Here is a 288,358-nt window from a genome sequence, read left to right as displayed (position 1 = left end):
GAAATATATATTGGAGGAAATGAAGGTCAGATGTGGATGTTCAAACCGGATAAGGGGGGGGATATATGTATAAGGTGCGCAACAAGATGTTATATCAATCCCATTTGTGAAATTTCTACATTCTACCGCCAATCGTTTTTGAGTCATGTGAGACAAACATCACGAAAAAATCCATTTTTTATTCTATTTTGAAGCAAAGAGTCTTTTATTCTGTCCGTACGTACAGACCCCCATGCAAAAAATAGTCAAAATGCATTCAGTAGCGGTCATAATGGATTATTTTCGATGAAATCTGAAACCCGATTTTTTTGCGATTACAATACTTGCTTTACTTCGTACAAAGAAATAAAAATAATGATAATACAATAAAGAAAAAAAATCTAATAAACCACGTGTAGTGTAGTGCTATTATTAGTCCAAAGGAGCTTTGTCCCAGAGGGACTAATGTTTTCGTTTTGCGATTTTGCAGCGAATCACGTACGTTTCACTTTCCCAACTGTTGCCACCAAATATTATCGCCCTGTATTATATTTGAAGAAATTAAATAATGAAAAATCTGCACAAATGTATGTATGTTTCTCGTATTGTGATAAAACAACGGTACCTAGAGCCATCCAAATTTGAATGACGTAATCCTACTGCAAATATGGGCATATGGAAACCCAAATTTGAAATTTGGAATTTGTTTTATTATCATATTTTGTAAATTCATATTTTGTAAAGCTTTAACGAATTTTTGATTAACAAACTCAAGGATTTCAAAGAGAGCAATGGCAACGTTATACAGAAAAAATATTTTTATCTCCAGCGCGTCGAACTGTGTATCGGAAATTCTAAAGATATGCTCATTAAAATTATTTTGCGATATTGCTGTTGAATTGAATTTTATGGTTTAAGTGCGAAGAACATTTTATTTAATAAATAAAGGTAACACACGAAAAAACGCCCCTTTGGACGTAATTTAAAATCTGATTTTTTTTTTTTTTTTTTTTTTTTTTTTTTTTCCCCTTCTGTTTTGTTTTTGTATGTTAAACACCATTTACAGGGGTCATTCAAGTGGATCGTCGAGGCAAATGAAGAATACTCAGAGTGTAAATTACCATGCGGAATTAAAATCCTGCGTGGGGAGGGAACTTTAGAGAGAGTAGTTAAAGGAATCACTACGTGATATTTTGTATATCTGATACTTCTTTAAGGATAAAATCGTGACACAAGAGGGTTTTAATTTTAGTCAACCATTTAATTAATTTTAAAAAGTTTAAAATTAATTAGTTATAAATAAAAAGAGAGAGAGAGAGAAAATCTGAAAGGTTTCAGATTTTAAATTACGTCCAAAGGGAGTTTTTTTAACATTTTGTTTGGTACTTATTAAATATCATGTTTTTCGCACTTAAAATTCAATTCAAGAGCAATATCGCAAAATAATTTTAAATTGAGCATATCTTTAGAATTTCCGATACACAGCCTCGCGCGCTGGAAATAAAAGTGTTTTTTCTGTACAACGTTGCCATTGCTCGCTTTTTTGAGTTTGTTAATCGAAAATTCGTTAAAGTTTTACCAAATATGAAATCGATAATAAAACAAATTCTAAATTTCAAATTTGGGCTTCCAGATGCCCATATTCGCAGTAGGATTACGTTATTCAAAATTGGATGGCTCTAGGTGCCATTGTTTTATCACAATGTGAGAAACATAGATACATTCATACAGATTCTTCATTATTTAATTTCTTCAAATCAGTGCGATAATATTTGGTGGAAACATTCAGAGTAATTCGACGCAACGCAATTCAGAATATTTCAACGTAAGCCGACATTCAGAGTAATTCGACGCAACGCAATTCAGAATAATTCGACGTAAGCCGACATTCAGAGTAATTCGTCGCAAAACGAAAACAATAGTCCCTCAGGGACAAAGCCGCTTTGGACTAAAAAAAAAAAAAAGGAAAGAAAGAAAAGCCTAAGTTTGAAATGAAGAAGAATTTCATTGAGTATATCGATTCTTAGCGGATCAGAGGCTGGTCTCTTTTTCAGAATCAAAAAATTAATCCCTTAAAACGCCAAACTAAGCTTGCTTTTTTTGTCCAGGTTTAAATTTAACATTGGCAAGTTCTATTTCAATGAGGGAAACCAACGTCCGAGAATTAAGATTAAGCATACAGCATTGTCAAATAATTTCCAGAAAACGCTAGGAACAGTTCATAAACTTTTGAATTTTCCTAGTTAACATGCTGTGAAAGTAATTATTTATACGTTTCTAGTTGTATTTATATTAAATTAGTTAATGTTGATTTTTATTTTGAAAGAAGTTTTTTCTCATCGTTTAATGTTATGAAAATAGCCGTGGACAAGCGTGATGAAATAACGTAATCATATTAAGCAGCTGTGTTCTATCTAATGTTATACAAATCTGCCTATGCATATGGAAGCTGAAGCCATATTTTAAGAGGCTTTAGTAATATTAATTATATAATATTTTCCTTCTCAAATTCCCATTCTTGAAATATCTGCAAAAATATAATCTAATCACCTTAAGGATTTCACACTTTTCAGAAATGTGTTAAACAGAGCATTCGAAAATTGTTGCAATAAAAATCACACGCTTGACCTACCTAATAACGGAAAAATTTCCTTATATTCCTCTACTCAAAGTGTTTGTAATTTTCCTAGCAGAGTCTATTTCTCACTTCTGCAGAGTACTCTAAAATCAATCAAACAGCCTACTTTTTACACGATTTGCTTGCCTAATGGTCATTTTCTACAGTTTTGCATCTAATGGGCCGCATTTCCTAGATTTTGCAGACATCAAAATTTTCTGTTTAAGGAAGAATTTTTTTACAGACAAGTTTGAAAATGATCAATGACCGTTTTACAGGCTCTTTTTTTTTTTTTTCCTTTAAATTTTCTTTATGATAGTAGTAATAACATTAGCTATAGACTCTTATTGAAAAGAAGAAAATGTGATGTTAGGTTATTTTTTCATAAGAAAAGCTAACTGGTAAATGATGATATAAATCTCTTTTTCCAATTTCTTATCTACAAAAAAGCACCAAATAATCAAATTTCATAGTCTCCATCACTGTCTCGTCGTATCACGATTTATATTGTTGCGTGCGTACGGGTTCGTAATAGATTGAATGCATAAGTCCGATAAAAAGTTAATAAAATTTATTTTTATCACAACAAACATAACAAAGCTGGAATTTTCCTCGGAGATATTCTTACAATATCCCATTATCACGCAATATAACCAGTAACTATATTTAAACTACTAAAACATTAAATACAACGCAATCCAAAGCGTAGAGGAAGCTAATCCGATCAACAAAAAAAAAAAAAAAAAAAAAAAAAAAAAAAAAATTACAGCAGCTAAGTAAACAACTGAGCTAAGAGGATCTCTCTCTGGCTTTTTATAGCTTTTTAAATCGGCCCCGCGAGAGAGTTCCAGCAGTTTTTGGAAAGCAAAAAGAGTAGAACTACGGTTGCAACTAACATAGTAGACAATTACAGTTATTCAAATTAAATATAAATTACAGAGATAAACTTTTATTCAATGTTAAATGCACGTGCTCTTGTATTTTTACTTTTCCGGAGTAGCTTTCTCTTAAAATTCGTCAGGCGCTGTAATGCAAGGGGTAATAAAATAATTTTAATTATAATTCTACTAAAAATAGCTAACTAAATACAAAATACGTAACACTACTCCCTTCCCAAGGACTGCACGTCCCGGCAGTTACAACTCCTGGACAGGAAGCCAAATTTACAACTAAAGCATCAGTGCAATAATACACATCATAATGCAATAACAAACAAAAAACGTAAACAACAATTAATTAAGTAACTTAAAACAAATCAAATACTACTAAATACAAATCAAATCAAATACAAATTTTAGAACAAAAAGGATCATGGTCTTACACTATTTACATTATATACACTACGTACGATGGCCATAGTAAGGAGCTAATCTTATAAGGTATTTCTCCCACCTTCCTAGTGTGCCTTCGAGGTGTAGTGGTTCTGCACGTTGGGCCGGTATCCAGAGGTCCGTGGTTCGATATCCGGCGAAAGCAAGTGCTCATTTTTCATGTTTCCTGCTTCCAAAAAATACCTAATGTTTCCACAACCTGTCGTAGTGAACGCCTTAAGGCTTAGATTTCGATGACTTAGGGATTCGAACCACGACGGCCTTCAGCATGTTTAAGAGTGTGTAAGGACCATCCCAAAGGGACTGTAGTTTAGGACAGACACACCGGACGACATAGATCTCCGCCCAGGTCCGACTTGCAGACCCATACAGAGTTTAGATATCTATGGTCTAAGGGACCTCATCCTCGCAAGCGCAACCCCCGCAGCCCCGCCCGGCTTTATACAAAGCATAGGGAAAAACGAATTGTTGATATTTAAAAGAACTTTGTCATCTTGCCTCCGGGCACCATTCCATTGGCAATAGGTACGTTGTTGTGAGTGCTCTGTCCACTCTGTCAGTCTCCGCCAAGAGAACTGAATGGGGTCAAACCCCCGGGGATTCGGTCGAGGATCTCCGATCTAACCCCACCGCAGCCGAAGGAACAGACACGACAGTACCAGTACGGTCCCTGCCAAACCTGAACCTACCTGAATACAATACTCGGGTTCTAGTCCTGTGAAGCCAAATTATATACCCCCGTGGTTGAGACTGCCTAGGTACAGATCCTAACCAGTACTTCCCAACCCCGGAGGGATGTAGTTTAGGACAAAGTCCTTTCCGTGGAGCCAGGTTCTACAACCACACTTTGTCTCCTTCGTCAAATGTATGTCCGGTAGCGGTAGCTCTCGTGTCGTATCGGGTCTTCATCTTCTCCGTCGCGAAGTTGACTTGCTCTCGAGCAAAATTTTGCATCACTTCAAACCGGGCCTGGAAATCTTGGATGTATTCCTCAGGCGATGAAGGCGCATCCGGAGACCAAACAAGAGGTCACAAGGCAGACGAAGGTCACGACCGAAAAGCATCTGAGATAGAGAATAGCTGGTAGTCTCGTGGACAGCATTGCGGTAAGCCAGTAAAAACAGTGGTAACTTCATGCCTCAGTCCTGTTGGTTTCTGTAAACCACCAGTGAGAGGTCTCAATTAAACCTCCTTACCATGCCGTCCGACAAGGGATGTAAAGGCATCGTTTGGGTTTTGACAACACCGAGTAGCTTTCCAGAGCTGTTGGATTACAGCGGAGGTAAAATTCCTTCCCTGATCGGAATGTATACTCTGAACCTGGAAATCGAGTGCTGTGTCATTACCTCTGTTACTGTGACAGCCTCTTGATCAGGAATAGGATATGCTTCAGGCCACTCAGTGAAGTAATCAATGACAACGCGGATGTCTTTGTTGCCATCAGCAGTGCACGGCACAAGTCCCAAGATGTCAAAGGTGATACGTTCAAAAGGCGCACCTACGTTGTAACGTTGCAACTTCATCGGTTGCGTTCCTTAAGTTCTTTTTACGGCACCACTTTTAAACGTCATCCTTTGCATTACTCCAGTAGAAGCGCTCACGAACTCTTTGCAAGGTCTTCATTATTCGGAAGTGGCCTCCTGTAGGGTTGCTATGTAGTTCTTTAAGGTATCTTGGAAGTATCAGTTGCCATTGGAAAGTCTTCCCATCATCCGATTTAAATTTCCGGTACAAGACGCCGTTTCGAATGTGGAGTGACTCCCAGAGAGCTTAGTATTGTTTTGTAGTAGAACTGTATATTGGAATACCAAGCCAGGTAGGTTTTCTGTTTGAAGACTCCATTAATTCAATTATGGGTTTAATGTCGCCGTCTTTCAGCTGGTCTTCCCTGACTTCTTTGTCACTCCATCGGTCTCGATCAGTCGATGTTGATGTGGTAATTTGTCGTGCGACCGGTTTAAGCAGTTTATATTTCGCTTCGGCCCTGGAACAACATTGGCAGCTTTCTGAGCAAGGTCTTCTAGACAGGGCGTTTCCGTGTGATAATCCCTTCCGATGACGGATAGTAATGTCATATTCCTGGAGTCTCTGTATCCACCTGGCAATTCGACCTTCAGGATTCTTGAAATTTAAAAGCCAGGTCAACGAAGCACGATCCGTACGAAGTACGGCAGAACGTATAGATAAGGATGGAATTGTTCTACGGTTTTGACTATGGCGAGCATTTCTTTGCTGGTGACATAGTAATTTCTTTCCGGTTTAGATAGACACTTGCTCCAGTAAGCCACGACAAGTTCTTGCCCGTTTACTTCTTGGGACAAAACAGCACCGACACTTTCATTGCTCGTATCCGTGTCGAGAATAAATGTTCTGTCAAACTGAGGATGCGTCAGGATTGGAGCAGATGTTAAAGCTTCCTTCAGGTTCTTAAATGCATCCTCACATTCTTTTGTCCACAAGAACTTTTGCTTTTTGAACTGAAGCTTGGGAAGTTGTCTTGCGATGAAAGAGAAGTCATTCACGAATCTCCTATAGTAGGTGCAAAGCTCTAGGAAGCTTCTCGTTGCTAATTTTTCAATCTCTCTTGCTTCAAAAAAAATCCTAATGTCTCTACAGTGGTGCCCTAACTAAAAGGGTGTTGGATGGTGATTCTCCACACCCGGGATTTGGCGATTGCGTCCCCTAAAAACCCCAGTCGCCCTTTAAAAGGGGGAGTATATAAGGTATTTCTCCCGCCTTCTTGGTGTGGTGCTCTCCACGCTGGACGCGTATTCCAGAGGTCCGCAGTTCGATTCCTGGCGAAGGTGTTGCTAATTTTTCATCCTGCCTGCTTCAAAAAGAATCCTAATGTCGCTACAGGCTTCTTTCAGTTTCTGAATCACTTTTCTAAGATTTTTCTAGATGTTCTTAAAAACTCTTCCTAATGATAATGATTTCATCCAAGTATATCTGACAGGCTTCGTAGGAAAGACCTTTCAAAACAGTCTCCATGAAGGCGTTCGAATGTTGTCGACGGTATCACTTTGAACTGCCAAAGTCCTTTTCATGTAGTAAATATCGTCTTTTCTTGGTCATCAGGGTGTATCTCTACTTGCCAATATCCACTCTTTAAATCTAGCGTCGAAAACCACTTGCTTTCAGAAAGAGTGTCTAAAATGTCGTCAATTCTTGGAAGATGGTAGCTGTCTTTCTTCGTAACCTCATTCAACCGGCAATAATCAAAGCAAAATTTTGTTCTTGTCTTTCTTTCTGACGAGGACGATGGGAGTCACCCATGGACTTACTGAAGGCTCGATGAAATCGCCTTCTTCTATATTCTTTAGAAGTTTTCTTACCTCTTCCTGTTTAGCAATCGGCAGACGTCTTGGCTGTTGCTTAATTGATAATAAATCAATTCTATGCTGTGTCAAACTGGTTCGACCAACGTCAGATGATGAGAGGGAGAAAGCATCTTGAAGATCTTGAATGATATGTTCAGCAGCACTTCTCTCTTCATCGTTTAAACTCTGATGTAATGCTGATGCAATAACTCTGATGTAATGCTTTCTGAAGGCAAGGATTCTGGTGTGTCACTATTTAGTTTAATACTAGTCACTGGAGTAGATGCTACAACCACTTCACCTTTCTTAATAACTCTCGCCTTGTCAGTTACATTGGCAACTCTCATCGGGATAACAATCTTCGATAGGTCGATGAGTGCTGAGGCTACTAGTACTCCTTCCGGGTTGTTACACTTCTCGGAATGTTCTATGATTCCGTAGCAAAAATTTATATTTTCGGCTATGAATCCAGGAAGTAGGAATTCTGTTCATGCTGGTACTATGATATCGCCTTAAGCTATGATTTGATGGACAGATTTAACTTCTTCACCATTAATTGCGAATAGGGTTATGTCTTCAGAAGCAGAATGCAGTTCGTCATTTTTAAAGTTCAAGGAAAAATTGCATTTCCTTAGAAAGTCCAGTCCGAATATGCAAAGACCTGTAATCTCTGCCTGCCACATATGCCGTGCGATGTTAGGCGGCAATTCCAAATGTGACTTGACGTTTAATTTTCCATCAGTGTTCGATGTTATCACAGGACGCAGTACAGTCTGGATGGTAATGCAGGGCGGCGTCCACATGAGATTACCTTTCAAATGTTGAGCCACATCTTTTCGAATGATAGTAGCATTGGCTCCTGTGTCGATGGTCATATTGCAAGGAATTCCATTGATATGTCTCATTATGAAAAGTCCATTACTGAAGCCACTCACTGCAGAAATCTGAAGTGCTTTAAACTGGGACTTTTTCATTATCTGGCATGGCCACTAACTAGTTCCCTCCCTGCTTGCTAGGAGCGGTCTTAAGATTCGTGCCCTGAGGTGTTCTGCAGTTTCTTCGTATGTGCCCTTCAGCACTGCAGTTTCAATACTTTAGGGTCGGTTTTCTTGTCACTAATATTCTGTCTCAGGGCATTGAGTTGTCTAGACACAGAGGGATCAGTTATAGTTATTCAGTTATAGTATCAATTACAGTTGTACAGAGACCGCCCCAAAATATCGCCAAGTTTAGCAATATTCGGCGATTTTGTTTTTGGCGACACGTTTGGCGACTTTTGGTTATCTTGGGCCAATTTTGACAATAAAAATTAATCGCAAAGACCATCGCCAGCTTGGCGATATCTCGCCAATTTAGCAAGATAACCATTTTACCAATTTTATATAGACTTGCCCCTATAAGCTTATTTTTTCGGCACAGTGTCACTCTCTTCAGATTTTTCATATCATATTATACAATTGATTTTACGATTTCACATAACATTTCACTAGAGTTGTGTATACAAAATTCGTAACAATAGAATATGAATATGTTATAATTAAATGTATGAATAATACTGGAACAAGAGCTGATATACTAGAAATATTCATTTTCGTAGTATTTTTAATCGCGCTGAGCTTTGTTTTAAAAACTGATTCATCACATTTAGATTTTCATTGGTGCTTTATTCATTTCAGCATAGCACCTTCGATTTATCAATTAAGGACCGCCTGTTTCTTTTCTCATGTGCCTGTGTTTGGAAGGCAACATAAGGGTCCATAATTATTATTCTTTAATTCAAAATAAAAAAAAAGAATTCCTTAAATTAATAAACAGAAAGTATTAAAAGCCTTAGAAATCTTCTTCCAGAATATGACTTCGATGATAAACTTCCCCTTTTCCGAGCAGCAGAATCAAATCTAAATTTTTTAACATTTCTTCTATCATTTTTAGCACAATTGCTATCGTTCTCTTCTGGAGACCACCAGCGGCCGAGCGATAAAATCACTTCGATCAATTGATAGTTCAATTTGGGTTGCTGGAGAATGGGCTGACTGCGTTTTTATGGTTTTCCGCATGTGTAACATAGATCCGAGCCGGTTCTCCTTAGTAAAAGTCCTCCATAAAGACATCACTTCTCTTAGGCAGCTAGCCTTTGCCTGCTATGTCATAATCAAATAAACCAAACAAACGTTACGTTCTTTTCTGATTAATGTTAGCTTATCTTATTGCTTCAGAATATCCCTTTCAGTTAGTAAGATAGTGACGCAACATCAGGTTAATTTTAGCCTTCTTTTGTTTATTTTAATTTCGCTTAGCTTATAGGGTATTTCTCCCGCCTTCCTAGCATGCCTTCGTGGTGCCGTGGTCTGCAAGCTGGGCGCGTATTCCAGAGGTCCGCGTTTCGATTCCCGGCTAAGATGTTGCTCATTTTTCATCTTTCCCGCTTAAAAAAAAAAGGTAACTTATGTCTCTAAAAGCTTCCTACGCCAATGACAGAGCAAAGGCCGCTGAACAAAGTTCATTCGACCCAACTAGCTGCATGAGCGTTTGCGAGGCTCATTTACTTTTGTTAGTGATGTCAGAGCCGGGACAAGGGTCAGGCAAATAAGGCACTTGCCTCAGGTGAACAACTGGAGGGATGCCAAATGAGCTATAGAATTTTAGGAATACAATTTTAAAAAGGAACTATGATAAGTATCTTTAGACTTCAAAACCGACCAAGAAATATAGTTTCAAAATAGCATATACGATGTAAAAAAACTCTGTTAAATCTACTTGAGATAATTTAATTTAAAAGTATTGAATCTTGATATTGTTTTATTATGGTGCTAGTTGGCACACTGTCTGGTTTCCATAAAACATATTTGAGCCATCTTCTTGGTCAGGATAACGCCTGTCAATTTACTTTGATCAAGCATGCTGTCAGTACAAAAAGTTTAAAAAAAAATGATTATGTATACATCGATTTACTTTATTACATTCCAGCAGCCAGCTTTCTTTAATTAACATTTTTATTACATGGTTTCCATTTGTTTTAAGATTGCGGGTAAGAAAAAATTTTTATTATAACCAGTCTATCTGAATTTAGAGAATAATTAATTACATTAATTTATTCTAACTAATAGTGCTGTTTCGTAGCACTCTTTTCTAACATTAAACTTTGCAGCTGGAATTAAAAAGTATTTCATAGCTGCCAGTTCTCCCGGTATGTAATTCCATGTTTCGTTTTCAATTTCTAGCCTTTATTTAGAAAAATATTTCTCAATAATAAATTAAATTTACTGAATTAATGAAACTTAAATTGTGCTTCTTTCATTTCCCCACTTGCACTGATGTTCAACGTATTTTGTTTTATTCACTTTATTCGATATGAAGTGTCTTAATTTACTGTAAATATTTGTAGAACTTCATTCAAGCAATGTTCAATCAATTAATATTTGCATTTGTTAACATCACGTACGGTAAAATTACTAAGTTTATCCGCACAGTTGTGTGTACATTAATCATTAATTTTCTTTCCATTGTATTTAAAAGTAATTAAAGTAAAATAACTAAATATTTTTCTTCCGTACCAAGAACTGTTCACGGTATAAATGAAAAAAAAAAAAAATAAATAAAAATAAAAATAAAAATAAAAAGTAAAAATAAATAAATAAATAAAATACAAATAAAAAATAACAATATTTAATTAGCCAAAAAACATAAAATTTAGAATTTCAATTGAAGTTCTGAATATATTTTACATTAAAATCAAGCTAGATATTTCAGTAACCTGAACCGTGAACCATAAAGAGAATTTAAGTTAATTTGGAGTTCTTTTGAAATGATTCCGTCATGCAGAGCGAAAAAAACTTCCGGAGACTCCCGGTTTAGGCACGAGAATGTCCCAGTTTTTTATATTTCAAAACTGGCAGCTGTGGTATTGACGTGGAGTAATGTTTATGGTAATGAATAATAGGTATAAAAAATACCTAATGTCTCTAATTATATTTACCTACTTATATTTAACTTAAATTACTACTTATATTTAACTTATATTTAACTTACCTACTTATATTTAACTTAAATGATTTATCGCATTTTCTCGTCCGTATTGTCATGGTGTAAGTGTTAACATGTCCTGCTAGATTTGTGGTTTTAAAGCCGTCGAAGGCACAGTAGATTTTTCCGTTTGTCACTCCGAAAGAAACCTGATGTCCCTATAAACTTATCCAAAAACCACCTTACCGCTGGCATCACTGATTCTGTATTGTTTCTGATTAGCCTTTAGCTCTTACTGCAATTTCAACCGCAAAAAAATTTAGTTGAGACTGGTTCAATAATATTCCCAAAGACCTTGAATTGGACTCTCAAGGTTATGTGGTTATTAGGAATTTTTAAGGCAGTCCTTACACACGAAGTCTATTAAAATACATCAAGACATAAAAAAAAAAAGCTGAACATTAAATATACAGTATTATTAGTTAGTTACTCCATTTTCATGCAAATTTTGCATTCTTGCAATTTTCGTTATAAAGCGTGCTGTTGAACGAGACGCATAGCTCGAGATTTTGTTCTCTTAAATCCATATTCTATTTCCTTCAAAACAACAGAATTGATCTTCTTTACGATTATTTATAAAATAGCTAGAATAATTCTTAGACGGGCTAAGAGAACTGGCAACTTAGTTCAATTTTCTATCAAGAATGGAACGTAAAGCGATAAGTTAAGACGTTAACTTCTGAGATGCTCTTGAATTTAACTTTTCCTGAGTTATTCTTGAATTGCTTTGTGTTAAAAATAAAAAGGCAGTTCTAAAACTTTAATTTTGTTGTAGGAGAACGAAGATGAACTACTCCAATTACTAATTAGAAGACCATGATTACGATATTATAAATAGCAAAAATGCTGACATTTGCCAATATCTGTAATTTAAATCACAACCTCCGTACCGGTAAATGCTGGTAGTAAATAAATAAATATTCATTCGAAAAGTAACTATAGTAAAAATGAAAAAAAAAAATTTCGATATTAATATATTTATTAAATTTCAAAAAAAAAGGTCGGTTATACTTTATAATAACAAAATGTCTTCAGACATAAATCTAATCAAAGAACTTATTTTCCCAGAAGTAGGTGAGTGAATATAATCGATAGATAGGAGCAGTTCAAACCCAATTCAAATCCCAGTCAATGGGCATTTCACGAGTTTCCTCATGTAACGTAAAAGTTTCTGTTAGAAAATTCTCCACGAAGATCCCTTCCCTGAAATTAAGTATGTTTTTGACGAAGAAGGAAACAGTGTTTGGATCATGTGTACAGTGATTCGCCTCCTTTCTTTTTTACACTGAAAAGTATGTGTGAAACGATTTCGTAATGACTAAAAATTCGTAAAAGACGATTTTCCTTAAATGACGATTTCCTGAAGGAAAATCGCGATTTAAGGCACTGACATCGAAAAACATTGTGCCAGTCTAAAATGAAGAGTATTAAGTGATAAGAGATAAAAAATGAAGAAGACAGCAGCAAGATTGTATTTGTCTGAAACAACTGTTTTGCGCATTCTACATGAACACTTTGCATGAACAAAGTCTCTGCTAATTGAACATCTTTCAGTAATTCAAAACTAGCAACGTATCAATGCAATAAAGCTAACAGGCTGGGTTTAATTAGATTGAACAGCTCAGCTTTAACTTCAAGTGATTATTATCTAAATATATTATTTGTCTGAAAATGTAAAATTTGATTAAAAATATTATAAAAGCTGTTGTATTTTAAGAAGGTCAAAAAAATAAGTAGCAAACTTCGTACGCTAACCTAGCTTTTTTCCCAGCTTCTTTATAGAGTTCATAATTTAATTCCTTTTAATACTCGTATCCATAGCAAAATATCTTCTATTGCTGTTGTTGCAATAGAAATAATTTTCAGCAGTGTGCAGTATACCATAGTGCAGTAGTTTCAAACTCAAATTGCATGCAATTCGAAATGATTATTCCTAATGCGAAAATCTGTAACACAGAGTACTTACATTTGACAAATACAAATAAAATAAAATCTGTATCTTCAAATCTTTGAATAAGATTTATATCACACTAAATAAATTAATTCCATTTATAGGTTTTCTAATGTGTTATACATGTTCATCTTAGTGTTAATGAGAATAATGTAAATTTGGGTTTCAAAAACCTAAAAATCAAAATATTTGCAACAAATACATAACTGAGATGCGTTCGTGGGACGCATGAGGACGGCCATTTTGAGATCACTCTCACAGTGGACTTTATCTTATCTAATATAGTTTTCTATTTTTTTTATTTTTAGTCCAAAGCAGAGTCGTAGCTAGGGTTTTCAGCGCCCAGGGACAACTGAAGATTTCTCGCCCCCAACTGCTTGCCAAGGATGGAAAACATTTAATTCTAAAATGTCATAACATCAGTATGGCGCCCCTTCGATTCTGCGCCCGGGGACAGATGCCCCCCTTGCCCCCCCTCTAGCTCATGGAGGTAGGAAGTCCTTTCCTACCTCCATGCTCTAGCTACTCCCCTGGTCTAAACATGAAGGTAGGAAAGGGAGGAGGGGCCATTCCGCGCTAGAAGTGAAGCACTGCTTTGAAGCTTGGGTCACCAGACGGGGTGTTCTTTGTTTACATTCAGAAGCTCGCTTGACAAAATTCTGATAGTATTCCGACACACGACAGTTCCATAGAAATCGAAAAAGGGACACTCTCGCATGAAAGAAACATTCATAGTGTGATGGATAATAGCAATTTGTATAGTTTACTGACATTTACGCAAAAATCACATCTTGGTTATTTTTCGATAACTAACAACAGCGATTTTGATTATGAATTTGTTTTATAAAATTCTAAGCTGTTGCACTACAAAAATATAGATTTTAAGAAAATTGCTAAAAGAGATCTGCCAAAATTTATTTTCTAGAAGATTTGAAAAGTTTGAAACTTGATGGCTAAATGTAAATATAAAATTATGTATGTTAAAATATTTGTAATTAGGCACATAGGTCAGATTAAGTTTTTATTAAATAGAGTAACGCATGCAAGGGCTATCAGCCTAAAGAGAGAGATGCCATCGTGGAGGAATTTTGAAGAAAAACTGACCTTTGAGTGGGTATTAAAAATAATACTTATAATTTTCATTCAAATTATATTCATATATATTTTTTATGTAAAACTTTCGGGTGTATGCTAAATTAGTGTAAATTACTTTACACGAAAAATATAGTGAATGCACAGAAATTAAAGATTTGCACATGCCGGAAATGAAAAATAGGAAATATGTATGGCTATTTATGCATGTGCTTTCAAAAAGCATGTATCTGCCTTTGATAAAATACTTAAGTATTCATTAAATTATTTATAAATGTATTTGAAATGAAAAATTTATTCACTTATAAACAACTGTGAAAGTACTGTGAAGAAATCTAATTATTAAATGTATTTAATTTATAATGATTATAAATGTTATCTAAATATATAATAACCTTAATATTGAATTGTAAACATAAATTGAAATCCTGTTGACAAATACGTTATAAAACTATTTAAGCAAGAATTGTTCGTATTGGAAAGCAATCTGTTAAAAGGTATTGGAAAGCAAATGCTATGAGATGCGCACTTAAGAACGTAATAAAGAGTTTTGGAATATGTATTGTTGAAATGAAGGGTAAAAAAAAAATCTGATAAGTATAATTAAAAGAATTATTCCCCTTACATTTTATAATAACTCAGTTACAAGTTTTTAATAATACTTAAAAAAAAAAAAAAAAACTTATTTTATTCCCTTTCAGAAATGTTCAGAGAAAGTCAAATACTATTTTCCTAATAATTCTCTAATTTAAAATGAACCAAATAGAGCATTAATTATAAATTGACTTACATTTTTCGATTTAAAAGAAGCCAAAAAATCATGTCATATTTAAGAAAGTATTTTAGGAAGAAGCTCTATAAATAGAAAAGAAATAATGCATAATTTTAATATTAATAATACAATAAACTTTGATCTTAATTTTTATACCTTAACCGAATAAAATCGAATTACCTTAATTTTTTTTCTAATGTAATTAACGAAAACTTGTGAAAATATTTCATTCAAATTAAACCATTCTGAGAAAACTGTCCTGTGAAAAGTATAGCATTTAATTCCGTTCAGAATAAAATGTTGTTTAAAAATATGTTGTTTTCACATACTTAGGACTCTGAAGTGTTGTAGAAAAAGAAAATATATACATTTATATGTATATTTGCGACGTAATTACAAAATATTTACACCCGAACGCGTCAAATCCCATAGAACTCAATGGTAAATGACCCAATGTTTTGGTCACCACGTAGGGATCGCCGGTGCTTCAGAGCAGGGTATGGAGAAACTTATTTAGGGCGACTCCTTCTTACTTCCTACCTCCATGGGTCTAAAGGGGCAATTTGCCCAGACGGACTAGTAATTTCGTTTGGTATTTTGCGTTGATTCTATTCAAGCGTTGTTTCATTTTTTAAACTGTTGCTACCGAATATTATCGCCCTGTATTATATTTAAAGAAATTAAATAATGAAAAACTGCATAAATGTATGTATGTTTCTCGCAATGTGATAAAACAACGGTACATTTAGAGCCCCCAATTTTAAATAACGTATGTTTCCTCCCGAATATTGGCATCTGGAAGCCCAAATTTGAAATTTAGAATTTGTTTTATTACCGACTTCATATTTTGTAAAACTTTAATGAATTTTTGATTAACAAACTCAAGGACTTCAAAGCGAGCAATGGCAACGTTATACAGAAAAAACATTTTTATTTCCAACGCACGAGACTGTGTATCGGAAATTCTAAAGATATGCTCAATTCAAGATTATTTTGCGATATTGCTGTTGCACAGAATTTTATGGTTCAAGTGCGAAGAATATGATATTTAATAAAGGAAATACACAAAATATTAAAAAAACTACCCTTTGGATGTAATTTAAAATCTGAAACCTTTCAGATTTTCTTTCTTTCTCCCCCCCCCCTTTTTTATTGCTCCGCTAAGACTAGTGATTAGGGTAGCCGACTACGATACCAAGGGACCTGGGTTCGAATCCCGAAGAAGGGCATGGATGTAAATTATCTGTTCCCTCACAGGAGGTGGCAGTGACCGCCCATTAGGTACCTTCATAATAAAATAATCACCACTTCTGGCCGCAATAGTGGCGAAAGTTTAAACATGGCTAGTGTCCGCCATAATAAAAAAGAAAGAAAAAAGTTTTTCTATTGCAGGCATAAAGAGATCAAATGGGTACTGATTTCAATACGCCCTAATATCTGTCATGTAATTTGCCAAGTTTATAATAAAATGCTGATTTTTATTCAACGAGTTTCATCTACTTTTTGTATTGTCTAACGTTCCCATTATCCGACCGCTGTTCAGTCCCGTTAATATCGGATAATCCGGACTCCATTGCATTAGATTTCAGTAACATTACTGCTCATATTGTGTACATGTTTACTCTTGCATGACATTTTAGCTTATGCATAAGTTTTTAAATCACAATATGCTTATATCTAACTACGGCACTAGAAAACAGAGAGAAGCCTTTTAAGGTATTCACCTGCAGATCCGGATGTGGTACCAAAATGGGCTTCCTTCGGGCCAAACGCTCACAGTGCGGAAAATGAGAATCAAAGACAAAACATTATTTGCACACATTGGCTAAAATAGAAGTGCTCTAGGCATCGTAGGAAGAATTGTTTTGTCTGATAAATCCTCTGATGCTGCGCCGTTTTCGAAACTGCGGTTTGAGAGATAACTAAAGTTGTATTTCGTGCGAAAACTTTATGATTCTAAAATAGTGGTGGGAGAATGGATAAACCCTGGTGAATTTTATTCTAGTTTCCCAGCAAATAACTGCGAACTGGTAAAGTCAAATCAGCATGGAGCATTACCTCGCTATTTCAAAGAGAAAGAGTAGTTTGTAATTAATCAGTTATTTTAAAAAAAAATTAACTTTAAAGTATTTATCTTAAATTTTTCGATACGCAATATTTTAAAATAATAAATACAATGGAATTTAAATTAATGTAAAATTAGCTTTTTTACCTTACCCTGCACTACCCATTTAGTTTCAGAATACCTTATCGTGTCTCAAAAAGAATGCATAAAGGCCTATAATATACTTTTATGTAAGTAAAGTTCTTTAAGATATTTTAGTGTCTTAAGATACTACTTGTAACATTCATGCATTTTGTAGTGAAATATAAAAATCAATATTTCAAATAAATCCCCGTTAGGACCTCCTCTGCAACCACCATATCTAAAAGAGAACATTGCTTTTAGGAATATAAATAAACAGTACAGAGTGAGCGATTGCAGCGCTGTGATGGCCAAACGGAATTGTGTACCATCTCATCCGTGAAATGTATTATAGAAACGGGGACAAAATAATAATAATAAAAAATTTAGAATAAATACTAAAAAAAAAAAAATCTGAAAGCTTTCACATTTTATATTACGCCCCAAAGTTTTTTAACGTTTTGTGTGTTACCTGCATTTATTAAATATCCTGTTCTTCGCACATAAACCAGAAAATTGAATTCAACAGCTATGTCAAGAAATATTTAAAAGAGCATATCTTTAGAATTTCCGATACACAGTCCCGCGCCCTGAAGATTTATTTATTTTCCGTACCGTGTTGCCATTGCTCGCTTTGAAGCAATTGCTTGCTCTTGAGTTTCTTAACCAAAAACTCATAAATGCATTACAAAATAAGAAATAGATGATAAATCAAATTCTAAATTCCAAATTTGGGCTTCCAGATGCCCATATTCGAGTGGAGACGTACGTTATTCAAAATTCGATGGCTCTAGATACCGCTGTTTTATCATAATGTGAGAAACATACATATATTAATGCAGATTCTTCATTAATTAATTTCTTTAAATATAATACAGGGCGATAATATTTGGTGGCAACAATTTGAAAAGTGAAATAACGCTTGTAATAAATCAACCCAAAGTGCCAAAACGAAAACTACAAACGGCTGTATCACTTCTCAAACTGCTGCCACCAAATATTGTCACCCTGCACTATTTTTAAAGAAATTAAATAATGAAGAATTTGCATGTATATATATGTAGGTTCTTCCTAGGTACCTAGAGCCAACTTTGAATAGAGTTGTCTTCTACCGAACATCTGCACCTTTGAAACCCAAATTTTGAATTTCGAATGTTATATTTTATATTTTGTAACATTTTGATGACTTTTTGATTAATAAACGTAACGATTTAAAAGCAAGCAGCGGCAGCATTGTGCGTAATAAAGCATTTTTATATCCAGCGCGCGAGACTGCTTATCGAAAAATCTTCAGATATGCTGGTTTTAAATATTTTATGATTTCGTTTCTGAATTGAATTGTATGCCGCGTAAGTGCGAAGGAAGAGATATTTAATGAATATTAACGCACAAAACGTTAATAATAATAAAAAAATTTGAAAACCATCATACTAAGAAAACTGATATGATAAACTAAGAAAAGAATTTAAAAAAATATCTGAAAGGTTTCAGATTCTATAGTACGGCCAAAGGGGTGTTTTTTTAACGTTTTGTGTGTTACCTTTATTTGTTAAATATCATATTCTTTGCACTTAAACCACATAAAACTCAATTCAACAGCCATACCACAAAATATTTAAAAATAACATATCTTTAAAATTTCCGACAGACAGTCTCGCGCCATGGAGATAAAAAAGTTTTTTTTTTTTTTTTTTTTTTTTCTGTAAAATGTTGCCATTGCTCGCTTTGAAATTTTTGAGTTTGTTAATCAGAAAGTTATTAAAGTTTTACAAAATTTGAAATAAATTACAAGAAAAAAATTCAAATTCAAAATTCGGACGTCCAGGCATGTCGGTTCAGGTGCACATGTTTGCGTGAAGGATTACGTTATTCAAAATTTGATGACTCTAGGTACTGTTTTTTTTTCACAATGCAAGAAACATACGTGAATTCATACAGATTCTTCATTATTGAATTACTTTAAATATAATACAGAGCTCTAATATTTGGTGGCAACAGTTTGAAAAGTGAACCGACATTTAAAGTTTTCAACGCAAAATGCCAAAACGTAATAAATAGTCATGCAGGGCGAAAGCCCTTTGGGCTAAAAAAAAGAAATAGAAAAAAGTAAGACAATTCTTTAACACAGCATCGGAACTCTAAACATAATGCTGCTGTTTAAATTTTTGTAATTTTGCTGCTGAATTGTATATGGCGTAAGTGCGAAGAAAACGGTGCTTAATAATAAAGCTAAAAAGACAAAAAGAAATAGATTAGCAGGAGTGAAGGCAACAGCAGACTAGTACATTGCTAGCTCAGCGAGAGCGTAAAAAAACCTTAACAAAGACTTTTGGGTGATTGTTAAAATCTGAACCCTATTAGATTTTTTAATGTTATTTTTATTTTTTTATTTTTATTTATTTATGTGTAAGGCCGTCGACGAGATTCAAACCCCGGACCTCCTCAGAGCGAGTCATATGTGCTATCCAATTACACCACAAATAGGCACGCGGAAAGGAGAGAAAAAATACCTTTAATCTAATTTATTTTCTTTCTGAGGGTGTTATCATTCGCTAAAACGTAAGATCTTTAATTTATTTCTCAAATTCAATAATTTTTCGAAATTAATAATTAAATTCGATTTATTATTTTAAGAAACTGAGTGATTTTAAAGAAGAAAAACGTACCTTCAACAATTTAAATATTTTTAACGCTTTTAACCAGATTATACAATTGATATAAATTGAAATTTATTTAATTTATAATACATATTTAACTAATATTTTATGAGCATTTTCAGCTTTGCTACTTTTAATGAAAGATGTGTGTACATTATGTAACTGGTACGTACGTATTATATTTTAATTGTTGTGATATTTTACATACTTTTCCTGTTTATTTCTAAGTATTTTTTAACTTTTAACGTAAACTCTTATTCAAAGTATTAGACTGTTATCTAAAAATGATTCAGGTTGCAAATCCCTTCCAGACCTTGCAACAATTTTCTCATAGCTAACGTTATGGCAATTTACATGTGTGTTTGCTTACCTTAAGTAGAACATCTTTCAAGAAAGACTTCCTTGAAAAAAAAAAAAAAAAAAAAAAGGTATCTGAAACAAATGCAACTTTATTAGGAAAAATCACACAAAAGTTCACGTAGTTCTCCATACGTTAGAAATCAAACGTGAAAGGAAGCTACTTAGGAATATTTACGGTATCCCTTTGTAATCTCCAATATCTATTCCTTCTCTTCTTAATTTATTATTAGTTCGAACTAATGACGACTTGCAAATGGCCTGTAAGAAAAGGCCATTTGACATGCCAGACGTTTCGGTCAAACCGAAATAGTCGGTCCATTCGTATTAGTAATGATAGTTTACTTAAGCTTCTGTAAACTACATCATTAGCTAACAGCGAAACTACATAGGATGCAGATGAACATATTCATGCCTGAATAAATTATTTCAATGATCTCTTACAGGTGTACTTCTATCAAAAAGAAAATTTAGAATCATTAACTCCTTGGAAAAAAAAGGAAGAGAGCAAAAATATTCCACTTCGCCTTTAGTTAGGAAATATAAATAGTAAATTCTGATAAGTTGTCTGAATTCTATTCTTAATGCAATGTCCACAGAGTTGAGATCATTATTTTTTCACTTTTGTTGATATATTGGAACAGTGATCTCAAACACAAATAGCATGCGGGCCGAATTCACGATCTGAAAGAATTCAAATGTTTTGATGAATTTTATATTCTTTATTCAACATGAAAGTTTTTTTTTTTTTTTTTTTTTTTTTTTTTTTTTTTTTTTTTTTAGTCCAAAGGGGCTTTGCCTCTGAAGGACTATTGTTTTCGTTTTGCGATTTTGCATTGGTTAACTATAAATGTCCGTTTCACTTTTCAAACTGTTGCCACCAAATTTTAGAGTCCTGCATTATATTTGAAGAAATTGAATAATGAAAAATGAAGCCCAAATTTGAAATTTGGAATTTGTATTCTTATAGATTTCATATTTTGTAAAATGTTAACGAATTTTTTATTAACAAACTCAAGGATTTCAAAGCGAGCCATGGCAACGAAGTATAGAAAAAAAATTTTTATCTCCAACGCGCGAGACTCTATATCGGAAATTCTAAAGACTTACTCAATTTAAAACTATTTTGCGCTACTGCTCTTGAACTGAATTTTATGGTTTAAGTGCGAAGAACGTGATATTTAATAAATAAATGTAATACACAAAATGTTAAAAAAAACTCCCCTTTGGACGTAATTTAAAACGACTACATTCTAACTTTTTAGTTCATTCTGATATTTCATATTTCAAAGTCAAATACAGAAATAGCAATCAGCATTAATGAGTAGTTAAATCTTTAAAAGATATTTTAAAAATTTAATATATAATTTTAAAATAAGACTTCTCAAAGTGAACGATAAGATGTTAGATAATTTAGAAGATTGATCCGAACTCATTTTGCAAGGGGAAAAGAGAGAATATGTAAAATGTTAATGGGGGGGGGGAGAGTTTAATTATTTATGCAAAGCATTTCAATAGAATGTGAAAGCCACTTACAAAGACTGAGTAGTTAATAAAAATATGTTTCGAAGGCATAAGATTGACTTATCTTTCCACGCATTGTGATTTGCCAAGAGCAATGAATCTTTCCGACATTGCATTTCGGTCTGTTAAAATTTTTATCTTTCAGAAAATGTTAGGCTCCCGAATTAGCTGGCGAATTGTCTATCGGAAATTTTAAAGCTATGTAGTTTTTAAATATTTTTAGCTCAAAGAGACATTAGTTGAAATGCTCTCGGAACATGTATGTGTGAGTCAATGAACAAAGTGCCCCTTTGGACGTAATATAAAATCTAAAAACTTTCGGATTATTTGTTGTTTTTATTGTTGTTGTTGTTTTCTTTATTTACATTTAATATCGTTTAATCTTATCGCCAAGTCTCAAAATGTTTTTACAACTTTAAAAGTTGGATTCATTTTTACTTTTTAATTCTCCCATCCTCCATCCCATGGAATTCACAACATAGCGAGCTTCAAGTGTTCCCTTATTCGTTTCTTTAGAGAATTGAGGGATTGCCATTTTAAAATAATTATCTTTGATGAATATGAAAGTGCACAAATAATGTTAATTTGACTGTACATAGGGACGCGTATTTACCCATTTGCCTCAAGTGAAAAAATATCTAAGCACCATTCTGCCTATGCATATTTATAAATGTACAGTCTTAAGAATTATATAATTCGTTTTTTCACGAAAAACTGGATTAATTTTAGATAGAACGTAGAAGATTAAAGAAGTTTTTATTTACAGCAACAAAGCAGAGTTTAAATTGCGTTTTTAGGATAAATTATAATTCTAGTCGGAGCGCACCGGAGCCCTAACTAAGAAGGCTCCGGTACTTATTTTATGGAATTGAACAACAATTTCAATAGAAATTTGATCTCGAAAATTTTATTTTAGCAATAAAATTATATTAAAAATTGCTCATTTATTAAAAACAGAGATAAATTTTAAAAAAGACAAAAAAGAAAATTTGAAAGATTTCAGATTTTAAATTACGTCTAAAAGGGCGTTTTTTTTTAACATTTTGTATGTTACCTTTACTTATTTAATATCCTCTTCTTTGCACTTAAACCATAAAATTCAGTTCAAGATCAATATCGCAAAATAATTTTAAACTGAACATATCTTTAGTATTTCGATACAGTCTCGGGCGCTGGAGATAAATTTTTTTTTTCTGTACAACGTTGCCATGGCTCGCTTTGAAATCGGAGAATTTGTTAATGAAAAATTCATTAAAAGTTTTACAAAATATAAAATCGATAATGAAACAAAATTCAAATTTGGGCTTTCAGATGCCCATATTCGCAGTAGGATTACGTCATTCAAAATTGGATGGCTCTAAGTACCGTTGTTTTATCACAATGCGAAAAACATACATACATTTATGCAGATTCTTCATTATTTAATTTCTTCAAATATAATACAGGGCGATAATATTTGGTGGATACAGTTTGAAAAGTGAAACGGACAGAGTGATTCGACGCAAAATCGTAAAACGAAATCGTAACAAATTTTAATATATTTCTTTAATTATTAATCACTTTATTTTATCATTAAATTATTAATTATTTCAATAATTAATAATTTTATTAATTATTTTATTTATTTATTTCTTCTTGTTCCTCTTTCCTGAGGGTCTACGCTAGGGCTCCGGCTCTTCTAATTTTAGAAATTAAGCCCTGCAACAAAGTAAACGATTTTTTAAACTATAGGATGACCTCTACAACTATTTTAAAAGCACATATTACTAGGATATCCAATACAGAAAGGAAGTCAGTCAAACGCAAGAAGTCCACATAGATAGGTTTACATCGTACAGCATCATTGTTTGATGAAATCTAACCTTTCAACTTCTCACATTCTGTCTGTAAAAAAAGCCAACGCCCATTTGTAGCGCAGATAGCATAAAAGAATGATTGCAAAGCCATATGGTTTCTGCTGCTCCTCTTTCATCTCTTTCTTTTTAAATTTGCCCTCATTTTGCAAAAGGATTGATAAGCGTATCTGATGATGCCTTGCCTTTGATAGTTTATTACTAAACTAAGTAGTGCTAATGACGAGTTGATAACAGCGTTGTCATCTTTTCAAAATTGCTGCTGACAAGGACATAATGAAATTAAGATGTTTAGGAAAACAAAATTCTACATCGCTTATTTATTTATTTATTTATCTACGGTGAAAAAATAAATATTTTTATTACAGCATTTATCCCTTATTATTATATATTACTTATTTTAGTTATTAAAAATGTAGAGTCATTGGGATTTTTCGATGTCAGAAAAGTGACAAATGTGCAATGCCCTCGCCGGGACTCGAACCTGGACCTCTCAAATACGCGCCGAGTGTGCTACCGTTACACCACGGAAGCACGTAGAAAGGAGGGAGAAAATATCTTATAAAAATTTATAATTAATTAATTTTAAAATTAGTAACTGCTTTATTTCCTTTCGCTTTATAAATAAATCTCATGTGGATAACACATGACTTTCTTTATATGGCTTATTAACAATATTTCATTTAAACTTATTTCCTCGAATTATTCTAACTTATCCTTAAAGGCAAGTCGAAAATAACAGTCGAAAAAAACAGCAACTTTTGAAATTAAGTATTTCGATCAATTTTGCCGTACGGGAATTAAACTTCTTATAGTTTTATTTTTTCATAACCAATACCACTTTTCCAAATATAAGCATAAGAAATAGGAGACCGCATCAAAAGTTAGATTTCGCTACCAATTTTTTTTTAAATTTGAAATTGTCAAAACATGAATATTCCGTCATTTAAATTTCAACGTCCTATGGCTAATCATATTTGAATTAATGCGAGATACATATATACGTACAGATATCACGAAAAAAATCCCTTTTGAATCTTTGAATCTATTTTAAATCAATTTTACAGTCCGTTTTCGATAAAAGAGTCCTTTATTCTGTCCGTACGTACAGACGTCACGGGGGAAAAAAATCTTTCAAACGGATTCGGGAACGATCAAAACGAATATTTTCATTGAAATAAGATACCGAAAATTGGGGGGGAAAGAAGTATTTCGTACGAGGAAGTAAAAAAAATCAATAATAAAAACCATAATTGCCGTAGTTAAACAAAAGGTTTACACAGCAAGACATAAATTATGAATTTTACCTTTTTAATACTTGTTTTCTTTAATTTATGCCTTTCATACAAAAGTAAATGTTTGTTTGCTTGTCTTTTATAGAAATCTACAGTTTGATTACGATCTTTATGAAACTTGCCACACTCGACCTTTAAAACAAGAGGAAGGTCGCTGTCTAAAAAGATTCCTCAAAAACCAGGCCATGGGGTCCGCAGTCTTTACATGCATATATTTTACGCGAATTTAATGAACTTTTGATTAAAAATTGAACGATTTAGAAGAAACTCAGCGATTAGATTTACCACTCTTCAAAGCGTAAAACATCAGAAAACTTGGCCATATAAGAAAATTATGTTGGCATTCGGGAAAACGCAGTTAAATTAATTTCTCTCGAATTTAATAAACGACTCGGTTATTTAAGAGAAATGTTTTGCTACTGCCCAAATTAAAATATTTTAAAGTGTGTTATCGTTCAGCAAAGCGTAAAATGTTTAATTTTTCACGTATTAACAAGCACACATTTACATGCATGTTATTGCATCACACGCATTGTTTGTGCTTTCTGAAAGTGAATTTGTAATAGTCGTCACAGAGCATTACTTCGCTGTGAAATCAATTATGCCACCAGAATGAAAATCGATTGTTCGATCTACACCTCAGGCACGAAAGAAAAAAGCATCACGAGCTTCAGAAATAAACGAGAACGGGTAAGACTGGAAAGGTTCGATTACGATCTGCTCAAGCCCGTTCGTACGAAACAGACGAGCAACGAGAAGCAAGACTGTAAAACGCTCGAGTACGCTCTGCTCGATTCAGACGAATACTGAACGCTGATTTAAATATTGGTACATTCCATTACGTTGCTAATTACAATCTTCATCCAAGGTGGTCGTTGGAAGATGATGAATAAATAATACATGTCAATATGTCGAGATGAATAAATTATACATGTATTACAGGGTCCTCAAATTTAAGAATAAACATCAAGAATCTGCTGTGCGGGTGGAAAAGTGAAACTGCCAGACTTAAATTCATCATCTGAACCATTATCAACCTCGGTACCAGGGGATACTGTAGAGACATTAGGATATTTTTGAAGCAGGAAAGATGAAAAATTAGCAACCACCTTCGCCGGGAATCGAACCACGGACCTCTGGAATACCGGCCCAGCGGGCAGAACCACTACACCACGGAGGCACGCTAAGAAGGTGGGAGAAATACCTTATAACACGAGCAAATCCGAAAATGCAAAATACGCATAAAGAAAAAAAAATTCTTAACAGAATTGAAACACAAACACTTTCCTTCCTTTAAGTACATATTCAGAACGCATTTGCAACGCATGCCGGGTGACAGCTAGTTGTACATAAAATAATATACACTTAAGTGACAAAAATCATGGGATACCTCCTAATATTTTGTCGGTCCTCCTTTTGCCCGGCGAAGTGCAGCAACTCGACGTGGCATGGACTCAACAAGTCGTTGGAAGTCCCCTGCAGGAATATTGAGCCATGCTGCCTCTATAGACGTTCATAATTGTGAAAGTGTTGACGGTGCAGGGTTTTGGGCACGAACTGGCCTCTCGATGATGTCCCATAAATGTTCGATGGAATTCATGTCGGGCGATCTAGGTGGCCATATCATTCGCTGGAATTGTCCAGAATGTTCTTCTAACCAATCGCGAACAACTGTGGCCCGGTGACATGGCGCATTGTCATCCATAAAAATCCCATCGTTGTTTGAGTACGTGAAATCCATGAATGGCTGTAAGTGATCTCCAAGTAGCTGAAGGTATCCATTTCCAGTCAATGATCGGTTCAGTTGCACCAGAGGACCGAGTCCATGCCATGTGAAAACAGCCCAGACCATTATGGAACCACCACCAGCTTGAACAGTGCCTTGTTGACAACTTGGGTCCATGGCTTCGTGGGGTCAACTGAAATCGTGACTCATCTGACCAAGCCACGGTTTTCCATTCGTTTAGGGACCAACCGATATGCTCACGAGCCCACGAGAGTCGCTGCAGGCGATGTCGTGCTGTCAGTAAAGGCACTCGAGTCGGTCTTCTGCTGGCATAACCCAATGAAGACAAATTTCGCCGCACTGTCCTATCGGACACGTCCCTCCTACGTCATACATTGATTTCTACGGTTATTTGACGCAGTGTTGCTTGTCTGTGAACATTGACAACTCTACGCAGACGTCGCTGGTCTCGGTCGTTAAGTGCAGGTGGTCGGCCACTACGCTGTCCATGGTGGGATGTTATGCCTGAAATTAGATACTCTCGACACACTCTTGACGCTGTGGATATCGAAATGTTGAATTCCCTAACGATATCCGAAATGGAATGACCCATGCGTCTAGCTCCAACTACCATTCCGCGTTCAAAGTCTGTTAATTCTCGTCGTGCGGCCATAATCACGTCAAAGCCTCTTCACATGAATAACTTGAACACAAATGAAAGCCCTGCAAAAACACTTCGCATTTATACATTTTCTACGCAATACTACTGCCATCTGTATATTTGCATATTGCTATCCCATGACTTTTGTCTCTTCAGTGTAAATACATATTCATAACTTGCTGACCTACCGTGAATAATTAAACAGAAATTAAAAACGTATAAACTGAAATTGCCACATTCCCTTTATAATATTTGAGGTTTAGAAATTCAAAATTACATTTTCTATCACTCCTGGCCTTGGAATAAGTTTGGATAGAGATGAAGTTAAATTCGTTTGTAAGTTTTGTATACATAAGTTTCCTTTAAAATAAAAGCTAACAAATATTTTTGCAGCTTTATTTATTTTACTGTAATTTCACAATTTCGAAGAAAACCGGATAAATTAACAGTTAATCCGGCCATGAATCTAAAAACCGGCTTGTGCGGATAAGAACCGCTTGGTGGCAACAATAGTTCACAGTGACGAAGTATATTATTTTGGAATTCCCCTTAAAGTGCAACACAATAAATTTTAATTTATAAACAGTGTTTATTATGCCAACCGGACACATACAATCTAAAGTAGGTTTTGTAGTTTTAAAGTAAGCTTTGTGAGTTTTTTGAGTAAACATTTGAGAGAAATTAACGTTTCTATTAACATGATATCCACATAAAAGTAAAATACATTCTAAAAGTTTGCTACAATATAAAAAGCAGTTTTGTGTTTTTTAAAAACTAAGTCTCCGAAAATTTCTGTCTGATTCCCAGATATCTAACAAAACATTACATTGCAAAACGGCGTTAAATACCAAGGTGCCTGGCTACGCTGTCCTCCCCAAATCGAGTAAATTAAAAAGTTCCTAAATTATTTTAGACGTAACGTAAGGAAAATCTAAATGAATAAAAAAGTAGCAATAATATATATGTAAATATAAATTATTATCAAAATTAATCATTAAGGGGATATTGCTGATCTAAATTATAATTTATATTTATATATTTTTTACTAATAAAATTATTAAACCTAATTAGAACCAACTGGCAGTACGTCTTTAAATTCATAAATTTTAGTTAAATACATTGTGAAAAGGGCGCATAGATGTTCTTTGTCTGATTTAGAGCAGGAGGACCGAATTCCGAATGTAATGGTACTCTTTCACATCGGATAAGAAATCCTGTTATAACGAGATCCCTTTGTTAATTAGTCTGGTTTCACCCTCGACGGTCACCCCAACGGCTCCAGTGATAAAGAAGTCTTTCACGGAGGTCGCAATGTGGACATCTTTGCTATGTACCAGTATAGAATTCCACAGGGTTCAGCAGAAGGAACGACACCGTGAGTTAGAAAAGTTTTTGGCAGCGAGAAAGGATGGTGGTTTCTGGAGAGCTGCTAGGACTTTCCTGCTGGGGCTATGGGCATTTATGCTCACTAAAACTATGACTCCTCGTGTGTGCTGTTGATCGGGTACATTCCTGTTTAACAGATTTCTGAAATTACGGGACTGTGTCCAAGTCCCGCACATCATCGTGAACCGCACCTGTTTTTTTTTTATTACAATTCATGTTATTGTTAGAACTTGAGGCAGAAGTTCATTTCAACCCTGTATTACAACCGGAATTTTGTGTGGTGTTTTCGGCCATTACACCACAACATCAAGGATACGCTTTGCATCATTATTCGAACGCTTTTCTGTTCAAGGATACACACTACACCATTTTGCGTCACTCCGCAGAATGCTACGTCACTTTTCCCCCTGCAATTGCTTAACACTGCGAAATCATTTGCCCAATCGCTGCTCAAGATTAAAACAGACTTTCCAAGCTTATAAATATGACTGCAGTTAGTGCGCATCGCTTTTATAAACCCACTCAAGATGAAATGCTATATTGCTTAGACCTGCTATATATAGCTCCTCTTCTGCACCTTCATTTCCTCTCTCCTTGGAGAACTACGACCCAGAACTTTCAGCATGCTGAGCCCAAGGGGCACCGTCTCACCTAAGCCGGAACAAGTTGCACCACCTGTGTGGCATTCTCGGCTTGCAGTGGAACCTGGAATCACTTTTGTCTCCTTCTTGCTATGCTTAGGAAAGTCACGTTTCTTCGCTAAGCTTCTGTTCCTGTTATCTAAAATGTAAACTGCGTAAATAGAAATTGTGGTAATGTTTAACATCTCTATTGTTGTACCCATTTAAGTAAAAATGTATTTTTGAATAATTGGTCCTGTTCAAAATAAAAGTTTTTCAATAAAGCAGCAGTTTTTCTCAGCCATGTCTAAAAAATGATTGGTGTCATCTTCCCCAGTCAATTCTCTGCAAAATTCTATCAACGAACCACAACTGCGAACCTCTAAAATATCACTCACATATACACACATATATTTTAAACATGTAAATTAAATAAGAATTGTCGTCACAGAAAAAAAGGAATGCGAAAGCTGTTGAGCTGGTGCCTAACACGTAACAAGCAAATACTAATTACCCGTGAGCCAGAGTGGATAAATGCATACAGAAGCCACCTAAAGTAAATATAATAATTGAATGAATGAATTTATGTAATACAAAATATAAATACATGACTACATTAATTTCCTGTAACCGCAGTGAGATTGAAAATGGCCATGGGGCACTTTTTTTTTTTTTTTTTTTTTTTTTTTTTTTGTATTCTATGTTGGTGTAATCATAATTATAAATTCTGATTTCTGTATTTAATGTTTCTTATCTTTAGATGAAAGCTCTTCACCAAGCGGTAATAAAAGGTTCTGAGTTTAGCAATTTTTTATTCTTCGCGAATGATGTTATTTCTAACATGCCAGAACTTTAACAGAACAATTCGTTAACTATTTCCAGTTTTTTCCTAAAACAACAGAATGCTCTTCTGCACCATTTGCAGTTGCTTTCTGTTAGTTTTACATAAGCACACCAAAACAACAGACATAACAAAACTTTTGTTAGCCATCAAGATAGAACATGAAGCCTTCAAGTCGGGGATGAAAGCCCCATGTTATAACCACTCGGTTGCGGCATTGTCAACATTTTTGCACGGTTGAGGCTCGAACGCAGTTCCTTCTGACAGCACACTGTTCTAAGCCACTAAGCTATTATTGCCTGTTTCAATGCAAATCACAGGTTCAAACTACCAAGTTGCTGGTCCACTCAAAATTTAGCATTTCGGTAATTTGGCCAAGTGATCCAGCTAGATAGACTTATAGAGACATTAGTTATTTTGGAGCAGGAAATTTCAAAAATGAGCAACGCCCTAGCCGGGACTCGAACCATGGACCTCTCGAATGCGCGTCGAGCGTGCCGATCACTATACCATGAAGGCATGCTAAGAAGGCGGGAGAAATACCTTAGAGACTTATCAAAAATTATCACAGAAAATTTGGAGAATTCCAGTACTTTTTCTCATACCTGTTCTTGTCCAAGATCTACGTTACACATGTATTGAATTATGCAAATACAGAGAAACATTACCACGGCTATCTATCGCCATCAAATTCAGTTTGCTTTTTAAAATTATCTTCTGTTTCAAACATATTTTCAAAATTAAATTCTATCCAAATGTCACCGGATCTTTCAATTATTTTTCATATGTAATATTTATAATGGTATATTAAATACATTTATGATAAAGTTGATGTTTATAATGATATATTAAATAAGTTTATGATAAAGTTGATATTTATTAATGATACATTAAATAAACTTATGATAAAGATGTTTTAAATTATGCGCATGCATGATAAAGTTGCCCAGAATTTGCTGCAGCGATACAAGGAGTAATGAAGCATAGTTATCATATTGGTCATACTATTAGTAATGCAAACAAACAACTCAATCGACCTTACCTATAGTTAAATAGTCAATACTAGAATACCAAGAAGATTAGTATTTATTTACATTTTTTTTTAAGTTACATTGCTGTTCTTTAAAGCTTTCAGCTGAAGTCACACCGTAAGTTATAAATATTTAATCTTCAAATAAAACTATTAAGATTTTGAAGGAATTTTTTTAAAATTATTAAGTGTGTATAAAAGTATGTATCTCTTATTGTACATAAAATATATAATGCTTTGAATCCTCAGTGATGTGGAAACCTCTGTCTCAGCTATAAGTACTGAGGCATCTGTAAGAAAATATTTGAAACTATGTAACAATTTCGAAAAGAATATTTGAATAGTTCAGATACAGTTATGATTTCGACAAGACCTTCTTTAAATTAAAAAATAATAAAGGAGTAATTATCCTTTTAATAATAAATTAATTAATTGATTAAAGCAAAGCACATAGGTCTAATAGGAGGAATGCCTTCAGGAAGAACATTGTAAAGTGTTTTATATTAATTAACCAGTAATTATGATTTTGATCTTTACTTTAACTTCTTCCTTCCGTAATCCTCATCAGAATGCAAATTAGCTTTGAGAGTATTTAAGCCAAGGGTTCTCAACCAGGGAAGTATTCCTCCCTAAGAGGAATTTTGCAGTTCCGGGAAGGAGGATGTCAGCCATAAAAAACTTCTTTTGGTCAAGTTTTGGTTTTTATCAATATTTTCTGCACTTTTTCTTGTTTAATTTATAAAACATATAAAAAAAATCGAAATTTGAATAATTGTATATGCATTTGGTATGTTGTATATGATTGTATTTCGTATGTTGAATAATTGTATATGCATTTGGTATGTATATGTATATGCATTTGTATATGCATAGCTTTGGAATGATGGTGTTGCAAATGGTGGAAAGGGTGCATGGGACAAAAAAAAAAAAAAAAAAAAAGGTTGAGGACCAATTTAAGCCTGCATCCATTGTATTAATAGTTACTAATATGCCTGAAAACAAATATGCAATAACCTTTGTCGTTCATCATTAGTTTTCATTTTCAATTTATCATCATCATCAATTTCTGATAATTTTTCTTTTTCTTTTCTTTTTTTTTTTTTTTTCTGAGAATTTTACTATGGTATCTAACAATATACCATAGTAAAATTCTATAATTAATTAGATAGCTTGATTTTTACTCTGATCACAAACAATGTCTAATCAAAACCATGCTTGAATGAAATATTCACTCACATTTTATTTCTTAGAATTTACACTAAAATATAGAGGAATCTCAGTTTTGAGTAAATGCGATATTTATTGTTGAATTTGTCTTACAAATAATTGTCCAAGGATAAAGATAATAAGCTCAAAATTTTAATCTTTACTCCATTGGTTACAACGAGAAACTGCCGTCCAAATGAATAATTTTGGGAACTAACTATTGTTTTAATTCATTTTCTACATGTTTGAGTCAAATCTTTAAATGAATATTTAACCTTTGTCTGTCTACCCGATTTTCATAAAATTTTATTCACACTGGTATTTGCGATGGCAATATAATATTCCACAAGAAGTTTTCTTTAAAATTCGATATCGATTTTTAGGAATAATCATATGTAAGAACATTATTTCGCTGACATTTTTCTTTGAGAATTTTAATTCAAAATCATCCATTGTTTTCAGCCCTACTATTCTATTTAAGTTGTATAGGAGCAGGGATATTATTATAATTTTAAAAAAATTATTTTTTAATTTAGTGCAGTTATAGCATATAATTAAAAAAGGGTATTTTATATATTTTAATTCATACTTAATTCGAACTAAAAAAGGGGGCTTGTACAGTTAAAGCTTTCTTCAGCTTTGTACTATTTAGTATATATGCATTTTTAATAAGAATCAAAGACAGATAAAATAGCGCTTTTTCAGTACTAATTAACAAAAAATAAAAAATAAAAAGGAAATGAAATAAGATATTAAAAACCGGGCATTTCTTCATGTATTACTTACGAGTAAGAATTCTTTTGTTTTTCTTTGTTAAAATTAAATTCCAGTTTATTTATTATCGTTTGTTGGTTGTGGTTCTCTTGGCATCAACAAGTTTAGATATTTAACTCTTCTTTCAAAGAACTTTCCCATTTCTAATACACATATATGAGCATTCCTCCAGATAAAAAATAAAAACATGTTTAATAATTAATAAAAATACTCATAAAAAATTGAGCGAATATAGCGAATTATTTTACAAATGAAATTATTTCACGCTCAGAACGTTCTTTAATAATGAAAGCGACAAATAATATTATTACCGCTGAGAATAGGTTATGACCTCGGAAATAATCAGTGACTAATTTGTTTTTCTTTTTGAAATATCTACGAAACTTATGTTCAAACCTTCCATGACCTTTCAAGTTAAAGAGTCCACATTCCCGTTTCTAAAAGCAGTAGTCCGAATTCTATGGCTCTCATTTCGTGGAAATGGTCAAATAACAAATCAAAACCAGATAAACTAAATTCAGTCTAAATTCCATTCCTCGGAGTTGATTCACAGACCATGTGGTTTGTTTGTTGTTTTTAGATATTACAGTTTAAACAAGCGGAATTCAGTATGTGGGAATCCAAGTTAATTCGAGACTGTTTTGAAACTTCTCTCTGCGTTGCACACATTTTTCATTTCGCTACCTATTGAGTCACGAAGCCGAGATTGCGACTGGCATTTTTCTCACGAGTTTAATTTTGAATATACAATCTACTTTAAGCTTTATGAATGGATCTGACATTAAAATTTGGAAAAGACAGTAATGAAGAAACAGAAAACATTTTACAGGAAATAGGAAGACTGTTTTCAGAAAATGAATTAATTTTTTTTTAAATTGTGATTCGCAATGTAATTTTAATTTATTTTCATTTGATAGCATAAATGTATATAATTACTGTATTAATTAATTAGCGAATAATTAACTAATTTAATAGTAAGTTACGTTAATAATATTTAGTTAATTAATTAAAATAATAAAACGAAACGTGTTCTAAAATTTCTTGTAATCATACAAAGTTTAAAAATCTGTTGAATTTATTTTCTAACCTGCTGTGTGTTACAATACTACATAGCAGTACAGTGGTATCTGAGTATACACCGCTTTGAAATACGTCCCAACTTGGTATACATCCTTGATAATCGAGAAAATGTTTGTTTGATGTACGACACGTGTTTAAAATACGACTCCAGTTACATGAGTCATCACTATACGCACTACACGTTTTTACTTCTCCCGAGAAAATGCTATGACTATCCATGAACTTCGATATGCCTATTTAGTAAACAATCACCAAACGTTGAATTTTCAAATGACTTCTGTGTTTTTAAGAGAATTTCTTATAGATTCATTAACACTGAATTTTAGAAACGTTAGTGAGAAGAGCCGAGCAGCGAAGAAAATTGTTAGGATCACCATGGAAGTGAAAAAAGAGATTGTTGAAGAGTATGAAGATTGCATATAAAGGACTTAGCTACTGCATACCGTATGCAGACTATGGTGGTATCTAAGACTGTGAAAAACAAAGACGCTATTAAATAGGCTAACATTGAGAAGGGAATAAAATTGATTACCGAATAAAGCAAACAACATTTATGTACAGTATTATATACAGTGCTTTATTTCTGTACAGCATATATTTCACCCATTCATTTACATTTTAGTACAGTTCAAACATTTATGTACAGTAATATTTATATACAATAAAAAACATTTATGTACAATACATAAATGTTTATGCACAGTATTATGTACAGTGCTTTATTTCTGTACAGTACATATTTCACTCATTCATTTACATTTTAGTATCACATAGTGTTATAATAGTAGCAATCTGTTGTTTTTTACAGTAAAGGAATAATTATTTTCCCTTTAATTCCTGTCAGAAAATTTCCTTTAGTATATGTCCGAGGATCTGGAACGGATTAATGACAGATACTGAGGTATCATGTTATCTGCATTTTTATAGGTGTTCTACAAGGATAAAAGAAAGATAGCATACAAGGACTTTACATATACTATAATCTTAAAGTGCTGAATGTACTAGCTAAATGATCTACAACATCTTGATTTAAATATATTTTCTTTCAGCGTAAATGATAAGTTATCTTAATATGCTTTTTAAATGTTACACGTTGTTCGTGTAAAATAGGTATAATTTTCAGAAAAGTGTTATAAAAAAAGGAAACCTGTTCCTTCCATTTTATTTTCCATAATGCAAATACTAAAAATGGCACTTTCGAATCCTGTAATTCTCAAATTAAGGGAATCTTAATAAGGAATATTTTCGTCATTCGGAATCTTTCCAGTCTTAACTTGAAAAAAAAAAAAAAAAAAAAAAAAAAAAAAAACTGTCAAATATTTTTAACCCAAGACTTTCGAGAAATGATTTTTATTGAAATGCAGTTCAAGTTTACAGCTTTCTGTAATGTCTAATCACCAATATAAACGTCATGGCAGGCGTAAGCATGTTTAAAATTTTAACTTTCTTAATTTTCTGGAAAGAGTTTAGAGTTCCATAGTTAGTGTTTATCTTTGTTAACTTTTGAATTAATTGCCTTCCTTTAGTGTTTCACCCATTAGCAGCGATGCGGTAACACTGCAGGACACTAGTACTTCGACATGGGTTCGATTCTAGGGGAATGTCTGGCGTTTTCGGGTATGTAAACCAAGTGTGACGTAAATACTTGCCAGTTTTACTTAGAAAGTCCTATACGTAAGCATCTCTCCTCTTAGGCAAGTAGCCCTAGAGTGCTTTCTCATAATCAAGTAAGACAAATATTTTGCATTTGCAAAACGCAAACAAAATACGGATGATAGAAGACAAAGCTAAAACCACGTGCCTTGTTCACTCGCAAATTTTACACAAAAAATTATAAAAAAGACTAATAATAACGTACATTTCATTTTCAAATCCCCAGTTTCTCAATGCTAGTCGAATGAGCCTTTGCATATTTTGTTGCAAGAAATTATCGGCATTTGCGTCGCTGTGTATTCTAAATGGACTTCGGAAAGTTTGTTATGGCGCAGTAAGGGCACTGCAAACTAATGGGAGACAGACGAATATCAAAGTACATTATTTTTATGCAAATTTAGTCTATGCAGCTCGTCGCATCAAGCTCACATTAGGTTCAATATGCCAGTTCCAATAATAAATTTCAGTGTTAGACGATAATACATGCACTACTCTAGAGGTTTAATCAAACCCCAGGGTTTGACGAATCAAAATAAAAATTCGAAAATAAAATTATAAAGCACTCATACTAGTTGATTAGCGTTTATTATATTATTTATTATATTATTCATTAAAAATCTGAAAACGTGTTTAATTATAGGTAGTTTAAACTTAAAACGTGGTCATCATATGTCAAAGAATGAAATGCTTTGAAAAATTAATCAATTTTCTAATGGAAAATGAACTGAATTTAGACGACAGTATTAAAAAATATACAGTGCAGTAACATTTTCAATTGAAGAAAACTATGAAAAAAAATCTGATGTGAACACCACATGACTTCCTTGTACGGAATAATACAATTTTTTGCTGCATTCCATTTAAACTTATTTCTTCGAATTTCAATGAGATATATATTTCTTTTTCAATTAATTCAGTTCTCACTTCGCGGCAAGGGAAAAATACGTAAAAACTCAAAACATCTTCGCTAAAAATTGTAAATCACAGAAAAACCTAAAACATCAAATACAATTAAAGCAGTTTAAAAAAAATTACAATTAAAATTAGAGTTTTTACGCAAAAACACGCAATTCGGCCAACAGACAAGAAGACCGATTTTTAGGTGCACAAAATTAAAGGTTTACTTTGGTCTCACTCGGCAAAAAGACACTGAAGTTGGTGCTCCAACTGATTTCACTCACTACTCTACTAAGTTTCAAATGTAAACAAATGGCGGCTTCGTCAGGCTTAGCACCGACACTTAAACTTTTAAATTGTTAATAATTCTAAAACTATTGCATGCAGATTAATTAAGGGCATAAAAATGTTAACCATAACATAAGAACAACGTAATTCAATTACTTTTAAAGCAAAAATGCAAGCTTTACCAACACATAAGAATTAAAAAACTGAGCTCACCGAGCCGAGTAACAGGGTGGGTACACATACATAAATTCTTCAAGCTATATATTGCATAACTAAAATTCATTGAAATCGAAAACAAGTTTTTCTAATACTTGTGCAATAGCTGCAAAGTAATATAATAATAATTTATTTACTAAAGAAATATTGATTATATTATTTCCTAATATAAATTTAGTAGAATGTATCAAAATGAGGGAACCCAGAAGTAGGAAGTTTAATTCCGAAAATTGTTTTTTAAAAGGAACTTGAATGTAAATCATGAAAAAAAGCTTTTTAAGGGGACTTGAATTTAAATCACGAAAAAGATTTTGAAAGGTATTTCAATTTAAATCGTGAATAACAAAAATTCAAACTTTGAAAAAGAAAATAAACCATGTAATTGTCGTCATTGATCGGAAATTAGTTGACTTTTCAATGGGAACAAACCAACTCCCGTGCAATGAACAATAATTAATAAATGCGAAGGTGCTTCGTCTTTTCTTCAAGTAAGAATGAATATGCAAAACTGGCAAATTAAATTACGCCAAAATTGTAATTCCGTAAAGTGATTGGATTTTTTGAAACCTTGAGACACTAAAGCCAAATGAGGGTACCAAAGAACTCATTCTGAATGTAGCATTTTCGCTAAGACAATAGATTCTTTAGAAATTTTGAGTGAATAGCCAAATTATGTATTAATTTACAAGATACTTGAGTAAAGTGTCCCCCGACACCCTCGCTTTTATGCATGTTAATTCAAGACTATTTTTATAAAAAATATAAACAGTAGTAATCTTAACTGGAATTATGAAAAGAACTGAAATAAACATGAGAAAATAATTGAAATAAACATGAGAAACGCAAGAAGCATAATAAACTATGCTATCTTTGCAAAAACAAATTAAATAAAAGTTGAAAAATTGAAATATAACGTTCGTCTTTTTATTCAGCTGGATTGTTAATATTACAAAACTCTTTCATTTTCAATGCTTTATCCCAAATTTGGTAGTAAAAATTCTTTTTAAAATTAATTAAAACATTTTTGTAGCTAATTCGGCGTCGCTTCTATTTGTTCACCTGAGTCTCCGGCAGTGATTGCTATTATCAATCTTAATTAGAAATATCCGATACCTTTTTCAGAATTCACAGAAATTTAAGATATTACCCAGTTCTAATAAATACGATGCCCTTAGGAGACGGTGGCAGAACTATGTGCACTTAGGCAAATCTGCTCTTGACGCGAAATAATAAATAAAATAGCAATTAATAAATAAGAACATGATTTTGCAATTTTAGTGATGCCCAGATCTGTAGTGCAAGTTTCATGAAACAGGCCTCTTATTTATTATTGTTATTTTTCTTAATTTTCTGAAGCTGGTTTAGTATTTCATGTTTAGTGTTTACCTACGCTAACTCTTGCAGTTTTAAACGCAACTAAAGTAAAACCTTTATTTATAAGAATAGAAATGACTTCAGTTTTACAGTCTTAAAAGAAAACTAAATACCAGGGTTTGGTTCATGTGACTACGGCAAAGCTTCGAGGCTTCCTAAAAGGAGGAATGACTTCGTGGAGGACTTTCTAAGGAAAACTGGTTCGTAGACATGTTACACATAGAGAAAACCACAAAAACGCTCATGCACCCAGCCCGTTCACGGGTTTCGAACCACGGACCGAACTACTAGAATTCAGCTACGGCTGCTGGTGGGCCTAAAAACTAGGGAAAAGAAAATCATTCCTACACCATTTTCCACCCTAAGGGGGATAATGATGATCATAAGAGGGGGGGAAAGTCCGAAAGCGCTACTTATTTTATGGAAATCTAATATTTTCTCATTTGATTTTGATTCTGCTGTTTCTATTTTCCTTTGTTTTCCTGTTTTTTAATTTTTTAAAATTTAATTTATCCATAATTTCTTAACCTAGTAAATTATCTCTGTTTATATTGTGTCAATTTTCAGCGACTGAAAGCAAAATAAGTGAGAGGTAACTAGTATTATTAAATAATAGAATTATTTAATAATAATGTAGTTAAATACTCATTTCAGCAGACTAGCGGCAATTTATGTGCGTCTCACGTTTATGGAAGTCTCATCTTCGCACATCATTAGCAGAGTTTAAGGTCCCGTAAGTAAATTATCTAAAAGAAGAACACTAGTTAACACTATGCTGATATTTTTTTAACAGCCGTTTATGAATCAACATTCTCGGGTATTGTTTAAAATAAATAAAGTAGATCATTATTTACACAGACGCTATTCGTTCTGTACAATAAGAGCGATGGAACTCCACCTGTAAAATCTTTGATGAGTTTTTGATGTCCGGCGCATTCTTTCTGTCCTATTCTGTGAAGACAGTAAGCCGTTCTGATTAGTATGGCGATTAGCAATGCTAATTATAATGGCATCTCATTCGGAATTTGAGCTCTGACAAAGGCTTGGATGTTTGTATTGCGTCGCATGGAGGCACTTAAAATACTGACAAACTAAAAGTCTTGTGGAGAGGTGTAGTGGGAGAACAAGAGGGGTGGAAGCCGCTCAGAACCGTCTCTCGGGATGTTCTCCATCAAAATTGAGGAGGAGATGTACAGTAAATGCGTGACATTAGTTCTGGCCTCTTGCTCATTTTTTTTTTTTTTTTTTTTTTTTTTTTTTTTGTTGTTGTTGTTTTGTTTCGCGTGAAGACAGTAACAACAGCTACTATTATGAAACAAGTATTTTAAGAATTTGACTACCGCCTAAATGCTGCTCAAATTGCTAAAAGGAGTTGCACAGAACATTCGAACTTAAAGAACTCTTTAAAATATTCCTGTTAACACTTATTAATCGCACAGAAACTTAAAGAACTGGCCTTTTATTTCCATAAATAAAAGTGACATAAATAGATAAATAACAATGCCATTTAAATAAAAACAATGACTGACCTATTTTTTTATTTGTCATATATATAATTGATCAGAATCTGTATGTTTGCATGTGCATACATACATTTATCTAAATTTATATGTATGCATACAGTTCAAATTTATATGTATGCATACTTCAAAGTTATTTTCCTGTTCAAAATTTTCCATTTTGGAATCCAATAATTACAAACTTGTATTATTTAAATCGTATTTTATCTTTCAAATAATCATAAATGTATCATTTGGAGTTGAGTTTACAAGAATTTATGCTTTTTTTCCCCCCAACCTTTGAAATATATGCTAATTGTGCATTAAAATGCATGAAAAATGCATTTTAATACACTTTAGTAAACTGTGATTAGTGAATTAAAAGTGAATTTTATTGCATACCAACAACAATGCGCAAGAACCTGTCTAAAACAACACGTGTAATTTAAAGCTTTAATCTGTTAAGATTTCCTTCTAAAGAGTTCTATCTTTCGTGACATCTAAATCTAATGAGTTTGTATTCCCACAGGTGCAGTCAGGACGCGCGTTCGGAATCCCGACATCCAAGTATTCGGCATTCGAAGTTGATCGACCGATAATTTGTCCAATATCAAAATTCTCCCCTTGTGCCTGTTTGTGCGTGCAGCAATCGCAAGTCCCAGTAATCAGAGCATCAAAAAGAGCGGATACGAGCTTCAAATGGCCGTATCCTGAAAATCTGGCGTGACGGCTTGCTGCCATTCGACAATTTATAAATTTGTAACATTTCCCATCGTCGCGCGCATGTGAACTATTTTTCTGCATCTACTGAATCATCTTTTTTAATAAAATGGCACTCTGTGAAATTTGAGTTGGCACGCGAATTCCTATCCTGCTAGTTCATAATAATGTCAATACGCGTCTATTTTCCCTTTAATATGCATGTTGTTACAGCTGTACGTATGTTTATGAAATGTTAAGCATATGCTAAACGCAAGTTTATTTAAAGGAGTGAGAAAATAAACATATCACTGAAATACACGAACCCAAATAAAACGCATTTAATAAAAATTACTGAGAAAATCCGTTATTTGTAGCGGATACAAAAAGATCGTTTTATCGTGTACATTTTTGTTCTATAATACCCTAGAATAACACTAATAACATCTCATAAATCCTCATAATACCCAGTATAAACATCTGTTAATTTCAGTTCGATTTTTAATTGAAATTAATATAGACATTTTAATTACGATTAGAGAAGAAATATCCATTTCTGCAAATTAAAATAAATTTACCACTTTAAATAAAAGGTTTAGCACAAGAGATGCTGTTTGTCTCAAAACTAATTTTTAGTATGTGTTACTTTTGTGGCCGAATCACTTTTCAAATTGTTGCCACAAAATGTTATCGCAATATTTTATTTATAAATTAAATAATGAAGAATCTTTATGTATGTTTCACGCATTGTGGAGTAAATGACGACACCTAGGGCCAATGAATTTTCAATAGTGGTAGTGCTTCACTTGAGCACGAAACCTAGAAGTCTTTTGAATTTCGAATTTTGTTTAACTGAAAGGGTCGTTAGCCCAGAAGAGCTGTTAGTCTCGAAACAGGATTTTGCGTCGAACCACAAAAAACGGCTATATCACTTTTCAAAATGTTGTCACCCAATATTATCTACCTACAATATATTTAAAGAAATTAAATAATGAGAAATCTTCAAAATTGTATGTATGTTTCTCGCACTTTGAGGTGTTAATTATGAAGCATTTAATTATGTAAGCTAACATGAGCACAACACCGATTAGAATGTTAGCAAAACCAACCAGAAGCTCGCCTACGACAGCGACCATGATAACACAGCCAACTCTATAATGGCCTTGAAGCGCAAAAGTCACGTGATCAAGATGGTCGATGTATTTTTGTGGTAGTGTGTGGTTGTGAACCCGTGGTCGTAGATTTTTTTGGATGTATATTTTGCTATTAAGTGATTTTAAATCACTTATGCTAAGGTAAATAATATTTTTATCTATACTTTGTTTTATACTTTTTTAATTTTTAGATTTATTTGGGAAAATTTGTAGCTATTCTCAATCCTATTCAAGTATTTCGTTGTAACATAACATCGAATACATTAGTTTGGACGTTTCGCGTAGTGTTGTTTTGAATATTTGTTTGGAATAGTACATTAGGAATTCCTTGTTTTGATTATTTCTTTCTAATAGCATATTTGACATTCTGTCCCAATAAAAGAAACTTTATCACCACAAACATTTCAGGCATTAATAACAACTACAGATGCATTCAATTGATTCCATGTTTGTTTCAAAAGTATGAAGCTGAATACATATTGTTAGGAAAATTTCAATGCTCCTGAATCACGTTTTGAAATGTATCGGCAAATGTCAGGTTCAGATTATCAAATAAATGACCTACAATTATTAGAAAATGAGAAGAAGCTTCGTTTTAAAAACAATATTATAATTTCATCATCAAACATGAATATCCCTTTTACCAGATTATGATAAGGATTCTATCTTTACTTTTGCGAATATTAATTGATTATTCAAATATACCAATTAATGATTTTTTTATAGAAAATGTTTCTTCTGATATTTTAGCAGTGCTAGTTTATGTTTCAGGTTATGATGCTATGAAAAAATTAAGGGTGATAAAATGCAATATTTGACAGGACTGGTTGCAAAGTATTCCTTCAGTAGATACAGCAGATGATATTCTTGGTTTTCTTAAAGAATTAGATAAGGGGGAAATTAAAATTTTTCCATCTGAAGTTACTCTATTAAAATCTTCAATTGTATATTTCTTGTTTGGTGAAATTCTTAAAAGCATGAAAAATACATTTCTTATGCCAGGAAAGCAAATGGATATTTTATATAAGTTATCTTGCATACAGTTAGTACACCATACAGTTACTTTAACAGATTCTTGCACTTGTGGGATGACTTTACAAACTCGGTTAGAAAATATGTTTGATAACTTGTAAAATAATGTTAAATAATTATGCAAAATATAAAAATGACAAAAATCAATATAAAATGTTCATATAAAAATGTTAAAATATTTAATTAATTTCAGTTAATGACTGAAATTGTTTATTTTGATTTATGCTTTGTTTTGCATAGATTATGTATAATATGTAGCATGTATGTATATGGTACAGCTTCAAGTTTCATGAATTTATTTTTAATAGCGGAATAGACCTGTAATTTGGAGAAATCACTTTAAAAAAACCAAGCCTAATCACTTACCTCTTGGATGGTTTGGAAAAAGTAATTTTAATTGGAATTTGATTTAAATTGGAACTAGTACAAATAGATGGCTGTCCTTTTTTATGAATGCAATTAGCATTTAGTTCTTTGATATTATCTTGAAAGATTTATTTATAGTACAGCATGCATGTAAGTTCATCTTTATATTCAAATTTTCTAGCATTTAAGGAATTTTAATTTATTTGCCTGTTTTGATAAAATTGAGATATGCAGATTTTATTAGTGAATGGAAAGAAGAGAGATGACTATGGGTATTTGTCTTTTAAAAATTTATATAGCTGATGTGATGGTAGCGGCATGGAGTTTTACAAAATAATTCTTCCCTTAATATTTATTTTACTAGTATGAGAAATCTAAAATTTACATTCATAAATCTATTGAATTCCCCCTTATGTGGATTTTATATTATTTTGACAATAAATTTGATTCAGATTACATAAATGGATTTCATTTTTATCAAAATTACATAAATAAAGTTCGCATGTGGTGATTCTCAATGATATTTTTAGTTACGTAAGCGAAGTACAAATTGTTTTAAAAATTATTGAAGATATACATTTTTACCGCCTTTAAAAATATTGCAGTATGAAAAATTAAATGTAAATCATACGACCTACTCACGTTTATTAATTTATATTTATTTTAAGACAAACTATTATTTTCGGTAAACTCTAACTCCGGGATTATGGTAAAGAGAAAGAGATCGACTATTTCGATCACGTGACCTTTCGAAACTGATTTCGCTTCAAGGCCATGATACAGTCGGCTGTGCCATGATAAGTCATGACGTCATACTGTGACGTTTCATGGCTTCATTTACATCAAAGAATCTCTAAGATTAGATATTCTCCTTAGATCCTTAGATATTCTTTAGATATTCTCCTTAGATATTCTTTGATTTACATTGCACAAAACATACGGAGGAGGCTTACTCCATTTATTTTAGCCTCCTTGGCTGCACAAGACAGTTACCATACAATTTGAAAGCAATGTGTTGCCGCTGTCTCGAATAGAATACTTATTATCTTCATGTACAGCATGCTGGCATGCAATAAAGTGTAAGATATTTAACTCTCAAGTTTAATCTTTCGTTTACTGAGTAGCAAACTAAGTGATAGGAAACAAACAAAGGAATAAATGCAGTTTGTAAAAAATACTTTTTCTACATTTTAATCTGATTAATTTTAATGAGAATTTTTTGAATCACAAGATGTCTAATTAGTAATATTAACTATTTTTATTAAATGACATTAACTGGACTCTTTAAAATCATTGTATACTTTTTTCTTTTTTACAATAACTTTTTTGGATGGCTGACCACTCAAGCAGCTAATTTTCAAAGAAATAATGCAAATAATGCGAAAAAAAATTATGGCAACCCCTAACACTCTGTTGGATATTCTACATATAAGGTTTTAATATTTTGTAACTTTGCTCTGGAGCAGTGGCGTAGCGAGGGGGGGGGCAAGGGGGAACATAATATTTAATAAATAAAGGTAACATGCAAAACGTTAAAAAAACTCCCCTTTGGACGTAATTTAAAATCTGAAACCTTTCAGATTTTAATTTTTAAAATTAATTTATATTGTTTGTTACTATTAATTAATTAATATTATTTGTTAAGTCAGAGCTTAAATTGCTCAGGAGCCCACCGGAGCCCTAAATAAGAAAGCTCCGGTGCTTCTTTCATATAACTGAACAACAATTTTAGTAGAAACTTGATCTCGAAAATTTTATTTTTTGCAAAAATTTTTTTATTACAAATCGCTTATTAAATTTTAATTTGTCTCTTTACTTTTTATTTAATTTTAATTATTTAATTACCTTAATCTTTAATAATTTAATTAAATAATAACTGACAGATTATTTAATTAAATTTGATTTTAATTCAACAATAATTAATTAATTTGGTAATAATTAACTACTTATTTTTTTAAATTACTAATGATTTTAATAGTAATTTTATTTATCTATTTACTTATGTTCCTCTTTGGGCTTCGGCACTTCTAATTTTAGAAATTAATTTCTATATTAAGTCTTAAAGTATCAAAATGGTAGCTGAATTTAGTTTGCTAGTGATATATCGGTAACCTTCAATATTTCTGGCGTGCCATTCTCTTGAGTTACTTACAGCAGTTATTTTTGTACGTACAGTTGTAGAGACATTAGGATTTTTTTGGAAGCCAGATAGATGAAAAATTTGGAACCGCCTTCGCCGGGAATCGAACCACGGACCTCTGGAATACCGGCCCAGCGTGCAGAACCACTACACCACGAAAGACGCTAGGAAAGTGGGAGATATACAGTTTATTATTATAATTGCAATAAATTTTCAAATGTTTCTTTTTTTTATCTGAAGTAATTATTTAAAGATTACCTTAGATCTTCACGAACTCGCAGCTTGCTACAATGTCTAAATGAATATTGCGTCTTGGACATTTTACGTGTGATGCATGTAGGCTTTACGAAATGAATTTTTGAAAAAATATTTTTAATATTTCAGCTGACTTATGTAATTTTCCGTAAATTTAAGCTGTGATGTTGAATGAGTTGCAATGATGCTTCACTGAGTCCAAATTCTCCTCCCTCCTTTTTTACAAAAAGTGTTTAAGCACTTTCTTGAGAGAAGTATCCATCCTCATTTCAAATGTATTTTTGGAAGCTAATACAGTCCAGCAAAGGCCGAGGTAAAATTTTTGGAAGCTGGCAAGAAGCTGACCTTTTTTCTCCATGCTCCTTCTTGCAAGCTTTATGGAAGTATTATCAGATATTTTCCAGGAAGCAAATCGAATTTCATATTACGGATCTATATAGCCTTCATTTGACTGAAATTTAATTTATGAATCAGTGGAGCTTTTTCATTTGTTAAAACCTGATCTTTTCTACCGTAGCTCTGAGCATTTGTTCATTTGCAAACGAAGCACCCTCTAAATAGAATTCTTATGACTGTTTTCAGCCATGACTTGAATCTAAGATGCGAAAATATATACGGCATTATTCAAACTCCGATATTATTTCAAAAGTATGTACCATCTTGATCATCTTGCTCGACTTTCTAAGCCTGATGACAGGACCGTTCCTGGAGGTCTTGCACTCCTTTATAATTTAAATGCATAATTTAATTATCTATTTTGGCCTTTGGACAAACAAGGCTATTCTTACGCCTTTTGGACAAAAAAATCATTGGTTAATGTACTTGTTCTTGCACAGGTAACTTCTATATTACAGGATACCGACTGAATTCGCTGCTTCTAAATTTTACCGCCTGCGTGCGAGGCTTTCGCTGCATACCCGCTAAGAACGCCCCCCCCCCTTGATGATCTTTTGTACCAGCATGACCTTTTCCCTCCGGCTTACTTGTCAGATCGCTGATGGAATAATAGGACCTGAGCTACTGGAAATTATTCGCTGGTGAAAAGCATTTATTGAACTTCTGAAAATCTCATTGCTTTGAGAGAAAGGTGTTTGGTGAAAGGGGTCACTAGCTGCAGGCTCCTAGGTTGCTTCCTTATCCTGTATGGAATAAAATAATTAATACACTTAGCTTTTGCGGCGAGAATGAAGCCTATCCGGGTAATTTTCTTCTGGGAGTTTAAAGTAACTGTTGTCAAGTTCAAGGGTAAGCAGTTTTGAAGAACAATATCATACAGCGTGAGAGTAATTACAATCCATTGACCAGGGATAAATTGATCTCTGCTTCCAGGGAAAAAAAAAAAAAAAAAAAAATCTTGTCAGAGTCTTACAGTTAGGTGACAAAACAGATTTTGGCTGGTATAACGAAATTAGTGTAAATTAATTTATTACAAACCAATTCAAATAGGTTGTATACCACAATAATTTTTTAGAAGTTATTAATTGGTATTCTTAATTTGAACTGATATTTCGGTAATTAACTTTAAGAATTTAATAACGTTTACGTCCACAAAAGTTTCTTGGAATAGTTTAATTATAGGGAATAAATCAGAAATGATATTCAGGTCTCTGGAGGTATGTTTTCTAGTCAACATAAAATTTTAGATAGTTTCCTTAACTGCTAGGTTCATTTAGGGTGAAATCCATATACTGTTTTCCCGTTTATTTTCGCGCAGGATGGTTTTTAACCATAGCATAACTTTTGTTAAGCCTGTCAGAGGAACTTCTTGTAGTTTTCGTGTATTTTTTTAAAGCAAGGTTGGAGAAATGTACTACCATTGATGTCACGTTTAAGCAGCTTTTTTATTACTAACGAAATCCTAGGATCACGGTGGAACAGCTTTTTTGATTCTTTGAATGCTCGGTGTTGCGCCATGCTTACTTGTAGGATGTCTACTAAAGATATTCCACCGCAGCGTACTTTATTTTTTACTTATAGCGAAGTAATATAAGAGAAAATTCACATTTTTTAAAACCGAGTATTCTAAAATTAACAGCATATTTTGAAAGTACTTCTTTGTTGACTTCCTTTAGACCAGCGGCTACAAAGTACTACTACCACCACCACCAATCTTGAACAAAGCTCAGATCGCACAAATTTTACGAGTGTTAGAAAAAAAGAAAAAAAAAAAAAAAAAAAAAAAAAAAAACTGAATCAGAATATTGGGGTTTTCATTTTTGAATTTAATAGTTAAAAATACTTTGCTTCTTTTGCGTACCACCGGTTGAGAACCCCTGCTTTAGACCTTAACTATTTTGTTTATTTAACGAAGCATTTTTATTGACAGCTACTCTACGTTATTTGCAAAAAGGAAGCTAATCTAGAAATTTTTTAGTAACTCAGCCGTGTCCTTGGAGGTTCAAGATAGCGAACGAGTAGCTTAAATGGAATTCTTTTAAACTGCCAATCTTAAAACCCTTCCTCTAGGCACATCATGTTGCCCCAACTAAAAAGGGTAAACTACTATGAAGTGTTAATGCTATTAAGGAGTCTGAGGAAGCGGAAAGATTCCTCCTAAGACTTGTCGACTTTTTGTTCATTGTGCAGTCACCTTATTCTGGTGGCTTACAAAAGATACTGGACAGCAGTGCAGTGCAAGTAAATACCTCATGATAATGCCGAAAACTTTCCCTTTCAAACACATATGCCAATCACGGTTGCTTTTATTTGTCAGTCACAAGAGAAGAAAAGAAGATAGGAGACTTCAAAGGAAGAACACTAATGCTTTCTGGGATTTCAATTTGCTCGCGAACAAAGAAGTATTTTGTTGAAATTTCCAAATAGATTATGAAATTTTGAAAGTCGTGATTGAAATCATGTGATTGCTTTCATGGTCACACCTTATATTCAATTCAATCTTTCAATCACTAATAGAATTTTCTTTTAGTATATTTTTATAATGCAATAAAGTGGATATTGAAAATTTCTTATATGATGGATCCTCACGATTTTCCTACTTTTGAGCAGCTAAAAAAAAGTTCAATTTATCTATATTTATGAATTATATCTGCCTTTCAATGTGTTCTATTTTAACTGGAGACTGAAAATTCAAAGCAATTTTTTATTAAAAAAGACGTTTTTAATCAAATTTTCACATCTAATTTCAAGATTGTGTTTTAAAAGCATTTTTATGACAAGTTGAATTCTTAGGGAGATATGATAAATATATGTGATTTTTTTCACAACATATGTAAACATGTAATACATAAAAATCTGGCAAAAAATAGTATATAAGAATAATTATTAAATGCGAATAATAGATAATTGTCGATAATTTTATTGAAGAGTAAATTACGAATTTTTAGAAAGCAAATTGTAATTTAAGCTATTATCTAATAATTAGAGCATAATAAACACGTGCAGCTTGATCTTCACAATTTCACTTCCCCCCTGTCTGTAAAATAAACTTTTTCATATTTTATTAAACTTTAATTAATTAATTAAAAGTTCCTTAATATTCCGAGGAAAATTCTTATTTCCCTTAGTAGGATATAGTACTGAGTTAAAACATATTTTATTCTCAAGAACGATCTGTGTTTAGAATTCCTTGGTTTTAGACATTTCTTGACGTTTTCAACAACTGATGGTTTAAAGTAAAAAAAGCACGTATGAAATCAGCTGTATTTCAAGATGGAAATAACTAAACTTGAAGCTTGATAATTATAATTCCGTTTTAAAAATTGAAAATTTTTCCTCTTTTCATAATGGATTCTTCACCAGATGGAGTATTACTTCTATAGAGTATATTCTATAGAGTATATTTCTATTCTATTCTACTCATTTAAATCTTAACAGCTTCCAATAATTGCTTCAGCGTTCAGACTTCCGGTATGCGGTATTTATGATAGTCAAAATTTTTAATTAAATTTTTCACTGCATGGTAAAAGCAGGTTCTTGCGTTTTTTATTTATTTAATGCAAAAAAGATTTTTTTGATCAACAGCCATATGCAAAGCTTTTAGCTATGTGGAATGAAGAATACATTTCATCTTGTAATGCTGAAGTCACAAAAAAATTCCTTCCTTCTATTTACCATAGACTGAATTCCGAGTCTTTTCTCTCGTTAAAATTTTAAAGTGTCTCAGTTTTTATCTGGTCACGGTAAATTGGCAAGTTATCTGTTTCGTTTTAATCTACGATCAAACAATTTATGTGAATGTTCAAAAAGAGTTCCTCAGGATGTGGAACATTTGATTTTCTCGTGCCCTACATTTGATGGCCCTAGATTATGCTTACAGAACAATTTGAAAATGTTCGGAGTGACTTGGCCAGTGAACTTATCTGTTTTCGTGAAGTCCAGACTGCTGTTCTATGCTTTTGTTCGCTTTATTTATGAATGTAATTTTTAATGCTTATTTATACATGTAACCTTTAATATTCTAGTTAACTTACTTCTGTAAGCCCCGTGTTGTACATATGTGGTGCACGGGGAGTCTGTATGTTCTCAAAGGAAAAAAAAAAAAAAAAAAAAAAAACAGCCATATGCAGGCCGGTAGACGCGAGGTTGACTTGCCTGTAGCAAAGAATATGTATTGTCGTTCTTTGCCTGTAGTGCACATTAGTCTGAATTAATTCAGAAGCTTTTTTAAAAATATACACTATATTATTATCCTTACTAGGCGCTTATGTGTCTAGCCAATAAAAGTAATTATCATAAAAATGAAAAAATATATAATGATTTTAATGAGTCCAGCTAGTGTTATTTCATAAAAATATTTAATATTTCTAATTAAACGCATCGTGATTTAAATAGAGTTTTATTTAAATCAATCAAATTGATAAGAAGAAATGTATTTTTATTGCTTTTAAATCCCTTTACTTTAGCAAACAGATTAAATTTGAAAGTTTGAAATTTCTTTTGCTTTAGTGAATGGTAATACGCTGGTGAGTGGAAGATAAAAGTATTTTATTTCAGGCTGTGGCAACATATTGCTATTAAATAGTGGAGTTTGTTAATTAAGATTCAAAAGCTAGTACCTTACATTTTGCCGAATTGCAGAACACTAGAGGTAAAAATGTTTTATTTCGAAAAGTGTTGCCACTTCTGGCTTTCAAATAGCTGAGTTTATTAATAAAAAATTCGGTAAGTTCGTACAAAATATGAAATAAATCAATAACAAAAGTGGAATTCAAAATTCTAACTTCGAGGTTCCCGCGTTCGGATGGTGGACGACGTGTGTTCAAATTTTACTAGCTCTGGACGGCGCTGTTTTTCCGCAGTGCGAGAACAAATATACATACAAACAAGTTCTTCATTATTTAAGTATAGATTATTATTATTTTATTACTGAATAAACATATAAAAATTAAAAAGCACAAATATATTAGCAAACAAGTTGAATTTTACATAGCCTGGAAAGAAGATGGCAAGATCATAGAACTTAGGTGAAATCCCAGTAAATGAAATTCTCATTCATTTGTACTGGTAATAAAAACAAACGCAGTGAATTTCAATCAGAACTTTTTCGATCCTGCCTGCCCACCGCGGAAGAATACACGCATCCGAAGTTGATGGCTTTGCTTGAAGAGGGTTACCACTATTGGCGAGTTATCTGTCGCATTCAGGGGAGAGCCACGACAACCTGTTTCGTTTAATGATAAGCTGGTGGAAACTGGTTCATAATTACTAGTTCTCATTTAAGAATTTGCATGATAAATATGATGTAGGAAGACGTAGAATTAAACTAGTTTAAATAAAAGCATAAGCATACTACTATATTTTTATTAAAGAGGAGAGTAAAATTAAACAACCCTCAAAGTAGATGCTTATAGTTTACTTGTTCTTTTTAAATATATGTAAAAAATAATTCCACGGAAAACAGATTAAAGTAATAATTAATAGTAATTAATATTTTATTTTAGAGATTTATAAAGGAAATTATGTGCGCAGCTAGAAGAAAAATGTCTGCGTATTTCATTAATGAGAGGATTTAGAAAATTATATGGAATTTCATATCTTTTAAAACTCCACTAAATAATTTTAAAAAATCTGAAGGCTTTCAAATTTTAAGTTACGCCCAAAGGGGCGTTTTTTTAACGTTTTGTGTGTTACCTTTATTTATTAAATATCATGTTCTCCGCACTTAAACAATAAAATTCAATTCGACAGCAAAATAAGGTTAATAGGAGCATATGTTTAGAATTTCTGATACGCACTGAATTTTTTTTTTTTTTTTTTTTCTGTAGAGTGTTGCCATAGCTCGCTTTGAAATCGTTGAGTTTGTTAATCATAAACTCATAAATGCTTTACAAAATATGAAATAGATAATAAAACAAATTCCAAATTAGGGCCTTTGGGCTAAAAAGAAACTTATCGAAAACATACTTTTTAAATTAAGCTAATTAATTTATAATACATCAATGTGATTCATACTAGAGGTAATCAATATACTTAATTAAATGTAAATAATGTAATTATTAAATCTAGGAATGGAAGAATTCCTGACAAGTAGGAATAAATTCATATACTCAGTTTATTTAAATCTAAGACTATGAACAATTCATGTTTCATATAAGATTTAAACAAAAATCTTATTAACTTAAAGTACTTGAGCAAGAAAATTTCTAAGAATAATTGACATAACAAAATTCTTAGAAATACATTAGGGAACCTAAAAAAAATCTATTAATTAAAAAAAGTAGGGTCAAAAGGAATAAAAAAGGAGCTAACATACTGTAAATACAGTTACAAATTGATTAAATTTAAATTAATCAATTTGTAACTGTATTAAATCAATTTGTAACTTTAAAGATTTTATGTTTCGCAACTCTCTGAGGACTGCCTATTTGCAAGGGCACGCGGAAAAAGAACTAAATATCTACGTATATTGCAGATAACGGCAACAATAAACCTGAAATAGAAACCTGAAATATAAAAACCTGAAAGGGATCTTAACGTCGCACCAGAGGATTTGTTAAGGTTTTTTTTATGCTGTGGCTGAGCATGGCAGGTTACCGATCCACTCTTGACATCGTTGCTGTTAACACAATTTTATTGCTGTTAACACAATGTCACATGAGTGATAAATGCTTGGTAAGCCTGTTAGAAAAAACATTAGAAATTGGCCTCAATTGAGAGCCTATATGTTTATATTGAAAGAATAATTTATCTATATTATTAAAAGGCGTTAATTACTTAAAATTCTGAATTAAGTGCCTTTTTTTGTCTTTGGAAAAATTAAATTAAGTTTTCTTGATAAAGATAAATCTGTTGGAAGATTTGTGAGAACCTTTTTCCCCCTAGTTTGGTCATTAATAATTATATTGCATAGCCCATACGCACATAAACACTTTTAGTCTAATTCTACTCGAAGTGCGTGACACGACAGATTCTTTCATGATTAGAAAGCGTGTAAGATTTACAGGATGTTATACTATTTATGTGAAAAGACAACATTTTTGAACTAGCTTCTTTGGGGTTGCAGCAAGCCATGTGTGAATATTTTGCGCTCGTGACCGTGACGTCTTTACGTAGCTGAACTTTTTCCAACGGAAGGCTGTGGGAAAAATCGTGTAAATTTTGCTTTCAATAGAGAAATCTTCTTGTTAGTGTTTCCACAGAAAACATTTGAGTGTTTTAGACAACTTACTATCACCGTGAGTCATTATAAGGTATCTGAAACTTTATAAAGGTACTAATCTACTATGATAGGTATCGTATTGTTACTGAAGATAAAGCATTTGGATATCATGTGGCCCCGTACAGCGCGGCTGTGACTAACCTTCTGCCAAACATATGCGTTTTCAACTGGGAAAACTTTCACTACTGTTACTCAAACTTTAGATATGTCCTCTCCTCTAAATGATGACCAAACTCTTCTTGCCTTCGTTTAGGTTAGAAGGGCTTTTTCACGGAAATTGCAAATATTATTGCAAATAGTATCCTAATTTCGCAAATGCGGTGTACTTTCGATTATCTGAGCTGATATCGGGAGAACAGATCACAAATAACTGAAAAACACGAATAATCCAAACTATTAATTTTTATACGTGTATTCAAATTATCAGTTTTTGCATATTGTATGTCTTTATTTCTTAAAATATCAGCAATTTTACTTTGCTTTTGAGAACATATATAAATTTGTCAATTTTATTGCATATTTTTCGAAGTGCTATTTTATTACTATATTGTCATTGAAGGTTCCGTGACGTCATTCTCTGTTCACTTTGGTTACCCTTTGTCACAATTTTGGTCGACGAAGTCCAAAAGAGTTTCAACACAAGTCGTTGCTGTCTCAGGACTAATGTAACTGCTAGTATCTTCTTCGCTTGTATATTTTCAATATCACCAAAGAATTTGTAAGGGTTCCCTCCTTACAAATTCTTTGGTATCACTCTCTGACTCTTCTGTTCTTGTGACACTGGAAACAATATCCGCATCACTCAAGCATTGAAAGCCAGACTCAGTCATGGAACCATTCCTCAATTTTTCTCGATCGACATTTTGTAACAAATTTACATTTTCAATTTTTTGGCATACAGCTTCAGTTATTGTCTCGATTTCTTCAAAGTCAGATAAATCACCGATTTTTATTTATTGATTTTTAGTCCAAACTGGCAATTTGCCCAGAAGGACTATCAATTTGATTTTGGCATTTTGCGTTGGTCCACGATAAATGTCGGTTCACTTTTCAAATTGTTGCCACTAGGTATTATCGCCCTGTATTATACTTAAAGAAATTAAATAATAAAGAATCTGCATAAATGTGTGCATGTTTCTCGCATTGTGATAAAACAACGGTACCTACAGCCATCAAATTTTGAATAACGTACGTTTCCACCCGAATATGGGCATCTGGAAATCCAAATTTGGGATCTGTTTTATTATCTATTTCAAATTTTGTAAAACTTTATCGAATTTTTGATTAACAAACTCGACGATTTCAAAGCGAGTAATGGCAAAACTGTACAAAAAAAAAAAAAAAAAAAAAAAAGATTATCTTTAGGGCGCGCGAGACTGTGCATCGGAAATTCTAAGGATAACCTCATTTTAAAATTATTTTGAGATATTGCTGTTGAACTGAATTTTATGTTTCATGTGCGGAGAACATGATATATAATAAATAAAATTAACACGCAAAACGTTTAAAAAAAAAAGGGCCTTTTGAGTGTAAAATAAAAACCCGAAAGCTTTCAGATTTTTAGTTCAAAGGGACAATTTGCCCTGAAGGACTATTAATTTCGTTTTGGCATTTTGCGTCGAAAACTTTAAAAGGCTGTATCACTTTTCAAATCGTCGCCACAATATATATTCGCCCTGTCCTATATTTAAAGAAATTAAATAATGAAGAATCTGCATAAATGTGTGTATGTTTCTCGCATTGTGATAAAACAACGGTACCTAGCGCCATCTTAATTTGAATAACGTAATTTTCGATAGAATATGGGCATGTGAAAGCCCTAACTTGAATTTGAAATTTCTTTTATTATCGATTTCAGATTTTGTAACACTTCAACGAATTTTTGACTAAAAATCTAAACGATTTCAAAGCGAGCAATGGCAACACTGTGAGGGGGAAAAAAAAAAACATTTTTATCTCCAGTGCGCTAGACTCTGTATTCGAAATTCTAAGGATATGCTCATTTTAAAATTAATTTGCGACATTGCTCTTGAACTGAATTTTATGGTTTGAGTACATTGAACATGTTATTTAATAAATAAAGGCAACACACAAAAAGTTAAAAAAACGCCCCTTAGGACGTAATTTAAAGTCTGAAACCTTTCAGATTTTTTAGTCAATTTATTTATTTATTTTTCTTTTTTTTTAATTAGTTCTAAAATTTTAAATCAATTTTTAAAAGGATAAGATGATATACAGGAAAATATATACGAAATAACAAAAACCGCAGGTATCAACCAAAATCATGTCTTTGACTACGCACTTGCAGAACGAATTGTACAAAGTAATCGTTAAAACTAAACTTAAAAACTAAATTCTGCAGTTTTTAGAACATGCTCAGACTTGCATGTCTTTGTTTTTGTACACATTCACTCGCATAGCGATGAGTGCTTGGGCGTGTAAAATTTCCAAGCGGTCAGTCAACTGATGCTCATGCACCAAAATAAGTTGGAAAAAAAAAAAATTTAATGTGGACACCACATGATTTCTTTGTACAGCCTATTAAATTATACATATTTTTTGCTGCAATCAGCTGAATTTAAATTTTGTTATATTTTACAACAATAAACTGATATTAAACATTGTTAGACCAACTGTTATTATGTAATGTAATTATATTTCGTTATTTATGAAACTCGTTATTTATTTCGTTATTTATTTTTTATTTTTTAAAATTTCATCTTAACATAACATAAAAAATTTCAACGTTCTACGGCTAATCGTTTTTGAGTTATGCGAGATACGTATATGCATATGTAAGTACCTACAGATGTCTCGAAAAAATCCCTTTTGAATCCATTTTAAAATCCGTTTTGGAAAAAAAAAAAAAAAAAAAAAAAGTCCTTTATTTTGTTCAGACATTATGAAAAATAACAGTCAAAAATGGATATTTCTGTTAAAATATGATACCCGAAATTTTTCGCAATTACTGTACTTCCGTCACTTCGCACAAGGAAGTAAAAAGAATAGAAAACCTGAAAGGGATCTTAACGTCGCACCAGAGGATTTGTTAAGGTTTTTTTTATGCTGTGGCTGAGCATGGCAGGTTACCGATCCACTCTTGACATCGTTGCTGTTAACACAATTTTTTTGTCTTTTTAGCTTTATTAATAAACATCGATTTCTTTGCGCTTACCCCACATAAAATTCAAAAACAACTCACAAAATATTTAAAAGCAGCATGTCTTTAAAATTCCCGATAGATTGTTAAAGGTTGCCATACATATTGTTACGAAATGTACAGGCGGGGTAAGATGGCTTCCCCGCAAAGCAGTTTTAGAAATGCCATAAAATGACAAGAGAAAGCACTATCGCCACATTTGGCGATAAATCGCCTATTTGGCGACACAATTGGCGATATACCATAGACGGATGGAGAACCTTCTGGAACGAATTCTTACCGGTTTAGCCCAGAATGTTCTCGAACACAAGCTGAAAGCTATATAAACCCTGCTGGTCCGCAGTAAGTTAGTGTGTGTGCCTCGTCTAGCGAGCTGACAATCAGTCATTGAGCGAGTGTCTCGAAGTCTAGCGACGAGTTGGTCGTCGAGTGCATCGAGAGACTCTTAGTGTATCGTGTTTAGTGCACCGTCGAGAGAGTGTGTTGAGTTCCGGGAACGACTGAACCGAAGAGTCCGGAGTCGTGCTCTGTGTGTCGTCGAGTGTATCGCGAGTTGTAGCGTGGAGAGAGCGTTGAGAGTGCGTGGAGTTCCGAGAACGACCAAGCAGAGTCGGGAGTTGTACTCTGGTGCTGTGCGGTGAAGCTGTCTCCACCGTTATCGCCTGACAGTGTGAAGGCTGTGTCGCTGAACGTGTCAGCTTGTTTATAACAGTTCGACGACTGTAAAAGTGATTTTGGAGCTATCTGATTGATATTGGATAAGTAAAGTGTGTTTCGATACTTCATCAAGAGTCGTCGTTATTCACTCAGAAGCCATTCAGCAAACAGTAATATATCTACAAACTCCGTACGAACGTGAAGGAAGAAAATAACGTAACAACTGGTGCCAGAAAAGAAAAACGTAACAATATTTTTATTTTTATATTCCCTATATTATTTTTTAACTAGCCTGAGTGGCCAGCCGCCTAAAAAAGTTGTCATTAAAAAGAAAAAAAGTGTATATAATGATTTTAATGAGCCCAGCTAATGCCATTTCATAAAAATACTTAATACTTCTAATTAAACATATCATGATTTAAATGCATTTTTATTTATATCTATCAGATTAAAGTAGAAAAAATATCTTTACGAAATGCGTTTACTAATTTTCAATCACTTGATTTACTACTCGGTAACAAAAAGTTAAGTTTGAAAATTAAATATATTTCTGTTTACTGAATGGCTTCTGAGTAGAAATAATAAGTATTATATCTGAGGCAGTGGCAACACAGTGCTTTCAAATGACTGGATTTGTCGATTAAAATTGAAAGATAAATGCCTTAAATTTTGCAGAATGGAAACAGCTTGGCGCTCTGAAACTAAAAATATTTTACCTCGAACAGTGTCGCCACTTCTCGCTTTCAAATCGCTGAATTTATTTTAACAAAAATTTGTTAAAATTTGTACATAATATGAAATAAATGAAAAACAAATTCAAAATTTGTGTGAATTGCCAATGTTCGGGTGGAGGACTACGTTATTAAAAATTCGATGGCTGTAGATACCGTCGTCTTTCTACGATGCGAGGAACATTACATACATACCTACAGTTTCTTCTTTATTTAATTTTTTTAAATAATATATCGCTATAATAATTGGTAGCAATAATTGAAAAGATTCGGACACAAAAATTATACGGTCAAAAAGTGCATTTCCAGACTCTCTGGTGTTCAAAAGAACAAGAGGAAGGTTTGGGTGTTAAACTATCTTCAAGAGCGCAAGTGTAGTGACCTTTTAGAATGAGGTCAGTACTCTAGAAAACAGCATCCCAAAATAAGAAATTATATCACAGTATGTCCTTTCGTCACTTAAATTCAGTAACCAAAATTTAAGAATCTTACTAAATTTATCGTAGTTAATTTAAATTACAATTTACTAAGGCCTAAATAGCCGTTTAGAAATAACATTATTAAATACACAATAGCGTAGCATACAATGTCTGAGAAGGAAGTAGGAAGCACATTTAATGAAAATGACCCGCAACTGGCTAGAAACGAAGCTATCTAAGTATAATATGAGCACAAAAAGTAGATGGGATGAAAAAGGACGAAATGAAGAATAATTACTTAACCAAAATATATTTGCCTTTTTTTGTAGTGAAGAGTATAGAATAAGGGTTTTCTATTAGATAAAAGAAAACAAGGGGAAAAATAGGCAAGAATCGTAAAAAATAAAACTAGATAAAAATTACAACGGCAAGAAATACTAAATCAGATAAATTTAAGTTATAATCAAATTAAGCATAACTGCAAAGATAGAAGATGTTCACATAGCAGCAAACAAAAAAATATAAATTCATTTTTTGAGATATTTTGATACTTTTTTAAATTCCTACTATTAGCCTACTAGTACTAATATTTTTTAAATTCCTGCTAACACTCTCCTTATATCATGTTCAAATTTTCAATCGTTAATTTAATATGTTTTTTTCATCCACTCAAGTTCAAATATCTTTTTTTTTTAAAGTCAATTTACTTAGTCAATTAAAGACTTAACACTAATAATGACACTTACAAATTAGTCAGTTAAAGACTTACAAATAATGACCGTTTATTAGGAATTCTCATGCACTGTAAAAACTAATTTTATAACAACTTATAAATACTAATACATTACTGTGATCAATGGGATTGTAATAGTTAACAAAAATTGGTGGCAATAGTAAGGCCCACCAGCGGCCGAGCGGTAAAGTCACTGAACACTGGTAGTTCGGTCCCAGGTTCGAATCTCGGGAACGGGCTGGCTGCATGGGCGTTTTCGTGGTTTTCCCCATGTGTATTCGAGCCAGTTTCCCTTATAAAGTCCTCCACGATGACATCCCTCCCTTTAGGCAGCTCTCGAGGCTTTGCCATAATCACATACACACACAGATAACATTTGGTGGCAACAGTTTGAAAAGTGAAACGGACATTTATAGTGAACCAACGCAAAATCGTAAAACGAAAACAATAGTCCTTCAGAGACAAAGCCCCTTAGGGCTAAAAATACTTCATTAAACATACTGCGCAAGTGACTGCTTACTTAAAAGACAAGTTGATATGCATGGTGAATCTCAGCAGATAACCATTGTATGCCATATAATGTTACTATAAAAGCTTATGTCTAATGTTCTATCGGTAATAACTTTAAAAGTCCTCTCTCCAAAGCAGATAGATAGCTTTCATATGCTTTGCTATAACCATTTATGTTAATATCCTATTAAGGTAAGTTGCTATTTCTCTCAGCAGTGTTCCGAATTGATATTTTTTATTACTTGAGAATAACTGTACTACATAGGATCTCACTTTTGTTTCTTTGTAACCACTCTTTTACAACTCGAGATTGAAAACAATAGAAGATAAAATCAATAGTAGATACAAAAAATACTCTGTGATGACTTTGTGATAAACTCACTTCATTTTCTTTATACAACCGAACCTATATAAATTGCTTCTTACTTCTTAATGGATTAAATTTATTGGGAATATGAAAGAAGCAACGAGCAAAAATGTTAAAAATAAAAGATTTGAACAGATGAGAGAATTTCATATCGTATTTTATAGCTTTTTTAAACTTAGATACTTAGTAGATTGCATCGATGCAGCAGAAAAATAATCTTTCATGATCTTTTTATTGTATTCCAAGCGCTTTCCCCATAAAGCTGTATAATATAACGGAATTCTGTCACAAATCCTCAAATGTAATTTGGATATCGAAACCGCTTTTGTGTGAAAGTTACCTGAGCAATCATCCATCAGACCTGTCACTTTATTTCCAGGTCGATGGACGACTAGACTCCCACGAGACCTGCTTTCTTTCCCCCACCTCCTCAAATGTAAACTTACGAGGTCAGCGAGAGGGACCTGCAAGAAAATATTTTTAGGCAGAGTGCGATAAGTGCATTTACATGCTTTTTGCTAAAGATGTACGATGAATAAAGATACTGTATTTTTTCCTAATCTGTCTTCTTGGTTGCACTTCTGGCCAGGGCGAAAAATTCTTTAAATATTAAATAAAAAAAAATTTAATTAAATTTTGAAAAAAAATTTCTTTATCATATTGCATTGTCATCGACAAAATGCGTGTGTGTACTAAATTTGAGCACCATAGCTTATCAGGAAGTACGCTGAAAATCGATGACAAAATTTCACTTACAATAAAACGTCATGAGTAATTAAATAAAAGCTTACAAAAAACAATTTTAAAGCTGTTAATGCATTCACTGGTTGTTAGCAATAATATAAAATAAATTCCAGCTTCGTCACCTCACCAATTTTTATTTCTTAAGGTTAGAAAAGTTCATATTCTCCATTTTTTGTTCCACGTTATTTAACGCACATTATGTCTTAATGACGGCATGGATGATCGCTTTCGATCAAGCATACGACGTTGTGCTACGTTGCCGTAACATATTAATCATCCATGTGGCTTGATGAGTTCTCGATTTTGAGAGCTACTTCATCCTTACATCCTTGTTTTATGGTTTAAGATAAGTAATATATTTTATAAATTATAACAATATTATGCTCTCGAATGTTAGAAACTTTGCTCTAGGAATGAAACGTAAATTCGTAAGGGTATTTATTTAAATTTTATTTCTTTTATCTTTCCAATAGTATTAAGTCGCTCATCGGTGCAAAAAGGTGAGATTTCAAAAACAGCACGCTTTTGGGTAATATATATGAACATCAAAAACAAAATATACGGAAATATTACTTACAGTATATGAAACGTGTAAATGAAATTTGTATAAGCAGTTGCAAATTTGTATAAGCAGTTAATGTAATAAATAAAAGACGTTTTCAACGCCATACTTTATATATAACAGAAGGTGAAAGGTATCGTTTACGTCTGCTTAGCAACGAATTTGCTAAATTTTTGTTTACTTTTATAGAAGAGGTCAAGAATAGAAGAAAATTATTACTCATTTTATCAGTCTGTATAAATTTTGTATTTTTTAGCCAATAGTTGATATAAACAATTTTGAAAGAGAAATTTCGCTATTCGCAAATACAAATACAAAACAGAACCTACGATTCACTGTCGCTGAACCAACGATTTTAATCCAAACAATCATTTCCTCCATTTCAGCAAAATAAACATGAAACAAGATTCTGTAAAATCAATAGTCACGTTGTATCAAAGTTTCATTTCTAGTGAAGAATTATTTTATGCAAATTATTCAGCCCAGTCTGTTTAATTTTATTAACGAAATTAAAATTTATGAATTCAGCTAGAATTTTTGAATGAAACCCTGAAAATCCAATTAAAATAACCTAAAAACTAACGTTTTAGTCTCGAAACTCACTTTTTGGCTGTATCACTTTTCAAACTATTGCCACCAAATGTTATCGTGATGTATTACTTTAAAAAAAAAATTAAAATAATGATTCTATATGTATGTATGTTTATATTCCTCGTGTTGTCGAAAAACGACGGCACCTACAACCACCGAATTTTTAATACATGTAGTCTTCCACCCGAACACTGGCACATCCAAGCCCGAATTTTGAATTTCCAATTTGTTTTTGATTTATTTCATATTTTGTACAAATTAAACAAATTTTTGCTTAACAAACTCCGCGGTTTGAAACTGAGAATGTGAACACTGTTGAAAACAAAAATATTTTTATCTAAGACTTTTACTATTCAGCAAAATCTCAGTGTTAATACATAAATTCGGCTATTTGAAAGCAACTTGTTGACACTGCCTCAAATAGAATACTTATTATGTCCACGTACCAGCGTGTTGCCATTCAGTAAAGCAGAAGATATTAAACTTTCAGATTTAATCTTTTTGTTACTGAGTAAGCAAACCAAGTGATGGAAAAGCAATAAACGCAGTTCTTAAAAATATTTTTTCTACTTTTTAATCTAACTGATTTAAATAAAAATGCTTTTAAATCATGAGATGTGAAATTAAAAATATTAAATATTTTTATGAAACGACACTAGCTGGACTCATTAAAATTATTATGTACTTCTTTCTTTTTTATGATGACTCTTTTTAGGTGGCTGGCTTTTCTAGTGGCTAATTTTCAGCGAAATAATACTACGAATATAAAAAAAAAATGTACGACAGCCTTGAATACTCGGGAATTCTAAAGATATGTTTTTTAATATTACCTGATTTTCTGTCAAATTTTATGCGGAGTAATTGCGAAAATAGTCATGCTTAGTAATAAAACTAAAGCGATAAAAAAAATTGTATCAGCAGGAGTAAGTCCAAGAGCATATTGGTAACCTGCAATGCTTAGCAAGAGCATTTAAAAAAAAAAAAAAAAAAAAAAAAAAAAAAAAACTTTAGCAAATCGTCTGGTTCTATGTTAAAATCTGAATATCGCCTGATTTTCTTTTTTACCCATTACATGATAATTTATGCATCATAATAGATTTCGACACGATAATAAACTAAGCTTGATAGGAAATAGAATTTTTTAAATGATCAAAGTTTTCCCATGTGAAATCAGAATTATTGAGCATTCCACGGTTATTTTCAAAGCATATTTATATGATTTCTAAAACTGTTATCCATTATAAGAGGATTATTCCTTCTTTCGATTACACTTGAATAGCGTTGATGTTTTAAAAGATACTAATGTATTATCTGCTTAATCCACCAGTCTCTGCAGTGGGTGGAGGGGGGAAATGAATCATTATTTCTGAAATATTTTGCAATAATCGCAGGTAGGTAACTTTCACTCATTAATGTAATATCAGTACTAGATACTATTGGATTTACTGCTGTCATATGTGCGTATGTTATTGAAAAATAGATTCGTATTTAGAGGCAGTGAGTATTGGAGGCAGTGTACGAGGAGTACACGTTCCCGTATGACTTAGTACAGTGATTCGTTTCAGCCCTTTTTTGTCATTCATAATTGCTAAAAGATCCCCCCCCGTTTCTTTCCCAAACTCGAAAATTTCATGTATAAGATTATTTAGATTTTTGAAACATATTTTATAAATTAAGCAATGAAAATTATAGAAAAATGTTGATAAATACCTAAACTTGAATAAAAGTTTAGTTTAGTTAAGTTTTTATACTCATAATCTGTTACATATACTGCTACTATTTGTATTAAAAAACTACGGAAAACTAAACACTTAACAGACAAGTAAAAGGCTGACCACCTTGCCCCCCTGACATTATGGAATTTGGTTCTGAAACCCTGTCTGAGTAGCATAAAGTTCTGAAGTTCCCGAAGTCACGTTCTGGAATGAAAGTTAAGGAGTTGATGTATACGACTGAAGAAGTGCCAATAGTATTTTAGCACGCATATTATACCTTTTCATAAAATTAAGCGAGTCTAAAAAAATATTAAAGTTTAATAAGCCAACAAAATATGAACTCTTTTATGTTGTAGAGTATACATTAACTTCATTAACCAGTTATTTTATGCTAATTAGCTTTTATCTCTTTCTCGCCTCCCATTTCCCTGCCAGAATGCTGATTTCTAATTCGCGCGTATTCAAATATGATAGAAAAGAGATAGTATTTAAAGGAAGGTTTAATCAGAGCGTGTTCTGCCTGCTGAAAGCAACGTTTGTTACTTGATTTTCTCCAGAGCAGGTAACCTACGCTGTTGCTTTATTCTCGCCATTGGCCTTGTCACGCCGACATTAGGTTTTTGAGCCAACTTGCTGTGTTTTTGTCTGTGTAGCCTTTGGGCTAACTTACAATTAACTTAGTTTAGATTTAGGTTTCTAACATTTTGATTTACGTCATAAATGCTAGCTGGTTCTATAAGCACAAACTGAGCCTTTTATTAACTTTATCTGAGTTAAATAAAAAGGTTCCTGAACATCCTTCACAGTCTTTGTGGTAATTCCCAAGATATAGCGATAAGTCGCTTAAGTCTTAGGTAGAGTTCTCGCAAGTTATAGTAACAAAAAAAAAAAAAAAAAAAAAAAGAGAGAGAGAGAGAGACTTAAATGTTCAGGAATTAACAATGACCTTAATATTGAATTAACTATGAGGTAATTCAAGAACAACTTCTGTAATCTCGAGACCGTTAAGTTACACTGTGACAAACACAATGAATTTAAAATCATCTTAAATCTTTGACACTTACACAGTTATGACGATCAAATGCTATCATATGTGTATAAATTCATAAAATGATAATAATTTTTAAAAATCTGAAAGCTTTCAAAATTTATATTACTCTCAAAGGAGAATTTAGTTAATGTTTTGCATGTTACCTTTATTTATTAAATATGTTCTTCGCATTTAAACAAAAAAATTCAATTTAACAGCAATATCACAAAATATTGAAAAAGAGCATATCTTTAGAGCAGCGGTTGTCAACCTTTAAACTAAAGCGTACCATCTAAACAAAAATTGAAAAACTTTAGTACCACCACTACAAAGTACTACTACCATCGCCACTGAGCAAAGCTCAGATCGCATAAATTTACGAGTGTTAGAGAAAAAATTCAATCAAGATGTTGGGGTTTTAATTTTTTAATTTAATGGTTAAAAATACTCTCCTTCTTTGCTTACTACCTATTTTTCTCTTGCGTACCACCTACGTACTTGCGTTGAGAAGCCCTGCTTTAGAGTTTTGCGATACACAGTCTCATGCACTGAAGATTTTTTAAGCCGTACAGTGTTCGTTTTGAAATCGTTGAGTTTTCTAATCAAAAATTCCTTTAAGTTGTACAAATATGAAATCGATAATAAAATAAATTCCAAATTTGGGCTTTCAGCTGCCCATATTGAAGTGGAGGACTACGTTATTTAAAATTGGATGCCTTTAAATACCGCTGTTACTCACAGTGTGAGAAACGTACATACGTTCATGAAAATTCTTTATTATTTAATTTCTTTACATAGAATGCAAAGCTCTAATATTTAGTGGTAACAATTTGAAAAGTAAAACGCCGTTCAATAGTGGACTGCGAAAAATGCTAAAATGAAATAATAGCCCTTCTGGGAAAATTACCCGTTTGGGTTAATAAATATTTTTACAAACTTTGAGGTTTCATGTAACATTTCTTCAAACTGGCTTACAAATTATCTGAGAAATGTATATGAAATACAAAAATTTGAGCTTAAATTATTTAACATCGAAATCGTTCAGTTTTCTTTAAATAACGTTTTAAATAATTTTACAGTTACACAGTAAAAAAAAATTCTCTCCATGAAATTTATAAGATATGAGCTTCTGTTGAAAATTCCTTTTAACTAAAATATTAGAGAAGAATGGCAGAGAGAAATTCCAGATTCCAAATCTAGGGGTTAAGAAAAAGAACTGTGAGGGGTGTACAAATCTCAGAATGAAGCTTCGTAAGATAAAAAAGAATGAAAACCTCAGAGGTTTAGTTTTAGAAGAATTTTGAAAACAAAGGTTTTGCTCATTATCATGGCTGGTTATCTTGAACGTGCTTAGTGCGGAGGCCTGATCGACTTAGGGAGATATTGAGGACAGAACTCCCAACCTCATGCCGTCCAGCAGCCCAGACCTCCAAAGCAGCTGGATTATCTTTTTGGATAGTCACCGGCGTATTTACAAATTGAATGGTCATCGCTATATATGCAGGGTGGTTAAAAAAGCAAGTGTGAATCATGGCCAAGGTTTAGAATAAGAGAAAAAGCTATTTGATTAGTCAGGTAAATAAACTGAATTCCAGTCTAATAGCGTCACAGTTTGAGACAACATTTATTTAATTACTAAACGAATATCAACAGGGGTTTTCAAAGAAAGACAGAAAATTTCATCCCTCTTCAAAAACTAAACTAAAAAAATGAATAAATAAATAAAATAAAAAAAATAATAACTATTATTATTTTATTTAAACCCTGTTTTAAACTGTATCCTATTAAATTTCGCCCTAGTCACTAGGTGACTGTATTGGTTACGTAATGACACTGCTAGTCGAACACATAATTCAAACATTGAACAGAAGGTGTCCCTGAAAGTAAAATAATTTATTTAAATAAATTTATTTATTTAAATTAATTACTTTTTGATTCATTTATGTCCCGGTGAGTGGTCGCACATATAGCTATCCTTAAAGTGTGTACGATGTTCTGCGGCTTACTTTTATACAACGTATAAACCCAGTAGCGTAGCTATACTTTCTGCCGCCTGAGGCCGTCGGTTAGCCTAGGCACACCACAAAATTAAATCTATAATATGTTAAAATAACATACAAGGAAATAAATAATAATCTGCATTCATTTTTTAAAGGAAGTTCCAGCGCTTTAAATTGCTATTTTGATTGTTTTTCTGTTAGCACAATTGACGATGACATTCTAGGAATTTGCTTCATTAGTCCAGTTGCTCAGCATCGTCCATGTAATTCTTATTACCCCTTTAAAACTATGAAATTAATTACATATTAGTACTCTATCAATATATATAATTAAATTAATTTAAGCATAATAAGACTAGTGTAGACAAAAACTATACGCTTGATTATCCGGGTACGGTTTGCAGATTACCAGCTCCACGCTAAAAAAAAAAAAAAAAAAAAAAAAAATAGAGCTATGGGTCGAAAGTAAAACCAGTAACACTGTTTGATCAGAGGGAAAGATTTTTCCTAACATAGAAATCATAGATTTATCTTATAAGGAATAAGTCAAAGCAATAACTGAAGTTATATGTCAAAAAACTGAAAATGCAAAATTCTTCTAAAATGTCAATCAGAAAAATATCGAGGAACGGTTCGATGGCAATGCGAATGAGCTGAGCATTTAGTTTTTGACTGGTTTGGTTTGGTGTATTTAATTACGGCAAAGTACTCAAGAGCTATCTGCCTAAAGGGAGGGATGCTTTCGTGGAGAACATTGTAAAGGAAACTGGCTCGTATACACGTTGCATACAGGGTAAACCATGAAAACACCCATGCAGCCGGCCCATTCGCCGGAATTCGGACCCCGGACCAAACTACCAGTGTTCGAGAACTTTACCGATCGGCCACTGATGGGCTCAGTGTTTGAGTGATGCGGATATCGTTTCAACCATCACTAGAACAGAAGAGGCAGAAAGTGATACTGAAAATACAAGGAAAAACGGTATTGGCAAACAACACCAGTCCCGAGTCAGCAATGCCATCTGTTGAAACTATTGGCCTTCGTTTGGACTCTTTCGGACCAAATGGATTACAAATACAATGATGAACTCTTTAAACGTTGAAATAGAAGAAAATTTTTGATTGTTTAAGAAATAAACACAATATGCTTGAAAACTGATAATTTGGATTAACCGTGTTTTTCAATTATCCGTAACCTGCTTCTCCGGCACTAGGCCGGATAATTGACAGTACACTGTACAGTAAATGAACGAACATCCTTTATTGTCAAATTGAAAAGCAGCAACATCCTTTCAAATAATCATCCAGTTCCGGGAGAAACACGCGGGCGCTCGGAGTTTGGCGACCGATTCGTTCCCAGAAAAGAATTTGGCACACTTTTTTTTTTACTGCCACTCTGTCGCCAAGAAGATCAGACTCAAGCGATCACGGCAAACCTGCTGTTCCCTGATCGAGCAGTGTGGTTCTCGCTGAGCCGACTGTATAACAAGTGAAACAACAGGTCGAATGGGCCGTGGTGCATTCCTTCCATGGACATCTAGCCACAAGATTCCTTTTAACTGGATTTGTGTGTGATCAGAACTGTTTCAAAAGTGTGGATAAATACACTGGATACCTTAGGATAACTCGCGACAGCATCATCCATGTGATCGAAGGCAGAGTTTAGGATTTTTTTGCTTTTTCGAGGAGAATGCCGCCGCGGTGTCATCATCTGGGCTGGTTGTTAGGCTTGACCGTCTTGGCGGCTACGGTCTTAAAGCCTGCCTCTCCTCAAGGTAAGGAAGTCCTTTTTACGGGCGGGTTTTTAAACATGTAGGAGCAGGGCAGCCAAAATAAACTGAAATATTTTAGTTTACAATCGAGGTATTAGATTAAGTAGAACAGTTGTTTAATAGCATTTCTACTCTAATAGCAGTACCATACAGTGAAAAATATGTTTTAAAATAAAATTGACAGTTCATTTATCGAAGCTATTCTGTGATTTAATATTAAATCAATAATATTACGCCTGATGCGTTGCCTGTTTTGTCTGTAATAATATTGAGCTACGTATTTTTAACATGATTAATTGTGAAAGTAATGCATGCTTGTTACTATAAATTAAATTTAGGAAGTATTTTAAAATGAGTTTAGTATAAGTAGTACAATTCTTACCTCTTTCCCCTAAAAAAAAGGGCCTTAAAACTAATATACTTGTACACAATAAATAGTTCTAAAATTGGTTTCCAGAATGGAATGTTGATTATTGTGCACAATTTTAAAACTTTTTCTTTATTGACTACAGTTTATTTAAGGGATTATTAATACCGTCCAATTCCTGCGATAATTGTTATTTACAGCTAAATATGAGAATTCGCATTAGAAGTAATTCTATATAATGATTGTTAACTGTCTAGTCGTAGCCTACCAGTAAATAAGTGATGCCATTTAATTAGGCTGTATTTGTGTTTTTCTTTTTTTTATAGCTAATGTGTAACGTAAACATTGATTGTTTTCCCTCAGAAACCCTCCACGAAGGTATCTACTCTTTGGCAGATAATCATCATCAATTAGGCCATGTTTACATGTTAAAAAAAAAAAAAAAAAAAAACACCTCCATTTAATCTTAAATCGTACAGGGTATCATTTGTCATAGTTTAGTTTCACAAAGTTTGTAATAGTGTGTGCATTTTCGAAGGATATAGTTGAATTAATAAAGTTACTTAAGTGTGAGAGGTGTTGCTTAATAAGGCATCGACAATACCACATGCACACGAGAAAATATACAAAAAATATTTATTTTTTAATACTTCGTTTTTTGAAGTTATTAGGAATAGTTATGCATGAAGATGACATCCAAACAGTAGTCTTAAAAATTACCTTTGTATTAAAAAGTTACTAATTATTCAGGTTTCAGATTTGTGACTAGAAAAAGGACACAATGTCTGTAATATAAATGAAAATAATATAGGCTTAGAGAATAAATGCTGTTTGCATACGGAGTTTATAAATTCATAGAAACAGTACGTGGAAACATTTTATTCTGTTTGCGGGATACTTTTGATTGAATCATATCTTTTTCTTCATTCTTTCAAGGCTCTGAAGATAACATGCGATCAAAGTACTTTATTTTTTTTTTTAATAAAATTACTCTGCAACGTAAGGAGTTTTTCGAAGATATTTTAAATACAAATGTCTAGTCAGTGGATTAATTCTTGTGCTTTCTTTTGCGGAAACTAAGGAACACATGAATATGTTTATAAAATGAAAAAATTCGGGATCGAAATTTTGGATATTAATCTAATACAGCTCTTTTCAAAAAAGTTACAAAACATAACATTTATATAATTATTACTTTGAAAGACATCATAAATTTCATTCTACTAATAATGCTTTTATAAATCAAAAGAACGTTAGTCTCAAAACGAGATTTTGCTCACTATAAACGGCTGTATCACTTTTCAGATAGTTGCCCGCAAATATTGTCGCCCTGTCTTATATTTAAAGAAATTAAATATTAGAGAATTTGCATGAATGTGTGCATGTTTTTCGCACTGTGGAAAAAAAAAAAAAAAAAAAAAAAAAAAAAGGAAAGATACCTAGTGCCATCAAATTTTGTATAATGCAGTCTTTCACCCGAATATCACAACTGGACGGCCGAATTTTGAATTTCGAAATTGTGTTTTTCATATTTTGTAAACTCTTTACGAATTTTGGATTAACAAACTCAATGGTTTCAAAGCGAGCAATGCCAACACTGTATAGGGAAAAGAAAAATTATCTCCAGCGCGCGAGACTGTCTATCGGAAATTCTAAAGATAGGCTGTTACTGCATGGTTGGTTTTCATATTTTCGTAACGTGAATACAAACCAGCTTCTCTTAGAAAGATCTTCAGAAGGCACCTCTGCTCTTAAAAAACTGTTCCCAACTTTCTCATGTCCCAAATCCTTACAAAATTTTTAATATGTTCTCGCAGCTTTTGAAGCAATATCTAAAGGATTGGAAGTTGTATAATCAAATTGTGTAACAAAATTGCTATTATATAACAACTGTATATTGTTTTATAACAAAAATGAAGCATGGGAATAAGAAAATATTACAAAAATTAGCATTTGCACAAATCTTTCAAAAAAATTAAAGAGTTTTCCAAATCCCGGCGTTTAGTTGCTGATAGTAATTGACATTTCTGCTTGTGCAACCAAGCGATTTCTGAATTTTGTTAGACAAAAAGGCAGTAAACCCAGACTCGCATGTCATCGCAAATGGGATGAGCACAAAGTGTTGCTTTCAGACTGCATTTTAAGAACACGATTTATGCGCAACTCCAAAAAGGTTCTCCATCAGTTCTTCGTCATCCAAGATACTATCCAAATTGAAAGCGTATGGTTTTATAATCCGGGCTTCCGAATTTTCCGTAAATGGCCGAAAATATTTCCGAATGATTCACAGTTTCTTCACATACTTCGTATACACGTCTCATTCTGCCGGTAACAATTTGGGAACCCTGTTATAAGCAAATAGTCCGTGTGTGCTTTACCATATTCTAGTAATCTTAAATTTTAATTGACGAGAACCAAACTAGTGATGAATTATTATTATTGCGTTATCTGTTAGACTCAGTCTGATTTAGAAACTGCTGCTCCGGTGAATGAATCATCAGTGATTCTAAATTAAATTATGATTTACCACTTGTTTAGTTATTATGAGCTTAATCACTGTTAACAGCAAAGGGTGAAAAATTAATGATACAGTCATAATTAATAATACTGCGTATTTTTTATTTTAAATAAAGTGAAAATATTTTATATGTGGTTAAAACGCTCGTATGCACTAATTTAATGATTTATATCTTTGGTATAGTGGAAATTCATTCTGATACTCTAGAACATCGCTTCTTAAACCTTTTTCATTCTGACCCGTTTTCATCATCGAAATTTTTTTTTGTGACCTTAAATATAGAATAAAGATATAAAAATAAATATTTTCCGATAAATAATTTATTTCTTTGGTAAACATGCGAAAAGTAAGAGTCATAGGATATGTTTCAGGTATACAAAAATTAACTAAAGAAAATCATGTTTTAATTATACGTACGTTTGTTGTTTTTTGTTGCATAACAATTTAAATCTTGGTGCAGTATTTAACACTGCTGGACGTAAAAAGCCTTCAATTCTTTTCAGCTTTGAACGACATTTGGATTTAATCAACATTAACCCTATGCGGTCTGAACACAGTGTGTCCGGTCTGAACACTTAAAATTTCCTTCTGTACGCACAGAAAAATTGAATGGAAAAGGTTTTTTAGGTTATTATAGGTTACTCTGAACCTTCTTTATTTATAGTAGATGGCAGCTCAACACAAACAGTCCATATATTTTAGTCATGTTTAGTTTCTTAAGACCCTCATTTTTCAAAGAAATCTTCCAGATTTTTTTACGGTATAAAAGGAATTGTTTGAAAAGAAATTTCTAGGTAATTTTTTTGGCTGTATGCTAGTCTCCTTATTCTATATTAGTTTTAAATTTTTACCTTGAAATCTTGCCTAAAATGAAACGGCGAACCCTAGGTGTGCCCAGACAGGGCTCACCGATAATCTAGGACAACTGAGAGTCTGTATTCTTTCATTCTCCGCATCTCATCGGTCAGTTCATTGACAACAATGCTCGTTTCAGCACTCTTTTCGAAGCTCTGTTCAATCAGTGTGCCCACTTTGGGCATACCCACAGAATTAAAACGATCGATAAACGAACGATTAAACTTCACAAAATTTTACTTGTGTACTCCTCTAAGCCTAATTAAACTGCCTACCTTTTTTTTTAATCAAAACTCCGACTTTAAAAGGTAGCATGCCGGAAAGGGTTAAAGCTGAAAAAGTCGTTACACGAGAATGTGGTGCTGAATGGTAGACAGCGAATGTCAAAAATTGTGGGAATTCCAGTTCTAGCTTCAATCTAGAATTCCGTCAAGGATTTTTGCTGAAACTCAGTTTTGAGCCACTCGATAGTTTGATAAATTCCATTTGGACTTCATATGACAGATGATAAATCACATTAATGTCAGCTAATGTAATTTCATTAAATGTCTCCTTAATGTAATTTCTTTAAATTCAGGTATGTATCTAAAGGAAATTTTCGCGACCCCGACATTTCATTCTGCAACCCACAGATGAACCCTTGACAAGTTTCTCATAGTCACAATTTTCGAAATTTCTCTTTGGACAATGTATATAATTTTTAAATAACAGACAAAATACCTATTCCCTTGTTCAGAGTTTCACGACAAAGTATTCATTCCCAACCATAGGCACTTGGAATTTTTTCTTGGGAATAAAAGTTACTGTTTTTCATTGAGGCTGCTATAAGCAAGCAAAAATGCGTGACCTGCATAGTTTGTTTTTGTTTTACACATCTGGTTGATTATGAACGGAAAAAGCGCACGTGCATTGTCACCTGATCGCTTTTTCGGGGAGGGAGGGACGAAAAGAAACGGGGGCTGACAAGGTCGGTTCCTAGCACGTGCAGTAAGGACGTTTTACATCCTGCGGATATCAACAGGTTCTTTTTTCTGTTCAGCTGTCATGGATGTGCTTTAACAGTGTGCTCCTGAATTTCTTTTCAAACTTAGAAAAGGAAATAAATCGGGGGTGGAAGGAAATTGAAAAAAAATAATAATAAAAAACAAGCCTTTTTTTTTTTATTTTTAGACATTTAACCTAAAATTAGAAAAATTATTTCAGTGAGTATGGTTTTTCTTTTGTAGGCAAACAATGTCTTCTTGGCTTAAACTTCTAAGACATTCTTGTATTAGGCAAATGTTCCTCGTGAGTTTTTCAGTAGTTTAGTAAACAAATGAAAATAAATTCTTCCTAAATTTATTTGGTATGCAATTTTAAATAAAAAATTCTACATGTACTGCAATTAAGCGGTTTATTTTATATAACTATAGTTGGATCCGGTATGCATTTCTTTATATAGTGATTGATCTCAAATTGGCGGCCCTCGGAAGTAAGTTTATGCTGCCTACAAATACGTTTCAGTTATGTATTTATACCAAATATTTCAAGATTTTAATTATTTGAAGTCCGAGTTAGCATTATTTTCATTGCCATTAACAGCGAACGTGAATAATGCATCAGAAAATTTATAAGTCGAGCTAATTAATTTACATTATGATACAAATCGTATTCAAAGATTTGAAGATGCAGATTTTATTAACTTTTATTCGTGCTTTTCGAAAAATAAATAAGCACAGTTATGCCATTTTGCACTAAGAATGATAACTTTGTTTAGGAAAACATTTATATGTGACCAGCTTTTTTCCGAAGTCGAGAATTAATAAGAAAAAAACTTGATTGATCAGTCAGCATCCACAATCCGCGACGAAGATAATTTCTAGAATTTTTCTCTCGTGCTCGGCCATAAAACAAACAAATTTTGTGTTTACATACACAAATTATAATTACTTACGTACAAACGTGTCTTTTAATTTACGTGGCGAAGAAAAATTTCAATAAATAAGAGATAACGACTAGTTTGCCATTTTTTATTCCCTAATTTTGCTCCACTTGAAAATGTTCATAATTTGTTAACTTTTAGTTTAAATTAAAATAAGCTATTAGAATTAAGCATATTAGAAATTATTAGGAATATTGGAATAATTAAAAATAAATGTCAGTCTGAAATATTAGCATATGCAGCTGTCAGTGTGTTTCAATTACTAAGTGTGTAGGTTTTCTCACTTTTATCTTGTTAAATGTAATGTAAACTACTAAGCGAATAATCACTTAAGTCCGAGAACAATATAAGCTCAAGAAGGGTTAATTACCTTTTATTTGCTGAAAATAAAGATTTCACAGTTGCTCCTTTCTCAGGGCGTAGAGAAAGAGTTTAAGCATCCACTAGGCTTAAATGTAAGAAATAAGAACTAACTAATGACTAACTAAAGAGATTTAGCCGAAGGTAACACAATTCTAAACTAGTGGGCCCGTAATATTAACTGAGCCATCGATGCTATCAAAAGGCACGTAATACGGCCGAGCGTGGTAACAGAGAGAGTAGCCAAAAGGCAAACGAGCGCTATTCAGGAATCCTAACTCTCTGTCGAAGTCAGTGGAACTTTTGACATAAATATTACTCTACTTCTCATTTGCATTTAATGCGATTCTAAAAACTCATTCGGGTAAGGAATTGTGAGTTGAAGGTAGAAGAGATAGGAACATGACATTAAACTTAACTGTTATAAAATTAAAATATACAAGTACAACCAACAAAAATGTCTCAGTTTGAGACCACTGTGCTAAATCAGATGCATTTTCAATGACAAGGTGATGTCGCACGTTTAGAAATATTTTTAAACGTAGACAACAATGCAAGGCACAAGTTTTGAACTTAACGGGAGCCCAATAAATCTCAGACACAATCGAATGAGGCTAAAGAAAAGATGGAAGAAGCTGCCCAAGAAGATAGTTACCGGATATTTTCATGGAAAAGGAACGTAGCAAATCACTGCCCGGTTCCTGAAATATTTGATAGTATGATGCTAAAAAAAGAATTAAGCATTAAAATGGCATTAAAGCTGTAAGAGTAAGAAATATTTAATATATATATATATATTCATATTATATATAGCAGTGGTCTCAAACTCAAATTGCATGCGGGCTTGAATGCATGATCTGAAATTGTTGACTAGTCAGTCTTTTTTATAACAAAATGAGAATATTTATTGCTAAATATATATATTTTAAATACATTTTACATTTTGCTTGCTAAATTTTTATCAAAACATACATAAACAACAATGATAGTATCGCAAAAGAAAAAAAAAAAAAAAAACTTTAGTATAATTGAAAATTAAAATAATACAAGTTTTCCAGAGAAAATTTTCCAAATGCGACAAAACATGAGACTAAATAATACCAGTTTAGTTTCTTTAAAATTTATTTTATCTTCGACGAATAAATAAATATATATATATATAATAAATATATGTATAACTTCTTTATTGCTTTCGTAACTTGACTTTTGACGCGTTTCAATTCCGATAAAGTTTGTAGCCTTCCAGAGACATTACTAGAAGTTATCTTCTGCACGGTTTGTAGATGTTGAGATCAGTTGAGGTTTTTCTTACTAATTTTGAGTTGCGAAAAGATAACTGTTGACATATGCGGTTATCTTCTTAAGTGATTCAATCGAAGATTTTTCGCAGGCTTTCGTGCAATGGTATACTGAATTACAAATGACGGGAACGGTATGTATGTGGGGAAAGTGATTGAGGGAGTAAATCTGCAAAATGGTTTGGTTGTATTCTACGTAGCTGTGCACAAGAATGTTATTCTAAGGCTTTAAGAAAAGGGAAACATAATTTTGGTTACGAATGTACATTCGACCCGACTAAATTCACAGAATAAGGAGTCAGTAGTTTTCTTTTTCTGTAGTCATTTGAAGCCTTGATTTTGAAGTGACCATCGAAGGCTTTTGTAAATCGCATTTGCTTTAGCTGAAATGCAGTTGATCTAGTATTCCTTTGATCTAGTAAATATGGCTCCTGCCAAACGAAACAAACATTGTGCTGGTTTCAAATCCTAATTCATTCAGTTTGAGAAAGAAAATGGAAATCGTGCGTCAGCAAGGATGTTTGATATTGGTAAAAGCTCCTTACGTAAGTGGAAGAAAAATGGTATCACAATAATTAATATGTCAAAGAATGAATATGATTTTCGGAAAGGAGTCATGAAATGGCCTATCCTAAAAGAAAGTCTTGCCAACTGGATCTTAGAAAATCACCAAAATTATTAGTAACAGCATTTAGGTACACGTAGAAATCAATTTTTTTTATGCTCATCTTTTCCTTATTAGTAAACCTATTATTTTTATATAGCGGATAACTCGGATACGTAAATTTAGATCTCATATTTTTTGTATTAAAAATGCGCGTTATACGCCGTAATATACAGTAATATAATGTCGGACTTTAAATAACTATACCTTGCATCACCATAAGTCCATAATAAGTCCTTGCGTCACCATATTTGCAGCAAATATATAGCTGAAATATTTTAGCCAGTTTGAACCTACTGATATATAATTATACTTTATTGATTTATAAAATGTTAATCGTATTAGGTATCTTTGCGTTTACACAATAGGTCTGCTTAAACATTGGATAGGGAATATATTATAAAAAATACAGATAAAATATTTTTAGTTTATAAAGTGAAATTTTTTTTTTACAGTTTTAATATAACCTCAGTAAAGTCCACATGTTGTGAAGAACGAAGCTGAAAGGGATTATAAATTTGATGTATCGTACACGCGTATTGTATTTTTATTTTAAGGGCTTGATGGACCGAAGCTTCGCACATCAATACGTATTGCAATAAACTGCACGTAAAGTCAGTTTTTATTTTATATCAAAACAGTGCATACGCTTTGCAGATTCCTAAAAGATTCTCATCGCTAAGAAAAACATTTTCTATTTACGTACCATTGTTTTGCATCCCACTGAAGTTATATATTATGTTTATTATTCTGTTCTTAATGAGGCTTTAAATTAAAACAAACTGAACTGAACACATTCTCGTAGGAAGAAAAAAGTATTTCTCAAAAAACGTTCTTCCAAATAATCTATTCCGCAATGACTCGGAAAATAACTGCCGAATATTTTTTAAGGCAGCCCTCCAAACATTTTCTTCATTTTTTTTATGATGTTCTTTCCCGCTGGGCTCAGTCTACAGGTGCTTTCCCCCCGACGCAGCCGCTCAGCCTGTTTGACAAGCGACCGAGCACATAAAGCGTAAAATTATATCTTGCAGAGTCGAAATTGCAGGGCCACCTTCTCTCCTACCCCTTTTAGCAAAGTTAACTGTACCGGCGCGCTATATCCCGCGCTTGCCCAAGCGTGATACCAAGCTATGAGCGCATACATCAAAAGTTTCCATGGTCTCTCCTCTATCGTATACGTAGTTACAACTTTTCGTAACAATTGATCGGACTCTCAGACTGGAAGTTTAAAATAATTTTTTTAAGGCTTTCAAGCAGCCATTGACATGTATTTTTACAGAACTTGATACAAGGTTTTGCTAAGTAGACCTTTCAGACTGTAAGAGTATAGCACTCGCCAATTTATTTATTTATTTATTTTTTTTAGCATTCATTCTAGTTAAAAGAAAATATAAGCGTCTTTGATCCATCACTTGTTGAAGAAAGCCTAGTTGATTTTAAGAGAACCATGTTTATTCCATGGCCAAACGATATCAGTTGAAAGAAAGAATGATTTTGTAGTAGACAGTTATGCTGCGGATAATAACCCAAAACATGTATTCATATTCTACAGCATTGCTTTAAATTATAGAAATATACTAGATCAGGCCTCGACAACTATCATCCGTTGACCCATTCCGAGTGGCCCATATCATAATTTCAAGTGACTCACTTGATTTTATATTACGCGAAAAGGGGCGTTTTCTTTTTCATTTACACATACGTACACGTTTCGAGAGCATTTGGGCTCATGTCCCTTTGGACTAAAGTATTTAAAAACAGCATATCTTTAGAATTTCCGACAGACAGTCTCACGCGTTTGGAGATAAAAATGTTCCCCTCCCCGTAGTTCCCCCCCTTTTTATCCATCCCTCGCTTTGAAATCTTTGAGTTTGTTAATCAAAAATTCATTAAAGTTTTAGAAAATACGAAATAGACAATAAATTAAATGTTATGGTTATATAACATTATAACAGAAAGGTTATGGTTTTTATTTATTTTCTTTTTTTTTTTTTTTTTATGCATTCAAGTGCTCGTGTTTCTGTGCTTATGTTTTATAATTTATTTTTAGCCGAAAGGGGTGTTAGCCCAGAAGAGCTACTAGTCTCGAAACGGCATTTTGCATCGAATCACTAAAAGCGTTATATCACTTTTCAAACTGCTACCATCAAATATTATCGCCCTGTATTAAAGATATTAAATAATGAAGATGTATGTTTCTAATTCCAAATTCGTGTTTTCGGGTTCTCGTAGTCGGGTGGAGACTACATTATCCAAAATTTGATGGCTCTAGGTACCGTTGTTTTTTCACAATGCGAGAAACATACATCTTCATTATTTAATATCTTTAATACAGGGCGATAATATTTGATGGTAGCAGTTTGAAAAGTGATATAACGCTTTTAGTGATTCCATGCAAAATGCCGTTTCGAGACTAGTAGCTCTTCTGGGCTAACACCCCTTTCGGCTAAAAATAAATTATAAAACATAAGCACAGAAACAAGCACTTAAATGCATTAAAAAAAAAAAAATTAAAAAAAAAAAATAAAAACCATAACATTTCTGTCTGATTACAATGTTTTAGTAAGGAACATGCATTTTTATTTAAAAAAATAAATAAAAAATGTAACATAATTTCAAGAATAAATTGGCAAATTTGGCAAAGCCTCTCCGTAATCCATAATTCCAAAAAACTGGCTTTGCCCTTTTGTCCACATTTGGTTCAGGTTACAGTGAGCATATATTTTCACACATGACATTTATTTTGTGTAAAAATAGGAGCAGTTTAACTACCGTAAATTCAGATGCGTGTATTCGTCTTATGACGACTAACTATAAGCCAGATTTAATTAAATTGAAATCACAAGTTCAGCATGAGGGGAATCGTTGATATTGAAGACAAAAATGAAGTTCATTTAGCTATAGTTAATTCTTATGAAAATAATAATATAATTTGAATTTGAATTTTTATGTTTAAAGCGTGTTGTAATTATTTTCTCAATAAAATTTATCTATTCATCAAGAAAGACTGTTCTAAAATGAAAATACCGCTTAACTGAAACACATTTTTTTTGCATTCACACATATTGTTTGATTTTGGCCCGCAGCCAAAAAGGTTGTCGTCGACTATACTAGATTGTGAATTTTAAAGGTAGGTAATAAATATTGAGGATATCGTGGATGTAATTTGCTAGGCATAAAGTCCTTGTTTTCTGAACCATCCTCAGCTTTTTCATCAAAGAAGTAAACATTAATGTATGAGCAGATCAGAAACGGCATTTTATCAAACTGTGTTTGCATTTCTTGTAAAAAGCATTGTATTCTTGTAAAAGCATTGCATTGTATTGTTACTGTTTCATTGATTTTTTTCCCCCTAAGTCATAAGTATAAATTAGTAAGTAAGCTTATAGTAAAGCAGCATTTTAGATTGCTCAGATTTTCTATTAAAAAAAATGAATTGCATAGCAAATTTAACTCATAAAGGAAAACTTTTCATGGTTGCCCACATTATTGTATTGACAATTTTGTTGCTGCTTTCTGCTGAAGTGTGTTCATTCAGGTTTGGCATCAGACAGAGAAGGCACCACTGAATGCTGTTAGGACGCGTCAGAAAATGTGCTTCGTATCGAGAAATACAAATGAGCGTATGAGCGTGAACTTCTTTATTTGTAGTCAATATAGGGATATACATTCTGCATACTTCAGTCTTTTAAAATTTTCGGATAATGAGAGTTTGGAGTCAATAGAAACCATTGTGACGCAGAAGTGTCCGGAATGTGCTCCCGATCCTTCAGTCTTAATTCATCCACCCTTTTTGATAAGCATTTATCTCTTGAATCCCTTGTAATCGGCTAAAATGCTAACAAAATGAACGAAGATAAAAGGAAAAAAAAAAAAGACCTGAATAATCATTCATAACTCTTTTGTTGCCGGTGCAGCTAACCACCCATTGGTTGGTCCGTGTCTCTTGGATTTACGCCAATCTCCGCTGTTGACAGCTGGGGAATTTGATTAGGTTCTTTTCGTTGCTGTGATAGCTGAACCTCTCATTGTTATAAGAGAAGCGTTCGCCTAAGACAATGAGGTGCTTTGAACCTATGCACAAATAAGTCTTACATTTATTGAAGTAGAGCAGAAATGCTATTATTATAAGCTAGGGTTGCTAGAAATATAGGTGTTTGGCATTTAATAACGCAGTAAGCCCTTGTGTACGCGGGAGGGGGGGATTGCGTCATTAACACATCGTGAGTACGGCAAAAGAGCGTTCCGCAGAATTAACTTTTAAGGAAAAAATGTGTTAGATGTAATTCATATTAAGAAATGTATAATTTAAACAAACCTAAATATTGTTATTTTTAAAAGGAAGGGCAAAGCAAATGTTAATTGAAAGCAATTTTATGACTGCTTAGTACGTACGTGACGCAACGTTTTTTTTACTGATAAAATGTGCTTGGGACAATGACTGAGTCAACTGTTTTAAGAAGTTTTGCTGTAAAGAGTGCAGTTTTTCAATGCCTATCATGAAGTGTCCTCTTCCTTTTTCATTTGGATCAATCTTCATTGCAAAAATCAGACAATCGTCTACTGTAATGAAGTGATGTCTTTAGGGAAGGACTGTCTAAGGGAAATTCTCGCATGTATTCATGTTAACACATTAAAAGAAAAAAAAAAAAGAAAAAAAAAAAAGAAAAAAAAAAGAAAAAAAAAAAATGAAACCGCTTATGCAACCAGTCCGTTTGTGGGATTTGAAATTGGATCGAATCAAAAAAGCGCTCAACGATATTATTTGCATGGGCACTGGTAGGATTGTTTTCTTTTTAATTATTCTGCCTGATAAGGGATAATTAATTATTATTTTAATGTATAAATTCGAAGAAAGTAGTAAGCACAAATTAGTTTCATAATTTCTTTTATGCAACATTATCAAGGATTTAATAAAAAGTACACATACATTTGCAGGAATTCACTATGCACAAATAAGGGGTATCATCATTCAATAAAGACTTTAAATGCGTTATATTTGATGAAAATGTACGTACGCCATAAAGTACTTAATCGTATCAACACAGCTCTTTGTTATAATGCTGAGAAAATTGACAGAAAAGGGGGGAGGAGAGAGGCTTCAGTGTGTCTTCCCTTCATCACGAGCAAATTATTTTTTAAAATATTTTTTTCCTTTTGAAAGGGAAACCATGATTTGTCTTTTATTATGGTAAGAATAAACAAATTCCCATTAGAATTTCTAAAATTTCTATTTATATTTCTTGTAAATATGATTTTCTCCTAAAAATTATCATATTTCGCAGTTGCGAGGAGATGAAGTAGAATCTGAACTACAAAGTCTAATGTATACTAGAAAATAGCGGAACAGTGGCCAAATGTATACAAAGGTTGAATACTGGAGGTTTGACCTTAGTCCCGAGTAAAAAGGCTGCACTGACGTTTTTGTTTTTTCGCATGTGTAACGGAAATATGAGACAATTTCATCGGAAAAAAACCCCATGATGGCACTGTTTCTGAATTACAAAGGTTCTAAATGTCATTGAGGATTTCAATGTTATCCCTTTCTACAGCGGCAAAGCTATAATACAGATAACAAGCACTGTACTTATAATTTAAATATCCATCCTCACTTTACAGCCAGATTTTATATGGATATTAATGCCTTATTCATTAAGTGCAATGTTAAAGTTTGTATCAATACTTTACGAATAGTAATGTAAAAAATTAAAAAATATATCCAGGTGTTCGATATGGAAAGCTAATTTAATTCGCCATCTTTCGCTTATTCACGAAAGATAATATTTGAGAAGAGTTAAGTAAATAAAAGTATTACTTCAAAGAAAAAGCAAAGTATACTTATATTTTTGCTTTATTTTCCTCTAATATTGAATACGTAGCTGCATTCTTTCTGGAATACTTTTAGTTCCTCTTGTTTGTATTCTTAAATTCGTTTCCCGCGGTTTCCTCCTAATTAATTCTCTCAACCGAAGAATTTAACTGAGAAGTATTAAATGGCCTTAAGGTGTCAGAAATATGAATTGTCCTTGACATACCCGAACGCTTAGTGTAGAATTATGCATGTTTTCAACCTTGGTTTTGCTTTCGTCTGCTAATCAATTATCATTCTCCCCCCGTCCTTTTTAACGATGTTCTGTAATGAGGGCTAGACTTTCATGCAGGGATCATACGCTTTACGATATGGCTACCACATCTACGCGTCAAATGAAACGGAATGAATGCACTTGAATTCTGCATGGTTGTCAATGTGTTATTGTTTTATAAGGTTTGTTAGCTGTTTTCAATTTAGCTTATTAGAGCATAGAAGAATAGTTTTGTCATTCGACATCTGAATGGACGAAAACTGGGTAGCAGTATATACCTTAAAAGTATACCCATTTAGGAAAGCAGAGAGAGCACAGGCTAAGAATTTATATTGTTATCCCTTTCTCTTTGCCAAGATTAACTAATTAGAGTAGACCACAAATTGATCTTGAAGTGATCTACTCTGTTTAGTTAATCTTGGCAAAGAGAAAGAGAACGCCTGTCGTTAGCCAAGGCTCTAGGCCGTTTACAGATGAAAGTTCCGACTTTCAACTTTACCTGTATCAAATCTATCGACTTTCAACTGCCTAACTCTATCCCTTTTAGATCAAGACACCGTGTGAGAAGGAATCTAAAGATCTAGTACCATTCTTTCCCTAAAACCAGCCTGTCATCTGGCTTTTCGTTCAGTCTCTTGGGTGAACGGTATTTTCAATATTTCCATGCCGCAAAGGGCATTTACGAATACCTTTGTCTACTACCAGGGACACAAATCATGTCACAAATTAAGTGATTAAATAAACCAAGTAATGATTGAAAATGTTATTTTTGATATGAATAGCTATTTTTGTTATCATTTTGAAATTCCAGGCATGCCTTTTTGGGATTTAAATTCCTAATTCTATCATATAAACTTTGTAATTTTTTTCTTTTCTGTTGTCTTTGCTGCCTTGGCGTATACTGATAAATAACCAAGTCAGGTATATTAACAGTTGGAATACCAGTTGACTTCAGTACGCTTTTTGTCGGTAATCCTAGCAACCTATTTTTCGTATCATCCTCATAATCAGATTCATTGAAGTGATTGCTGCATATTCGAGCATTCTTTGTGTTGACAGTATCTGCTCTTCGACACCTATGCAGCCATTCTTTTATTAATTGAACGTTTCTGTACGGAAATCGATGAATTATCACGTTCTTTTCTTTCGTTATACGTATTAATGCAGGTACCAACGGCATACGATACCATTTTTTCAATCGTTTCTCATTACGAGCACTTTCTAAGTACAAAATCCATTTAAAAGTATCCTCAATTAGAATTTTCAATTAAAAAAAAAATCGGATGTGTACACCACATGACTTCCTTGTACAAAATATTAAATTATACGCATTTTTTTCTTGCATTTCATTTAAACTTATTGCATTGAATTAAATCTACTTCGTCGATAGCACATAAACCACAATAGAATAAATGCACTCTTTAAAATTCACTATATTTGTTTACCATAGCGACACTTTGGCGCTAGGTTCACTTAACAGCATTATATTTCGCTCATATTATAATTCAGAATGCACAAAATTTATATCATTTGAAGTGACGAGGAGAATCGTTGCCACATGTTCTATTCAAATACTGTAATAAATTTAGAACGATGTATAAAAGAAATTAAGCAAACAAAACAAAAAAGAAACAGTTTTTCACAGACGATTGAGTATTTCTCATCCAATTAATTCAGGTCTCACTTCCCGACAAGGCAAAAATACATAAAAACTCAAAATATCTATATTAAAAATTACAAAGTAAATCTTAAACACTTATTTCCTCGAAAAAATTCCAGAAAGGATTAAGCATGATTTAATTCGCAATAATAAATGAAGGCGTTAGCTTTGTTGTTGAGAAGCTTACTCTCTCTAAATTGGCTATCTTTGTTGTTGCGAAGCTTACTATCTCTGAGATTGGCTACAAATCTACTATTCTGCTGTTTCAGATGTAAACAAAAATGTCCGCCATGTTATTTAAAAAATAGGCTTAGCCGCGCTTGAACAGCTTTTAAATTGTTGATAATTCTACAAATATTGCTTGCAGATTTCTTAAAGGCATAAAAACCTTAACCGGAAGATAAGAACAATATAATTCAATCATTTTTAAAGCAAAAAAATGCACCGGCCGATTGCAACCAAAATACGAGATGCACATCTACATGTTATAGCAGTCCTATATACAAAATTTCAACGTTCTGATGCTACTCGTTTTTGAGTTATGCGAGATACATACACACGTACGTACAGACACCACGAAAAATTCTCATCAGAATTCATTTTAAAACAGTTTTATAATTTTTTTGGAAGAAAAGAGTCTTTTATTCTGTCCTTACGTACAGATGTCACGCAAAAGCATCGTTAAATTGCATTCGATAGCTGTCAAAATGGATATTTTCGTTGAAATATGCTGCCTGAAGGTTTTCGCGATTACAATATTCCCTTTTGACTTCGTACAAGGTAGTAAAAAGTTAACGTTTGTTTAAAAGATAAGTTTAAATTGTAATTCAAATACAGCCCATTTTTTATAAGACGTTGCGAAGGAGAACTTAACATGTTTAATGGGACATGCAAGTGCATTTTTAACTTCTGTGAATATACATACATGTAGATTATCTTCCAAATAAGGATACTTATTTGTCTCTTTTTTAAACCGATTCTTTGAATAGGGGTTATAAAGAAAGATATATTCGAAACGGAAACTGCTTTACGAGTGGCTTGCCTGTTTTCTGCCAAATTTGACGCTATCAGTGCCGAGAGCTTGATAAAGTCTGGCTTTTAATCCCTCTCTGCGTAAACTATAGATAAAGTAAGGTTCAAAGTCCCAAGTGTACAATTTACTGTATCGTTGTCATTATTATTACGTATCTTGAGGAAATGAGTAACATTTTTCAAACGATATTCATTCTGGCTCAAGTTTCTGGTGATTTAAGACAGACGAGACTTATTTACTGAAAAAATATTTAATTCAACAGTAATTATATAAAACGACATCAATTAGAAATTTCCGTATGGTATCGCCGTGCTTCTAGACTGGTAGAAAGAGGAGAATTTTGTTCAAAACCAGAAAGCAATTCCTAACAAAATGGTGAAAAAACAGAAAATATGGTACCATTTTTTTGTAATTTCAACCTTAACTATAACTTCGCCTTTTCGGATATAAAGCTTTTGACCAGCAGTGCCTGCATTTTTATTTTCTGCCGTCGAATCTGCCAGTTAATATACTAGCATTAGCAATTTGCTAGCCGAGGTCAAATCGCGCCATCAAAGTTTCGAGCCAATTTAATTAGGCCAAATTTATGTAGTCTCTGGCAGCGACACTCTTAATTGTAAACTCGAATTTATGTTATTTTTAAATACTCTTAAGTCGCGGCCTTGGAGCATACGCACAAATTGTGCTTTCTGTTGAGTTCACGCCTAAATAAAAAGGTTACTTTATAGTCTGTTGTACTATTTCGTATGGAGCGATAATTCGCTTGTGAGTCTAAGGTCAATATCTAAGGACAAAGTTGGTGTCAGTCTAAGTTACTATTACAAAAACAGAATCCTTTAAATGCAGAGTTTGTGTGTATAGTTTTTTTCTTCTGTATACCGTTAACAATTTTGTTTTAAAAAGCTATCTTTATCACCTTAAGTCACCTTAAATAAGTCACCTTTTAGTTTAAATAAGTCACCTTTTTAAGGATATCTTTACTAAGTATACTAGTATATCTTTACTAGGTAAGGATGTAAAACTCTACTAGTATATCTCTTACTCTTTACTAGTATATCTTTACTAGGTAAGGATGTAAATGATATAAAGTAATTGTGGCGAATTTGGTTTTTCTTTTTGTATGGCTGAACTAAAAAAAAAAAAAAAAATACCTGAAAGATAATTTCTAATTTAGTAAATTTTAATTATTTTATTCCTTATATTCATTTTATAAGAATGTTTTCCTTATTTATTATACGATACAGCTGTGTATCAATAAACAGTTAATTATTAGTTTTGTTAGTAAATTTTCTTTCTTGTAATGAATAAAGTCTTAATTATGCTGGTATATGTTTGGCTATCGACCCCTTTCAAATTACATCGACCCCCTGTGTGTTTGTATAAGCCGCGTTTGGAATCCCTGCTCTGAAAGTAACATTTTACATTCAATACCTATTAAAATATTTGTGTGAAAAAATATCTTCGTCTTTAATACCCGGATATCCTAAAATAAAATATTGGATACTCTTCTTGCCAGGATCTAAGCCCATGCATTTGTAAATAAGAATATATATATATATATATATATATATATATATATATATAATATATCAAGCAAAGTCGTAATTATAATTTTTAAAAAACCAATTTTGGTCTAGAAAACATTTTGCGCAATATGCTGCAAAATAAGTAAAATATAAAAATTGTAGTAAGCTCGCCTAAAAGTTACCAAGAGCTGCTGCTTCAAAAGGTTCAACACGTTTTTAAAAAAATTAATACATATGAAAATCAAACCATTAGACATGTAAAACATTAAAAAAACAGAAACAGATAAAAAGTAAGCGGAAAATGGTAAATTAGCCCAATTCGACTTCCAAACTGGCTTTTCAAGGGAAATTTCATTTATTTGAACGTATGAAGCAAAGAGTATGAGAGTTCATAGATGTATCAATAAAAATGTTAATGTCGAAAAATAATTGTGGTTTTCCCTTATGTATAACACTGAATACGAGCAAGATTTCTTTAGAAAGTCCTCCTCGAAGACATCCTTCCTTTCAGTCTCTCGCTCTTTGTCAGAATTGATTAATCAAACAGTTCTTTTGAAAGTTATTTCATTACAAAAAGTGCATTGAATATTTCGTAGATTAACGTTTAGTGAATAAACCATTTCGCGACTTGTATGAAACAATCCTTACAATTTTCAGTTTATGTAAAATCACTGAGAGACGTATTTCGTGAAGAGTCGCGCTGACTGTTGTTATTGACAGTCAACAGTAACGACTGCTGTTTAATTTAGAGTTATTATAACTGTATTATTAAGACAGACTAACTAGATCGTAAAACAAAACGTATTATGTACTGCGGCAGTTAGTGTTTTTATAACTCAATTGGTGCAGTTAATCAATCTCCTTCCCTACATCCTTCCCCCCAAAAAATAATATGCCAACGGTCGATTTAAAATTTCCAAGAATGAATTAAGAACCTTACCATGTTTTTTTGCCCAAGTTACCGATCTTGATGGCAAATTTACTGTGGTGGTTTTTACCCAAGTTCATATATTTTTACATTAATAGTGTACATTATGAACGTTTAAATATAAATATGTTGCCTTTGTATTATGAATTTGAAACCACGGTAGAAAGTAGGCATTGATTTTGTGAATCAACTTTATTATTTAATCATTTTTATTTGATGATCGCATCTTCTTTAAAATTTTTGTTTAGTTAATGATATGCTAATGATATTCTTTTAATATGTGTTCTAGGACTGCTATCATGTTCGCAGAATCCTTGCAAAAATGGTGCCTCATGTGTATCCAATCCGAGAGGCGAGTCCTATTGCAAGTAAGTACCTCGAAATTTCCATTTTTATAATTATTCCTCGTATACTGCCTGAACGCACATTATCCAGTCAGAAGAAATTTCATGGAAGGAAAATTTATATTGTAAGCTGTAACTTTTACTCACCTGCTGGTATTGTGCTTCACGTGTAGTTAAATTTACAAAGAACAGAGACAGCTTACAGAGAACTCGGTATCAAATGAATAAGCGCTTTTGATAGTGAATATTTGATGTCCTTTTCTCACAAAAATACTTCCCCTATGAGTGGCGCCTCTGGGCATATGCAGATAATGAGTGAAGGACTGCATGCTAATTGGTTACTTATCATTAGCATACAAAGCTCTCACTATTCGGTCTTTAATGCTGGGAAAACTATTTCTTAGTCGAATTTAATCACTGGGTCTACAGCAAACCTTTTAACCTTTTCTCACGCTAATGACAAAAAAATAACCTTTGTCACGTTTAATCAAAGAATACGTCTTCTGGCTTATTCTACTTATATGTAATAGATATCATGACTATACTAAATTTAATGAACAAATTCTGAGCGGTGCAATTTTGAACATAGCATTTTTTTTTTAAAGAGTCTTTATCGAGACATTTCAGCTTATTTGAGTAGCTAGTTCACTTCTATAAGGTTCCTGCGTTGGCATATAGTGTTCTAGCGTTAAATGACATGAATATCAGGATCGTTTCGTAGATTTTCGGTGGTGCCGAGCTTAAATTCAGATTCATGCTTAATTGTCTCTGCTGTAGCAGTCACTTTCTCCTTCTAGATCTAGACAGTCTAATCAATTCATGTTAGGTGCATCTTATTGGCCAAATGAGTTTTATTTGTATCGCATGAGTGAATTTAATTGCTTGTTGTGATTTAATTTCTATACATGATAATATAATTTAATTGAAGTCAATTGTTTCCACTTATTGAAGTTGCTTAACTTAAATTATGTAAAAATATAATAGATTGCTCTCTCACGTTTATCCTAACAATTTGCACCTGAGTGTGAAAATTGTCAACGGAAATCGGGTAGTTCCGACCTCGAATGTTGGTGAACATGCTGGCTTCGTGTTCATTTTAGTGGTGTTCTTCGCGTGTAACATGAGTACAAGTCAGTTTTCCTTGCTAAATTCTTCACGAATACACCCCTTCCTTAACTCATGGCCTTCACAGGTTTTGCTTTATTTAGAATCAGCTAGTCAGTTTTTGTGTGCACAGATTTATTTTTCTTGCCTTCTGCATATATTTCCTTTTAAATATTCACAATTTTTTCTTTCTTTCTTTCTTTTTTGAAATTTTTCGTGCATTTTATTCTTTTTGCAAGAAATGATAGGAATGTGAATAAACTATAGATGTGGTAACAGTACATCGACAACAGTTAATCTCGATGCGAATACGGAAAATATTTTTATCTATTCCGTTAGAAATACGTACATTTCAGGTATTTCTCAGTTGATTGAATCGAAGCAAAATCACTGATGCAAATCAGCAAAGTTAAAAAAAAAACAATACATATTTGTTAGTTTTTCTTTGCCTTCTGTGGGATGCAGCCATCCAAAGCTGTTAGAATATTTTTCATACCTTTTTAAAAACACATCTTAGAGTTCATTCACTTTAAAATATGAACATGAAAAAACTGATGCAATCTTAAATCGTTTTTCAGAAAATTTATCCAGTAAGCTCATTTTTTCCTTTAAAAAAAAAAAAAAAAAAAAAAAAAAAAAAAAAAAAAATGAAAGCAATAAGTAAAGTTATGTAACTCTTAAAAACACATTTTTAGTTTTTGGTTTTATTATAAAACTTAAATTTTCTTTTACTGAAATTTATGTGTTTTAACCAAGGAACAAAAAATTTTTAAACCATAGGCACTCCGTGATTTGAAATCATTGGCATTGGCAGGAATAAAAATGACCAGCCGTTCTGCTTAATCCTTCAGCTTCAAAAACACGTAAAACTTTTGTTTTATGCAATATTAACTTTATTGAAATTGAGCAGGTGTTTGAACTAATGTTCCATTACTAGTAGAAAACTAGGCCATTTTCCCTTTGCGTAACGGAAAATGTCAGGAATTTAGATTAAACGAATAAAATCCTCTCTTAGAAGAAACAGAATAATGTTTTAATGCGCGTTCTTTTAAAGCATTATATAATCCCACTTTTGCAGATTGAAATACAGTTCCAAAGTAAATAGCACACAAACAAATACTGCAAAGTAAAATTGAGTCTTCATTTGGTTTAATTCAGTTAGCGGAACATCTTTTGATGCAACATTTTCACTCCCTCTTATTTCAACACCAACAGCTGTTGATGTGCGAAATTCAGTAAATCTTCGCCTTGACAGCTGTTGTCAAGAAGTGAAAACATTATATTCACAGACCATGAATAAATGCATTTAGTTATTCACATAATTGCATCCACAAGAATGTGAATGTTTTTATATTTTCCCAAAGGCATAGTACCGGGTCAGGGTGCAAGGTTTTTAAAATGCGTAAAAAAATGTTCGTGGAAATACATTTTTTCTTTTCATTTGGCAGAAGTTAAATCTGTTTATCTCTTCTTGAGAGGCATAATCTGGGAAGTCAGAGGAAAATGTGTTTTAGATGAAATGAATGGCCTTCTTAAAACTGTCGCGGTTAATTTATTTCCATATTTATCAATATTGCACCTTTTATGGCACAGATTTTTGCTGATTATTTTGAAAATTTGGAATTTCATCAACATGCATACAGGGCTGGTTTTTTTTTTTTTTTTTTTTTTTTTTGTAAACCAACATTGCATATAAAGAAGACGTACACGTGTGACAAATGTTTTTAAAAGAAAGCATAGCAGCTAATGTTCATCTTTATTGTTCGTTTTGATTTCCACAAAAATATGGTGCATTAGCTAACTATTACATTTTATGTAATTATACAGCAAACAGTATGCCTTGCCGAACGCGGAGGTTATATCTATTAACACATTGGGCATACGGCAAAATTATGTATAATTTAAGCAAACCTGTAGTGTGTTTTAATTAAAAGGGGTAAAAAAAAATCAAATATTAATTGAAAAGAGTTTTTATTACTGTTTAAAAGTAAATGATGCAGTCATTTTAAAAAAGAGCTGGGGATTTTTGCTTGAAACAACTATAGAGACATTAGGTTTTTTTCGAAGGAGAGATGAAAAATGAGCATTGCCTTCCCCGGGACTCGAACCACGGACCTCTCGAATACGCGCCGAGCGTGCTGACCACTACATAACGAAGGCATGCTAAGAAGGCGGAAGACGTACCTTATATACTCCCCTTCTAAAGGGCGACTAGGGATTAGGGGACCCAATTTTCAAATCCTGGTGGTGGAGAATCTTCATCCACCATCTTTTTTAGTTCGGCCGCTACTGTTGAGACATTAAGTTATTTCGGAAGCAGAAGAGATGAAACATGAGCAATGTCCTCGCCGGGACTCGAACCACGGACTTTTCGAAAACGCGCCGAGCGTGCTGACCACTACACCACGAAAGCATGCTAAGAAGGCGGGGGGGGATACTTTATATAACGACTGATGCAACTTTTTGAAAGCTTCGCAGTAAGGTATGTACAGTTTTTCAATGTTTCTCATGAGGTGTCCTTTACTTTCTTCATGGGGGTTAATATCCATTGCAAATTGAGACAGTTCTTATGCCTTTTTGACCAATTCGCTTATACATTAAAGGTGCTGTATCTTCTTCATTACTGCTATTTCCACTGTCGGCTGGTGTCATGAAGTAATCCAGTTCTTTCATTTCTCAATTATTATTTTATTTTTTTCATTTATGAAAATTCTTCTCCGCCAGTTGTTTTTGCAGTTGGCACAATTTCTTTGGCTTCATTATCAATCAATGGAAATCCTTTAAAAGTGTTGATGGCTTATGGCCAGAGCTGATGGCAGCAAGTATTTATTCAGTATTGATGAATAAACACTGGACCGCGTATGAATGAAATTCTAGCACTGAAGAAATTAAATGACAAAAAAAAAAAAAAAAAAAAAAAGAGAGAGAGAGATAACGCGCATATGCAAAGTGCATTTCGCAAATCCGGTTTTGCTGTAAACCAGAGTTTCTTAAACTGTGGGTCGCGACCCCCATGGGAGTCGCGAGACCTGCAGCAGGGGGTCGCTAAAATTTTAGCGGTTTTGATATTTCTTTAACTTATAATAAATGTTAAAATTACCAAATATTCACAGTGTATCTGAAAATAGATAAAGATCAACACAGACAAAGGAAAAAACGAAAACTCCTATTATAATACGATAAGTAAATATAATTATATTTATAAACGACGCACTCTTTTTATAATATAGACGTTCACTTTACTTGCTTTTGCACGTGACGCTGTCATTTCGTCTGATACTTATTTAAAATTTTCACATTTTTCTGTGTCTTGAAATTAGAAATTAAAGTTAATGACCTAAAACTGCAATAGTATATTACATTAACAGGTGGAAAAATTGACAGTTTCACTTACGCGTGTGTTGGATTTGCCCAATGCTTCTAGAAGGGGGGTCCCACAAAATTTTCTTTCTTAAATATTCTGGGGTTCTGGGGTCGCGAAATAAACTCAGTGGTAAAAAGGGGACGCGACTTTAAGAAGCCCTGCTGTAAGCTATGAAGCTTTTAATGATTTTACAGTATATAGAAAGAAAGCATAGAAACTCTTACTAAAATACTTATGTTAGTTAATTAATGTTAATGTCATTTTCTGTAATTAATTTCATAGAGTCAAAGAACGCAAGAAAAAGTTTTCGTAAGTTAATGGTCGAGTTGATAGCAGAAGTTAAGTACTTTCCGAGACGCCGAGACTGTATATTTTCGTGAACTTCTTTCTTTAGTAATCTGCGTGTATTATATAATAAAGACGGCTATGAAAAAGCTTTGATAACTGAGCCAAGGAAAACACATAATGTTTAAAAGAAAACTTAAAAAATGAAAAGATTGGAATGTTTTCCCGTGACAGCTAAACGACATTACAGCGTGGTTGATAATGAACAGCTCTTAATTTGCATACACATAACCCTTTGTTGTTTTTCAAATAACTAATACTGTGAAGTAATTTCTGTTTCCCTCACTTACAGTGCCATTAAAATTTTTTTCTTTCCATGATTAACTCATTTTTCCAAATTTCATTCTCTTCTAAGAAAGTATAGAGCTTCTAAGAAGGCCGAAATATTCAATCAGGAGGAAAAAAAAATCTGTTTCCTGAGTCATATGGAAAATTAAAAATGAAAAACAAAGTTAGACTCTATTGTAGATTGTATGTACGCTAAGAATAATTGCTTCAAACTGTTAAATTACTTCTAAGGATTTTTTTTAAGGGGGCGGTTAATTTCATCAAAATTGCGACGGGATAATTAAGTAGTTCATGGTACAAAGATGATAACAATTGTCGTTATGTGTGTATGCCTTTTTGAAATGCTTTTCATTTGTACCTAATTGTGCAATAAATGGCTGCGGTCTTTTTTTTTTTCCGAGCATTTCATCACCCCCAGTTTGGTAAAATAAAAATTACAAATGAAGCCCTTTCTTTTCGTCAATCTACTACATTTTTTCGTATTACTGATTTGTCTCATTTTAGCTCTTGGTTTCCACCCCCCCTTTTGCAGCTCTTTGGCGTTTTACTGAGTAGTATTGTCATAATCTTGTTTTTCCACTCTTAAGCAATTTTGCTGATGCTAATATAATTTTATCATTATTGCTAGAGTAAAAAAATAAAACGCACTTTTTTCCCGCAATTGTATTCTATTATGTAATTAACTAGCCTATTTCCCCTCTAGACTTATATAATTATCTCAAGTTTTTTAATTGAGAGATCTTTTTTTGACCTTTCCATCTTGTTGTGAACTTTTACGACTCTGCCGGCAGAGTTCTTTTGCTGTATTTATTACGCTTGTCTTTTCTGATAAGCAATTTAATTCTAATGAGTTTTCTGATTAGTATTTCTTAATTGTTAGTTTAAAAGGTTTGTTTTTTAGGTTATTAATTTGTTTATTTTTAGCCCAGAAGGGCAATTAGCCTCGAAATGGCATTTTGCGTCGAATCACTAAAAGCGTTGAATCATTTTTCAGATTGTTGCCACCAAATATTATTGCCCTGTATTATATTTAAAGAAATTATATAATGAAGAATCTGCATGAATGTATGTATGTTTCTCGCTCTGTGAAAAAACAACAGTACCTAGAGACATCAAAGTTTGACTAAAGTAGTCCTCCAGCCGAATATGAGCACCTGGAAGCCCGAATTTGGAATTTGTTTTATTATCTGTTTCATATTTTGTAAACCTTTAACGAGTTTTTGATTAAAAACTCAACAATTTCAAAGCGAGAAGTGGTAACACTGTAGGGAATAAATATTTTTATCACCAGCACGCAAGGCTGTATATTGGAAATTCTAAAATATGCTGCTTTTAAATATTTTTAGCCCAAAAAGCTGTCGAAACGGCTCTCGAAACATGTATGTGTGTGTAAATGGAAAAAAAAAAAAGTATTCTCTAGTTTGATCTTTCATCGCAATGAAATAATGTTGAAACTGCTCCCATTGAAATGAATGCCCGTCATACTATAAAATGGCGAATATCTCTAAATTGGAAGCAATTTATCTGTCTGTCTTTGGAGTTTTATTAATTTGATGTGTGCCTGTATGAATTGCACGCGATGCCACTCAGTGTTCAAAGATTTAAAACTTGCAGGAGATATTTAACTTGAAAAAAACGTGAACTTTTGCCGAAATCATGATCGACGGGATGGGAAAAGAGAATGCGTTAAGCTGAATAATTTTCCATACCTGTCGGCGTATGAGTATGGATGCTGAATGTTTGAAAGCAAAGATAATTGAAGATAATGTGTATAACTTTGACAGTTTTTGCGTGTCTGACCCTTTACGTACCATCACTTACTCAGTCACGTGATCAAAACTGCGTGTCACGATCGAGCCTTTGACACTCGCAAGCCTTTTCAAATTATACTAGTGGGAGATACGTAAGCAGTAGTCACTTCAAGAGTAACTGTTAACTCATAATATTTAAAATGCTTCAAAATGTTTTTATTACCCCTTCTCATTGAAGAAGGTGTTTTCTTTTAACCTGTACTGCCATGTATGACGGAGATGTAAATGTAAGAAATGATATTTGCGAAGTCGTGAATGCTACTAAAAAAAATGGATGTACTTGCACTATATTTTCAGTAGATAGTTAATGGTGTTTTCTGCTTTTATTTGATTTTCGGTGGGTTGGTCTGTAATGAGGAAAAAACTATTATAGCGATCTATGCTTATCACATGTAGAGACATTTACATATTTGCACGTACATTTTTATGAAAAAATTTGCTCCAAAATCCTCTTTTTTTTTTTTTTTTTTTTTCTTTTTTCACGAAATATAAATCTTGATACAAACAAATATGAAATTCTACATATGCATCATGTATGCAGCTCATTAAAGTACTGTTTGAAAAATCTTTCGAGTGTACTCAGTATTTAAAGCATCGTCACATGAACTTCCCCTTTCCCCATTTTTAACCTAAGCTACGAATATTTTGTACTCATAATTTTAATTTAAAACACAGTAAGAGAGGCTTGGTAATACAAAACGGATTATAATTTGTTTACGCTTTTTATTGAATATATTACATGCAGTTATATTACACAATTCTATTGGACAACTGAAGGTTGCCTGTTAAATTTCAGGAATTTTGATGCATAAAAATGTAAACTCTTTGAAAAAAGTAAACTCAAACTGATGGTGGCCCTGACCATCAGTAGAATTCCCCCCCCCCAAAGTAAGTAAATTATCCCCAAAATATATATAATAATTTTCGAAATTGTTAATTTAATTTTTCTTAATTGTTAATTTAATAAACCAATTTTTGTCATAAAAGATTAATAATTAAAATTACAGTCTTTGCTTCAAACTTCATCTTGACACAGTTACATTCAGATTAGATAATTTTTTCACTTATATTCACTTAAAAGATTGGTTAACTATAGGTACTAAGATTTTATCTTCTGTTCAGTAGCGTCCGTTGTATTATTAACTTTCGTATGGAGCTTAAATTTCAATGTAAATTGTTATTTTAAATCTTAGGGATATATATAAAATATAACATCACCAAATTCGGATTAACGTCCTAAGCGTGTAAGAGATTTTGGTGGCCCCACATACATTTACGCCTATTTTTTATCCATTTCGTTTCTGTTGATCTTCGTGTTTATACGAGCCAGTTTCTTAGAAAGTCCTCCACGAAATCATCCCTCCCTTCAGACAGATAGCCCTCGTGGGCTTTGTCGTAATTTTTTTTAAATAAACCAAACCTGTTGGTCATCGTTTAGCTGCGCCTTGTATTTCATTGTAAAACCGGCAATGGGAAATGTTTGTGGTTCCCATTTTCTTGAGTCTTAAGCGCCTTTTTGTGGTGCCCCTTCTCCTTGATGCTGCTTCCTGCAGAATACGTAGATGAAGAGGTATCAGTCCCGCCATGACATTTAATGCACTGGATGAGGTAGTACGAAACGCCCTAGTTATCTGTAAGGCAAATTGACGCTGGAGACTTTGCAAGTGGCGCACTTTGCGACCCTGCATGGGTTCAGCCCATATAGCAGCCGCATAGGTGACCATTCTCTCGATAACGGTGAGATAAAGAACCTTTTGTATATAGGGACTAATTCCCCATCCACGACCCTGCATTTGACGCAATTTACATGCAATTATAACAGTTCGTCTCTTTAGTTCCAAAACATGCGGCATCCAGTTCAGTTTCTCGTCAAAGATAACGCCGAGAAATTTGAGCTGCGGTTTGATAGGTATACGTGTACCATGAATGGTGATTCGAGGCCGTCGAACCAAAGATCCTCCTTTTTTAGGGATTAATAAAATTTGCGATTTTGGTTCGGAAATTGTTAATTTAATTCTAGAACATAAGTTATAAAAGAGATCACAGGTTTCAATAGCATTTCTTTGCAACTCTTCTCGAGTTCGTCCTTGAATGATAAAAACTGTATCATCTGCATACGCATATGCCCGGGTATGTGCTGGCCAGTTTGCGGCAATAACAGAATTAAATGTTATATTCCATAAATCAGGGCCAGCACAAGAACCCTGCGGACAGCCTCTGTTTTGTTGTCTTGTAATAATGCCATGATTAGTGGAGTAGATAATTTTTCTTTCGGACAAGTAACTTTGAAATGCAAGAAATAAATTCTGAGGACAATCAGCTTGTCGAAGTGCCTCCAGTATTGCAGGCCACCACAGTGAGTCAAAAGCATTCTTAAGATCTATACTGATGAAAGCACTGTGGTGACCATTGTTGCGATTACGATGTATATCTTCTGTAATTTTTGATAATACTTGTAGGGTAGACCTACCTGGTCTAAAGCCATATTGGTGATCACTTAAAAAGTGAATTTTGTGAAGATAATGTTTTAAACGGTAGACAATTATTCTTTCATAAACTTTCCCCAGAGCAGATAATAGACATATAGGTCGATAAGATGTGGATAATTGCGGATCTTTGCCTTTTTTGAACCCTCACAACATTTGGATGTGCATCCAGTCCTTCAAGGAACAGGACTTCGGATTTTCATTAAGGACGTAACACTGCCACCTATCCCAAGCATTCAATATTACACTGATGGATCTAAAATAGATCAACAGACAGGCTGTGCCCTTGTAGCCTTTCATAATGGTCAGTCAATTTATCAGTGGCTGGGTCATCTCCATGGAAATAATAGTGTATTTCAAGCGGAGGCCCTAGCCATCCTCAAAGCAGTTCAACACTGTAAAACAAGTGGTGCTATGGAGGCAATAATTATCACTGATAGTCTTTCGTCGCTTCAAGCGATTCAAAACCCCAGACATTCTTCTTCGCTTATCTCGGACATCCAATGTGAACTTCGTAATCAAGTGGGAAATAACATCACGCTAGCTTGGACTAAGGGCCATGCTGGGGATCACGGTAATACTTTGGCAGATAAGTTAGCCAAATCAGCTGCCGAAAATACCGATGCCGAGGCTGAAGAAGTGATTCTTAAGTGGCCAACATCTCACTTAAAACGAGCTCTTCTTTTAAAAGTTATATCCCAATGGCAACTAGAATGGGATACTGATGAAACTGGTCGACGAACGTACAATCATATTACGTATGTGGATCAATGTCGTCAGATAACAAATCATCAACTAGTAAGATATATCTCGGGGCATGGTCCATTTCCAAGCTACTTTTACAAGCATGGAATTGCAAATAGTGAATATTGTGTCTGCGGAACTCTAGGCATACCTGAACATTATATTACTACATGCCCGTTAACGGAGGAATTTCACATTCCTTTCCCTGTGGATAATCAACTAGCATTTAGTAAATTTTTAATTAAGCAGAAGTACCTTATCAGAAAACTCTCAAAAATTATGGACATTCTCCACGGTTATGGATCTGATCTATGTCAGGTTGTCTAATGTTAATGGTTTTTTCCTGTTTTCATAATACAACTGTATTCTTGTACACTCCAGTTGCATTCTTGTCTGTTTACATAGTGTTTTCATAATACAATTGTATTTTTGTACACTCCAGTTGCATTCTTGTCTATTTACATATTATAACTATATTCTTTCTTTTTAATAGTCCCAGTATTGTTACAAATATTATTAAAAATTGTATTGTATTTTAAATGCACTATAAGATATTGCACAATAAGTATTATACTCGCAACCTCAAACTATACATATGGTATTACTATCTTACTGAATTACAAGCTACATATTAAGTATTCTAATCTGGTTATATATCAAAAATATTGTATCGGGCATTGTAATAACTATTGTATCAAACTATTAGCATTGTATCATATTTCATTATAATTACAACATACAATATTTGCACTCTAAGTACTGCATTATATTCTAACTAGTCTATTAACTTAATTTACTTATTATTTTAATTCTTGCATTAATTATTGTATTAAGTTGGTAGTTATGTAATATTATGTTGAGTTACAAGCTCTACCCTAAGAATATGTGATGCAACATATTGAAATTATGAACATCGTATCGCTATGTATGCTTTAGTATGGAACTGTAAATTAAATTCTTTGCAATACAGAAACTGGATTATTAGCATAACGTTATAAGTAGTCTTGATTCAACTTGGCGTTAACTATTTTATTGAATTACATGCAGAATTTTAGACTTTAGATTTCAGATTTAGTTTATTGATTATATTGAATTATATGTCGTGTTTTGCATATTGCACAGAATTATTAATATTGAATTGATCATAAGTATTTTTTATACATTATATTGGTATAACTATATTGTTGCATTGTATCGCATATTGCACAGAATTAATAATATTGAATTGATCATAGGTATTTTTATACATTGCATTTGTATATATATACTGTTGCAAAATATGTCTTTTTATCCTCAGTATTGTACTGAAGTGTTGCTTTTGTGTATTGTATACAAAGTATTGCATTTAATTCGCTTTAGTTATTAAGAACATTGTCTTATAGGCATCATACTATTAAGAATATATATATTGTACTTCTTTTTATACCCTGAGATACGTATTGAATTAAATATTGTATTAATTATTTTACTGAACTAGCAATTGTGTTAAAATACTGTATGAAAGTTAAAGTAGTATTTTGGTCTCTTTTTGCTTTAAATATTCCATTAAATTATAAATAGTATCATAGACGTAGCTTATCGATTTTATACTGTATCATATGTCTTGTATTGCATATTCCATAGAATTATTACCAATTACTTGACAATATGTATTTTTCTACATTGCATTTGTCTATATACTGTCACATACTCTATTTATTTACTCTTAGTATTGTATTGTACCTATTGTTGTGTCTTGTATGCTAACCCTGTAAGCATGTTAATTTACCTATTGTATCACATATCTTACGTATTTGCAGTACATTATATTATATCGTATAACCGTATTTTATAATATATATATTAAATTGTGAGCTATGTATGGATGTGTATCATCTTATATGAAATTGCAATGTTGTGAGCATCGTATACATAATAAAATTGCACTATAAGTCCCCTGCAATACAGGAAATGTGTAGTTGGTATCGTAATATAAATAATTTTGCATTAACTTTTGTAATTGAATGATATAGCATCCATTATCTTACGTATTAGTTGTAAATCATATTGTACTGTATAATGTATTATATAATATATACATTAAATTGTGAGCATAGTATAGATATGTATCATCTTGTATAAAATTGAATTATAAGTTCCCTGAAATACAGTACTGTGTAATATATATTAAATTGTGAGCATTGTATAGATATGTGTCGTATAAAATTGCACTAATATAGGAAATATACAGTTGGTATAGTAATATAAATAGTGTTTTATTAACTTTGCATTAACTATTGTATTGAACAATATGGCTTATTGAATTATCTATCTTGTCTTGCATCTCGTACAGAATCATTAGTATCGTTTTACCTTGTATTAGTATATATCTGTATATGTGTATGTATGTATATATGTGTGTATGCGTGTATATATAGTTGTATAATGTATCCTCTTTACCTTGCATTGGTATTTATATAGTTGCATAATGTATTTATGTATTGTATCCTTGCTTTGTACACTAACTATTGTATTGAACTTACCATCGGTATTAAGATCATTACATCATCGATATCATGCTATCAGCATTATTATCAGCCTAGTATGTAGCAGCAGTAGCAGTTTTGTAATATTTAGCATTGTATCAGTTTGTAGTACTGTTTGTAAGTATTCTAGTAGTAGTTTTGTAGTATTGTAGTATGTAGCAGTAGTAGTTTTGTAATGGTGTTTACTCCTTTGGTTTTCTATTGTTATCGCTATCTGTATGTGTTTTGTTCTAATTATGTCTATGTGATTCTAGTATTTATTCAAAACTGGCACTTGCACCTTTGTAATCTTATGCTTTGTCAAAACTTCAAATGTACCCTTTATTTATCTATTTATTTATTTTTTTTTTTTTGAGCCCTTGTCTGGCCATGTATTTGTTGAACTTTGACTCAATAAATACTAGGCCCGGGCGGTTGGTGTGAACATGCTTCTGGGGGCTTCTTTGGTCTTTTGGACTGCCACCTGGATGGCCTGGTCGCTGGGTTTCGGTGTATGGTGCGAGGCGCCTGTGTGGTCCATCTGGCTCAAGATAGAGGTGGACGTGTTGCATATGCCAATTAACCATTACGGTAAAGGGATGGTGCACACGTCCCCCGTCAACTATCAACTATCTCCTTGATGCCCCTTAGCACGTGTTTATTTTGCTATATGGTTAATCCATCTCTGTCCTTCACCGAAAAGGCTCTGCGATTACGTTGCTTAGTTCCATTTTACCCCGTTATTGAAAGGAAGTACCCATATTTTCTGTATTCAGAATTGAGTCGAAGGTCCTGGTTTTTAACTCATACATTCATTGCTCCATTGATTTCTAATTTTCACAAATAATTAGGAATTTATCTAGCGAATTTTAAAATGGGAGTTCGAAAATAATCCGTTATTAACCGACGCGTATTCATTTCCATATTCAAGCTATTACGTTCCTCACTTCATCCCATATTGCCCAATTACTTTTTTACTTCTTGTCGCTTGATTGATTTCTCGCGTCAAGGAAGCGACGGCAGAAGGTCTCTTCCCACAGTCCGACTCGTACCAGTTTGTTTACGAGGCTGTGTATCTATTTCCTCCATAACGGTGCTTGTCTGTCCGTCTTGTATGCATGGTTTGCTTCTCTCGTAATTACGTTTCCCAGGTTCTCTCCCGTAACTACGTGATCCCTATAGCAATTGCTACAGTGTCTCAGACTTTGAGTTGGGCCAGGAAAAATCCGCTGCGATTTTCTCTGTGCTGTGGAGCGTGTCGCTAGTGTTCCGCGTCTGCAGATCGTGACAAGCGATTCTGTTACACCCGGGAGTTCTTTGTTGCTGATCTGTTATTGACTTACTAATCATCTTCAGTGTTTTTTTTTTTTTTTTCCCTTGCTTGTTTATCGATAAGGATTAGATAAGAATTGGGATTTCTCAGACATCATTTTAAGTTGTGGTTGTTCTTAGTAGCAGTACGGTAGCGTTCAGAATTTCATCGATCTATTTCTTTCCAATGAGGGCAAGGGTATTAGGGTACATGGTAATTGTTTCTGTTTGGGGGGGCGGAGGTATAATTTGGTTACCTGACATATCGAGAGACCGTTCCACTCTAAATGATATTAGATTTTGTTGCAGTTTCCTTGGAAAATAAAAATGGATCATTATCTGATAATACAGAAAATGATCTTTTTCAGAGTGATGTATCCAAGTTAATGATGTTAGTCATAAATATAGAATGTCATAGTAGGAGGAAATATAAAATTAAAAAAAAAAAAAAAAATCTTAACTTTTAGCCCAAAGAAGCAGTTTTATATTTTGTAAAACTTTAACAAATTTTGGATTAACAAACTCATCGATTTCAAATCGAGCAATGGCAACACTGTACGGGGGGCGAAAAAATTAATGAACATCATATTTAATGAATAAAGGTAATACACAAAACCTTAAAAAAAAAAAGCCCTTAAGTGTAATATAAAATCTCAAAATTTTCAGATTTTTTTAAAATTTGGGCTAATTTTGATCTCATTTTCAATTTTATATTGCTACACATAATTTGCCATCGTTGAAATTTCAGTGCTGTTAAGTGTCGAGGGTTTTATCTCTGGAAAGAATGTTATAATCATAAATTTAACCGAATACAGGTAGTTACCGATTAACGAATTTTGTTTTAGGTAATTTCGCTTATGCTTATTCATGCCGATGGTTATCATAAGAAATCCAAAAAGGATTTTATTTTTATGATCTTAAGGGAAAGGTAAAAGGATTGTGTAGCAGTTGATTTTGCAATGATTACAAAATATGACTTTTACTTAATTTAGTCTAAGGAGGATGTAAGTAGTTTTGACGGATATTTTCGTTTTTGCGAAGAATCACGTTGGGGAAAAAAATGAATCAGTATAAGCTCTGAAGTATATTGCAAGCCTTTTACATCAAGTAAAGCAGTAGATATACCTTAGGTTTCGACATTCGTTTTCGCGAAGAATCATGTTGGAGGAAAAAAAATGAATCAGTATAAGCTCTGACGTATATTGCAAGCCTTTTACATCAAGTAAAGCAGTAGATATACCTAAGGTTTCGACATTAAGGCAGACACGAAAGTTAGGTTAGTGGCCTGACGGTTTGGTTTGCTTTATTGTACAGTTTCAAAGCTCTCGAGGGCCTAAGGGAAGGAATGCATTCGTGGAGGATTTTCTGAAGGAAACCGGCTCGTATACACGTTACTTATGTGGAAAACCACGAAAATGCCCATGGAGCAAACCCGTTCGCCAAGATTCGAATCCCCAGCTGAACTACCAGTGTTCAGCGACTTTATCGCTCGGCTGCTGGTGGGGGATCTGACCGGACGGATGAAAAGGACAAAGATATGTTAATACATTTCTCCCATTTCAAACGTTTAATCAGCTAAATCTCCCATTACCGAAGCTCTGACAATTCTGAAGCTTAGCTCATTATCGACATGTTTTTCCCATGTGTAATGTGAATAGGAGTCAGTTTCTATTAGAAAGTCGCCCATAGAAGTATCCTTACCTTTAGGCAAGTGGCCTTCACATTGTTTGCCAAAACTGAATAAACAAATATCATCATTTCAAATTGCTTGCCCTCCAGTGTATTGATAGGTACCATGATAGGTGAAGCTACCTTAAATACACACGACTTTATTTAGGCTTTGTATTTAACATATTATTCTCGCTCATAATATTATTTAACATTTCATTTATTGCATGACTTAGTACAATAAGTAATACTGGCAATGTGTGTATATGTGTTTCTTATTTTATCTAAAGCCGTGAAATAGCTTAAAGCTTTTCGTTCGTGTAAATTAACGGTGCACGCTCCTTTATCTTCTTTTTCTTTACTTTTCTTGCTCTCTCTCTCTCTCTCTCTTTTTTTTTTTTTTTAATTAAGTGGCTTTTCTTTGGTAATAAATAACTCGTTATTGAATAATTATTCGAATTGACGTAGTTCACCCCTTTTTTTTAAACCACCGAGCAGGTTTCTGATTCAGGCTGATTGTATTAATTATGCTTTTCTAGCTTATGTTGGTCTGTTGGCAGCACAAACTTAGAAAACACTGGCGTGCTTTTCTACGTGATACCGCGTTTGTTAGAAATTTTTATGAGATAGTTGATTGGGTTGATCATTTTTCATTTTAGGCAAAGAATAGGGGGGGGTTCTCAGTGAAACTGGCTGATATTTTCTATAATGCATTCAACCGAGTTAACTCGAGTACTCCGAACTAAACAGTTTTCGTGCACCCGAGTGAATACGTTCAAGAATTTTTATATATATATATTAATACACCATAATATATCCACTACAGTTCTGAGTTAAAGTGGCTAAAAGAGGTTGGGTTAAAATACGTAATAAAAAATGACGGAAAAAACACTTTTTGAATTTTTATTGGTGCATTAAGGAGTTAATTATGTTACATTTGAAGAAAACCACGAAAACAGCCATACAAGTTTGCCTAGTCACTAATCATGATCCCTGGTCGAATTGCAAGTGTTTAGCTGTCTTATGTACTCTTGTTCCTGGTGGGCGGAGAAACAGCTGAAGTGATCATCTACCTCACTGAAGAATCCATTTGATTGTAAGAATAATTTTTCCGCTCATATAAAATAAAATGCACGTCTAAGGCTAAAACGTGATCTGTTAACTGAAAAATACCTTTCACTCAGAACTTTACTGAAAGAAAACATCTTGAAGTTGCATTAAACGAAGGAAATCCATAGAATAATAGACTGTTAGATCCACAGAATAATCGACTGTTTCGCTGAAAATGGCTCCTTGGAATTAATCTGAAATTCTTAATGGTCTCCTAAAAATACTAGCAAAATTTTCTGAGAATTCCTACTTAATTAGCTCCTAAAACATTGAACTGTCTTTTAGAACTGGGATTAAAGCCTTAAATGTCTTGATGTATTGTTAAAGAGCATTACTTCCTCTTCATTTTGTATTTGTTAATTTTTCTTTCCTCGGTTTTCTCAAAAATAATGTAAAGCGTAATGATAGCAAAGAAAGATTTCTCTCATTTTCTTCAGCTCATTCTATGACTGGGCGTGGAGAACGATAATGCTTTTGAAAATGCTAAGGGAAAGTGCCACTTCCAGAAACTGGCCTTGATCTTAGATTTGAAAAGTCCGGTTTGCTTTTTTTTTTTTTTTTTTTTTTTTTTTTTTTTTTCGTAAGTAACTTCATGCGAATAGGCATAACTTTCTGTTTTAAATTTTGTGTAACATTAATGGCTCCTTTGAAGTGCATGCAATCTTTTCAACTCTGAATTTCAATTAAGGTTAGTAAATACTTTTCATTCTTTTGGTGTTTTTCTTCATTTCACTATGTGGTACCAAATTAATATCTTCAGAAGTCTTGGCTAAAATAGTTATAAAAATTCCGATATAAAAACCTAAATAATTAAATTAAAAAAACATTCAAAGCAATAAAAACTCATAATTAAATTCTTGATAATAAATCTATAATTGATAAATATTGTTGCGTGCGTATGGGTTCGTAATAGATTGAATGCACACGGAACCGACGCTAGCTTGACAAGATTTATTTTACCAAAAGAAACACAGTTCTGGAACTTTCCAGAAAAATAGGCGTACATCTCTTCACAATATCACAGAATACAATCAGTAGTTCAATTTCAAACTACTAAGAGTGTTAAACACAACGCAATTTACTCTAAAGAGCGAAGCTAACCCGGAGGTATCTTAGTACGCTGAACTAACAACTGAGAGCAGGTGTGCTATGAGGCAAGTTTTCACCCGGCCGCAAAGATATTTCTAGTACTTTCTGCTTCTAGGCTTATGGGCTGAATACAGTTACACGGAACAGCAATTACAGTTATTCAATTACAGTATCCATTACAGTTTATACAGGAATTGGTTCCAAAATGTCGCCAGATGGTCAGCAAGTATGGCGACTTGTGATTATTATTCGCCAAACTAGCGAGATGGCCATTTATTCTGTTAACGTGACTTGCCCCTGTACTCTTACTTTTCCGGCAGAGCATCGTCTCAAACATTTTCTTGTTACATTATACAACAGTTTCACATATAAGTGCAATAAAATCATCTATATATGTGCAAAATTCGTAACGATATTTTCTAAGCAGAAAATGAAGTTTTGCAGTGGTAAAAGAATCATTACGCTGTTTTAGCGAGTAACAGTGATATAGTTACGAAATTGGAGTGCATATTTTAATAACATATTTGTATGAATAATTTTGTTTTAAAAATAATCGAAATGTGCTGAGTGAACTAACTCTTTTAATTTCCATAAATTATTTCAACATTTTATAATTACATTCATGCATTAAGTATGTTTTTTTTTTTTTTTTTTTTTTTTTTTTAAGTATAGTCAGTTTCCACTCCTTCCTTTTCTTTTTATATGATGTTCTGAGGAAATACAAAGTTTATCTAGTAATTTTAAATATAATAATAAAAAATAGTTTTAAAATTTTGATACAGGATTTTAGTGATTTTTCTAATCGATATTGTGGACACTTTATGCAGTTTCTGTAGCTCTTGAAGGACTTGAAACATTATTTACGTATTTTTGTCTTTATAATAAACACCTTTAATTAGCCCCATCATAGTGGTTGTCAACATTTTCTACCTCGTGCACTCCTTTCAACATTGTTAAATGGTGATTACCCCCCCAATCTTTTCTAAAACTGGAAAAAGACATATACCTATGTTTAAATTGGGATTTTTTTTATATGTTTAATAAATTAAACGAGGGGAACTATCGAAAATGTTGATAAATATCAAAACTTGAATAAAAGTTTTTTTTTTGGTTAATATTCATAAGCGAAAACTAAATACTTATCTGGTAAATAAAAGGCTGATTGAGAACTCCTATCCTATCAGGTTTCTGTTATTCCCAAAAAAATAACATTGGATTTGCTTCTGTTTTTTTTTAAAGTATAATTATTTTTTATTTTGCCAGTGTTCACTTTTTACTTACTATTAATGAAAATTATAACTGTTTTTATTACAGCGAAAAAAATTTCGTTTCTGTTTAGATTTTATTCGCGATAGATATGCGGATATTCATACAAATGTTTTTGTATTCATATTCAATTTCCCAATAACTCTGTAATGCATCAATCACATTCGTGACTTTGTACCTCGCATAAACCGAAATCTCCCGCGTTCATAGTCCACTCATCAGCGATGACAGTTAAATGCGATTGGTGATTTTCCCCTTTTCAACGCATATTAAGATGTTTTTTAAGGAATATACGCTCTGGATTCAATTCTCGGACGTGTACACGCCCACTGATATCGGACAACGATACGAGCACTTGTAGATTACGACCTTAAGCTCTGTGCATTATCTTTCAGAGTAATTATTTTTAAGTGACCTGCCACCCGTGCCTGTTGTCAGTACGTCTTCAAGTGGCTCTTGGCGGGCCCAGCCCGGTCAAGTGGAATGTGGCTTAAAGCAGTGTTATATGGCCATGGCTTTCATGTCTTACGTCACTCATGAAAGAACTATTTATCGGTGGCGATAAAGGTTTCCATTCAGTTTTACTGCAGTCTTCTGATAGCGCAATATCTCTTCCCAGGAAGTTAACGTATCTTCATAATAAACAATTGTAGTTTTAAGTTTCTTTGTATCTGTTGTTTCTGAGTGCGCTGGATACTGTAATGTTGGTTGGCGAAAGCAGCTGTTTTGTAGATGATCAGTTAGGTACTTACTAGGCTTTATTTCAAAGTTATGTAATGTATCAAGCAACACTTTTTTAAGATAATATAAAAGCATAATTTTCCTTTGTACATGGTACCACTTTTTGCATATATATGAGACAACTACAGTCAGATGTATAGTAAAAGCCTGCAAAATTTCCTATTAGAGTCACTGTTGTTTATACCCGAAACTCGTGATGAGTTAAAGTTACCGTTAAATTTCTTGCAATAGTGTGCAGTTATAATCGTGGAGTGACTATATACTCTGTGGATATTACGAATATTTGTAGGGATAATATAGATTTGGTCTTAGCTTCTTTAAAAGTCGGTTTTATATTCAAATGCAGAAATTTAGTTCAAAAAGGCAATTTTTATGACCGTTGAACATATTAATGTTTTTCCTTAAAAGATTAAAATAGTGTCTAAACTTGTTTAACACTCTCAGTTTTTGCAGATTTTTGACAGTATCAATTTTATAAAGCTGTTACTCATAACCGTTTTCGGCACATTTATCTAATTATCCACAGCTGTTTTTGCAAAGTTGGAAGTTCTTTTGTGTAAGTGTACCTGAAAACAAGACATTCACAGTGACAATATTTTTAAAGGAGGTGCTAACAAATCAATAAGCGACAGGATTTGTTGCAAATTTCTCTACACATTTATGTTAGTGTAGAGACGGTTAAGGTAGGTTCTGTTTCATAAAATTGCATCGAAATTAAACCTTGAAATGTATTTATAATCGGAATATGTAGATCATATGAGTGAAATTATGTTGCAATAAGCCCATCAATAGCTGCGAAAAAGTAGTAATTCCTATTGGCTTCCGTTAGGTTAGGTAGGTTATTTGAAGATGGCCATCTTTGGCTTGGTAATGGACGTGATACTATTCCTTTACTCTGTTAAACTATGTATAAAAAATATTTGTTTTTTGAAAACAGATAAGTGTTTATGCAGTTGCTTTATAAATTTCTTAATATTCGTTCATAGTTTCATAGGAGTTTTAAGTTCAGTTGCGTTTTCCTTTCATGAATTTGAAATACATCCCGCGTTTTTCATTTGATCCTTCTATGGCTATATTTTGTAGGCATTATAACAACGCTTCTTCATTAATGACCAATAAATAGTTAATTCAGTATACTTTTCATTGTCTAAACCATGAGTTCGCAAGAGGTCCAAGATGTTGACCACCTGGGGGTCCATGAAATTTTAAATTGGGTCAATGGTGATCAAGGAATCGATAGCCGAATATGCACGGGCAGTTGATCAGCATATTCAATGTAATTCTCACAAATTACAAAACGAAAAAAGAAGTAAATCAAATTGACATTTAATTATCTTTTGACAAACAGCTGCATCAAGTAGTAAAGACAAAATTATGTACTAAAAATAAATATAAAGGAAAAAATGCAAAGCAAGAACGAAAGGAAAGAAACTGTTTGGATAATTTGAAAGAGGCGATTTAAAAATTAAAGTAGGCAACTTTACGCCAAAATTTAAAAAATTGCAACAGTACATCAAGCGCAGCCATCGTATCAATAAAATCGATTTTTTTTGCACTTAAAATCTAAGATTTTCTTACTGAGAACTTGTTTATATGTATAAAATTATAAAATGTGATAATAAAAAAATTAAACATAAATTTAATAAAGCATTTTTCTTATTATTGAGTTTATATTCTTAATCTTATAAGGTATTTTCTCCTTCCTTTCCGTATGCCTTCGTGGCGTAATTAGAAGCATATTCGAAATGTCCAGGATTTGAGTCCCGGAGAGAGCATTGTACAAAAAACGACGCTACAGTCTAATTGCTATCCTTAAGATATTTATGTGCAATTATTTGTATTATTGTTATGCTGTATATTACAGAGAAAAATTTAAGGGGATCGATGAAGAAAAATGTTCCTGTAAAAGGGGTCGATGCAACAAAAAGGTTGGAAATCCGTAGTATGAACTAAGCATTAGGTAAACTTAATTCATCATTTCTGCATTTTTGATCTTCCAGCATACTCAAGTTCTACTTTAGTCCTCTTGTCCAACAAATGGGCATTCTTCCACGTTTTACTTACCAATCTCTTTTAAATCCTGTAGCTATCCTGCTTACGCTTCAGTAAATCACTTTAAGGATACCACAGATTTGTCATTGGAAATTGGCAACAGCACGGTTTCTGACATAATCCGACGTCGGGATTCTTGTTGTTCTGATCTTTGAGGGGTAAAAAATCTCGTGCTCGTCAGCAGGGAGAGGGGGAAAGAAATCTCGTGCCCATCAGTAGGGTGCATATATAATAGACCAGAAAAGCGAAAAAATGCCTTTAAGGGGCGGTGCAACTTAAGGTTGCGTTGAACCTTAAAGCTTTATGTTCAACAAAAGCAAGTTAGATGCGGTGAGTCACAAAATTTCTATGTGCAAGAACTCCTCTCCCCTCCTTTCCGAAGAAGCCCTTCTAGTGCCTCTTACAGTTCCCCTCCATTTTTTTAATAGATTTTCTTTGGTGTCTCGGACCCCACATTGGGACCCTCTTTTCCCTGTTTTTGGACGATGATCGGGGAAAGCAGGGGGAGGTGTATGAAAGATCACGTGACTGTCGTCTTCGGTAGGATTCACAGTAAGTGGTGATTTAGTTGGATCTGTTGCTGCATTGTGGTAAAAAAGAAGGGAGCAGTCGCAAATTGCCTCAAAGGAAAACTGACACTCCACATTAAAAATTAAATGGATGACAAGGCGGATATAATAGAAGTTAGCTTCAATGATCTTCTGTTACGGAAAGTTTAACTGGTTTTGTTTAAGTTACCTAACAATAATTTTGAAGAACTAATACTTTTGTTAAAGAGCAACCTGTTTGTTGAATTATAAAACATCCTTATTAGCGATTTTTTACTGTACTCTTTGCCGTGGGGTTGTTGTGATACCAGGCAAGAGAGATTAGTCACAGTAGTCTGTGTCTGGATATTTTTAAGTCTTTTGTCAAGATGTGACTGACACACCATCCTCCAGATTGTCTAAAAGGTGTATAGTTGTTTTTATGTTAAGATTTCATCAGTTTCACTGTAGAAAATACAACAATTCGTGCATGTTAAAAAAATGACGTTTAAATCGGAAATAAAGTTTTAAAATCTATATATCCATGGAAAAGATCCGTAAGTGCCATTTACTTGTTAGGAATTGTTACTGTAAAAGGTTAAATTGTTAGGAAGCAGACTTAAACAAGATTATACTGATATATCACAGAAAAGATAAAAATATAAAGATACTTATTCCGATGCAAATGGTAATATTATTTATTCGAATTTAGAATATCACTTGCTGTCAAAACATTGTGCAGTATACTCTGTTTAATGTAATCGCGATTAATGTTATCATTCGGATATTGTTATTGAATTCCCGAAGGTTTGTATACAAAAGCAAGGAAAATACCTCGCTTACTGTAATCAACAATTCACTTTATAAGATCAAAATGTTATACAATAAATATTAAATCATCAAACAGCTTGATTTTGATTTTAATCAACCATTTAAAATTTAAGGAAAGAAAGCAATCTTAGATTTTGGACAATAACTAACGATTTTTAGGGCGGTCAGATACAAGTGCCTCTTCTTCCGAAGTAAAAAAATCCCTCTCTGTTCCTCACTCCTGGACAGGGGCGTAGCTAGAAGGGGGCAAGGGGGGCATCTGTCCCCGGGCGCAGAATCCAAGGGGCGCCAAACTAATGTTATGACATTTTAGAATTAAATGTTTTCCATCCTTGGCAAGCAGAAGGGGGCGCGAAATCTTCAGTTGTCCCTGGGCGCTGAAAACCCCTAGCTACGATTCTGCTCCTGGAGGAGGGAGAATCCATGAAACATCTACTAAGGTTGTCTTTTTTTTGCCTAATTTTTAATTATGCATTATCATCTTTTCAACAAGAGATGTCTTCTGAATATTATATGTTTAGCATCGGTGAAAAAATTTCCACAACCGTTACAACAGTTCATAAATGAACTTTTGCACTAAAGGCATTGTAAACAGTTTTAAAAACAAATTTTTGCCTTTTCCTAATTAAAACGCTGTGAAAGTACCTCTTTATATGTTTCTGATCATTAGTCCAAAGGGGCAATTTGTCCAGAAGAACTATTAATTTCGTTTTGGCATTTTGCGTTGGTTCACTAAATGTCGGAACACTTTTCAAATTGTTGCCACCAAATATTAGTGCCCTGTATTATATTTAAAGAAATTAAATAATGAAGAATCTGCATAAATGTATGTATGTTTCTCGCATTGTGATAAAACGAGTACCTAGAGCTATCAAATTTTGAATAATGTACGTTTTCACTTGAATATGGGCATCTGGAAGCCCAAATTTGGAATTTGTTTTATTATCGATTTCATATTTTGTAAAACTAACGAATGTTTGATGAGCAAACTCAACGATTTCAAAGCGAGCAATGGCAGCACAGTACGGGGAAGGGGGGGGAATATCTGTCTCCAGCGTGGAGACTGCGTATCGGAAATTCTAAAGATATGCTTATTTAAAAATTATTTTACGATATTGCTTTTGAACTGAATTTTATGGTTTAAGTGTGAAGAACATGTTATTTAGTAAATAAAGTAAAAAATACACAAAACGTTAAAAAACGGCCCGTTTGGGCGTAATGTAAAATCTGAGATCTTTCAGATTTTATTTTATTTATTTTAAATTAGTTACATTACATTACTGCTTTAAAGGTCATTTTTTTTTTCTCATCCTTTAATGTTATAATGTTTTCAAACTAGTCGTAGACAAACGGGATCACATTATGCAGCGCTTACTGTTCAGCCGCTTTTATTTTCTATAAACTCCCTAACTCATGGCAGTGGAGTCTGTCCTCTATGCATTTCTTCCAACCTCAACTTAGAATTGTGGGTGGGGGTGGGATAATCCTGTCTCCCCTTTTCCTCTTGCATCCAGTAACGCTTTTCCTTGGAGAGAGCGTCTCAGAGACCTTTTGTCCACTTTGGCATGCAGCCTTAAAAAGGGCAGGAGAAGAAATATTGCGTAAGGAGTGTTGTATTGGGGAAGGGGGAAGTTAAATGATATGTCAGGATTTGCGCTTACCATTGACTGCCCTTGAGTTACTTAGAAAATGCATTTGGGGCTATTGTGTGATGTGGCAGTGGGAAAAATATGTATCTTGCAATGTAAGTGTTTATGATGGCTGGAAAAAAAGTAGAACAGTATATCATTTTAAGATGTTCAAATGGTGTTAGAATTCAGTGAAATAGTTCTTCGGAGAAATTTTTCAGGTGCATTATCCAAAAATATAAGACGCCTAATTAAAATAAATTAATAATTTTAATTCGTATAGTTCAAAATGGCAACGAATATGGATTTCAGTTTAAGGGATATTTCTTATTAATTTTTATTTAAATAACCTATAAGGGCTATTAGTTTCTAAACATTATTTCGCGTTGTTTCATTCTTCGAGTGTGTTGCTATTAGGTAAAATATGCCTTTCAAATGTAATATGTCTGTTGTTGATTAACAAACTAATCTGTTTAAAAGCAATAGATGTAGTTCTTCAGATTATTATTAGACTTTTCAATCTGATTGATTTAAAATGTATTTAATTCATGATATATTTAATTAAAAGCATTAAATATTTTTATCAAGTTACATAAATTTTCACTTTTCAAATATATAGAAGGTATATAATGCTCCATATTTATCCAAAAGTATATTCATCTTGTATCCTATAAAATGCTTCGCTGTTCCTTTTAGGTTAACTGTATTGATAATATCTACTGATAAATCATATCAAACTTTAAAAGAGCCCTTTTGAGATACCATTAAAATCCGAATCCCTTCAGTCCCCCTCCCCTCCCCTCTTTTTTTAATTCATTAAGTGTCATTACTGTGTTCCTGAATCTTAACCTGGAATCTGTCGCTTATTTCAGTTAAACTGGTTAATTTAGCACAAAGTTTTAAATTTTTAAATCTGAAATGAATTTATCTTTCATTCATCAATGTACGGTTTATGTAAAGTTTAATGAAGTTACTTTCCAGGTAGTTAAAAGTCTTAATTTTCTATTAAATTTTTTTAAAAATTTTTTAAAAACTACGTATGAAAATAATTTTTTATTTCATTTTTTATTTTTAATTGCGTATTAATTAAAATATAAAAGGTCTTTCTTAAAAATACAGTTGTAAAATTATGTTTGAATACTGTTGCGTGTAATGGCCGCAGATTATATTTTTTCTACTCCCCCCCCTTTTTTTTTTTAAATTTGAACTGCCAAGTTCTCGTTTTTGTTTCTCCCCCCCCCAAAAAAAATCGCAGCAAGTTCTGTCCTAATTTCAACATTCCAACTGCTAAACCACAAATATGTGTTTTCTGTTTGTTAGTTTATTTTTATTTATTTAAAATATTTTCAGCAGCAAGAATTTCTGACTCCCGTCTATTTGAATTTTTTTCCCCGTTGATAGAAGCATTTTAATTACTATGTGTGGTATTTTTTTTTTTTTTTTTCATACAAATAACTGAAATGACATTTTACTTAATTGCTAGGTGTAAGAAACTGATGTAATCTGTAATTTTCCTAGGCACTAATCAGTTATAAATATATGGATAGATAGGCATACGTGCATGAAGGTATGTCATGTATCAAATTATTAAAATTCCTGAATACTAACAGTTATTTCCGGTTATATGGAGAATGTGAAGTATATCTTTCATTTTTGTTGTAATATATAGCAGACATTCGTATTAAAATCTTTAGCAGAAGTCAAACCTTAATGCAAGCAATTCTGTTTTGCTGTGTCATTTATAATATACACGTATAAATCAAAGCACTAACTTACTCTCTAGATAACCTGAATGCGAGGCAATTTACTTAAGAAAGTCATTCGCAAAGGTAAAGCAAATATAACCCAATTGCCATAAAATATTTTTTTAAAAAAATACAGTTATTTATTATTGAATGAATGTTTCAAATTCTTTGTTGTTCACCAAATTATTTCTTTTCATTGAGATCCCAATAAAATTTCAATCACCATTACTGCCCTTATTCAGACAAATTCATGACATATATATCAAAATTTTTGTAAAAACTTGCTTGTAAAACTGAAACATCAAAATGTTTAATAAATAAAAACAGCTAAACAGCTAAATCGACAAATAAGAAATTTCAATAAGAATTCAAGAAAGAATCCCTAATTTGCTGAAATTTTATCATCATCATTATTTATAATAGCTTCCGAGTCTTTCTCTTGAAAGCCAGAACTTGTCAACAGTTTATTTCTAGAGACTGCTGAACATCGGAAGCCAGAAAATTTTACCCCGTTTATTTTATGTCTTCTCCGTTTACATCAGTACTCTCCCTCACCCCTCTCGTTACCAGGAAAAATCAAGTTTTTTTAATGCGCTCAGTAACTTTTATCATATCCGATTTAGAACCGAAGGCCGGCACAATGCGCAAGCGCGAACCACCACCGTGGGAAAGAAAACCGCGGACGCTCGAAGCTCCGCCTACATCTCTGCCCGCGCACTTTAGTCTGCCACTCAAAACAGTTCAAAGCAGTTGGATTTTGGTTGGGTTTCCAGATTTGGCTCTTTAGTGATGTGTTTGTTGATATTTTAAACTTAATCAGGCTTTTAATTAGAAAAGTTTGAATTTCTTACAATTTTTGCTGAAGAAAGGTCCGATTTAAGCAGAATGAAAAAAGGATCTTTAATTCTGTCATTCCAAAAAATTTTAACTTGTTTAATTGTTTTGCTTTTCCTTTTTATTGCTTTTTTTCCCCCTCATTTATTACTTAAATGTCGATAATAATGACAACAGTCTCGCGTGCTGGAGATTAAAGTGGCAACACTGCTCACTTTCAAACCGTTGAGTTTGTTAATAAAAAATTCATTGAAGATTTACAAAATGTGAAATAAAAAATAATAAAGCAAATTCTAAGTGCCCATGTTCAGGGGGGGGAGGAGTACGTTATTCAAAATTTGATGGCTGTATGTACCGTCGTTTTTTTCACAGTGCGAGAAATATAGATACATACACACAGATTCTTCATTATTATTTAATTTCTTTAAAAATAATACAGGGCGATGACAACAGTTTGAAAACAATATTTGGTGGCAACAGTTTGAAAAGTGATATACCACTTATAGTGAACTAAGGCAAAACCTCATTTCGAGACTACTAACATCTTTTGGGATAAAAGAAACTCAACTCTTGCTTATAGAACAGGTGTCCAGGTTTTTCTAAGAAGAAACATCTAACTTTTCTAAGGCGGACTTGCATACAATATAGTATGCGGAATTTTAAAGCGTTTCTTGGTCATGCTATTCAGGCCAACGGGTTGGATGTCACTGTTCAGAAATTTGAAAATACAGTGGTACCTCTGTATACATCCGCTTTGAAATACCTCCTACTTGGTATACGTCCTGTTTGAACTGAAAAACTTTTGTTTGGTGTACGATATTTGTTTGCAGTACGACTCAAGTTCCATTAGTCACGACTGTGAGCACCAAGGAGGTTAGAATAGATATCCTTGGTGATCTATTCTAACCTCCTTGGTGAGCACTACCCTTGTTTACCTTTAAGACCTTAAGTGTAACATGGATTTTTTCGTGACTTTTGTACGTACGTATGTATGTATCTCTTATAACTCCAACGTTGCAATTTTAGTATGTGACTGCTGTAATATCTAGTTTTGCACCTCCCTTTTTATTGCAATCAACGGTATCAAAATTGTATACATTCTGTATACTATTCTTTTATTTTAAAACGCAGTGTAACATGGATTTTTCCCTGACTTTTGTACGTACGTATCAGGGGCGTAGCTAGAAGTCTTGGGCCCCTGTGCAAAAAGTTTTCCTGCCCCCCTCCAAAATAAATTTACTGTGTTTAAAAAAGAGGGGGGAAGAAAGTCTAGATTTGCAGAGATTTTTAAGTAAAATCCAGTAGGTTTTACATGCAAGTATATTTCGAATTTCTATATAAATCTGCGCCAATCCAAGTTTTTAGTAAATAACTGGTTATGTTATAAACTGACAGACAACATGATAGGTAAAGGTACAAAAAAGAAATTGCACTAATATATGTAGCACTCTGTGATCAACTGAGCTTACGAACATGACTTATGCAATAATATACAAGTCGTAAATAAGAACTTTTATAATGTAAATGATACGTTTGTTAAATATAAAATAGATTCATCATAAATTTCATAAAGAAAACTATTTGAACATACAATTTTTTTTTAGAAAATATGTATGGTAAAGTTTTGCCCCCTTTCTTTTAAGAAAGAGCGGTAAAGTCGCTGAACACTGGTAGTTCGGTCCGAGGTTCGAATCCCGCGAACGGGCTGGCTGCATGGGCGTTTTCGTGGTTTTCCCCATGTCTAACGTGTATACGAGCCACTTTCCCTTAAAAAGTCCTCCACAAAGGCATTCCTCCCTTTAGGCAGATAGCTCTCGACGCTTTCCCATAATCACATACACACACACACTTTTAAGAAAACTTTTTGGTACACTAAATTACTCGAATACATGATTTTTATTCGTGTTTTAAGTTTAAATATGTAAATGTAGTTCAGCAGGACATTCATGGGCCCCCTAAGCCTTCGGGCCCCTATGCGACTGCATTCCTTGCATACCCTTATTTACGCCACTGGTATGTAACTCTTATTATAACTCAAAAACGTTGCAATTTTTGTATGGGACTGCTGTAACACCTAGTTTTGCATTTCCTTTTTTTATTCCAATCAACAATACCAAAAGTGTATTTATATATATGTAAGATAAAATTATATGAATCAGAATTATAATATAACTATAAACATTAATTCTGATTCATATAATAAAATATATGAATCAGAATTATAATATAACTATAAACATTAATTCTTCCTCTCTATTCTAAAATCGTAATAACTTCTCTGCATTGCGTCATTTCTAGATCACTCTATGGCCCGCGCAGCTCTGATGATGTAGTAATTGTAAACCAAAACTTTTCTCTTCGCCGTGCTTCCATCTTTCATAACTACGCACTTCAGCTTTTGCTCTCTACTCTGCTAAGATGTAATTTCGCTGGCTTGCTTTCTATTCCAACAATATCAAAAATGTAAATCTTCTGTGGAAAGGCACGACTAGAGTGCCAAGTGATTGTGGCCACAAATATCAGTTGGAAATAAAAATGGAATTAAAACTGCCTCGACTGCCCAGTTCTTTAAATACTACGCAATCAAAATTCTTCTTCAATATGGATCTAAGCACGTATCTACAGTGTTCTGCTGCGGATTTTCCTTGTGCTTTTATTATGACATATATGTATATTCACTCTCCTTAGCAGGCTTTTATTTCGAAATCTATGGCCGTAGTCATACATTTTCCAGTTGCAGAAGTGTTTTAAAAGACGAAAATACTCATGTTTTGGCAGTGTCAAATTAAAAGATAAATAAATAAATAATTTTGGACAAATAACGAAATCTATCTGTTAGTGCGATCTCCCGTTTCGTATACGTATATTTGGGAACATTTTATAATCGTTACGGAAAAATAAAAATACTAGGAATTTGACTCCCGTACAAAATTTGACGGGGTATTTAATTTTGAAATTCGAGTTTTTGATATCATTTTCAACTTGCTCTGAGGGATCGGGTAAGTTAGAATAATTCAAGGAAATAAGTTAAAATGGAGCAAAAATATGTATAATTTAATAAATATTCTTGCAAGGAAGTCCTTTGCTGTCCACATCAGATCTTTTCTTTTGAAAAAAAAAATTGTATAATCTAAAGATCTAGATCAGATTAATGGCTGATACCGAGGTACCACTGTATTTATTGCTGTGATTCTGCTAACTCATCTAATCAAAGTCTTGAATTTCATGGTTATTAACGTAAGCTAAATAAATTACCAAATCTTTTTATAAATACGGGAACATTTGCTAATGAAGATATTGTAATAAATGAACTTATTAAATAAAACTATCTGAACTGTGTATGTACAGCATCTAAGTTCAATACTGTTTGCCCGGATGAATAAGTTTTAACTTTTCATTTAATCTATGAACTGACTTTTGATTTTTGCGGTTATATATATATATATATATAAAATCCTTCTCATGGTTCCGCTTGGATGTTAATTCTTTTCAAACAGTGCCGAGAAATGAACACAAATTGTCGACTGAGAGTTTATTGCTGTGACTATTTTCCTTTTTCTTTCATTTTTCGGGGGGAGGAGTAGAGGGGAAGGAATTAGCGTATTAGTCCTTGCAGTGCTTATATCTACTGCTGGAACAGGAGTTGGGGAATGAAGAAAATATACGCGTTCAGTGACCCATTGAAAAGGAGGTATACTTTTTTCCCTCTTTTTGAACGATCTTTCTTTCTCTCTTTGTAAATTTATAAAAGATATACGTAATGTCAGTGCATTCGAAGTGATGGTTGGCTATAAACATAGGCGTATAATGGGATTAAAAAAATCGAGAATAGGGAGTGCCTCTGGGAAAATCCATTCTTCTTTTCACTTCTTCCCCCCTCCCAAGGGAAAAAAAAAAAAATTGTCATTTCTGTACAAAGATACTGTGTAACAGATTATTAACTTCAGCCTACGTGAAATAGTTAAAATGTGAAACATGAACTGTTGCTTGCGATTTTCAGATAAAAATATAAATCGCTCGAAAGTTTTTTCCATATTTTTAAAATAATTCTTTTTACAAAATTCTTTTATTTCGAGTGCTGTGTTAGACTCTTCTGGAAGGCAAGTGCCATCAAATATTATTTTATGTTGTTGTTTCGTTGTAGAGATTTTTTTTTTTTTTTTTGTATAATTTTTTTAAATTTAAGCAGCTTTCTGTGTTAAACGTATCAAATAAAATAATTTTACGAACCGTGTGCAGTCTTCAGCCTATGATCGTGTTAAATGTAATGAAAGTACTGAAATTAAATCTTGCCTGATCCGTTATGTTAATAACATAACCCGGCTAGAGATTATAATTGTTTGCCTTTCAACCTGTTTTAAAAAATATTCCTTGTCATTAAAGTTTATTTTTAAATGCCAAAATTAAACTTTTATTCGAGAAATAATGCCAAGTCAAAAAGAAACTATATCAATATGCGTTCCACCACTTTGTGTAATTATTTAATAATAATTTTATTTTATTTAATGTGTGAAATTATAAAGTGAATAAATAGTAAGCAAATAAATTGAATCGGATGTCAAATGAAGTTAAATTCAATTTTAGTAGCGAATATATTTATTTCACTTATATTTTGCCTACATAAGTCTGAATATATTGTGTTATTTAACGCGATAAAATGGCGGGAAGGGGGAATGCAAATATGTTTTTAGTTTAGAAAGTATAAAGTATTACATACTGCTATTATTAGAATTTATTTTTGTACTGGTAAAAGTCACACAAATACAGAAATTTTTCGGCGCTGTATTTAAATTCTGCGGCGAATTTGCTAACACAGTTTTATGGCAATGGTTACCACACAAGTAATTATACTTGAAAGACTGCACTTCTAACTGTTCTGAATACCTATTTCCTCTCGTATTACCTTCCTTGCATTTTATCGCCAGTTTATTATAATTAAAAAAAATATTTGCATGATTTTGCTCTTCCTCAGTGCATTAAGAGAACGAACGAGCTTCTCTAAATTTTAAAATGGGTTAGTCCACGTCGTGATTGTTTTCGTCTTACTGACGGAGATAAACCTTCTCAAACTACCTGCGAAGGTCACGCTGAACCTTTCTTTTCTAACTGTTGAACTTTATGCCGACAGTGAAGCAGACAAGTACTGACGCGTAATCTACGATTTCGCCGAGTCAGCTGAACATTCACCTTCTCTAATTATTTATGGATGATTTGTAGCCTAAGGAGTAGCAAAGACAATAATAAGAACGGGGGAAATTCGATCTACAGGGAAGGAGAATTGAAGATATCTTATTATTAGATATTGTAATGTTAATATTACTATATATTCTAATTAAAATCTAGGTTTCTTTTAAATAAATAATATTGTGATAGTTCCTAGTAGTTTATTCATGACAACTTTTCATTTGTTATGTTCTTACAGTAACAGCATCCTCCGGTAAATTATTCGCATAGTTTTCCTCTCCCGATTTACAGACGGTGAGATTAGTAAAACAAAGGGAGGGGGAAGGAATACGCAATGAAATAGGGTATTTGTGTTCTTTAAATGTATATAATACGTATAAAATTTGTTACATGTATTTTTTCATGTTTCTATATATATATATATAAATTTTTGAATCGCACAATTAGTATGTAGTATATTCAAACAATAGTATATAATTGTTGGAGAATGCACGCAGTTGTATAAAATGGTGCACAGTAAATGTGGAAAAATGTAGGTTTAAAATGGACTGTACGGAGTTGTTTTAAACTGTATCGTCATGTTAATATGATATATTATGTGACACAGATGGTTTATAAAATGTGTAGGCATTTCAAAATTTTAAAATCGAAGTAACTTTATTAAAAATGGTGAGTGCTCATTGTGTGTATATAAAAAGATTTTGTCATTTAAAAACAACAAAAGAAAAAGAAAAGAAAGAAAAATTACTAACATTCTATGTAGATTATGGTTCATGTACGGTTATAATACTATATTCGTGAAGTAGAATGAAATAGGAAAGCAATGTTTTACTTGAATACTTTTGTAAATTTTCCTCCGTAATTACCATAAGAATGCTCGATTAATATGACTTCGTGACCTTCGATAACCATCCCGACGAATTAACTTCAGTAATAATATGTTTGGAGAAAAAGTTCGAAGACCTAGGGTTACCCAAATAAACCTTTCATAAAGCATACATGTATCAGAATTGGTTTTTGTCAGCTACGCGCATTCTGTGATTAATCGCCAACTGTAACTTAAGTTTCCCCGAAAAACGAAACCCGGAAATGGTCTTCAGGTCTAATTAATCTATTTCGGCTTCAATTAACAGCTTTCCGACAATTCGAGCTTCGCTTGTTAATCCTCCCCCCCCCCACTTTTTTTTTCTTATGGTTAGGTCCTTAAACCGATCGGTGGTAACGGTAAGATTTGTAATTATTTTTATAATGTAATATGAGGTTAATTAAACGTCGAACTGTGTGTGTGTGTGTGTAAAGTGATAGACAGCTAAAGGAGGCGCTTTAAAACAGTCAGATGCTAAATTGTTTGTTTACTTGTGACTCCTGTTATAACGTTTATTAAATTCGTTTTTTAATTCGGTGTTTCTTTTGACGTTTGTTAATCCGAAAGATTTTCCTTCTACTTTAAATATATATGTACTATTCATCTTTCCCCTTCTTCGCGTATTATTTATGAAAACGTTCGGATCTTCGTTATCACGTGTATTTTTATATTTGGAAAGGATATAAATTCACTCTTGGATGCATACTCACTAAATTTGTGATGACTTGATTTCACATCTGCAGTATAATTGTTTATACCGAGCACGCACTGTGGATAACCTGAATGAAATGTTATCGGAAAATCGTAAAATTATGTAACATCTTTATCAGACGTAGTTTTGTTTTGGGGGGGGAGGCAAATGCGCTGTGACGTCAAGTGTTGTTATAATTCTGTCATATTTTTGAGTTCTTTTCGTATGGAAAGCTGCTCCTGTTTTTATTGGCAATACAAACTGCATCTCTTTCTGTTCTCTCTTTTATATATGTATGCGAGGGTTAAAATCCTAACTTTAATTTTCTATAGCTCTCTGAAGTCGCTTTTTCAAGTTTAATGAGAACCGTTATGTATGCTTATAGAAAATCTGTCTTAGATAATAAATCTTCCCCTGTGTCTCTCTGGGGACTGACAAAGTTGCATAACCATTCTTTATCTAAAAACAACAGCTTAACTATTCTTTATCTAAAATCAGCAACGTGATCTCGTGCCTGTTTCTTTCCTGCTGACATGTAGTCCACCTCCTATCATTCTCTCTGGTGCATGTGATTATTGATTGGGCGTGCATTAATACACATACGTACCTACCACACGCACAGTAAATTCTTTTTAAGATGATGAGGGGTTCCATACAATTTTGGTTTTCAGTGAAGATGGTCATCATAAATCGTTGGTGTTCCGTATCGATGCATTATATTCTAGTCTCTCTGACGCTTTTGTATTTAGGATGTAGTCTCTATGAGAGGGTTCACTGTGTATGTATGTGTGTGTGTACATAATCAAGAAATAATAATTAAATAAATAAAGGGGGGCAAACTAACTAACTGGAAGGATATAAATCAAAACTGTAACAAAAGCAAAACAACTCAAAATAATAAATAATTGAAAATTTTTTGGTCTTTTTCAAGGAGCAGCCAAAAACTTTTCGCTAGATTTATTATGTTGCTTCGCTTTTGTTTCAATTTTGATTTATACTCTTCCTGTTAGTTAGTTTACCACTTTCATTGATATAATAATTATCTCTTGATTATTTTATGAGGTTATGCCTAGTCCGATATTAGAACTGTAGTCCTACAACCTTAGTAGACTAGTAGCGAGTTATTGCCATGTCTAAAATAGCATGACGAAGACTTCGAAATGTTTAAATTACCTGTTTATTAAATTGAACTTTTAACAAGTCACGGCTACAGACAACCACAACTTCTGGCGCTGCAAATCAAATAATAATAGTTAAATAAATTTAAACGGTGATTCAGTAGTCTAAGACTACTACACAGTTAAATAACTAAGCTTCAAGATGGCTCAAATAATTTTCTGGCGCTTACGTTTTCACGTATCGGCTGCGAAAGCATGCAAAGCCAAGATAATTAATTACATGTAGCTAGAGTTGGAAGAATTCTAACGACGTTAGGCGAGTACCAGAAACTAGATCTAACCCCTCAACGTAAGTACCTACCTCAGCAACCTAATTTGCATTCTGGTGAGGAATACGGAAAGAAGAAGTTAAAGTAAAGGTAAAAATCATAATAACTGGTAGTTTAACATAAGAACCGTACAAATTAATTAATTTCTCAGCATACTACGACTATAATAATTGATAATCTTAATTTGATATTTCTAAACTCCCGATGATATTATATGAAATAATTTACGAGGTGATAAAGATGCAGTAGTAATTATGGGCAGTTTGAACACATTTTATGTCTTGAAAAAACAATGTTTTTATTTTAGACAAAAATTTTGATGAAGACACAGAAAAATTGTCGGGCCTTTACTTTAATGAATTTTTATTCTGAAGTAGAGAAAAAAAAAAAAAAAAAAAGTGGCGACAACAAAGCGAGAGTGAATATTTACTTTCCGAATTAATGTTCAGTAAGACTGATTCAGTTATGGTTTCACTTCCCTTTGATAGGTTAATTTAAGTTTCGATTTTAAATTTGAAAATTATGATTGGCTGAAGCTTTATGCAAATGCTTGCATCCTTAATGTTATGTAAGAATCATATGAGAAAGATAAATTTCGAAATGACACAGTTTGGAGAGATTTATTGTAAGCAATTGTATTTTTAAGGTGGAAAGGGGAAATAACCAAGTTAAAAAAAGGCGAGTTTAGAGACTATTGCAAGTTAACGTTAGTGTTGTATCATACCTTTTTCTTTATTACTATTTCAGTGAGAAATTAAAATATTTTCCGCAATTAATTTCTTAACCCAATTGCTGTTTGCTGTGCATGAACCATTAATATATATGTCTGTTTTATTTGTAATTCTAGAAATTCTAGATATTTATTATTCATTAACGCCTAATCTTCCCCCCTCCCGTCTTTTAATATTTGGTTTGATGTTAATGTTTGTGTTTGATGCATCTAGATGAACTGCAGTGAATTGATCTAAATAATAGTTTGCAGTGAATTGTTCTAAAGAATAGTCTGTTAAATTTGGAAGCAGTCGTTCATAACTGCTAGATTTCAAAACAGTTCATAGATACATATTTAAGTAATTTATTGCCGTAAATCAGTAGTCTTCAAACTGTGTTCCGCGTAACCTCGGGATTCCGCTAGTCAAAGCCTGGGGTTCCGCAAGTCAAAATAAAAATTGGACACGTGACATTATGTCAAAGAGGTGCAGTGCCTTGCAAAACTAAACAATTTTCTATTGGAAAATGAATTACATTTAGACGGAAGTGTTAAAGATGGTGATTATAATGGAGCACTTTTTTCAGTGGAAGAAAACTGTGAGAGAATATTTCCCAGAAGAGAAAACTAACTGTGACAGGATAAAAGTCCGTTCGAGTATTACAATAAATCAGAAGGCCTTGCTAATGAAAAAAAAAGAGAACAACTTACGGACATACCAACAAACTCGGCGTTAAAATCTAAATTTAAGCAAGAGCAGTTCCTAACATTTTTGTTGCAAATTCTTGCAGAATATCCAGAAGTTTCTCACACAGCTAACATTTTAATGCCAATTGGAACAATGTATTTAAGTAAAAAATCTCTTTCAACGTATATGGCAACAGAGACAGATTTAATGCAGAATATAAAATGCACTGCTGTTAACATCAGTATAGCCAGACTTCGAAAGTTTCTGTAAACAAAATGTAAGATAACCCGAGTCGCTGAATTATAATGCAAGAGTAGGTGATACCTGGAGCATAAGTTAATGGTATTAATGAGTAAATTACATTAATTTTATGTTAAAATTTTTAATATAAAATATAATACTTTTATATATATATATATATATATTTTAAATGTAGGATGTTCTCCAAAAACACCTTATAGTTCTAAGGGATCCGTGCATCGACAGAGTTTGAAGACCACTGCCATAAGTTATTAAAATGTTCTGCTATTCGGAGATACACATGTACATATATTATGTACGTATATTGTTGAAAAGATGCTTTAATTCGAACCGCCGTTGCTATTGACATCGTCTTGGTTCATCCGCTTGCTTTTGATACTCTCCAGTCACTCTGTCGCCATCGGGCCTCTTTCTCTCCTCGTGCCGAACCCACTGCTTTGCATCACTCGACAACTTTTTCTCTTCTCTTGAAAACGCGAGGTTTCACTGATCCCAAGTCACTTTTTTTCTTTACGAAGTGGCAGCTGAAGGGGGTCGGAGGTCGTCAAGATTCCTCACCAAAAGATAGGATCGTCCGGCACGAATTTTCTGGAGAAAATCGTGACATCCTTTCCGATTGGCAGAGAGCGAGTATCTGCAGAGCAGCAATCGCAAATTCAGCCCGTGTGGTATATTTCTTTGGATCGACGTTGTGTAATTAAGCGAATTGAGCTTCAGTGCTTTATGTTGGGTACATAAATTAGTTGGTGTCAGCTACCGCGTATCGGAGCATTTATTTAACGAGTAATAAGGAAGTGAGGATTATCAATTTCATAAAGATAGTTAACTAAATAGTGATTATCTCGATCGTTATACTAATGCTAAATAATAAATTAAATGATTCCTATTTTGCAAAGCTTAAACTCTGGTATTAATGTTCCTATGGTCTAATGTAGAACTATTTTTCTCAGATAGTCATCTACTTGCTAATAATTGGTATTTTTTTGCTTTGCGTACCCTCGCAACTTTCATATTTTATCGTACTATGGTGCTTTGTTCACATTTCTAGCTGTATGTATGCTGTATTTTGAGCTTATACTGTGATAAGAGCTAACGTTTGACGTCATGTCAGGTGGACACCAGTTCAAAGGTTTGTTTCTTGACGCTTTTTTTTTTTTTTTTTTTTTTTTAAATCATGGTACCCTTTTTCAGGCTTTTAAATCGTTCTACCCAAGATATACATTTTTTGATTTTGCTCGATCTGTTGTTCATGCAACAGATCGAGCATTCCGAAGGGCCCAGGTTCGAATCCTGGAGAACGCATGGTTGTAACTGTCTGTCCCTTCATAGGACGTAACGATGGCCGTCTATTAGGTGCCTGCACAATAAAGTGGATAATCAGATACCTGCTGTGCTATTTCGATGCATCTTTCATCGCAGCTTTTTATGAGAATAAAACCTTGAACTTTACTGACCTATTAACAGCTTGAAAAATGATCACTGTCTTGTGCTGGGATAGAGTACATCACCCAGGAGGCTAGTCTTTGATTTGCTAGTCCACCTGATATGGCCTGGTGCACTCACTATATCTGCTACCACTTTTCTCCTTTTCTGCCTGTCAGTAACTCTCAATGACTGCATTTTTAAGTTCTTCATATCTTATGTGTTTTTACGAAATAAAGGTAGCCGAAATAATTTAGATCAACCCTTTGAAGTACTGCGGCTAATTCCACACTCGGGATTCTAATTTCTCTTTATTACGAATATTTTAGCGACCAAACGATATTAAGTGGTCATCCCTTAGCAGGCGAGTAGTTTATAATTTTGCTGGAAAAGTTTGCTCATTTTTCTGGCGGTTAATGTGCTGCGAGATATGTTCGTGGTCCTCCGCAAAGGTCTGGTAGGGAAAACTACCTCATAGATCATACATTATTTATTTTATTACTGTTACATCTTTCATGTAGGCATCCTAAGTAGCTAGGTGTCAAAAGATTGCTATATCAAAATAACATAATCTAACATAATTAGGCGAGAGAGTTATTGCTTTAATGTGCGAAATTATTGTATAGTAATGCATTTTTGCTCTTCTCGTAATCGAGGAAACACTTCCGAACCACTCAAGATTTTACAAGGGGATTGCCATAGCTCTTCATAAATGTTCTACATGCTTTCGCAAACACTGATATCGCGCAAGTAAGATTTTGGCTGACGTATTTATGGGAAAACACCATTAAGTGCAATGACCACTTGATGGCTATGATGAAAAACACTTGTATTAAATCAGTTGTTTCTTCTTAAATTTGTAATGTTTACTGTAAATGTGTAATGCTATCTGTAAATGTGTTCAGATAACACATTTGTCATTTCAAAAAGAAAAGCATCTGCAGTAAAATAATTGCTGATGTTTCTGTGCACTCATGCATTTTACTTGTTTTATGTATTAATAAAGAAAAATCCTTGTTCTGATAATGCACTAGAACTTCAGTAAACGAGACCACAGTTGATTCGGATATTCGAAATATCCGGATGATAGACTAATAAATGTTTAAGTGAGAGAATTTTATCATTACTTTTATCGGATTTTGTTTGGGCAAAAATTAACAGTTAAGAAATGTTCAATATTTTTCTTCGTGTGAAACAAATTACAGAACACATTTCGACAAAATTAAACAATGATTTTTTTTTAATTCCATAAAAAAAAATTCATGTTGAACTGAGTTAAATAATTGGAATTTATTTACATCGCCTGAAACTGGACCTTTCATTAGTAAGCCTGTTAAAATGCAGTTACGATTCTATTAAATGTTTGTAATGTAATTATAAGGAAGACTTTGTTAGCAAATCCACATATTGTAACGTATTCATCTGAATTAATTTAATATTCCTGTTGTATTATAATTTTGCGTTATTTAAATCAATGAAGAAAGTGAAAACAGGTTAATAAACTAAAAATCAGCTTTATTTTATTCGATTTTCAAAGAACAACAAGCGATCTAGATAATTCTAGTTTTGCGTAATTGCAGTTCTGCTAATTAATTTCCGATGATTTATTCGATTATTATTTCGATTATCTATTAATTTGCAGATGCAGTGTGGCTATTTGCTGTAAAAGATTATTAAAAAAAAAAAAAAAAAAAAAAAGAGTTTTTAACGTTTGAGATTTTTAACTCACAGTTTGTGTTGACGTAGATAAGTTATCAGAGAATTTCTCGATTTTAGGAAATTTACGTCTTTTATTTAATTTCTTTTCTGAACAAATAAATAAAAGTAAAACATTAAAATAAAAGTTAAATATTAATTTTTGGAAAAACAATTTCATCTATTCTGATTTTACCAGTATTCTATATTACTGGCTTTTGAATAATTAAAAATAACGTTCTGTAAATGGTAACAAAAGTTAAATACGTAAATTTCCGTTGTTATATGACATTTGCTTCGGTTTTATAATGTCTATTCCCCCTATAAACATCCCATGCTAAAATTTTGCTTATATATATTATCATAAAAAGTGTTCAGTTTTCGCAATATTAACACGTTTAAATTTTCCCATTAATAATTTGAGGAAATCTTTTTGTGCTTTCCCGCCCTTTTTATCGTGACATGATTAATATTCCGTAATAGCAGGATAATAATTGCCCTATACATGCAAATCGGATTAGTATAGGATCGATTTATCAAATTATTTCTTTTTGTTGACAAGTTCTCTTATGTTGCATTAAATTGTAGCCTCAAACTCAGGGCCGCCAACGTTGCCTCTTCAGCGGGCACTAACACAAAATTATGTATCTGGCATTGTGGCAACATCGTATTTGTTGGACGGTTTCCTGCTTTTGCTACTTCTCCGTGTTCAAGGTTATTTGGTAATATGTGTTCTGTCTATAATTAAAGAGTTGAATATATTGTAATATAATTTGAATGTTGGAGAAAACTTTAATTATAGTAATACACTTTTCAATATCTGTCAGAATTCCAGTTTTATGTTAATTTTCAAAGGAACGATCTCTATCCAGCAACATGATTCATTATGCAGGAATGGAACATTTTTGGAAATATAAAAATTATTTATATTAATTCAGGGATGATATTATTTAATATTTGAGTTTCGTTGTTATTAAGGTTTTCATAGATTGTTTCAGAGAATATTTTGTACGTCATTAGAATTTAATAGTAGTATGCACTTCTATTCAACATATTTCGTAATGAACTCTGTCTAACTTGAAGCTATTTTAACTGCTTTTATTTTACAGAAATGTGGACTTTTTTTCCCTTTCAGTTTAACAAAATTGTTTACATTTCTGAAAAATAAGATATAGTTAAGTAATATTCTTGATAACGCCTTTAAGATAATAATTGGCATTCTTAAAGAATAACAGGCCAAGTTTATAAAAACACTTCGTACTTGTACTTGTATGTAAAGAATAATCTTTGAAAACAACTGAATTTAAAAAAAAACCATATTCACTTTTAATGACTTTCATGTAATATTTTATAGCATTTCGAAAATGCATATTTTTAGTTCAAAACTTACATCTAAAAGTCTTAACCGTGAATTAAAATAATAATTAATAACATTGTAAGGTTTATTTATGTTAATTAACCAGTTATTTTATGTTTCGTATCTGTACTGTCACTCCTTTCTTTCCGTTTTCCTGCCAGGATGCAAATTAGCTCATACATATTCAGAAGTCAAACAACAAAAATCAGCGTTATATTTTCAAATTTGCGCTTTTGCAGCTGGCGATGGTGGTTCGGTAAAACTATCGAAACTAGTCCTGTGAAAATTTGAAAATATAACGCTGATTTTTGTTGTTTGACTTCTGAATTAGTATTTGTTCGGCGTGTTATTGTGTCTTAATTACCTCATACGCATTTTAAACGAAGGTTTGAGTTTGTTTAGTCAGAGCGTATTCTGAATGCTGAAGGCAATGTTACTATAAAAAATAGTTATAGTTAGCTAAACGTTCCTGTCTTCGGCGTAACTTTATTCTTATCGATAGTGCTGTCACCCTGAGGTTGGCTTAAAAGCCAACTTGCAAGTTTAAATATCTCTGCGTAACCTTTGCATAAATAAGACTTTAGTTTTCATTTAAATATTCTACTTTTGAATTCAAGCCATAAATGTTGGCTGAAACATAATTGGTCTTATGTTACTTTAAATATTTGAAAGTAGCGGAGTTATAATCTGTGGCACAAATGGTACCTTTTGTCAACTTGTCGATCTAATAGGCTCGAAAGGATATTGATAAGCTTCTATGCATGCGCTAACCGTACTAAGCGAGCAGATTATTTCAGAGCTAAATTTTTACCATTTCAGGATAGGAATTTCGCCGCTCAGTTGGTATAGTGGTTAGGGGAGCCGACTATGATACCGAAGGGCCCAGGTTCGAATCCTTGAGAACGCTTGGTTGTAACTGTCTGTCCCTTCATAGGACGTAACGATGGCCGTCTATTAGGTGCCTGCACAATAAAGTGGCCTCCACTTCCTGCCTTAGACCAATGTTGAAAAAACACAAAATAGTGTCCTCTAGTCGGGGGAAAAAAAGGGCGTGATTGGAATCTCGCTTTATTTCGCTTATATGTTCGAATAACTATTTAAATCTTTCTAAGTACAGTTACTTCAGTGAACAATTTGTTAGCAGATACTGTCCATTTTCCAAGTACAAAATGCATCTACTGTACCCAGTAGAGAAATTCTTTCACGAACCAGTCTTCTCGATTCCCTGATTTCCCTGAAACGCCTTACTGTTCTGTTATCAGGACCGGATTCAGAAGCGTAATGTATGTATGCACATGTGTAGGTACGTATGTGCATATGTGTATCTGTACACACACAGATACATATATACATGCATGCATACATCTCTGGATCTGATCCCTATAACAGTTATAGGGATCGTCTACCTATAGGAAACACGAATTTAATTATCCTTGGAAAACCATCTTCGTAACCTTATGGAGCAACGCTAACAAAATTCTTTTCAATTGTACTTACAAAATCCGGGAATATTCTCAGAATGCGAACATATCATGAAACGGGACGTCGCCTTGAAATGTGGGTCTGTTGCGCGCAATCCGAGACGTCTGGTCACTTAAGGATAGTCAGAATATGTGCAACTCTTGTACTTTTTTCTGACAAGCACGCTTTAGGAAAGTTTAAGGAATTTTGTTAAACTAAATTTCCCATTGAAATTTGTCAGCGTATTCAAATAATAAAGACCCTTTTTCCAAATAAACTTAAGTCCTAGTTTTAAACTTTCTCCACTAGGAAGTGAGAAATTAATATAGTTTTTGTGTATTTCTTTTGCACTGGTAAGCTTTATCTTAGTTGCTGTATATGTCCATCCGCGAACAAGTTATTCATTTTATGTATAATGCAGTTTCATGTGTTTATCACATTGGGAAATGGAAACACGTGTTGCCCAGCCGTTCTTTACCAATCAGAATACTAGCTGAACATGGAACTAGTTTTGCCTAAACCCATCTCTCCATACTTTTTTTTTTTTTTTACTTCTTCTTTCTTGGTGATTCGCATTTCGAGTGGGCGGTGGGCGGATTATTGCTTTAATATTACGTTGGAAAAATGGCAACAATTATGTATCACGAAGTTACCAGGTGAAAGCAAGATTAAATTCATGCCCTTCGTACTTCTGTTGCGCACCAGAACATGCTGGAATCTCAATATGAGATTCACGTTCTCCCATTTAATGATTTTCCCTTGATTGGGAGCAAGGTCAAGACGAACTAATTATTCGCTATTAATAAAGAGGGACGTTTTATTAGGGGAAGAATAATTTACCAGAAGCGATTAGTTGGGTGGTACTTTTTGGTATAGCATGTATTTGGAAGAAAACACAATTGCGGCTTTTTTTTTTTGGGGGGGGGTATATTTTTCATCGCCTTATACTGAATTGGTGTCTGTCTTTACATATCCATGTAATCCTGTTTGATTGCCATTTGTTGCCAATAGTTTAAGATAGTGGCAATTACGTGAGACGACCATTAAAAAAGCATTCAATTTTATGAAGTGTCGTAACATCGAGATTTTTTGGCGTATCTGCAGTATAATCTAACAGGATTTTTACGCATTGATCTAAAGATCTGAACAAATTTCTGCATCTTCCTCATTTTCTTTTTAACATCATTAAATTGAAGTCGTCTGCTACGTTAAAAATTTTTCGTGTTCAATTAAAAGAAGATTGCTGTATTTTGCGTAGTGTATGTTTCTGTTGGATTATTTACGAGTGTCCAGAATGGAGTTTAAATGCAAGCCTACACAGTTACTGAATTTACGACGGCTTAATGGTGGCTCCCGATTTTTATCGTTGCACCTTGGGGAGTGTCTGTCATTTGAAACAGTAACTTTCGGCTCTGGCACAGTTTATGCGTTCGTCATGAATAAGAATGAAGTGGAAACTGTATATGGGTAGTATGCTTTTCCATTTCCACTTTTTCTCCCTTCTGTTATTGTCATGAATTTAAAATTTTGTTCTCCCCCACAAATGAAAAACATATTTATCATATGTTTTTAAAGTACAGTAAACCTTTGCCATTCAGCGGCGTCACTAAGCATTGCAATTTCTATGAAAAAATGTGTCAAGTATGATTCAAATTAAGAAAGTATGTACAATTTAAACAAATTTAAATGTTATTGATATTGTTGTTATTAGGAGGAGAAAAAAAAACGAAACAGATGCTAATTGAAAGAATTTTTATTACAGCTTAATGATAAGTACATCAAGTGATTTTTTTGTTTGAGCAATTACTCACGCAACAAATTCAAAGACTCATTTAGAGTTTTGCGACAAGAAGCGCGGGGTTTTTCATTGCCTAAATATTTTCTTTCGTCATTTTGGTGAATTTCCATTGTAAATTCAGGCAGTTCTTTTTTTAACAATTAATTTAACTTCTTGTAGGTTAGTGACGCTTTATCTTCTTTTTTTACTATCACTGCTTTCACCGTCGGTTAGTTTGTAAGATTATCCAGTTCCTCATTCGTAATTTCTTGATTTATTCTTTCATTTTTCGTTTTTCCATATCTGAAAATACTTTGCCACCAGTTACTTTTACAGTTTGCGCCATAATTCATAGACGGAGGACAAAAGACAGCCTCTGTTACTCCAAAGACCTGAGCACCAGAGGTAGAGGACAGAGCTCGTTTGTCTGTAGGTGTTTAGCTGGGTATAGCAGCATATTAAATACAACCAGCAGCCTTCTCCAGCACATATACTTAGGTGTCTGGCTTTGTCTCCTTGCTATCTATAATAATAAACTCGTGGATCTCGTCTAGCAGAAGCTAGACTTGAGGATTAGCAACACAGCACATTTTGAACGATTTCTTTGGCTTCATTTACAGTCGTTAAAATTTTTGATAATTTCTGGCCAGAGCTGAAGCCAGCAAGCATTCATTGCTGCTGAAGGAGCGCTAAACTCATGTATCAATAAAATTCTAGCGTTGAAACGAATTAAATGGAAACAACTAAGCTAATTCGCATAAGTGAAATCGTATTCCGTAAATCATTGTTCAGCAAGGGTTTACTGTAATAGATACGCGGCGTTTAGTATAAAACTCATTATATTATTGCTTTAATTATATATTTTAAGTTCCCCCCCCCCTTAAGTTCCTCTTTCTGTGCAGTCTGTACGGTAACTACTGTCAAAGCTCATCGTTTGTATTTTCACCCTAAATCTTTACCGTATTTTTTTTCTCCCAAGTTCTTCTCTATACTGTATAATTGTGTCGAAATTTTCTTTATCTAACGCATAAATGGGGTGTTTCAGTAAAATTTTCTACTATTTTTATGCTTTAAAGGTCAAATATTAGTTTCCTTTCGATTTTGTAAAATTTTATTCAAAAAGGTAACTTATTTATTCAGAAGAATATTTGTGGAAATGCATTTAATTAAATACGAAAGCTATCGCACCCCCAAGAAAAAATTGTTCTTTTAACAAAATGTCTTCTCTAAGATGACGTCACTTGATGCACAAACTATAGTACTTTGTAATTAATATTAGAACATAAAAAATAAATATTTTTGTTCCTGTAAAGATTGTTATATTAAATAAGTTTTATTTTGAATTAAAAAAAAATCATCTTATTCTTCAGAGAGACCACCTCCCTCAGCTTACTTAGATTTTACAAGTGATTTTATTTCACAGATTTTTGGTATTTTTCAAAAGAAGCTGAATTTCTGGTATCCAGTACATCAAGCAAATCTAAAGATAAATGTTTGAATGGTATTTTGAACTTTAATTTTGTTTAGGAAACTGATTTTCATTGGCCATTTCGTGACATAATTAGTTGTTTACTTCGTGCATATTCGGTGAAAGAAAGCACTGTTGCCATGAAAAATGTTAGTCGCCCCCTTCCCCCTGAATTCACGATTTTTAGCTGTGTGTGTGGGGGGGGGGGAAGTGAAATTGCAAAATTTAGATTTTTATGGAATTGTCTTGAAAGAAATAAACTTATTAAAAAAAGGCCAGCATTTTTTTAAACATATTAAAATTTATGAAATTATGTTTTTCGTAATCTGTTATCTAAAAATATTTTTTAGAGATAATCTTTTAAGATTAAACACCAACTTTTTTGTCATGCACCTTGGGGCTTTTATATTTAAATTTTACTAACGAAATGTTGTTTTAATTTACTACTTTCCTTTCTGTCTGTTTTCACCACGAGATTCACTCATTCCAGAATAAATGTAGAATTTGAGCGGTAATCAGTTTGACTATTAAGTTTAGAGATTTGGTTTTAAAAATGAGAGAGATAGAGAGTTTGGCCTGCGCTCTGCTGCCCTGCCCACTGAAGAAAACAAGACTGTTGGTGACGCAGATGCTGGTCATTCTGCGAATACTTAAAACTGATGTTAGATCCTGTTTGGTAAATGTGTCTGATGTGTCTTCGAATTTCCGTTTTGAAAGGAAGCTTTTTGTTGAAACCACGTCCGGATTGGCTGGTAAATTTGATGTTTATATATTTTAATTTAAGCTCTTATAAGTGGTAAGGTAGGATAAACTTGAAGTGTTTGAATTCTGTGTCTGTTTGTTTGGTGGTTAGACATTCTGGCGGTGATGATTCATCGCACAGAACAAACGTAACACCTTATTCTTATGGTAATTGACTTCGCTAAGTCAATTGGAACCCACAGCAGGCGTTACAACCTTAATTTCAATTCCGGTTATATAAATGTCTTTTGTGTTGGAATTTCACAGATTACGTTGGAATCAACAACACTTATAGCAAATATAAATTGAATTTTTATTGAATTTTGTTTCAGTTTTGATCGATAACCTTTTATTCTGTATTAGCCCAGAAAAGCTAGGCATGCTTCTGATATAGTTTTTCCCAAAACCTGATGTGAATTCTAGCTACTTAGCTAGTGCAATTACAATTTCAGTAAAATGTTACGTGTTGCTCTGAGCGTTGAATTATCACGGCCAAAACAGCTAACCATCAGACAAACAGACACAGAACTCACACTTCACGTTTATCCTACCTCACTGCTTGTGAACGTTTAAATTAAAATGTACTAACACAGATTTATCAGCCAGCTTGGATCTGGTTTCAACTCAATATTTCCTCCCACAAAGGATAAAAATTGAACAATTTAAAAAAGGCCGAGACTACAAGATTATCTAGCCCGCGACAGAATTTCCAACATAAATTTACCAAGCAGGAGCTAAACTCTGCTTAAGGGAACGCAGTTCTCTGTTACCGGATCCCCGCGCAGAAGCGTTATCCCAGCATAATACAGATTTAGATGATTTTCGAATATGTGTGACTTTCGAAAAAATAACTGTCATGGACAACATCAGGTCACGCCAGTTAACAAATAGTAATAAAATGGCAGAGTCCTGTAGTACGTTCATATAAGTCTTCTACAGATGAATACCAGAATGTAAGAGCCAATACATATAGATAAAAATAACGTAACTTAACTGCTAACAATGCAAACGGGGCAGAAGATCCAACTACAAACAGATGAAGTGAGGAGCAATGTAATCGAAAAGGAATGCCAATATGCAAGACGCTATTATTATAGTACATATCTATAATTAGCAGACAGTCTATCAAATAAAATAAAAGTACGAGTCATACTGAAAAATTCTATAGAAAAGATCCAGGCCTAGCCAAAAACAAAAATTAGCATTAAAATGGTGGAAAAATAATACAAGCAAACTTAATTTTGGCCCGAAAGCTTTTCAACTTCCTCAGTATAAGGTGTAAAATATGTAACTTCTTACGCATGGGGGTACAGCCCTTGAGCTCAGGTAATAAACTCTTGTACTCAGGTAATAGCTCGGTTAATATTTGGGCCGAATGAATTTTGAAATTCATTTTAAAGTAATCCCAGTAAGAACAGTCCTTTCTTCGATCAACAAACAGGGCAGCGGAAACAGACCAAACTCTCACACTCCTACTCGTCAAATTCTACGCTTTATAGTCAAACTGCTTGCCCCTCGAAGTCTACATAAATTTTGTAATGGGCGAACCTCGGGACGAAAAGAGGCAGAATTAAATAACATAAATGCCACAATCTGCGATTGGGGGAAATTCCTTAGCACCATAAACTCTGCCATACGTACATGTTTTTAAAAGGTTGTGTTTGAAATTCTCAACTTTTAAGTGTAAACAAGTTGTACCCTGTGTCTGGCAACAGCGGACGCTGCAGTAAAAGAAGTATATGGGTGGGAGTCAAATGTACCGTGACGGTTGACGAGATTGTCATTTTCTCTGCTTACGATGTATAAAAGTGGTTTGAAGAGAAGGAGGGAAAAAAGCAATTGGTTTTTATTTTTACGTTTTCTTTTGCTCATATTTTTCGCTCATGCTGTTCGTTGCACGCTGGCTACTTCGTCCCAGGACTGGTTGTGTCCACCACCCTCTTCCCATCTCCTTCTCCCATTTATTTAGACCTTTTCGAGAGCACCACTCCTTGTTTTCGAATCTACCACTTCGAAGATGGAGACGGGCTTGGTCTGCCGTCTTCAGTTACTTTTTATTCTCAGATTTCAGCCCTTGAGAGGCAGCAGAGAGCTCTTTTTTTTCCTCCCTCCATTTTCCACCGCTTTAATCGCTTTGTCCTTTTTTTTTTTTTTTTTTTCCTTTTTCTTTGTGTGCGTTTCGTTATTTTTTTCTTTCCATTCTTCTTTTTCATAAACTGGTTATTACGTGTCACTGCTCCTGGTATAGCCAAGTGGTACTTATTTAGAAATTTTGACACCTCGGGATGCGAATTTCTGAAATTCTGTCTATATCTGCAGATTATTAAGCGATTTTTAAAATTATAGTAATCTTTTACTTTGTTTGATTTCAAGAACTGAAGAATTGAACTTATCAGGATTTTGATAGATGTTAGATTTTTATTTTGGTTTGATGAGTGGATTGTAAAAGACAAGTTTTTTTTTAATATATATGTGATATTTCGGTGTCTTGAGGGTTAGAATTAAACAGCTGCGCAGATAAATGGGTGACACTTTGTAGAAAGGCATGGACTTGAAACACATAATTTTATTGCTGGATAAAGTATTTCCAGAGACATAATATTGATTCACATAGTATTATTATTATTATTATGTACCCGCACAATTTTGAAAACTTATATTCTCCGACAGTAAGCGATACAGCAGCAGAACAGAAAGCAACACATATAAGTAGCAGTGAGCAGAGTGGAGAAAAAGTCTTACGCAATAAAAGCAGTGGTATTTATAGACAAAAATTTCTTCAAGTCTGATTGGCTGATAGATTACCGCATTGCAGCAGGATTACATAAACTTGAAGGGAATTGATTTTCAGTTCACGCACTTTAGATTTGTATATTAGTATTTTTAAGATAGGAAGGGGATGTAGCAAAATTGAAGTTAGCAGTTTTGTAGTTTCATATTTTTTTATTTTTATATAGTCACTTTAGTACTTTACTTAGTAAACACTTCACTTTAAGTGGCTGATATTGTTTACTTTCGAAACAGAAAAGCCCGAAGGCTTTTGGTTAAAATATCTGTAGATAAAGTTTAAATATTTCAGTAAAGAATTAATGTTAGAATGTACAGTTATCTTTCATTTTTCAGTGTAAGTTTTTTTTTTTTTTTTTTATTTTTTATTTGCGGTTAAATTAAACCAATTTTTTGATGGGGAGGAAGAGAACATTTGTTAAAATGGAGGTAAAATATTTGTGCAATACATTAGATTGATTTGGTACAGGAATAGTAAAACTGAGAATACACAAAATTTCTAAGAAAATTCATACTTTTTGAAAACGCTGTGACTTTTCTTCATTTCTAATTCTGATATACATAATGCAAACAATTACCCAATTTGTCTACAATAACAGTGAATTGTATGTTATGAGAAAAGTCTAAATCAAATGTTAAATGTTTCAATAATAATTTATATGCAATATATCATATTAGCTATGCAGACTTCCTTGATCTTTAAAGCAAAAAATAATAAGAATAAAGTTGTAGATTCCTAATCAAGAATATGGCTGCAGTCAGTATCATTTAATATATTCATTAAATTCATGATTTAAAATATCGATTAGTGCTCATTCTTGCAAATTTTTGCCGATAAAATCTTATCTGCTCAACGTCCTTGTTGTTGATTCAGAAGTCAAACAACAAAAATCAGCGTTAATTCACAAAATTTTCACAGGACTAGTTTCGATGGTTTTACCGAACCATCATCTTCAGCTGCAAAAAAAAAAAAATTTTTTTTGCGGTTTTACAGCTGACTAAAAAATCTCTGACTAACATCAAATCTCTGACTAACATCGATGTAAACAATAAAGACTCGTTGCAAATGCAAAGGAGGGAGTCGTGTTACCATCATACTAATTTTTTAGTCTTAGAAAATGCAAAACTGCTGTCTAATGCAAAAAGAATGAAGCGCTCAATATAAATAAACTGTGGCGGAGGGGAAGGAGCATGGAAATTTTCAAATTTAGATGAGTAAAAAATTTTAAGGTATTCTTGATCTGTTATTTATTTTAATAATTCTTGAGAAATCTTAGGCTAGTTGCAGTGGTGTTTTCTCATAAGTTCTGCGAATACAAGGTATTTTCTTTTAGATTCTACATAAAAATATTATGTCTGAAACCTTTCAGATGCCCCCCCCCTCCATCCGTGTAAGTTCTGAAACTGGAAAGTACGTAATGAATAATGGCACGTACTTATATTTCATGTTTTGAAGTTATTTCGCCAGTAACAGAGTATAGTAATAAAATTCGTTAAAATTTTACAAAATACGAAATACACAATAAAACAAGTTCGAAATTCAAAATTCGAGCTTCCAGGTGTCCATCCATATTCGGGTGGAGGACTACGTTATTCAGAATTTGATGGTTCTAGGTTCTGTTGATTTTTCACAGTGCAAAACACACGCATACATTCGTACAAATTCTTCATTATGTAATTTCTTTAAATATATATATTTTGTGATAATATTTGGTGGCAACAATTTAAAAAATGATTTTTCAGACTTTTATAGTGATTCAACGCAAATCCCGTTTTGAGACTAACAGCCCTTCTGGGCTAACGCTGCTTTGGACTAAAAATGTCAAGTAAGTGTAAAATCTAAATGAAGATTTATAGATCGCTTATAGATGATATGAGATGTTTTAAAAAGAATGCCACTAAAAATGAAACCGGATTCATGAGATGTTTCAGCAGTTGCTTCGTTTCCTCTCTGTTAATAATTTCCTTAGTGTTCATGACGTCATGGTATGCGAAGCACGGAGGTCTCTGCTCCATCATTCAACAAGTGGCGGCCACGTGTGCCAATCCCTCAATTTTGTTGCCATAGCAACAGCGAGACTTCCTCCCTCAACAGGCATCAAGCGCTATTTTTCATCTCGTCCGCTTGTCTTTGCGATGATGACTGTTTCGAAAAAAGGATGAGGGAATGGTTATGGTCTTTGTTTTGTCTGGATTTCTTAGACAAGTAGTCTCAAATTGACGGCCAGCGGAAAGCATGCGGCCTCCAAAGAACTTTATTCCGCCTGCGAATATATTTTCCGTAAAATAATTTAGCATTATCATGACAAGGATTTAAGGAAAGGTTTGAAAATTTTAATGATTTGGGATTCGGTATTATATTATTTTCATTACCGTTAAAAACGAACGTGAGTAACGACAGAGAAAACTTAAAAATAAAGCTAATTAATTTACACCATGGTATAAATCATATTCAAGGATCTGAAGACTGATATGGTTAATTTTTTTTTCGCATTTGTCAGAATATAAGGATCCTCAGTTACGAATTTTTGAAATACGAATGATTCACTTTCTTTGGTAGTACATTTATTAATGAACAATTTTTTTCCCAAATCGAAAATTAATAATTTAAAAAAAAAAAAAAAAAAAAAAAAAAAAAAAAACCCAAACATATTAGCCAGGGCTCAACTATAGTTCGTGATGAAGTTTTAGTTAGTAATTTTCTCCAAGAAACTTTCTGGAAAACGAAATAACATCAAGTGTTGTAGCTGAAAGTTGTAGCAATAAATACAGAAGTTTATATTTGTTACATAGAAATCACGGCAGATTACGATTATCAAATTTCAATGGAAATATCCATTTTCATCGGTCCCAATGTCTCCCTCCCCCGCCCCGCTTCGTGACGTATATTCGTACGGACAGAATAAAGAATTTCCAAAACGAATCGTAAAAAGGATTAAAAAAAATGGATTTTTTCGTGATGTCTGTACGTATGTATCTGGCATAACTCAATTAGCCATAGACAGTGGCGTAGCTAGGGTGAGGCAAGGGGGGACATCTGTCCCCAGGCACAGCATCCAGGCGGCGCCAAATTGATGCTACGAAATTTTTTAATGAAATGTTTTCCATTCATGTCACACAGAAAGGGGCGAAAATTCTTCAATTGTCCCCGGCAATTCACAAATCATGTGGTATCCATATCAGATTTTTTATTGTCAAATGTTTTCCAAATTTGGAAAGATTTGGTAATTTTTTCACTTTTATTATTTTTTTAGTAGTTTTTTAGTTTGTTGTCTGAGTTTGAGGCTATTATCGTAGACATTCATTAGGATTGTTTACAGAACTTTCTCTAAGATAGTCTTTAATTTTTTCTGCTCTTTCTTCCGGATGTTTTGCTGCTAAGCAGAAGAGAAACATTTCTGTCGCACATTCAGATCTATGCTGTGCAAGCCTTACATGAACCTAGTCTACACTTTATATGTCAAACGACATTTTTTAACCTGTTTTAAACGTGCTCGAAGAAAATGATAAATTTAAGGAGAAAATGCATTTAATTTTTTTGTGGAAATGTTTTAAAAATATGTTCTCGTATATATTGTTAAGCATATAGGATTTGAGAGAGGTTTTTTTTTTTTTTTTTTTTTTTTTTCCTGTGAACAGGTTAAGAATTTAATTATTACTGTATTTTCTCCCCCCGGTAGCTTTTAATGTTCTGTTTTGGAAATTTTTTTAATATTCGCATAATTTCCCCCCCCCCATCCTCTTTGGTACATTGTTTTTCCCACTGAGGGCTAGTTTACTGGTAAACTGTATTCTTTTAATTATTATTATTATTATTATTTTTTTTTTTTTGTGTATTCCGATTATATTTGTATTTTTGTATTATAATTTTATTTTTTCGTGCATTTATTATTTAAAACGCATTTTGTGCAGATCGTTCGTTAGTTTCTTGGAACGTGGCTAGCATTCTAACACTTAAAAAACTTTTCAAGCATGTGCTTTCGCTTTACTTCTGTTATTTGCGTTCCAGTTCATTGTAGTTTGATCTACTGTTGATGTGTTTGATCTTTCGAAATCAGGGTCTTTTCTGAGACCCTTTCCTCTTTCGTTCTTTCGATGTACCTCTTGGGAATTGCTGTCAAGACTTATTCGTGTGAGGTGCTCCTGGGGCTTTAAAAGGTAACTGAGCAGACATATCAAGCTCTGGGCGACATGTCTGGCTCAGTGACCGTCAAATATGGGCTTAATATCCGTCAGATATGGTAATTACTATTACTGTGTATTCTAATTGGAATATAAGTTTCTTTTAAGGGGGAAAAAATGTATTACTTACTATTAGTTTATCCATGACTACTTTCATTTGTTACGCGTTCTTGAAAAGATACTCGGATATTTTTATCATCTTGGATTTTCGGACGATAAAATTAGTTAAAAAAGGTGGGGGAGACACGAGGAAATATCGATATTTTAAGCATTTATTTATTTTAAAACAAGCCATAATTTATATCAAAGTTCATCACTGAACTGGTTTATTGAATGTGACGAATTACATAAATTTGCAAAGGAATAAATATTATAGGATATTATTGTATTTGAGATCCTAGTTTTGCCAGTGATTCCCACCCTTTTATGACTCACCACTTGGTTAATTGAAAATGCGCGATTCCTCGAGATTGAAGTTTGGATTTTATATAAATCTGTATTTCTCAAATATGATTTATTATAGTATTATAGTCTTTATTTTACATTATCGCTAAAATTACAAAATCCATTCCAACAAATTAAGGATTATATTGCATATTTTTCTCATAAATAGTAGTTTGTGAAGAAAAGGAAGATAAATGCATATGCGTATAATGATAAATCAGTCATCCGAAAGGAAATTTCTGGTTTAAATTAAAAAAAGTGCGAATTAACCAGTTTGAATAAAAAGTCAACATTGTAAATTGTGACAGAAAAACCATAAATAAGTAATCTTAATTTATTTTTAACTTAAGAATTTTTTACACCATCTGTTGGCCTTTCATTAGTAACATGAAAAATGCCAGTATTGTGAATCTCTTGTAATCCCGAAAAGAATTACCTAAGTGTATTTAAGACTTCCTTCTTATTCACTGGAATTTCATTACTTTAATATTTGTTGGGAGGAAGGCCTTTTTTTATCACATTAAACTGAATTGTTCTTCTGTTATCCTAGAGTCATTATTTATTAAAATTACATCCCCCCTTTCCCATACATAAATTTTCCACCGGCGAGTTAACATGTTAGTTAGATGTCACATTTTTACTTCCCGAAAAAAGTACACAGGCGCCTCTTGAGGCTTAATTCTTTTTTGAGTTTCTCTTCCCCCGCTATCTCTCTTCTTTAAAAAAGTACTCGGACTAAAGCATTTTATTGTTCTTTTACCAGTCGCTTCTTCCCAACCCCTGTAATAATCCCGTGCTCTTCTCTAATTAAAATACGAAGATCCACTATTCTTCTTCCTTCCTTACAGCCTGTTTGATTTAGCCGTAAGGACCTAGGCTGCGTTTATTTGTGTTTAGACAAACACATCTTTCGTTGAATCACAGAAAAAGACTTTTTGGGGAGGATTAGTTGATGTGTTTCTGACCTTTTCCCCCCTTCCAATATAGCTGGACATTAGAAAGATGGAAAATTATGGTGAACGTCGATAGAACTTTCTCTATCGTTCACTTAGAAGAAAAACATTAACGAAAAAGTCGTTTTATGAAAACATCCTTCCGTGGTACAATGTTTTTGTGTTTGCAACGCTACCAAATAAATGCCCAGTGAGAAATGTGAAAGTCCTAGAAAGATCCCTTGAAGATCCTCGCGCTTGAAAATGTTTTAGTTTTGTAGGTAAATTTTGATGTTTTACGAAAATGGCGAAATTCTTTAAAAACTTCACTACAGTCCAAATCCTTTATTTTGGGGGTGATCCTCACAAATTCTCTAACATTAACCCTACGGATCTACTATTCAGAAGTTCCTAGTACACAAAGCTAAATTCAGCATTTCCGAGTACACAAAGGTAGATTCAGAAGTTCCGAGTACACAAAGCTAAATTCAGAAGTTCCGAGTTCACAAAGCTAAATTCAGAAGTTCCGAGTACACAAAGCTAAATTCAGAAGTTCCGAGTACACAAAGCTAAACTCCATCCGTTATTTGCTCGAAATAGTGTTCTGCCTATTGACAACAAGTTATTTATTTATAAATCCATTTTGCTTCCCATGCCGTATTATGCTTGTTATGCTTAGTGCAGGAGTTCTCAACCGGTGGTACGCAAAGAAGCAAAGTATTTTTAACTCTTAAGTTCAAAAATTAAAATCCCAACATCCTGATAGAGTTTTTTTTTTTTTTTTCTAACACTCGTGAATTTATGCGATCTGAGTTTTGTTCAAGAGTAATGGTGGCAGTAATACTTTGTAGTGGTGTTACTAAAGGTTTTCAATTTTTGTTTAGATGGTAGGCGTTAGTCAAAAGGTTGAGAACCGCTGGGTTAGTGCATTCTTGTTAAAGAAATGGGGGGGGGGGAAAAAACATATTGCCTAGAATTGCGCTTTGAGTACAATTACAAACTCTCCTTGTTATGTTCGTAACAAGATAATTCACAAAGAAATAAAAATGGCCAGGTATGGACGTACCCTATCAGTTAGTTAAGAATTTTCGTTATAACCAAGGCATATTAATTACTCAGAAATTAGAGTTTGTAGCCACGACTACAACGATTGTGTAAACAGCATGAGGTCAAAAGCTATGCTTAATCTCCAAACATTTGTTTAATACTCTTGTTCATGTTCTATAGTTTTATATTATTTTGTGCTTGTAATCTATTGTATTTAAATTACTTGAGGGCACCATTCGATAGCACAACCCCGATATTCTGTGTCATATCTTATGTTTCTGCTTTTCACTATTTACTAATCATTACTCATCAACTGGGGTAGCTTGCTACTGAAAAACTGTCATGGACTTTGTGTAATCTCGTGACATTCTGAATTAATTGCCTGCCGATTATGTAAGTTATTCATTGGTAATAATTCGTAAGTCCAGTTGTGTTCGATTTAGGGTCGTGCCTCGTGCACAGGAAACACCTTCTAGACAGTTACACCTTCAAGATAGTTTCTTCGAGAAGACACAAAGGTGCCATTTCTATCTTTAACTTGCAGCTAAAAATTTCCATCCCCTCTACCTCCTCAGACTCTTTCCTACTGAATTTCCGATTTTATGGAAAATGCATTTCCTTAGAGTACATCATAAATTTTCCTTTCTGCTAGGTCCATTTGTATTGTTTCTCAGCTAACATTATTTATATTGAAATTGGATTCTGTTCTCTTGGCGTGACGAAAATTTAATTCCATCTGTGTAGTTCTGTATTTTCTGTTTCGTTTCCAGCCGCATACTAATAACAACATATGAAAAGTATATTGATAGCCAATGAAGAGCAGTTTTACATAAATTGTGTATAATTCTTCCTCTTTACCATTTCAAATCATTTTTATTTGTACAAGTTTTCCAGTGTAGCTATCAATTACTCATTCGTTTTTACTTCTGCGGTATATTTTGATTAGTATGTATTTAAGTGTCTTCAAAAAATCATTTTTCATGTTTATATAGATGAATGTTTTGTATTTGCATATTATTGCTAGAAAGTTTTACCTTCATGGTGAAAAAATATTTATATTAACTACTTTCTTACTGCATTAAAAGTGGAACGTCTCCTCCCATCAAAAGTACTTTCATGAAACTACGAGGTCTTATTTAGGAGAGAGGGGTTAAATTGCAGCTGATAAAATATAATGTGATACTTTGAAGCTAATTGTGCCCAAAATGTAGCCTGATGTTAGTTGTTTTTAACTGAATGATGTGGCAACCGATAATTAAAGATACATTTGTATGATTAATATTTACGTGCTATTCTGCAGGATGTACCAAAATTGCAAGGAGTAATAAATTACTTAAGTGTCCATACTTGGGAAACAAATTACTCAACTTCTCTAACTGTCAACCCTTTTTTTCTTTTCCTCTGTGTTGAATCTTATAATGATCACGAGTGTTAATTCCATATTTTTGTAAATTATAAAGAAAGCAACTGGCAGCGAGAGTTGAATATAGGAAGAGATAAATATTAAATTTGCATAAAGGAGTTATGTTAGCAAAGATAAATTAGATTTTTCTGGTAAAAGAACTGCCGGTTATTTATATTTGGTGTAAATTAATTCATTAGGGACTAATTATACTGTTACAATTTGTAACTTCTTTTGTATCGTTAATTATATTTAAATGTATGTGAGCAAAAATATTTAATTCTACGTCATCCAGGTTTCTCTGATTTCAAGCCTCTTGTATTTTTTTATTTTTAGTTATGTATTTATTTATTTACTTTACTTACTTGACAGAAGCCTCAGATTTAAATGACTAGCAGTTACTTGAATGTGCAGATTTCTCTCATTTTACCAGATAATAAACAGCACCGGCCTCCTGTAAACTTACAGAGCCGGTCAATGTTAACGTTCGGATATTGTTGTCGAATTGCCGAAGTCCTGCCCGTTGGTATACGAAAGTATGGAAAAATGTTTCTCTTTTTGTGGTCAATAATTCAGTTACTATTATCACAGTACTAGATCTCTCTCTCTATATATATATACTAATATCACAGTACAGTATACATAATTTTTTTTTACTGTAAAATCGCCAAATAAGGTCAAATATATTATAAAAATTACCAAGCGTCAAAAAAAATGTTGCTAAATAATGGATTATGCTTCCAAAGAACTTCTTTTCGATTTTAATCAACTATTTAAAATTAGGCAAAAAATAAGCCGTAGATTTTGAATTATTCTGTCGATTTTGAGGGTTCTCAGGCACAAGTTTCTCTCCTTTAGTTTCTGTAGAAGAAGTTCTGCAGAACTTTATTTCTTATGATCCCCTTAAAAAAAGGTTCTCTTCCAGTGATAGGTGGATATTCTTCGAGTGTTAAAATTAGAGGTACAGCATAGTTCAGTTAATTTTCTGAAACGTTCAGAACTGTTCATAAAATGAACTATTGCGGTAATGACATTATGAATAGTTCATTAACAAATTTTTGCATTTTGCTTCTGTGAAGAATTCTTTGAAAGTACTTATTTACATGTTTCTTGTATGAGGTATTTCTCCCACCTTCTTGGCATGCCTTCGTGGTGTGGTGGTCTGCACACTGGGCCGGTATTCCAAAGGTCCGCGGTTCGATTCCATAACTTCATGTTGCTCTGTTACATTTTTTCTATATTTTGTTTTGCAGTACGTACAGTTCTTAGCTGATGGCTTTAATTTTATGGCGCTATTATCTAACCTGTATCTCTTAGCAGTTTACAATAAAAAAAGCGAAATCAATTAGAATTTTTTCCCCTTTTCTCACGTTTAATTATTTTACTTTCCTCTCAGTTTTTTAAATTAAAAAAACTTATTTAATTAAAAAATTTTTAAATTTCAGTTAATTTTTAATTTTAGTTAATTTAAAAAATTAAAAAATTAAATTTTTTTAATTAAAAAACCCTCTATGCGCAGCCATTTTTTTCCCTTCATAACCAGTTATTTTTATGAGCATTACGTATACAGTTGGAATTTCAGAGTTAATCCGAATATTTCATGTTTTATGATACACCAGCATTCTTAATTTTTTTTTTTTTTTTTTTTTCGTAGCTTCTCTTCCTTACGCATTGATTGCATTTTAAGAGACTTTTATCGTCCATTTACATAACAAGTTTCATGGAATACAAAGCCGTTCTTTGTTGTGATTTTTCTTGTGTGCTTTTAGCCGAAAGCCTTGGAAATACAAAACCTTTGTCTCCGGGTCATTTTTATTCCACATCTTTTGTTATGGAAGACGCCTTACTTTCTTTGGGTAGTTAAAATATCTGGAAGTTTCCATTTAAGATCGTGACACTTTTGCTAACATTAATTGCTTTATTCTACTGGAAGCTGGAGTTATGTAGGTTAATGATGTTACTTCTGTGTTTACGTACTTGCACGTAAAAAAAAAAAAAAAAAAAAAAAAAAAAAAAAAAAAAAAAAAACCCAGCTACTTGCGTTTACTTTAATTAACAATTTCAAGAAATAATTCGATCTCTTCATATTACAAAGTTTTTCTTTGATGTATATAAAATATGCTTTCATGTAATTACGTTTAAATTTGTTGCTTATTGAAGAAGAGTGGTTGAAGGAAGATTGTAGAGGATGAGGTTTCCGTTACAAAGCATCGCAGTTGATCTTCATTATTAATTGAGCTGCCGAGAGACGGTGTAACGATTTTTGACGTCTTATCTATGGGCCCGGTCTGAATCCCGGAAAAGGTATGGATCATTGTAAATGTATAGCATCCATGCGGCATGGGGGCATTCAAAATATCCGGCGAATGTCTTCTCGAGTAGTTTAGTGATAGAGGAATACAGGTAAAAGACCCTCGTACCCGTCCCCCAGGGTGATTTCCTTCAAATTATGGCCGAACTGGACAAAGTCGTACTCTAAAAACCAATATGGTGCTACAGGATTACCGAAGAAAGACCTTCGGCACTGTCTCCCAGATTGCTTTCTCTCAAAACTAGGGATGAACTGGGCAAAGTTGTGGTGCTCAACGCTTATGGCAAAGCTTTCCGTGTCACGATAAAATTTACTTTCTCAAAATTAAATGCAGATTTTCATAGAATTTGCAGCTGCAATAAAATATTCAGTTAATTGCCAATAAAAGTTTCGAAGACGTTGAAAAATTATTTCGAATGGTGATATCTAACTGTGATAAGGTTTTGTTGTTTGGGAAGATCTAAACATACTAAAGATGTGGTTAAAGTCTAGGCTACGAGCATTTGTATTTGTCATGCAAACTAATATGAGTAGCTAGATTAATAAGTTGTATTTCCAAGTCTTATAACGTTCATTACCTTTATTCCTAAAGCAAAGCTGTTAGTGAAGATTGTTACTAAGTGATACAAAATGTTTCTATAATGTTGTTCTTACTTGCAGTGGCGTATTGAATAAGACATGTGTGTCAGTTTGCTTAGGCATGCATTGTACATGAGATGCTTCCAAAGTTTTAAGAACTAAGCTGTAGTTCATTTCCTAGAATTTGTAGGCAACGCTATCGGCAAGAGACAAATCTTTACATTTTTATGCAACTATCCCATGCCCGAATATTAGGCAGCCGAATTCAGTTGTTTGACTGATATTTTTGTAGCACTATTTTTGAAAACCAGAAAGCTACGAAGAGCAGTCATTTTCTTTTTATGGGAAGAATGTATGAAAACTTCGGAAATTGTTCAACGTCTTCAAATGTATTCAGTTTAATCACGAGATTTCAATCTGAGAATTAAACCATAAGAAAAGAGAAAGAACCCGAAACATATCTTTGAGGACGACTTAGTTTTTCGTTGCGATAAGTGTTCAGTTGAATAGAGATTATCTTGAAAAACTGCATTTAATAATGAGGAAAACTGAGGAAATCGGAAAATATGCCTAAATTCCTAGAACTTTGAAAACATCCTACGTACATAAAGCTGCATATTTCCTCGCTTAAAACTAGTTATAATTTATTCTACAATGTTATCTTTTACTTCGAGCATAGAATTTCTAATGAAATTCAATCTATGTTTTCCCTAATGTTTTTGAATGCATCATTATTTTTACTGCTGCAGATTCAATTTAGATAAAGGAATAATCTATTTCTATATCGAATTTTTTAGTTTGGAACATCGTGATCTTCCTGCTGAGGAGGATTGAGTTGTTCAGATTTTTAAATCGTTCTTTTAATGTATAACATCAGTAATTTAATGTTAAATTTTAATTTATTCTGTCTAAAAATACAGAATGAAATTTTTTAGAACTGATAAAGTGCACATTTTGATGTTCCGCATATAAAGTGCATTGTTTCAGGACGAGATCTTCGTTCAAAATGGCTATTTTCAGTTCCAATACCATTTGATTGGATAATAAATAAGGGTTTGAAATTATCATTGGTTCTTTGAGTTTTCGTACAGTTTACGCCCCCAGCGTTATTTGAAAGTCATATGGTATGGCTTAATGTAGAAATGACGCAGTCCAGAAAACATTATTATTAGCAGTTACTGTTTTTAGAATGCAGCGGAAAAATACCCAGATTAAAATATAAATTAAAGGTCTGTATTTATCCGTTTCTGTTTTGCTGCTGTGTCCCTTTGAACCTCTTAGTTAAAAAATACATTATAACCTGATGTCTGATGTCAAAAATATTTAGCGTCAACAAAAATGCTTTTGCTGTTTAGAAATATTGACTTCATCAGGTGTGCTATTTATTTGAAAGATACGAATTTCATTGAATTTGTCAAATTATTTTGTAAAATTTCTCAGAATAACTGTGTTTAAATTGTATTTTGTCATAACGTAATCATAGTAGTCTGTGAATAATGTACATGTACGGGAGAAATCCGGTGAAGTCGTGTGTTTGTTGAAATAAGTTGTCTTTCTGGTGTAACTGGAAGCACGTAAGCGGGAGATCCAGAGTTCGAATCCCGGGGCTGGCATTGCACATTTTTCCCAATCTGGCGATTTGATCCCCTCGTCCGCAGTAGCTCTTGTATTTTATCACTCCTTTCTGCTTCGCCTCGTAGTGTAACTGGAAGCATGTCCGACGCGTAATTGGGAGGTCCTAAGTTCGAATCCCGGCGAGGGCACTGCATATTTTTCACGTCTTCTGCATCCATAATCCTAATGACCTCACATATAATCATGTGAAATCTAATGGGAAGCAAGTATTTGCAATAACATATAACAAAGAGATTTCTTTTTTATATGTTATTTCTTGCATAGTGTGCTTCATAATAGTGTTATTAGAATACTTTCGTGTATTATAAATTTGCAACGTTTTGCCATCTTCAGAAAGTATCTTAGGAAACATCAGTTTCAAATAAGCTATTTTTCAAAAAGTCCATAAGCGCAAGTCTGTTTGCACTTTACCATTATGAAAGCATTTTAAGTTATTCTTATAAAATTATTGTACGAATGATATTTAGAGGCTTATGAATGAAGAATCAGTGATTTGACGTGTGGTATATGATACCGATGAATTACTACTTTTCGCTTTGTTCTTCCTCTGTAATGGTTTCTCATTTAATTTTTATTTAACTGTAAATAATTTATTAAGTTTCATGTTGATGTGTCAATAGTAGATGCTGGAACACTGCTGCTTTTAATGTTATTAGTTTTTCACATTTAATACTCGTGTTTTAATACTCTTACGTAGATAAATTAAAATCAAAATTTACTTACGTGAAGAATAACATATGAAGCAGAAAATTTTCATCCATTACCTTTCACAATCATCGGCCCCCAACGCAACGATAAAATAGCAAATGATGTTAATTTTGCTAACAAAATTAATCTGCAACAGGTTGTTTGTCAAACGCATACTCTAAAGTAAGGAAAAACCATATTTCTTTTTTAAACAGAAATGGCAGACATACTTTTTCCAGTGTTCTAAAATTAGGTCACTTTTCTGTAGTTTCTTTCCTTCTAGTTTCTTTCTTTTTATTTCGCATGAAATTAAAAATCTGTTTAAAAAAAATGAGCGTTCGATCAGTAATTGATATCGAACTGAAAGTAATCGTCTACGTTGAGCGCGGGAAAACAATAAATTATGCCCTATATTACATCGAAGAGAATCATTAGCCGGTCATTGTGCCTGCTTTATCAATTGTAGAAATCATAGTAAGCGATCCAATTAGACAATTAAGAAATTTCGAGCTCAATTTTGTGCTCGAAATTGAATTATGATACTGAATTATGATTGTTCGTACTGGTAAGTACCGCTTCATCCAGAAATTACTGAAATGAAAAGTCATTTGCTAGGAGCAGAATAAAATGATGTATTTAGCAGAATTTCACACGGTTTTGGGCGAGAGTTTTGAATGTTTTATAATTTTTGGCAGCTACACTTACAACTTTACTTTCCATCGCCTAGCTGTGCCCGTTAATATTCCGGCATTATCCATTTTACTAGCCGCAGTTAAATCATGTCGATAGAGTAGAGCCAGCTTAGTTTGGCCAAATTTGTGTAGTCTAGGACTACAATTTTTCTTTTTTTTTTCTTAATTATAAATTCAATTTTATAGTATTTTAATCCCCGCAAGTTGCGAAATGTTTTATTGTACTCACATGTGCTGTTTTCTGTTCGGTTCAAGCTTAAAAGATTTTGTTGCACATTTTCAGATGGAGTGATAAACTCACTGACTATCCAAAGGACTTCAAGTTAGTATTACACAATTAGGACCCTATAATTTAAATTCTGTGATAGATAGAGAGATCAATATACAGCAATTAACGGTGTTAACTGTATTATTTTAACACAAATTTTTATATATTCTAAAAATACAGCCTTTAGTTCTGTCATTCCTCCTCCCCCGCCTTAAATTTTGTAAGAATCTTGCTTTCAGAATGTTATTGGGTTATATTAGTTCGGTGTTCTAATAGAAGTTTTTCTTTTTTATATATATATTTTGAAAGAAGAAACAAGCTAAACGTTCTTTCATATCTAATTTTCTCTGATGAATGGCTATCCGCAAAAGCATTTCTTTCTGCTTTCTGCCGTGTTACGCGAAAGTTTCTGCAACACATATTTGCCCTTACTCATTACTGTTTTGTATTACATCTGTAAACTGGAAGAACCATCTTAGATTTTCGCTCTCAATGTAGAAATCTCTCATACCAAATAGTCACGAACTTGCGGAAATTCACCAGCGTCATTGACTCACGTAAGTTACTACTGTAGAGGATATAAGAGCTCATTTTTATCAATGTAAGGCCAATTTAGTCCCCATTCTGGAACATATCATAAAGTGATCGAATAGCGACCGGGTTGACCTGCTGCCCATTGTATGCGATTCTTCTCATAAATTCGAAAATCACTGCGGAAAAAGAGGATTAACGGGAAAGAATGTCAATACTACTGACATCGTGACCGTAGCTGGACAACGGAAAAGCAGATGAGGTTATTAGAGTTTTGACCGTCGGCAGAACAATTCTCGTGTAGGAACAATGGAGACATTTACGTGACTGCAGTTGATCCCACGGCATATCACACAATGAATCCCTAGGGATTTTCTTGTCCATTTCAATTGATCTTCATGAGTTGGTTAGATGTTTGTGCGATTTAAGAGTTTAAACTGTAATCGTTATTCGTGGGAAACGTAACATGGTGCGTAAAAGTTTAACCCTGGGACTGCGTTGCGTATAATCCGTTATTGTTCTACTCGTAGATTCTTTGGTGTAGCTGCCCTTTGTTGTTAAAACTCTTACAATTTTATTCTCATTTTTAAATTGTCTCATTGCTTTTAACTGTTAGGGTAAAATTACACTCTTCGTCTTGTAACAGTTTCAAAGACAATATTTAAATGAAGAATGGTTTTTGAAGGGGATTTTATGTGAACATAGCATGATTCCTTTCATATGTGACTTAAATAGTTGTAGTCTTATTGTCGCTATAATCCGACATGTATCTGAAATTTTCTTTCTTTGCGCTTTCGTCAAATTCAGTATTGATATTTTTATGAGCAAATAACCGGAAGTAATTAATTTCTTTGAAAACAAAAATTAGAAATGTATCTGTTTAATGTTTCATTAAGCTATTTTTCTTTTCTTTTCTTTCTTTTTTCTTTTTTTATCCGTCTCCATCCATAAAATATTAAAATTTTCTGCGAAGCCACTAAAACAATTACTTTCCATTGAACTTATTTTATTAACTTTTGAGATTACCTTTTAACAATTTCAGTTTTAATATAGTGCATTTTTAGAGCAGGAGCTTTCAAGTTCGTATTCAAAACATCTGAGGATCTCTTTCAGTCGAGAAGAAAATTACCAACGTATAATTTCTTCCCCCCCCCCTTAAAAAAAAAAGCTTTGATACCCGTCCCAGCAGTATTTTTTTTTTTTTTTTTAATTTAGAGTTTTCTTTGTTGTTCAAAATTTAGGGTTAATTATCTTTGCCGAAAACAAAAAACTAAGTAGCGAAATTGATCAGACGATTAATCGGTATATACGATTAAATACTTGTTTCTGTATCGAAGATTTTACATTTCAACATCATTATCAAGTCCTTGCAGGAAAGACCTTCTAATGTACGTGTGAAATGTAATAAAATTATGCTTAAGAGTACTTTAAACATTTCGCCTCCCAGGCGGGTAAGTGTTTAGTGACTCTGACTGTCGTACCGAAAGGTCCGGGTTTGAATTCCGGAGAAGGCATGGATGTAATCTGTCCGTCTTTTCCGAGGAGGAAGTGTGCATCCATAATAAAGAGACCACCACTTACGACCTTAATAGTGGCTAACGCCTATAAACGGCTAGAGCCATTGGGAAGGGGGGGGTTAAAGTTTCGTGTTTAAAGTGTCTAGGAAGAACAGTTTTGTTTGTTCTATAATGGTTATTTTACACACTTCGAAAGCTTTACATGTTCTATACGATTTTATTTGTATCCGTTATCAAATCATAAACATGAAGTTATCTCCAGTGCTTTGTCCCTTACCTCTAAATAAACTAACCTTACTAATTTTCAGGAAGAGATCTGTTAGAACTGTTGTGTATAATGAATGCTGTTTCAGCTTTTGCATTCCATTTGAAAACAGTCCTCATATGAGAAGGAAAGAACAAGTATTCTAAGAACCATTTTTATGGGACCATTATCAAGCTGGTTGTCTGTGAAAGTGTTTCCGTCTTACCTTGAAGCAGGTTTCTGTTGATGGCCACAGGCCAAATGGTATGGATCACTATAGACCATCAGCCGGTGGACGGAATGCAAGAGCGCAGAGGTTAGCGTGAGCGTTTTCCCTTTCAAGACACAATTAAAGAGCAATTACGGAGCTTGCATTTTATTGTGCCTTTCTGGTAATTGCTGTTTTATGGGACTCCTTTTATCTTCTTCTTGCCGCCGCTGCTTGTGCTGTACCAGAATGCATAATATCCGAATGTCATCAGCCGTTCACTTTATTCTTTTTTGAGGGTGTATTACCTCGTGAGTCGTGATGTCACCCGCCTCTTTCTGTCAGTTATTTTATCATCTAAAAACCCTCCATCGTTTACTTCTTTTCTTTAAAGCTTATGTGTTGAGTTGAGGCGATTGAAGCAGGATTCTTCTATGTCATTCTGTGTTTTTCAACTTCCTGATGTTGCTTGTCCGCAGAAATAATGGTTTTACTTTTTGTGAGTGTGATCGAATTTGTGGAGGGAGAGGGGAATTCGAAGTTTAATTTTTTAGCTTCTAGGCAGAGTAACATCTGCAATGCAATTGTAATTACTTTAGAGGCTTCCTGAAGATTGTTGGGCCTTATTGTCTGACAAAAACATCTTCATGAAAATCCTTTTTTTTTTAACGTTGTCCACGTTGAAGAATACGTCTGGTATATTTCGCTGTTGTATCTTCTGACTATTGCTCAGACTGAATTGTGATGGGAGACTGTCACTGTCGTACCGAAAGACTCGGATCTCGGAGAAGGCATGGATATTTATTTGTAAGCCTATAGTGTGTGTGCGGCGAGAGGACACTAAAAATATTGTGATTGTTAATAAATGCTATTAATCGGAATAGTTTGAAAATTTTTCCGTCCACCGTGATTGCATTGCATTAATTGAAGCAAAAAGAAACATCTAATATTTGATATGCAAACAATATTGGTGGATAGATTAGTTGATGCATTAGGTATTTGGTGTTGGGGACAAAGATTAGTTAAGATAATTAGGCTGTCGAAAAACGCAAACTAAAGCAATATTTTATATATCGCAGTATGCATTTTAATTATCCAATTAGGAAATAATAATATTAAGTTAATTCTGCAAAGGAAATTATTTGTACTAAGGGTTCTTCTCTACCCCCTTTCCTCCGAAAAAAATATTTATCATGTTAAAAATTCTTACTTTTAAACACTTATCATATGAATTCATTTATTACATAAATTTAAAAAACGAAGTCGGCTGTTTTATTATCGGATTTTTCTTTTCACATTGTTTAGAGCGTATAATGTTTTGAAGACATTTAGAGTTTAGAGCGTTGACATTTCATAAAAGGAACCAAAAGTAACGTATGTTAGAGTATAAACATTATCATCTTTTTAATACCTTCCTTTTACATTAAGTATTCCTATATTGTTTCTTTTCATTGAGAAAAGAATTATTGCTATCTAGTGGACTCTGAATCATGCCGTTTCAGAATTCAAGTATTTTATATTCATCAGACAGCTAATCGTAAAAATGTTCAGCTAATTCTTGTGTTTTGATCATTTGCATAGCTTCTCTATCTCTATGAAAGGAATTTGCTTTTATAGTGTAGTGGGTTACTGGAAAAATAATTTGAAATTCATTTCACGTCCACTCTTGCTTTTCTTCTTCTATGTGAAATTAATTCCTTCCACCCCCACTCTAAAATGCTGTTGGCCTTCGAATAAATAAGCATCCTACCATGTACCGGTTGTCATCCCCACTGTAGTGCGAGGTACAACACTGGATGACCCTTTGAGCCCTGCGAGGGTTACCTGTGTCACGAGTGGAGAGTACAGGATTGTGGACGGACAGGTTTTTAAAACACTTTTCTCCTTCTCCCTCTTTTCTTGTGCATCTTGAATCTCCACCCCGGCGAGGTGAAGGTGTTCTTGTGTCAACCTTTGACATCGGACACTGCTGGAATAGGATTTCAGCCGTCATCGGGGTTCCCCGCTTGGATAAGGTTACGGTTTTTTTAATTTTTTTAAAATTTTTTTTATTATATCTTCCCATGTTTCTGCGTTTTTATTATTTATTGAACGAGTGGGCCTCAAGTTCAGGTTTTTCAGATCTTTTTCACTTTTTTATCAACTTTGTTGCTGTAGTTTCGAAATGAAAGCTGTGTTAGGAGGCTGAATAGCAGAGAGGACGCATGAATTAAAGAGGAGGAAAAAAGGGAAATAAAAAGATAGTACTTTCTAATTTAATCCGTGATCTTTCAAGCATTTACTTTAAACGCTTTAAATATTGCGTGACTTTACTGCAGTTTAATATCGTAGATGTAATGCAAATATTGCCGTTAAAGCATGTTTTTAACATTTCATTGTAGAATTTTTTCAGTAAAAATAGATTTTTGACGATAATTAAAAAATTTTGAAAAAAAGTTGTAAAGCACTCGCTGAGACTTATAAGGGAGAAGGAAGTATATAAGGGAGAAGGAACAGATTTGTATTGACGTATAATGTGTACTCGACTATTTACAATAGCTGTGGTTGAATGCAGTTCTGAATTTATAACTTTTGAGAAAATTAAGTACAGTTCGATTATCTGGGCTAATGCGGGGAAAGCAAGTCACGGAAAATTTTTGGAATTTTTTTTGGATGAAGGTAAAATTTTTATAGGCTTAAAATTAGTGAATATCAAAATGTTACATTTATTACCGAAAAAAATGAAAGGAATTTTTAGGTATAGTTTAGGTAATACTGAATAGAAATTTTCTCTTGATACACCACATAAACAAAATAGTAATACTATGACAAAAATTATTTATGATGGTGTTTTTTTTAACAGCCGAAAGGGGCGGTAGCCCAGAAGTGCTATAAGTCTCAAAACGCCATTTTGTGGTGTTTTACTACAAACGGCTTATCACTTTTTAAATTGTTGCCACCAAATATTATCGTCCTTTATTATATTTAAAGAAATTAAGTAAGATGAATCTAATGAAGAATCTGCATGCATGTATGTATGTTTCTCGCAGTATGAGAAAACAACGATAAGTTGAACCATCAAATTTTGAATAACGTAATCCTCCACCCGAACATGGGCACCTGGAAGCCCGAATTTTGAGTTTAAAATTTGTTTTATTATCTATTTCATATTTTGTAATTCTGATTTCTGATTAACAAACTCGGCGATTTCAAAGCGAGCAATGTAAGAAAAAATCATTTTTACCTCCAGCCTGCGAATCGGAAATTCTAAAGATATGCTGTTTTTAAATAGTTTGTGGTATTGATGTTGAATTGAATTTTGTGTGACTTAAGTGCGAAGAACATGCCATTTAATAAATAAAGGTAACAGACAAAAAAAAAAAAAAAAAAAAAAAGCTTTCAAATTTTATTATTTATTTATTTATTTTTGCTTCTGCTCTTGTTATAACAGAATTCTGGGATTTTGTTTGTAGGAGAATCGGCGTCAAGCTAAAAATCTAAACAAGAGACGTGGTTTTAAATGGCATTTAATCAGAAGAATGTCTAGAAATCCGGACTACTTAGCTATAGATATAGAAGCATATCTTTTCTCTTAATTTCCTTTAAGACTATTTTCTTGTCTCGTTTGCTTTACTACAAGGAAATAAAAGATAAAAAGTAAATTAATTTTATAACCTTAAAAAGTGGCTATCTTTACTACTTAGCTTGAAGGATGCTTTAACATTCCTTGATCAATCTGATTCGTGGAACGTTCTTTGCGGATTATTTGTTGAAAGACCAAGTAAAACCAGAGAATGATAGATACCATGATGGTAATAAAATGTTTTTTTGTGCAGACGAGATAAGCGAAAAACTCAAGTATCCAGCTTTTTGGATCTCAGACATAAATTAAGGATCTTCTGTCTAAACCGGATTTCCTACCCTCCCGAAATTACTTTGACGATGCTACCGATTATCCTCGGGCGTGTCGTATGTCATCTTTTGCGCAATGGATGAAGAGAAAGAGGCCGCTGTGAACATCAGCGCTTGTCGTTAGTTTGTTAGAGGCAAGTTGCTCGAAAACAGGTCGTCATATTTGTATTTATTTTTTCAACCTTCTTCGACAATAGAAACTTACAGCTCCTTTTTTTATGTCATTTTTTAGTTTAGTTCGCATGGAACCTGAATATCAATTATGAAAAACATTTTGTTATCAAGTTTTCTGCCGTATGTTAATGAGCAATCTTGCTTAGGTGAGAAATCTCATTTGGTGGAATATAAGGACTTATTTTCTTTATTCTTAAATTTATTTTTTAAATTTGCTATGAGGAAATAAGATGCATAGTTGAGAGCATGATTCAAAAGCAAAAGGCGAGAAAATATAGTAATAGCTCCATCCCCTCCCATGTGCGTCGTTTCTTTCATTATTTGCATTTTAAAATAGGATGTGGTTTTTGTTTGCTCCTTGTTGACAAGTATACTCCTACATTTTAACACTGCGCTCTAGATTAACATATCGTAACAACTGCATCAAACAGTGCTGTTAGGCTGGCGTTTCCGAATCAATTTTATGCAGTCGCCAAAAGTCGCGAAAAACGGTTTTACAGGCTTGGAGATCTGCACGTGTATAAATTTGGAAATACTTCGAATTTCTGTTTTCTTATAAATTTTATCTTTTTTTTTCTAGTCCAAAGGGGCTTTGTCCCCGAAAAGACTATTGTTTTCGTTTTGCGTCAGAACCCTATAAACGGCGTATCACTTTTCAAATTGTTGCCACCAAATACTATCGCCTTGTATTATATTTGAAGAAATTAAATAGGGAAGAATCTGCATAAATGTATATATGTTTCTCGCATTGTTATAAAACAACGGTACCTAGAGCCATCCAGTTTTGAATGACGTAATCCTACTACGAATATGGGCATCTGAAAACCCAAATTTGAAATTTGTTTTATTATCGATTTCATATTTTGTAAAACTTTAACGAATTTTTGATTAACAAACTCAACAATTTAAAAGCGAGCAATGGCAACATTCTACCAAAATAATAATAATAATAATAATTTTTTATCTCCAGCGCGCGGAACTGTGTATCGGGAATTCTAATATGCTCATTTTAAAATTATTTTGCGACTTTGCTGTTGAACTGAATTTTATGGTTTAAGTGCAAAGAACATGATATTTAATAAATAAAGGTAACACACAAAGCGTTAAAAAAACACCCTTTTGGACGTAATTTAAAATATGAAACCTTTCAGACTTTTTTTTTAATCTTCCAGTTCGTATTTCACTTTTAATCTTTCGCATATAATTAATAGTATTTCTGAATACTTACTCTAGAAGAGGCTTTTAAATCTTCACAACTTTGTTTATATCACATAGCTGCTCTGTACAAAAATGTGTATATACGTACATGGACAAAAATGTGTATATACGTATGTGTATAATTTCTTAAATGTAAATGCATAAGAATTCTTTATTTTTAGCTTTATCTGGTTTGAATTTTATTTATTTAATTAGCTAATCTCCAAATCGTGTGTAATTGATATGTAAAAAAAATTTTTTTTTCTAATTTGCTTAGAAGATTATTAAGTTTTTAAATATGACAAAATATAGGAAGATTCTGCGAAGAATTTCTTTCGTGCGTTCATTTTCTTCTGAGTGAAAGTTGCCCATTTATCTTACACATGGAAGTAATTTTCAGAAGTACACATCCAGCCTATGGATTTTATGACCAAGTGCAGAAGCTTAGGAGGTAATTTTCAGCTTTCTGTTGTTCATCCGCTGAACCATTTAGTAAGGTATTTTCTATCTCTTTCAAGCATGCCTTCGTGATGTACCGGTTAGCACACTCGGCGCGTATTCGAGAGGTCCAGGTTCGTGTCCTGGTGAGGGCAATGCACATTTTTCAAGTTTCCCATATCAAAAAAATCTTAATGTCTCTACAGTGGCGCCCGACCAAAGATGTAGTAGGCCGGTGGTAGATGATGATTCTTCATCACCAGGATTTGGCGATTGAGTCCCCTAATCCCCATACCTCCTTTAAAAGGAGTGTATATAACGTATTCTCTCTCTCTTTTCTGCATGTCTTTGCGGTGTAACGGTTAGCACACTCGGCGCGTATTCGAGAGATCCGGGTTTGAGACTCGATGAAGGCATTGCACATTATTCACGTCTCCTATCAAAATAATCCTAATGTCACTACAACGACTAATTTTTTTTCCCTGAAAACATTTTATTTCTGTTTCTTTTCTACACCCCTTTGCTCCCGCTTAAAAATAGTGCATAGTTCAAAATCCTACGCTGAAACTGCTGCTCTGAAAACAGAGAACGATGAACCTTTTTCCAGCAATTTCATATCTTACATACACCCCTGCAGCAACCCACCTAAACTAAGTTTTACGAATTTAGTCACCAGCTTTAGTCATCATCAGCGTTTGCCATCCAAACAAGTATAAATAATTACTGATAATACTGATAAGCAAATTAATTGAAAATTCAGTAATCGTCGTAGTTTACCATGAAAAAAGTGCTGGAAACTTTTCTTTTTTTAAGGGTTGTTGTTCTGGCGACATGATTCTCGTCTTCCACGACAGGTTGTGACAAGTCTTGCCCTGCCACTTCTACGACCACGAGAAAAAGTTCTCTAACAAGTTTGGATGGAGAAAAATGTCAGTAATGGAATTGCAGGACGTAGCTAAAGGCTTACAAAAGCTTGAAAACTTCTGTTATTTTTTGGGTCATTTTCTCTGTCGTTGCTCACGTTTAATTTATCATTTCTTAGCAGCGCTGAAGAAACTAATTTCTCTCATTAGGAAGTTCTAAATCAGTTTGTTTACATGCCAGTATCATATAACATGTAACTGGAAAGGATTTTTTAAGTCTAAATGCGTAGCATATGATAAATATAGGCTTTACAAAAATATAGAAAATTACGGTAACGTTTCAGATTTTCGTTAGTGTAATAGAACACCATAAAAGACGAACATTTTCGGAAACGTATTAAATTTTTCTTTCATGTAATGTAAGACCAGTTAAAATTTTAACTCATCAAGATTTTATCATAGCATTATTTTAATCTTATATTTATTAAATTTAATAATATCAGATATATGTTATTAAATATAATCGTAAATTTTAATTAAAAGCTAGAAATTTGAGTAACAAAATGAAATATTTAAGAAGCAATGCCTACTTAATTTTGTCAATCTGTGGAAATATATCTGATATAAAATAACAAAATTATGTCAATATAGTTTATATATTTTTGCATTAAGCAGCAATTTTGCTGTATCAGTAACTGATTAGTATTAGATTAAAATAAACTTGAGCTTTAATTAATAAATTATCTAAACGATTAAAATTAACGATATTAAAAATTCTCTAAATAGGTGCAACAAATTAAATTATTCCTAAAATCTCTTTTTTTTTTTTTTTTTTTTTTTTTTTTAAGAAAATATTGCTCATTAAATAAAAAACGTGTAAACAAATTTTTTTAAGCGCCAAAAGTTATTTAATTTTAGTTTTCTTGGATTATTTGACCCATTTTACTATATCAGCAGCTATTTGGTAAAGCAGAAAAAGGTGGGTGGAAATTTAACCCCTTCCCTTAAAAAAGTATGTAGCCATTGAAGTTAATGGCACGTTAAAAATCAAAGTAGTATTTCATGCATTCAGTTATATTTTTTGCAAATGTAATGGGTTTGTCTTACACAACATTTATCATGACCTCTTGGAGGATTTTTAAGTTCCTCTCCATCCCGGAATAGTGACTTGAACAATCTTGTCTAATTTTAGGAACGAAGCAGTGATTGTCAAGAACAAAACATTATCGTTGCTACTATAGTTTTTTTTTTTTTTTTAATTGGTGATAGATTTTGTAGTGAATTAGTGCTATAATTGAATCCCCTCCGCCCCACTTAAAATAGTTTTTTAAAAAATCTTACACATACGTGTCAGTCAGTGTCCCAGAAGAAGCTAAAGACCGCGAAAGAAAAGTATAAAGTTTATTTTTGATTTAATAACTTACTTTTAACGATAATTAAAGGAAAAGATTGTTTTGTCATTATATAGTTATGTCTAGAAGGTAAAATTTAAATAATGCCCCTGCATTGTATTTTATTCACGTATTTCACTATTTGTAGAAAACTGTTTTCTACAAATATTCCTGTTTTTATTCAAATATATGAACTAAGAATAAACTTTTCGGGTTAAGATACGTTTTTAGTGCATGATTAAATGTTTTAAAAGAGGCTAAATGAAGCAACCTTATTGTCGGTGCAAAGATTTTCATATATTTATACTTTTCAGTAAAACTAAGAATATGAAAATAAAGCGAAAACAATCATGCGGCAGCCATCTTGTGTTACTCAGAAGTTACAGATTTATTAATGGTAGATATTCCAACCCGTATTCTCTTGGAATTCCTTTTAGTTTTGGTGTGTGTGAATGCTTGAAATTCTTTCTCAGTTCCGACGTGTGTGAATGCTTTAATAAAACTGTTTTTGGATGATATAAAAAGATAGTTTAAGCATGTATTTTTTATTTTGTTCATTTGCTTCTTGATCAGAATAACAACATTGGTTATGAGCCTCAGGTGAATTTTTTAAAAAATAAATACACCTTGGGCTGTTTAGTAATAATTTGAAGAGATAAAAGGGGAGAAAGAAAAAAAAAAGAAAAACGAAATCAATCACTGCGCCAAGAGCAGCAGAATCGCTTGAATACTCAGTGACTAGATGATTGTCATTTAGTCACGATGCAAAAGCGATAGAAAATGAACAAATCAATAACTGCGCTTCAAAAATCAAAAACATAAATAAAATAAAAGAATAAAAGTTACCGATCAAACGAACTGATTTTGCCTCTGTTTTGTTTTGCTCTTCATATAATAAATGGCTGCATTTCGTTTTGTTTTTCATGTCAATTCGTCTTAAAAATAGAAAAACAAAATCAAATGTATGTTTTTTTTATTATATGTTCTTGTCAGAACCCTCCACATATAAACTTGCGCACAAAAACAAATTTAAAAGAGGCATTTCCTTGTATAGAATTTGCAAAAATTGCTGCATGATAGGTTTCAGAAGTAATTTAAAAGTGGTAGCCTGCAGGACATATAAACAATCATATAGATAATTTTACGATCCATCGGGAAAGCAGCGGTTTCATTTCTTCTATTCAGAATTACTGCTTATTTTGATTTTGATGGGTTGCTACTATAATTTTAATTTTTCTCGCCAAGTGTCGCCAACGGTTCCTTTTTCACGTTACCTTAACGAGGTTGTTGACTGATTCCCCTGCATTCATGTTTTTATAACCTCTTCCCCTGCAAACAATAACATTTTTGAATAAATCTGTAAAAAAATTTAGTTAAACTTTAAATGGCGATTTGTCTCTTGGGCATGTAATAATTATCTACTTCAAGTAGTTTTACATGAGGGGAAAGAATATATTAAATAGCAAAGAATAAAAAAAAATGTGTTTTCGCAAACGTACGGAAAAGATCTAAATGTGAAATTGTCATATTTATCCATGTTCAGGCAATATTTTTAATATCGTATTTCGAATTACTGAATGCCACAGTTGTATCGTTAACGTTACTTTAACTGCTAACTTCTACAACGCAAAGAAAGACGACTTCTAAATACAGCAACTCAGACGAAGATTTAAAAATAAATCTGCTTATTCACGCATCAGCCCGATGGTTGCATATGCTGTGCAATACCGATAAACCGATTCAGTTGCAGGAAGATGTAACGGAGTAGCCGGTAAACGATAACTGCTAAAGGCTTTATCTCAAATTCAAGAACTCTGTGTTTTTAACTGCACTAATTTGTTTCTTGGCGGCAGTAGACAAAAGTAAAAGTGATAACATAGGCAATAAAATAACTAATATTTACATAGTAAAATTAGATTTATTGGAATATATTTTCGATTTTTGTAAGGTATTTTCTGCTTCTGATTACGTGGCTTTAATATTTACATAGTAAAATTAGATTTATTGGAATATATTTTCGATTTTTGTAAGGTATTTTCTGCTTCTGATTACGTGGCTTTTAGGTGGAAAGCATGTCCGGTTAGCGATCGGGAGGCATATTTCACAAGTGCACATCAGTGAAGCCACTGAGGGAGGGGTTTCGAAAATGGACCAATGAGCTTCTAGTGCTCTTTTGGCGTTAAATCATTGAATCTGTGAGCATATATGTTGTTTACGTTTTAATTTCCATTTTTTTCTCAGTTATAACTGTATATCGTAATAGTAGAAAATCTCGTAGTGATTTCCTTTTTAATTAATCTCTGTCATTTCACTTTCATGATTTTTATCACACATTAATATTTAAATTAATCGCTGATATTTCACTTTCGCGAATTTTATCACGCATTAATATTTAAATTAATCGCTGACATTTCACTTTCGCGAATTTTTTTCACGCATTAATATTTGGATTGATGTTCACGGCATATTATCGCTCTTTAGATCGAGAAAATGACTCAAGCTACAATTAGCCCGAATATTATGCATTTACTAACACCTGTGGATTAAGAGAATTCAAGTGTATAGTTTTTTGGCCTTGAAGTGTTACAAGGAATCTAGTGTTTTCTTATTTCAATGCTTGCATTCTATTGATTTTTAAAGATTCAGAATACATATTGTGTATGATCTGATTATATCCATTGCTGATTATATCCATTGCTATAGTTAATATGTGAATAAATTGAATATATTCGTTGTGAATAAGATAAATTCATTTAGTTTGATGAGTATTTCTTGTGTCGACAGTACATGTAAGAGTGAGCAGTTATTAAATGTGAAATTTAACACACTAAATGTATACGAATCCAAATTAGTATTGTTCACTTTGAATAAAATTCTGCATTGGTTATTAGAGCATCTTTTTCATATAGACTGCAATAAAAGGTTCTGACTTATATTTATATAGAAATTGATATAAATATTTTTCTCATATGCATAGTTTTATGTAAAGATAGTATTTGTGCTCAGATGTTTACCACATATTTCTTTCTTCATCTTATTTACCACTTCTTAAGTAATATTTCACATGGATATTTTTGCGGAGTATCCAACATTTGTATTTATTTCAAATCCTTTCAACCAGGTAGTGAAATATTCACAATTGCTTATATTTGATCCAAGTTCGCAATGAAAAGTTTCAGAAGAAATCGACGATATTTTAATTATTTTGTATATAAAATTGCGTGGCAGAATATTTTCAACCATCTTGTTTAAATCTTAAAGCATACGAAAGGTCATGTGACATGACAGAAATATTACTGGATGCCCATTGGTCCATCCTAGAAACCAATCCCTCGGTGGCTATACAGACGTGCACTTGTGAAATATGCGATCGGGAGGTCTTGAGTTCGAATTCCGGCAAAGGAATAGCGAATTTTTCATGATCCCTGCTTCCAAAGCCTAATGACTCTACAAGTGGTGCCCGAACTAAAAAGGGGTGTAAGATATTTGGTGAGGGGGTTCTCTCCTCCCCAGTCGCGTTTTAAATGGGGTAGCTATGAGGTTTTTCTTCTCCCTTTTTGTGCACCTCCTTAATGTAATAGAAATGCACGTTTAGTTAGCAATGGGAAAATTAGGAATTCGAGTCCTGCACATTACCTTCTTGACAAGCCTAATGGCTGTACCCCTTGTTCTTGGCAGAAAATATGAAATCCACGTTACGTTGTGGGTCTTTTGAAATTGCATATATGGTAACTTCCAAATTAAAAGATAATGCATAACATACGTACTATATTTATAATTTTATATTAAAAGTGAAAATTATATTAGGAGAATAAATTATACTATATTAAATTATATTTTGAAGTGTAAATTGTAGGTATTTATTGCTAAATAGCCATTCCAGATAAGGCCTAATTAAGGCAGGCTGGAGCCTTAAGCTTAGTTTTTTTTCTTAGGGTTAACACTCACTTACAAAATAGGATTATTTTGAAGAATTAAAAATCTGGGACCTTCTGGGCTTAGACAGTAATTAGATTCTGCTTCATATTATGACATTTAATTTAAATATCAGGCAAATCTTGGTAGTGTGTAGAAAAATATAATTCTTGAATGTTTCGCATTTCAGTTTTAATCTGAATAACCAGCCTGTAAATCTGTTTCCCGCTTTTGACAAGTAGAATGCATTTAATACTTCAAATATTAGATTTTGTTGTTATGCTTCCCTCCCCGGCAGCTGTCTCCGAGCTATTCTTCCGTCCATCCTTTTATAATGTTAAAAAGACAATGTCTCTCCGAATTTTCATTTCAAAGTTTTTTCGGTTAACTTCAACGCAAAGCTGATAACAGTGGAGGGCTGTTTGCCTGTGGAAAAAAGAAATTAGCTTACTTAAACTGATTTAAAGGCAGAATCATGGAAATCTCTTGAAGACAGAAGTTGCCGGAGCCGAAAGTATTTTGTGGCTTCTGAATTTTGGTGGATCTTTCATTTCTAGAATACGAAGTTTTAATAGACGTAATGTAATTTTTAATGAATTTTTTAACGCATTTTGTGTTTCAGATAATTCTATCCAATTTCAAGTTATTTGTTTACATTTTAAATGTTATTAAAGAGTTTAAGGAGACGATTATCATTATGAAAGCTCTAGCGATTTTTGCTTCACCAAGGAGAGGAAGATGCTAAGGACTGCCGAACGATTGGCGATGTTGTGCCACAAACGTTGACAATTTATCAATAATACTGGCGCCATTTAAATAATGCATTATATAGGACTGAAAATATAACCAAATTTATAATAAATTGATGTAATTAACAATTAAAAAACGAACATATAAGTCTTGCTGCATTTGAGCTGTATTTTAATCAAAAAAGGTCTTATGGTTATCGCCGTGCCAAATTCTTTTTGTCTTTCTGAAACCGTTGCTTTAAGTTCTCCCCTTTTAAATCATTTCTTATAAGCATCGGAAAATACAACGCTCTGTCTGAAGACTCTGCAGAAAATCTTTTTGATTATAAAGTCTGTTTCATTAGAACTGGGAGTCATGCTGTGGCATTAGATGTACTGAATTCGCCCCATTTTTTAACTAATTTTGTCATTCAAAAACCGAGAGAAAATTATGCGAATAATTTAGTTCCTGATGAACATCATTACAGTAAGAACATAACAGGTAAAAGGTAGTCATGGATTAACTACTGGTAACTATCACAATATTATTTCTTTAAAAGAAACCTGCATTCTAATAAGAATATCTAGTAAATTAGTATTACAATATGTGACTGATATTGAGCCCATATATGACGGTAATTGAGCCGAAATATCTCACACGAATGTCTTGATCGCAGTTCTCAAGAGAGACATCGAAGGAATGTGGGAGATGAGCGGCAAACAAAGCTGCAGTGAGTTGAAATGTAAATAATAGAAGTAAGGTGAAACCACATGTTTGGGAAGTTTCTTAAGTGTGAGAACACTTGCCACATCCGGCTAGCTTAACGAAGAATCTGCACAAAATACATTTCAAATAATAAATGCAAGGGAGAATAAAATGGAGATATGCTAATACAAAAATGGAAATACAAATTGAAATAAATGAAATAAAAATAAAAATAATCAAAGAAAATAATATTTACCTATTCCTCAGAAGAAAAAATCTATGCACAGTAGAGGAAGGGGAAAATTATGCGAATATTTTTTTAAATTTTAGTGGACAAACTTATTGAGTATAAATGTTTAATCAACTTTTATCGAATATAAGTTCTGGTATTTCGTTCAAGTCATTAAACATTAGGCAGGTATTTTTATCGTTTCTGATATTAGAATTTTTTTAAAGATGTTAACAAATGACATAATTTTCATCTTTTGTTTGTAGTATAAAATTATATGCTTTTGGTAACATTAGCAAATTAACTTTTAATGAACTTAGTTATGACTTTAATAAAATATACCGATAAGTAATTTGGATTGAGTAAACACTTATCGCAGTAATTACAACTGCCTTGATTTGAATTGTTTTAAATAGTGCGCTAAAGCTTGCCAAATGGTACTTTGCCATTTCTTTGAAGTTGGCGAATGAGACATGTAAAAGAAGACACGAAAAAGCAGCCGTAGGGCAAGCGTAACCAGTCTAATGCTTTTCGTTCTCACAGTCGCCGATAGGGTTCACCCGGTCAAACATGGGACGTCAACGTCAGGTCAATCCATTCCCGCACGAATACTTGATGGGCTTGGCTGATGTTACTTGACCTTAATAAATATCCATATGTATTTATTCCGAACATGTATTTTATTGAGAAGAATGACGCCGAATTACGTTATTACCTGTTATATTGCTTGCACTAGCTACCTCTTTCAAAGATTGTCTGTTTTTAAGCATATATTGTTTCTATTTTTTTTTTAATTTATTGCCTTTCAAATATTTATTTAGATCATAAATATTATAGATCTGTAACTTAGGCATTAAGGAAGCTGTGTAATATATGAATGCAGATATTGCCCTTGATGTTGTATTGTAATTTACTTTGAGGTGTGTCAGGATGTTGTACTTCAATTCGTTTTGATTTTGCTTACAATCAATGATATCTAGAATATGCGTTTGATAATTTTGAAAGATTTTTGCTGGTCATTTACACACGCAGACCGTCTATGTGTAAATTTCTTTTTAATAGTGGCCTTTTAATAAGCCGACTATCTGACTCTTTCTATGCAGTTAAAAAAAGTCAGTGCTAATGCTTTATAAAATGCTTAACTACCGTAGAGAAAAAATAAAAATATATAAAGAAATAGTTCTACTTTAATTGTATGGCATAGGTTAATCGCAAGAAATGTGCTAGATTAAATTATTTCATCAGGGCATATACCAGGACTGTCTACTATAAAGACAGATGCCCTTGTAAGAAGATGTTTTAAAGAAAATTAGCCTGCATTTATGTTACATGTGCACAGAATTAAGAAAACGTCTTACAGCTAGTCCTTTCCACCGCTAGTCATAAAATATTGTTCAGGGGCTAAAAGCCTCTCAGCCACAGATTAGCTTCACTAGAGCACCATACTAGCGAAGTTCGAAAGGCACTTTTCGAACCATGAAGATGTGCTCAATTTAAAATATGCTTCTAAATATGACCCCCTTTCCGAACTTACGGATTTTCTGGCTCTGAAAGAAAGTGTCTTTATAGGTTTGACTAATTTGCATAAGGAATTTTTGAAAACTGCCATCTGGTGGTCAAAATTTGAACTTTTGGGGGGCAGAAGTCTTCCCCCCCTAATCCATATAATTTATATACACAGTTTCATCAAAATCCGATAAGCAGAATGGGTTCTACAGGAGTTTGAATAGGATCACTTTAATTATAACCACCCTCTATTTTAACGCATGTTAAATATATGAGTTATAGTTTTACAAGTTACTTTAAAAACGTGAAGAAGAGACAGTAGTTGCAAAGAAGAACCAAAACTTTCTTTAAAAAAAAAAAAAAAAAAAAAAAAAAAAAAAAAAATGGAGGGGGGGTTATGATGCTATATTATTAAAAGTAAATAAATAAATAATTTTTCGTCTCCTCAATTTAATTAAAACTCTAAAATGTCAACCAGTCAAAGAGATGTCCTGAAAAGCGCGCCATACTATAATCTTGTTACTTTATAATACGCACTTCAAGGTCATAGCGACCCTCTTCCCATTTGCTACGGTAGTCTTTCCGTTGCGATAGCAAGCTTCATAACAGTGTAGCTTGCGGTTACATCCATTTCATCTTAATGATATTTCTTCCCGTGCTCCAAAAAGGAAGGATAAATGGCCTCCTTCCCCAGAATCGAAATCTTTTTCAGTAAAATACAAGTTTAAGAAACAAACTCTGGCTATTTGATGCTCTAAGACAGGGTTTCCCAAACTGTGGTCCACGGACCACCAGTTGTTTTTGAAGCCTGCCCTTGTGATCTTCCTAGATTTGAAATGTTCTGTTGTTTGTAAACGGAATCAAAAGATTTCACATCATATCTTGATGATGACATGTGTACTAAGTGCACTGGCATATTCTCCTCAAAACTAAATGAACTAAATATCTGTCTGCAAAGGTAATTCTTTGACCCATGCGAAATTCCATTCTCAATCCCATGCGAAATTGAAGGAGTCTGCGAGAAACTTGATTTGGGGGTTAGTTGTATGAAACAGAAAATGTTCACCATTTTCAACCGTAGAATTCTTTTTAATAGAAAATTTTATCATTGTTGAGAAATAATTATACATGAGATATGTTTGCATGTTGAAACTCTGAGGTCTGAATTTGAAAGTTATTTTTCAGATGGTAAATTTAACGAATTTTGATAGGTCCTTCCATGGCGATTTTGAAAACAACAAATTACTATTAAATGAAAGAAGATAATTTAATTATCTTCACTGTTTATAAAAGTATATTAGTCATTATTTAACTCAACAGTTGAGTAGAATTTTTATAATGTTTCATAAATTTGTATTCTCATTTCATTTTCATTCATTGTCATGTAACTTTATTCCTTTGGTATTGCGAAATTGTTTGTTACTTGTAGAATTCAAGATCAGTAATTTGAACGTTTTTATCAGTTACTTATGTACATGCCTGAAAAATGTCCGCTATCAGTTTTCCTCAAGAGGCACATTGACAAGTGATTTGTCGTTCTGTATCGCCGTGTTTGATCAGCTGTAGGGGTGATAACTGAAGGACTACGAGAAGATGTCTGGAATCTGTGATCTTAAAAAACATTCTTTGCATTTTCCTTCATTATTTGCGCACTACTACGTCTTCGCCATTTTTTACTTTTCATCTAATAGTCTACAGAAACGTTTAGTAACCAATTGTACTAAATCTATACTTTGCCTTTTTATCCAGCAGTAACTTTTTTAGTGTGTGACACAAAATTAGTCTTCCTTTTTCTAACGCCGACTCTTATGGGAAAAGACTAAACATATTCGAAATTTAAATCTCCTTGTAATAATTCTCATGAGGTTTTTATTTATTTATTTATTTATTTATTTATTTTTAATCTTTGAGAAATATGGCATGCTAACAGTGGAAAGTGAAGCACACTCGTCTTAGATAAATTTGCTGGACATTTAAATATCACACATCAGTAAATATTTGGTCGGAGAATCAGTGAAGCAAATTAATGTATCTTATGCCTAAATTAGAACTCAGTCAGATCTTTTAAATCAGAAAATAAGTTACTTTGGTATTGCGAAAGTGGTTAATGAAAAAATATTTTTATTGAGAAAATACTAATATTGTGCTCTTTCATTATGGAAATATTGAATACCAGAAAATAATTTGCTTTTATTGCTTTTATTGCTTTTTGTTAATCATACGATCTTAAATTTTTACTCATTGTATTACCTCATTGTTATGCATCAGCTCTTTTTGCAAGACGCACCTTAATTCTTCATCGTTTTGAATTCGTTAGATACTATAAGTTGTTCAAAAGTTGGTGAAACTATTAGTAGAGAATTCCTTGGCTTCGTTTTTTTATTTCCCCCAAATGTAAAGCTCGATTTTTTATATTAATCAAATATAATTTGTATTAAAGTTATTATATAATTTGTATTAAAGTATATTGTATTAAAGTTATATATAGTTAAACTCATACACTAAATGCGTAAATTTTTCTGCATGTAGTTTAATAATATATGCGATAAATAAAATGTGGCCTCCTCCTCTCTCTCTCTCTTCCCCCCCTTTTTTAAGGATGAATTAAATATTTATCATGTAATTTGGAAGGGCAGATTAACTGATAAAATTATAATCCGCATCATACTTCTTGTAATCATTGCAAATAATATGTATGTTGTTCACTATTTAGGCGGACTCTGTATTGACACATATGTTATGAGCAAAAGAAAAGCCTTTCATCTTTCGTATACATTCTGCATCTTTATATTCTGATTTACCTGGTTATTGTCTGCAGATTTTTGAGTTTCTGATGCAATTTTCATTGCTGAATGAATTGTACTCTTGTTAATGTAAACTGAATTTTATAATTGGTTCCAAGTCATTCTTTGTCCTCTCTTCTCAAACATTGCTACAAATTTTAGATTTGCTTCGCTTAAAATGCATTATTAGCTTCAGGTATAAGCTGTCATCTATCGCAAGAGATAGCAAATTTTCGCCATTTATTTTACAATGAGTAATATTTTATTCCTAATAAATATATATCCGAATACTAGACATATAATCATTATTTAATAAATGGCAGTATAATACAACATGGACTTGCATAAATTACTTAGCAGGTAATAACTAAAATACGTTTTCGTAATATAGAAGCTTTTTATTTTTTAAAAAAAGTCTGCAGTTCTGCTACAGCTACGTGTAGTAAATTGCAATGAATGTGTTTTAGGTTTCAGGAGAGTAACTCTTTGCCAGAAAACTAAACATTTACCTTTCGATAATTCGATTACTGATCTAATTTTTAAATTCCTCTTCGCGAATATTATTAAAAAAGCCACTCGAGTCGGCTTAATTTGTTCTTCGCACCGAGTAATTGCTATGATCACCAATTCCTTTTGCTCCAATAATTTATCTTGATTTTTCGCTGGGATTGGTGCGGCTCCCACTGTAATTACGTAACGAAGATCTTTCTCATCCCCTGAACAAGTTGAAGGGATATTGCTGCATCAATCACAAGAAAGTCTTCGCGAAGTATTTCTTCCCGCTTGCCATCTGCTGTTGCTGTTGCTTTATTCGCTGAAGACCTCCAAGGCCAAAAGTGTATCGACAACTATTGGCGTGCTCCTAGAGTGTCATCTACGTCAGCAAATTACCTGCGGTGGTTAGGCGAGAATGTTAAATAAACTGTTTGTAGTGATAAATGAGATCGATAAGGAATTTACTTTCCATTGGAAGCTACATGGCTGAAACTGCGCTAGTTCACTATCTACGAAAAGTAGTTTGCGCTTGAAAACAGACAACTTGACAGGAACATTTTTGATTGAGCTATTATGTAGTTCCACCATTAAATGTTTTCTTGTTAACCTTTTCCCTTTTCTGTTGTTTACCGTTATTAGCTGAGAACAATTAAGCTCTATTGTTAAATGCAGGTGTTTGAAAAGATAACTTTTTGGATTGCTTTGAAAAGATATTTTTTGGATGTATTCGGCGAATAAACGTATAGTGTCCTTTAATTTTTAATATAATCTTTGCTACTTTATAGAGTCATTAGGTTTTTTATTTATTATATTTTTTAAAAGCTGGAGACATGAAAAATGTGCACTGCCCTCGGGCGGACTTGAACCCTGGACCTCTCGAATACGCTTCGAGTATGCTTCCAGTTACACCAGTAAAGCATGACAAAAATGAGGAAGAAAATACCTTATAACTTGATATTGAAGTATCTAAGACTCGTCTCCGAATATGTATTTTAATTCGGAGTCTGTTTATTGAGCAATAGTTCGATTTTTATACAAAGTTGAAAGCGAAAAAAGATCGGCGCTTAACACCGCAAGAAAGCATCTGAATTAACTATAATTGTTATTATTAGCTCTCTTACGTTTTTGTATAACAGTTGATAGTAGAATTTTACAGTAATAATATTAGATTTTTACTGCAGTAGTTTTTTACAGTAAACTCCCATCGTTTTTGGCCTCGCATTAATTGCTTTGCTCTGAATGGCCTTATTTTCGTCGAAATTTTTCAGTGATTCAGATTTTCCAGGAAACGTTCTGTCCATTATTTTCAGAGATAGTTTATTGTTTTGTCCAGAAAGTGCAATATGTATTGCTATTTATAGTTTTAAAAAGTTTACCAGGTTACTTTTTAGTTAATAATTATCTTTGGTGGATTTTACTTGAAAATCAGAACAGAAATAATACTAGCGTTACGAATTTTGTACATATTTAAATAATTTGAGTGAATTTTTTTTTTTTGGGGGGGGAGGTTTTTTTTTTTTTTTTTTTTTTTTTTGTATAATGTAAAATGAAAATCTAAGGAAGCGAAACTTGCCAAAGATGTAAGAATACTGGGCAAGTGTATTTAATATGGCTATCTCGCCAAACTGGCGAAATATCGCCAAGCTGGCAGTGGTTTCGGCGACTAATTTTGTCACTAAATTTGGCAAGAAATCGCCAAAAGTGACCAAACTTGGCGACATTTGGGCCCGGTCCCTATATAACTGTAATGGATATTGTAACTGAATAACTGTAATTGAGGCTCTGTTGAGCTCTAGCAGTATTCGGGATTTCGCTAATTCAATAACAATATTCGAATTATAATACTAACCGTGGTCGCATTGAGTGGCGCCTACTGTACTATAAAAAGTAAACTTTTGTTGTGCAAAGCAGATGTTTTGCCGGTGCTTGCCAATGTATTTGCCTTTATAAATAAATGACAATGAAAAAGAAAAATTTTAAATATATAATTAAATATTGCGCTGGGGCCTTAAATTCAAACTGTTCGTGCACTGTACGTCCTCTACATTCAGTGTCGGCAGAAATCGAAGATAGATTTTTCTTCCTCCCTCTTTTTTTTTTTTTTTTCTCTTTATATCTATCTGCTACAAGTTTGGAAGCTGTGCGCTTCTTACCCCCTTCTTTCCCCATCCCATTTAAGCTGCCGTCGTGAGCAGAATTCACGAAAAGGGGCTCCAACTGGGATTATTAGAACTTTTTCTGTCCATTTCTTGAGTGTATTTTATTTGGGTTGTCCTAGGGGAGAGCAATTTCCATATCGTTTTCTTCTAGACCCGCTTTGGTAACGGCCTTGAATTATATGACTGTATCTGTAAGCGGTTTAGTGAATCTTTCTTTTTCGTCTCGGATAATGTGGGTATTTTTTGTTTGCTTTGCTTATTTAATTTTTTGTGGTTGTATTTCTCCCTTGCAAGAAATTTATGCAGCATTTCATTATGGGATTGTGTAGCTTTTTGAATTTTAAAATTCATCTGAAAAGTTCAGTTACGTCATCCAGCGTCTTGATGAATAATATGAAAGACTGTACAGAATTTGTTTGCATTGTATCAGTACTGAACATATGTTAGAATTTTCAGAAGTAATAAATACATCTAAACATATAACCAGAACTGCTTTCAAGAACAGATGAGTACTTTTTTCCGATTAACAATATGAACGAAACTACATGTCAAGAGAGAGTATCACTTAACTGTTTATTAATCCATTCGGTACTCTTCTGTTATCAAGACCGGATTCATAAATGTGTGTATGTATGGAAGCATGTGTTCATGTAGGCATGTAATATTACACGCACATGCATATATTCATGCATTTCTGAATGCGATCCCGATAACAGAAAAGTGCCATCCATTCTTTATGTACCATTCATTCAAAATGTGCACTTTAGGTCAAGAAACTCTCAGCATCTGGAAAACCGTCCGACAATCTCGAATCTTCCTAGGTATAACAAAAAATGGTATGAAATACCAAAAAATTAATTCTTTGAGCGCAAAGCATTTTATATGAAATTCAGGTTTGTTTTTGTTTTTAAAAAAGTCATAAACAGCATATCAAATAAGCTGAAATGAAAGGTCTCTGTCAGAACACGGCAAGGTTTTCAGAAAAGATTTTGAAAGTAATGATGTAAAAATCGAAACTGAAATGAAGAGTGAAATGACAATGTGTAAAGAGGAAAAATAAATAGTGATTTAAGAAGTAGATCTTTTTCTGTTGTTGTGACTTATCTCACTTGTCCGACATTAATACAATCTGCATAATTTCGTTTAATTTAGATTTTTTTTCCAATTCTGTAAACAATTTATTCCATTTTGCTGTAAATTTAGTTTTCTTTTTTGTATGATAAGGTGAAGAGTTTTATATATAATAATGTACGAAAAAAGTTTCGAACCAGGCTCAAATTCCGACAAACGAGCTCCCTGCAAGGGAATTTCTTTGGCGACATGAAATACGAGCCACTATCTCTTAAAACATCTTGCATGATATTCGTTCTTTTAGAAAGTATCTCTCCCCTTAGGCAGATCTACGCCGTTATGCCGTAATTAAAATTCCGTATTTCCTCACGTATTTTTCTACTTGAATATCCCCCCTCGTGTTTTAGCGCTGGGTTCTAAAAATTTTAAAAATATTCGCATAATTTTAATTTGCTTTATTGTACACAGTTTTCCCTCTAATGACTAGTTTATTGGTAAATTTTAATTCCTTGATTGTTTTCAATACATTGTATTCTGTTTGTATTTGCATATTTCCATTTCATCCATTATAGTTTTTCCTTGCAGTGTTTATTTGAAACATATTTTGTGCAGTTTCTTCGTTGCGCTACCCGGATGTAGTTAGCAAAGAATATGTATAAAGTATGTACATAGAACATTTTTGGGTAGTAGGTGTTCTCACACTTAAGAAACTTTCCAAACATGCGATTTCACGTTATTTCTTTTTACGTTCCAGCTCCACTGTATGTAGCCTTATATATTGCTGATGTGTTTGACCTTTCGAAATCCAGGTCTTTTGTTCGCGCCCCCCCCCCCTTTCGTTCCTGCCATGTCCTTTTTGGGAAGTGCAATCAAGGCTCATTCATGTGAAATGTCCCGTCATGTCATCAGCTTATCAACACCTGTTAAATTTTATGCGCGCGACAATGTCGTTATATTTCATTTAATTCTCAAGTAACTCCTTATCATTCATTATTCGGACCATGCAGGATTTCATAATAATCAATCAGTTTCGATGGAGGTTGGATATCGTGTTCGAGTCCTAACCAAAGAATGTCTATGTATATACATATTCTTCGTCCTAACCACTTCTACACGTGAAGATGTCGATATCTGACGGTAATTCAGCCGGACACGTCGTGGCTGAGTTACTTTGCTTGTACTTTTGGTATCTGCTTAAACTCGTTGTTCTGCAAATACGAGGTACTTTTCTTCACAGTTTATTATTGTGCCTGGGCAAATAAGTTATATTTGTCAATCGTAGATCCTTTATATGTTAATTCAGTTGCCTTGTATGTTCGTGTTTTATGTGAGCTAACGTTTCATATTAAAAAAAGTTCTCTGTGCTCTTTAATTGCCATTCAGACGGAAGTTTGGACGTTTCGAAATTCAGTTTTCCTTTTGTAAAGATGCTGAAAAATTTTGTAAGAATAAAATAATTGATAGTATCGAGGGTATAATACGTTGCAAATTGTTTTCCATTGTTTCTCTAATTATCTTTTGCAGAAAATGTTAGCCATACTCTATTAAATTGCTTTGATTATGCAATGAATTCTCGAAATTCCGTTTCGAAGCGTCTGAACAAGTTTAACAAACTTTTATTTCTGAGTGCCTGTCTCCTATCCCCTTCTCCCATCTCACTTGTTCACTACGTAGGATAGAAGGAAGGGATAAGTGGGAAAATATGAAATTCTTTTCTTCTCCTTGCATCGTTAGCGTGTCAGTGTAGTTATCCTTCTTTCTGGAGCAATTTCACGTGTAATTAGCAAAATTACATGACTGTTTGTTTACATGATTTCTGAAAATTGGTGAATGAGATTCCTTTCATGTTTAGAAACAAAAATTACGCAGTAAAATTCGTCAAATATTCAAACGTTATCGAAAGCAAATTTTTTTTTAAAGATTTAAACACACGAAATATGCATAAAAATTGACAGTTTGAATTATCCGTGTTTTTCAATTATTCCTGACTTACCTCTCCGGCATTAACCCGGATAATCGTGAGTACACTGTAACTGCCCACAGAGTAAAAAAAAAAAAATTAATTATTTTGTGTTCTAATAATAAATTAAACTTATCCTAACTCTTGGTTTCTCATTACATTCACATTAGAGAATATAAATATGTAAGTCAGTTATATAAATTATCGTATATGGCGACGAAACAAAGAGCTATGAAGTGAATATTATTTGATTGAGAGTGGCTATGATAATCTATCTACTGAATTTATCTTTCAGATACTCCATTTTACAATTGCGCAAGCATTAATGTCTTCTGCTGGTCTTACCATATATCTTGAGGAAATCTGTTTTACTTTTCTTTAAATTATTACTATTAGTCATAATCGATACCTGAAAACTAGTGTCTATCAACTACGGGCACGCAAATTATTTGTGAAAAAAAAAATGTCTCTTTTCGTGAGCTTCCTTTTAATGTATTTCTGTGCCATCTGAAGAAATTGTGAAATCCAATTCCCTCCACCTTTCTGTGGCGTGACACCGTCTCATTTTTAAGTATAGAAACCAAGATACCATTTTTAATCCCTCGTCGAAGTCTTTGCTAATAATGATGGTTAAAATTGATGCGAAAATGAGCATGATGTCTCTTCGTCTTGGGCGTCTTCCTTGTGATAGACCTCAGGTCATATAATTTAAAGAGGGATAAGGGGCTACGTTTTAATTTGGATGGAAAACCTTCGAATTCCTAGGTGGCGTGGCTGATATTTGTAGAACTCTTAATTGAGTGTTTCGTTAACTGATGGGGACGAAGAATTATCAACGTTTTTCAAACTTTCTAGGTCAGAAAGCCGCGTACATTTGAGACTGTCTGTCATGCTATTTCCGTTTTGATTGTATTATGAGTTACTTTATTACCATTTGAAATAATTTTTTTTTAATCGATGTCAATAGTTCTAATAAATTTTATTAATTTCGAAAAATAAAATAACGTACTCAGTTCTGTACTCCTTTGCTCAGTATTTACAATAAAAATCGTAAACCACACATACAAAAGTTTCCTTTCCAAAATCCCACTGTTTTAGTAAAACTTGTTTTAAATTCAAAACTCTTTTATTTACTTTTACATTCATAGTACATACCAGAAAGGATATTTCGCAAATTTCAGTTATTCTCCTAATTATGCATTAACGAAATCTTTCAAATAAATGCATAAGTTACTGAAAATTTGCTGAAAATAAAAGGCAGCAGCCGTCATGTGTTGTGTAAGAAAGTGATATTGCTTTTTATTAAAGCATTTTGCGCAGTTTCGAGACCGCCAGAGGCCGATTAAGCCTCAAAATATAGGTAATTCCTTCTGGGTTCGATTCCAATCCTAAATAGACTGTCTGCGTGGAATTTTCATAGTAATTAACTAGCAGACTGTTTCTGTTAGCAAGTTCGTCTAAAGGCAACTTTCTAAGGCAGCGTAGGCCAACCAGCGGCCGAGCGGTAAAATCGCTGAACACTGGTAGTTCCGACTGGATTCGATTACAGGCGAACGAGCTGCTTGCGTGAGCGTTTTCGTGATTTTCCTCATGTGTAACATGTATTTCATACCAGTCCAGTTCCCCGTAGAAAGGCTTTCACGAAGACATCCCTTACCATAAGCAGATAGGCGTAGTATGTTTACCGTAATCAACTAACCTAAGGGCAGCAGAAAGCAACCTTCAAGTACTTAACTAGTCAATAATTGTATGCTTATCACTAAAAAACTAGTTCTTACATGCGAATATAGTGTGTTGTCGATTATCCGGTTTGGTGTTGCCAACGCACGTGCACTTAACGCTATGCTGCAGAGTGTGTAAAAATTGGAGATTTTTACATTATATAAAATATATTTATATATAAATGTATAGATACAGAAATCGGAGATATATCTAATTATGAAAAAGTCGAGGCAATAACTGAAGCTTGAAAATTTTAAATTCTTTGAAAATATCGATCGGTGAAACATCGAAGAATAGTTCGATGGTGATTCGGCTGAGCTGGGCTTTCAGCGCTTAAGTGATGCGGATATCATTTTAAATGTCACAAGAACAGAAGAGGCAGAGAGTGATACAGAAAATACAAGTGAAGAAGACACATCAGTCCCGAGACAGCAATGACTTCTTTCTAAACTAAATTGGACCTAATCCACTAAAAGGGTATTTGACTACGATGATGAAATAGCACTGAAAAATACGCAGTGAAATTCCACAAATATTTAAACGATCTCAAAAACAAAGTAGAATTATTGATTTGGTGAAGAAATAAACATGTACAATATGTTTGAAAATTGATAGCTTGAATTATCCGTGACTTGTTTCCCCGCCATTAGTCCGGTTAATACAGAGTACGCCGTATTTCAGATTTTGTTTCAAGTCACCTGCAATAGATTTTAAATTGCATATACTTAAAGGAAACTCGATCACTACAGGTAATTAGGCATTAAATGCTTTTAAAACATAGTTGTGAAGTAATAAAGAATGATTAAGTCATGAATGAAGCATTAAGTATTTACAGCATATGCTTGATTGTGTTTATTAAAAGTTAGTTGAAGTTTATTTCATTTTGAAGCATATTCACTTAAGTATATTTGAATAAACGTTTTTTAATACATCTCAGAGAGAGAGCTTATTTGAGACTAAATTTCGTTTTAAAATTCCATAAGCTCTCTAATAAAAACAGATTTATTTTTATATGTACATACATATTAATTCTCATAACTTCATCAGTTTGCCAACTCTTTAAAATAAAATAAATACATATATTGCATTTTATCAAACTAGAGCTCAGGGAATTCTACAATACTGTTTTAATACTGCTAAAAAAATCTATCTTCGCAAAACACTGAGTACTGTTTAAAAAACTAAATTCTAAATGTTCACATAGCTGCGAACATTCACATAGCCCGGTTTTTCATCACGTTTTCCGGTAAATCATCAAATCTCCCGGGTTTTAATTTTTAGCCTTTGCTAAGGTAAATATTTACGAGCAATAAATGAAATTTTGTTGGAATTAATGGACCTGAAATTAGTCAAATTCCATTCTCCCATTTCTAATAATTTTCAGAAAACATCCTTCTTATTAAATTTTATTTTTCCGGAATGGTATTGTTTCTTATTACATTTTATTGATTTTTGTTTTATTAAATTTTATTTGATCTGAATTGCCTTAATCTACAGTAGACATTTGTAGATTTATACATGAAGATTCAACCAATATGTAATCAGTTAATATTTGTATTTAATTTTGTTTTATTTCAATAAATGGCACATTACTAAGTTTATCCGCATAGAGGCTATAGACATTAATTATTTACTTTGTTTTTAAAAGCTTAAAAGATGAAATTACCATAAGAATTTAAAATTTAGAATATCTAATAAAATGCTAATACATTTTATACCAGAATTATATTACATATAGTTCAATAGCCTGAATCATGTATTATAAAGTGAATTAAAGTCAGTTTGGAAGTACTTTGAAATGGTATGGCTGCTCAACGTGAAATCTCCCGATTTTTAAGATTTCAGTGCATTTAATTCCTAACGAAATCTTAATAAAAGTTAACATTTTAAGAATTATATCATTTTTTACGATAAAGAAAAACTACTTGATGATAATACTAAAACGAGTATCTTGAAATGGATAGCCTTTACAATTACTGTCTTCCATTCCTGTTTCCTGTGGATCATCATCCCCCCCCCCCTTACTGTCTGAAATTGCACATGTAGAGCAGCGAAAGCGCTCTTTGAGGCCTCTTCAGATTTGTGACACTGCCGAAAATACCTATAATTATGTCCAAATCCCGTTAATCTCTGTCAGTGTCGTGCTGCATTGGGGGTTTAATTGAAGCTGCAAAATATCCCCCTCCGAACTTCGGTAATTACTGTGAGATAATGTGACAACCTGGATGGAAAAAGACGTCCGTAGTTGCGTCGCATGATGTCAAAAGGGAATTATTCAGTTACCTCTAGAATTTGATCATTTCGTTGCACGTGAGATCTAAGAATTTTACGTGCCTCAGGCAGGAATTTTGTAGTGGTTTTCAAGAAGAGGAATGGTATTTTGCGATTACATTATTAGAGTAAACATGCTGTGTTACTTAACGGTGGATGTGTATCTTCACAGCTTGTAGTTGTTGATAATTTCATTTAAGTGTGTAGTTGACTTCTCAATTACTCCTTTTGTGAAAGCAGGGTTTAATACATTTAAAGACTAATTTCATTTATTATCTTTGGAGACATACAGTCATTTGATATTATGTGATCTGTTTCATATCTAAATTCATGAGTAGTAATCTTTCTTATTAAACTCCACTCCTTTTCCCTGCTGAAATTCTCTGCGTGACTGTTAAATCTATCCTTAACATCTTGAATAATGTGAAAAATGAATCCTCATCAATATGAAAAAATAAAGTATGTAATCCATTGTGTTCTTTGGATGTTATAACGGTATTCTGTACCCCATCGTAAAATGCAAATAATCTTTATTGTTTTTAAACTACATTTTTAGTAAAAGTGTTACTACAAACAAGAAATCTTAAATATGGAAGTGATAAGAAATTTTAGTTTCTTGTTCTCTGCGATGTTTTAACAGACCTAATAACTGAATTAAAGACTAATGATAAAAATATCCGTCATTTATAATAACAAATATCGGATATATTCTATAATTTTACAAGTCTGATTGTAGGGTTCTGCTATGTCTAAAAGCTTTTCTCATTGTCCATCATATTTTAATAGGCTGTTATCGTTTTAGTTTGAAGCATATGACCAAATCTTAAAGAAAGTTAAATTAACCTTTTTATTTTATTTAATTGTTAAAGGATAAGAAAGCACTGCTTGTGCTACAGACGAACCTCCGCTACTTGCAGGTATTTCAGTCAGTATAAGATAAAGTTAATTTCGATGTAGGTAACGTAGTCTGAGACTACACACCAAATAGACTACTTAAGCTGGCGCAAGCTCATTGACGGCGCGTATTTAAACTTCGGCTAGCAAGATACTAAAGCCGAAATAACTTTGGCAGAGCTGGCGATAGTACGTAACTGCAATGCGATGCTGCCAGAAGCTCTGACTTTGTTGTTATTGTTACTTATGTTATCTGACAGTAACATCAGCCCAAGCCCACGAAACTCCTCGTGACAAAGAGCGCAAGTTTACGCCTGCCACTGGCAACAGCCTTGAGCACCTTACAGGTGACAGTGGGATTTAGCTCAGTTCCGTCCCCAATTTTAATGGAGAGCACCCCGGGGCGGATCCTAGTGTCTCCCACCCCTCTCCCCTTGCACCAAACCACACGAGAGGACTTTCGACTCGCCGCGTATTTAGAGTGCCCCCATGCTGCACCGACGCTATACATTTACAAACATCCATGCCTTCGCTAACCACTATAAAGGTTTTCGGAAGGCTCTGACTCTAAAACGTTCAAACTTCCGGCTTAAGCACACAGCTAATTTGCTTTCTGGTGAGGACAATGAAAAAACTGGCTAATTAATTAAAATTCTACAACATGCTCGTCATAGGTTATGTTTCAAATAGAGTTGTCCTACAAGCGTTTCTCGATAAATTTTGAGCATAAGAGTAATATTAAAATTTGTAATGAGGTTTTTAATTACATATATATATATATCTTGTTTCTAATAGTTTTAGTGAATAAGAGTTGTAACATATTGATTACATAAATCGCATAGTTGAATGAGTAAAGCGTTTTAAATGTATTTCTCCGACGAATCGATTTTGTTTAGTTAGAAATTGCTTATTGTTTTTTTAAAAACACTATTAGATGTATACAAATGTAACACTATAGTATATAATTTTTATGAGTTAATATTTCAAAATAGCTCGTCCTTTTGTCTGCTGAGATGTCTTTTATAAAAATTAGTACCTGCTCAAATGATGAACTTGCCAGGAATGACCTCCACCGGTAACTTAATATAAACCTCTTTTCATCCTCCACCTATCATTTTCCTCCCGTATTTGCCACCCTCCCTTTATTAATATTCGAGGTACCGTCTTTGACCTTAGTTCAGACTGCCATTCCTTGGTTGGTATTTTAGCGTTAATGAGATATTCCCGCCTTTTAACGTCTTTTCTTCTTCGTTTAATAATTTTGATGAACAGACAGCCTGAAGTTGTGCGTAGCATTATGTATTTATTTTTATTGCATATGGAAAAGGAAGCTTTGCATGGAGTTAACAACACCTTGCATAAGTGGCTGTCTTTTGTTAGACGTATGATGGATGTCTAGTTTTTTAATTAAATGAAATGAGAGTGATATTTTAATTAAAAACGCCCTGTCAGAATCAGTTTGCTTCGTAGTTTAGTATTCCCTGAAGCAGCTTTGAAGTATTAAATAATCCTTAATGAAATTTACGTGTACTTCATTTTTAATTTAATTTCTTCTCTCACATTACAGCAGTAAACTCAGAAACATTACATGGTAGCTAAAATTCTAATATGTATTAATTGACTGATTAAAGAACAAAAGTTCTAAATTAGTTCTAAATGCAAAATTATTATTGGCTTTGTTGTCTGTTTTGTTGCTGAAATACTGGAATTGAAGAATTATTATTTGCTCTACGGTTACTAGATGTCGTTGTTGTAATAGCGGTTTTAATTATTATAAATAGGGTTTCCTTTTTCTGATACGTTACACCAAAACAAATACACTTTTCTGTGTTACTAAAAGATTAAATATAGTAACTGGCCGAGTGAGTAAAGCTACTAAACATTCCTGATTCGTCTCGGATCCAAATCCCTAGTCGAAGAGGCTGTTTGCTGGTGTTTTCCGCATGTGTAATGTGAATACGAGTCAGTTTTCTTTGGAATATCTAACCTGTCGTCAAGTGGTTCTCAGCTTTTTTTGGTCCATGTTAGGAGATCATCCCCGCTCTCCTTGGCCAAATTCGAAAAAAAAATATATATATATATATACATTTATTTCGATTTAGATATTTTTAAACATGCTTTTATAAATAAAAGCAAAAAAAGGTGATAAAAATCGTTGTTAAATATCAGAACTCGAATGAAAGTAATTGTTTTTAAACTAAGTACTTTATAAGGTGTTTATTTATTTTATCTAACCAGTTATTTTATGGTTCGGTATCTTTACTGTCATTTCTGCCTTTCCCTTTTCCTGCCAGAATGCTAATTTTAGTTAGCGCGTATTCGAATGCGGTGAAATGTATTTAAAGGAAGGTTTTTAGATAGCTTAGACAGAACGTGTTTCTCCTGTTGAAGGCCGCGTTACTAGTTAAAATTCTACGACAGCAGTTTGTCTTCGGCTTTGATCTGTTCTTGACAGTAGTGCTTGTCATGCCGGTTTAGGTTTGAGCTAACTTGCTCGTTATTCATTTCTGTGTAGCCTTTGGGCTAACTTCAGATTTAATTTAGTTATATTAAAATTCAATTAGAGTTACTCCATAAATGCTGACTGGTTTTGTATAAGCATAAGAAGTTCTGTTAAGCTATTTTGAGTTCTTGATAAAAGGACTTTTTATACCCTTCTCATGTTTCTGTCTGATTAACAAGGCGTAGCGATAATTCTCTTAGGTCTTTCAGAGTGTCGACTTTGTGTGTGCTTTCCAAAAAGATGAGACTCTACAACGTAATAGATAAATAAAAGACTGTCTGCATTCTCCTCTGAAAGTATGTTCCCCCCTTTTGAGAACCCCTGCCTTAGATAGCTCTCACGTGGTTATCTATGTTCGACTAAACATAGAGATTAAATATAATAAAATATTTGAAGGGGAAAGTTTATTTCCATCTCAAGAAGGGAAAAGTTCCGTCTCATTATATTTCCCAAGAAGAAAAGGCTTTTAATTGAGTAATTTCGGTTTTATTATCGGATGCGCGGAGTTTCGAAGTCCCCTTGAAAAAAGTATTGCATTGGGATTATGGCATTTACATTTAATCCGTTTGAAGAACTGGAATGTTGCCTTTGCTCGAACCGTGATATCAGTTAAGAGTGTTGAACGAAATGTTTCTTTTTCTTTGACTGTGACTGAAAACAATTGTACTTTTTTTAATGTGAATCCTTCTCCCGCTTTGAATAATTAAATATTTCAATGACGCGTGCAGTTCACAAACCTTCTTGCCTGACTATCATAACAAACTTTTCTCCGCGTATAATTAAATTGTACTATATTATTTATCTGTCATTGAATAAACTTTAAGACGGAATAAAATGAAAAAAAAATAAAAATATCTTTAGCTACTATAGCACTATACAAACACCGTGAACAGCAGTTTCTGATTTACAAGAGATAACAACAGCATCAACAAAAGCTCTTAATGAGTTAAAGGTTCAATGGGGTTGAACAAAAGCTCATCCAGGCTAGACCTTTACGTGCTCTATCGCGTGCAGCAGACAGATCGTCACGCATGTCTGCGTTTCATGTCGCGAAAAGGGATTGGTAGGCCATTGTCGAAGATGACTGAGGACGATAAAAGATACCTACCATTATCGCCCTAACGGAATTCGTTGCCAGCAAAGGACCGTTCTCGAGTGCTACATTGTGGTCAATGAAAAAATTGATAATAACTTGAGAATTGAAGAGGTATCGTGTTAGAAGAGCATTGAGTTTTTATTCGAATGCCATTCCTACCATGATATGACTTGTGATTTTTTTCCCCTCCCATCTTCTACTGCTGTTAGCCTGATTTGCAATTGCACGAGATGAGTAATTGTCGAATATGCAGAGAACTGAGGGACTATAACGAGTCAATACTCTCTTCTGGAAATCCTTTCGATAATTGCTCCATCGCAGCGTTGCTTCTTGCCGTCATGTACTTTTCGTGATTACTTACATCTCTGCAAGTTAGGCTTTTCATTCCCGAGCGCGGGAAGGTTGAGAGGAAAGGTCATGATGTGGGCAAAGGGTTTTGACCTTTTCTGTTTCGTAGTCTGGCAAGGCTTTTTTAATTTTTTAATGATAGTTTTTCTTTTAAATTATTACTGTTTCAGTACTGTTCCTTTTCTTGTGATTAGCTTTTACTCATGGCAGGTTTTGTGGCTTTTCTTTTCTTTTCGATTTGTTGTTCTCTTTTATATTCGTCGCATCTAGTATTTTTTTTTTTTTTTTTTTTTTTTTTAGATACATCAGCACAATTTTCCAATTAAATTTTTTTTCATCAATTTCAGCATGAATTTCTTACGCTTTGATGTATCAGTAGCATGCTTAATTTCGATGATTCCGATATTTTAACAAACTTTTTTCCACTGTTTTGTAAAGATCTCTCAATTTGTCAATCGGACATCGATTGATGATTTTTCTGGTGTAATATATTACATGCTTATTACTCATGTTAAAAATATTCTCTGATGTTACAAAGATAATCAAATGATTAATTAAGTACAAATTGTTAGAAAAGAAATTTTTAAAATAAGCTACGAGTTAGAAAAATTTTTATATAAACTTTCGTTTTGAATGCAAAATACGTCTAGATATATCAAAGATAAGACGAAGTTTTATCATTATCTGGTGACTTTAAAAGAATAATTTATATTATTCGAATTTGACTGAATTAGATATGACTGCTTCGCTCATGAAGTGTGAAAGCTTTGCATCTGTTAGCAGATTATTGAGAAATGAAATACCTAATCGTGTTTTGTATTTTGTGGAATTTCATTGTATTAGATATTGCATTTCATTGGATCAGATTGGCCCACCAGCGGTCGAGTGGTAAAAGCCGTTGAATATTGATATTTCGTTCCGGGGTTCGAGTTCCGGCGAATGGGCCGGTTGCATATGCGTTTTTCATAATTTTCCCTGTGTATAATGTGGGTACGAGCCAGTTTTCCTTAAAAAGTCCCCCACGGGGCATCCCTCCCTTTGCCATTTAGTACCTAACGGCGGAGCACGTAATAAATAAATAATTTGGGTCAGGTATCCTCTTTTCCCTCCCTTTAAGGTTCGACTTTTTTAAAAATCCCGACGAACTGGCTAGCTACATGGACGTATTAATAGTTTTCCTTATGTGCAATGTGAATATGGACCGAATCTCCTTGAAAATTGCTCTGCGAAGGCATTTTTTTGTCGACTTAACAAGCAAGTAAACCGTATCTTTCCTTAATGTATCTGTTTTATAAAGGCCATCGTTATAACTTATTTATCGTAATTCCCATGCATTTCTAATGTGAATAACAGTTTTTACCTTCAATTTTCTGTAAAACTAATATTAACAGTGTATATTCTGTTTAGTATGCATCACATGGTTTAAACTGCAGGCTAGCTTTCATGAAATATATTCATACCAGTCAATTTTTTTTTAAATTATTATGGTTTTCCGATTAACAATTTTAATTTAATTTTAAAGCTGTTTTTCTTATGAACAAAAGGATCATATCTCTTACTTTACTCCCCCCATACAGTTGTCTGTGCACTAAATTTTATGATAAGTACTTAATGATGAGCGTATTTTTATAACTTTTATTAGAAGAGTGAATATCTTTTATGTGCGATTTTCTAGTTTCATTAATAGCAGAAGAAGAGAGAATTTCACTTAAAGTTAAGAAATGTCTTTAACTGAACCAGTTTTAAAAAAGGCCTGCATTAATTATGAGCTTTGTTAAATAACGTTGTTTTAGAGTTACATGCTTATATAAAAATTTATAATTTTCTGTTAACGAAACGTTTAAAATCACACACTGCAAAGTGTTATATCTGCCATTTTTGCCCCAATTTATTTCTCAACTTAAAGTTCTTCATCTTAGGCCCTCTGTCATGCTGTTAAGTGCAGCCCTCGAAATCGACAGACTAAAATTTACGTAAGATACAAGATAGTTGCTTTGCCTAATTTGAAATTTATTTTATTTTAAAAGAAAGTGTGAGGGAATAAAAGCGTCAAAGGCCGTTCGTTGTAGATTGTGGCTGGTAAAGGCTATACGTCATTTATCCAGAACCTTGGACGTATACCTAACGAACTTTTCCATTAAGAGGTAAAGGGAAAATAATTAATCCTTTTCTTATACAAAATCCTATTGTTTATTTTTGTTACACTGTTTAACCTCTTTGCGTGGACTATTGACATTAATTTTCCATTCATTTTGGCCATTTAATAAAATACTCAGGAAGGAAAGTTAAGAAAAACGATGTGATAGGTTCTTGCTCGTCCAACTTCATTTTACATAACAAAAGTCTCTAAATTGGTGTTAAAGTCCTTGAACTATATTTAATGCAGTCAATGAATGGGATATATAAGTTCCAGCCCCCGAGCAAAGGTTAATACTGAATAACAAATGCAGTGAATGAAATATATACTGTACATAAAAGAAGTAGTTCACATAATATAAAAGAAATACTATACATGATATAGTACAAAATATTTTTCTGCTATCCAGAATCAGTTTTTTCCAACATTTGCTCTAACGTCTCTGATCTTTCTTTGGTAATCGATTCCACCCCTTCGCAACGTTAGCTGATTTAATAGTGTCCTTCCCTACAATCGTAGACACAATCATACTCAGCATACGGTATGTCCCGGAACGCATGCCATTTTCGTACTTTTCAACAATCTCTCTTGCATCTTCTTTGGTGATCCTAAATGTTCTCCTAGCTGTTTGACTTTTCTCATTAACTTTCCTAAAACTCATTGTTAATGAATTTACAAAACAATTATTACGTAAAAAAATACAAAATATCACTTAAAAGTTTAGTTATAGCGTGAGTTGTTTGCTAAATAGTAGCAAAAGGTATACTGGCGCTCATGGGCAGTCACGGCATTGTCTCGAAAAAGGTGAAGAAGTGTGCCTGTAGTCGTGACTCATCGAACTCGAGTCACATTCCAAACAGATATCGCACACTAAGCAAAAGCTTTCGCTTCCAACCTGAACGTATAAAGTTGACCTCATTTCAGAAAGGACTTACACCGAGGTACCTTTGTATTTCTTGGAAATTTTTTAAATTTATGTTGACGTACTAATTCTTCGTGGGTTTTTTTTTTAGGGGGGGGACTCTTCAGTGACCGAAGTCAAGACCGTTGAATACCCGTAGTTCAGCATGGCTTGGGTTCAAACCCAGGCGAACGGATTGGCACATGGTTGATTTTTTAGTCCAAAGGGATTTGAATCCCGAAGGACTATTAGTTTCGTTTTGGCATTTTGCGTCGGACTCATAAATGTCGGTTCACTTTTCAAACTGTTGCCACAAAATGTTAGAGTCCTGCATTATATTTGAAGAAATTAAATAATGAAAAATCTGCATAAATGTATGTATATTTCTCGTATTGTGATAAAACAACGGTACATAGAGTCATCGAATTTTGAATAACGTAATCCTCCAACGAATATGAGCATGTGGAAGACCAAATTTGAAATTTGAAATTTGTTTTATGATCCATTTCCTATTTTTTAAAACTTTGACGAATTTTTGATTAACAAACTCAAGGATTTCAAAGCGAGCAATGGCAACGTTGTGCAGAAAAAACATTTTTATCTCCAGCGCGTGAGTCTCTGTATCGGAAATTCTAAAGATATGCTCGTTTTAAAACTATTTTGCGATATTGCTGTTGCACTGGATCTTATGGTTTAAGTGCGAGGAACATGATATTTAATAAAGAAAGGTAACACACAAAATGTTAAAAAACGCCCCTTTGGACGTAATTTAAAATCTGAAACATTTCAGATTTTTTTTTTTTTTTTTTGTGTGTGTGTGTGTGTGTGTGTGTGTGTGTGTGTGTGTGTGTGTAATTGTGAATATGAGGCATTTTCCCTCAGACAGTCCCTCGCGGAAACATACCTGCTCGCAGGCATTATTTATGGTTTTGCCATATTCAGATAACGTAACCTAACCAAACCATATTTTTTTACGCATAGATAAGAATAAATAAGAAAATGATTCGCTTATCATTAATTTAATGTGTATTCATGCATTTTTGTCACGTTTATATGGAGGGGAGGGAGTGCTTATTGGGCAATAGTTACAGGTTTGAAGTTTTTCTTGAAATTTTGACCTGGATAACGGCGAGCACTACTGCTGACAATCTCTACCGTCCGTTGTCCTGAAGTTCGAGTTATTAATCTTCTTTTCTCTTTCGCGCCATCACACTGCATGACCAATATTTCGCGATCCTTTGTTGGAGAGTCCTTTTTGGCTATCCTCCAGCTCAGTGCGTGTCTGATTAAACGGTTACGCCTGGCTACCCGGTTACAAGCGTTGTTTGCTGTCTTATCTGGGTTAAGGTCTGCAAGAAACGAAAAAGCTCTTACGCATCTTCCCGCCAAGGCGATAGGATATCGTGATTCGTAATTACATTGAGATGGAAGTTCTGATAAATATATGTGATGGAGAATATGAAAATTTTCTCACCCTCGTGTTGAGTCCGGACTCGGTTACATGTCATCAGTGGTGGTGCCAATCATTCTCAGCGTTCTGTGAATGGAATAAATTTGCATGAGAAATGTATACTGTCAAGAATGTGCCCTTAGGGTCAAGGAAGTTTCCTCTTTATCTTGTAGTCAAGTGTCATTTGCTGCTGTCATTAAATTATTTCTACTTGTATACCACCTGTGCAGAAATGGATAATAAACGCCTATCCTCTACATAAGTGATGTAATTTGTAGAATTCTTCTTTAGTTTTGCAATACAGTCCATGTGTATCATGGTGTATTATATCGTAAGTTGAGTTAACGACTCGCGTATTCGCAGTACAGTATCCGCGATTTGCCACCCCCCTAGACGAGTTCTAAAATTAAAGAAGTGAATGCTTTATAAAAACGGTAGCCTGTATGCACTCTTACAATATCCACAGTAGCACCCAGCATAATTGCATATGCAAGATTCGGACCCTCTGCAATGCTTTGATGTGAAAAGCTTGATTTTTAGTATTCTATCATTCGTGGACCGGTACATGATACTATACGGTAGGGTTATAACATTGTTTTGATTGTTGTATACCTTATCCCCCCTAGGTTTTTAGCGCCAGATTCTGAAAATAATTTTTTAAAAAATATTCTCGTAATTTTCCTCTTCAGTGCACTCAGAGAACAAGCTCCTTTAAATTTAAAAAAAAAAAAAAAAAATGGCTTCATCCACTTAGTAATCGTTTTCGTCTTAATGACAAAGACAAGCGCTCGCAAACTACCTACGAAGGTCACGCCGAACCTTTATCATGCCAGCCTAATAGAAGAACCAATCCATCTTAGCGCAAGAAACATAAACTACATTCAGTCTACGATTTCGCTGAACCATCTCTACATTCACCTCAGTGTGTAACGTGGATACCAGTCACTTTCCCTTGAAAAGTTCTTCAAGGGGCATCTATCCCTTTCCGTATTGTGACTAAGGACGGAACACGTAGTAAATAAATAAAAAAATATCGAAATAATTTTGAGAAAATACTCACAAAAGAGAATAAAATTAAAAACCTATTATGATAAGTATCTAAGTTTGAAAAATCTAAATAAAGAAGTTTTTACCAAAAAAAAAAAAAAAAAAACAATAGTGAGCTAATTTTTTTAAAATTTTTTAATAATTCACCTAAACTTATACGTGTAAACAGATTCAGCGACAGAAGGTGTCCTATCGTTTTCCGCAACAAATGCCAGCCTAATAATGTCATGTGATAAACTTCCTGAAGATGGTGATGACGAAATCAGTGGACTTCCTACAGATGTTAAGATGATATACACCCTATACGTATTAAGATTAGGAGTACAGGTCAAATAATTTCCAGAAACATTATGAACAGTTCAAAACATGAATTTCTGCATAAGAATTCCAGGCAGTTAACTGTTCATGATTTTTTTCCTTGTAGAGCTATTAGGTTATTTGGAAACAAGAGACTTGAAAAAGGAGCAACGCCTTCACCGGGAATCGAACCGCGGACCTCTGGAATACGCGCTTAGCGTGCAGACCACTACACCACGAAGGCACGCTAAGAAGACGGTCGAAATACATTATATACTCCCCCTTTGGGCGACTGGGGATTAGGGGACCCAAACGCCATATCCAGGTGGTGGAGAATCGTCACCCACCACCTTTTTTTTAGTTCGGACGCCACTTGTAGAGCTATTAGGTTATTTGGAAGTAAGAGACTTGAAAAATGAGCAACGCCTTCGCCGGGAATCGAACCGCGGACCTCTGGAATACACGCCCAGCGTGCAGACCCCCTACACCACGAAGGCACGCCAAGAAGGCGGCAGAAATACCTTATATCCTAATTAAAATGTTGTGAAAGTAATTATATTTTTTAGTTGTATCTTTATTAAATTGGTTAAATCACATTACTGTTTTAATGGATATTTTTTCTCATCTTTTAATGTTATTAAAGTAGTCATGGACGAACGTGAACACACTAAGTAACGCCTACTGTATGTATCATTTGCTGCTGCCACTTTAAGTGTAATATGGATTGTTACTTCAATTCTGATTTATTTATCATGGTAATTAGAAAACTTAAGCAGTCTTTCTTGAAAAGTTTGAGAAGTTGTTCAAGAAGACTTTCGTGCAGTCCAACTTGAGGAAAATCGGTGCTCTTACACTTCTGGAAGAACGCTTAAGAATTTTACTTTCCTTTTCTTGAAAACGCGTCGCATCGTTAGGCACATCACACAGCGAAAAAAAAAAAAAAAAAAAAAAAAAAGCGAATGGTGTCTTCTAAGTCGAAAAAACAGTTTCATTCTGATTTAACTTCTGTACTTTAGTGTCTTCATGGCGATTGATTCGAGAAGTCGTTAAAAAATAAAAACTCGTTTGTCCCCCGGACCTTTGCATTTTCACGACTGGTAGCGCATGCCCTGCTGGTCGTCAGCACTAGCGACCACTTTCACGGGAGAGCAGCCTTGGAGGACACCGCTATGGAAAGTTCATTTTGATGGTGATCAGTTGTTGGGATTTTTTTTTTTTTTTTTTCAAGTTGATCTATCACATAAATTGCAGTTTTCTTATTCCTTAATTCACGTGTGTCGTATGCACTTCATTTAATAATTAATTTTATAATACAGATTATCTCAAAATGGTGTAAGTGTCCAAGTGGCTTTTATTAGGGTTTACCTTAAAGGAAAGATAGTTGTAATTACTGAAAGAACCACTATGCATGTGAAGAATATGCTTTTGCGTTCCCATGCAAATATTTTTAATTATCAATGTATGTAACTAAAGATACCTTTATTTTAACGTTTAATGCTTATCACACCAGACGGGTCGTTGTCTTCTTCGTCATATCATCTTACATCTGTCTTTGTTAATATCGCCTTGTCATTTAACTCATTCGTATTCTAAAATGCTTAAAATAGTTTAATTTCTGTCTAAAGTATATATTTGTTGTATGGTCGTACTTTAGCAGATTTATTTCGGCTTAAGTTGCAGTATTACAGTGTAGCATTATCCTCAGTCTTCTCAAGATTATGGTGGTCGTCTTTTCATGCAGGATATGCTGCTTAAATCTGGAGAGTGGAAGGATTCATAAGTAGATTATGGAATACAGAATTGCTTCAACGCAAAAGAACTACATACATCAATACACCCCCCCCAAAAAAAAAAAACACGAAGCTTTTAACTCGATTCATGGGAGGGGAGAACACAGGAATATGTTTTGTCATTTTGATCTTTAAAAAAAAAAAAGTGTCAGTATTTTAGTTGTATTTTTTACCTCTTATGATTTACTGTCATCTTCTAAGCATACCAACTTCATCAAATTTACATATGCAAAGGTATTTTATCCTAGTCTTCTTGTGGGTCAGTCTTCAAATTGTCTTTTTTACTTTACAATTGTGTACGCTTGATTTGAGTCTAGAGCATAAATTTTTAATTAAACCTATAGTTATTATTTCGCTGGGGTGTGAAATTTCGTTTGAATTTAATACCGTTTCTCTAAGGTTTGCTTTCAGTACATCTAAATAAACCACATGGTTATATATAGTCCAAGAATGCAAAGTTCAGCCTACCGACGGTACATCATCATACCATCATAAATTGTCTGCTGGAATTATTCTGGATCAAGATTCAAGAGTAAGTTCATTACTAAGTAATCTTGGTCTCGTGGGTAAAGATTACGCTAATTTCAGGAAATCTGGGTATTTAAGTAGCTTATATCAATCTCTGATCTCTGTTGTATATTCTGCAAGCTGATTAAGGGTTCGTCAAGCAGTTTTTCGGTGACATTATTAACGATTTCTGCTCAAATGTTCGTATAATCATGAGATGTTCGTATAATTACTCGTTCTGCAGCAAGCTTTTCTGATAATTATAAGAGTTTTGTAACAAGCTATTGGAACTTATTTTCTTTATTGCAAGCCGTTTCGCTGTTGCCAATCGCTGTTGCATTATGATTATGAGATGCTAGTGTAATTATTCGTTCTGCAGTAAGCTGTACTGGTAATTATGAGTGTTCTCTAGCAAGTTGTTGGAATTATCTCCTTTATTGCTAGCTATTTCGCTGGTGCTATCAAGGTACATTTCGCGTATGATTATTTCTTCTGCAGCAAGCTGTTTGGATAATTACGAGACTTCTCTAGCAAGCTGTTGGAATTATTTTCTTTATTGCTAGCCGTTTCCCTGGTGCTATCAAAGTACCTTTCCGTGCTCTTTCATCTTTATTTTCAACCAATTCGCCCTTCATACAATTTCTAATTATTTTCTAGGCACATATTTACTTCTGTCTATAATATTTATAATTTGATGAAGAGATACCGAGTTTTTGATCATTTTAAAACAAACTCTTAATTTTCATTTAATATGCAGTAACAATAATAATACTTTTGCTAATGTAGATCTTTCCCTAATTTTCCCAAATCTTAGTATGAATTTGCCGTGCATGGTTTACATTTTTAAAAATTAATTGATAACTTAAAAGATTTTTTTCTAATGCGTGTTCTCAATTTTTGTGGCATTAAAATTTGCGTAAATTAATTTTTAAGAATTCTGCAGAAAGCACATCTGAGTTATTCATTTTATATTTTTTATATATTGATGATGAAAATTGTCTAGAATCAAGGTATAATCTTCAGAATATTCTTATTTTATGTTTATTGCTTCCGATTTATAAAATCAAACATGAAATTTTATGCACAAATAAAATGTCTTCTCAGTTTTTCGAGTCTTGTATATCTGAATTTTATATTTGAATTTTTCCTTACTTAATCATTATTGTCTTCTAAAAAAATCATATTGTCTTCTCTGTATTCAAATAAATTTAGTAATATCTGTTTCTGTTCATGTAATTTCTGTTTCCTTTTTTCCTTGATATGTATGTTTCATAATTTATTATGTGCCAGTCATATCGCGAAGAAAGTTAAGTAGATACTATTTGTAAATTTTAGCCCAAAGGACAGAATAATTACTTATTTTCACATTCTTAGTTGTCCTATTTATTGGCGGGGGAAGCTGGATTTAAAGCATAAAACGTTTGGTCCTTGATCAATCTGGTTTACTTTTGTGATCGTTGAAATCCTCCTTTTAAACTTTCGTATGATGCGCGACTCGGTATTCACCATTTCCATTTTCTTCAAGGATGGTTAAGCCCATTCCTTCATGTTTTCATTAAGGCATTTACGCGCTAGCGGGTGATCGACGATTGACGGGTGCATCCGCGTGACAATATATGGTTAGGCAGAGATTTTTATGGCTTTTTCATTCATTCATTCTGCATGGGGGTTTTCTTGCATTACTGCAGTGGACCAAGGATGCATCTGTGGTCTCTTGCTGGGAAATGCATTACATCTCCATTCTTATTGCATTTTAAACGGGTTGGATTTGATTTAGAAAGCCGTTTGGGATTGGATGTTGTTTTTTTACGGTTCCATCCATAACCTTTCCGAACTCGCATCTTTTTATTTTTAGTTCGGTGTGTGTAGAGGTATATAATTTAAGCTACAGGAATTGCATTCGTGTGTGGATTACAACAGCAATGAATTTCTAGAAATTCATTTCTTTCAGCTATGAATTTCTAGAAAGATCGCTGAACTTTTCCTTTTTCGGTTATGTACTGGACTGCTACCTTTTTCGGTTATATATTGGACTACTAATCTCCACAAAAACTGCAAGACTTGTGCCAACCTTTCCCTTTTCTGCACGTGATACTAGTTATCTTATTTAACATTTGGACTCACTAACAGCCGAGCGGTTAAATCGCTGAAACACTGATATTTCGGTTCGAAGTTCGAATCTCGCGAACGGACTTGCTGCGTGGTCGTTTTCGCGGTTTTCCGTATGTGTAATGTATATACAAACTAGTTCGTTTACAAAGTCCTCCACGAAGGCATGCTTTCCCTTAGGCAGATAAGATAGCCTTGGAGGCTTTGCCGTAATCATATAAACCAAACCTTATTTAATATTTATTTTTTCAACTTTAAATTTTAACAATCTTGGAATCTTTTTATTTTCACAATTACTGGTCGTAGTCGTGTATTTCCAATTACAGAAGTGTTTTAATTCAAAAAAATAAATAAATAGAATAAACTAAATAATAATTTTTGATTAATAACGAAATCTAACTTTTAATGCGGCCTCCCGATTCCTATACGTATATTTCGAAAAGTCTTGTACTTATTATGAAGAAATAAAAATGCAAGAAATTTCATTCATGTACGACAAAAATTGAACTAGGTATTTTTTTATTATTTTTTTATGTCATTTTCAACTTGCCTTGAGAGACCGGTTAATTAAATGAAAATAATTTGAGGAAATAAATTTAAATGAAGGGCAGCAAAAATTGTGTACAATTTAATATGCCGTACAATGAAGTCTTGTGGTGTCCACATCAGGTTTTTCTTTGCTTAGTACGTTTAGCTCCATATAAGCCACTCAGTTTACTTCTGTTAGCAGACTACAGAAACTTGGTTTAGTTAATTTGCATTGTCTTAATGCAAAGTCATTAATCATATTCCTATTATTAATGTAATAAAAACTTATTTAAATTTGTCAAAATTTACTTCATTAGTGTAAAATAGAGCCTCTCTGAGAACATAACAAAATGCATGTTGATCTGAAACAGCCATGTTTATTGTTTCTTTCTCAAACTATGAATTTTTTAATAATTATTTTTTCTCACTATTAGAAAATTTTTCCTGAGTCCTTTTACCGTTGTGAAATGAATAATGATTAATTGACGTAAAAGGGAAAACCAACCATATACGCAGCTCCTATTTGCTATTCCATCCACATGCGGATGCTGCATCTTTGCTATAGGGGAATATATACTATCACTAACAGTGCATAAGATTTATGTGTCATTGTATTTAATGCCACTCCTAAATGTTGTGAATAAAAGTTTTGCACATTTCTTAGAATTTTAAACAGCATGTTGTTTATTTTATGTATACCATAATTTTAAATTGTCCTAAAAGTATGTATGCAGTGTGTTTCATCAGGAGTTCCCCCCCCCAAAGGCAAAATATTTTGGGAAGAGGGATGTTATTAGGAGGAGGGGGGAACAAACAAAATTTTAGTAACAGAGAGAGATCTTTTCAAAATATAGCATGTAAAATAAATTTTGAGCATAACTGTAATAGTTAAACTTTATTTAATGCAGCAATATTTCATTTTGCTTGTTTCAAACATAGGTATTTAAATTATTATCTCTTATCTTTGTTTTGGGAATTTTAATGTCATGTGTTATGATTAAAAATTCAGCTTTCATTGAAAACTTTATGCATAGTTAATTTCTAAGAATTGGTCTAATAACAGAAGAAAACTTGTTATAAAAATTGCATTCGCGGTTTTTAGATTTACTTCATCGGATCAAATTCCAAACATGTCAAAAGTAAAAGAAAAGAACTGTGATCTCCAATAAGTATTTTATAAAAGGTAATGTATTATTTAAGTTCAATGTAATGTTGTGAATATAATTTAGCAAAAAAACTAATTAAGTGCAAATGCAGCATTAATAGTTTGTACTTAAACTAGAAATAAATGCATAATGTACTTCCTCGAATCTTTTATAATTAAACACTAAATTTAAGACAGTAGAGCCGGGACATTGAAAATAAGCAGAGGTTGAAAAACTTTTTGGCCTGTGGCCAAATTTAAATGAAAATATGAAATAATAAATGCTTTAACGAAAAATTAATTGTTCTGAGACCAGAGTATTTCAGAGAATTGGCCTATATCTGTACAATTCGTTCTTGTTAAATAATTAAAATCCAAAAAACGTTTCTCTAGTTTGCGAGTGGCTTCAAAAAAAATTTTTAGGTGATTATAATTATTGGATTTTTCTTGAAAACACTCGCAAACCCATCCTCTGCGCCTTTGGATTTCAGCACAGTTAAAAATATAGTAAAAATGAATGATGTGAAACATAATCTTAAAATTGGTAAAAGTAGAATATTAAAATTATAAATATAAATATAATACTGAAAAATAAAAGAATTTTATAATTTGTAATTATTTTAACCAAAACTAATGTAAAATTAAACCAGTTAACATCCATTAAATGCGGAAAAGAAGCTGACTGACTGTATCCAGTCGCGCCGTTTATCCATGCTATATTGCAGTTCTAATTTTAATGCTAAAAGAAAATATTTAGAAGTATTTAGTGCAAATTATTTTCTAAACACCTCAGTTTTCACCATTTCACTGGTTTTCCAACGTATTAAAGATGTTCAGGTGTTAATATCATTTAAACGTTTCACGATATTTATTTGAAACTCATTTTAAATTAAACTAACGCAGTGAAATGAATAATCTTCAGTCTTTGTTTATGTCGCATCAAAAGAGAATAGCATTGCGGTGGGTTTAATAGGTAATGAAGCGAGACGAAGGCTTGAAATTAACAAACAACCTTGAAGTAGCTTTAACAATGATACGCTATCATAATTCCATAGAAGATACATTTTCAGGTTGCCTGATTTTGATATGCGTGTATGTATTAAGTTCGCACTGCGGCTTCCCACTATGTCACAAATGACTCGGTGATTATCTGGCTGGAAGACCCTTTTAATATCGGCTCAAAGTCATTCTGAATCTGCGAGTAATGTGGCCGTTCCAATCACTACCTCTGCTTATCTGATAAGAATGTTGATGATAGAACGCAACGATATCCTTTCTCAGGTTTTTTTCATTAGGTGTACTTCGCTATCGATTTGTCTCAGTGGATAATTACTTCACCAATGTGTTATGAATATTAATTTCAAAGCAACTATGTGAAACTTTCTGTTGCCGCCATCTCTGATCATCCATTACATGGTATAAGAGTCCATTAGTTCTTTAGTCAATTCAGAGTACAGTAATACAAGTTAAAATAACCAAAATGTAAGCATCGTGTTGTCTCTTCATTGAAAAATCCTGGTTTTCAGAAATTATATAAATATATTCTTTTATTGTTGTACTTCAAGAAATCTTCATGAAATGTAATCATGAGATAAATGATCTTTATGAAATAGATATGAAGAAACATTATGATTCCGAAAGGAGATTGAGACGTCGTGCAGAGTAATAAATATTTTTCTTATACTTTAGGATTTAATAAAAAGGCGGACTCTGATTCTTAACCCTCTATTCTGCGAAAGTGAACTTCAATAATGCTGCAATCAACGGTGTTTTTAAGGAAAATTTGATTTTTATTCCTTGATTAACCGTATTTTGCCTCCCCAAAAGAGTAGTTTTACATTTTTTAAGCAACATTTTTCAGACAATTTTTCGCACATTTCTTAGTTTAACGAACAAACTAAGCATATCAGAATTTTATTGTTTGCAGCATCGAAAGAGCGGAGGAGGGTGGAATTTTAGTGAAACTTGTTTCAAAATTGTAACTTAATTTCTAAATTTTTTTAGCAAATTTTTGGAAATCGCTAAAATTGCTCCATTTTTTTAAAACTATTTGAGGTTCATGGTTTTAAAACTTTAGCATCTAAAAATTTATCGGATATAAAATTTCGAAATTTTCACAGATTCAAGCATTTCGCCCCCTTTTTAAACAAAATTTGTAAAAAAAAAATATTAATTAAAGGATTTCCTACTTTTTTTTTTTTTTTTTTTTTTTAAATTTTTTTTAAGGTGTTTCAGTGGGAAGCAAACCAAGGGGAGGCCGAAGAGTTTTGAGTTTGCTATCTTGATGACTAATTGGCGAAATTCGTTTTCTAATTTTTAGCCTCAAGTAAAATGCTCGTTAAGTAACATTGTTGTTATTACATCGGCTTTTTGAAACTGAATATTCAAAACGATTTCATCATTCTGTGAATGGCGTTCAATTATTTTTCTTTATTTCATAATTTCCTTATAATTTATTGCATGTGTTTTATTAATGGGTGAAAATTTAATAATTGATATCATGTAATATAACTATATATCAGAAATAAAACACAATGAAAATATATTTTATGCTACTTTTTATTTAAAACTTGTATAATAATAATAATAATACTGATGTACCGTTACAATTGCCTATATATAATTTCTTTACAGTTTTAGGTATATGAAATAATTCAATTAAATAAAAAGTTAGAAAGTTAGAAAGTAAATAATAGTTCAAAAGTCCAGTTATGGTTTAACCGCCACAAACCTATTGACTGAATTCATCTACAATTCTGTATCGCGAGTAATAAAAGTGTGTTGCGTCTAAATAACAAAATTTGTTAGTTCAGTTGCATTGTTAAATGTTGACATTACCTTATTAAATGTTTCTATTAATTTAATTGTATTGTCGAATGTATAAGCCGTTTAATTTATCATGGTGCCTCACGCTCTTACTATTAACGATATAAAATTGTAGATGATTTCTGTAAATATAATTATTTAATCTATTGTTCTCATTAAATGATGAGATAAATTATTTTTCCCCTTTGAGTGAGTGCATTAATCATCATATCCATTTTAAGTAAAAGCTTATTGTATAAAAAAACCCTTTATTTCCATTGTATTTTTCCCCAGTTATGTAAACCGATAAATTCCCGCGGTATTTTGAGTATTATGCAGTATAAATTAAATATAGGTGATCGTTAATGGTAAATGGCATAATTTCACTAAATGTATTAACTCAAGTACTGTTATTTTACCAGCTATCTTTCAGGAAATATCGAGCCCTCAATACACACGTGTTGTGGTATCATTTAAAACTTAAAAAAGGCTAATTCAAATTTCTTCATTCACCTTTGGGTTTTCATTATCTACAGCTGTTGCTGTCATTCTCTGGGAAACCATCTATTTGACCAGACGCAGGAATTTTTATTTACCACTCGTGACCGACACCCCAGGCTCAACTATTACAAGATCACTGACCTAATGACATCATCGCCTAAGAACTCTCGCCTCATGGTCATTGCTCATTTGGCTATGTACTTTAAACGATTCCCCGTCGCAGAGACATGTCTTCCTACCTTTTGCTACTGCATGAACTTGCTGAAGCATCTTCATGCCAACCTGTTGTTCTAATGGGCTACTAATTAGATGCAAATGCTTTTCCCTTTCTTCCCTCCTTCGGAAACTTATCGTAAAACAATCTGAGCTTGTAAAGAATTAATTCTCTCATGGTGATAATTTCAAAGAACGTCCAATTCGATGGAATTATTTGTTTCGAGTTCTTAGAAAACAGCGACCAGGTTCATTCAACTACGGCATTACAATGTGTTTGTTCTGTTAACGTATTCTGCATTTGTATTAACGTTTTAAGATTCCTCGCTGACGTACAATTTACGTACTACAGCTGCGTGAGTGATTACTAGATTTCGGGTGTTACCTTAATCAAAGTTATTTAAGATGGTTATTAAAAATAATAATAATGTGAAATGTGGAAGCTAAAAATATAAAGAAATTGTAAGGGAAAAAGACGTAATAATTATTTTAAAGATGTCTTGGGTTGACTTTAGATGCTATGTGATTGAGTATCATCAAAGATTGATTAAAATAGAACATGTGGTGTAACATATTAAAAACTGTAACATAATCCATGCAGATTTTTATCCTTTATCATGCTATATTTATCCTTTATCAATTATAAAAGTGATACGAAACGTTTTAAAAATATGCGTTTATACGTTTAGGCAGATTTTCGTAAACATTTTGAAAAGGTGTTTATTGTGAACAAGCGGATTTCATATCCTAGCAAAATGAAAAGTATTTTTGTTTGAAAAATGTGTATTAAAAGATTGGTACGCAGGCGATCCAGTGAAAAAAAAAATGCATAGTTCGTTTAAAATAATTAAGTTTCTTTTATTTAAAAAAAAAAAAAAAATCTGGTATAGACACCACATAGCTTCCTTGTACGTGTATTAAATTATACACATTTTTGCTGACCTTCGGTTAGACCTTTTCCCTCGAATTATTCTAATTTAATTAACCTATTCCTCGAGGCAAGTTGAAAATGACACCAAGAACTGCAAATTCTGAAATTAAATATCCCTGTCAGTTTTGTCATAGGGGAATCAAACTTCTTTTAATTTTATTCTTCATAACGAGTATAAAGCCTTCCCAAATATAAGAAACGGGAGACCGCATTAAAAGTTATATTTCGATAGTTGTGGAAAATTATTATTATTATTTTTAATTATATATTCAAAAACATGAATATTTTCGTCACTTGAAACTCTTCTGTTATTGGAAGTATATATTTGCGATCAAAGATTGCGAAAATAAAGGCCAGGTACGACTTTTAAGCTGAATAAAGGGGTATTGTACATACGTTTGGGTGCTGCTAAATGCAATAAAAAACGAAGATTCACAGTTAGGTATTATAATAGTAGTCCCATAAAAAATTTCAATGTTCTATGCCTAATCGTGTGTGAGTTATGCGAGATACATACATACATACGTACGTACGTATGTGCAGATGTCACGAAAAAAGTCCCTTTTGAATCCATTTTACAATTCGTTTTGGAAAAAAGAGTTCTTTATTCTGTTCGGACTTACATACATCACTAAAACAAACCGTCCAAATGGCTTCGGGAGCGGTCAACATAATAGATATTTCCGTTGAAATATGATACCCTAAATTTTTCGCGATAAAGATATTTCCTTTATTTCGTACAAGGAAGTAAAATATGTTTTTTTCATTGTTAAATAAATGCACATGTCTCCACGCAATATCAATTTGCAATAAATAATATCACACCCTCCTCATGCTTCTGACAGCTTGAACAGCTCCTTTTAAATATAAAATTTTATGTTCTATATTTTTAATTTTTGTGACCAATTCTTTAATTAATTGGTCTATCGTAATAAAATTGCATATCAGGTGCAAATTTTTGTTAATCTTATAATTTTTATATTTTTGAATTACAATTTTTTTTCTTTTGAATTTTTTTAGATTTAAGCGGTGAAATTTTTTTTGCGGTGTTAGGTCCGCTTTGTTAAATCTAATGGCCGGGTACTTGCTTTCTGCGTAAAAGTATATTTAATAATAATGGAAAACCTATAAATAATTATAACCAGAATAAAATTTGGGAAAATATATGAGAGTTTTCGTCTTCATGAGCTTACCAATTTAATTTGGTAATTTATTTATTTATATTTTATATTTTTAATGGATTACGCAAACACATTTTCATAATAAAGTTTCATTGATATTTTTTCTTTTCTCTTTAAAATTCTTTGAGGTAACTACTACTTTTATAACTGTGTTGGGTGGAATTTTGTCACACTGCATCAGATTTATTACTAAAATGATCGAAATTGTGATTAAATATAAATTAATAACTCGTTCAGCAGCTTTTGCCCATGTCAACGAGACCCTGGATTTACACACTGGCCGGAGAGAGAGTTTAAGTAATTACTGAATTTTTTTTTAAAGAAAAAGCGGTGACATCGTAGTAATACTCAAGAAATTAGCGCAGTTTTACTATTTTGATGTGAATTAATTTTTGTGAATAAGAGAGTGTTTAACTGCCGATTTTTACTGAAAGTAAATATTAATTTTTTTTTAAATAAATATACAGTTATTATATGAATCTTTTTACTTCTTTTTTAGCTGTCCCCCGATGTATGTGGGAGAATACTGCCAGCACTTGAATCCATGCCACACCGGTCCTGGACCACGATGTCAAAATGGCGGCACATGTAACGTGGAAATCAGTGTCACCAACGGTCCCACATTCTCCTGTTCGTGCCCCGTTGGATTTTCAGCATCGCTTTGCGAAATAACCGTCCCGAACAGCTGCGATAGCAGTCCTTGCCTAAACGGTGGCACTTGTACTCTAGTCACTCTACAAAATTACACCTGTGCTTGTGCTGCCGGATATCGAGGTAAGGATGAGAGTATTACTACTATCTATAGGCCTTAGGCCTTATTAGGGCCAACTCTTAGTTCTCAGATAGTGATCGCTGTACTTGTTATTTTTCGGATATTGTTATCGAACTGGCGAAGTTCCCGCCCATATACATACCAAAACATACATCGGTTACTGTGATCAACAAGCTGGCTAATGTGATCGAACTATTATGGGATGAATTTTTCAAACATAAATAAATTCTCCAAGTAAAATAACTATTCTTCATCAGCTCCACAGCCTGTTACAGGCCAAGACTGTCTCTCCAAGTCTCCTCCACCTCATCGCATTCCATGGAGGTAGGAAGTAAGATGGAGGAGCCCTAAACAAGTTTCTTCCGTACCCTGCTCTGAAGCACCGGCGATCCCTACGTGGTGATCAAAACATTGGGTCATTTACCATCGAGTTCAATGGGATTTGACGCGTTCGGATGTAAATATTTTGTAATTACGTCGTAAATATACATATAAATGTATATATTTTCTTTTTCTACAACACTTCAGAGTCCTAAGTATGTGAAAACAACATATTTTTAAACAAAATTTCATTCTGAACGGAATTAAATGCTATACTTTTCACAGGACAGTTTTCTCAGAATGGTTTAATTTGAATGAAATATTTTCATACGTTTTCGTTAATTAGATTAGAAAAAAATTTTAATGTAATTCGATTTTATTCGGTTAAGGATTATAAAAATTAAGATCCAATTTTATTGTGTTATTAATATTAAAATTATGCATTATTTCTTTAATGGTATCGAGGTAAGGATGAGAGTATTACTACTATTTATAGGCCTTAGGCCTTATTAGGGCCAACTCTTAGTTCTCAGATAGTAATCGCTGTTCTTGTTATCTTTCGGATATTGTTATCGAACTGGCGAAGTTCCCGCCCATATACATACCAAAACATACATCAGTTACTGTGATCAACAAGATGGCTAATGTGATCGAACTATTATGGGATGAATTTTTCAAACATAAATAAATTCTCCAAGTAAAATAACTATTCTTCATCAGCTCCACAGCCTGTTACAGGCCAAGACTGTCTCTCCAAGTCTCCTCCACCTCATCGCATTCCATGGAGGTAGGAAGTAAGATGGAGGAGCCCTAAACAAGTTTCTTCCGTACCCTGCTCTGAAGCACCGGCGATCCCTACGTGGTGACCAAAACATTGGGTCATTTACCATCGAGTTCAATGGGATTTGACGCGTTCGAATGTAAATATTTTGTAATTACGTCGTAAATATACATATAAATGTATATATTTTCTTTTTCTACAACACTTCAGAGTCCTAAGTATATGAAAACAACATATTTTTAAACAAAATTTCATTCTGAACGGAATTAAATGCTATACTTTTCACAGGACAGTTTTCTCAGAATGGTTTAATTTGAATGAAATATTTTCATACGTTTTCGTTAATTAGATTAGAAAAAAATTTTAATGTAATTCGATTTTATTCGGTTAAGGATTATAAAAATTAAGATCCAATTTTATTGTGTTATTAATATTAAAATTATGCATTATTTCTTTTCTATTTATAGAGCTTCTTCCTAAAATACTTTCTTAAATATGACATGATTTTTTTGGCTTCTGAGGCATCTTTTAAATCAGAAAATGTAAGTCAATTTATAATTAATGCTCTATTCGGTTCATTTTAAATTAGAGAATTATTAGGAATTAGCGAAATACTTTAAATAGTACTTGACTTTCTCTGAACATTTCTAAAAGGGAATAAAATAAGTTTTTTTTTTTTTTTTCTAAGTATTATTTAAAACTTGTAACTGAGTTATTATAAAAGGTAATTCTTTTAATAATTTAATAATTCTTTTAATAATTTAATAGTTCTTTTAATTATACTTATCAGATTTTTTTTACCCTTCATTTCAACAATACATATTCCAAAACTTTTTATTACGTTCTTAAGTGCTCATCTCATAGCATTTGCTTTACAATACCTTTTAACAGATTGCTATCCAATACGAACAATTCTTGCTGAAATAGTTTTATAACGTATTTGTCAACAGGATTTCAATTTATGTTTATATCGAACTGAAAATGAGTCTAATGTGAAGTATGGTCTCCTCTCACGGCAACGTGACGACATATGAGACGGAAGGCAATTGAGTGGCATTTCTGTGGTTGAAGATCTCATTTCTGCAGCAAGGCAGTTTTCAACTCCTGGATGGTTTTCGGAGGGAATAGCTAGATGAAATTGGCCTTCTAAAAGCGTCTTAGACATCTCGTCTCACACAACAAGGAGATCTAGCTGGTCAGTTCATGCGGCGAATATTCTCACTTTCTTCCTTTTCCAGTAATTGTCGAACAGCTTAACTATACGTGGACGAGCTTTGTCAAACACATGTGTGTGCGGCCATCCAACATCCAACATAATGCCTGCCCAAACCATTATACACCACTGTAATGATCCTTTTCTCTGATGAGGAAGGAATGGTACCGTGTCCCAGGCCTTCTCCAGATACAGGTACGCCAAGAATCAGTAATCTGGACTCATCTGTTAAAAGCCCAGTGCGCCACTGAAATCTAGTCCAAAGCGCATGATTTTTGCACCATGCTAACGCGCTTTCTTATCTGCTGAAGTGAGCGGGTCGGAAACCACGGCACTTCTGGCATACAGCCGTACCTCATGAAGCCTTTTCGCTCTACTATAGACCATAAAAATGAGATTCTAGTGGCAGCATACAGCTCATGTGAGAGTTGTGAAGCTGTGTCGCCGCGCTGAAAGTACCAAATGAAGATTCTCATTCGTCGTTGTGGATCTTGGTCGATATTGTTAAGGTCTTCTCGACATGGATCCAGGGTCCTGAAATGTTTCCATATGTTCCAGACGACACTCGACGTTACATTGAGCTCTGCAGCCGCATGCGCTTGTGATTGGCCGGCCTCCAATCTACCGACATCGCATTTTGTCATTCATACATTCGGTGGCAACTTATCTTAAATGATACTTTATAAAATTCACCTAATTCTTGGGAGAAACACGGAGAATGTCGTGAAAGAATACGGATACACACCGAAAACCACGCATGCGGCTTATATCACTTTCGCAGTCACAGCTTCTCAGATACGCACTTGTACGCTTACGTATTCGACTCTTAAATATTTGCGTAATTCTTCGGTGGCATAATTGACGCATTTTGTTCAATACTTTTCATAAGAGTAGGCATTATTTGCAAATACTGTTTAATTCTACACGCGGATGAAATTGTTTAGAAATTGATGTGTATTCATTCCATGTATTCATTTCACATTAATATTTTTAATTATTTGAATCATGCCAGATTTGTACTGCACGGTAGTTTTCATCATTTTTAAATGGAATCGCTGTCAGCCCTGAAGCCAAAAGCTTAATCATTGATCATAAGAGAATTCTCAAATGTTTGATTTTTACCGTATCCTTTCTAATGTTCTAATACTTCTTAATGGCCGTCTACATTTTCCGTGATTAAATTCATTGCTGGCTCAAGTAAGAGAGACCTTGCTTGATAGATACCCGGCCAGCAGAGGTTTCTGTTGTTATAATACTTACTTCTATATATTTCTGACACCAGTAAAAAGAGATTAATATCCTCATCATACCTTAGGTGAATGAGGAGGAAGGTATCCTTTATTGAAACCAGCCATTTTAAACTACCGTGGAGGGGTTTTCAACGGGGTCGTTTAATTAAAAGGATTAATCGAAAAGGGGGCGTACATTTTGATTATTTCATAATAACTTAAAAGCTATAGCGAAATTGGATTCCAGTCTTACCTTCTTCTTCTGGAGGCCAATGAACGACGTTTGTGTGGTACATAATACAATTATTTATAATTAGTGCTTTGAACTGCTTAGATTCAGGAAGGGAAAATGGGTGGAACTGGATAAGAAGGTAGAAGATGCAGATCTCTGAGGGTGGTCTTGAAAATCTGTGCTCCGAAAAGGTAACGTTGTAAGTTAAATACTCGTATATAAAAAAATGAATATATTCTGGCATTAACTCACGGCTTAAAAACGAGCGTAAGATCTTCCAGAAATATTTTCTTTACTTAGAAATTAATCCATTTTAATTTTGTTAATTATGAAGATATTCCCTCCCCCCCCCTCCAAAAAAAGCTGATGATCTGCAAAACAATAAAATAAACTTTACGCTTCTTTTCTGTGGTGCATTAATTTAATTTTGTAACAGTAATCATTTTAGAAAAACATTTCTCTTTCTGGCCCACCAGCACCCGGGCTGTAAAGTCGCTGAACTCTGGTAGTTCCGTCCGCGTCTCGAATCCCGGCAAATGGGTTCTGTGCATGGACGTGTAACATGTATACAGTTTATTTCACATAGAAAGCCCTCTGCGAATGCATCCCTTCTCTTAGGCAGATAGCCCTCGTGTATTCTGCCGTAATGAGATAAACTTTTTCTCTTTCAGGCGATCATTGCCAATTACCGGATCACTGTGCCTCCCAGCCATGCCGAAATGGTGCATCTTGTCAATCTGTTAAAGATGGTTACAGCTGTACTTGCGCAAGGGGATTTGCAGGCACCAACTGTACGGCGGATATCGATGAATGCCGACAAGATCTGTGCGTACATGGACGATGTATCAACACCGTTGGATCCTACAGGTGAACTTTCATTGTCTTTGATCCCAAACATCTTTTTTTTTTTTTTTTTTTTTTAACTACTGTTACAGATTTATGCTTAACTGATGTGTTTGTTACCTAGGTGTAAATGCTCTGCCGGTTATACGGGCCAAAACTGTGAGTCTCAGTACATTCCATGTGATCCTAGTCCGTGCATAAATGGTGGAACATGCAAGCACATAAATAACCTCAACTACCAATGCTCATGCCCTCCGGGTAAGTATCCCGTAGCGTGGTTTTTTTTTTTTTTTTTTTTTTTTTTTAATGCCTATTTAGTGAAGTAAAATTGAATACTTCTCTGTTCAAAGAATCGCAAAAATTTCATGTCAGTGAAACTTAGCAATAACAGAATTAGGCTTATGAAAGGCGTTAGCCTACTCTCTATAGAAAAAATATGCTGTGTGACGTCATCCATGATAGTGTAGTTTATGCCGTAGTAGGAAAGGAATTAAACATCTTTAGACCATTTGGCGCAGTGTCGCTATTCGAACAAAGAGAGTTTGACCTCCAAAAATGCTTGGTTTTCTTTGATCTAAACAAATCCTTGTCATATTCAACCAACTTATTAGCTAGATTTCTCACCGTATAATCCCGTTGTTTCATCTTATCAAAATAGTTTTATGAGGCTTACGTTATCATGTGATTAGAACTATAGAAAATGACGCGATCGCCAGTCCAGTGACAATACACACACATATATATTTTCTTGAGCAAGTGTGTATTCTCCGAGGGATGTTACTTCGTAGAAATTTTGGTAGTATGCTTTTACTTTCCAGCGAGAAGTACGTTGCAAACATTTTCTTGGAACTTTTTGGGAATCGGAGTAATTTACGTTCCTTATTGTCTAATATAATCTGTTAGACTGGTGAGCAAAGGGTATCGAAAGAGGGATTAGGATGCTTGCAATTATTATTATTATTGTGTTTCTTCTTGAGGAATTCTCACACTTTTGAGTGCGTTGAGCATTCAAGGGAAAATACCTGGCATACATAACCGCTTTATGCAAGAAAGATTTTTGTAAACTGATGGAGCTAAAAAATCGGAGAATATTTTTTCCCACTCACAAAGGAATTTACAAGGAAAAACGAGTTTAATTCTCATCTTTTAAAACGAAACGTCAAAATGCTCTTCGCAGTGAATTCTTTTTCACGAGGAACTGGATTTTGTTTGAAACTATCGGTATTTACTTCTTCGCTTCAGATGCATATTTGCTCAAGAATTGATGCAACTTGTTATGTGGTTATCAGTATTGCTTTATCTTGCTATATAAGAAGGAAAAAAAGGAAATGTAGAAAACGTAGTTTTATTGAATTGTACATAAACTGGCATACGCAGCATGGAAGATGACGATATAACTTGAATTACATTTGTAACGTTTGAATAAGTTTTTTAAGCTTGCGATGGCTACAAAAATAAAAATAAAGAGGAAAGAATCCTGATTTTAGAACATTTTCAAAGGAAACTGGCTTATATATAGTTTACAAATAGAAGAAAAACTGCGAAAACGCAACCAGTTCATCTCACTATCGGGATACAAATCTATCCTGGGTGAAACTGCATTCGCTGCATTAGTCACCCAATCTTCAGTAAACCTGCAGAATGATTATTATATATTAACATTAGTCAGTTAGTCTTAGAGCCTTAGAACCATGCAGAAAATTTAATTCAAAAATAATAAACATAAAATTTCACTATTAAGTTAACTGAAATGAAACGAATTCAAATACTGTTCAAAATTCAGCATTAAATTTTGCAATCTCGTGTATATTTGTCAGTTCTTCTATTTTAGCTAATGAGAGCTTTAAAAAAAAAATCATTGGATATTTTTCTCCAGTTCTTTGTAGGAAAAGTTTTTTAATGATAGTGTTTTTCTTTCATTTTAGTTTCCGGTCTTAGACGCCAGAGTGGCGCTTTTCTGTCCCAGAGTAAAAATGCGAAGTGTTATTCATAATTTTGAACGCTTCAGTTATCGCAGTTTGGTCCATTAAATGCCTTAAAAGCTCTTTTAAAGTACTCGCTCTTACTCCATCAGAAAGAAACTAAGAAGGAAATAAAAAAATTTCTACTGAACTGCGCTGAGAATTCTTGGCGGTCATTGCAATGATGGAAAAAAAAAGTGCATCTGGGGTTGTGAGGCTTCGCAGCCATAATTTTTTCTTCCCTTCCCAACTCTTTCTGTTTCACAATGTAAATCTCTTCGTCCAAGAACTGTACAATTTTTTTAAATAGGTACCTGAGTTCTTTTGATCTGGATGATTACGTATCGAACGATTTTTTTTTTTTTTTTTTTTTCCTTCCCTTTCACTGCTGCGCCCGAACTTTTCTTTTCCCTGTCCTCACCCCCTTTTAAATGCTTTTCGAAATAGAAAAGACCTGATATCTAGGTAGAACGCAAGCATGAAAGCGATCTTTTTTTTTTATGTTCTAGTTCAACCATTCTTTCCGGGGGTTCTTATCTTTCGACAGACGATATGCTTTTGACCTCTTGCTGGTGTCTGAAATGCCTTTAGGATTCTCTCCTCTCTCTCCTCCTTATTTTTGTGCTCAATTTTTAATGGAACTGTAAACCAGTTTGCGATTTCTTCCTCCCCCCTTTGCTTTTGTTTCTGGTGTTCGTACCCGATTGATAAGAATGGTTTGGTACGTGATGTGGAATTACTATATATTTCGTGTTTTTTACAGCTGTTTTTTGTGATTTATGGGAAAAAGAGTGAAATATTCTCGACTTTATTTCTTAGCTTTTGGAGTTGTTTTCTTTTCATGTAGAAGTTTGTTTTTAAATTTCCCAAATCGGTGACTGTAATCGTGATCCGAATTTTTGCAAGTTATGGTGAAAGTAAATTGTAAACTGGTAATTTAACGTGGTTTACGCCCGTTCTTTGTATGATTCCGAATTTTTATAGGTAATATCTTAGCATTTATATGTTTAGAGATTTTTCAGAACTTTGATCTTTCTTTTTTTTTTTCCCTTTCTGAAGTAACTTCTTTATTTGGGTAATTTCCCTTCAACACACGTTTAGATAATCAGAATCTGGAAAAGTATAGTTCTTGTACTATGTCATTTCAGTTATTTAAATTTAAAAAAGAAAAGGGGAAAATTTACGCTCTGTGATATCGAGTTTTTTTTTTTCAGTTTTCTTCAAGTTGGTCTTGTTATTTTTGTACATAATTTACTGCAGGCTGCATATTAGTTTTAACGCAAAAGTACATCTTCCATTTTCATTAATCTTAACATTCATGCATTTTGTGTGCATGGACGTAATTTTGGCATACCCCAATAAACTTTTTGCTAATATTTTAACAAAGACGGAATTTTAAGTAATGATCATCATGGAGGTCTCGTAATGCATTTACTTTGTGTCGCCTTCTGATTGGTTGCGTAAACAACGCTGAATTAACCATTAAGCAATATAAGCACTTGCTTAGGGCATCAAGGAAGGGGGCACCACAAAAAGGGCCTTAGGTATTCAAGAAAGGGAGTACCAAAAAATTTTCCTTTCCAGGTTTTACCATGGAATGCATGATGCAACAAAACCAAAATCCAAAAAGACAAGGAATGGATTGGAGAGGGGGCGCTGGCTATATTAAGTGCTTAAGGCCTCTAAAAGTTTTAATCCGGCACTGTGCATAAATACATGCGGTCTTGTGAGTCTCTATCCTTACTCCCTTTCTTTCGCTCTTAATTTTCTTTTTATCTTCGTTCTTAATCTTCGTTTTCTGTACACCAGTAGTGGTGTATATCAAATGTCCAACTCTACTGTCACAGCTTATTCGCTTTCCATTACTCTTCCTTGTGTATAATATTCGTATCTCGTCCGAGGAGAAAAAAAAAGCATCAGTTTTCGCGTATCAAGTCTCCATATTTTCTTTCAATCTTTTTTACAACAACCGGTTTTCTGGAACCGTTGTGCTCGTCGGCATCAGTGACAGCCCACAATCAGCCGAGTTGAGATAAAGCGAAGTAATAAAGGGAAGAATGGATTGACTCTCCCCTGCTTTATATAACAATAATTTTATTCAGCTCACAACTTCAGCAAGGGACGCCCAGACCGACGTACTTGCGGCGTCCACCCACCCAGCAGGTCACCCTGGGTTGTGGATTGGATAAGTTCCATGACCCTTTTGTAAGCCGACTCAACTCGAGATAGTTCCATACATCTTTCAACAGACGCTTTATGTCCAGCGTTTTTCTTTCATGGCCTTCCCTTTCTGGTTTTTAAAGCCAATTACTTTTGATACCTTTTGGATTAATTTAATAAACATAGAAGCGTGCGTTTATTAGAAATTTTCTACCTATACGTTAGCAGACAATTAAAATACATTTGATATCCATATCAGCTGTGAATGAACATAATTTTTTACAATCGTTTTGTTCCTAACCCAGGAGTTCAATGTGGATTCCTCCCCCCCCCCTCCGTCAGTTGAAACTATCAGGATTTACTTCGGAAACCTTTTACTTTATTTATTTATTTATTTACCAATTTTATCTGCCACCAGGAGAAAAAGGTACTGTATTTGGTTTTCTTTTTAACCCCAAAGGTCTTGTTGTCTCGAAACACGATTTTGCGCTGTTTCACTCTTCATTCGAGTCTGTTGCCGTTCCAAAAACGTAAGATATTATTCTTTCATATTTAATCTGTGTGTTATTTAACAAACAGCAATTAAAAGCGATACACGCAATTCTTAATGTTATTTTTTTCTTTTAATCAGATTTATTTAAATTACAATGCATTTAATTTATGATCTATTTAATTAAAAACATTAAATATTTTTATAGAATTACATATTTTTTACTTTTTAAATATACAGAAGTATATATATAAGTAATGTTCCCATGTTAGTCTAAATGCATATTCACCTAATATCCTATAACTATTTAACTATTCCACCTGGGCCATGTCTATCGATAACCTCTACTTGATAAGCCATCTTAGGCGATACCTTTTTGGGCGATAGTTAAAAATCTGAACTCCGTCCGATTATTTTTTTAATTAATAATAAATGTTTTGCGCTACTGGCTGCACAAGCGGCTAGTAAAATGTAAAATTTAAAAATAATTTTGCAACATGCCTTTTTCTTCTATTTATTTTTTATTATTACTTTTAAAGTAATACTGCTTGACTATGCAATTCATCCATCAGCGATTATGCAGTACATATCGTACAAGATAGATGAAGAATAAATTCCATAAGATAATAATAAAAATAAATTAAAAAAATCTTAATATCTTAATATAATAAAAGAAAATCTAATAGATTTCAGATTTCAGCGATCGCCCAAAAGCATTTGTTAAGTTTTTTTACGTTTTCGCTGAGTTCGCAGTATACTAGTCTGCTCTTGCACATCCATTTCTTTTTGTCTTTTTAGCTTTTATTCTTCAGCATCATTTTCTTCGCACTTACGCCATATATAATTTAACAGCAACATTACAAAAATATTAAAACCAGCGTAGCAGCATATGTTTAGAATTCCAGATGCAAAATTAAGTGTTGGCGTACATTTTTTTTTTTTTTTTTTTTTTCCTCCAGTCTTTTCCTAGTTTATCATATCACTGTTCAATTTTCCTAGTAAGATAGCTAGCAAAACTTTTTTTTATTATTATTAACGTTTTGTGGGTAAACTTTATTTATTAAATATAATTTTTCTTCGAGCTGACGCCACATAAAATTCAGTTTGACAGTAAAATCACAAAATATTTAAAAACAGCATATTTTTTAAATTTCCGATAATCTCGCGCTCTGGAGATAAAAATGTTTTATTCCTTATAATATTGCCACTACTCGCTTTCAAATCGTTGAGTTTGTTAATCAAAAATTCATTAAAGTTTTACAAAATGTGAAATATAAAATTCGAAATTTAAAATTTGGCCATGCAGGTGCACATCTTCAAGGGAGGACTGCGTTATTCAAAATCTGACGGCCTTAGGTACCGTGGTTTTTTTCACAGTGCAAAGACCAACATGCATGAAATTTCTTCATTATTTAATTTCTTTAAAAATAATACAGAGCGATAATATTTGGTGACAACAATTTAAAAAGTGATTCGTCTTTTATAGTGGCCGATAAAAAATCCCTTTTCGAGATTAATAGCTGTTTTCCAGCTAATAATGTAAAAAAGAAGGAAAGGAACTCAGTAACTGTTGAGTCATGTAGCTTAGTCGAGCAAGGAAGATCGTCGAGATGTTTTCTCGCTCACCGGCAATTCTTTTATCTTCCATGACAACATCCGGCGACTTTCGAGAGGTAAGGCGTCCATTTCAGTGTACTGCTATATTAAATATTATTTCCGGTCGACTGGATTCTAAATCTTTTCAAATGTTTAAAAGATAATTGTGCTTTTTTCTAAAAGTCTCAAACGGAAGGCATGCCGTTAATTAGGCAATTAGGACTTTCGACGTGTGCGTCAAAAATAAATGTATTTTTATAATCCCCCCTGAAAAAATGCATAAATATGTTGTTTTCTTCTTGGTTGGAAATTTTCTGTAATGGTATGTATGTTTTACGATTTTCACTTAAGAAAAGTAAAGGACTACCTGTTCTGAAAAATATAAAATGTCTGTTCTTTTTTATCCATAACTGTATTAATGCAACTACAGATTTATTTAAGTAACTTGCTTAAAAAGGTACTTTATTTTTAAATTTTAAACTCATCATGAATTAATTTACTGATAATAAAATCCTTCCCCCACAAAAAAGCGATTTCTAGATATTATCTGTTTTGTTTCAAAGTACGGTAAAACGGTTTTCGGTCCCGCTAGAGATGTATATGATCTTATAGAAAGTTTTATCGGTTAGGACGAATCATACGATTTATTTTTAGTTCATTTCGTCGTTATATTTTATCATTTAACAGAAACTTTTAAAGCTTTTATCATTTTTTCCCTGTTGTTTATTTCCTAGGCCTCCGTTCAGAAATGTTCCTTCCTGATAATTGAAAACCTCGCAGAATATTCTTTCACATAAGTCCAATATGAAGAACGTTGCTCGATAATCGCGATCATTACGTCCACGATGAGTTTTGAGGAGTTTTAGTGCAGATCACGATGTTGCCGTATGTGCTGCAACATCGTGATGTTGCAAGCATTTGTATGTACAAGCATTTGTGCCTCAGGTGCAAGAAATGTCACCAGAAGAAAGTGAGGAGGACAGCATTATTCCGTCAGAAAAAGTTAGGCTGGTGTCACGCATCTATGTATTTCAGACGAGCAACAGTTTCAAACAATTTTTCTACGTCTTTCACCACTAAAAGGAAAAAACACGACGTTTTTTTTTTTTTTTTTTTTTTTTTTATCCGTTTCCTTTGCAAGAAGTTTTAAAATTGTTCGTTTCCAACAACCAATCAGCTATCAGCATCGAATCCCCTTCATCTACCATCATTTGTAGTGAAGAACTAGTTTCCTCTTTACATGGTAACCCCAAAACGATCCTCAGTGATTGATTGTCTCTTATCATGTGACAAAGCAAAAAAAAAAAAAAAAAATATATTCTAAAATGTTGTTCTTCCGAAATGTTTTGTATGTGTGATACAGCCTTTTACACACCTTGGACACTGTAGAATGTTTAGCTTCAACAACCGAATTGACTGTTACTCAGATTCGAGTTTAACACTTGAAGAGATTTAACTTGATCACACAGGTCATTGGTAGTTATTATTAGTTATCCACAGAAATGAATAAGTTTTCAGCAAAGTTTGGAGCTGTTTTGAGTAAAATTAATCAACGTATAAAATTTTGTATATAACCCATAAGACAAATAATAGAAAAAAAAAATCTGAAATGTTTCAGATTTTAAATTACGTCCAAAGGGGCGTTTTTTAACATTTTGTGTGTTACCTTTCTTTATTAAATATCATGTTCCTCGCACTTAAACCATAAGATCCAGTGCAACAGCAATATCGCAAAATAGTTTTAAAACGAGCATATCTTTAGAATTTCCGATGCAGAGACTCACGCGCTGGAGATAAAAATGTTTTTTCTGCACAACGTTGCCATTGCTCGCTTTGAAATCCTTGAGTTTGTTAATCAAAAATTCGTCAAAGTTTTAAAAAATAGGAAATCAATCATAAAACAAATTTCAAATTTTAAATTTGGTCTTCCACATGCTCATATTCGTTGGAGGATTACGTTATTCAAAATTCGATGACTCTATGTACCGTTGTTTTATCACAATACGAGAAATATACATACATTTATGCAGATTTTTCATTATTTAATTTCTTCAAATATAATGCAGGACTCTAACATTTTATGGCAACAGTTTGAAAAGTGAACCGACATTTATCCGTCCGACGCAAAATGCCAAAACGAAACTAATAGTCCTTCGGGATTCAAATCCCTTTGGACTAAAAAATTAATCAAAGAGTGTCACTGTATATAAATTGTGTGCGTAATTTAGTGTGGATGATAATTCTTGAGATGGTGACACACGTAAAGATCCTTCATTCAGCTGCCCAGACGGTATAGTGGTTAGAGGAGGCTGACTGCTATATCGAAGGGCCCGGGTTCGAATCGCAAAGAAGGCATGGATAATGTCTGCCTCTTCATAGGAGGTAACGCTGGCCGCCTATTAAGTGCCTCCACAATAAAATGGCCATATCTTCTGGCCTTAGTAGTGGCTAGTGCCGTTATAGGCAAGTGCCTGACACTGGGAGGGGAAAAAAGGGGATCCTTCATTCGCCTCAGTCACGGTAGAAAATGCGGCTGCTATAGAAAATATATCTCAGATCGTCGTATCGCCTATATACATATCGAGGATACCTTAGAAAATCAGATCGAAATATGCTAACTTTATTCTTCATGATTGTCTTAATCTCAGAAAGGAGAACCTCAGGTGGGTTCCCCATTTACTCACTAACAATTATTTGGATTCATGAAAATGTATGTTAAAAAAAAAGTATAATAGCTGCAAAAGGCGAAATGTTTCAGAAATCGTTATAAGTGATGAAATGCGAATATGTACTTACCAACCATGATGAAAAAGCTGTTGACGTTTGGAGGTACTGTGTTAACAAAACAACTCCAGTGGAGAAGAGCAAAATAAAAAGTACCTGTAAAAAAGATTGTAGCTGGAGATTGCAAAGTACACCTGCAGTGAAATAGTACGAGGCGTATCCGGAAACTAAGTACCATTTTGGGAAAAAAAAAGTAAAACTATTTATTCGAATCCAATCTTATTTTTACATGAAAATACATGTCTTAAACTATTTTTCAACATAGTTTCCGCCAATGATCAAACACTTGTCATAGTGGGTGACCAGTTTTTGTAGACCATCGTCAAAGAAACTTCCCGCCCGTTTCGATAACCACGACTCCACAGCATTTCTCGTGTCATCGTCAGATCCAAAGCGCTTGCCACCAAGCTCGCGCTTCCTGTGCAGGAACAAGTGATAGTCGGACGGCGCCAAGTCCGGGCTGTACGCCGGGCGATCGAACTGCTCCCAATGAAACTGTCGAATTAACGATTGAGTGACACCAGCAGTATGGGGCCGAGCATTGTCATGGAACAACACAATTCCTTTACTGAGCATTCCTCATCGTTTGTTTTGAATGGCACGCCTTAGTTTTGTTAAAGTCTCACAATATCGTGCTGCATTAATGGTTTCACCTCTGGGAAGAAATTCAGTAAGCAAAACGCCTTTCCTATCCCAGAAGACAGTGCACATGATTTTTTGTGATGACATTGTCACTTTGAACTTTTGTTTTTTCGGAGAATGAGTGTGTCTCCACTCCATCGATTGTTGTTTCGACTCTGGTGTGAAATGACACACCCAAGTTTCATCACCTGTCACAATTTGGTTTAAAAAGTTTTCTCCCTCGTCACTCGCGTGAGAAATGTCAGGGCACTACCAAGTCGCTTTGTTTTGTGAACATCAGTGAGCATTTTTGGAACCTATCGGGAACACAGTTTGCGATAATTCAAGCGGTCAGACACAATTTCGAACAAAACAGTACGTGAAATTTGTGGAAATGCCTCTGAAAGAGTTGTCATTGTGAAGCGTCTGTTCTCATGAATTGCTTCATCAACTTTCCTTACCAAATCATCGGTGACAACAGAAGGTCGACCACCCCGAGCCTCGGCGTGGACATTTGTTCGACCTGCATTAAACATTTTTACCCACTTTCTCACCATTCCATCACTTATCGCGTATTCACCGTAAACTTTTGTCACTTGACGATAAATTTCGACCGGTTTAACATTTTTCACTTTGAAAAATTTAATCACGGCACGAATCTCACAGTCAGCGGGAGAACTAATTGTCTTAAACATTTTGAATGTGCACAGCAAACTGAAAACACAACATAGAGCAACCAAAATGGCGACAATTGAAAGTCAGTGAAGAAGAAAGACTAGTGTGCATGCGCGGGACGCCTACCACAGCGCTGCGACGGCGCTAGAATGAAACGATACTTAGTTTCCGAATGCGCTACGTACGTATATTTGCTTACCCGCTATATTTGAAAATCTGTCTGAAATCAGACACTATTCCTTTTGGGGAGTTATCATCTAATGAAGCTTTTGAAGTAATTCTAAAATGCATCACAAGTCAATACTTGAAAGTCAATACATGAGAAGTCAATACTTGATTGTCTTGAAAATAATTCCAGAGTATGGCACCGTATGGAAATGTTCTTCAGAGTATATTTATTTGTGTCTGTGTCTCATTTGTGAGTATTAAAAGCTTTTTTAATTCTTCTTCCATTATCAATCTTCAAATCGCAAGTTGTCAGAAATTTTTGATGAATCAGTTATAAACAACGCCAACTGAAAATTGGCTGTCGCCTCAAACATTGAAACATATCATCCTTTTAGCTTCTGACTTAACATTTTACGCTTTTTTTAAGCCTTTGCTGTGAGCAACCGATCAACGATTGTTCTGAATTTCATACACTTGTTATACATTGTTATGCATCTTATAATTTCCCATTGCTAACCTGTTTTAAATATTTCAGCCCTAATTTGCAAATTGATAACGGTATTACATTTAAAAATAGCTGACTGCAGGCACTTCCTAATTTTCATAGACCGCCGATCTTTGTTTTTTCATGAAACTCAGCTTAAGAAATAAAAATTACGGTCCTAAAAAACTTGGAACTCTTCCATTCAGAATTATTGAAATTGTCTTATGTTTATTTAGATTACTGCGATAAGAAAATATCATTAAAATTTGTCTTCGGTGAATTTTAATGCTTTTTTACTTGCACAAATGTATTTGCTCGTTTTAATAAAAAATAACGAGAATTTTCTAGAAATATTTATCGTTTTATTTTTTAAGGTAGCTGTAGAAGATTGTGCAACATTTTATGATACATAATTTGAAACTTCTAGCTTTGTGACCAGGCTTGAAAATACCTTTTAGCGAGCTTTTGGGGATTTTCTTTGTAGTTTAATCGTGAAACTTTTTAATGTGTATTTTTTTCTTTTTTTCACTTTTTGAAGTCATAATTCAGTTATCGTTTTTATTCTAGGTGAACCTAATAACAGTTATAACATCTATTGAAATCACATTCATGTGTATTTTTAAATCGATAAGAATACTTTTTTTTTTCCTCCTCCGCATTTGGTTGAAAATAAGCACCAGCGTTTTTCTATCTCTCTCTCGCACTTCATTTTGTTTAATGTGTAGTTAAGGGTGTGTGCCATTAAGAAGGGTGTAAAAAAACAGCCATCAATTTTGAGAGGCCCTTGGTGTAAAAAAAGTATGAGCAGGTTTGATGAACTTTCTGATTTATTTTCCTCTTCGTCAATAGACAATCGGAAGAACACGGTATTAAACCACACACGGATGTTAAAGACAGAATATCTTTTAAATTCTAGGACATCTGTGCGTGATCTAAAGCTGTTTAAGTTACCCCCCTTTTTATTTCCCTTGGTTTCCTAAATCATCACATTCGAAAAACTGTAAGAAATTACGGAAAATATTTGAAGAAACTAAACCGCATGAGTAAGCCGCACCTCTTTTTAATATGCTATAATTCAAAACTTCTAAAAGGGGCCATCTACAAAATCGGAAGGACATAATATTTTTTGCCGTTGCATACAGATTTAGGGCCAGAAATGAAATTAAATGCAACAAGAAGTTTAAAAAAAATAATAATAAAAAAAAAATATTCGATACGTTAAGTGGATCAAATCAAATGGATGCTACTTCAAATGGATGCAAACTACTGTTTTCCAGTTGTGGGATGTTCATGTTTATCGTCAAATTCATCCTATCCGCTAAATAATTTGAACATCGCTTTATTTCAACAAAGATAAAATTGTGAAGTTTCTTGAGCAGCTTTTATGCGCATATATTCATTAGAACTGTAGCGAAAACAAAACTTTTTACCAATATTAGGTTGGTTAAGTGCAAGCTACGTTTCCAAGTTCAAATAAGATTGGATTAAATAAACACTGTAAGCAAACATTCTTAACAGTTTCAAGCTCTATTGTCTTGTGAATATTAAAGCAAAGTATGATGTTTTCGATGTTAATTTTGGAATATTTGTCATAAAAAAAATAAAGTTAGTGACTATTAAATTTGATATAGTTAAAGGAGCAACTTATCAACTTATGGGAAGGTCATCGGCATAGTTTTAAAGGCTGAATATCATATATCTTGCTTTTCGAGTGCTGCTGCTGTACATTGATCAGTAATGTTAAATAAATTTATTAATTAGTATATTTCATTTTCCGAAATTATTTTCTTATACTATTTATATTATCATAGGGAGTAATTTATTAGACCTAATTCAATTCTTTTCAGAAATTACGAAAGTAGTATTGTTGCTAGTAAAAATTGCACCAAATGTGGAGAATCTCGCAGGAAGAAAAGGAATGTTAGAAATTGCTAACTGTTGTTTTTTAATGAACAGTCCGCTCTTCCAATATGAAGGGCATGCGTTTAAACTATTTTTGTGTCACTGTGGTTTCAGATATAAACCAATTCTTGTGAAAATTTAACTCGCGTAATTCATATCTGAATTAATAATCCTTTTTTAAATGCTTTTCATACATTTTCTCAAACAGTTAGAATTTTTGTGACTTAAAAGTAAAAATTGCCGTCCTATTTGTCGTCTGTGAGTTTTGATGCTTTTTATTTGCATAATGATATTTGCTCGTTTTAATCCAAAATCATGAGAATTTTCTTGAAATATTTATCATTTTATTTTTTAATGTGATTATAGAAGATTATGCGACATTTTATGATACATAATTTGAAACTTCTTGCTTTGTGACCAGGCTTCAAAATGCATTTTAGCCAGCTTTCGGGGATTTTTTTTATTGTTAAATGAACCGCATCAAAACAGTCACGATAGATTTAAAAAATTTAGTCTGATCTTAAAAGTCCAGCGCCCGAGCAGTAAAAATCGCTGAACACTGATAGTTCGGTCCGGAGTTTGAATGCCGGCGAACGGGGTGGCTGTATAGGCGTTTGCGTAGTTTTCTCCATATGTAACGTGCGTACGGGCAATTTTCTCAGAAAGTCCTTCACTAAGGCATCTCTCCCCTTAGGCAGATAGCCCTCTATTGCTTTACCATAATCAAATAAACTAAAACAGCATTAGCTAATGTAGTTCTTAGCATTATTATTATTATTTATTATTATTATTATTATTATTATTATTTAGTCTTTAAAATGAAAATCTTCCGTGCTGCTTCTGGGTTTACATAAACGCTATCGGAAGGTGAAGAATAATCATCTGAGTAGCAAATGATTATGAAAAATAATTTCACGAAATATAAAACAGTCTTCCATTTGTCTTTATATGGGTTTTTTTATCTCATTCTTTCTTGAATAACCTGCGTTGTGAAGATTATGTGTGTGTTCGAACGAGTGATTTATTTAGCCTCTTTGAAGACGAATAACTTTCTCATAGCTATTGTATCAGTGAAAAACATAACTGTTTTAACTGATGGAGATCACTCGGTGGTCATCTTTGTTGTATCTCTGCGGAATTGTTCCATTGTTATGCAATCAGTCCTGTACCTATGCCTCCATCAACTATCCCCTCTCAATCTATCTTTCTAACTGCGTGGGAAAATGTATTTAGTGCCAAAGATGGATTCATTGGAGGGATCGTTTACAAAATGTATTGGTACGTTATTCCTTGAAGGAAACTTCGATTGCATTCTATGTTTGGTTCTGTTGAGCACCGAAGACATTCAGTAAAATTAATGCCATGTTAAATTTTCAGTTTGCTGATTAGTTGAGGAAGTAGTTGAAAGCAGTAATATCCAGCAGTATGGAAATTCTACCCGATTTTTTTCATATTCGTTTATGTATGTATGATTATATCCTTTGAACGCTAATATCGCTCAGTGATGTTTTAGATGTAAAACTGTGTGAAAATATGTGTAATGTGGTATGAGTGATTAGAGTACCTCCACTTAAGTATCTGTTTAGCTGTCTGTAGGAAACTGCATTGCATTTCAGATAATCGTTTATCATTTGACTGAGCTAATAATTTTTAACGCTAAGAATTAATTACACAATATGTAATTTTGTGTGTTCATTATTCAGAGAAAAGCCGTTATTCTAAATACGTTTTGCAGCACGAAAACGCGCTTTCGCCCTTTTCAGTGCGCGAACAGCACTTTATGTCTTTAAATTAAGTGTCTGTATTCAAAACCATACCTGTATTCTTCAGATTTGTTTGCTTTCTCTTTTCAAAATCTCCCCAAGTTTCGCTTTTTCTTTCCAAAACTAAAACTTCTCGAAGGACATTAAAAAAAAAAAAAAATGTTTTAAAATTATTATTACTTTTATTTTTATCTTGAAAATATCCAAAGAATTTTGGTATTTACTCTTTTAGAGCCTTTATTTGTAAAAGATTCTATATGACTTCCATTTTGTTATGTGTTCGTGCCATGGTTAGGGTTAATGCAAGAGAATCATTTTCGAATAATATGCATTCAGTGTAAGTTCTACGACTATTCTATTCCCATTACTTTATTACTAGAAACTATGTATATCAGTGTTCAAAGCCCCTGAATACTAATTTTGTTTTCCTCTTAAGATCATTGCTAGACATGTGGCACTCAACTCCTGCAATTAAATAACCTTACCAGTATCATAATATATACCTATTCAATCAGCATCCATTTAGGACATCGAGATCCCATCAAATTTATCCCAAATATTTATACACTTATCAGTCTGATTTAAATTTTAATACTCTACCAGGTAAAGTTTCTAACAATATTATAGACATTAATATTTAAACTTATTAAAATCTGTACGCCTCTGTTTGTTTGTGGCATTATCTCCCCTAGAACGGCAGAGAGTTCCAAAAATTTGTGGAAAGCATTTCGACTATTCTCCCGAGTTGTGAAAACGCTAATTTTCACCCTCATTTTTCCGAATAGCAACAGTCTCGCACGCTGGAGATAAAAATCTGATTTATTTCGAAAAGTGTTGCCGCTACTCGCTTTCGAACCATTCCCATCTTTGTACGAATTTAATCAACCGAGACATTAATTAAAAACGTTGAAAATTTTAATTTTAACACTCATTTTTCCGAGTGGCTACAGTCTTGCGCGCTGAGAAAATCTGCTGTATTTCGAAAAGTGTTGCCACTGCTCGCTTTCAAATCGTTTGTTAATAAAAAATTCGTAAGTTTTACAAAATATGAAATAAAAATAGCATTGCCAAACATTAAACGTATTGTTATATATAAGGTCATATTCTGATGTTCAAGAAAGCACGCGATTGCATGTGGCATCATTGTATGTTGAAAATGTTTCGTTAGTGTCAGCATTTTAATAATATCTGCGTTTGACAACTTTTTTTTTGTTTCGGATTAGGATAACTGACACGATATGTTATAGCCACGTTAATTCTTTTATTGATACGTTAATTCTTTTATTGATATTGAGAAAAAGTTGTTATATTAGGATAAATTTAAGTTATAACGTCATACGTATACGTATTAACCTGAAGTGTCAAAAGGTTTTGTTTCCTGGTTTGGCAACAAAAGAATTATTTACGAATTGATTGTTGCTTGGAAAGAATAAACTGATTTCATTGATATTGAAATGTTTTTATATATTTTCTTTTCATGTGTACATAGAACTTATAAATTTTGCGTTGGCTGTAGCCCGCTCCTCTGACACGCTTGCCCGCTAGTATAATATAAATTTGGTACTTACGTATTGTTGCGTGCTTACGAGTTCGTAATAGATTGAATGCACACAGAACCAATGATACCTTGAAGAAAATTATTTTACCAAAAGAAACATTTTAGTTCTGGAACTTTTCGCAAAAATACTCGTACCAACTCTTCACAGAATACAGTCCATAGTTACACTTCAAGGTAATAAGAATATAAGGGGGGAAAAAAGATTTTTTTTAAATCTAAATTTAAATTGAGATAATTAAAATGATTTGGTTTTCCTAAAAATACTGAACTACAAAACAGTTTGCATCAGTGTCGAATGATATTGCCGATGTTTTTTTCATTTTTCAAAGATTCATGAAGCAAGAAAGTTCTGATGCAGCATACCTGAAAGAAATATTATATAGATCCTCGCTTTATCCAGTAATAGAATATCATCCGTAAACAGTCAAAAATAATTAAAACCTTCGAACGGATACGAATTATGAATTTCCGGTACTTTTCCGTTTTGCCGGCGCAAGCGATAAAGTCGCCAATAATGGTACAACCGATGTCAAACGGAATATTCTCGCTGGTAACCTTTTACGCCTCATTTTCAAAACAAGTCGCGGCTTTTTCTTATCAGATTGATTGTTTCTTTCAATACTGGCATATAATTACATAACATTTTTATCAGAAAGTTCAGTTTTATGTCTAAGGCCATTTTCGGTAATTAAGTCAATTAGGATGCAATCACAGTGCTTACCCGAAGCCGAAAATATAGAAAAGGTAAAGTCAAGGGTTAAATTCATCAATTCTAATGAGAATGCATTAGCGAAGTAAAGCACTGCAGTTTTACATAATTTCTGAGTAAGCTATTCGTACGAATTGAAATATTTCTTGCATTTAAACTTGTGTTCCAAATTTAGATTTAACTTGAAATTAATGTAGATAATTGCTGAGAGCATTCGATTTTTGTAGAGTAGTTTACGTGAGATGAGATCGCTTGGGGTCACGTGATATGAACGGGCGAATCAGTATGTTGAACCATGAAAGCATAGTAAATTCTTTTTGCAAATTTATTGTCTTTATTTATTGGCTTTTTATAAAATTTTAAACGATATTAAAATGTTTATGCCTTCAAAAAACGAATTCTTAGAACTAACATTTTTTTAATATTTTTTATGTGTATACTGTATGTTGTCGCCAATAAATTCTGCTTGGCGAGATTTGCGCCGGCGAAACGGAAAAGTACCGAATTTCCTTATGTGGCCCCAGAAGGGGCCTTAATAGGAATAATAAGCTAGATAAGAAAATTAAGTCTCTGAGGACACATGATTTTGATTAGCTAGCAGGTGAAACTCCAAGATCGGTCAAGAAAGTGAGGTAAGAATGGGAAGACCATTGTCTCCTTTACTGCATATGTGGCAATCAGATGTAAAGCAAAGAGAGACAGAAGTCACGCCGCGCAAGAAAACAACGGCAATAATTCCAAAGGTCCAGAAGGTAATTAAGAATTTCTAAAAAATTTGCAGCCTTACAACAAAGACTAGTTTTGAAAAAACGCTTATTTAGCAATGTGGTCCATTATAGGATAGATTTTCAAGTCATCATGGATCAGTTTGTTTCTAATTAGATACAGTTTTCAGAATCTTATTCTGTTCTACCTGAAGTTTGTGAAAGTCTGCCTTAAAACATTGGAAAAAGAAAGCATGAGATTAAATAGCACGTATTGTTGCTCACTGATAAAATCAAATCTTTATTGTTGAATAAAATTAAAACCTAACTAAAAAAAAAAAATTCACATTTAGAACGTCCAGTACTTATGCTTCATTTTTTTAATGTAAACTAAATAGTGAAATTTGAAAATGTTAATAAAGTATTTTACCATTTTGAAGAAAATTTAAAGAACATGTTATCTAAGTATGTACTAATTTTAATTTTGTTTAGTTATCATTAAAGCTTTATACATACATTATTTGTCAATAAAATTTATTACACCGTGAAAGAAATACTGAACCTGAAACCTGAAATTTACGCGAAAGGTAAAATATGCGGAGATATGCAGACTATTCGTATTTTACGACATACGCTTATTCCGGACAGAAGTATTTTACGGACATTGAAGTAAGTGCTGTTATTGGGTAGGATTTTTATATTTAAAATGCGCTTTTCTTCTTCATACAGCCAAATTCCTCCTCATAAGATGCTTGAATAATCTGCTATTTAATATCATTGAATTTTGAATGCAGATTCTTCGCATCTTTAAACAGCTTTTATTCCATCTTAAGAATTAATTTGATAAAATTATGGAATGACAAAATCTGCTTTTAATCTGGTTTTTAACTTAAAAATCTAAAATAAACATTTATTGAATTCAAGGTTTTCTACGAAACATAAACACGGAAAACAGGTTCTGGCATAGCTGTTTTACCTCAGACCATAACATATTCATCTTATGCCCTCTTTCTCAGACCGGCCTTTAAAAAAGAAGAAATAAATTTCTCTGCGAAATGATTCCCGTCAAGAACAAATGATGAAAGGTTTTTGGGTGGTGTATCTGTTGAAACTGTAGAAGAAAAGATGTTATGGTGAGGAAGAGGTTTTGGCAGAGCGGGTTAAGAAACGAATCCATGGGAGATCTTTATCATACACCCTCACCTTTGTGGCCATTACTCACCCAAAATTCTGCATAATATTACCCCCACCCTATCTTCACATCCGTCTTCGACTAGTTCTCTTGTTCTGACCTTTTTTGTTCTTTGCTTTCTAGACGTCTGTCTATGTTGTTATCACCATGCATTATTCTTTTCACGAAGGTGTTGGTCAATTTAAATGTTTTTCCTCGCAGAGCCATGACTTTCTTGTTGATACAAAAATAAATTTGGCAGATATAGCTGTGCCGAATATTTTGTTTAATTATTGTCATTATTATGTCTTATCAGTTTAAAAATATGTGTTGATTTAATATAGAATTTTAATTTGTTTTTTATGTTTGTCTCAAGCTTTTTGATTTTATACGAATTGTTTATAGAAGAAGAAAAAATTGTTGCCATATTTTATATTACATTTTGTATAGAATCGCATAAATAATTTTTACATTGTGATTAACGAAACAGTAAAATATATTAATCGTAATTGTATAATTCTGAAGTTCATCCAAGCGTACTTAATGAGTTGTCGGATGGACAGCTTTAGTTACCACAATAATCATAAATCATTATGTTGTTCTGTAGCTGTTAGAACAACTTGGTTCATGCAAGGAAATTATATGGGAAGGAAAATCTTTTTCTTGTTTTTAATTCCACCTGGGAATAAAGTATTGTATCAGGCCAGTAAGCTCATTAATCTGTAAAAAATCGAGGAGAGGATTGGCAAGGAATTCCTCAAGGAAAATTAATGCAGATCACTATACTGGTTGGCTTCCCCAGAATTGCATTTATTGCAAATGGGAAAAATTTACGATGCCGATAAAATGTGCTTTTCAGTATGATAATGCACCCATTTACAAACAACACAATCAGTTAAGAACCTGTAAGAAATAATCCAGGGAAGGAAATACTATAAAATAAAATAAATATTAAACATACCACAACATGATATTAAGTTAAGGCAGATAACCTTCGCGTACTTTGCCGTAATGAAGCAAATAAATAAACCTCCTGTTTTTTTTTTTTTCCTTCCTTGTGGGTGTATATGTATGTGTTTCAGGGCTAATTAGGTATTTTGTATAATTTGTGTTAAATTAATAATATTTAAAGAGATGAAATTTGTTAATAAATTAGTATGATTTTAGTTAACAGATATCATCGGCTTATAAAGTTTGTACGTGCTCTAACTTTCAGTTTAATGCTAAAGTTTTATGAAATCCGAATTTGAGTTTATCCTTTTAGTATACTAAAAGTGATCTAGATTAAAGAATAGATTATTTGGATTATAACAAAACTCACTAGGGCTATCTCTTAAGGGAAGTCTATTCATATTCACGACGAGACTAACAGTGTTGGGGACTTAATATTCGGCCGTAGGATTAGCTGCTTATACGAAGTTTTTTGGAACATCATTCTATCATGATTCTTTTGTTACTAGTCAAAGTATTGTTGCAAAACGAGAAATTGGATCGCCTAGATAAAATGCTGATCTTGCAATAAAATATCTGCTTTTTAAATCGATGCGAAGAGGCAATAGACATTAACCTCAATCGCCGCGCAGTTTATGAAAATTCTTGATTCGGAGTTTACTTTCTTATACTGTTTGACTTTCTGATGCGATTTTGAATTGGGCATTGTTCTGTAAAAGTTGTCTGTGGTTTTTAACTCCGTTAAGATGATAAATAACAGTCAATAGGTCAACTAAATAACATTGAGAACCGGGAATGTGAACAATAAAGTATTTTAAAATGATGGGGATGTATTGTATTAAAGAATGGTTCGGAACATTATTTTTTTTTCTTTTAATCCGAGTATTTCGTAATCTAATCGCATTTAAAATTTAATTATTTTTTTCCAGGTTTTACCGGAACAAATTGCGAAATTAACATAGATGATTGCCCTGGAAATCTTTGTCAAAATGGTGCAACGTGTATCGATGGCGTTAATACTTACACCTGCCACTGCCCACCTACATATACAGGTAGTTAAAAAGTTTGACTTAATCTCTAATCTTGGTTTTACTACTAATATATTTGTATCTTTAATTAATAAATTATTTAACAGTGTACCTTTTTTTCTCCCCATTAATGACTTGCATAAGTAAGTAGTTCTTCTTTTGTGTTTAAAGGAACATATTGCGGCAAAGATGTTGATGAGTGTGCTCTGAGGCCTAGCGTGTGTAAGAATGGTGCCACGTGTACTAACACAATTGGTGGATATACATGCATATGTGTCAATGGCTGGACTGGACAAGACTGCTCTGAAAATATTGACGATTGTGCTGTTGCTGCTTGTTTTAATGGTGCAACTTGTCATGACCGAGTTGGGTCTTTCTTTTGCCAGTGTGCTCCCGGAAAAACAGGTAAAATATCTTAGTGTTTTGGCGCTTATCAAAGATTAAAAATTTAGCTTTCATATGAGTGCAAGTAAAATAGTATTCTTTGACGTCAGTGTTTTTGCTTATGCTTAGTAAAAGAATTTGATAGCAGTTGTTTTATGTATGCGCAGTTTTACTTTAGCATGTTGTTCGTTTCCTCAAGAATGTGGTGTTATAAATTCGGACATCGTAATGTTTGTCTGATGTTCTATTTATATCTGTTGAATGTGTGACTCATGTCTGAACACATATAGAAATGAATTGCGTAGAAGCCATGTGATTTTGTAGTACCGTTTTGGGAAAAAAAAAAAATGTTTTGCATAATTTGATAGGTCTTCTGTGCCACCTGGATGATGCTTGTGCAAGTGATCCATGTCATGCCGGAGCTATGTGTGACACCAGTCCTATTGATGGAACATATATTTGTTCTTGTCCAAATGGCTTTAAAGGAACTGATTGTACAGAAGATATAGACGAATGTGAAGAAGGTAAGAGTGCATTTTAATTATGCCTTTACTAAATTTTCATATTAATAAATATTTATTTATTAAATTTTCATAAATATGAAATGTGTGTAATAAATTTACATTTGAAATCTAGGGTATCCATGTGAGCATGATGGTATGTGTGTAAATATACCAGGTTCATTTAGCTGCAATTGCACTAAAGGTTTTACTGGCCCAAGATGTGAAATCAATATCAATGAATGTGATTCAAATCCATGCCAGAATGAAGGCACTTGCTTAGACGAGAGAGGAGGATTTCGTTGCGTTTGTATGCCAGGTGAGGTTTCCCTCTCTCTTTCTTTTATATTTGACGTTTAAAAAAAAAAAAAGAGTTTATTTTTTTTTTAATGTCCTTCCACCAAGAGTAATAAAAGGATTCAGATTTCTGAGAAGGTTTCTAGAAAATCAGAAGTAAATCGTTTTCTTAATCTCTTTTAGCCACGCCGCCCATGATTCTCCAAGACAGAAAATTTTAGTCTAATAATAACGTAGTAGTTTTTTTGTAATCGAATAACGTAACGTAAATGCAATGAAAATTTCAAAGTGATATCTCTTCCTTTAATTAATTCCCATGGATCAGTTTTTATATCTCTGAATATTTATTTCGCTCTCTTTTAACATTCAGTATTATATCTATGGATGATGCAGACAGTTTTCTAGTTTTGTATAAACATTTGATACTGCAATCTTTTGGTAATTAATAATGATTCAGTTTGTAATTAGTGTACAGAGAATAAGAATGAAAAATAATGAATAAATTTACGCATTTAAGAGTATTTGTGAAATAGGGCATATGATCCCCCTTTTTGCCAATACAGGAAAGCGGTTCTTTTAGAATAAAAGAGTAGTAATTTTATTGGTAAAATCATTTACCTTTTTTCTCAGATACCATCCGCATTAAATACCATAAACATGTGTAGGTATGAATACAAAATAAATTTTTCGTCGTAATCATTACTTAAATGTATTGTATGTTGCCAATGTTGTAAATCTTTGACCTTTTGGAGGGGGTGGACTTTATCGTCTATCAGTGAGAAAGGTTAGCACGGGTGGGACTGAAAAATCTCATGTAATTGCTCAATGAAGAGTTTATGAACCCGGAGCACTAGCATCGTAATCAACGTAGTTGTGGATTATGGTTGTTTCATTTGACCCTTTATGGCCCTTGCAAAGCGGGAGTGACTGGTGAATGGTTGAGAAGGGAATTCTTTCTTTCCCCATTTCCCAAACTTTCACCCTTTGATAGCAGCTGAGTACTTTCTTCCGAGAAAGAAAGTTAGGTGGGCTGAGGGAATTTGAGTATTCCGTTTTTACTGAACAAAGCGGACCTGAAAAATCGGTGTTAGTAGGCTTTCTGATGGGATGTTTGATTTCCTATTGTAATGCTTGTTATTTATTTATACCGATCTAAGGTATAAAATGTGGATAAGATAATGAATTTCAGAATAACATTATAGCAGAGAAAAGTTTTGTGGAAATACTTTGTTAAGTTGTTCTATTGCCAAAACGCAATTTCAGAGCATTTTATACAAACAGTAAGAGATAACGACACATTTTTTGAGCGGCTAGTACATACTATCATACTCTTTCGATATGTTTAATAATCATGCTTAAACATTTTATTCCAATTTCTTTCGATGCAATTTTCACCTTTAGTAAAAGGCAAAGAACTCTAAATCATAATTTCGTTCTCAGAGGTCCGAAGGAATATTGAGCTATTAGTGAACTTCGAAAAATCTAGAATGCTCCTCGAAATAATATATAACATTCAGATTTTATTTTAAATCTCTGCACTTTATTTTCAAAGTTTTAATAACAATTGCTCGCTTATTATTTATGGCATCATAAATCGCTCTAAAATGCAACGTAATTCATTCATGTGTTTAAATGACTGCGTGTATCCTTTTTAATTGTTTGTAAAGAGGTAAACTTGGGGTCGTCCATAAACGGCTTTTGAGTAACAGATTGCACGGCTGACCGCCTCATACTTCAGCTTTCTCTATTTGATGCTAAAATCTCGCTGATGCGTTTACCGGAACAAATTATACTTCTCCATACATGTGGGAACATTTAAAAATGTTAACTTGTTCCGACAACTTTATTCAACGTTCTTTTCTGATTTCGTCTGTTCGCTTATGCTTAATTGTTTAAATATTGTAAGTTGTTATCACATGAAATATTCACGTGGTTAGGACCTCTAAAGTTTCACAACTAATTATTTTTTAAATATATTCTTAGTTATTTATGGAAATAATTAATAATTTTATTTTAAGGTAAAATAAATTGAATAGTTTCGGAGCAAATGATAGATACCATACCCGTTAAAAGGTTTAAAAAATATGTCAGTTTTCACATTTCTGTCATTGACTAAAGGAATAACTACTATAAAGTGAAGATTATATAGTACTTTTATTGTATCGGTGTTTCTCTGGGTTGCTCTGGCAGGTTTTTCCTGTCCAGACATTACGTGTTTGGACCTCTTGTGCAGTAGTAATCGAAGCTGTAAACTTTAAAGAAAATGTAATTTTATTAATACGTACGTTTATTAATTACGTATTAACATTGTCACATTGCCGCCGTTTAGCGATTTTTTACAGATGAAAGGGTAAAAGTTACTTATCGTGCACAAGTTGGAGACTTTAGCGGCTTTCTTTTAAAAAGATTCCCAAACTATAACATATTAACGGCATTTATCATAAGCCGGCAAACATGATCAACGTATGAAAAGAAAATATTTTATCAATTTAAGATATATATTTTTATTATAAAATAAGGATTACGTGATACATTAAAAAAATTAAACACATTCTTCTTCAAATCTTTCTGTATTCTTTTTCCGCTATTCTCTTCAAGAACACAGCGATCTGTTTCCGTTTCAAAGAAGTCGGAGAAATGCTGAGATTCGGCTTCGCGCAAACCTCGACCGCAGCGGTTACCTACAAAACGCATCACCAAATTGTTCTCTTTAGGAATTTTTCAGCAAAATTCTGTATTCCTGCAGAAATTTTACCGCATTTTCTTCTATCGCCGTTAAATTCCTCAAACTGATATTTTAAAATTGAGGCAAAAAATATCATGATTTGTTTATAGAAACCGTCGAAACTTAAAATACACCAGAAAAGAACGTATAGGAAAATGTGATGTTAACTTGACTGAAGTACCGTGAAGTACATGTTTCAAAGCATGTTTGCCTGAAAAATGGTAATGCACATGGTTGCCAGAGATTGGCATATTCTGAAAATTTGGCGAATAATTATTTTTAATTCTGTGCTTTTTGGTACTGTACTAAAATTCAATGCAAAATTTGACGAGTAGTATTTTCTTTAAAGTATTCCGAGTCATTGTAAACTGACTTCAGCTAAAAATTCGTGGTTACTTAGTGGTATGCTATAATTTCTGTGTATAAGATCCCAGGAAAAAAATCCTGGTTTATATTTTCTAATATACTTTTACATTAAATAGAGTAGAAAAAACCTATTCGGTTTCAAGGGCCGTAAAAAAGTCGCCAAACTTTTGTTGACACCAACGCTGTCAAAAGTAATTGCGGCTACCCTAACGCAAGAAAGGAAGTATAATAGTAAATAACTATCTAATATTGATGTTTTAATTTAGATGAAAGGTTAATTTCATATTATATTTCGCTACCGAGTTATCGGTAAAGCGTAATGTCATCTCGTTGATGGTTCAAACATAATTTTCTATAATGAATGATTTTGAAAACATTCTCGGTAAAGTGCAGAATCGCCCACTTATTTGTTTGCCGCTTTTTACAAGGGGGAAAAACAATTGGATTTTTGTCAATTTTCCTTTACTTTTATGTGACAAAATAGGTCGATGTGTATATAGATAATGTCAAGGGTGGGCGCAGTGCCATTTTTGTGCAATTCTGGGATTTTTTTTAAGTGAAAATAAGTCGATGTGTACATGGATACCGAGTATGTGCAATTCTTAAAAACGCGTCAAGCAGTGGGTGATTCTGCACTTTACCCAAAATTCTATCGCAGACTTTTCATCATGGCCAATTCCCAAATTGTTAAATCCATAGGATATCAAAAAAGGAATTGAAAATTAAACTAGTATTTCAATGGCATCTTAAGAAATATAGAACTATATAAACTTACGCAATCTGAAATCAGCGCGTACGCTAGATTTGGCACGCTGTTAAATGGGCGTGCTTGCTAGATTTGGCGCTTTCGCGCATACATTTTCGCTGCAATTTTTTTACGGCCCTCAAAACAGAAAAGTACCACAAAGGGTTACTTATTTATCATTTTAATAAATTAAAATTTTTATATTAATATCAAATAAAATCTATTTTACAGGCTATACTGGAATATTTTGTGAAGAAGATATTGATGAATGTTATTCTAAACCGTGCTTAAATGGTGGTATCTGCAGTGATATGATAAATGGGTTCAGATGTTTATGTCCAATTGGATTCTCTGGGAAAAAGTGTGAAGTGAATGAAGATGATTGCCTAAGTCATCCATGTCAAAATGGAGCTAGATGTAAAGATGCCATTGCAAGCTACATTTGCCTATGCCCTCAAGGTAACTGATTTGGTTTAAATATTTTATTTACCATCTGGATTCTATATTTCAAGCATTTTTTCTGGCAGAGGGGAAGGGAAGATATATTTTTTTAAATTTTTTTATTTTAATTTATCTTTTATTATTAGCTCAAAAGAGCGATTAGTTTAAAAACAAGATTTTGTGTTTTTTCACTTTTCATTCAAGTCTGTTGCAATTCGAAAAAAATGTAAAATATTTATCTGCAAAACTGAATGTGCCTGCTATGGAATTAACATACCAAGCTATTTTAAAGCAGTAGATGCAATTTTTAAGAATATTATTTTTTCTTTTGAATTAGCTTGATTTTAATAAAAGTGCACTGAATTCATGATGCATCTAATTAAAAACATTCAGTATTTTTATAGACTTGTGTTATATATTTTTCACTTTTTAAATGCACAGAAGATACAGAACTTAAAAATAAGTAGCTTATAAAACATTTCACTATTCTACCTGGGCTGTCTCTATTAATAAAATATATGGATAAACCATATTAGACTTTAAAGCTCTTTAAGGGTGACTGTTAAAATTAGAATCCTTTCATATTTTATTTATTTATTTTTACATTCAGTGTCATTTTTGTCTTCTGCAGTTGGTTTCCAAGTATTTACTCTTTCTGAGATGCAGTTTTTATTAAAATATTATTTAATAATGATTTTATTATACACTTGTATATATTGAGTTTGTATGAAGTCACAGCTGCATAGTTTTATTGTCAAATTATTGTATTAAGTCACGGCTGCACAGTTTTATCGTCAAATTATTATAATTGTGTGTCTGTTTTTATAAGTGTTTAACTATAGATATTAAGACAATAACATGCGGAACAAATACTAGTAATAGATATATTAAACTGTTTTATATCTTTATTTATTAATTACATATTAACACTTTACCAATGTGGTACTATTATTTATTATTATTGGCAGCATTAAAATTATATTACATTTAATGGCAACAGTTATTCTTTGTTTAATTCTTTTCTCACAATTTGCATTTGATGTTCTGTTTTATGTGCGGTTTTAGTTGATTAGAATTTTATTTAAGTGTCTTAAAGAAAATTATTTACCATATTTACAAGCAATAGCTGACTTTTAATTATGAGTATTTTGCTAATTGGGTCATTTTATATTTGAAATACCATAAAATAGTACAGTCAAAAGTCATTAATCCGGACTCCTTAGGACTTCAGTGATTCCAGATTATCGATTTTTCCGGATTATAGACCATCAGTTTAAATCTCATAAGATGGCATGCAAAAATTCTAAAATTAAAAATATGAAACCGTAATTTATGAAATAAAGAACAATTATGATCTAAAGGGTATCAAAATTTACAAAAAAAAAAAAAAAAAAAAAAAAAAAGCTTAATATTTATTTGTTTACTTTATTAAACATTTCTTTTAATGTAAGTTGTTTAAGTTGCTTCATTTTATGTGATAATACTTTCTCTTTAATTCTATAATAAACAGACATAATTTCTTGTTCAGTTACAAAGTTCCGCTGTTCAAGTCCCGTTAATTGCTGTGCCGAGAATACCGACTAACTCGTCAATCGAAATTTTTTCGTTTTCACTAACCTCTCTGTCACATTCTTCATGTCTTTATGCATTTTTTGCAGCAATTCCACTTTTTGTTTGTTGGACATCGAAACATACTTTTGTTTTGTAGATCCTTTGGAAGTTCCAGCATCGGAAATTCTATTTGACATAATCAAAAGTTCAAGTTTACTTTTATAAAATTGCTCTTACAGTCTGTAAAAAATAATAAGCGGGATCCAATTCGAAGATTAAGGAACAATGCAATCATTAACATTAACTGAAATAGATAATTAGATAATTTTAGCTTACACCGTCCATTATACATTAAACGCGCAGGCGAAAACGTATTCTGCACTTGCGCACATGCATATGCGCAGTAGTCAAGGTCTTATGCGCACGCGTAAAATGCCTGTGTGCATGTGCCAACGTGGTGCATGCGCAGAAAGATTTTAGCTTTGAGGTCAGGATTATGGGGGTCCGAATTAACAACTTTTCACTGTATGTACACTCATGTCCATAAATTAAGGATAATTCGGAGTCACACGGAAATCGAACTCTAAAATAAATATATCAACTGTAAAATCATTACACTTATCTTTAAGAATCATATACAAATTTCAGGAAGTAACCAGATGACACCGTTGGTACGTCACAGTGACAAGAGTGTAAGAGAGTGATGTATAAGGAATATAGGCAAAGAAGTAAAATTGTTCGCAGGTGCTTTATAAGCATTTCAGTGCAATAATCGTATAGTTATGACACAAAGGATGCATTTGGATGATTTTTTTACGTGGTAGAATTATCGGCCGTCTGGAATGTGGGCGTACCCAACTGGAAGTATCAGATGAACTTGGAATTGCCCAGAGTGTCATCTCCAAGCTCTGGCAACGATTCCAAGATGATGGTAATGTGAGTAGATGTCACAGCATAGGTCGCCCCAGAGCCAGCATAGGTCGCCCCAGAGTTACAACGCCGAATGAGGACCGGTATTTGGCAGTTACTGCCAAAAGTAACAGGCGGAGCACAGCCTCACACCTGTCTCGTCAGCCACTGGTACAGCAATTTCAAGGCAGACCGTGTACAGACACTTAGGGCAGATTGGTCTATATGCTCGTAGACCTGCCAGATGCGTTCCACTTACTGCAACTCACTGTCGCCTGCGGTTAGCCTGAAGTAGAGAGCATGCATTGTAGACACCGCAACAGTGGGCTTGTGTGATGTTTTCCGACGAGTCCAGGTTTAGCTTACAGTCTGATTCTCGCCGGACTTTCATATGGAGAGCTCCAGGTACCCGTTACCACCAAGAAAACATCATTGAACAACACCATTACGGTGGTGCAGGAGTGCTCGTTTGGGGTGGATTTATTCTGGGTTCCAGAACTGACCTGCATGTTCAAATTGGAACCATGACAAGCCAAATCTATCGGGACATCATCAAAATGTACGTTTGTTTCTGGGTGCCACGGGTGCCCAATTTGTGTTTATGGATGACAACGCCCGTCCTCACCGTGCAAACATCGTAAGCAAATGCCTTCAATTGGAGGATATCACTCGTATGGACTGGCCAGCATTCTCACCAGACTTGAATCCAGTAGAGCACGTGTGGGACATGCTTGGCCGACAAGTTGCAGCCCGTCAACCTCCTCCTACATGTCTACAGGAACTTCGGATAGCATTGCTTTTTGAGTGGTGTAATATCCCCCAAGATCAGATCGATAATTTGATACTCAACATGCCTAGGCATTGTACGGACTGTATTGCATCGTTTGGGAGACATACAATGTATTAACAATCATACCAACCATGTAATATTGGCTATTTGTAAATATTTTTTTTTTTTTTTTTTTTGTAATTTGCTCCAGGGAGAAAAAATCACTAATTTTTTAATAATATCAAGCATACAGCATCTTTTTTTTGCTCTTTACCTTTTGTTTAATAAATAAGCTTTACAAATAAGTCAAATTTGTTTTGCTTCTAACTCTTCCTTTGCCTGATTTTGCATTATCCTTAATTTACGGACATGAGTGTAATTGAGATATAGCACTGAATTGCATACAGATATTGTACAAGTAAAATGCATATTAAATGTCAGCTCTGTTGTGGAAGCTATAGTGAGTCAATATTTGTAACTTCAGTCATAATTTCAGAAGGGATTAACCATATTTTAATTCCCAATAATAACAGAAGACTTAGGGCAGGGATGTCAAACTCATAGCACTTGGGCCAAACAAACAAGGTTTAACTTTAGGCGGGCCGAAAAAAAAATCAATATTCATAGAAACGTAGATTTATTTCGAATAATACAATAATAAACATATATATATATATTTATATAGAAAAGAACAAGAAAAATTTAATGTTTACGTCCTGATACTTGACATCTCTTCTCTGCTATTATCTTTCCTATTTCGGGAGAAATTTTGCTTGCAGTGATAACTTTCAACGCTAACCCAAGGTGAGCATCATTAATACGGTTTCTAATAGGAGACTTGTTACCTTTCATGACTGAAAATAACTGCTCGCACCGATAAGTGCTACCAAACATGGAAATGATTTCGTATGTGAATTTTCGAGTATTTTCAAACCTGGCTGGTAAATATTTGTAAAATTCAGGCAAGCCTACTTCAATGAATTTTGCTTTCAAATTTGAGTTGCATTGAATCTTGATCACCACCATTTGCATATGGCTGGGTACTGAGGTCAATACTTATTGAGAAAATCGAAGAAAAAAAAAAAAAAAAAAAAATTGTCTTCGAGGGAACTAAAATCATTAAACCTCGTTTCAAGTTCAGTTGTTAAATTTGCAATTTTTTCTGCGTATTTTTGATACGAACAAGTATCATCTAAACTTGATTTGTTCATGCTGCATGTCGGGAAATGCGTCAAATCTTCATTTTTAAGTTGTTTTTCCCAAAGAACTAGTTGACATTTGAATGCTTTAATTATGTCAAACATGTTCATAATGATATGATCTTTTCCTTGTAACGATAAATTTAAATCGGTTAAGTGTTTGGTTATATCAACCAAGAAAGATAAATCTTGTATCCATATTGGATCGTAAAACAAACTTACGTCTTGATTTTTCGTTTTTAAAAACTGACATATTTCTTCTTTCAAATCCCAGAATTGTTTGAGAATCTTGGAGCAAGATAACCAACGTACCTCGGTATAGTAGGACAAACCTGAATATTCACTAACTCACTTAAGAAAGCAGTGAATTGACGCTGATTTAAACCTCGAGATCTTAAAAAAATTTATAACTTTTTTTATATATGACAAAACATTCTCCATATTTATTACTTTCGTGCATAGAACTTCTTGATGTATAATACAATGCATATGATGAATGTTTGAACCGTGAATTTCACTAAGTTTTCTTCTTAGTAATGCTACGAAGCCCTTGTTTTTCCCAGTCATTGATGGAGCGCCATCTGTAGCTACAGAATTTAATTTTGCCAAAGGTAGATTGTATTTCTTCAGAAGTCCAAAAGTCGCGGGCCACGAGTTTGACATCCTTGACTTAGAGTTACAACATCAAAGGGAACTCATTTTTTTGTTTACACTTTTTCTTGTTTCCAATCTACAGAAACTAAATTTTGAAACAACAGAGATAATATTATAGGTAAAGGGAGCTGCTGCAGCTCTCCTCAAGAGGCATATTATATATATATGTAATATTATAGGTAGAGGGAGCTGCAGCAGCTCTCCTTAAGTGGCATATTATATATATATGTGTATTACTCTAACAGTATATATGCATGTGCAAATCACTGGATAATGAAGTATGTAATTGTAAGATATATACAATTACATATGTCACCATTCTTTGTAATTTAAAATTTTTGTAAATTTTGTTGTATTATATCCAAACAAGTTTTTAAAGAACCGTAAACTATTTATTGCACAGTAAAGCATACTTTATTTTACATACTTATGCAGGGAAAATTGCCATAGTTTAATCATTTTGCATGTGTAGTTGTAATAAAAGTTCTAATAAGAAAGAATAATTTTTGTGTTTATTATTTAAGTTTCCTTAATTGTAAGATAGTTAATTGTAAGATATATACAATTACATATGTCACCATTCTTTGTAATTTAAAATTTTTGTAAATTTTGTTGTATTATATCCAAACAAATTTTTAAAGAACCGTAAACTATTTATTGCACAGTAAAGCATACTTTATTTTACATACTTATGCAGGGAAAATTGCCGTAGTTTAATCATTTTGCATGTGTAGTTGTAATAAAAGTTCTAATAAGAAAGAATAATTTTTGTGTTTATTATTTAAGTTTCCTTAATTGTAAGATAGTTAATTGTAAGATATATACAATTACATATGTCACCATTCTTTGTAATTTAAAATTTTTGTAAATTTTGTTGTATTATATCCAAACAAATTTTTAAAGAACCGTAAACTATTTATTGCACAGTAAAGCATACTTTATTTTACATACTTATGCAGGGAAAATTGCCATAGTTTAATCATTTTGCATGTGTAGTTGTAATAAAAGTTCTAATAAGAAAGAATAATTTTTGTGTTTATTATTTAAGTTTCCTAGAAGGAATATTTCATTATTAATGTAATTTTGAATGAATTATTTGTAGGATTTACTGGGACTAATTGCGAGACAAATATTAATGATTGCCAGTCATCCCCTTGTCGTCATGGTGAATGTATTGATGGTATAAATGCATTTCATTGCAACTGCAAACGTGGATATACTGGGAGATTGTGCCAAACTCAGATAAACGAATGCCTTAGTAACCCTTGTCAGCATGGAGGTAAATGTGAAGATCTTGTTAATGGTTACCAGTGTAGATGCTTGCCAGGAACATCTGGACCAAACTGTGAATATAACATGAATGAATGTGCTAGCAATCCATGTCGAAATGGAGCCACGTGTATAGATGGCATCAATTCATACACTTGCCTTTGTCATTCTGGATTTACAGGTAACATTATCAGTATTTTAACTTCTATTTTATCAATGTATTATTTGAAAACTCATTCATTGGTGTATTAATTAATAACTTAGCTTCCAGATTTAATTGCGAATAAACATCTTAACATTGTAAAAACAAATTTATATTCAGTATTTTCATAAACTATCAATGAATTCAACTCTATTTGAATTTTGTAATTGGAGGGAAGAGATTTTAAGAAAACATGTTTTTATTGCATAGCACTGTATGGCATAGCTATATATTTTTAGATATTAAAGTAACTTCATATATCATGATGCATTAATGTTAGCATAAGATTGCATTAAATTTTTTATGTCATTCTCTGAAATATATTTAATGCAAAATAAAATTTCAGAAATTTTTTCATGCTTTTGTGTAATAATACTTTTTACATCAGTGCTTACAATAAATAATTAACTTCAATTCTCTTCGATTAATAGAGGGCCACTTGCGCCACACATAAATGTAAGCATGAATCTACCTAGAGATCAGGATGGCAGTTCTAATTATATATCTTGTAGCTTTATGAAAAGAATAGGTATTTTATCAAAAACAAAATAAATACAGAAATTCTCAAATAAGATCACATGAAATTATTCTAATCAGCTATTATAGAGAATTGAAAATTCTTATGCTTTTTTAAATATTTTGTGATATTGCTGTTGAATTAAATTTTATGGTTTAAGTATGAGGAATATGATATTTAATAAATAAAGGTAACATGTTGTTAATAAAATGCCTCTTTGGGCATAATATAAAATCTGAAAGCTTTCAGATTTTTTTCGTATTATTTATTTTATTTTTATTTTTAAGGGAAACATATACTATTTTTTAAGTAAAATCTTCTCATAATTTGTATAGGCCTGCTTTGTGAAATAAATATTGATGATTGTGCAAGTAATCCATGTGCCAATGGTGGAATATGTACTGACCTGATTGATGGTTACCGATGTAAATGTCCAAGAGGCTATTATGATGCTAGATGCCTTTCTGATATCAATGAATGCGAAAGTAACCCTTGTCATCATGGGGCTACTTGTGAGGATGAAGTTAACAGATTTATCTGTCACTGTCCAGCAGGTGAGTTTCTGTATTGTTTTCAGTGCCATTGTGAAAATTCCTATGTAATATGAACATTCTGATGGCAAATTTAATCATTTTAAAGTTTTAATAGTTTCAAGTAAGTAAATCATACAGCTCATTTTCTTAGTGACTGTGGGTGTGTTAGAACTGTTATAGCTTTGATGAATACATTCGTTTTATAACTTGAATTAACCTGAATGCTTCTAGTCATAGATATGCAAATCTGAATAATTTGAAGACAGATTTTGGTAATCCTGTTAATATCTGTTGTTAAATGTATTTTAAATGTATGTTTCCTTTTTTATAATGTCATGAGCAAGAAGAATAAAATTACGAGATTAAAAATAAAAACCCTTAAGAATTAAATAAAATAGCACACAACTATCTATAGAAAAATGAAGTAATTTAAGTTGCTGAAATAAAAATAACAATAACAACCCCCAAGAAAGTGCTATTAGAAATTACTTACTTATCAATACCCTTCCCCCCCAACAGCTGAATGGTTAAAAATCCTTGAATACTGGTTGTTCTGCTTCAAAGTTAATTCTTAGCAGAACTGTTGTTTTTATGGTTTTTCTCAGCTAGTTATATTAGTATAACCTTTTTGTCTAGGAAAATCATATTAAAACTTCACTCAATACATTGCCTTCAAGTAGGACATAAGCCTTCAAGTAGGATAAGACTAGGAAATGTCTTCAAAATACCTGGTTTCTTAAATGAACATGATACATACTGAAACAATATGGGTACTTGCGTATTAGTGAAGAAGGATTATTTGGCTTGGACGGTAATTTGATACAATTAGTTTTCTTTATTTAGGGTGAAAAATGCTTGGCAATCACTTTTATAGCTTCAAAAAGTTTTTACCCTGAGCTACCACTTTCTACATACTACCACATGAACTCTACTAAGTGCAACTGTAAATGTGTATTGGCTTTACCCTCATTTTACTTGTTCTACTATTTTGGAAAACCCCATGCCCTCTCAACATTTTACATATTATCCTCAGAAGGGGCAAATTAGAACATTCATAGTTCCTTAACTCATTTGTTAATACATCATACTCTTTTAAGAAACTGAGCATCGTCTTCATTGTTTGGTAAATCCCATACACCCCTGATCAAACTGGATGATCTGGAGAGAGGGGAACTTCATTATTTCAACTTGTGAATTAAGGCATTCTTAAACTTAGCAATATCATATGTTTGCTGTCACAATTAATTTCAGTTATGGTGGCAAAGTTGGCAACTCATTTGCTCTGGTTTTTTTTTTTTTTTTTTTTTTTTTTTTTAATTTTGACTTTTTCTCCATGAACATATAAGTACTATAATATGTTTAAAAGTACTTCATATTAAAGTGATATATATTTATAGGTTATGGAGGACATCGTTGTGAAATCGATATTGATGAATGCCAATCCAATCCATGCCAGCATGGTGGTAGCTGTCGAGATTCTTTAGCAAGTTACACTTGTACCTGCCTGCCTGGTTATTCTGGAAAAAATTGTGAAATCAATGTCGATGATTGTGCTATCGATCCTTGTTTGAATGGAGGATCATGTATAGATCTAGTAAATGCTTTCCAGTGTGTTTGTGAAGTTCCTTTTACTGGTACTAATTGTGAAGTGGAACTAGATCCATGCAGTCCAAATAAATGCAGAAACAGTGCCAAATGCATACCATCTTCAAACTATCAAGATTTTGCCTGCAGTTGCTATTTAGGATATACAGGTATTTAATTATTTATCATCCATTTTTATATATTTTGACTTATTAAATTGTCATTATAATACTAACCTTAAAGCTTTCAAAAAATCTTTTTCTTGAGTCTTTTAAGTTTTGATTGATTAGCAGTGTAATTTTATAGAACATGTTTATTTTTTAATATTTTAATTGAAATGCATACAAATGAAACTTAAAGTAGCTATAATTATCAATCAACAAAATAACTTGTTTATTTATTTATTTTCTCTTACATTGCCAATCATAATATACATATATAATAGAAAGAGACTGTTATTAGAAATTGTCTTCTGGTTATTTTTAAGAATACCTAAATTAGGTATGATACAATACCTAATTTAAATTTTTAGAAAGCTCAAACAATGCTGAAACATTTAGGAGACTGAATTAGTATTATATTCAGTCCAAACCACAATATCTTCATTCTAACATAACTGCCAAGATTCAGTTACAACTTTAAAACCTAAAAGATAAAAAAAATGTGTGTTGCTTTCATATTTGTTCATGGACAGACTGGTGTTGTTGGGAATGAACGGGTCGATTTTTTTGCAAAGACTGACACTGACATTTTTATCAGTATCCTTAAATCCTTTTATAAGAAGGTCATGAATGAAAGTATTATGGAGTCAGAGAATCAAGAATATACTAGTTCAAATAAACGGAACTTAACTAAAAGGTTTCTTTCCTTCCATCAAAATGAGATTGTTATGTCATCATTTTTTTTACAAGTTATAAAAATGATCCAATTCCTTACTGGCCATAGAAACTTTAAAAGTTTTCTCAGCAGATTTAAGTTGGATGCAGAGACTTTTTACAATTGCAGCATTGGTGGCAAGGAAAATATTGAACATGTACTTCATCTGCATTCTAAATTTGACAGAGAAAGATCAGTCTTAAAACTAGCACTGAGAAATATTAATAATAACTTGGCTCCTGATTTTCATCAGTTTATTTCTGAGCAAAATGCATTTGACTGTTTTTGTAAATTCATTGCAAATTACAGTAATCCTTCATAAGTCCCCCCCCTTTACTGTTTATTTTTCTGTATTGTGTTTCATGCTTACTTCTGTAAGCCCCCTGTTATAGGTAATGGGGAGTTGTTTGTATTTTTTAATTAAAATCTTACTTATTCTATCTTATGTGCTTTTTAATCCTGATCTTCTAATTGTAAATTGCTTCTGCAACTAGTATGATTAAAAGTGACTAATTGCACATATTGTTGGGTCTGTGTTCAAATGCTGGGCAAGGAATACTGTCTGTGTGAAGGACTGTCTTTTTGAAAAGGAGCACTTTTAATCTGTTTATTTTAAAACCCTGTTGCGAGATTGGTGACAGACAAAAAAGGTTTCAGCATCCTCATATTTCCATGATGAAATATGAGTCATACTTAAGATTGGATGGAAGTTAAAAGAGTCTTTGTGTGATTTCCTTAAAATTAAATAATCTTAATCTTTTTTGTTAAACTTTTGCAATTGATGTATTTATTATAGCAGATGTATTTATTATAGCACCTGAAAAAAAGGTGGAAACAGAATTCTTATTTCAGATCTTTCATTTCTACCGCAGTATATGTTGCCAATATTTGAGCCATAAACTAAAATATTTGTTTTACAAAAGAGAAAATATTTGGATTATGAAAAAAATGAGGGGAGACAGTTGTTATAAAGAAAGACAAATATCTAAATTCTTAAATTTTAGAAAATATTTATTATATGAAGATATAGATTTTAAATAATGTACCAGCATTCTACATGTAACAATGATGAAATCTAAGCAGTGAAAAGTCGAAGAGCAAGTAGTCAGCTAAAAGACATTTCTTGCAGAAAAATTGTCAATTTTTATTATCATTTAAATTTCTGCAAGCTCTTATTCAAAATAACATTAAAAAAATTAGTTAATCTTCAATTTGGGGTATACTCTTCCATAGAGAAGTCTGCAAATGTTGTCAGGGGAAATTAGGTTAACATGTATAATGCCATAATGAAAATAATCTTTATTAACAACTATGTATTCACATTGTAACTGTAAAAAAAATTAATGAGTAATTGTAACTAATAAATAGTTCTGTAAATGTAAAAAAAAGTGTGTAATTAATGTGATCATTTTCGGACTTAATAATCATCTCTGTGACTCTCCACCACTTATTATAAAACACTGCATTAATGTGTAATCTAAGAAATAACCAGACCATTGGATTTTTCTGATTTGTAAAGCATTAAAAATAACTTCTTTGAAACATAAATCAGAGCCCAGCATTTTTGTTCCATGCTTCATATTCTGCAGTTTATTTAAATAAGTTTAAAAATTTTATTTTTAGGACGTTTATGTGATGAAGACATTGATGAATGTGTCATATCCTCTCCTTGTCGAAATGGAGCAACATGTGTCAATACAAATGGATCATACAGCTGTTATTGTGCAAAAGGTTATGAAGGAAGAGATTGCCTGATCAATACTGATGATTGTGCATCTTGTAAGTTTCACTTATGTAAATATAATTTAAAATTTCATTTGATGTCATAAATTTGAACTCTTTCACCCTTTATTTGCCTTGTAGATTTCAGTGTTTTTTTTTTTCCCCTCCCTTTCTTCACATAAAAAAAAAAAAAAAAAAAAAAAAAAAAAGATAAGTATTTGATTTTTCTGCATTTAAAAGTAACTTTTACTCTATCACCTTATTGCTTTAATATACATTTAAACTTCGCTTGTCAAAGTATTTATGGGCTAAAGTTACAAATGCAAGATGGTGATTTTGGGGACTTCTAGTTTCCAAACTATCAAAATTTATTGTAAGTCAGCAAATATTATCAACATAACAAAAGAAAACACTCTTTAACAAATTAAAAATTGTATGTTAAAAATTGTATGTAAAGTTACAAAAGATAAAACTCTTACATTTTCTGAAAAATCCTTCTAAAATTTGTTTGAGCTGTTGTTCTTCTCCCACATACACAAGAGATTTGGGTACTTTTCCGTTTCGCCGGCGCAAATCTCGCCAAGCAGACTTTCTTGGCGACAACATACAGTATACACATAAAAAATAGTTATTCTAAGAATTTTTTTTTTTATTTTATTTTGAAGGCATAAACATTTTAATATGGTTTAAAATTTTGTAAAAAGCCAATAAATAAAGACAATAAATTTGTAAAAAGACATTAATTTAAGAATTTACTATGATTTCATGGTTCAAAATCCTGATTCGCCGGTTCGTATTACGTGACCCCAAGTGATCTCATCTCACGTAAACTACGCTACTAAAATCTAATTCTCTCACTAATTATCTACATTAATTTCAAGTTAACTCTTAATTTGGAATACAAGTTTAAATGCAAGAATTATTTCAATTCGTACGAATAGCTCACTCAGAAATTATGTAAAACCGCAGTGCTTTACTTCGCTAGTGCATTCTCATTAGAATTGATGAATTTAACACTTGATTTCGCCTTCGGATGAGCGGTGTAATTGCGTTCTAATTGACTTAATTACCGTGAATTGTCTTAGGGGATAAAATTTAAATATCGTGTAAAAATTCTATATTATTGTATGCCAGTATTGAAAGAAACAATCTGATAAGAAATGGCTTCAGCATGTTTTGAAACTGAGGCGTAAAAAGTTACCAGCGAAGATATTCCGTCTGGCATCAGTTAAACCATTATTGGCGACTTTATCGTTTGCGCCGGCAAAACGGAAAAGTACCGAGATTTGTTTTCACTGAAAAAAATGTCAAAGAATTGCATAAACCCGTCATACCAATATCGATTAGCTACCAAATGCTTTTCGTCCGTGTTCCTTGTAGAGATTTTGTGGTAAAATACTGCATTTCTGCAGAAATTTTACCACTGCTGGCAAATTCTACAAGCACATATTTAAAAATTGCATTACAGCAAAAGATATCAAGTTTTTTTAATAAAAAACCATTGGAACTTGGATACAACAAAATGAAGAAAGTCAACGAGGTTTATTTTACTGAAAGAATGTTTTGAACATGATTATGCACATGGTTGCCAATTGTGATTAATAGTTATTTAAATAATGAGTTGCATTTATTCTTTTTAGTTCCCTGTCAGAATGGTGGAACGTGTTTAGACGGTGTTGGAGAGTATACCTGTCTCTGTGTGGATGGATTTGGGGGCCAACACTGCGAAAGTGATATCAATGAATGTGCAAGTAATCCTTGCCAAAATGGGGCTACATGCAATGATTATGTAAACAGTTACACATGCACTTGTCCATCTGGCTTTAGTGGGACAAATTGTCAAACCAATGATGAAGATTGTAATTTAAGGTGAAGTATACATTTTGTTTGATACTTTTTATTACATTTATTTATTTATTTTAAGTGCTTAGAAATATTACAGAATATATTGAAATGAATATATTTTGAATCATATACTCTTATATAATATTGATAAAAAATTAGTTTTTGAGGTACACATGTTTATGTATATACATAAAGTATATATAGAGAGAGAAAGAAGAGAGATAGAGAAATAAATTTTAGAATATGGTTTGAGAAAAAAATTGCTGTATTCTTTTATGTTATTTAATCCTTTCGTTTTTGGCAAGCTGTAATGTAATGCTGCCTTGAATATTAATAAGAATAGATACAAAGTTAAATGAGAATTTTTAATCATTATACTGCTTTTGTATTGATGGATAATGCTATCTGATGCTAAAATAGGTACCTGATGTCAGGGCCAGATTAAGATTTTAGAGGCCTTAAGTACTTATAAGTTTTGGTGCCCCCCCCCTATATTTACAGCAATTTTTTCTCCATGCCTTCTCTGTCTTGGTTTTGATTTTGTATAGGTATAATGCACTTGTTAAGAACTTTTAAAAATTCATACATATTTTAAAAAGTAGAATTAAATGTGACTTGGAACAAAATTAAGACATGATGTGTAGATGTCTTTTCTAAATATGGCTGTCCTGAAAGTAATGAAATATTACAACTATATTTGATTATTTTAAATTTGGAATTTGGAGGATTTAGATTTGGGTAAGTTTAATTAAAGTATATGATTTTTCATTTGTTTACTTTGTATAAGATATTATCATTAATAAGATGCCACTGTAATGTTATTGTGTTTAGTGGATAAAAAATACCATTTATTTTGTATGTCAGTAAATTGGTATAAAATGGGATGTGTATTATTTATTGAAAATAGCACATTTGTGCTTTGTTAAATGTATTTTTTAAGTTTTGTTGATTGTTTTTCTTCACACAAATTAATTTTAATAACCTCGTACATAAACATAAATGAACATAAAGTACAGTATTTGGTATATAAAAAGAAAATTCTGTAGAAAATTTTACATATGAATGTCTTTTTAATTTCATTTTCTTTTTTCAATGCAGTTCTTGTGTGAATGGTGGTACTTGTATTGATGGAATTAATAACTATACATGCCGCTGTGCCCCTGGATATACTGGAAGTAATTGTCAATATCATATAAATGAATGTGATTCACATCCTTGTCACCATGGTGCTACTTGTGTTGATCATGTTGGAGCGTTCACATGTATTTGTCCCTTTGGATATACTGGCTTACAGTGTGAGGTAAAGAATATTCAATAAAATGTAATAGTTGGTATCTCATATTGTCCATGTATAGTATCATGTTTAACTAAATTTATGCATGTGTTTAAAATTACCTCTTTCCCTTCTTGGTAGAAAATTCTGTTTAACTTTTTCAAATAAAAAATTATTTTGAAGCCAAAAATTTATACATAAATATAATTTTTCAACTATGCAAATGCTGTGATCTTTTCCATTAATAAAAATTAGGTAACTTTTCAGTTGATATAAATAAGGACTAACTGCTCTCAATTCCTACTACAGTACAAAGTCTATAATTCAGATGTCCATTATCCGGAATGATCTATAATCCGGACCTCAACGCCACAAACTTTTTTTTGTATGCTTTACGCATGTGCGTAATGCGTTTATGCATGCACGTTTAATGTTTACGCATGTGCGTTTAGCATAAAAAACAAAGCAACTTAAACAACTTACATTGAAAGAAATGTTTAATAAAGTAAACAAATAAATATTAAGTTTTTTTTTTTTTTTTTTTTTTTTTTTTTTTTTTTTTTTTTAAATTTTGATACCTTTAGCTCACAATTGCTCTTTATTTCATAAATTACGGTTTCATATTTTTAATTGTATAATTTCTGCATGCCATCTTACCAGATTTAAATTGATGATCTATAATCCGGAATAGCCGAAGTCCCGACGAGTCCGGATTACGGACTTTGTACTGTACAACAAATTTAGATATAAGATTTTTATTATGAGAAATCAAAATAAAAAATTTAGTTGGAATAATGTTAACATATAGTTATATTCCATTGATAAATAGGAAAGCCAACTTTTATATATGAGAAAGTTTCCAAACGTGTAAACTGAGCATAATATATAGTATGTGTATATTAATATATAGTATGTATTTCTTATCTTATATCCCCAAATAAATTTCAAGGTCTATTTAAAAGCAGGGGAAAAAACTGATTATTTTTTCATGCCTATGAATTCCAGGGACATATCACTCCTTTCCATTTTTCCAGTCCCAAAAAGGATTTTTGAAATTCCATACTATCGTTATCTGATCAGACAATAAGAATATAGAACTTATTTTTTGTAGAGGCAATTAAAAAAATCTTTTAACATACCACAAAGAAATTTACTTATGTGATACAGTTTTTGAAGCCAGTTTCTTTTACTCAACTTATAAAACCTTTTTCAGAATTTTATTGATTGGTGCAGCACAGGCGTGTGTATGAATGGAGCTACATGCAAACAGATCAATAATACATATGGCTGCACTTGTAAGCATGGTTGGACTGGAAAGCTCTGTGATGTCAGTATGGTTTCTTGTAATGATGCTGCTTTACAAAAAGGTAAAAATTTTAATATTAAAAGGGTTATTATATTTGCTTGAATATATGTATAATTCTAGATTGAATATTTTATTAAATTTGACCGGATTGGAATATAATTAGTTGAGCTATGTTCAGTTATACCAAAGATCAAAATATATTTAGCTGTTTTGTATTGAATCCTAATCCTTTATTAAAGTGATAACGTTTAAATGGGTACTTTTCCATTTTGCCAGCGCAAGTGATTAAAGTCACCAAAAATGGTGCAACCGATGCCAAACAGAATATCTTCGCTGGTAATCTTTTACGCCTCATTTTCAAAACAAGTCGCAGCCATTTCTTATCAGATTGATTGCTTCTTTCAATACTGGCATACCAATTACATAGAATTTTTACCAAATAGTTCAATTTTATGCCCTAAGGCCATTCGTGGTAATTAAGTCAATTAGGATACAATAATACCGCTCACTCGAAGGTGAAAATACAGAAAAGGCAAAGTATTAAATTCATCAGTTCTAATGTAAATGCACTAGTGAAGTAAAACACTGAGGTTTTACGTAATTTCTGAGTAAGCTATTTGTACAAATTGAAATAATTCAATTGAGATTTAACTTGAAATTAATGTAGATAATTTCTGAGAGAATTAGATTTTTATAGCGTAGTTTACGTGAGATCAGGTCACTTGGGGTCACATGATACGAAATGGTGAATCAGGATGTTGTACGATGAAAGCATAGTAAATTCTTAAATTAATGTCTTTTTGCAAATTTATTGTCTTTTTACAAAATTTTTAACGACATTAAAATTTTTATGCCTTCAAATTTCTTAGAACTAACATTTATTAACACTTTTTATGTGTATACTCTGTGTTGTTGCCATTAAAGTCTGCTTGGCAAGATTTGCACTAGTGAAACGGAAGAGTACCTAATTTTAATATTCAGTTAATGGCATATGACTTTTACTTTGATGCTAATAGAAAGAGATCACTTAATGTTCTTAATGCTTTTAACCTTGTTTATGTTGAATTATAATGAAATGCTTATTCTTAGTAGTTCATATCTAATTTGATGTCCTTTTTTTTAAGATTTTGATATTGTAAATTTTGTTGCTGGCGTAAAGTTTAAATTTCAAATTGCTAAACATATTTCTCACTTCTTTATAACATTTTACAGTTCTATGTCCTACTCATCTTTTACACAAGCTAGTACATGGTCAAACATATAATACACTCATGGACAAAAAAATTAGCGCACCAAGAAATAATTGCGGGATCATAACTAAACTTGCAATGAAGGTACATGTCGGGGAGATATGCAAATGATTAGAAATGCAGCGTGATTGTGCATTACATACAGCCGGTAGAGGGCATTGAATGTCATACTCTGTGGAGTATAAAACAGGTAACCAAAGCTTGTTTGAGTGTGCTGAATCATTTACAAAGGAAGAGCTGAGGTAGACATGCCATTACGCTGTGTTCGAAGACAATATGAGCAGTTGTCGCAGTTTGAGAGGGGGAGAATCGTCGGGATGATGGAAGCTGGGTGGTCAGCTAGGCGAGTAGCTCGTCAATTAGGCCGCTCTGATTGTGTTGTGAGGAGGTGTCGGGACCAGTGGACCCGAGAGATGTCATGTACATGAAGACCAGGGTCAGGAGGCCCTCGACAGACCATTCGTCGAGAAGATCACCACATCGTAAGAAATGCATGCGTACAGCCAACTGCTTCATCGGCCGCCATCCAGGCACAGGTAGCACCTTCACTAGGGGCCCCTGTGTTTTCTCGAACCATACAAAGGTGCCTGGCTGAAGGACAATTGGTGTTGCGTCGCCCATTACGTGTGCTGCCCTCGATGCCTACCCATCGACGCCTCCGTTTGGAGTCGTGACGACTCCTTCTTGGTGCACTAATTTTTTTGTCCATGAGTGTATACATTAAATCCTTTCATGGTTTAAGCTACTATTGAAAGTAATCAGTATTTCTGATAGTATGAATAAATATTGGTATTGAACATCACTTCTCTAAGATGACCAATTCCACTGAAAATCAAAATCATTGGTTTAACAAGAAAGAATCAAATATTTTTAAGAACAACTGTATGTGTTAGAAATAGACAGGAACATATTTCACAAAGCATTTCTAAGGAAGGTAATATGTTCTGACATATCTGATGACACCTGAATTAACCTAATATCATACTCTAAAACCTTGGTGCTTGATTCTTCAACTTTCACAACAGTAGTATTTTAGTTATATATGTATAAAAGCTTCCATTATGTACATACAAAATTCAAAACTTATTGATCATCATTAAAAAAATTTTTTTATACCATTCCAAACTTTGAATAATGCCGAAAATACAGTGGTGTATTGTTACTTGCAGTAATAGTGTGTTAGCATAATTGAAGGCTGAGGCTGCTTTGTTGAACTTTAATAAGATATATGTTCAGTAGTTTTTCTTAAGATGCAATTATATATTTGGAAGTATCTTCCATATTTGCTCATGTTTAGTAAGTAAACTAGAATAACTTATCTCAAAATGAAAGATTCATTTTTTATTATATAACATTGTCTTAGCATTATAAGATCATATTATGAAACTGAATTCGTATTTAAGATGTTTTATTTGTATATTGTTATAGTGAAGCTTTTACTTCTTTTATATAAGGTATTCCTCTTGGTGATTTATGTAAGAATGGTGGGAAATGTGAAAATCATGGTAATAGTCATCGATGCATTTGTCTTCCTGGCTATGAGGGCAGTTACTGTCAGCATGAAATCAATGAATGTACATCCCAGCCATGTCAAAATGGTGCAGCTTGCAATGATCTTGTTGGACACTATTCATGTTCTTGCCTTCCAGGTTTCCAAGGTAAATTTTTATTTAACCTAATCAATTTAAATGTTTTATTCATTTGAATTTGATACAGTATTGTATAAATATATTAAATATATTTTTCTCTGTTTGTGTTTCATGTATTATAGAAATGTTTGTACATTTGGCATATACAGTGGACTTGCGTTTTTGCAAACCTGCAGTTTATGATCTACATGTTTTAAGAATTTCTACGGCTCTGAAAATTTTATGGTTAAAACTGTTACCATTTTTTATGAACTTCTGATTTTACTTATTTGTAGTCCATATGAGTTTATAAAATCCAAAGCTTAACATTTATTTCTTAGATTTCTCAGTTATCTATAAGAAACAACTAAACTTTTAAGAAAAGGAACTAGAAATATCTTCGTCATTATTAGTATTATGAAATTAAATAATGTGAATATCAATTAAAAGATGCATATCAAAACTTTTTCTTATCTATAAGGAATAACTAAACCTTTAAGAAAAAGGAACCAGAAATATCTTCATCATCGGTATCATTAGTAGTATTATCAAATTAATGGGAATATCAATTAAAGATGTGTATTAAACTAAGTTCAAACATCATAAAAAATTTATTGCAGAGCTCCTGAATGACTTTTTTATCTATTGCTCAACTATTAGCTGTAAAGGATAAATGTTATGTGGTGGCTGTTGGTGATTTTGCTTTCAGTTGTTAGATGCTTTTTGGTGCTTTAGCAGAAGCATGCTTATGGCGACATCTATTGGTTTAATTAGAAATTCATTAGACGTTCAGTGCTAAATGCCACTTGGCTTTGGGGTTAGAACTTGTGGCCATGACATTAGAGTCAAATCCTCTACCATTATTGCAAAAGAGCTCTTGTGTGCTAGATTCAGGAATTTTTATTTTCTTAAATTTGTGAGTGTTGAGTGGCTTCATGTATGTAGTGGTTATATGTTTATTTTTCCCTTTAAATGCAGACATTCTTTGAATATCTCCAGAGAAAATAATTAGCATAAATATTATGCATAAAAATACCCTTTGTTATCAGTCATATGCTGTGCTATAAGAATATTTCTAAATTATACTTGTAGTATTTCTAAATTGTTTTAGGGCTTGGTAACAGGCAAACAATTAAAACTGCAGAGCATTAGTACAGTCAAAAGTCTTTAATCCGGACTCGTCGGGACTTCGGTGATTCCGGATTATCGATTTAAATCTGGTAAGATGGCATGCAGAAATAATAAAATTAAAAATATGAAACCGTAATTTATAAAATAATGAGCAATTATGATATAAAGGGTATCAAAATTTACAAAAAAAAAAGCTTAATATTTATTTGTTTACTTTATTAAACATTTCTATCAACGCGCGCATGCATAAAGCATACATTGTGCATAGCCGAAATTAGAAAATTGCAACCAGAAAACTATTTGATTTGTATTCGTGATATTTATAATGACGAGGAATTTGATTTAAATCATATCAAAGACTAAGTACATCGAGATGAAATACTACATTTAATAAGGAATTATAAGCCAAATAAAATAAAAACATCTGCCCTGAAGATAAGGATAGTGTTGACAAATCAACTTCCAGTTCATTGCGTGCCGCCACGTCCCCCCCCCCCCCCGCAGAGCAGTGTGAAATTGATAAACAGATTTCGGAACGGTTAGATAAACAAAGGATATGCCTTTATCCATTTTTTGGAGCAATTCCCCTTTTTGTTTGATGGACATCGAAACATACTTTCGTTTTCGTAGATCCTTTGGGAGCTCCAGCATCAGAAATTCTATTTGACATAATCGAAAGTTCAAGCTTACTTTTATAAAATTGCTCTTACAGTCTGCAAAAAATAATAAGCCGGATCCATTTTGAAGATTAAGGAACAACGCAATCATCAGCATTAACTGAAATAGACAATTACATAATTTTAGCTCGTCTGTTATACATTAAACGTGCAGCGAAAGCGTATTCTGCGCTTGTGCACATGCAAATGCGCAGTCGTAAAGGTCTTACGCACACGCTTAAACGCCTATGCGCATGCGTCAATGCGGCGCATGCGCAGAAAGTTTTTAGCTTTGAGGTCCGGATTATAGATCATTCCGGATTATGGGCGTCCGAATTAACGACTTTTGACTGTATATCATTTCAAATTTTGATTTCTAATGGCAATGTAAATTAATATTTTTGTATTTTTTTACCCTATGTAAATGTAATATCATCCATCTTCCCTTTCTTTTCTTTGAATGTTTGCCTTTTGAGTTCTTTGTCATAATAATCAACTAAATTAAATTGTTTCAAACTATATTTCACTTCATTTTGCTTTCTTATTGTTTATTCTGAAAAAATGTGCCATTTGTATTGAAAGAATTTCCATGTATTTATTTATTATGAAAAAAAAGTGTTGTTATGAGTGCAAAAGAATTCGATGGTAATTTAGTTGCTGTTTTTACTTTTCTGTTATACGTTGAATTAGATGTGGTTTGGGAAAAAAAAAAGTTTATGTTAAATACCTAAAAATTATGTACTTTTTAGGGGTGAACTGTGAGCATAATATTGACGACTGTAATCCAAATCCTTGCCGAAATGGTGGAACTTGTCATGATCTAGTGAATAGTTTTGTATGTTCTTGTCCTCATGGAACACAAGGAATTCTTTGTGAAATCAATCTTGATGAATGCTTTGAAGGAGCCTGCCATCATGGTGGAACATGCATTGACAAAGTTGGAAATTATGAATGTCAATGCCCACCTGGATTTGTGGGGCCAAGGTTTGTATAGTTTTGTTTTAAAATACATCATGCATTTAAATATTATCACGTACTACTTAGTGAATATTGAGTATGTATTTATTTAAGCTGCACTATTTTAGGTGTGAAGGTGACGTCAACGAATGCTTATCAAATCCTTGTCATAGCTTGGGTACTCAAGACTGTGTTCAGTTGGTTAATGATTATCGCTGTGACTGTAAAGTAGGTTTCATGGGTCGTCATTGTGAATCCAAAGTGAATTTTTGTTCATCAAACCCCTGTTTAAATGGGGGTGTCTGTTCAAGTGTTGCACAAGGTCATCTGTGCATTTGTACTGAGGTAAAAATGATTTCAGTTGTATTTTTTAGTGCGTGTTTTAAATGTGAAAGTATCCGATACCAGTGCCCTTCAGTAGCCAGTTCTTTTTAATTCCAAAATGCAAACTGCTTTCACTGTATTGTTAATTGGTAGCTTCAAAAGTCAGAGTAGTTAAATTTGATTGTTGGTGAATTAGTTTTGGTTTCTTACTAGTCAAATTTTTCACTGTCATCAATATTCCTAAAATATAATTATTAATTAGCATACAGAGTTAATACAAAAAAAGGTATGCGTTTTACATCTCTGATACTTTTTTATTTTACTAGCAACAAAATTATACTTAGCAATTAAAACAACAAAATCTGAATAGTTTTTGAATAACTAAGGATTGGTATTTGTCTAATTTTTAGAAAATTAAAATTTATCCCCTTGCTTTTAAATTTTTGTTGACTTATTGCTAATAGAATTTGTAAGCTTATTAAAATAAACAGAATTGTTATATAGACGAAAGTACAGAAGAAATAGTGGTGCAGTACTCTTTTTTTTTTTCATTACAGAAAATTGTATAGCGCCTTTTATAATTACAAAAACATGAAAAATCTATATTTAAGCACTTTAATAAAACAAAAGGCAAAAGAACTACTTTATAGTAACTAAGATTCAAACAAGTTTGCAAGCTAAAGTTACACACCACCAGTATCAGTAAGATAAATTTATAACTGATGTTTGACATTTATTACATTGTTTTTACATGTGTAGAGAAAATACAAGAATTAAGTTACAAATCCTACAAATAAATAGTAATATATATGTTATCCTACAAATAAAAAGTAATATATATGTTAAGTTATGCTTAGTGGAAATTGTGGAAGCCTCTGGAACATGTGAATTAAAAATTCATTTGACCTTTTTTATAACCTGATAAATAGTTCATGTAAGATAGTAAATACTTGAATATTAAATAATTAAAATGCATGATCAAAATAAAATTGCACATATTGCATATTAAAAAATTAGAATGCATGATCAAAATAAAATTGTACATAATTTTATAAATTTAACCATATGGTTTATTTTACTAATAACAAGTGCTTTCCTTTAGAGGTCACTCAAAACACTTAAAAGATTTTGCTGTCTGTGTATATGTTTGCACCAGCTTTTTCTTCATTCCTTCACTATTTCTCAGTTTTGATTTAGCTGCAGCATGCAGTACATGCTAAAACTAGCAGTTGGAAATTTTTTGGCATTGCCTTTCCTGAATGCCTAAGGACCTTTTCGTGATGCCCCCTTTTCATGATGACCTAAACATGTACTTATATTGCTTAATGGTTAATCCAGTCCTGCTAATAACAGTAATTTATAACCAATGAGGAAATTGTTCTCAATTTTATGTGTTTTTCTGTTGCATTTATTTTATTTATTTTTGTAATTAAAATTTTAAACTGTGGGATAAATCACTAGTATGAAACAAAACTTATTCTATATTTAAAGAGGTAAAATTAATTGTTTTATTTTTTAGGGATTCTATGGTGAGAACTGTGGCTATGCAAATACATCATGCACAGGAAATCCGTGCGTAAATGGTGGTCAGTGTCGACAAAGGAAGTCAGGTTATGTGTGTGTGTGCCCAACTGGTGCAGAAGGAAAAAACTGTGAAATTGATTCTCATAATGATTGCTTATCATCACCCTGTTTAAATGGTGGTACTTGTTATGACAGAATAGGTAAGTTACAGAAACATGTTTCATTTTATATGTGAATTGCATAAGGTATGAAATATATTTTAATTAAAAAAAAAGTAAAATTTATACAAAAATTAGAAGTTGGTTAGCTGCATTACATTTATTTATGTATGGCACATTTTACAAGGTGACACTAAATCAATTGACTGAATTAAAAACTCAGATTTCATAAACTTTAGTTATTTGTTTTTAATTGGAAAGAGAATTCAGCATAAAAAAATGCTGGGCGGGAGGGAGGATTCAAAGTTATGAAAAAGTAAAATATTTATAGAGAGAGACGATTTGCATGCATTTAGCTTTTTTTGCTGGTAGACTTGAGGTATAAATACTATTATTAAATTATAAGAATAAAACAAGAGATATAGAATTACTGATGAATAAATTAATCTGCATTCCTTAAGATGTATTTAATTTGCCACCAATATGTTAGGAAAACTTTAAAGGGGATAGTCATATTAAATTCAGGAAGCTGGGACAGCTTTCCTTGACATTTTATAAATCATTGATGCATAAAACATTCATATCTTAAAAATAAAATTGAGATGGGATTTTGCATCCTTAAAATACAGATGCATGCTCAGAAATGCCTTAAAATGAAAAAAGGAAGATCACTTGCTATAAAATGGATTCAAACATTTATTTCAGTCATTAATTTAAAATGTAAGTTCCTCCTCCTCCCCCCCCCACTTGTGAAATAGGTTTAACCCATCAATCTCTAATAGGGACTTTCATACTTAATTATTCTGAAAATTTTAACGCAGTATTTTAAAATCAGTTTTTTTAGGGGGGTACCTAGTTAATGAATGTTGTAATTCATGTTTTTATTGTTTTAAATATGAATTTTTTGTAAATTTTATTATTTAGGTAAATATGAATGTGTATGCCCTGAATACTGGAATGGAGCCCGATGTAATATATTTGATAGCTCTTTTGCTGGTGGACTTGGAGTTTTCCTTCAGCCTGGACCAATACTGCGAGTGGATGGAGAAGAAAAAATAGATTTATGTCAACTTCATGAATGTGATAAAAAGTCAGGAAACAGAAAATGCAATGAAGAATGTAATAATTTGGCCTGCAATTTCGATGGTGGTGACTGCACATTAGGTACAGTTTGTTTCTATCTGTGCATTTATTAAAAGCTTTCTACTGTACATTTAAATAGTCAGTGTTTATATTCATTACCAAAAGTGAAAGTTTTCATATTTCTTTCAAAACAGGTATAAATCCTTGGTTGAATTGTTCAGCTGCTATTAATTGTTGGGATGTATTTGACAATAAAGAATGTAATATAGAGTGCAATAACATTGATTGTTTGTTTGATGGTTTTGACTGTGAACAAAAGCTGTTACCTTGCAAGTGAGTTCTATTTTGTAATACTTTATTTTTATTGCATTAAAAAAATTCAAAATGAAGCAAATTATACTTGAATTTTTTATTACAATTGTGAAATAAGGAGGTCAAGAGTCTTTACTCTATATATCTGAATCTAAATATCAGTTTAAATTTTTAACTTTTTCCCTTTGTAATTTTTTTCTCTTTGTAAGTAATTAAGAGTAAACAATTAATCGTTTCTCTATGTACAGATTTAGGTTATGGTATGTTTATTAATGATAATGCTTTTATTAGAGGTTTAAAATAAATAGGAATATATATTAATTTCTCTGTTAGAAATTCATTGAAAGTTATAGCGCTTCTAAGTATTCCGTAAAAGGTTTGCAAGGAAACAAAGTTTAGTATTTACTATAACAGAATAATATAATATATAAATATAAAGTTTAAAATATAAAGAAATATAAATACTAAATAGAAATTAAAAATATAAAGAAATATAAATTTGTTGAGAGTATAGTAAAAGTATTCTTTCTTTTATAAGTACGTATATATTTATTTCATGAAGCATTGTGAATATGAAAACTGAAAACCACCTTAACTCATGTCTGTCTCATGGTCTTTGTAACTTATGTCAATTTTAAAAATATACTTTGGATATCTTACTCATACTTTGTGTTGATGCTCTTTTTACATAAATGCTCTCTTTACATAAATGGAGTATTTTGTGCATTTTTATATGCACTGAATACTTGTTCTTGAAAAATGGATGTAAACATGTTAAAAAAAAGTTGAAATAACTTGATTCTTGGAATTATTTTGTTGAAATTTGTTTGACTTTTCATGTTTAAGAAATGAAGGTCAGATTTGAAAAGCTGTCTAAGAGTGTTTTTTTTTTTTAAATATTCATTATGATAAGCAATACTTATAGCTTCTTTATGGTCTGAGAGCTGTGGTTGCCAAAGTTATGAATCTTCTGAGCTACTGTACCATTTCCAAATCTTGCTGCAAGCTACCAACCAAAAGAGCTACCATTTTTTTTTTTTTTTTTTAATCTTATGTTTGTTTATTGCCAATAAACTTGCATTTCTAGTAAATATGAAATCAGTTTTGATTAAACTGTATATAACAAAAAGACACTAAATTTGAATTGTACATAAGAAACTGAAATGTAGTTACTAATAAATAACAAATGTCATGACAGATTTTTTTTTATCAGACTTATTAACTTTAATGAGAAAGACAACCCCCCCCTTTTTTTTTTTTTTTTTTTTTTGTCAGCAAGTTTTTTTTAGTGTTGGGAGAGTAGATAGTGGCTACCATTTGAATGCAGTTGTCCAAGTGTTCATCAGTGAGTCTGTTTCCATACTTATTTTTAATAAATTCCATACTGGAAAAAGAAATCTCACACAGATATGTAGAGCTGAATATTGCCTTCACTTTGAGACAAACCTGGACCAAAATTGGGTATTTTGAAACAAGAGGCCAAATATTTTCAGAGCTTGAAGAAAGCAATTTTACAGATATATCATCTAGAAAATCCATCAGTTCCAAATCCACTGCAGCATTATCTTCTTAAAAATCAAAGTGCTCCATAACACAAGTTGAGAACTCTTCAGCATTAATCTATATTTATCCCTTAACAATTGAATCTTGGAAGTGTTTGTTGAATTTACTACTTTCTTCCGAACTGATGCATTTGCATAGCACAGTAAACATACATATTTTTCCTTTACCTGGGTAAAGAAGTAATCGGTTTCCCATTCCAAATAAAAGTGACAAGTTTTTTTTTTTTTTTTTTTTTGCTTTTGAGCATACCATCGTTGGAACAACAGACCTAGCTTGGTACCAATATGTTTTCACTGTGCAAGTTAGCAAATGTGTAATATACACACAAAAAACATAATGTGCACAACCTCATGTGTATACAATCAACTGTGGGATGAGGCTAACAATTGCAGTTGTGCATGAGAAACAAGCAATTGTTGTCAGCATCAGCTCAGTAGAAGAATCAAGGTTAGCCAACTGGAGCGTTAACGCGATCTACTGAAAACGTCACCGCAAGCTGCTAGTAGCTCGCGATTGACTGTTTGGCAGTTACTGGTATAGAGGGTTTCTGGTCCAAGGTGCTGCATTTTCCTCGAGGTGGAAATGTTTCATATGTACTTGTCAACCATATGTTTCGTAAAAGTTCCAGTTCTTTTTTCTGTGTTCATTTCTCTTAAATTATCAGTAACATATAACCCAATGGCAATAGGCTCTACAAAAGGAATGATGCATTTAACTAAATATTTCATTTTCAAAGAAATTGATGCTGACAAAGCAAACTGATTTTGGGAAGAGAGAAATTTCTGCTTGTCTGTCTTTCTTTCGCTATGCTTCCTTAAAACTTCATTCTTGAGTTCTTCCTCACTTGGAACATATATAAAAGGCAAAAGAACTTTGCTCTTTTATCAATCATTGTCCTTTGATGAAATTGAAATGTATGAATTTGAAAACACGTATGAATGAACAAATTTGAAAACCTGTGAATTTGTCTTAAATGAATTGAGTGCAATTAATAAACTGAAATGAATTAGTAGGTCACATGAGAAATACTGCATACCACATTCCACTAAAAAGTAAGCAAACATCTGCTTTGCTTGAAATCAGGGTTGTCAGATTAGTTTGAAGCAAATATGTTAAACTGTTCTTGACAACACATGGAACCAAATGTGGTTTGAAGGGGGAAATTTTAGTACTCTAGTTTTATGTTTTGATGATATTCACATACTGTTTTCATATTTTTTCACTTTTTCTATTGGTTTAAAACTTAGATATTTTAATGAAATCAAATCCATGCATTGCAAAAAGAAAAATATTTTTCATTTACATAAAAATAAAAATTTTATTTTATTAGAAGTGATCTGTTTAAAATTTCAGTTGAGAGCACAACCCCATATCCATTGCTAGCCTCTGCCATACTCTTTGCACAAAGAGCTTACCTGTCATGCCATTATTTGCATTCAGGAATAGATTAATCATATTAAATTGTTTAAAGATAATTAGATTAAGCTTTCACCTATTTCATGAAAAGATAAACTGACCATTACTTCATACAGTTGCATTATTTTTATATAAAATAATTTTGGATACAATTTATAATTAAGGTAATGTCTTAAAAATATTTAAAAAAAAAAGAATTACAATATAGTTCAAAATCGTAAAAAACAACCTTATATTTAGCGTAGGTATAATGAAACACTCAATCGATTTTGAGGGCAGCTAAAGGTCCCTCCTCATCAGGAGAAAGAAATACATAGAAAGAAGAAAATAGGAATCACAGAAACACGTGATGCTTATCAGCACTGCACGTGGTTATAACTAGATTTTTAATCAGAGTTGCACTGGCCGCCTACTTTTACTGAGCCAGGCTGTCTGATCAAGCATAAAGAAATATTAGCGAAGTTAAAATAGGGAGCGAGGGGCAAATGCACATTACGCTCAAAATCTGAACTTCAAATAATGGAAAGCAACCACTGAAGGGATTTTTATACCCTCTGGTAGTACCAAGTGCGAGGAGGTAACGCCATCTATCGGCAAAAATAATTGAATTAAGACAGTAGAATTTTAAAGGCATTAGGAAGGACTGGATTGGACTTCAAATCATTAACTAAACTTTCTAAATCTTTGTGAATGTGAAAAGCCTCAAGAAAATCCAATTCGCCTATGGAAGAAGCCTTTTGGATGATTTTTGCAGACCCAAAATCAAAATTATGGTTAAAAGTCCAGCTATGATACGCTATTGAAGACTTGTTAATTTCCCCTTTTTTGACATAAGATTCATGTTCCTTGATACGAAACTTCAACGCTCTTTTTGTTTGGCCAATATATCTTAAAAGGGGAAATTAACAAGTCTTCAATAGCGTATCATAGCTGGACTTTTAACCATAATTTTGATTTTGGGTCTGCAAAAATCATCCAAAAGGCTTCTTCCATAGGCGAATTGGATTTTCTTGAGGCTTTTCACATTCACAAAGATTTAGAAAGTTTAGTTAATGATTTGAAGTCCAATCCAGTCCTTCCTAATGCCTTTAAAATTCTACTGTCTTAATTCAATTATTTTTGCCGATAGATGGCGTTACCTCCTCGCACTTGGTACTACCAGAGGGTATAAAAATCCCTTCAGTGGTTGCTTTCCATTATTTGAAGTTCAGATTTTGAGCGTAATGTGCATTTGCCCCTCGCTCCCTATTTTAACTTCGCTAATATTTCTTTATGCTTGATCAGACAGCCTGGCTCAGTAAAAGTAGGCGGCCAGTGCAACTCTGATTAAAAATCTAGTTATAACCACGTGCAGTGCTGATAAGCACCACGTGTTTCTGTGATTCCTATTTTCTTCTTTCTATGTATTTCTTTCTCCTGATGAGGAGGGACCTTTAGCTGCCCTCGAAATCGATTGAGTGTTTCATTATACCTACGCTAAATATAAGGTTGTTTTTTACGATTTTGATTGTCACATTAGCGTGTTTCTCTTCTAGTCTACAATATAGTTGTTTATTTTATTTTTATTTTATTTTATTTTATTTATTTATTTATTTTGTTATGTAGGGGGAAGTTTAATTTCCATTATTCTGTTTAATTTATGATAAATAACTTTAATAATAATATGAAAGTATTTAAAGAGTAGAACAATGATTCATTAATTTGCTTTCCTAAATTACTGATGTATTCTGTTATTACTGATGTATGTACCTGTTTTGTTTGTAAACAGTATGGAGTTGCATATAGTATTAGATTTTTCTTATCTACAAATAATATGGTTATTCATAAAAATATTAGTTGCAGGCATAATGAACTGAAAACTGTGACCTTCTAGAGCAAAACTGATCAATCTATTGATTTAAAATTATTTATTGTATGATTAAAATACTCCTTCCATATAAGCAGTGTTGGTTTTCAACTTTGCTTATATGGAGACTAATTTGACCATAGACAAAAACATTTTGCTTGCTGTCATGGAATAAAAATGAGCAGCCTTTTTCTAAATAACTTAATTCTTTATTTAAATGCCAACAGCTTCTGATTTAAACAAATAATAGAGCATGTAAAGAATATATTTTATTTTATTCACATCACTTTTATTCTACATTATGTAATCTAGGCACAGAAGATGCTTAGTTAAAAAGGGTATTAAATCAACTGCATTGAATCCATCAAGTGCATATTAAAATATGTAATGTAATTATTATTATGTTTCATTATGTAATACAGTGAAACCTAAGTTCATGAATATAATTCTTTCCTGCAGGCCATTCATCATCTAAGTATTTGTAAACTGAAACTAATTTTCCCATAGGTATCAATACAAAATAGTTTAATTCCTAGACCACACATGACTACATTTCAAGAGTACTTTGGATGCAAGTTCTTAGTATGAATACTATGGGAATTGTTAATCTAAGATATGAAAGGGAAACACAATATGAAATAAACTGAAAGTTTAATTTCATATACTAAAAAGTTTAATTTCACTGAACTCATATAAAGGAGACTAGATAACGTAAGTAAAATGTGGCGAAGAATAAAGGAAAAGATAGTATTGTTTGGATGAGGAATACCCTTCTTTACATATATAATATGTATACATATAAAACTGCTTATTATATTTGTTCTAAAACTTATACATATAAAAATACTTAAATACATATATTTACGATATATGTGTTTCTTTAGAAAAGGAAAGGCTGTTTGTTTTTATACATATAAAATACATTTTAGTATTCCATATAAAACTGGGGAATTTTTTTCAAAATAATTATTTAAAAGATAGTTAACTCTTCAGATTTTATACATAATAAATTTATTTATTTTTTCCTGCAGTGAACATTATGATACATACTGCCTAAAAAATTATGGGAATGGTTATTGTGATTACGGCTGCAATAATGAAGAATGTAATTGGGATGGCTTGGATTGTGAATCTGAGCCTCCAAAATTAGCTGATGGAGCACTTACAGCAACTATATTGATGGAGCCAGAGGTAAATATTAATTGATTTCAGCCTGCATTGCTGAATGTTTTTAGTAGTGTCACAAATCATGTTTTTTTTATTATAATTATTGTCTTAAAATATGCAACTGCCTTTTAATTATGAGAATTTGCTGATCATATGTTCACATATTGTTGTTAATTAATTTTTGTGCATATTTTATTAGTACAATGGGAGCTTTATTATTTGTGATTCTTTTTAACTCTCAGTTTTCAGTTACCTATCAGCTGTTCATTTAGTTTGATGGACAGAAGTAATCCACTAAATACAAAGGGAGAAAATCAATCAATAAAATGAAACAACATAAAATAAGCTTCTTTAGAGAATGAAACATAGTCATTATATTAAAAATAAAAAGGCTAACATATTGTTTTAAAGGCAGCAGAAATAGTACAAATAAAACTAAAAAATGAATTTTATTAAAAATTATCACGTGTGTTTAATGATCATGAGATTTCATGTTCTTTATAAATATTTCACTGTGTAATTTCTGTGTCCTGCATTTTATGTGTAATTTTTAATTACCACATTGGATAAGGATTTAGATTTTTGATTACCACATTAACTTGATATTCTTGCTTAATATTTATGATGCAGATATTTACAAATGATTCAGCCAATAATGATTTCAAATTTGGAAACCAAGACTTATTATTGACCTGGGTTCCTCACTTTTATCTTGTTAAAAGTAATTTCAAGGAATCTAGTAAACTACTAAGTGAATAATCGCTTACAGAACAAAAACGTCAGTTCAAGAAGGGTTAATTACCCTTTATTAGCTCAAAATAAAGATTTTACAGTTGGTCCCCTTTCTTGGGGTGTACAGCAAAGCCTCCACTTGGGCTTAAGCTCAAAATGTAAAAAATAAGAACTAACTAATGACTGAGAGAGCCAAAGCTAACACAATTGCAAACTAGTCAGCCCGTAATAGTAACTTAGCCAGCAAAGCTATCGAAAGGCACGTAATACAGTCGAGCATAGTAACAGTTAAGAGATGTAGATAAAGACAAACACGCACCATTCAGGAATCCTAACTCTCTGTCTCTCGAAGTAAGTGGAATTTAATAATTTTTACTGGACTGGTCCTTAATACTTTCTACTTCTCATTTGCATTTAATGTGATTCTAAAAACTCATTCTGGTAAGGAATTGTAAACTGAAGCTAGAAGAGATAGGAAAGTGGTATAAACTTAAAATAACTGCTTTAAAATTAAAATATACCTTACAAACCAATAGGGATTAATCTGGACTGAAATTGATTCATTCTGAACAAAACTTTCTCATCTTACTAATTGCTTAATTCTCAGCTCTCCGTAACTGTAGATATGCCTCACAAACGTATGTGTTTTCTGGTAGGGTTGTCAATTCAGATCAGTGTTGTTATTATAACTAATCTCGCTTGCCTGATATCAGAACAAGCCCACGAAATTCATCATGGCAAAGAGATAAGATTGTGGCAAGGAGGCAAGAGCCTTGGCACCATACAGGTGACAGTAGACTTTGTTAGGTTTCACCCCCAATTTTGAAAGTGGGTAGGTTCGAGGGTCTTTCACCCCTCTTCCCCTACCACCACCATCTCAAAATGTCCTAAATTTGATTTAGGATACCTTTTGCCACATATTTTGAGTACCCCTTGCCGCACAGACACTATACATTTACAAACAACATACATGCCTTCTCCGGGATTTGAATCCAAGCCCTTAGTACTTGGTACAGTATTCACAATCACTAACCACAACTCCAGCTGAGCTACATTCAGATTAGTAGATACTATATGTGTGTGTAACCAAAAACAATTATAAACATAGGAAAGTCAATATAGTGAGTAGCATATATGATTACATATATATGATTGACTTTCAGTACTTATGAATGATTCTTGTGTGTAAATAATCAGATTTCCATATTCATTTTCAGTTTATAAGATTTGTTATTAATATCTACATTGATGCTTAACTGGAAGTTTCCCCTTTTGTTTTCACTCTGAGACCGGTACTTACGTATTAACGCAACCAGGCCAAAATTCGCATAAATTGCCAAATTTGGCGACCTTACTTACGGCAACCCTACGTGTTATACATAGTTTTGTAAAAAGAGCATGTGGAGATTCACAAAATTTTCCTGCAAATTTTTGTAATTTATGAGAAAATAGCAGTGTAGATGGATAAAGTCAAGTGTGTGCGCAATGCCATTTTTGTGCAATTCTGGGATGTTTTTTTAAGTAAAAATAAATCGATGTGTACATGATTATGGCAAATACGGTTTTCAATCAGTGCTAAAAGCAACAGCCAAAAGATTTCCGCCGAAAAAATAATTCTGCAACTTATTCAAATTCGAAACTGGAAGGGTTTAATTACTATTTTATATTTTAAAACAAAATAATATAAAAAACTGTATTAAAAATTATCTGTAATTAATAAATGTACATTTTCTTTCTATTCATACTTTTTTACTCAAACTTGCAAATCGCACCAACCTGGTTGCGATAATATGTAAGTACCCTCAGACCTAACCGTGTCATGAGTTATGAACTTCTCTTTGCAAGATATCTATAATTTTAGTATTGATTTAGGATATCAATATCAAAAAATGAATTTTTAAAATTTTTACATTAGACTTTTTTTTCATGATATTTAATTTGAATATTTAAACTCATGTTAAAAATGCATAATTTAATTTCAGGTGTTTTTAAATAACTCAGTACCTTTTCTAAGAGAGATTGGACATGCTTTAAGAACAATTGTTCGTATTAAAAAGGATGAAAATGGTCAACCAATGGTTTATCCTTGGCATACCAAAGATGTTCCTCCTGGTTATCATTATAAAAAGCAGGGGTAAATATTAATTTCTTTCTTTCTTTCATACATTTTTTTTTTATTTTAAACTTTTATGTAAATGCTGAGCAACAGTCTACATTTCTAATATTTTCAATATATTAATTTTGTTACAGAAGTAAAATTTATATGGAAATTGATAACCGAAGGTGTGTCAAAACTGCTGCTACTGAATGTTTTCAGTCGGCAACAAAAGTAAGCTTTTGTATTTATGAATAGTAATTTTTTACAGATATAATAAATACATTAACAAATAAGGATGATAATGATATCTTGTATTTACTTGATATTTTTGTAGGCTGCACAATTCCTTGCTGCTGCTCACTCACGGCAAGCATTTGCTTTCCAAATTCAAGAAATCAGTGGAGAGGATAAAGAGAAACCTGCTGGAGTTCAGATGTATTATTATCCTGATCTAATGTACATCGTGATTGGAGTAATAATATTAATAATAATGGGATTATTGTTTGGAGTTTTGTTTACAACCCGCAAACGAGCAAGGGGTATAACCTGGTTTCCTGAAGGCTTTTTTAGAACTAGTAGTAGTCAGCGAAGAAGATCTCGCAGAAGAGGTCCTGATGGACAAGAAATGAGGTTTGTGTTATTTACAAAAAATATTTTATGTATTTATTAAATTTGCTGTTTCTATTGTATATATGAAATTGCACAAATTTTTTCCTTGATTGCAAAATCCTAATGCAGTATTAAAATAAATCTGGATTTCTGATTGCAGTATTTATTCTGTTGAAGGTAAGAGTAATTGTTGTGCATTTTGAATTCATCCTTTTCGAACTTCCCTCCCTCATAAGTTAATATAATTACTACAAAACAGGTTTGTTTATATGTGGGTGGGAACAGATAAAATACTTTATTTATACTGCAATGGACTTAAAATATTTATTTAAATATATAGTATGTATCTGATTATGTGTGAAACAATTCAGTAAATGCTGTCTCATCTGACCTACTGTTCATATTAATGCCAATATGTTAAAGCTACTGAATCAGCAACAATTAATTATGGTAACAGATACATTTTTTTCTTTTTTTAAATATGTGTTTAAAATTTATGAAAAGTTTGATTTTGTTTCATTAAAGAAGGTAAAAATAGTTGAACGAAGCTAAAAGATAAAAATTTGTTTTATATTTTTTTATAAAGTTGGTATACGAAGTCGTTTTTAGACATCTAAAATGTTATTCTTATAAGGACGTTAAATCTACTATTATAATTAAAATCTAACATATAATTTTCCCCTTCAATCCTGTGATGAGAGCAAATAAAATCTGTGGTATAATTATCGTATAAAGTTATTTTTAGTATATTATGATTATTTAATTATTTATGGCTGCTTTTGAGACCTAAGGAGCAGCAGAGAATAGTATGAAGGGTGAGATTCGTGTTACAGGGAAGCAGAAATGAAGATATCTTATTAGATATTATAATATTAATATAATTATGTATTTTTATTTGGTAGGCATCTGTACTTTAGCCATAACTATTAATTTGTGATGTTTTTACTATAACCATGTCCTTTAGAAAATAAATTATTTGCATAATTTTCCCCTTTCAATTTTTGGACGATAAAATTAGTAAAAAAAATCTGATGTGTTGTATTCTGTGCACATGACTTCCTTGTATGGCCCATTATCTTATACATATTTTACTACTCTTCATTTGTGCTTATTTCCTCAAATTATTCTAACTTAATTAGCTGAACTCTCAAGGCAAGTTGAAAATTACTCTAAAAATTACAAATTTTGAAATTAAATATCCTGGTCAGTTTTGTTTTACAGTGATCAAACTTCTCATAATTTTATTTTTTCTTAATGAGTATTAAACTTCTCTAAATATAAGCATAGGAACCAGAAGACCACATTAAAAGACAATTTCATTATTTGTCCAAAATTAATTAATCTGACATTGCCAAAACATGAATATTTTCTTCATTTAAAACACTTCTGTAATTGAAAGTATATGATTATGATGAATGAATGTGAAAATAAAAGACAGGAAAGAGGTGTGGTTCTCTCTCTATATATATATGTTTAGGAAATAAATTATTATATATTATATATATATATATATATATACAATGCCTTTAGTGCTGCTAAATGCAGTAAAGAATGGAGCTGAACAACTAGAGGTTATAGCAGTCCCATATACAAAATTTGAGGGTTCTATGGCTAATCATTTTTGTGTTGGGCAAGATACATACATACATCAGAAAAAATCCTTTTTATAGTCTGTATTAGAAAAAAGAGTTTTTTTATTCTGTCCATCCATACAGACATCATGCAAAAAAATGGTCAAAATTTATTCGAGAACAGTCAAAATGGATATTTCCATTAAAATATGATACCAAAATTTTTTTACAAGTGCAGTACTTAACAATATTTTGTTTTATCTGTTAGACATTATTTTTTAGCTTAAGAATTACTAGACTAATTATTTTCTTTCCATTTTAGAAATTTGAACAAACAGTCTTCGGCCAATAGAGTGGATGTAAATTCCAATGACAATGCTGCCTCTCCTCCAGCTCCTCCTTTGCCGCCATCCGATTCTAATCAGTGGAGTGATGATGATGGGTTGGATCATCCCCCTGTCAAAAGAATGAAAAGTGAGAAATCTCAAGATGGGAGTTTTGGTGACAGTCAGAGTTCAATTGCACCACCTGAGTATGATGAGAGTGATCCACGTCAATGGACTCAACAGCATTTGGATGCTGCTGATGTTAGAAACCCTGATATTTTAGCCTTAACCCCACCTCAGGGAGATGGTGATATGGAACCTGGGAGTGTAGATGTTAATGTTCAAGGACCTGGTAAATATGTGTTTAGTGTTTATTCTTATTTGGTTATCTTGTAATGTCATGTGTGTCATGACTTATCTTAGCAAGTAAAATTTGAATCTAATGTATCCTTCAAAACATTTCGATAGATTGTCAGATATATTTTCTTATGTATAAATCTTCCTTAGAGTTCTTATATTTCTTTGGAAGTTGTAAGACCTTTTGCCATGTTTGAAAAGCATATGTGTCCAGAATGGATCGTCTGAGTGGTGTCCAAAAGCAACAGTGCTATATGCTGTCCCTTTCTTAGTTTAGGAAAATTTTTTAATTTCTGAGATAAGAAGATTGTAGAATGACTTGGGGGGAGGGGGAGTTATTTTTCAATAAGCTTCAAACTTGTAAATGAGTGACAGGAAGGTAATTTTTATCCATCTCCTTAAAATAAGATATATTTTTACTTTTTAATTTTCCTTGTGGAGAGTCAGCAGTTTAATCTTTCGTGTGCAATTGCACAAAAAAGTAATCATTAAAGTCTGCTTTATTTTGAGCTGTTATTAATTTTCACATTCATTCGTACAAAATGGGAGTTACCTTGTCTGTTTTAGATTTGAATCCAAGTATATTAAAATCTGTCATCAAAACTCAGCATTTTCTAAAGTAACATTTAGTGAAATTAAACATTTCTGTTACAGTTTCATATCTTATCATTAGAACATTTTCTTTAGTTACCAGTTTATCAAATTTATTATCAATTCTTGTAAATCTTCATGGTAAATGAAGCAAATTTTTCTGAAGACTGTTTTTTCTTATATGCTGTGATGTTTGCGCTACCAGCTCTCATGTACCACGTGAATGTTGCTATGTAATTTTCAGTTTTCAATTTCAGCATTTGTCCATACAGACAATCTTTCTGAAACTTTTCTCATCGTGGTACACATTTCAAGTTCTAAAAATTTGAAGGAACACAAGAGTTAATTTGTGTTAGTTATGAAAAATAAAAACATGGGTATATGAGATAAACAAAGTAAATATTTATTCTTTTTATATCCTACCTTTAAAAGAAACATTTTTCAGTCTTTAATTTTACAAAAATTGACACATAAAGCTAATAAAATGAAAGATATAATATAACAAAATGTAAACATTCTTAATTTTTAATAACTATGATGTGTTTGAGTCTTCAGATTACAAATCCTTTTAATGTCAGATGTAGTGATAGAAACATGAATTTTTGTATAATATACCACATTAAGTTGGGTTCTGTATCTGAATTTTATTGCAGTGTAATATAAAATAATGCTGATAAATAAACAAATTGTCATAAAAGAAAAGAAAATATGAGTATTCTGTTTTGATAAGTTCAGATATTCTTCTGACAAACTTACACAAAATTTGTTTAAAGGCAGTTGTTTAAATTTTTGTTTTATACCAGAATCAGATATCGTATCAATTAATGTTTTAAAATCAGCTGTGTTCTCAGCGATTGGCTGGTTGTCATGAAGCGATTTTGAATCCAAACATTGTCCCATGGCACTGTGGGAAACACTGAAACATATCCTTTGCTTCTGAGCATATAACAGAAACACTATCACAAATGCATTCTGTGCATATTTTGTTGGCAACATAAACCATTTGGTGTCATGCAACATTAATATATTTATTATGTGTGTAATTTAAACCACTTTATTTTAGTTTTTCTCTTTAAATTTCTTTATATTTTATGTACCTTTTATGCATTAAACACAATTTAAAAGAGTTGTTTTAAATTGTGTTTAATACATAGAAGCAGACAATGTTTCCTTGTTCCCTAATCTCAATTCATAACTTTTTGTGAAACACAGTTTGGGAAACGCTGCTTTGTAAGATCTTTATTTCACATTGAATCTTAGTTTTTTTTTTTTTTTTTTTTTTTTTTTTTTTAAGATATATATTAACCGTGCTTTTTACACAGTCAGTCATTTCCAGTTTTTGAAATTTCTTAGATCTCTGCCATTTATCAAAGCACAGTACATACAAAAAAATGGAATATCAAGTGATATTCACCTACCATAATGAAGTTAAAATCATGGGAAAAAGAGCATTGAGGGAAGAGAAATATGAATAGCTTAACAACTTTACTGATTCTTAGAAATTTTGACTGTTTTAAACTTTATAGTCTCCAATTTAGCAAATGACTTACAAACCACCTTAGGAAATTGATTTTGATAAGTTCATATATACTATTCATTAGGTTATTGAGAGTATGAAGAAGCTAAATGCTAATTTTTTTCTCATTTACAGAAATGCTTTCTAGGTTACAGATTAGTGATAGATTTTTAGGTAGCATTTAGTCATGGATATTAGAAGAAATAAATATGTATGTGTATTGAGTCAAAGGTTCTTTAAAGTTTTTAGACTACAGACAACTAAATATATTTATTTGATATTATATTGGGGAAGAAATATTGATCCTTAAGGCAGCGTTTGATTGCTGGGAAGTTTAAATTAACACTTGCATGGTGCTGAAACTGTGGCATTTTAAATAGTGATTCAATGAGGAAGTACTATCAGAGGCATAGCTAGGGTTTTCAGCACCTAAGGTCAAATGAAGATTTTGCATCCCTTCCTCTTTGCTAAAATGCAATGGGGAAGGGAAAGAAAATTGTATGGATAATGCACCTGGGGAGAGATCCCCCCCCACCGGGAAGCTGTGCCACTGAATATCGTATTTGTTGAAATTATTGTAAATGTACTCTGTCTATTGAAACTGAGCTGTAATATATCTCAAGATTACATTTCATAGGCTCATTGTTTTTTCTTTCTTGTAAGGTGGTCTTACCCCTTTGATGTTGGCATCCTTTAGAGGAGGAGGAATAGATGTTATTGAAGATGGAGATGATGATGATGGCTCTGGTAGCATGATACAAGATTTGTTAATGCAGGGAGCTAAAATTAACATGACTTTAGAAAGAACAGGTATGTGAAAGGTAGAAATTAAATAATTTTGGAGTTTTTTATTCATGGTATTGAATTAATTAATTAATCTTTCTTCTGTGCACCTTTCCCCCTTCCCCATTATGTCATCCTGATGCATAATTTCTTGTGATGTAACATTCAATCATGAATACTTTTAGGAGAAACATCTTTGCATCTAGCTGCAAGATATGCACGAGCTGATGCTGCTAAAAGACTTTTAGATGCTGGAGCTGATGCCAATGCACAAGATAACACAGGGCGTACACCTCTACATGCAGCAGTTTCAGCAGATGCACAAGGAGTTTTTCAAGTATGTTAAAAATTTAGTTTCATGAGACTGAAAAGCATATCTTTTATAAACTGAATAAAAGTATCTGGACATTGAAATAAATTATATAACTTGTGCATATTAAGGCTTTTTTGATAGATGATAATACGTAAAATTTTTAATACATTTTCATATGTAATTTTTCAGTATGATCTGTGTCAGAGAGAATCAAAAATAAATATGTAACTAAAAATATTTGGTACTTTTTCGTTTCGCCGGCGCAAATCTCGCCAAGCAGACTTTATTGGCGCAACATATCATATACAAGTATGCACATAAAAAATTTTAGTTCTAAAAATTTTTTATTTTGAAGGCATAAACATTTTAATATCATTTAAAATTTTGTAAAACGCCAATAAATAAAGACAACAAATTTGTAAAAATATTTTAATTTAAGAATTTACTATGCTTTCATGATTCAACACCCTGATTCGCCGGTTCATATCACGTTACCACAAGTGATCTCATCTCATGTAAAGTACACTACAAAAATCTAATTCTCTCGGTAATTATCTACATTAATTTCAAGTTAAATCTTAATTTGGAGTACAAGTTTAAATGCAGGAATTAATTCAATTTGTACAAATAGCTTACTCAGAAATTATATAAAACCACAGTGTTGTACTTCGCTAGTGCATTCTTAATAGAATTGATAAATTTAACCCTTGACTTTGCCTTTTTTGTATTTTCACCTTTGGGTGAGTGGTGTGATTGCATCCTAATCGACTTAATTATCACGAATGATCCTAGGGCATAAAACTGAACTATTTGGGTAAAAATTCTATATAATTGTATGCCAGTATTGAAAGAAACAATCATCTGATAAGAAATGGCTGCGACTTGTTATGAAGACGAGGCGTAAAAGGTTACCTGCGAAGATATTCAGTTTGGCATCAGTTGTACCGTTATAGGCGACTTTATCGCCTGTGCCGGCAAAACGGAAAAGTACCAAATATTTTTATGAAAAATATGAGTTCAGAGTTTATTATATATTTTGTACTTGTATAAACCAGTCTCATGTTCAAAGAATATTCTGACAAAATTCTACATCTATGAAAAATTAACTGTTGTGACAAGAATGAAAAAAATAAATAAATAAATAAAAATAAATCTTTTTGTGATTATATTCTTTTTTTTTCCCCTTATACAATAAATTTGTATTATGCCAAGTTAAAATATTAATTTAGTTTGTTATGATATCTAGTATGCAAATTTATTTACCTTATAAACTTCTATCAGTAACATCAAATTCTGTCTGTAAGTCTTTTTTGTAAATTTTCTTTTTTAATTAAATGCATTAGCTTTTCTTAAGTATATTATAAATGCACATTTAATGAAAATATTTATGTAATTATTTCCAGATTTTGCTGAGGAATAGAGCTACAAACCTGAATGCTCGCATGCATGATGGAACAACCCCTTTAATACTTGCTGCTCGTCTTGCAATTGAAGGTATGGTAGAAGAACTAGTGAATGCAGAGGCTGATATTAATGCTGCGGATGATCATGGTAGGTTTTGCAGGCCAATCTAGAATATAATCTACTTTTTGCTTTCAGCGTAAAGTCAATATGTATTGGTTTAGACCAAGCTGTTGTATACCAGCAGTTTAATTATAATATAGATTAGTACTATTAATACTATTTGATTTTTAATGTTTTATAAATTATTATTATTGGCAGCGATGTTTTTTAACCCTGAACACTGCATTTAAATATTAATAGTAGCAGATAAATGCTTTCCTATAGCATAATGCTTTCGTCTGATTTTTTTATAACATTAATAATTTAGCCTTTTTAATATTCTTACATCAAAATATATTTTAACTTTTCCAGTATTGAATATATATTGCAGTTTCTGAATTTTAATTTGTTTTGCTGTAAATTAAGAAACTTAATTATTCCCTTTAAAAAAGTTGCAGTATTTTTAGCAAAAAAATATCTGAAATGTTTGAAATATAATTCTTTGTCTTTCTCCTTTTTTTAATTGGTCTTTAAAACTCTAAAGTTGCTCCTAATTATAGCAACTGTAATTTCAGTTGGATTTTGATTGGGATTCATTATATTGAATATTATCATAAAACAGCTTTTTGTTGAGCAATAACTTGTAATGGAAAATTGATTTTAATTCTTAACATTTTTAACTCTTCATTTCAAATCAAATATTTTAATGGCTGTATTCTCAAATGGTTTAAAAAAATGTTTGAAATATCGTGATCAGAATTTGAATCTTATTATCAGTCCTATAGTGCAGATGTAAAAATTGCGGACATCATATGAGTATGTTCTTGTTTCTTGTATCCTTGTAAATTCTATCTTTTGATTATAGTGCATCCTGTATAAATGTGAATTAAATTATGTATTTTTAATTATCTTAATGAGTTTTATATCTTCTTGCAGGTAAAACAGCTTTGCATTGGGCTGCAGCTGTAAATAATGTTGATGCAGTTCGTGTACTTATATCACATGGTGTTAACAAAGATGCACAGGATAATAAAGAAGAAACTCCTCTTTTTCTTGCTGCCAGAGAAGGTAGTTATCAAGCTGCAAAAATCCTTTTGGAAAATCTAGCAAACAAAGAAATTACAGATCATATGGACAGATTACCACGTGACGTAGCCTGTGAACGCATGCATATTGACATTGTGCGTTTGTTGGAAGAGTATGTTCCCCCGAGCCCTCAGATAGCAAATGGTAATTTGAATTCAGGATCACCTGCAGTACTACTATCAAGCCTGCTTGGGTCTTCTAAATCAAAACCTAAACGAAGAATTAAAATAAACAATGTTGGTTCAGCACCAACAAGGGAAACATCTGAATCTGCAACTCAGAATGTTGAAAATGGAATTAGAAGGAAACCATCAATTAAAAGGCGAAAAGAATCATCACATATGCTTGTACAAGGAATGGATGGTTCTATGTCCCTCTCACCTGGTGAATCCCTCACTTCTCCAAATGGTATGGGGCAAAGTGGAATAGAAAATTCTGAGCCAATTTATACACAGTTGACTAATGTGTTACATTTGCAGCCCAATACTATGAAACAGTTGCCTTCATATGATGATAGGCTTAAAATAAACTACTGCTCAATGGCTGCGTCAATGGATAATCAGGGATTGGGTCCAATGTATTTGGATCCTGGTTTAACAAATTCTATGCAGAATGCATCTTCACATCACATGCGGCAAAACTCCATGCCAAATAATGGTGCAGTGCCGCCATCATCACGTCCTTACAATTCTGCCTCGCCAATAAAACAGCGACCATCCTTACCTACATCACCTACTCATATGGCAGCAATGAGAGCTGCTCATCACCAACGGACTACAAAACTACAGTCTCAGGGTGGGGGTAATCCAACATATGACTATCCTTCAGCAATATCTGATGTACAGCACTTAATGGGATCTAGCCTAAAGACAGGGGTGCAAGGTAATGGACAGCAATCATTATACCCTCATTTATTTCATTATCCTACACCTCCATCTCAGCACAGTCATAGTGGTGGTGAATCTACACCACAACATTATCTTCATCCACCTGAGACTTACTTGACACCTTCTCCTGAATCACCAGGGCAATGGTCAAGCTCATCACCACATTCTGCCCAGTCAGACTGGTCTGAGAGCATAGCCAGTCCAATGGGACATGTTCATCCTCAACATGCAGTTGATCATTCACAGCATCAAAAACTGTTACCTGTGAGTACTAACCAACAAGTTTCTGTGGCTCAGTCGCCAGAAGCTGTTTTTATATAAAAAATATCACACAGTGTCTGAAATTCAGATTTAAGATATGCTGCATGTCTGCCATAAAATGAGTGCTAATGCTTTTGAGACTTCACATATTCTTCATTTTTGTATAGTTCATATTATACATCAAAAAGACATCTCTGAAATCACAGAATAGTGCAGAGTTATTTATTATACATTTTCTAGTTTTTAACTCAAATATGTTTTCTTGAATCTTCATCTTAGATGTTCAGTTTCGTGGTTTTTACTACTGATTATTTAAGAATTGCAGCATTTAATGCATTTGCTGATGGACAGCCAAAAGTTTCATTGTGTATATTAAGCTTTTCATTGTAGTAAAATTGAACAATATCAATTTTATTCATGTACATCATCAGGCAGTTGCATTTGTAGTGTTGCAAAATTGTGATTGTGCCATTTTTATAAGTGAAAAAGGACAGACATTTCATTCATTTGCTGAGATAGATAAAAATCTGTCCAGTTATTTTGTATAAAATAAATTCTTCGTACTGTGCATTTGATGAGAGTGTAAATTCACCTGTTTGTATATTTTGTAGCATTTTGGGAATTTTATTGTATATTAATGTAAACTTGCAAATGTTATATCTTGTATCATTGTTTAAAAATATTTCAAGTTAAAAGAATGTACGAAATTCTCTGACTGAAAAAAAAATGTTATGTAAATCTTCACTGGTTTTAAAATAGAATACTTTTGTATGAATATTTGAAGGGGTATATTTGATTCAGCCCTTGTTTAATTTCAAACTATGCACTGAAATGCTTTCCAAATCATTTTCTTTACCTTTTTCTTAGTAAAGAAAATGATTAAAAACTCAAAAGTGCATAAGTGAATATGTATAACATTCTGTGCAGTAGTTTTTTCAGTGTTGCTCTACGTTTTAGGTGACAATATGACTAATTTGTAAAGTTATACACTTAAAAAATTACCAGTATGGTATTGTGATTGTGTGCATTACATACAAGATTATGCTCGGCATTTTATACTAAACTAAGCAGTACATGGCAAAATGAACTTTTAATTTGTGCCACTTCATATAAATTATTCATATTTGATAATTATAAGAAATATCTGGAGAATACATGATCAAATTAATATTAGCCAACTAATAAAGCATATCAGCATATAGCCTATATTTCTAATGTGTATTATATCAAAAGTTTTAAAAGAATCTCAATATTTATTTCTTCATTTTACCCCCTCCTTATAATCTTGAATCATTAATGCAGTGCATTTTTAATATACTCATAAAATTCTCATCATAATTATTTTCTGATTAATTCTAAAGTTTTTGCACTCCATATGCAGAGGCTGTATGAATAACACATGTAGCAATTACAAAGGGCTCCCACATACCGAGAGACCGACAAATCATTAATTCTTAACAATAAATATAATGTCTGTCTTAAGGCAGCTACTGAAAGTTTGAATGCATGTCTGTATTTCGCAAATCTCCCATTGTTCATATACTGAAATTTGCTGTATTTGTAAATTCTCCATGACATAAGTATTTCCAAAAGCCATATAAAAGGAATAATAATATATTTTGATTGAAAAAAAATTTAAATTATGTATATACTTCATACCTGTAACATTAAAAAACTGATTGTATATATAAGAAAATTATAAAAATCAGCTCTTAAATTAAAAAGGTAACAAGTTAAATTGTAAGAAATGCTTACTCATTTAAAGTGGTGATTTCAGGAGGTTCACTGTCATTAAGAAACATTTAACATTCGCAAATAATTTTCATGTAGTCAGACTGAAATTGACAAGAAACTGTTATTTTCTCTGCATAGCATTATTTATTCATAGGCAGTAACCGTATCGTAACCTTTATTTAGATTTCTCATAATGATGTATTTTGAACACTGAATCTTTATTCAGTTAAAATTTTATCTTAAACTGAGAGCTTCTTTTAGGGTATGGTAGGTAAATAAAAAATATCAATTCCTTGCATTTCAGGATCGTATTTATGCTCTTATAACAAAATTTTATTGCATTGTTTATAGCTAAAAGATATTTTATTATTATATTTACTTACTTAATAACATACATCTTAATGAGTACACAAGGAAGTTCGATTAAAATTTTTAGAATGCTAATATAACTTCTGTGATTTTTATAGGTTACAATAGTTAAAAAATATATTTTTTATGTATAAAGCTTTCAAACTACATTACAGTTTTTCAAATCTTTTTGTTACATTTTTATGTATCTTTTAAGTTTTATTTCTGAATAACTTAGAAGCTGTTGTGATTGCTCAAACATTTATAAAGTAGTGCCTTTATCTCTTTAAGGAAGACTTGGTGCTAAGAATTTATGTATTTTTACCTACATAAAATGAGATGTTGCTGCCTTCATGATCCAGTTTAAGACATTAAAAATGTGTACTATACATAGAGTATTTATTTGCATCTAGAATTTCTTATGGTTAACATGTTTAAATTTACTTCAGTCATTGATAAGATGTTGGTTAATAATAATCTTTATGAAACTGCTGTATTTAAACCACTGTTTCTTAAACTTTTGGGTTACTGCCCTTTGTGTGAGCACTGCATATATGGTCCTGCAAAAGTAATAGTAATGACAACACAGTACAGCAGTACTTGTATTACAATAGTTATAATATTGTTTTAGTATTTAATCAATGACATGAATGAGCTTGGTAAAAGAGTGTATAGCTTCTTTTAAAATCTAAAGTTTAAAGCTTCCTTACCACTCCTTGATTACTAATGTCTTCCTGATCTGAGGGCTTGGTATTGCCCATTTGTAAGAAAAACTGGATTTAAACAAAGGCTTGGACTGTTGGTTACAAAATGTTTTTAAATTCTGTGTTATAGGAATGATTGTACAGGAAGAGAAATCATTAAAAAATTGTTGTATTTATTTTTTTATGGATAAAACATCTGAAATTTGCAAATAAACTTGTGCTCAAATAATATTTAGATAATGCTCATATGTGCGAGTTTTTAAAGTTATATCAAACTTCTGTCTATGTTCTGTGCATGGACTCTCTTGCCAATGAAGTTTTAAAAATATGGGAACAAACTAAGATATGTGATAATATTGCACATGTTGTAAGAACAAAGTTAATATTTAACATTTTTATATTATTATTGTGAGCAGTGTATAGTTATACTTTCATTGTCAAAGAATTTTCTTATAACAGAAACTAGCTATTATTTTTGTAGCTCTGTTTCTGTAAGTATTGTAAAATTAATATTTTGTTCTGAAGTATCTGTTTTTCAGAGAAATATTTTTGTATTGTAGTTTTTCTAAATAAAAGTTCTTATTAAATAACTTGGTTGCTTTCATCATTAAGTCTTGTCTAAAATAAAAGTTATAAAAATAAAAATTATAAAAGTTATAAAATTTAAATAAATATATTTTAGTAATATTTGGATATGCATAAGAATGTCTCTGGCCCTAAGGTGTCTGCTCTTTATTGCGTATTTTTTAAATGTTGTTAGGCTTAATCAGATGTTTACCGTCTGTCAGATTACAGTAAAAAATGTAATGATTAGGGTCACCCCTTTCGCCACGTATGCAGAGATCCGTGGGGCACAAGCCTCTGTCATGAAAGTAGGTTGGGAAAGGACCGTGCCCTGTGATATACTGATTCAGAACATGGTCATAGTGTAGTGTCTCTTTGTCAGTTCTTGGGAAAAAATCGTGGACTCTTCTGCCTTGCAATGCAGAATCCCATTCTTCCTGCCACTTTGAGTCGAGAATTGCATTCAGTAAAAATTTTATATGGGACTTGGATCACCTCACTCTTGATGTTAGTCGTTGCATCCTTTGCAAGGAGGTCAGCCGCCTCGTTGCCGTCGTTCCCGTTGTGGGCTTTCACAAAATTGAGGAAAAAGTGGATTTCTGGGTGGGCGCTTATTGTGTTTTGAATATCCCGAACCAGTCCTTCTGGACATATAATGCAGATTGACTATCTGAATAAATTGCCATTGTCCTGAAATTATTTGATATGGCTTTATTTACTGCAGATTGAATTGCTGACAGCTCAGCTTGGTAAACAGAATTTTCTGAAGATAATTTTCCTTGCCATATTGCTGGAATAGAGGAAGATGAGTAGATTACTGAAGCTGCGTCCACTTCTCCATGAATTTTAGAGCCGTCTGTAAATGCTCTTGGACAATCTTGACTATTGATTGCTGATGCGTCCGTATTGATTATTAAATTTACTTAAACTTTGCAGGGATGGTAAGTCAGTGATATGGCGCTTTAGACTCATATTTTGAGGTACGAAACGTAAGCATTCTTCTTTCAACTTTCAACTGGAGTACTTTGGCTTTTATTGATTCCTTTGTCACAATTAAATGAAGGGGAGGTATCCCAGTGAGAATGCATAAATAGTAATTAGCTGTCGTTCTATAGGCTTTGCAGATGTTCAGGAGAAAAGGTTTCTATATGGCGAAAAGTTTCCTTTTCTTCCTGTCTGTCATAGTCTCAAACCAAGTTGCAGCGCCGAACCCCATAAATCACTATACTCGATATTACTGTTGCATATAAAATTTTTTGAATATGATGACGAAGTCCCCAGTTGCTGCCTTGCGGTTTTTTTTTTTTTTTTTTTTTTTTTTTTTTTTTTTGAAGTTATTAGCGATTTGAATTGTCTTTTTCTGAGTCTCCGTGAGATGATAAATAAAATTAAGTTGGTTACCTATGTGGATACATAGAAACTTCAGGACTTAGGTAATCTTAATTTTATTTCCATCCAAGATGAAGGTGGGCTTCCTTAAAAGCTTTTGGCCTGGTTTGATAAAATGTATAGCCTTGGACTTCTCTTGCGAAATGCAGAGTTTCATCCTCTGGCATTCTATGTTAAGTTGTTTGAGAGAACCGCTCACATTCCTTTCGAGGATGTCTCTAGTCCTGCCATTAACAACCAAAGCAGTGTTATCCGCAAACCCGAAGACCTGCGTACGATCGGGAAATTCATACTTTAAGACGTCATTAAAGGTTAGGGCCCAGAAATCAGCACTCAGGCATGATCCTTGAGGACATACTGTAGTAAATTTTTGCTGGTCAGCATTTTGTTATGAATGGATGTGCTTTCAGTATTATGAAAGTAATGTATGAGAATATTGAGAAGATTAGATAGCTGGCTTTATTAAGTGCATGTAATTCTGGAGGCCACCATAGTGAGTCGAAGGCACTTTTTAAATCAACACAAATAAGTGCACTATGTTTACCTTTTGATTTATTCTGTTGGATTTGCTTCAGTATTGACATATTGCATGGATAATGCTTATTTGGCTTTGAATTCGTACTGGTTTTTACTGATTGTTTGATTTTTGATGAAGTGATGTCTCAACCGTCCGGCAATAAGTCTTTCTAGAACTTTTCCTATGGTGGGGAGCTGGTTTATTAGCCGAAATATAGAAGGATCTTCGGGGTTTCTATCCTTCTTCTCGAAAAATATTATTTGTCCTTTCTTAATATTATCGGTAAAGGTCGATAATTCTAAGCATTTATTGAAGAAGTTAAGAAAGATTCTTGGGTCATAATTGTGTATAATTTTTAGAATTTTGTTGTTTATAGACTCGGGGCCCGGGGCTTTCGTATTTTTAAGGTGCTTGATAATATTATTAATATCTTGCGGAGTAAAGAGGAAATCTTCTGAACCATTTTGTGAGAAATTGGAAAATCTAATGTCTCTCTACTCGGACGTGCCACCTTCTGAATTGTCATCCATGAAAATGGCGTCGAGGATTTTGGTTGCTGCTGCTTGCGATAGAATCGGGGAATCAGGTATACTATTACTGTTGCTTGCGTGATCTTTGTCAGGAAGCGTAATGTTTTTGGGAATGAAGAATTTCCTTGTCGCCAATTTAAGGAGGATGCCATATGTATCTTTATTTTGAGAACAAAATTTTTTCCACGAGGTTATTTAGCTTATATAATTTTCCTTTTGTAAATCCTTCTTTCCTTTTTGTATCTCATGCAAAGCAGCACTCCTGGAATTGTCTTCCAGTGTAGATTTTATTTTCCTCTTTAAGGCCTTAGTTTTATTCCTTTCTGCCCTCAATTCTTTTGTCACCAATTTGGAGTGTTTATTTCTTGGAGCTCTAATTTTAAAGAGCTGTTGGGATATTCTTTGTATGATTGAGAAAAAGTTACTGGAGAATTCATTTAATTGATTGCGATCCCTGCAGTAGTTTATGCCGTTCAGAATGAAGTTTTTTTTAGCAAGGAGATTTTTAAATTTTTCGATGCCAGATTCAGTTATGTGAAAACGCTTCGTGCCGGTACTAGAAATTGTGAGATCAATCTCAAAGTGAATGTTATGAATTTTTATGATCCGAATTATTTTCCTCATCCAGTATCGCCCAGTTTTTAAAAAAAAGGTGCTGGCATTTGTGCTTGAAAGGGTCAGATCAGGCCAATCTTTACCTGAGCATGTTTTGAAGGTAGGCTTTTGTGCGGTGTTGTTAGGAAGGATGAGAGAATTAGCTGCTATAAAATCGTCTACTTGTTCGCCTCTATAATCTGATTTTGTATATCCCTATTGCACGCAGTGGGCATTCATATCCCCACCGATAAAGTGATGTGGAGTTGGAGCGCTCTGAATTATATTGCCAAGGTGTATAAGATTTCTTTTAATTTCTTCTGCCGGCGAGCAGTAGCAAGAAGGAATTCATAGTTGTATTGTACCTAGTTAATTGAGATAGTCTCTATCAATTTTGCATACAGTAGGGTCAAGTTTTTTGCTCGTTACGACAATGCATGCTCTGGGATTTTTTTTTTGACTGGAAAATCCTTGCATAAGTTTTTATATAAAATATTCCATGATAAAAGGAACCCTTTTAATCTCTCCTTTCACGCTGTATGGCTCCTGGATTAGTCAGATATCGTAATTAGATTCGGAGACGAATTGCACAAGTGAAAATGTGGCTTCCTTGCATTTTCTAAGATTACACTGAAGGCAATTAAGGTTCTTGAGAAAATGTGAAGTTTTGATTAGCATTGAAGGATTTGTGGTAAATGGGGCATCCATACAAGTGCAATTGAAAAATGAGAAAAAGAGAAAAGTAACTAAGTAAATCAGATACTAAATTACGTAGATGAATCAAAATGAAGCATGATTTAGACTATTTGGTAATTTGTGACATGTTTAATTTTTTAGGCTTCTCTCTTGTACAGAGGGCATTGTGGTGCATATGCTGCATGCGTGCAATTAATGTTTGTGTCGTTTGCGTTGTTGTACAATATGCTATTTATGCAATTAGATATATCGGCTCTGGATTCTTTTATTGAGTGATTGCCTCCACAGAATGCACAATATAATTTAAATTTGCACTTGTACTGAGAATGCGTAAAGTCTTGAGATTGGAAGCATCTTTTGATGCCAAAGAAGTCTGCAAAAGGGAGAAAATTTCAGTTATAAGTAATGCTACTGTGTTCCATGCATGTCTTAGAGGTTGAAGAATTACATTCAAACATCCATTTTACAGTATTAGGAAGTCTTCCTTTTGCCTTAAAGAGAGCAGATATCCCTTCTTTGTCAGTGTTGGTCTGATTAACAAGTTCTTCTATAACGAGTTATGGAGGAGTATCTTTAGAAATATTATTAATGGATACTTTGGGTCATCTCAAATTTGGAGTCTTAATATCAAAGAGGGATTCAGCATCCGCTATATCGTTTAGTGCATCTCACACCATCTTTAGCTCTTCTGCAGAATTGCAACAGATGGCAATTCCTACATTTTTAATCGGAGCAATGTGGTTTATTTTACTTTTTATGTTTTTTAAGGGGATGAGTTCATTGAGTTTATCATTAATGTGACCTTTGGTATCTATTTTATGGTATATCAAGATAGCCAGATCGCGTTCCTTCGGAGTTTTGGCCATGATTTCGGCAAAGGTTTCATTTCCATTGCAATAACAGAGATCTGCGTTTGCGATTCCGTTACCGTAATTTCTTTTACACGTTGCGATGGGGTGTGGAGGAGGTGCACCTTGGGTAGGAACTGAGGTTGCGTCTGTGAGAGGCACAGTTATTTGGATATCCGTTGCGTTTCTCAAGGCAAGTAATTTTAATTCGTCTAAATGTTCTTTAAGTAGTGTAAAGAGATCTTGGGGAATAAGTCTCCTCCCTCTTCTTCTAGTGCTCGCAATATCAATGCAAGTATTGTACAGCTGACTTACTCTTATCGCCTTGCCTCGGTGAACCGAAGGTTCAGTGAAAATGGGCATCCGGTTAGAAAGAAGTTAGAAAGTTAGTTCCTCGGTGTGCAAGGATGCGCTCAGTGC

General features: G+C 32.9%; 1 protein-coding gene across 1 annotated transcript; it reads left to right on the top strand.

Moving 5' to 3' along the window:
• Positions 1 to 68,130: 68,130 nt before the first annotated feature.
• On the top strand, positions 68,131 to 283,390 carry LOC118196398 (uncharacterized). Its single transcript, XM_035367847.2, has 32 exons — positions 68,131 to 68,465; positions 87,968 to 88,046; positions 205,083 to 205,357; positions 209,803 to 209,998; positions 210,099 to 210,232; positions 230,601 to 230,723; positions 230,871 to 231,104; positions 231,452 to 231,607; positions 231,720 to 231,902; positions 235,948 to 236,175; positions 242,342 to 242,689; positions 243,563 to 243,781; positions 245,158 to 245,514; positions 247,844 to 247,999; positions 249,583 to 249,811; positions 250,886 to 251,087; positions 252,274 to 252,427; positions 255,071 to 255,274; positions 257,781 to 258,015; positions 258,117 to 258,333; positions 259,832 to 260,036; positions 260,919 to 261,158; positions 261,272 to 261,410; positions 267,246 to 267,405; positions 270,096 to 270,247; positions 270,364 to 270,442; positions 270,546 to 270,841; positions 272,714 to 273,069; positions 275,845 to 275,991; positions 276,150 to 276,301; positions 277,681 to 277,828; positions 278,717 to 283,390. The coding sequence occupies exons 1-32, from the start codon at positions 68,381 to 68,383 to the stop codon at positions 280,072 to 280,074; spliced, it is 7,446 nt and encodes a 2,481-aa protein (XP_035223738.1). The 5' UTR covers positions 68,131 to 68,380; the 3' UTR covers positions 280,075 to 283,390.
• Positions 283,391 to 288,358: the final 4,968 nt, after the last annotated feature.

The sequence above is a fragment of the Stegodyphus dumicola genome, chromosome 12 (assembly GCF_044657685.1).
Source record: "Stegodyphus dumicola isolate Sdum_Otavi_A_Nest chromosome 12, ASM4465768v1".
NCBI lineage: Eukaryota > Metazoa > Arthropoda > Arachnida > Araneae > Eresidae > Stegodyphus > Stegodyphus dumicola.
Note: the sequence above shows the minus strand (reverse complement) of the source record. Positions and strands in the feature narration are given on the sequence as shown.

What these genes read in the sequence shown, in the direction of transcription:
- LOC118196398 (XM_035367847.2), top strand. Translation starts at nt 68,381, where the DNA reads ATGCCGCCGCGGTGTCATCATCTGGGCTGGTTGTTAGGCTTGACCGTC. An exon ending in CTGCCCACCTACATATACAG is followed by an intron (nt 230,724 to 230,870) that starts GTAGTTAAAAAG and finishes TTGTGTTTAAAG; the next exon opens with GAACATATTGCGGCAAAGAT. An exon ending in ATGCACAAGGAGTTTTTCAA is followed by an intron (nt 276,302 to 277,680) that starts GTATGTTAAAAA and finishes AATTATTTCCAG; the next exon opens with ATTTTGCTGAGGAATAGAGC.